The sequence below is a fragment of the Gymnogyps californianus genome, chromosome 21 (assembly GCF_018139145.2).
Source record: "Gymnogyps californianus isolate 813 chromosome 21, ASM1813914v2, whole genome shotgun sequence".
Taxonomy (NCBI): domain Eukaryota; kingdom Metazoa; phylum Chordata; class Aves; order Accipitriformes; family Cathartidae; genus Gymnogyps; species Gymnogyps californianus.
The window spans coordinates 1,606,901-1,816,308 of NC_059491.1; the positions used below are offsets into that span (position 1 = coordinate 1,606,901).

Below are 209,408 nucleotides of genomic sequence, written 5' to 3' on the forward strand. Positions count from 1 at the left end.
CACGGAGGGGAAAAACCATCGTATTGCTGACTCCTATAGAAGAAAATATCCCCTACAGTTCAGGGACAGTTGCCGTGTTGCGATAACAAAGACGTTCAGCTTCGCGTTTGCTGGTGGCCCACGCAGGAGGTCATTTACAGACAGTCCAAAAGACTAAGCAAGGGATACAATTTAGGGCCTCAGATTAGTAAAACACCTTGCCACAGATAGAGCTACAAAAGAAACAGCATCTCTTGCCACTGCCAGCCGGCCACCGAGGAGGCAGGAGTGCGTGCAAGCCCGCTGACGTGGTACCCCGTGGACAGACCCAAGCTCGTTCTGCCTCCGCTTCCAGGCGGGTAGGTGCGAACTGCTCCAAGAGCTGTGCACTCAAGTCAGCTTGTTCCTGAGCTAATACACCCCACCTCTTGGCGTGGCGGAGGGCCCAGGACAGCGGCACACAGACCAAGGTTATGCCCAAGATGTGCCAGATCACGGATGTGCCCCGAGATAACGGGAACTTTTCATTCCCCACAACTCTACAGCATGTTCTGCATCCTACAGAATCCAGGCTGCACCTGGTCAGACAGAGGAAGGAGCACATTTCCTTCGTGATGCAATTTCTCTTTTCTTAATTCTGTACTTGCCAGGGGAATGAGTTAGCCCTGCACTGACACTGCTCGTGTAAGGCTGCAGAAGGCATGGGATTGTGCGTGTTCACCTGCTCTGCAGGGCCAAGAGCTCGTGCTTTCTGTGCCCTCTTCCCCTGCAGCATGCTCAGGCCCACCACCGGCTGCTTCCACTCCTATACCTGGCAGAGGAAATATTTGAGAGATGCTTAAGTAAATGGATTTCTTAATTTTTCTTCCACAAAACATATCCGCGTTTACCTTTCAGACCTCTGGGAAATCTTTGTATCTTTAACAGGTTCCTGCTAGTGTGCCACATCCAGGAGAAGAGAATTAATGCATCCCCTGCACAAGTTAAGTACACAAACTGTCACAAAATATTAACACAGATATGAAGCTATTAGAATAAACCCCACTCCATAAACAGACTTTAAATACGGGTAACCAAGATAACAGTAAAATAAAAGGACGCATTAAAGTCATATCCCTTTAAAAAATTACACAAATCAGTTTTATAGAGATAGGCACTTCAGAAAAGCTTGTGTTTGAAAGTCTAAGGGCAAGTCAATAAGGCATAGCTAATTGGAGAACAAATTGACATTCATAAGCTGGCATTTAACACGACCATGGTAAACAAGGTAATAGACAGTTAATGCAGTGGACAAGGGTGGTGAACAGAAGCAATCCAGGCTGAATAATGGAAAAGGACCAATTGAGCAAATTCGAAGTGCAAACATTCTGATTTCAGCCTGCTAAGCAGGGATGACTGAGAAGCTCACAGCTATAATAGGCTTCTCTGGGTTGTTGTCTTTAAAGAACGAGTGTGTCGACCAAAAAAAGAAAAGAAATCTACATAATGGCAAATGAATCCGGGTTACTAAGTGCACGTAGTGATAAGGGTCAGGTGGGTAAATACTAATGGCTGCTTAGCACTGATAGATGTCTGAAGTAACAGCAAGCAATCAGCATGCGATTGGCCAGTGCATTACTTAATGGGGCATTATCGTAATATAAAAATTACAAGGAGTCAAAAACCACACAAGTCACTGGAGTTAAGCTCTTCCTTACACAGAGGCCTCTGCTCTTAAAAGGTGTGCTGCTTCCCATGGTACGGAGACAAAGTAAATCTGGGAGGATTTGAGACCTCTTCCTCATACAGTCACAGATATTAACACTGCAAGGCTCGTTAGGTTTGTATAGCTCAATATTTTGCCAAATGCGTGTCCTCAACTCTCCTAATGCTTCCTGCATACATCAATCCTTCTGGATGAATCAATGCGTAAGTCTCAGCATCGCACCCACACCGATGGAACGATTTTTCATAGACCACGGACTCACCACAGGCCTTAAGTTATCGCAACACCGCTATTACACAGACTAAAATGGCGCAATCTGATCATTGCAAGTTCTTTAGGGCCTTTTCTTTAAAACTGATGGGAGGATTTGAGAACGTTGAATGGAACACGCAGAGAAGTGATATTTTCTTGCCTTTCTCCTGACCGGTGGCACAGCTTTAGGTCTAGGAGGGGAGACGCAAAGAGGACAGGGACACGAGATAGGGAGAACCAAGGCTGGAGCTACAGAGATGAGTTTAATTCTCTCACACCGGGCCTTCAAATATAGAGACTATGTTCATTCTAAGCAGGTATGAGTAAAAAAAAACTTCTGGTGACCAGAAAGGTTTCGATTTCTCAGCAAGAATCATCTCTACCACATCTCACCAGAACTGGCTCAGAAAGTCCAGGTCTGATTTCAGAAGTAGAAGTGAAATTTTTTTGTTAAAATTTCAGTCAAGTTTGATGTTTAAGAATACTTGACCAGCTTTTGGAGTTTGTGCTATCTTTCCCAGTACAACCATACAAGGGGCTCTTTACCTACTTACGTATAGCCGATTTTGTGTACCTTCCAATCTAATTGCATGTCTATTAAACATCTTTCTTTCCAGCATTATTCAGATAATAGCTAGGAATTCCCCCCGCCCCCAGAGGTACTAGGAAGTGTCTAAGGTCTTCACACAGCCCAGCCCAGCTGGAAGAACCGAGAACAGACCCCCACCCCACGCAGGATGTGCATGATTTTTATCGTCTAGCATCTAATATCGAGTTACGCCTTAGCCAGACTTCCTTATCCTATGCCTTTAAGTTAAGCAACCACCACTGCAACAGTTAATACTAACAATTTACATGGCGTCTCGGGCATTTTGTCTAAAATTAATGAAGTCCAGCCATTACCAATTAACATCATGCTCTTTACTCCACTCCCCTGAAATCGATTAATGTTACCCCAGCGCTTAAAGGCTTCCATTCGCCTGTGAACAAGTCCGTTTGCCGTCCTATAGCTTGGATCAAAAAGACAGCTAATGCTTGCTGCACAGCTTCAAACTTTTTTCTGGGTTTACCGTGTGCTTGCAGAGAGAAGAGCCCTTTAGAGAGGGCTGGTAATGATCCCCATATGCCACCTGACAAGGCCATGATCTCTGCTTCAGTTCCCTTCAATCTATCAGCTCCTCTCAACGCCCTTGGCCAAGAGACTCTTGGAGCGCTCAAGGAGTGATTTCTTTTGTTAGAGTCTCTGGCTTGCTTTCATTCATTGATTAACCTAGAGCTGCCAGTTTAGGGCTGCACATGATTTTCTGCAGACAGTTATCTGCTGTTACCTTGTCCCACAGAGACATCTTTTGGAGCCTTTCTTGATTAACACATTTCCTCTCAACTCTGAATTCTAGGCCTAGAATTCAAGGCAACTCTAACACAGATGACAAGCAACTCTGCTGCTAAATGAAAGCCATTTTTAGTATCTTTCTATGTTTCAGATGTTAGGCCTCTTTTTGAATCCCATTACTCCAATTGCAACTACTTTACCATCTTCAGTAGAGTTTCCCAGTTTCCACCAGAATTGGGTTTTTTTGTTTTGTTGTTCTTTTTAAACCCAACAAATTTCCTTGTTGTCCTCCCTGCTACAGATTGTATAAAACTGTCTTCCCCAATGCCGTTGCTCGTCAGAAACTTGGATCCCATCCAATCCCGATTTAGCCCTTGAAGACTCTTAAATATACCAACAAGACAGTTTTTGTCATCGAAGAAATATTTTTGTGTTCAGACAGTCCTCAAAATAGATCTGGGAAGATTTTTAGATCTGTCTATATTAGGGGTGACTAAACCAGAAAGGATATAATAAGCAGCAGCTTTTTGCAACTCAATAGGCAGCTTTTTTTCCCCCAAGCAATTCATAGCCAGCTTCGGGATATGTGATGAGCAGTGTGGAAGCTGCATCGCTAACAAAAAGAAAGGCTTTTTGCAGTGCTGGAGACTGTTAGATGCATTTCCTCTATGTGCACACATGAAAGAGCACGTGTGAAGAAGGATCTCCAGTACGGCATGCTTTCTAACAGACTCCGCTGTATATTAGTGATAACCTCATTTATTTTTGCTGGCATACAGTGTGCTTGTAAGACTAATATTGATAGTTGTCGGAGTCTCTTAAAGCCTGCAAATTAACTAACTACACAGAACTGAATTATGGAAACACAGTTGTGAAGGATGCTTTCTCTAAAGCATTGATTCATCTAATTGATGACAATAGTTTCCTTTTTAACTGGTTGCTGCTACATATAGTGGGAGGCAGCATGAATTGCATATCCTCTATTGCTAAGTGACAGCTAAGATAAAGCAGATGCTCACTAGGGTATTATCCCTTACGCAAACAAATGATAATTTCCTTCACAAGAAACCTGACTCATAAGGAATTGTGTGGGCTGTGCCATCTATTCTGAATTTCTTCCCCACCAGACAGGACACCCAGGGACTCTCATTTACCTCCGTACAACTCGAGAAGGACCTTGCTGAAGTTAATGAGATTGTACCTGGGTAGAGGTGATAAGGGGAACAAATGATGTGGCCTTGGCATGGGAAAAGCTAAAGACCTGCATCTAGAATATCTTACTGGAAAGTCACAATCTCATGAAAGGATGGTAGTGACCACGTGTCTTTTGCACGCTGAATATGCGATTCTTTGTCCACTGAGAGGAGACAAACTGGCCTAGAACAAGGACGTAATGAAGGACGTGGCAGGAGGTCATGACAAGCATAAACCTGCATCTCTGAAGACCAGTCCTACTCTGTTCCCACACCACAGCCTTCTTGAGCATCGTTTGGCAAATTCCTCAGTCTGAGTTTGTGACATGCATTAAAGCATCTGACTGCATACGTGCATACCATAATTTGCGGCAGATTGCTCACCCATTTCCTTTCACCACTATGGCTCCTACTGAGCTAAATACTTGTGAGGATTCAGCCCTCGGTTGTAGTTGGTGGAGCTAACAGCACTCCTCTAGTCAACAGCTTGTGATAGGAGTCAGTGCCGGCAGGGTTTTCACATGCTGCTGCACCACTGACATTGGATTGCAGTAAGTGTTAGCTAGAAAGATGAATGGCCCCAGCATGGTAGCGGAGCCTTTGAGAACTTTGGCATGTTAGTGTCTCAGAAGGCACTTGAGAACTCCATAAATAAATTTGGAAAAGTTTCAGGAGAAGGACCAGCACAGGCCACGTGGGAGCCCTCAGAACGATCAGGCTCATTAAAAATAGATATTAGAAATGTTTGGTTGGACAAAGAGCAGCACGTCCGTTAAGTTGCTGTTTACGTGTGTTTTATAAGAGTCACTCCCACAACCACAGCATTTTCATTATGACCAGCAAATATTTAAAGCTGAATAAAATATGCAGATCATAGAGTGCAGTTACAGGCTAAGCGGTATTTGGAGAAGTTCATCTTTGAGGTATAATACATGGGTGTGAATAAACTTAAATCAAGGAAAAGTTAGGTTTAATGATTTTGAATTAGAGAGTCTTCCTCATAGGCGGTGTCTTTCCAGAACATTAAGAGATTATTCCTGTTTTCCCCTTACAAACCCTGTTTTTGAGGACCATCTGCCACAGTCAGGCCAGCCCTCCCCTCCAGCCTTGGCGAAGCAATTCAGGGTGCCCACAGAAGTTGGCACAACTGACTTCTGGTGGCTCCCCTACCTGCTGACATACCGCCGTGCATGAAGAAGATGCACCCTTGAAAAGAGAGCTATTTCCACTAGAACCAGCTGCTACAGCCGGACTACACTCCACAGGAGAGCACCAGAGAAAAAGCAGTTTATTATTGGAGGTGATCAGCACCAGCTTTCTAAGAGGCCTCTCTCTCATCCAAGACCTAAGCACCAAACGACTTCCCACGGTCATCCTCAGCCACACAGAGAAAAACAGAGGCCATTGCAGCGATGGAACCAATGCAGCTACTAAACCTTCCCTTCGTATGCATCATTCCTTCGTCAGCATCTCGGACTGCGGGGGGGGGGGGCACGGAAAATCACAGCCTTATCAACGTGAGCAGGGAGCTTCTTCCCTCGGAGCCTGGTTCGCACAGAGGCCCCAGGGCAGAAGACGCGTGTTGTTTTCAGCACACGATTAACCCCGCTGCTTTCCCTGCGCTCTGACGTTCTCCCAGATCGAGTCCCACTGACTGAGAAGGGGCAACCAGGTTTTCCTCACCCAGAGGCAGGGAGGTCTCTGCGGGAACATTGCTTTCGCTGCCACTGCACAGATGCGGACTGCTCCAGACGGACCCCGGGCTGAGGGTGCCGTCCTCCGCCCGCGTTCGCTGTGCGGCGTTTCAGTATGAAACCCAGGCTTGGTCTGCCTGGTCGTGCTGCCTGCCCCCGTGCCGATAGACGGGAAGCCCCCAGCAGCGCCGAGTGTGACAAAAGGCCTTTTCCCCAAACAATTTCCAATTTAGAAAACCTCCAGACGGGCTTCTGTCTCAAAGCAGACACGCTAGCCATGCTTTAGGCATTAACAGGTTTATAAAGACAGTTGCAGCACAACAGACATCACACTTAACGAGAGACTGTTTGCTTAGGGGGCAAGAAGCAGAAAGGCAACTGTTAGTAAAGAAGTAAGTGTACTGGGATATAAAAGATCTTGAAGTTTATTTTACCCAGAGTTAAAGTAAGGACTGCACAGGGGTAGTTCATTGTTCTGTTTTCATAAAGTCATTTAAGTAGCAAATGGCCCCTGAAACTGATACTATGATTTGAGTCATGTTGGAAGACATATTGAATTAATGATGCAGGTGTGGGTTGTTGTTCCAAAAAACTTTTTTATAGCAACAGTGGGAGAGGAGAAGGGGAGGGGGGGGAGGTCAAATGAAAAGATTTGGTCTATGTTATGTTTTTCTAATATTTGAATTTTAGCTAAGATTACTCTTTCTCCTCTCTTTAATATATTGTTTTAAATAAAAAATGCTAATAAATCTTGAGAGAAATATGTCATAGCGGAGTTTAAAAACTGTAGTGCAATATATAACAGTTCATAAAATATTCTATTCAAATAGCCAAAATTGTAGTGCATTTGGACCAGAAGTAGTTAACTGCAGGAACAGCATTTTATTAGCTACTAAAATTAAGAAAGAGTACTGCTGTTTCACAGCCAGATAATTAAGTACCGTTTTCTCTTTTTTAATACTATAAAATTAAACTTCCTGTTTAAATGGCCTGGTGGGGACTGTAGGCAAAGGGTCGTCTGATGAGCCCTCCGGGCAAATCCAGAAACACAACATAGCACTTATTCACACAAGACTTTAACAGGGTGGAAAACACTGATTGAGGAAAAAAAATGCTGCAGTAAGCGAAAAATTGCAGGTAATAAATCAGAGATCCATTTTTTCACATCATTTTGGCTAATCCATTAAATCTCAGTGCAAAGGAATCTATCAGAAACAGAAGCCACTGCCTTCACTTCTCCGTCTCCAAATGTTATTAAAACTGTACAAGCAGTGAAAGAACTCAATTAAACGCGGTGCATCGATGAGATGTTCCAGTCACGCCTGGCCCACCAGCTTCTCCTGGCTCCTTTTTTCTTAGTGACAGTTTTGCTAAGTCTGTTCTTTAGAAGGGATTACACCCTAGCGCTTCACTAGGGCGAAAATTTTCTCCACGTTGTTTTACAATGCCTTTTTTCCACTCGGTCTCTCTCTCACTGTCTACCCAAAATTAATTGTTAGTAGCAGAATAATGCCTAGGTTAACAACCTATAGTAGGTGCAGTTCTTTCACCCATCAATCTTACCCTGCTATGAATCTCTACGCTGTGAAAGAAAGTTACTCCTGTTTTGACTGAGAAGCACAAATACCGCAAAGAGAATTATCCCAGCTTTGCAAATATGAGCATGACTTCTGACAGTCTATAATTAAACAGTGAATTTACACTATGTAGCACGCTATTAAACGAAAGATTTCTGTACAAAGCAGGCAAGCGTCTCGCCACTAACTACCCAGCCTCTGTTTCTGTATATTATGGGGTTGTTTCCACTGGTTCACATCTAACGCGCGACCTGCAGATGCAGCAGCGCGTGCTGCCGCTGGTGTAGAAGCGGGCAGCATCTCCCCAGGAGCAGAGCCTCTCCGTACCTAGAGGACCGGGTCCCAGCAAGCAGGTAGGTATTCTGCCCCTCAGACCTGGAAGCCGCACACCGGGCGTGTTCATGCACAATGTAAAAGCCAACCTACTGTCAAATTTACCGTTCAAGTTGCAGTTTATTTTCTATTAAAAGCTGGAGAGGTTAAAATCACCCATGAAGGCTTACTAAGTAAGAAAATATTGTCTTCAGTTTTACCAAACACTGCAAGTGCAACTGCTGCTGGTCTGCTCAAATATTTTATGTTTTGTCCAAAACCACATACTAATAAAATGCTTCCATATACCACAAAATTACCAAAAGAAATAATAATGTTATGGTTAAGGCACTTTATTAGGATTTGGGAGATCCAAGACCATTCCTTCCTTTGCAGCTGATGTCCTTTGGACCCTACGCAAACCACTTAGTGGGAATTCATCCCCACCGCACGTTAGCGTCCAGATAACCAGGTGCCTGGTCTAAACTGCTCACTAAACTACTTAAATCACTCCCCAGTCTATGGGAAGATAGATGGGACAATTTGCCTCATCTTAAAAAAGATATTCAAGATTTGGGGTTGATTGCCCCTCAGTACGCGTCTACTTATGTGCATATTAGTGCCATTGCCTTTGCTCTAGAGCACACAGATCCCTGACTCCGTGCACAGACTGTGCTGCTGTCGAGGACCGTCTTCCACAGGAGCCTACAAGGATGAGCTTACGGTAGTTTTGCATGAACCACACATTCCCCCTAAGAGAAAGACTTCTGCACCACCTCATAGGAGGGGACGATCAGGTCCATGCAGAAGAGGGAGTTCCAATTCATAAAGAATTCTGGGATTTTAAAAGTCATGGGTTTTTAGCTGAGAGCAAAACTCCAAACTACCAAAATCAATTAAGTAATTTAAAGCCTGGATTGATTGAAATATTTTATTACATCAAAACATTACTTCGGTTTCAAATTTCTAACAGTATATGTTCGTTCTACAGAAAAATTTTGGAAGAAATCACTGAAAATCCATAGTGACACTTGATAATAGTATGAACATGGTCTGCTTTATTCTGCTACAGCTTTTTGCTTACATTTTTCTTCTGAAACAAAAATTTGGGAAAATTTGACTTAGCTTTATGAAGCATTTTGATGTAATGTGGTTTTGGCAACATTTCCGTCTAGCACCAGAGCATCACATTTTGTTTGCAAAAAAATCTCAGAAGAATGTGGGATTTGCTTTGCTCAGCTTTCATCACTGATTGTAAGTTACCACTGGTTCCCTGGAAGCTCAGCATTGCAGAAATCTTGAGAGCCTAAAGGGCTGGGTTGGTTGGGTTGTTTTCTCCCAAGAATACGGGCAGAAAAGAAGAGGAGATAGTTTGTGTCGGTCTTTTTTGTTATGTTTCCTCATGGCTCCCTGAAATCTGGGTAAAACTCACCTGGCCAAGCACCACTTAATTCCCTCATGAGATCCAACAGACAATTTCTGTGTCCTCTCACTTGAGAGAAAGCGAAAATGCAAAAGGCCACCCAGGCTTCTGTCAAATTCTGTCAATTCTGCCACAAGCACAACTGTTCACTCCGCAAAACGACGACATTTCCAACACACTGACTTTGTCCCCTTGGCAAACAGCAGTTCCTACCGGAAGGAATCAATTTTCCGTTTCACAAACAAACAAAGCCCAGACAAAACAAATAATCGTTCTTCCAGTGCTTCCTCCCACGCACTGAAAACAACAGTGTTACATCAACGGTGAGGACGCTTCTCCTGTCTGGCCCAGAGAGAGCTGGCCAGCTCTGTCAAGCGTCATTAGCAGGGAATCTTTAGCAGTATCCATACTTATTTTCCCGGTTTAACTTTAGGTGTATGTTTTTGGCCGTTCTCAAGCGTCCCACTTTACCAACCCCAACTGTCCGTAGGATACAGTAGCCGCGAAACTTTATTGAAGGCTTTGCTTGCAAAATCCTTGTGTGCATTACGGTAACGTAACACCACATTTTCATAGCGAAATACATTTCAAACCTTAAAAGCGAAAATAAAGTCTTTTATGTTGCTATTAAGTTTGAGTAAAGCCTGGTTATCAGATTTCATCCCTCTGTTCTTCTGGGGCCGTTGCATCAGATTGCTCTCCAGATAAGCCACTGAAACTGCGGGATCTCCTTCATGCATCCTGTGCCCGGCACTAAGGGCGCTCTCTGGGAGAGACTAAACACTCGAACCACGTTGCAGTGAAGAAGTGCTTTGCATTAGAGCAATAATAAACTACTTCTAGAAGTAAAATCACACTATGTAATGTTTAGTCTCATTTAATCTAATATCGGTTGCTAATGGGCTCTGATCTTGCTTGTATATGTAAGGAATTCATTCCAATTGGCCAAGTGTGGAGATTAGCTTTTGCATTTCATTTGGAGCGCTCCCCACTTGATACTCGAGTAGGTCAGTACGAGCTACTTTTAAAATCAAATATCAAGAGCTGAAAATACAAGAGTTATAAACGGATACTCTAATGTTTTTTCTATTTATTTCCTATCAACTTTAGAAATGATAGCAGGCATATAAAGAGATGGACGAGGACACTCAGTATAAGGGGTGAATGTTTAGAAAAAGGCATGTTTAAGTTCTTCTGGAATTTTTATTTATTGATTTTTAGAAAGTGTCAGAACACAGCATAAGTAGTAACCCGACGTTAAGAAGGCCTGTGAGAGAAAGTAAGTAGCAGAATACCTTTCAGATTTTGTTTTGCTGACTTGCAGAGTTTTAGACAAGATTAAAAAACCACTGCATTAAGGAAAAATAAATTATTTAGATTTCTTGCTCGGGCTAAAAGGGACACAATTGCTTTTATCCAAAGGACCATCCTGCCATTACAGGTGCTAATGATATGGATGACTAAGACTGCCTCAGATTTTACTCTTCCACAATCTTTTCATACATTCATTTCACTCTACACTCAGATAATCTTTTGCCCAATTCGATTCACATGGTTCTCAGCTGTATTTAACTTTGTCAAACTCCAATTGCAGTGCTACACACAGCGCTGAAAATGTAAGTTGGCAATATTCCTCGTGCTCATACAGGTAGAACAGCTTTTTGATACAGTAGGTCACGTGGCAGTATGTACGGCACTGGAAATGCAGTATGAGGAAATTACTGTTGAAATTGCAACAATCGATCATAGACCAAAAATGTAACAGAAGCAGAATAAAGGGATAAAATGGCATCATGCTTTATATGCGACTAATTGTGATTCAGATGATCTAGAAATGTGACCAGTTTGATTTAAACAATGGATTAACGGCAGAAGAAAATATCTGTCTTGAGACTGGTACGTACTTTACAAACGTTTGCAGTACTGTGTCTCTTCCTCTTCTCCCCTTTTCCACTGCTGTAAGTAACGCTATTTTCATAGAAGAGTTCCCTGAAAATTGTTTTCTCTCACCATTACCATGTGCAGCAGGCAGCACAGCAAAATGGCTTTAGAACTAAAATGCACAGCTCTCAAGACTGCTTCCCCATGCAGACAGGTTGAGATGAGATTTGGTTAGCTATTGAAAGCTGAGGCCAGCTTTACTGAAAGTTTCTTTTAACTACAGGAACAGTTCAGACAGACTTTCAGTGAACCCGAGAGAAATTTCAAGCCCCCAAACCACACAGGCACGCACGCCCAGGCTGGGTGAGTTTCAGTGTGGAATTTTAGGGTTCATTAGCACAGTGAAAGACCTAAGAAATGGCAACTCGCACGAAGTCCCCGAGATCTGGCCCAACCTCCCCCTACCACCAAGCGCTGCTCCAGCCGCTACCTGCCTAGGTGAAACCTATTTTTCATCTTTTCAAAATTCGTTTTTATTGCCCAGCCCCGCTCCCTTCAGCCATGTCCCTTTCTGAATGCCAGGCAAACAGAACAGTAATCTCTGCATGAGACTCCCTAATTGGCAGCAGAGCACTGGCCCAGCCAACATCTGCAGCTGGTTTCAGTGATAATAAATCAGGGGTGGGGGGTTTCGGCATGGCAAGCCGCCAAGGAGCTTTCCTTTCCCCATTTAGCCAAGAAACGGGAAGACAACAGGGAGGACTGGGGCAGCTCCGGTGCGCGGAGGTGGTTAGAGAGAGGAAAAACAATCGGCTATATCTACAACCAGCCATCGGCCTCCACTTAGACTTGCAGCTTTCTAAGAAACGAGCCGGACCGTGCCATGCAGGCCAGACAGCAAATGCCTTTCTTCCACCGCTGAGCAGTAACTTCTCCAGGCAGCCTCGAAAATATCAAACATTAAAACAAGGGCACAAATGCAGGAGCAATTGCTTCCCAGAAATGAAGGGTTCCCACCCCAGTCCTAAGAGGATTTCAGAGCTGCCCGAGTTCATGGTTGTTCTGTGATCACCTAACACTCACTGGAAACACTTCCCCAGATACGTTTACAATCACCAGATTGGATGCTCAAACCCAAATGCTGGATTTCTCCAGATGCCTGTAGCACTGACAGCTCAATGCAGTCCTTTGCTCGAAATCCAGGTGAAACAGAAAGCATGGATCTGAGGTAATCCTAATTCTGAACGGGGAAATTCAGACTAGGGAAAAAAATAATCAAAGGCCAAAAGAGTTGTCTGAAACAACTAAGAAACTGAAATTTGTAGCTGACAGAACAGAACTGTTAATGTAAATGCTGCTGAGTCTTTCCTGCTGATCCTTGCAGCACAGTTTTATACTAAGTTTTGGGGCAAGTTTTTTTAAATCGCATTGCTCAGGTATCGAGCAACGCAAGAGAGGCTGGCTGCAAAGGCCAAGGCACAGAGCTCCGCTCATTGCACATTCATGTCCACACTCCAGCTATGTTCTTGCAGGGAGAAAAAACACTTCAGAGAACACATTTTTAATTAAAACGATTTGGTTACAGCGATGCTGAATAACAAGCTGCAGCTTCCATTTATTACAAGTGTAAGTATCCAGGCTGGTACTCCTTTTCTTTTTGCAGCAAAAAGCCCCCCATACTGCCAGCTTCAGAAAGAAGGCATAGCCGGTCCTCCTCGCACAGATAAGCCAGCATAGATGACATCCTGCAGCAAAGCCCTGCTGTCCTCCACAGTTTTTCACTTGCCCCTGCTGTCAGGAGCATTTCCCTTGGCTCTTAATGCTGAGATGCCCTAAGGTGCCCTTGCTGTTCCCAGTGAGAGAACTTTACTCTCCCTCAGCCCCCCAACAAGGGAAGAGAAACTGGAAGAGCAGCACCAAGCGATTTGAGCCTTCCCCAAGAATGGGTTAAGCTTGGAGCTGTATACATGCATTTGGGTAAAACCAGCTGATTCGACTAAGTCCTTCTGAATCCCAGTGAGCAGTTGTTTGTGTCACACTGGAGAAGAGAGAAGAGCGGTTTGAGCCGCAAGCGAAAGACCTCAGTCCGTAGCGCAGTGAAAACTACCCTCCCATTTTGGAAGTCCTCTCCATTCAAAGAGCATAAATTGCAGAGTCTACCTTTCGAGGTGGCTGGTGCTATACCAATTCATTTTGGCAAATGATTTCTACTGATAGTCTTCATACTAATATTTCCATCTCCCGAGCAAGCTAAACCCTTGACTCTCAAGGCTGCCTTTACACCAACCCTCTATTTGCACTAGAATGCCTTCTGCAGCCTCAAGTATTTAAGGCATTTTGCAATCTTCATTCACAGTTCCGCCCATCACATCTAGTTTGGTCCCAGGCCTTCCTTCAGCCTTAGCACCTCGCCACCTCATACTGCTGTCTTGGAGCAGTAAGTTCCAAGTCAACTTGCTGGAAGCTTGTTGAAGGTTCCCCTACCAACTACTGCTCCCTACCATGGCCTTGTACTGCTAGGGTAGGAGTTGTCTTCCATAGTAAACATCCACCTCATTTACAAGGTCACAGCTATTGTTAGTCTGAATCCAGTTACGTGAGCAACAAAGTACACCTCTGTAGTGCAAAATCACTAAAGAACGCTGAAGAGTGATTCAGTTATGGGAGAATTTAGTCCTCTAAAAACAGCAATAATAATTAGCGCAATTAAGAATGCATCTGCCACTTACTGCAATGCCACCTTTGACAACTGTAAACAGTCCGGTATTACACTACTTGGAAGTAGTGATTCACATTTACAAAAATAATATCTGGCAGGAAGTATTTCTTGAGCTTATTTAAGCTTTAAAATCTATGGAAGGAGCTGTGCACGATATCCTGTTTGAAGGCATTTCTAATTTAAATTAATGACCTGAAGGATATCTCAAGGCAATAACGATCTTATTGTACTAAATCCTGCAATAGCTGAAATGAATTATAAATTCCTCCAACTGATTTAGTGGTTAACATTCTGAATCATAGCTAACCGATGCAATGCTTTCTGAGTTCCAGCATCAGATTAGATGAAACTATATAGGCTGTCTTCAAGCTCCCTGGCTGGTTTGGAACAGTCAGTGAAAAATGTTCCCCTTCTGAGTCAGTGGAAAGCAGAGCAGCCCTGGAGGTGATAAGCCTAGACTGCTGGGAAGGCAACCACATTTCATCTGGGCACCTCATTTCCAACACTTAGCTTGACAGAGATGCTGGAGCGTCCAAGAAGCGGAGGAACGGACTTGCGGACACCAAGTAGGAAGGCGAGCTCACCAACAAGATGAGACCTGCTCCTCCCAAAGACAACTGGAGTTTGGCACCGACTTTATAAAAAGCACGATTTGACTAAACAAGAAACTCTTGAAAATTTACATTGCGCACGCCGTTTGCTAATGGTAAGGATCATTCTTGCTCTGGTGATGATTTGCACATTTGTAAGTCCATACGTCACACACGTACAGAACATAGTAAAAAACAGGATGGATAAAATTTCCCTTTGAAAAGACGTAGAACCAAATTGCCCCTGAAAAAAGTGCTTTCAGCAGCTGAGACTAGTCGTCTGTTATTTTACTTGCAGGCCAAACTGAACGTGAAGAAATCGGTCAGGACTTGCATTTCGTACTTGTTTCATAGGCGTTATTGTGAGTATGCAGGTCTTCCTCACTGTATAATCTAAGGGATTGATGTATAGCTTGGAACGGCCTATTTTATACATCATCTGCATTTTCTCAAAGTTTGCCATTTCTTATTCTGTTCAAGATGCCGTAAACAAAGCATTTACTCCAAACACAGCTCTACTTTAAGCTCTAAAGATATTATTAGTATTAGGTTTTGTGCTCTGTTACGAGCTGAAACGACATACCAAGCTGTAAAATGTGACTTACTAAAAGTCTTAGCAAATCCACAATCCATTTCCAAGTGAAATCTCAACAGGTTTATTGTTGTGATACCTGACTGGGAGGAAGTCAGTGTTTTCAACTCTGTTTCCTTTTGAGCTGGGCAGATTTGTTTGAACCCCTAATTCAAAACACAGCTTTAACTTTCCCAGCCCACACGGCGAAAAAAACCACTGGCGTGAGTGTAAGTAAATCACCGGTACTTAATAATTAATTATTAACAAGAACCTTGGAGAAGTGGAACTACTGAGCTGCATATATCTCTGGCTACGGTCATCCTTATGAGACATTTCAACAGTGAGTAACGACCTCTCGGCACACCTCCACGTCCTGACGCCAGCAGCGAGCATGAAACACGGTGGCTACGATTGTCATTGTTCTTCTCGCTATTTTCTTCACTTGTGCCTAACAGCATACTTCAACATGGAATCAAGGCAATACTTCGAGACACCAGGATGCCATGTAGCAGCCACACGACATAAAAATCTTCCCGTCTTGTAAATGGCTAATTTATTTCCCTTGTTCCTCTCCTTCCCGGTGTATGCTTTATTATTTTAAGGCTCTTTTCTCAGGGACAAACTTTGCCTCCCATTATTTCTAGCTTGTACCCAGTGTTGAAAGCTTGAAAAAAAATGATAAATTAAATGAGAAGGAAATGTTTAAGGGTTCCTATTCATAACAAAAATACTTAAGGCAGCTTGGGCCATGAATCTTCCACAAGCAAGTTGAGATATACATAAAGAACCTGATTCAGAAAAGAAGTGTGGAGGACTTTCATGGATGCCTGCTGTTCAGTGGATTTATGGGGGTAGAAGCTGGTATGTGGGTAGAGTCCAGGCAAGTAATTAGTTCCTTGCAGAACTCAAATATGGAGTTAGCTTTTTCCAATTGTTCAAAGGCTTTTTACCCAAACAGTGGGTTAGCAATAAGCAGGTCTGCTTTCACGTTGTCCAGCGACTGCTTGTTCTGCGGCTGAACACTGCACTGAACTAGTTGCCTCCCGTGTGTGAAGATTAATGAATGATCAAGTCCTGTTTTTCTGTCAGCAGAGACACGTGCATCTAATTAAAGGATTCAGAAATCTGGCAGAGAAATCCCATGGTGTTTTTCAAAGCCACCCGAAGTTTTTGTTTGGTTTAATTTTCCAGTTATGCCCAGTTAATAGGGATTAACGTACAAACCTCATTTACCTTTTTCTATGTATGTCAGCTCTTGAGTTAACGTAGTGGGGAAACTGCTAGATCCATAAATCCTGTGGATTTAAATCATGTGTTTACCCGTGGAACGGGAATAGGCCTGGACTATGGCAGAGAGGTGCCCCTGTCATCGTGTCTCACTCTGACACAGAGGACCACCTTTTGGTTAGGTCCCCATCATCTGTTCTTCCAACTCTGATGATTTTCAACAAACTTCAACTCCTGCCAACAAACCAAGGTTCTGGGGGTTTTTTTTAGTCCTGGAACCCACAAACTGAACCAGGACCACCCATTTTGCATAAACAAACAAAACCAAGCCGAAATTCTACGAGAACAGGTCGGATACGGACAGAAATGTTTAAACTGCCGTTTACAGGCTGGTGAAGATCTAGCAGCTTCTTTCTACAGGTACACTTCCATATAACAGAAAGGTCCTGCTCACAGCCCTCCCCACAACAAGCCCTGCCACGAAGGGAAGCTCCCTTCCCTTGGCACGTTTCCTCACGCAACAAGGGAATAATACATTCTTCACCTTGTTGTGGATAGTTTGCTCTGAACTGTTTGCTGCAAAGTAAGTCTGAGAAGTCGCACTGCTGTTCACGAGGCAGCAGAGTCTGAGAGCTCGCGCAGGACAGCCTGGGTATGCTGGATAACCAGACCTGGAAATGAACTAAGCACACGTTAATCAGCCTGCGTCTGGGCTGCTGGGGGGGGGGGGAATAAAACAATCTGTAAGCCTGCATAAAACGGTGAAACGTATTCATCCTTAATTTGAACCACCTCAACGTTCAGCTGTGCTGAGCACCAAGACCTTCACGTGTAATATCTCCTAACATCCAAATTTGCCTGGACTTTCAATTATCCAGACAATAATGAAAACATGTTGGTGAGGCAAGCATCAGGTTACAATCACAAATTCTTACTTCAATAACAGCCATAAAACAGAGACCTAAAGCATGTTTTTTGCTTTTTTTCCAAACATTAGCAACTCATCTGATACTTAGTCCAAGGATCCAGTTTCCTGCAAGCTGATGACATGCGAGACCACAACCCTGAGGCTGATATTAAATTATACATATATACATATATAAATATACAGAAAGAAAACCTGTGAAATTACAGACACAGATGTGTTATTGGTGTCATAATTTTTTTCCATTAAACACCGTATTAGGTTTATCCCCTTTCTATACTTGAAAATCTTCACATATAAAAGATGAATAGCAACTTCTCAAGGGGATCCTTGTGGTTTAACCTTGTTACAGGAGGTCAAATGCAACATACAAACTATATTGGTACAAAGATGACTGTAAAATGGAATTAGCCTTTTGCTCTCTGTTCAAATGGAAAGGAAGCAGACTTGCACATTTCTGAACCACTCCTGCTTCAGACCCCCAAAAGGCACTTGTGCACACTGGTCTCCGAGAAGCTCGAAGAGCACATTTGGTAGAGAAAGAACTAACAACGTGACACCCAGATCCTGACTGGCATGATATCACACTTCTGAAACACTGAACCATAATAATTTAGGTTTGAAGTAGTCCAGATTCCCACATCTTCTCACTGCTGACCCCCAATTTTAATAACCCGCTTCTCCTCTCACACATATATGACTAACCTGCTCGGCTAATATGGGTACAAGCTTCTCTGACAGCACTCTGGTCTTCTCTGTGGCAGGAAGATGGGACTCCTTCAAATTAAAAAAAAAGGGGGGAAAAAATTACCATAGTAAACAGAGGTGGTGAGAAGGGGTGTTGGAAAGAGAACTCAACTTTCTGTCTTTTCTTGGCCACTGTACCCTGCATTCTCCCCACACATAGCCCAGGAAGGCGAATCTTTATTCATACCCATTCCGTTTTCTAAAACGAGCTCGTGCTCTGAGCCTGCGTTCCAGTACTGCCAGCTCTCACATATCTACGATGATCCTGTGATTTCATAAAAGGGGACTTGAAGAACACAACAGAATAATTCCTTCAGCATCCAGGGTACTTTTTTCTTGACCCACACCCGCTTGACCTTGTGGGAATATGCTTCCATTTACCTCACCAGAGGGGTGAGTTGCTGCCTGCTTGTGGAGAGAAGCCTGTGCCCCAGAAATGCCTGTTTTCTGGTATGAGAACTGTCTCGTTTTCAAGCTCTGTTCTTGAAGCAGCTGGGTTAGGGGCTTGGGATGAGCAACAACAACTATACTACTGACATAAGGGTGAGACAGGGTGGAGCAACGCTAGCATCAGTGTGTGAGATAGTTAGGCAGCGTACTAACTCCTGATACACCATCTTTCATGGGGGCCTTATGGCCAGTCTGGAAGGGCACATCCAAAGGTTCCCTCTCACTTTCCTATGGCCCACTTCAGACCTCACACAACCCCTTCTCCCATCTTCCCAAGACTCCCTGTGCAAAGGGCTGAGAGAGCAGCACATTGCGAAGGCAAGAAGTACGCTTCCCAGCCCTAGCCACACAGCTCCAGCTCATGAAAAGTTCCTCCCCACACAAACCACCGGACACAGAAGCAAATCTCTCAAAACACCTCCCGCTACAGGGGCAGGCGGCTAACAGAGTCAAGGAAGCTCTCTGGGTTCCTAGAGGAAAGGCCCAGACATACCCGCAAAAGCTCCAGCAGCACAGGGCCTCCATAGGAAGAGGAGGAAGAGGAGCAGCAGCGGGGAGAAGGCTTTATGAGGGCTTCCTGGCACACCCCTCGCCACAGCTGCCTTCCCCGGGCTTTCACAGCCGGTAAACAACCTGCAGCTCACCTGGGCCTCCCCTTAGTTAATTAGCAGAGGCGGTTAATTCCTCGTCTGCTAGATTAAACTACAAGGTACAGTGCAGAACAATTAGGCCCACGTTGAATTTACAAATTTCCTTCTCAGCGCTGTTAAAGCAACATTGATAATACTATAGCTAGGAAGGAAGCACCATTACATAATTTGGGATATTACTGATACTCTAAAAACCTGGGACCTCTTATCCAAGCACACTGCAGGGATTCGGCGCAATTAGGGCTGAGAGCCTGTGCCCCAGGTTTTGGTCAGGTTTTCCCGGTAGCTTGTTGGCTGCTGCGAGATATTGCAAATAAGGAGCATCCCCTATAGCGAGAACATCTCACAAGCAGCCGAGCGCAGAAAGTAATTCCCACCACAATAATTAATACCTCCAGATAATTACGATAGAGACCCTATCAAGTGGCACCCAAAGAGAAATATCAACTCATTATTTTCTCATAATGCCCTCGGTAGTGTATCTATTGGGATTTCATAAGGAAAAACTTCCTTCTCCTCCAGATGCTTAGCAGGCAAGACATCTGCAGGCCTTATGAATTTTACAGTCATATGAACAGAAACACAAAGCATAAGGACTTCCAAAGGAAGACACCAGCAGCAACACAATAAAGCTCTTCATTATTTTTCCTTGACATTTTCATGACAGAATTCATGTAGAACATAAAAAAAGCATAAGGCATGTTTACTGGATGTTTTATAGTTCAATAAAACATAAATAAACAGCTTTTTAGATCAAAGCTACATAAATAAGGAAGCACTGTGGCTTATGAGACCAAACTAATATATCACATAATCTGAAGTTGAAAGAAGTACTCCTGGCACTCCAGCTTTACTCTGGAGGAATCCCACCTTAAAGGCGTACTGCCTAACTTACATCTGACTTCTTATTTTTTAAGTATTTTAACAAACAAGTAAAACTGAGGCATTTTGGTTTCTAGAGTACCACCGTCTGTCTTGGGAAACCTTTTGTGACACGATTTTTAGGTTCTATAAATAAACTAATAAAAAAAGGAGCAAACAGTGGCATTTCCAGGAGAGCTTAGGGTTGATTTTCTGTGTGTACACCACCACTGCCTGAGCACGGAGCTCATCACAAGCGGTCAGTACCAACCAAAAAGATCCAGCTTTCCTTGAAGTTCGTGGAAAGACTGCTATTGGTATCAGTCAGCTTTGGATCAAGTCCTGGCCTGTCTGAGCAGCGTGAGTCACTCTAAATACCACATGTAAAGAAAAGAAGAGTTCTCTCCAGACTTTCACCCTCCTCATGGGTATAGGCCTTCCTTCTCACCCTTTTCTTTCTGTTGGATGCAAACCTGAACCTACAAACAGAAGAATGACTGGACTCACAAGGTAATCTCACTGGTTTTACTCACACTGGCTTGTTACATACATGTGAGTATTTGTAGGGCTGTGATTGCATGTGACGCCATCAACCGTTGAAAATACGTACACAGAGCAATGCCTGGCTTAGTCATCTACAAATCCAAAGCCTAAGGTAGTTTGGTCGCCGTCCTGATAAACCTTTTCTCTGTCAGTTCAAAAGAACAGCACACGATGTCAGACATGTGGACTTTTTATTAGGGCCATACTTCGGTTTGCGCCAGAATAAACTCAGTGCATACCTGCACACATATTCCAGGATCTTGTGTGGTTTGCTTTTCCATTCCTGCCAAAGACTGTGTGGATTATGACTTTTAAGCATTATTGACGATCATGCCTCAGTCTGTTTCCTGGTCTGCATTTTATATTGTGTTCTTTGCATGGCTATAGGCTTTTGCAGTTATTTTGGTCCCATGTCTCCTAATATGGGGCAGTGGGAACCGAAAATACCACACAGAGTTCATCTTGGTATGCATTTATTAATCTAATGCCAGGGTACTGCTGGCCACTCCTAAAAATAGTCATACGCCCATCAAGACGAGGGCACCCCTTAAACAGAACAAAAGCAAAGCAAAACCTTTCACGTAGGCACCTTCACACAGGCATGTGCATACACACACCGTCCCCAGACACCCACAGCTAAAATGTGTGGGTCCCTGACCGCCGTGACACTGATGCGTCCCTCCTGCAGCAGAAGCAAAGCCTCCTGGAGCTATCGGAGGGCTGCGCGTACCCGGGTGCATGGGGAGCACAGGAGAGGCTTGGGGTCCGGCTGCTGACGCTGCTGGTGGAAACCCTTTTGCTCGTCCTTGCAGCAGAAAGGCATTGCCGGAGGACAGGCATCTGCCTCTTCCACCAGAGCACGAGGCGCAGGGGTTTGCTGCAGGAAACCTGTCCTGCTGCCCTCCACGCCGGGGGAAGCAGCGCATTCCAGGGCCGTCGACAAAACAACACAAGCCTGGTCAACCCCGATATCTCAGCTTAAAAGGCGTCAAGGAAGCCCCGCCGCCGAGCGTGGGGATTTAGAGAGGTGACCCTCAGTAGGCAGGCCAAGCTGGCTGGCAGGCCTCCGAGGCGCTGTCAGGTAGAGCCTCACCACTGTTTTACCGAGCTGAAAAAGTCTCCCCTTGCTAAGGGTTCTCACTTGGGCTTGAAGTGCCGTCCTGGCGTTAGCACGGCCCACAGTGACACAAACCCGCTCCCGTGGTACTTTCTCGGTAATTCAAACGCAGCTGTGGCCGAGCAGCAAACCTCGCTGAGGTCCAGGATCTGTTCCAGCCTCAAGGATTCCCAGGTCACGCTCGCTCAAGTGTACAAATGGAAACAGCGTTTTCCTGACTGCCTTTGTGGTGACTGTGCCCAGCACCTGAAGGCCAGGCTGTGCTTTTTCTGCCTCACACATCATCACCCTCCGCCTGAATTAACTGGCAAGACTGGTGATGATGCGTGAGGCCAAACAGAATCCAGCCTGAGCTGCCAGGGATGCCTTGGCTCTGCAGTGCTGACAGGGCTGGAAAAATACTACAAGCGGATCTCAGAACGTTGGATCCTGAATCACTCAAATGAGTCTGAGCTGCAGGACTGGGCCCCAGAGATGCACAGGCGTTGTTGGCCGGCAGGCACAGAGGGATGAACGATGACTGCACCCCGAGGGCGCCGGCCGTGGGTGAGGGCTGTCCTTTGCCTGCAGTGCTCCTCGGTGCGAGGGGACAGGAGGGTTCCTCACCTGCCTGGGCAACCCCGTTTCTCAGCCCGCGGTTATGTCGGGGCTAGAGAGCGGGAGACGCGGGTGGAGCGGTCCTGCTTTGTGCAGGCGTGCGTTTGTTCTCAGTCCTGCTTTTTCTACCAGAGCGAGCTCTGCAGTGCTCTGTGCTGAGACGCTCAGCACATCCCCGCAGCGGTTCTCCCCCGAGCCTGGCCTGGGGAATACGCACGGCCCCGCAGAGAAAACACAGGGGATCAGATAATGCAGGAGAAGGAAAAGACTTCCAGCCTCACCTTCTCTGTTCCTGAGCCAGACCACTGTGCTGTAGCAGAAAAAGGGTCCAGCCCAACAGCACTGAGAAGGGACACCCTTCTGCATCAACGTCCCACAGTGCCGCGGACAGACCAGGTTGTCCCTGCGCACGCTGGAGTGGGTAATTTTATACCAAATGTGCTTGTCTAAAAATATCTCACTTCTGTGTTTTTTGACCATATGCCCAGGATCATGAAAATTTTTCCGTAGGAAAAAAATCTGAAAAAAACCCTTAAACCCATAACATCTTGGAATGATTTGACCACTTTCTTCTTAGGACATTCTCTCCTTTTTATAACATGATGGGGTTTCTCCTGAATTTAAAACATCGATTTGGCCTAACATGAGGAGAGTGTTCATTCTTCCAAACCGTAAAGATCAGAGACTATAAACTGTTGTTTCTTAAATGTTTCACGGCAAAAGGCATTCAAAGCATAACATTAACACAAAGTTTTTCTGTAAAACAATCTGGGAAGTGTAATCTCTGTAAGAGGTTTTTTATGCACCATGGCTAATTGTTCCTGACAGTATGATTTTACATCAGGCATTTTTTGTAAATTCAACACCATTCAAACTTTATGGCAGGTAATATTCCTTACAACTGCTAAAATCTCGACCATGTCTAAATTACTGTTGCCGAATGATGTTGGGGGATTTTTTTTTTAACTACAAAATATTGGGAGCAAATTCTCTCCTGTCTTGCAGCTTGTACCGCTAGAGACAACTTTCTGAAATTCTTCCACAGCAGAGTTCCACACTGAGTCAGAAGGAGCTTTTTCCACGTTCCGTACGCATCAGAGAGCAAAGTGCCTTGCGGTGGGCCAACGTCTTGTGCTCTGCCTGGTGCTGCTGGAGTCCTGCGGTCACAACAGGCTTGTGGTCATCCTTGCAGCAGAAGGGACGGAGGAGGGGGGAGACATTTCCAGCCTCTGAGGCTGAGCATGTGACTCCTTAGAATTCAAATTCTAAAACGGTTTTGAATGGCTTTGTTTGAAATGTCATGATTTTACGGAGCCTGATTCAGGAGTACTTCATGCTTGCATTCACCTACACTAAGCTGAGAGTGTCAATGTGAATCCGATGGTGGTTTTTCCAAGTAGTTACCGGTAGGCATTTGTCCGACAAGCAAAATTTGTATTTTATAAGAGAACCTGAACCATGGAGCGGAGAGCTCGGAACGTGTGCACAGACTGATGAGTTTCTGCAGAGCTTTGCTCAAGCGCAGACTGCGCTAAGAGCATCGTGTGGTTCAGTCTCTTGTCCCCAGACAGAACTTCTAACTGCACAAGCTGATACTCCGTGGAGGAATGTCACTCCCTTACTGACCGCAGAGGAGGATTCACCTCCTGAGCTCGGTGCCACAAACCCGGCGGTGTGACATGCGCCCTCAGCCTCACGCTCTAGATTTCCTGAGCTTTGCTCTCATGGCTGTGTTTAACAGCTGAAGCTACAGGCCAGGTCCCAGAGTCCAAAACCAACTCAAACAAAAGAATCACAAAAACAGTTTTGCGTGGTTAAAAATCCCTGCCCATGCTTTAAATCAGTGCCACAACTACCAGGCAGACTGCTCTGAACAGTAAATCCAAGATTCATTCCTCTACTTACAGTTTGCAGGCATTTCTAATCTGCATATTTGATTGAAAAAAATGCCAAATAGAAGGTAACCATCTGAAATACACATTGTGGAGCCCGTGAGATAACAAGATGCATACATGTTTTGTGCGCCAAGCGTTCAATACTGGGACTTCAGCATGCAGAGATGCACCCAGTTACAAAAACTCTGGGTTTTACCGGAGGAAATGTTCGTTTTGGAAAAAAAGAGAAGCAATCCCCTGTGTTGTTTTCTCTTTCCTACCCCCACAGCAGGAGGGCATTGATATACCTACACCACCCTTCATAATTAGAGTAAGGTTTAAAAACCTGATACAGAAGGAACAGTCACTTTCTGAGTATTTCTTACAAGAAATTCCTCAAACCCACAAAATGTAATCTGGAGAAGGCTGGTCCTTCACTGGCAAAATTCTCATACTGCATCGCTCAAGGACACGGTGGGCTACTACAAGGAGAGTTCTTTCTCCTGCTATGAAAATGACAGGCTTTTAATGATGTCTCTCTAACCATTGCCGTACTATTCCCCATAGACTTTACTCTCATCCACATCCTTGGGGTCAACTTACACAGAAATTGGGACTGTGGTCCAACCTACTTTGCCAGGCTGAATTACTTGTGTATTAGCTCTGATTCATATGCACACACAAACACATGAAAAAACTCCTGTCGTCCAACTCACTATACCTTATAAAATATGGGTTATAAAAACTTTATGGAGCCTGTTCCTCCGAGGGGCTCATTCCAAAGTGCGGTACGCAAAACCCAACTCTTTTATAGCATGGCAAAAATAGGGCTCAGTCTATGCGGAGCGCCTCGTATGAATCAGAAACTGGATTGGGCTTCCAAATGGACCACACAGCCTTGACCGGGTTGCTTCAAGGGCAGCAAATGAATCTGTGTCTGCAGTAAACTGACAAGTGAGAAAACACTGGTCCTTTCTACCAGAAATTCCTCCTCACCCCACCTATGCGCAGTTCCACCACAAAGGTCAAAAAGAAGGTGAGTGCATGAAGTATGGGCCCTATACAAGAAGCACCACAGAGGCACGTCGTTTCCGGAAAATCACGGGCAACCTTCAGCAGCCTTTGCTAGAGACAAAGGTCTTCACCTGAAGTGACTCCACTCAGACCTGATTCACTCACAGCTAAGAAGGAAGCTCCAGAGCATTATTAGGAGCAAATGGACTCATCTCCTCCTCAAAGGGAGAATTAGGCTCCTGGCAATTCATATACCTGAGCACAGAAAGAGCAATAATAAATGCCCAGAGTGTGATATTTATGAAAATTAGAGAGTAAATCAGGCTCAATACTGTGAACATATAAAACATTTTATGTGGAGGCTCAGACCAAATTGAAATAGTTTCCACTTTTTCGCTCCATCCATCCCCTAAGCACTTCAACTCGGGTTTCATCTTCTGCTATACTCTGTCTGCACCTTCTCGTTGTTCTATCTGAAACTCACCCGCCACATCCACTTGAAGCACTTCCCGAGGATGCCCCTGCTCTGTTACAGAGATCATGCTGCCCTCCCTGCTTTCGAGTTTTGGTATCAACTTTGCTTCAGCCATTGAACTATACTTCTTTTTTTAAGATATAACAAATAGGACACAGGAGGTGTTTCTGCAGATGCAGCTGCTGCTAAAATGCCACCACTTGATTCCGAAATTCTTTTAAAATCTATACACTGTATTAGAGACTCATTACTGGCTTATGTCTTGGGGTTATTCTGGGATAACTAAGGCATTTATTTCTTAAGAGAACTAATTTGGGTCCTATTCTACAGGCAAAGCAGTTCGAACTAGCAAAGCTCTCCTAGCATATGATTTAATCTCACCACTTTTCATGAGACTTCAGCTTACTCTAGACTTTGCTGAGGAAAGTTGCAGGTAGGCGCTAAGTATTTCAAACTGTGAACTGTGACAAAAATAAGAGGACGCCAGCCACCTTCTTCCAGATCGCCTTTCTATGGTATCTATAAACGTTAAGCAATCTTATGGTAAATTCTTCAGGATGATAGTATGGACAAGTTACACAGAGTCACAAACGTTGCCGAATTCATGCGCTGTTCTAGTGACTTGCGCTCAATGTTTATTTTTCTTGCACTGAAAGTCGATTTAAGCCTAGCGTTACTACATTTGCGTTCTGACAGCAGCCCAACGTGTTAGAAGCTGCAGCCTGTGTGCGATTCCCCTTCCTGCCGCATCTTCTGACTAACAACCAGACCGCAAGCATTTGAAGCACAGTGCTTTCCTCCACTGGGTTTCTAAAGGACGAGTCACAATAACGACATGCTCAGGATTCTTTGGCACTACTACACTAAATAAGATTAATGATAATAAAGAACACTACTAATAACAATATTACAGAGACTCTCATGCTCTGTCTAGCTTTACTCTCATCATTCCTGAACCGGATTGTTAATTTAGGTGATCTGGACTAGTTCACCCTCAGATTTATTTTACACTTGTTCAGCAAATCGGTTTCCTTGGTGCATAGTTGAATTATTCATTGTACTTTTTTCTAGGATGGAGAACTTACTAAAAGGTTTCTTTCTTGTATAAAGCATTTTCATGTTTGAGTATTAATTTTTAAAATCTCCTGTAAATCCACAGTACTTTACAGTTGTTTGCCTAGCCTTTTTCAAATTTATCATTAGAGCTTGTGAGTGTGCGTGCAGGCACATATATATAAACTTACACAAATAGATGCTCACATATTTAGTCCTTATCTTCCTATTCTGATACTTGCTCCCCAGGCACAGTGTGTGTCAACCTCCCACCGTATGTTTAGCTCTATCCTTGTTGAGAAACGCAACTGAAAGTCTGCTAAGCTGAAGGTGGACAAGAAGTCTCTGTAATTTAAGCACTGAACTCACGTTCAATAGAAGAAGTCCTTTACAAGTCCAGAGGTCGGTCCTCCATCGCTATCAGATGACCGCTCTGCTGCTCGGTAAGCTCCTGGTCCAAAAATGGGTCTCCAAGGTTAGAGGAGCAAAGCCTATCCCACACCTCAGGCAACGCCCAGCCAGGAGGATGAACACATGGTACTTTCTGCAGAAGATTACTGCAATTCATACTGTGCTGCTAACACCAACATAGAAGAAGGGAATTTCTTAAGCAACTTTTTAATTCAGTCTTGCTGAAATAGGTACATCACAGGTAACATTTTACAAGTGCTTGCAGTCAGACTGCCAAACGTACGCACCCCCCTTGCATCAGCAACATCTCTGGGTATTCCCAAACACAAATCAGCGCACTGCATGCAGAAACAGAAAAGCCAGCAATGTCTACACGGACAAGCACAAGTGCTGCGCAAACTTCTGAGAACTACTGCAGCTCATCCGTTTATCTCACCGGGCCAGTTTCCCTGGCACCTCATTTGTAAAGTGGCTAGCATGATTTTTGGTGTTGTAGTAATAAGCACCATCAAATAGAACGTTACCATTGTGTGCAATATTAAGCCAATGCTGGCTTCTTGATCAGGGATCGGACAGGCTGTATGGCAGCATGCAAATGTCCTATTTCTTCTATCTGCTCATTCTGCTTTGTATGCCCACCTCTGCTGGGAAATGGAGTATTTTAAAAGTTTCAGCAGCTCCATGAGGTCACCGTAGCTACAGAAAGCTGTAAAAACTGCCTGGGTTGATGGTTCGAGCAGCCACAGGTCTTTTTCATTACAGAACAGATATAACCCTATGAAATTATTATAATAATAACATCATTTATTTCAACAGGACTGAAGCAAAAAAGCTTTATGATGGTGTTTTATATGCAACATGTGCACTATAAATATTTCCATAAAAACATGCATTAAAATATAAAGTTGGCAAAAAGAAATCAAAAGTCAGGAGGAAAAAAAAAAAAAAAATCCCGTTAAACAAGCATTAAACCATAAGCCATGGAATAGTGAATAATGAGCCTCTGCCAGTCGTGGCAACAGGCCTTTCTTTCTCTGGTTTCAGCGACTTCCAAACACAAAGGTATGAGCCAAGCTAGCCACGGAGAAAGTCCCTGATAAACTCACACGCCACACTTCCCTGCTCGGTCACCCTTCCTGTTACTGTGAAAATACCCTTTTCTTGCCTCGGCTGGCAGTACAGGCGTTCACCCCTCTGCCCGTAGGAGAGTCCCCAGCCAACATCAAGGCTTTGCTGCAGCTGGTGCTGCGAACACCTACAGTGAGGAACAGGTCTTCACAAAACGGAGAATGTTCTCACGCTCGCATTACTCGCGGGAGCGGGGGACAGGACGTGAAGGGAGTGATCGGCCCACGGCCTCGGGCAGGAGCACGTGGCTGAAACAGAAGCTGGACCCAGAGCTCTTGAGATCCATCACAGAGCCAAAACAAGACCATCAAGGGCTGCCCGTCGCGTTCACCGGATAAAGGAGCCTAGATCTGCGATCAGGTTTCTGACCCCTGCAAAGCGTACTTTGCAGTCGTACTTCCCACAGTACCTGTAACGATGCTGAAAGAAATACTCTGCCTTTATGGTCTGTATCAGGCAAAACAGCCCTGTACCTGTAGCTGTCTCTTGCTCTCTCCCCCCCCTCTTAAAAAACAGTTTAAGGGGTCACAGTTATTGGTCCCTTCTGGCTTCAAACATAACAAAGGTACGAAAAGAAGCTGTGTATCTATCTTTTGCCGGCTGCGTATGAGAAGGACCTCTCAGGTACCAAACCCCAGGTCTGAGCAATTCCACGGTAGCTGGAAGACTTGACAGTTTGGCTGCCAGAAACCAGCAGGCATTGTTTACGCCAACGAACACCCTCACAACAAAATTCTGCTTCCCAGGCCAATTCCGTTGTAATACATCATCCCCAAGCTAACTTGTCAGATTGGTTTGTCTACAAATATGTTCACACTTGGAAATATCTCCCTTCTGCGAACAGCAATCCATTAAACATGCATCTCTCTGTTTTCCCCGTCTTGCTCTCTGTACATAAAATAAGTTCTCTTCTTTTGTCCTCAGTAAATGCCTATTCCACATTTTCGCATGTTTTAAATATTCACGCATATGAAAGAAGCTGTAAAAACATTGCATGGCTTATTTATTATTTAGTGTACACACTTTTTCCTGCAGAATACCAAAACAAAAAACATTTTAGTCAATTTTTTTTCATTTCCTTTGTATTTTATTTCCATTACTCTGCTCGTTAAAGTTTAAAAACTGCTTTGTTTCTTGACGGTTGGGATTTATACGTCTTTCTGTCAGGGAATATATTTGTACCTGCCGACATGATGGCAGAGGTGGGGGTGAGATGCTGCGGGAACTTTTGGCTTGTCATATAAGGGTCCAGTGTGTATCTAGAAAGCTCGAGTCACGCTAGCGTGGTTGCTGGAGGTGCTCAGAGAATTCAACTAAGAGTACTAACACATACTAACCCCAGACTTTAAAAGATCTCTGACTTCAGATATGAAGCCTACAGCTATTAAAGGATAAACAGAAGGGCATTTTACTGCTGACAATAAAATCTCTGGAGTAAATATTGCCACATGTCAATCTTTCCACGAGAGTCACCTGATTCATAGATTTTAAGGCCCGCTCGAAAAGATGACTCAGGATGACCTCTTAAACAGCGCAAACCAAAGAACGTCACGCCGTAATTTCTCCATCAAACCCTTAACAACGGTTTGGGTTGTGGCATCTCTTCTGGAATGAGACATCTATCTTGATCCAAAGGCTGCAAGAGATGGAGAGTTCACCACGTCCCTCAGGAGGCGATTCCGATGGCAAGTTATCTTCATCCTCAGATACGTGCACTCGAGTTTCTGTTATTTTCGCACTGCCGTAACACTCCACAAATACCTCATTCGCTCCAGGAATTACTTGTACAGAAAAGCCCTGTACGGTTGGAGCTGAATCTGGCATCCCATAGCGGACTTAACTTTTTCAAGTGTCCGCTCTCTAGCAGCAACCTAATAACCCACCAATACTCCAAAGCAGGTCGGAACGGTGCCACCGTAACACTGCCAGAGAAAGATGCTTTCCGCGTACACGCGCAGCAGGCAAAGTAATGCAAGCTACCTTGTGTCGGCATCACCAGCGTGTTTCAACCTTGACTGGAGAAGACCACCCGTGGGAGCGCGGCGTGGGCTCCGGCTCCGTGGCACTTTCCCAGCTCACCCTGTTGCTAATACTGCTAACAGCACTGCCAGATGGTACGGTCGTTTCGGCAGCTTGGGCATCTTTCCATCAGGAACTGGATTGAAACCAAGAACTCTGTTCGTATAGGTCACTCAACAGACATAACTACCAACCTGGTCTGGATTCAAATGACTGGCCTGGTGTCAAAAGAGCTGGATCTTGTAACTGGTGCCATAAAAAAGTGACTAGTTTTTTTAAAAAAAGTTCATTGCTCCTGGAATCAGATGGTTGTGTGCATGTTCCGTGTGACAGGCTTTAGCACTCCAATGATACATAGTGAAAGGCATTTGAGAAAGAGATAGGCAATACAGCTAGTTTTTAGCATATTTATATGCTATTTTATAACACAGAAGTTAAACAGCACATTGTAAAGCACCTAGTACCTTATACGTGCTACGCAAACGCTACACTATTACGTATTGCAGAATATATCTTGTCTCACCAGGGAGCTGTACTGGGTAACCAAAAATACACTTTATGTTATTTTATTCTGGGTTTTTTGCACCATTCCTCCCCACGGAATTTGAATATCCTTTCTATGCCTGACTCTGAGGTGCACACACATATCTGTGCACACACAGTGCACAACCGTAAATATTAAAACCTTGGCCCACTCTGCCAGAAAGAAGCTAGTTATTTTTCCTCCCCTTCCTCATATAAGGGAATACTAACATGTCGGGCAATTCTGATATTGAGAATTGACTCAGAATTCTCTGAACCGATCTGAGAGAATTAACTCAAGTTCCCTAACCTTAGAGTGGGCTAAATCAGGACTTAACTGACTTCACTGACTTGAGGAATGCGATTATTAAATCCATTGAGCTGAGCCTGAAACGAAGGAGAATTTTCCTTGTGGCCACATCCTGTGTTCAAAGAACAACAGGCATTTTCTGGGAGATACTCCTCACTTTCGCCTTTCTAATTTACCTTGAGCTACTGACTAGAGCAATTTTCAGGAGTCTTCACACTAACACATTGCTCCCAAACGGTGGCAGAATGCTTTACGTTGTTAAATGTTAATGGTAATCTTGTCACTGATTACCTAGGGACAGTATAATTACATATTTAATTAATGCATAGGGTTATTTAGAAGGTGGGATGTCAGGAACTCTGGGCACTGTTGCCGCTGCTGCCAGTGACCTCCCGTGTGTTGCTCCAAGGGCCGGACACCCTCCGTGCTCCTCCACGCTCCCATCCGCAGGCGGAAAGGTGACCCTTCTCTCAACAACCTTGTCACCGAAGTATTACATTGAGGCTCCACAGATCAAAGCACATGGAAGCGACTGCGGCCCGAATCTAGAAGCTCCCCTTCGGTCCCAGGTTTATTAGCTAAGAAGCACAGGTAAGAGCCTGCCACCCTGCTGCCTCCCATTCGGGTTGTGAACGCAGGGATTGTGAGGCAGGGGTTGCTTCTAATTATGGGTTTGCGGTGGTCAAGTCAGTAAGTGTAATAATAACAAAGTGCTTCCTAGTTCTCAGCGCAAAAAATGCTAAAATGTTCTGTGCGCGCGTGTGTGTGCACGAGTGCGTGTATGTGTGTGTTTTGAGCATTAAATACTATGAAGGAAAAGAAGGATAGGGTAATACTGGAAGACAGAAAGAACAGAAAAACACAAAGAACAGGATTCTGGAACATTTCAGTATCCTGTTGACTCATAAGATTGGAGCAGACAGGTACAGCCCAAAGACAGCATGATCTAAATGTGGGCCAAGCTCTAACACACAGCAGGAATGTCTAATTTTAGTCTGTCCAGTTTTGGCAATGTCACCTTTAATTGCATGGCTCATTTGAATTGTAAAACACCTTTAAAAGCTAACTAGTAAAAGGAAATAGGCCATATTTTCTAGACTAACAGTCATATTCAATTTTAACTGCAACGAAATTGGTTTTAAACAGTTAATGCACATTAGGACTTGAGTTACCAGAGAGAAAACATGGCCTGCAAACATACATGCAGATGTTTCAGTCCTTTAATTGAGACTGCATTCAGATCACTTTGTGGCAGTGCTGCTGCAAACTTTTTGTGTGACCCACAAATTACTGGTACGGATTTTTCCCAGCTAACAAGTTGCAGACCTCTACATTGTGTGCGTTGTGGTGAACTGCATTTCACATTTTCACACACAGGACTTCACGACGCTCTAATCAGTTGGAGAAGCAAGAGTGCCAGACCAATTCCACCTGCTCCAGCACCTGCAAGCGAGGCCGGGTTGCCCAGGCACAGGGTGTGTGAAACGGCCATGTTGCAGCGAGTAGTGTCCCTTACGAGTCTGATTTTCAAAAAAGCACAGGCCTCAATAGGTACACAAATACGTTGTGCTGTCAAAAGTCTGGATACCAAGTAAAATCTGTTTAGTAACTAGACTGTTGTGCCAGCTCAGCATTTGAAAAAACAAAACCAAAACTGTTTTCGCAGAAGAGAGGATTTTCTGAAAACCTGGGCTGAAGCTAATCACAAGCAGTTTTTCATCAGCTTCGGTGAGGCAGGATTTTATCTCACTTTGAGTACGCGATGCAATTTTCAAAAAGTGTGATTTTGTGAACGAAGCCCAGGTAAGCACCTGGTGGAATCACTGCATACGCGTGAGAAGACATTCGTAGCAAACCGCTCACGGTCAGCAGAGGAAGGAAAAATGTTGGGAAGTGCATTTAAATAATACTCACATTTGTGAAATAATTAGCCACCGTCCTGGAAGCACAGATGTGAGGACTGGACTACTTTGTTATGACTTCCAGTCTTGATTAGACAGAACCCAATTCAGAGCCAGTTTCCTCAAAGCACCCTCTGGTTCTGCGCTAGAAGAGCTACAATCGGAGGCCTGCAATTGCAGGAAAAGTGCTATACAGCTTTTGCAAGAGCAAAATCCTGCTGAGCCAGTGATGGAGGTGAATATTTAAGGACTTTGCCACTAGCATAACCTGTGCTGCCACCTGAAACATACTTGACAAAGAGTGCTTTTTTGTTGCTGCTGATTGTGCTGCACACATAAACTACCAAATCTTCCTGGAGAAATAGCTCTCTGCCTCCCTCTAGAGAGATTTGTGTGGTATTCGCAAGCGTAAAACTCGTTTTTCTGCTTTTGTTAGCACATAGTCAATGGGCTTTTAGCTTGCTCTTCAGGTCTCCCTAAAAAATTTTTAAGCCGCTAGCACTAACGGGGCTGATAACGCAGTAGCTGAGCTCTGCCATCATATTTGGTGCCATGTAGCCTACACGTGTCACAAGAAGGGCCTCTTCTTACGGCACTATGGACAAACTTTGTGTGCTTACAGAAAGCCTAGCACGGCCAAGTCCCTGTTGCAATCATGAAACAAGCGATGACTGTCTGTTGATATTAAGGATTTTAACTCTGGATCTGCCCATTATCAGATATTCCACTTTCTTAAATATTTTGTTATTCTGCACTATACTCGTGTTTTTCTCGGTTTCGGTTGTTCATTGCCTTGCCACCTGAAACACGCTGCTCCTTTGTCACCACTCACCCACGTGAGCTTGTTGTTCTGCGGGATGAGCAGACAGTGGAACAAAGAATCGAACTCCCTGCAAGGCCCTCCTGCAACACTGAAAAAGCTTTAAATGGGAGAGCCCGTGGCAGCACTGTTACACTGGGAAAATGTGCAAGTCAGACGTCTCCCCTCGGAAGCATCCAAGACAAACACTCACAGGAAGTATTCCACAGGCTGGGCTGAGGCTTGGCAAAGCCCTTGCCATAAACAAGCTGAGGAGGACGATGAGGCAAGTGGAAAGGGGCTCGCCCCAACTTCCTAAACCCTCTTCTTGCTTCTACGGCGCAGTTGTGCCAACTCAGTAAACACAGTAAAGAGCCTTGCTGAGTGTGCAGGCCAAGGGTTTCGCTCCGCCTGAAGCTGGCTTGTTAACGACTTTGTGTCAAAACTGAAATGCTCTAAAAAAAAAAAAAAAAAAAATCTATGGCAATGACGGCCCATAAAAATCGGTGACCAATTTAAGAACTCTGTCAAGGTAAAGAAAGTAAAAAAGTGAGTTTCCCTGGTCAACAACCTGTCAAAATTTAAGCACAAGCTCGTGCAACTATTTTGTATATGGCTGTTGTGGGGGTGCATGCAGGAGCGTGACACGGGCACACGCTGCAAGCCAGGAAAGAGTACCACAGTAGACATGACACACGCAGAAGAAAGAAACTGCTTTACACAGCTGGAATTTGTGGCTGATATTTTACCTGGGGCTCTCATCTCTCCAATATATAAAATCAAGGCAAGGCTTGTATCCCTGTGTGTGAGCTGTGGGTGCTTACATTAAGAATGGTAAACCAATCCTGCAGTTGCATCTGAAAAGGCATTTTTATGGGCCTAGTTTGCTTAGCCAGGTACCACGGCAGGTATCTCGGAGCCCATTTCTGATAGCACGTGGCAGCGCTGGAATGGGCAGTGGGTTCAGCAAACTCAAAATGGCCAGCATTCCCTTTTCTTCCCGACCAGAGACCCAGGAGGTGCCCTGTAGATGTGCCTACCCTCACGTGCACTCAGGCACCACCTCACTTGCAGGCACCAGACAGCAACGCGTGAAGCTCACAAAAGAATTTGTAACCAAAAATGTCACCTCCTATTCTCTTCGGTCCTGATTGCACAAGGTTTTTAAGGACACGTCTAAATTTAATCTTCAGAACTCTGAAACGATCCCAGTAGACCTATTTACACATGAAAGGTTATGCATATATCTCTATCTTACAAAAATCATGTACATCTTGAATGCGTTTCTTATTAGAAATAATTGTTCAAATAATTTCAATAAATAATGCCTGGTCTGGGGCTTTCTTACGAATTTTTATTTTGTTTTGCTTTGAATATCCTTAATACTTGAAATCTGAAGTCTTCTCTTGAGACACACAAGTCACATTTTTCCTCCCCGTAATGTATCACTTCCCTTCTAAGGTGTCCAAAACTTGATGCAAGATCTTAGGTGAACTAAATTCTATTCCTTCCCCTTAAGCCTAACGAGTCATTAAAAAAGGCAAGTGGGAAATAGCATGGCAATTAAAAACAGAATATGGAGGGAAAAATTGAAGTAATGCATCCTTGGACTGTAATTTAGAAAATTTATTAGTCATAAAACCTTGATGAGTTATTCTTATGACAAAACCTGTAATAATAAGAAAAAAAATGATAAAAATAACGAACACATTTGTATGACAGCAATTGTAACAAGTATAGGGAATGACAGAACCCTCCTTTGGAAGGATTTAGCTTCATAATTACAATCATATGGATATCTTTTAATGCCATTGTTTCAGTAATATATTGTTAATTTTGTCTTGGAAACCTTTCCACTGAAACTACTTGCATTTTATCTTTCAAAAATAAACATGTCTCTTGTCTTCTGTGAAGCAAACTGCTGGGAGTTATGCAACAAAGTTCTGTAAGAAAACCAAAGAGTGATGAAATGAGTCTGCTAGTAGGTTTTGGAGCAATCCCTGTCTGTGGATGGGGTTTGCAGAGGTCTACAAGTGTGATTTATATATTTGGGTGGGACTGCAAAATCAAGCAGTTTCATATATGTGGGAAGGGCACTGTAAGGGTGTCTAAACAAAAGCAGGCAGATGGCTGATGTGAGTCACTATGAAAATAAATAACTGGGGCTCATCCAGCAAATGAAAACTCTCCTGTTCAATTACAGTCCCGTGGGGAGCAGCAAGGGCTGCAGGATCAGACCTTTAAGTGCCGAAGACAGATTTACACATCAGCAACAAAGTCAGGCCTTCGCTACACCAACTGCTATCTTGGTCCCCCAGCGCAAGAGTCAGCTGTCGGCACTGTGCAGGCAGACTGCCGGAGCTGGGGCTGCAGACCCTGATACGGCGTTCACAGAAACGCAGCCGGACAAATTCCAAGCTTTATTTCCATTTCTTGGTGGTGGTACCCACCGAGGCTTAGGTGTTGTGTTTCAAGCCTGCACAAGAGCGAAGGGACCCCGGCTGAGCCTAGGGGAGGAGTGGGGACGACCCCTTGGAAGGACTTGCAGTCCCTTTGTACGGTATCTGGGGTTACTTCGTTTGAAATACCGCAGGAAGCAGGAAAAGAAAGATTTGAATTAGACCCTGCAGATTGAATTTCAGAATTAGAAACTAGATCCTCCCGAAATCCCACCTGCAAACAAACTCCAAGCACAGCCAGTTCTGGGACTAAGATTTAATGTATCGCTTCTACCTAAACTACCACCCCTCCTGCACTTCCTCCCCATTACATTTCTTTATGCATCTCCCCAGGAGACAGACTCAGTGTCTGATCCATGTTTCAACAGCCAACAGTCCACAAGCAAACAAAAAATAACAAGCAATAAAGAGAGGGACCCGCAGCAGTGTGTACTCAATAATGCATGCTGCCGCTTCGCCCAGCTAAGTGACAGTGTTTCTCCATTGCGTGTGTCAAGGCTCATTTAATTTCCCAAGCAGCTAGTGTCCTGACAGGCGGGTGAGTAACACCTATGTGGTACTTGATGTATTTAATGGGTGTCTATGAGCTGGTGGGAAGCTGGGGTCCTCCCAGAACCGTATGATCTCTGCCAGAAATAAACATCAGTTGGAATGGAAGGGCTCTGAAAGGCACAATCTGTTAGCAGCAAATTGAACTGTCACCCTTGTGTGTCATGTTCATTTGGCTGATTAAGGAGATATTAATCTACTGTCATTGTTACAGTATCTGTCATCCTGGGGAAAAAAAACCCAAGGATATGCAGGCAGCTTTTCTGGATATATATATACACAGAGAAGGGAAAGCAGAGGTGTGCAGAATACAAATGAAACTCTAATCTGCTACAAATATTGAACCAACTACAATTGATTGCAGATGCACGTATAGAGCAAACAACGGGTCCCGCTTCAGGTAACGCTGAAGCTGGTTTTTGGCTAGTTTTGACTACCCCCCAAAGACAGTAAGACAAATTCTGTGCAGTCGTGCTTTGCCTCCTCAGAACGCAAATGTGTTTAGCCATCTGTATAATGGGTACCATAAGGTGTTAGGCTAAGGAGTTTCTGATACCATGTTTCGTTATTTCAGGAGGCAACATCAAATACCTTCATCGCTCTCTTTAGTAAAGGAGTGCAGAGACACCAATTATTTTTGCTGAGTGGCTTCAAGGTAGGAAGCTCCTGAAATGGCGAACAAGCCTTGCATTAAAGCCTTTTTTGTTCCTCAAATACCAGGACCTGTTTCTGAAATATGTGGCGCTGAATGCACATAAAACATACCCAGAGAAAACTTAACAGTCATTCAGCAACACCGCAAAAAACAATCTCAGCTCGTCTGCCAGACAATCTCTTCCTTTCTTCTACCTTTTTGTGCCTTTCTTGCCTGTTTGTCTGTATTTCCCCCACCGAAGCAACTCCTACATCCTGTTCCCAGCACCATCCTTTCCACCATTTTATCTGAAAAGAGATCAACACAGAGCGAGATTATTATTTTGAAAGTAAAGGTTAGACTGTACAAAATTTGAAGATGCCACATCTGCTATGGAATAACAGCGCACTGAATGTGGTCTGAGGATTAAGCACGAAATGCCTCCAATTTAGGGCAATTAAGAATAGCGTTGACTTACAGCAGTACATAGTTAATAAGAGCGAACATTGACTACAGATCTCCTCAGAGAAAATTATAAAGGAACAAATTCAGGTCTAGCATATGTAGATACAACTCCCACTGTCTTTCATTTGAAAACTCTGGTAAATAAATTTAAACTTCTGGGCAGTTTCAGATGGAGATAGTTCAGGATATCAATGTCAATGCTGGTTAGCAGAATCCTTTAATGAGAGCCAGCCTGCCACAGCTTTTCTTTAAGAGCACAGCTGCCATTAAAACAGGATTTTAATGAATATGCACACACAAAATCTTGCCTGCATAGGTTCTTACTCATTTTTGTAGTGGGAACATTAATACAACCTGAAAAGCTCAAGAATACATCATTAAGAATAAGCTGCTAGTTCCACATTTTCTTGGGTGAGAAAAAGTATGCTAAACCCCTCCACCTCCCCTTACTTTTGCAACAGTCTTCATAGTTTATGTTTGAATCAATAACTATTTTAATATGGGGAGTTTAGAAAAGTTTGATTCAAATTCCTTTGACATAGTTCCATCAACATCCAGTTATAGAGCCATTCTGCATATGACTCATTAAATATTTAAAAGATTCCTATTATTGAATTAACTATTTATTGATTTATAATTTAAAAGATTTATGCTTGGCCATTAAAAAAAATTCCAAGCTGACTTCCACTTAAAGAGATGTCAGGTGCCATTTGCCGCTAGTGAATGTCTAATGTACCCTTTTCACCCCTAGAGTGAAGAAAGGACAATTACTCAAGGACCTCTGGTTCAATATTCATACTGTTTAGATGCTGAGGTCTGTGGTTGCTTTTTTTTCCTGCGGCATTAGGTCATGCTCAGCAGCGTCTATCCATCCCACAAAATCTCAGCCTCCATGGAAATGCACAGCTTGTAGTTTCTCTCCTGTTACATTTATTGATTTGCATCCCGGACGAATTTTGCAAGCCTTATGAGACTTCCTGAGTATATTCTTGTGGCAATGATGTTCTTGCTGAGGTCATAAATGCAAAAGGATAAACACACATAGATACATACATGCACAGTCGATCCTTCTCTTCTGTCACTGCTCTTACAGGGCCTGATTCAAAGAGCTTTTCAGATTGGGAGCCTTACCTGTGGGAAACAATGGGTCTTTCTAAAATTACGAATGGATTTAAGAGCTCTGCTGACTTGGGACCACAGAAATTAAAACATACACTGAGCACTGTAACGTTAACGCCCAACTTTAAATCCAACGCTTATCATGCTATTGCTTTGCTCTTTCTATAGGGAGCCGGAGTAAAAAATATTAATATATTGCCTTTATTTAGCACCTTTAATCTGAGGCTCACAAACTGCTTTACCACCATTAATTATTTAAATCTGGAAGAGCCCCTGAGGGGTGTCTATTATTATAATACTCCTTTTACAAATGAGTAAACTGATGCACAGGAAGGTTAAGTGACTTGCTGAAGGCCACACAGAGTCCACACCAGAGCCAGCCACAGTCTTTCCAAGAGAAGAAAAAGGAGATAGAGCAGAATAAATGCACTGTCTGCCCTAACTGTACAAACTCAAGATATTTCCAAATACAGACAGAAACACTACTTGGATCTAAAGGGAAAAAAGAAATACAAAACATGGGAATGACTTTTTTTCTGTACACAGCTAGCAAGGGTCTGCTTCAGATAATGATCTCTCACTGTTTGTTTTACTTTTGACTTTGGGGACCTAAGTTTTAGTGATACACATTTTTCTACAACCCATTCTTGGCTCTATATCAAAACCACACAGAGTAATTAGCACAGGTCTGTCAGACAAAACTATAGCAGAGTAATGCATTATACTGTAGAAATTGTTGCTCCAGTTTCTCCAATCCGTGAATTATAAATAAAGATCTCTATGACTTGAAAAGGCTGCTTGCTCTAAGTAGTAACTATTTCAAGTCTGTCATATAGCTTTCCTAATGGTATTACTGGGGGTTAGGGATTAACCCTAGAAAAATAATTTTTGCAATATCAGACACAAAACAGTAATAAACTGAGTTAAAATTGATATAATAAGGGAAAAAGAGGGTATTATGGAGCCAGAGAAAAGGAAGCTCACTCCAGTGTGATATGGGAGAATACTTAAACAAGTGTATATATATATACCCACACATGTATATGTACAGATGTTTGTCTCGTCTTTATTCCTCATAAATGGGCATTGGCAAGTAACGCTTGGACTCTGGCAAAGGTACAGAAGGCCAGCTCAAATTAGAAAGAAAAAAGGTGAGGCTCAGACTAGTGAACAGCATACTTATTCACTAGCAATGAAATCTAGATATGTTATTTCAGTTATAGTTCTTCAGATCAATGCTTTGGGATGCAAGCCCCCATACTCCATCCCTGCTCTGCTGCAGAATCCCTGCCGGCCACGGACAAGTCACTGGCGGAACAGACTTTGCCACTCCGATCCCCTTGGATTAGCCTGCAAGGTCCCTGTTGAATGCAGACGAATTCTGTGCAGATCTACCCTTTTCTTTCTCTGCTGCAAAATGGGAACAGCAGTTCCCACCGACAAGTGCAGCATGACCTTGACTGGTTTATAGATGCGCACTTTCTGTAAATGAAAGCAGCTATATATGCCCAAAATGTGACTGCACAAAATAGTTCACGACTCGCCACGGCTGTCAGATTTTTGCTTCCTTTTTTCTTTCATAGGTGATGGATCCAGAGCAGTGCTGTCTGCTGTGGCATTTCTTTCCCAAGCAGAGGGTTAGAGCTGTTCACAACACAGGCTTACAAGTCTTCTTCTGACCCACTCAGAAAATGATAGGCAGTGATTTATTTTAAGCACCGACATCCCCACTTGGGAAGAGGTTTGTTCTAGAGCTGCCGTTGCCTATGAAGTGCTAGGAGGGGTGTGTGGGACAGGGCTTGGCAGGGCTGGGAAGCCGTGATCCGGCTCCCAGCGGAGTTCCTCCTTACCTGGCGCCCAGCATGATCTGAAAAAGCATGAGCAGATAGTTCTGGTATGAGTACAGGAAGGGATGAAGATTCCCCCCTCCAGGGACACCACTGACAGACAGGCTCGTTATCGGCTATGTCACTTGTAATGGACTGGAAACTGAAAAGCCCACGACAAGGAGTCAAAACGAGTATCCGCCTCTCTCTGCAGAGCAGGAATCCTCAGGCAGTCAAAGATAAACCATCGGCCCTGCCAGCCCTGATTAGGAGCTGCATGCTCGCAACTTGTTGGCTGTCCAAGGCAGGAGAACGCACAGCGCACGGATTCCCACTGGAATTTCCATAAACCCTTGGCCATTCAGTCAGTTCCACTGGCTGTCACGGTACCTTGTCCTCTGGAGCCATACATCAAGCAGCCTGGCCAACAAATCCACCAACACTGAGCAAAAGTTTTTAAATGTGAATGATACGTATTCCAGAGCCAGACCAGAGCTATGTACAGTTCAGACATCCATGCAAATTTCAGATGCTTCTCAGAACATCTCTGACAAATCTGATCCAATCAGGAAATAGGCTCCTTCCCTCTGCTTTTCAGATGAACCCGTTACAAATGTTGTCGAGCTGCAGGCACGTTATCAATGATGCTCAGGCAATGTCAGTGCTGTCCATACCCCTCAGGGAATGCCATCCCTAAAGGCAAGTGCTTCCTCCTGCTCATAGGCTTTGCTTGACCTAGGATCCAGAAGTCACTGCCAAGGTAAAGGTAAAGTTGTGAGTATGTAATCTGATCTTTGGCAATATACATCATTGCAGAAAACTTGCATCTGAACATTGAATAGCCCAAAATATGTGTTCTGTAATTCACAGCCGGGCCAAAATGATTTGCCCTCGTTTGCAAGTTTTTTAATATTAATCCTAGATAGTCATCACAGCAGCAAATACAGTGTGTCATGTTTCATCTTAAAATCACATCCTGAATTTTATGGTACAGTATACAATGCTTACTTATACATATGCAATCACACAGAATAGTCAGGAACATATGCAGGGAGTAGTAGCTATATTGCTTTGATATTTAAGTACCTGTGAATTACAATATTGCTATGTAAATACATGCATGCACAGAGACAGGCAGACTGGAAAGGATACATACATGAATAGGCTAATTCAAAATGAGTGGAGGCAAAATGAATTATTCACTCAAGGTTTTTTATCTGCATTATTCACAGGATGCGCTGGAACACAACTATCCCCTTGGTCAGTAGACCTCTGCCCAAAGTTTACTATGTTGGACTTGCTGAAGAGACAAAAAAGGTTATTTCACAAATTGAGGTTCAGCCCAGCTCTGCATTTAACAGTAATCACTGCACACCAAGATTAATAGAACATCATTCAGTGACTGAGAAAGCAAGTTATGATGAAGAAGCTGTTGAAACAGGAAACAGTTGATTTCCCACGAGTCCCGTAAATCCACCTCTGATGTCCTTTCAAATTCTCTGTTATTGCTGCAAAAATTTTAAACACCGGTAAGAGGGTGAAACGGCTGACATACTCATTTACCACGAGAAGAATTGTGATCTGGGCCTGCTTTTGCAAACTGGTTCAATGTGCTTAGCAGATACATCAAAAAAGAGAGACCTCCTCGGAGGGACTTTGGAATGCGTGATGGCACCCTGGGATCAGCTGCAGTTCAGCACCTCCCTGTCTTTGTTTTGCCTCACCGTTACCACTTAGCACCCTCGTGCTCTCCCACAGCATTCTTCCCCTTCAGCATCTTATTTTGGGGTCTCCAAGCTTTCACATGCCTGTAACGTTGTGAGCCGGGAGGACCCTGGTAAAGGGCTTGCAGGGCACTTTTGCGCTGTACATTCCTTGTAACATTCTAGCGACAGCATGCCATAAATCTTTGCTAGGCATGCAGCAATCCAGCCAAGAGAACTCTAATACCATAGGATTTATTTTATTTTATTCTGTTTATTTTAAGTCGACTAATTTTATACTAAATTAGGTCTGATGCTGTTCTGGGTATTTTGCCAACTTTTAAATTGAGCCACCCAAGAAGAGAAGGCCAGGTACCATCTCACGGTGAGATGCCAGCTTCATTTAGCTGCAAATCAGTTAAAGGCAGATCCAGAAACAGGAGATAATACTATGTAGAGTTATTTTTTTTGTTTAAAAATCTACTGATTCTCTGTACGTTTTGTGATCCATAATTAAGAGCCACTGCGGCTGTCATCAGCACGGTAGCCCATCAAAACACTCAAGAAAATATGATTTTCACAATTCAGACCCTACGTTCCCTCAGTGTAGGGAATCTGGGTTCAATTTTCAGCTCTGTTACAGATACACCACCTCTCTGTAGATGAGTCACACTCTCTGTGACTTAGTTCACCACTCACCAATGATGTGTGCACAGCTTGCTTTGTTGGCCATGTAACCTATTTAGACTGCAAGGTAACACCACGGCAACCATTTTCCACAATAAGGATCTCTTGACATAAATGCCTCACCATGACATTAAAAATGACAGTGTTGAGAAACTGATAACCAGCATGTGATTCTTGAAGAGTCACAGAAAGTGGAGGTTACAGTGTCCACACATGGACTTTGTTTGCTATTGTGCTGAGAAACTAATTTTTCAATATCAAAAATTGCCTTTTCTTCATGTATGTTGAAGCATTATTAATTTTTAACTGCATTCTTTTTTTCTACTAAACAAGAAGGAACAAGAAATACATTTAAATCCACAGTTGTCTCAACATTTTTGTTTACATGCTTTCCTCCCTATATGTCACTTCTATTGAAATATTTTTGTGCATGAAAAAAAGTGCACTGTGCTGCTTTCCATAACAGTATCAGCAAGTCAAAAGCACTACTCATCAAGGAATAAACTCCCTTTCAATGCATCAGACTAATATTCTTCCTGAGAGGATGACAAGCACCTACTGTATTTCTGTGCTTGGGAAAGAGACACTTTTAAAACCAGCTTTCACAGCCAATGCTTTGGATTCAGTAAATCCGAGTGAACAAGAAAAATGCTTTTTGCCCTTTCCATTTTATTGTCGTTTGATGGAGATGCCATCAGTTCTCCGCATTCAGTGGTCCTTGAGCGCGGCATGAATTCTGGTCCTGGAGACAGCTGCTTCTGCCATTAAACACAGCCAGTCTCCATCCTCATTGCTGGAGTTTAAGAACGCAAAACACATTTTAACCAACAGGTCACATTTACCAAATCCTAGCCATGCATGACTTTACTATGCGAACAGCCGATTCTTATGTTTCTTCATCAAGGAGTTTTTCTTCCTGCTTTCTCAGCTGTACAGTGTCTCTGAATTTTTTTTTTGGCTTGAGGTCTCTGCCTAATTATCTGTAACCTTCTGTTCGAAGATCGCTGTCCTGGCCTGATAAAAACCAGTAACTTTGAAAACAAACTGGGTCTTAATTTTCCTTGACAGCCCTTCTTTAAACATGTGGGCAAAGCCCTGGCTTAATTAAATGCACATTCGTATTCCAAACAAATTAAGTACAATTAAGGACTCTGAGTTATGGGTATCTATCACTCGGCGATGTTTTTGTAAAAATTACCACATTTAGATCAAACACAGAGGACCCTTTGCTTAATTGCTTCATTAGGGCCCGATGCAATAGGCTTCATAAATACAGGGTCTGATGTCTCTTTGGGAATTGCCCAAAAGACGGCTCTTAAAGTAATTGCTTCCACATTTCTCCCCGTGCAATGTTCATGTGCTCACTGATGAAAATGGGATGGCTCTCAGACATGTAAGTGGATGTGGGTCCCGTCTCGTCTTCCAGCATCATGACTCTTGCACAGCTCTGAGGCGGATAGGTTTGGGCCCCTGGTTATTACCTGTTCAGTTTCTGTGAGGAGCCTGACAATTCAGACAGGATAAGGCTGTCTGCAGTACGTTGGTAGCACAGTGCTTTTCTCATCTATCACCTATAGATCCCACAGGCTGAGGTAAACAGGATGCTTTGGGATTTATTTTTCCAGAAGTTGCTCTGAAACACTAATGAACTCGCAGAAAACACTAGATAGATACGTCTTCAGGTCTTTTACTAGTTGTAGCCCTTTAGTTCTTACAAATGCAGTTGTTATGACCCTTTAAAAAGAAAGTCTATTTACAATGATTGCTTTAGCTGAACACAACCTACTTTTGATTAAATTAATACTTCCTTCAAACACACCTAGAGTGAGGAATCCAGTTAGGAGTCCAGATTTAACCCTTGCTCAGATTAATGCCATTCAGTGCATACGTATAACGTGGATGCAGAAAGGGACCGGGGCACCGTTTTTTTCTGATGAGATGTAGAAAGAGCAGCAAAAGAAGATATGCCATTCTTTCCCTTTCTGCATTTGTTTTCTGGCTTACTTGACAGACTCAGGAGTTCTGCGTTTTCACTGTGGAAGCCAAAATAACCGGTGTGCACCCAGAAGCAACAATAATGATTGCAGCAGAGCTAAGAGGTAGTGGGAGCTACCTTGACAGAACAATGAGAAATGGCATGTCATTCTCAAATTAAATGTTTGCAGCATTTTTGTATTTTTGTTCAAATATTCCTGTTCTTTACCAAGAAAAGAGTGTAACTAAAAGCTTTTCCTCTCCAATTCTTTCTCTTCCAGCTCCCTTTGTATCTATTTTTTTTTCCTTTTTCATTTGCTCTTGAAAAAAAGACAGGGAACAGAAAAATGGAAAGAAATAAAAGGGAAAAGGAAATCCATCGTCCCCAAAGAAAATGCTTCCAAGTTTTTATCTTATGCTAAGAATACACAGAAAGACATTGTTTCTTTGATGAAATATTTTAGTTTCTAGAAAAGTGCAGTTGTTTCATTGAGATCATCGCTAGTTGCACAGAACTGCTAGCAATTTAAATCCACGCAAGTGAAAACGGTTGTACAGGGGTTGAGCTGTTTCATTTATGAATAATATTATTTCAGCATGTTAATGTAATTTCGTCATGGCCACACTGACAAGATCAGCGTTGACAGAACTGGAGACAGATGCAGCAGAAAAAGTAGAAAAGAGGCAACAAAAATATCAGCACTGCTGCTGTGGCGACAGGAGTTCTCCAAACATCAAGATAAGATAAGGTACATCTCCCATATCGCCCTGCTGAAAGTAATGTGGAATCATACAGAACAGTTTTCCACGGCCCATTCTCTCCAGCTGCCTCACTCAGGTGACGAACTTTTGGGCTGGAGATACCCCTCTCCCACAAACAGGGCGGAGACACCCTTCCCCCTGACATGTCATTAAGCATCCAGAGGTTGCGAGCTCAGCTGTCTAGCACCGCTGCACCACCATCATCGACCTAAGCGTAACAGAGTGTCTGACCATCAATCCTTTGAGCCACCTAAGCCTCTAGATCTGCAGATTTATGCTGCAGATAACGGCAGGATAAAGAACTTAGCAGTCATAAAGAACGCGCTAACAGCTCTTCTGTAAAACAGAAGTCAGCCTGATTTCCACAAGTTATAAAAGTCCATCAACCTCCAGTGGCCAAAGAAACATAGCTGCTTATTTTCTGACTGCTTTATTCTCCAGACCAATTTTCCTCAATGCTAAAGCAGAAAAATGAACGGCAGATTGTCCGGTTCATGACTGGATGGCTGGCAACAGAAATCCTATTTCCAAACTGACCCCTGCTTTCCAGCATGGCATTCATTAATTCCACAGTCTCACATTTCTAGGAAGATGTCAGTCATGTATGTGATTTTTCTATCAGCTATTAATGCCAGATCACAAGGTGAGAAAGCAGGGGTTTTAATCTCAAGACCCTCAGGAGATGGAGCTGCATACATTTGGTGTGAGCCATGTGTCTGGAAATGTCAAGGACAAATATTTTTAAAGTAAGGAGTGTTCACATCCATGCGTAATCTTAAGTACTACAGAAGTGATCCAAAACACAGCCCTTTTCTCCCTGTTAAGACTGTTCGGCTGTAGCAAGCATACAGCTGCTACTTCCCAGGAATTAAGTTTAGATCATCTAACTAGGCACCTATGCACTTCGGAATTTGCATGTTTATACTGAGCGACATTTTAAGGCTCTCCTAAAGGCTCTGCCCATGGCAGAATGTTTAGTTTTCTATATGCAGAAAGAAAAAGTTTTACTGTAGGAACAGCAGAAGTTCCCTATCTGTCTCCAAAATTGTTTGTTCCTTCCTTCTAAATATGAGATTAGTTCCGCACCTCTGTATTTTTGTCATTCCCCATTAGGTTATTTTCCCATGGTCTGTAATAAATTCAGTGCCTGATTTCGCAAAGTCCCTGATTTTAGACCTAATTACAGATTCCACCTTCCTAAGAAATGCACAGAACCCCCTTTTCTTTCCATCCTTAGCTCAACTAAATGATAACTTTGAGTCTCATTATAATCCAGGTGTCAGACAGCATATAAACATGCTACTACTGCTGGAACAGAAGTAACTAGATTACTGAGAAATATACAGAAACCCTATTAAAATGCCATTTATGTACATATATTTCTAACACAACATACAGAGAACCAGCACTGCACTTTACCTTTTCTCCTACAAGTTCCACTGAAAAACCTAACACTGTGAAAGGTTCCCTCCAAACTGTGATGTCAGAAAAGCAGAAAAAAAAAGACCAAATTTCTCCAAACTTTTTGTAAATTATGGACTTGCTGGTTACCAGTTCAAGAAATGCCACAGTTGAGGGTGGGAACAGAACCTCACCCTAGCAGATGAACTCTTGCTAGCAGGGCGTGCTGATGCCTGCCACAGGATGGCTACAATGGTAGACTGCAGCCTTACCACCCCTGTGAATCTCAGTGGGAACACAAGCGAACTGGGAGAAACGAGAGTTATGTCCAACAGAAAACCCTCTGCCTCACCAGCCCATAGCGTCATCAACAGTTGAAGAAAACATTCGCATGACACCTATTTCACATGCCATTGCCCATTGCTGCAACCAAGGAATGTTATTTAACTAACAAAGAGTGTTGCAAGTAGTTACTCATTTGCCCTTCACATGCTGTCACCAATTTTCTTTCTATGGGCCTACTTACTTATAATCATTCAAGTTCAAGACTAAAGGGTGTAAAAATGGTCAGCCTTCCTATTGATGTGAACCAGGTGTGTGCCTTTGTGTGTTACCATGTACAAAGTGAGAAAGAAAAGAGAAATCTCTGAAGAAACACTGATGGTGTGCACCCTTTTGAAATCTTTTCCTCGACAGCTGCTCTATTGCTTGAAATATAGATCTGAGTCTGCTTTTAGCTGCTAACTGCCATATAACATATTATCCTACTTATTGCATACAGTTACAAACATCTTGTATCTGGAAGCAACAAGGGAGAAGGCTCCTTTATCAAGTCAATCTCAAATCCCATTATGTTCCTCTACAACAGTTTCCGTAAACATTCAGCAATTTTCAGTGTCTGAGTTGCGCAGCTGAAGAGGTGCATAAACAGGCTCCACTGAAATGTGAAGATGACTGATAATGTACTAACATTGAGACCCCTTGCTGTGATTATTACCCCCTGAGTGCTCCTTACAGAATGTGCCTCTTATCTCACACTGACAACGCTAATAGAATATGCATAGCCCTATTAGCATACAAGATAATAGCACCCTGGAGGGGACAGAGCCATAAAACTTTAAGTAGAAATCAAAACAGAAGGAGGAAGAAAAAGGGAACATTGTCACAAGCCAAAAAGAAAAAAAAAAGGGAGCCTGAGGGCAAATTTTGCTGCAGAAAACACACATAGTCATAATTCTTGTGCTAGTCACCATGCAAATGGTAATAGTCTTTAGTCCCATGAATACTATCAGTGCCATGTTTGCTGTGAAACATTAATTGAGATAATGTGCCCCTTTCGGATGCAGCAGGGAGTCGTATGTCAAATTGTACCACAACAAAATTATGGCAACATCTGCAAGAAATATACAACAGCAATTGGGGTACCTTGCATTGGATAAGTCCAACTGGGTCTTCGCCTTTGCAGACGGAGTCTGTGGAAGAGCTAGAGCCTGCAAGGGAAGGCAAGCAGCTGTAACTTCAGACGACACGTGTGTATACCTGTAGCTTACTACTACTCAGCTGCTGCCCAGTTAAAAGCTTTGCAGGTTAGACGTGTTATCTCTTGACCCTACTTCAGTCACTGGATTAAACCTCAAGCAGTTCTTTGAATGCCAAAGCCTTTCTTTAGTCACGTCTGCCCACTGCATTCACATTTGTTCCATGTAACCGTCCATTGTACCAGACCTTTCACTGCTCACCCATAGCTGGCAGACAGCCACGCATTCATATGCTTTCCATCTTACAGCAATAGCCAAAGTAAATCTTTCAGTGCTTGGCACAAGAGTGTGAATTCAATAAAAAAGGCTTCAAACAAGTTTGAGATGGCTTGTCTCTAAACAAACGAAGAACAGTGAGCTTTTTTAATGCTCATTGTGGTTCAGTTCCTGCCTACAGCTAAATCCAGATAACCCCCAGCAGCACTGACAACCCTGTCTGGTAAAATAGCCACCTGTCAAGTGGGCATGAAAATATCCACACATCTAGGCTCGGAGGGGTTGGAGGGAAGTGACCTGCTTCTTACCAGGAGCTTCAACAGGGACAATCAAGGGTCCTTGTTGTCTTCTTTGTGAGATCTGAAACTTTCCAATATTGGTGCTGAATGCATAGGACCCCAGGGTAATCGCTCCACAGAGCCCTGTATGCTTTTTCCTTTACAGAAAGGTGGTGTCACGAGGTAACAAGCACGGGATCCCTGTGGTGCATTTTGAAGCATCATGCAAAGTTTTCTGGGATTCCTCCTAGCATTCACTGCGGTTTCTATAGAGCTAAACTCTTTGTAAAGTGGCTTTGTGTTGCAAAATTTTGCAGCTTGTGGGAGTCTGCCTCACTTCATTTTGGTTGATGGTACTTTATGCTGACGGTCTCAGCAATTAGGACACAGTTGGAAAAGACTCTGGTAAAGAAAAACCAGCCATTTTGGAAAAGGAGAGTAGAGTGAAGATTAGAGGAATGATTCCTGAATGCACCTCTGTATGCGTCTGTGTGTGTATGTGTGTTTATGCATGCATACATCCTCTGCATCTATGCTATCACAGGCAAAACAGCTCATCTCAAAAACATATAGATTTTTAGAGATTGCTGAAGTATTTTGTTTAATGTTCTGCGGTTGATACAAACTCTGGAATAATTTCTCCCTTCTACCTGGAAAGGTAACAAAACACCAGCATATGTAGTACAGGAACTAATATTATCTCATGTGAATCACAGATATACAATTCTCATAGGTTATTTCCATCCTAATTTTTCAGACTCTGACTAGTCTTATTATCAGGAATTAAACAAGGAAATGCTACTTCCACAAAAAGGCATCCCAGCATTGGCTAAGGCTAGTGAAATGCCTGGGTACCTACACCTGAAGAAACAGCACTTTGTGAACAGCTTCTAAATCTAGGTCCAAATGGGATCTCTGCGGCCTGTCTCCAGGACACTTGAGTGATGGCTCCTATCGCTCAAGCACAGCTGGGAAATCTCACTGGATGTTGGTCAATGCTTGGTGTATGTGGGAGGAATATTTTGTACATTGTGTGATTAGCAATTACCTAGTTTAAATTGCTTTCTGTGTGCAAAAAAAATTTTTAAAGATGCTAAAAATTTGGCAAAAAACTTTAGAAATGTTAAACTATGACAATGAGAATAGAGAAAAGTTTGTGCCCTTTAACTGAAAATGCGTTACCTCCATCGCAGCTTCTATCTGTAATTTTTTGCTATATCTCCTTTCCTATCTTTCTTTAGCAAGGCCCAGCCCCTGTATTTGGATCTTGCTGTGCTCACTTACTGAATCATGCCTCAGTTCAGCAGGGCACCTAAACACAGACTTCTTTCTAAAAGTTTAGCCTACAAATGTCAAGGTTTTGCTTGTGGACATTTCCTGGCTAGAACAGTAGACCACCTGCTAGTAGAAAAATTGTTAGTTGCGTATTACTTACATATTCATCCAGAGAAGTATAGGTGCTCCAACACAGCAAGGTTCTGGGTATGAGAGAGAGAAACGCAGAGCATGCGTGCACTTCAGAAAGACAAACAGGGAGAGACAGGATTATCAGCCAGCGCATTTCAACAGCAGCAACAGCAGTCATTTAACGCACAAGTAATTATTCCAGAATAAATAAGTATCTATTTTCCCTATACTAAGGCATAACTTTTATTTAGCAGACATTATCTCCAAGGATCCTTAGCAGCCCAGGACACAGCGAAGTAATACAGTGCAGTCTGGATGTTGTTATGTATTTATTAAGTTGTATCAGGGCCCATTTAGTAGCAGCTCTGCAGTTTATCACGTAAATATCGAATGCCAAATACAAAAGAGAAGAAAATAGCAACATAAAAAATTTATCTTTGGGGGGAGGAGAGGGAGAAAGGGAGAGAGAATGGTGCTGATAATGTGATTGTGCCTTCAGCAATAGTGGCTAATATCCTTTTGCAAGGGGCGCGGTGTAAAAATATTCCAGAGCTGGGGGAGGAGAAGTGAAGAGAGGGGAGCCTAGCTGTTGTTTGTTTGTTTTAAAGTGTATTCTGGTTGCAGGCTAGGTCAGCGGGTGGCCAGACTGAGAAAATGAGTCCCCCGGGCTGTAATAATTGTAACTGTCAGGGAAAAAAAGTCAAGGTCTTAGATAGCAGTGGTCTGCTCTGACTTCTGACCATGGAGAAATATATATGAAAACTATTGCCTGGGGCGCTATGGGAAGAAACCAAGAGGTTTTAACTCATGGTGGCTTGCGCTTATGAATTGGAAAACTCATTTTGCACCTTGGTGGTTTGTATCTTTATGATTATTTTCATTTGCAGTGCAAATGAAGCTAGAGGTATTCCTTTTCCTTATGCCCAAATTTGTGATGCAATGAACACTTACTAGACTAGCTTTGCATTTCTGAGTCCCAAACAGCTTGGAGGCTTATAAATGATCTTTTAACAGTGGATATTCACAAGGAGAGTCTGAATTTGATTATCTCTTGCAGTGCACTCATTATTTACCCAAGTGGTCCATAGCTGCCTTCAATGGATTAATCCAGAATTACACACAGGTAACTTCACCGACTTCACCACAAATATTCCTAGTATAAAAGCAGTGCAAGAGAGAGATAAGACGTTGAAGAATTTAAACCACACAAGCTTAAACCTTACAAACGGGGGGGAGGGAAAGAACCCATAAACCTCGTTTCTTTTTTCTTTTTTTTTATTATACAGCCATGGAGTAGCTAGCTAACTGGTCAGGTTTTTGTGAATCATCAATTTGTCCCTTTATTTAAGGAAGTATGGGAGCTCTAATGAAAAGTTTGCTAACAAACTTGAGCCCAAAGGGTAACATTTTAGTTGTCTACTACACAGTATCAAGCTGGGAGTCTGGATACATCCTTCCTCTCTCATTTTGCATCTTTGCACCCCAAAACAAAGGGAGGAGAGACAAAGCTGCAGACCCAGATCTGCTGGTGAAAAAAACCTGACACGCATTTCTTTGAATATTCCCTCCCCACGTTGCTCTCAGATTCCCATGCACCTTTGTTGCACTGGCCCTAACTTTATATCGTCCATGGGAACTGAGTAGGAAAGACATAGTCAAAAGCAAATGTTGGACAGTCAGCCAGCTCATTTGGCAGGTATAGGCACAGAGCAGAGGGACATTTCTGAGAAGCATCTTTCCCTGCACATCTCCTCAATGTTCCTGAACGTGTTTCTTACATGCCATAAAGGAAAGACAACTGTCCAAAGTGGAGAAAATTATGCAGAATCAATTGTATTTGCTACTTAAGCTGTGAGGTAGGTAAGAATGTAGCCCAGACGCTTTCCTTCTTGTGGCAGGGGTCATCTGAGCACAAGAACAGCTGGAAAGCAATACTGTGACACAGCATTGCAAGGTTTCGAGATCTTGGACATTGTTTTTATTTGCATGGGGTGAAAACAAAACCATCTGAACAGTTGCAAAATTCAGTTGCATCAGGTCATCTGTTCTAGAGCTTTCAGTGTGTCCCTTTGTCTTTGGCTGGAGAATACACTCTGATACTGAGAAGCTTCCTCATCAAAATCCATGTCCCTCTGCAAAATGTTCTGGCTTCAATTCAATGTTATTTTTTTCACTGTAAAATGCTTTGTTCAAACATCCCAGCTTCTCTGACAGCCTTCTAATATGAATTAATTAGTAAATATAATTCCTTTAATATGAATTAATAAGGGGAATTGAAAATATTTATATACCTAGTGAGACCCAAATAAACTATATAAACATTAAACAGCAATTAATCCCAGTTTGAGGGTGACAACAGCATGTGAGGTTTTGCTGGTAAAAGCGGATAATTATTGCCGGAATGTGATTTACTTGTTGAAAGTCACCGTAAGAGTGAGCTGGATAACTTTTATGGCCCCCATCTGTACTTTACTCACCTCCCTACAGCCTGTCTGTGTCTTGTGAGGAAAGTACAGCATGTGTAATGGAGAAAGAGAGAGCAGTAATGTTAGTAGTAAGGAACGAAGTCCAGTGGAGCAAATAGGCATACATATGAGGAAAGAATGTAGCAATGGTACTCATGTGTTTCAGCATCACATAAATAGCTCCCCTGCTTTGTCTCCCAGTAGCCCCAAATCTCAGTAATTCACATTTCATTGTTCATTGCATTTTACAGAGGCAGCAGAAATAAGAGACATGGCTTGTGAAAAGAGGGACACTAATTTAGGACCCTCTTTAAAGTTCCTTTTGCTCTGTAACAAGGCAGTGCTGAGAAGAGTGTGGCAGAAGCAGAGGCTCAGATACCAAAACAAAACACCAGCTCCTCTGGCCTGACCACAATAACAGAGCCCAGACACTTTCCCCCTCTTACCCTCCACTAAACCTAGTAAGTTATCCTTGGAAAAAGTATATTTTCCAAAATGGCATCCAGTCTCAATTTAAAGATTTCAGGCACAGAAAACCTACCACTTCCATTTGATAGTTATTGCAGCAGCTAAGGACTTCCAGTGATAAGAATAATTTACCTTATTTGAATTTGTCTTCTCACCAGTGATCTTTTTTTCTGCCAATGTGAGGACTTCTTCAGGACTTTGTCTTCTCTACCTGTGAAGATACTGATACGTGGTAACCATATTGCCCCTGGATGTTCATTTTAGCAATAAATATTGGTTCATATGGGCCCATCCCAAGCCCTGGAACAAGGAATGTGGTCACTGGGTAAGCAAAATGCACTAGTGCAATTGAAACACCTGCAACACCAAAAGCTTCCTGCTTTGAAGACAGGAGCAGGAAGCCAGAGTGGAAATCTCAGCTCCTAAGGGACTTTCACGATTTTAAATCTTGCTGAGCCTTCGCTTACTGATGAGCTCACCCTGAAGACAGGCACAGGAATTTATGGGGCTCCCATCTTCTGAGCCCTTCAGAAATGCCGGCGGGCCGCACTGTTACATTTGCGGGAAGGAGACAAAGGTCCAGCTGTACTACCTGTGCAGCGGGCTCTCTTCACGCTTGGGCGAGGCACAGCACCATGCTACAGCAGAGGGGTTACAGCAGCTCTACCTGTAGCTTGCTAATGCAGCTTGTGCCCAGACAAGCAAATGATTGTTCAAGCCATTTTCTATTTTAAGGTGAAGGTGGTACATGCGGAAGATCTCAATGTCACTACAAAGCAGGGAGGGAGGCTGTAAGGAGGAGGAAGGCAGAAACCTTCACAACTAATGTCAATTTTCTGCATCAAATATTTTGATAATTAAACAAAGCTGATCAAGAGAGGAAAACAGCATGTCTCCAGAGCTCCGGAAGCAGAGGCCCATTAAATAGAAGAGTCAGAAAGTGCCAGAGGCGGCAGCCTCAGATTAATGGCACTCCAGTAATAGATTTTCCCAGGCACAGTCACACAGGAGACAACTACTGTGTAGCCAGAGCAGCGATGAGGCCGTTAAAGCAACAGTAACATTAAATCACCTGGTACCACGGGGTGAGGGGATGGATGGGAGCGCATCGGCTTCGGCACTGCAGAAGGTGTAAAGCTCAATCTGCTTTCAGGCAAAGGGACTGGATCCCAGCGGTCATTTACAGCAGGGAAAGCAGGCAGCTCAGGTGTAGGACGCATATAAAACCAGATAAACAGTAGTTCCAGAAGGATGGCGAGCTGAGCACAAATACCTCTTCCTGAAATGGAGAAGTAGGCATTAAACATCATAGCGTTTGGTTTTGCTGAGACTGACCTTGCCTGTTTTGGTTCAGTTGCTCTTCTTTTCTTAATCAATTATCAAGTATTGGTTTTATCTCTAGTGTTTCTCCACTGACTTTCAGGGTGTTAAAACACCATTTTGAATTTGCTTAAATGCAGCTAAACTTCAGGAAGGGAATGGGAGGGTTGGAAAGCAGCCCTGTTTTCTTATTATCAAGTCAGTTTTGTCTCAGCAGTGTTTGAACTGATCCTCCTTGAAATGTCCATCTTGACTAAAGCATTTCTATCCATTTTTATATGATACAATAACAACAGAAATGAGGGCTTCTTCCAAGCCAGGCTGGCATGGATTAGAGTCCGCCCCAAGAGTACTTCACTCCCAGCTGGGATGTATGGAAACCAGATGAAGTGGCTGAAAATCGGAAACAACTTTTAGACGCACTTGAATCCTGATACGATCACATCACAGGGATGGGTTAAATTTATGATCTTATCTAGGATTTTTGTTTGTAATCAATCCCAGACCTGCTGGCTATCACTCACTATAAGCTTACAATTTCCCGGTGCTAACAAGGAAAAGTTGGGACATCAAACTATGAGGGAGTGAAGCCAGGCTATGATATTAGCAGATAGGATCAGAACTGGAATGCAACAACAACAACAACAAAAAAAACCCAAACCCACACTACAAAACAAAAGAAAAATGATAGCCTCCTGCAGCCTGTAAATTTCAGCCTTTGTCTCTTTTGGCCCATGCTTCATACATAAACTACAGTATGTGCATAAAACCCTGGTTTCCAGGCAGAAAGATTTGGGGATAAAAGCTAACAAAACAGAAATTAAAACGGAATACCCTGAGATCAAAGTACAGCTTCAGCGCAGACTACAGTTGCTATCCTTAATCACGCATATGCAGTGGGACATGCAGCAAAATGCACCGATTTCCTAGTCTTCTCCCTCTGAGGTTACAGTAATCTCATCATACAGTGCTACTTATTTTGCTGGATTGCTTACCACATTTATCATGGCAAAGCCTGAACTTTTTGCAGGTGACTTGGATAGCAGATGGCTACGAGTAGCTATCGAGCAGGTTTGACCCTGGTAGCTCTCTTTGCTTACTTGAATGCGATTAAAGAGAAGGACTGCAAACCAGGGATGGAGCCCATGGCACTAGGATATAGCCAATTCTAGACAACATTAGGCAGTTTTCACAATTCCAGCACCAGCATATGAATAGGGAAATTGCATATATTTGTGCATAATATTTCTTTGCATCTTCTCCCATTTTGATTCAAACAGAGGCCTGTTTTGATACAATATTAGAGCCAGTCTAAGTCAGGGCAGAAGAACTACTCTTCCCTGATTACCACTCTATTTTCCAGGTTGACCACTGTCGAACAAGGTACTAGAAAGCACTGGGTCTCTTGTATATTTACCCACAGCAGATCAAACTTGCATTGCTTTGGAGTCTCCCTCATATTCAGCTGTGACAAAGACACACTGGAATTTGGACAACATTTCAGTCTAATTATGTCATCAAAACTTGTTTGAATATGACAGTTCAGACAGTAGGAATGGCAGGGCACCACGAGTAAATAGCCAAGTGCATGTGCATTACTTCAACTGTTTCCCTTTCTCTGGTTTCCAGATCCATTAAGAGCTCTTTGCACGCCTTTTCCTGGGGATCCTGGCATCAGTGGCACATCGTGGTACTCCATTTATCTGTGATGGGTTGAAGAGAAACAGGCTTAAAGGCCAGATACCCCTCACAGGTTGAACGTAGAAGTTAAAGTACATGCTTTACAACAGTTGTCTTATAATATGTAGATGCAGCAAATTTCCCTAACAGGTGACTGTCAAGCTGCAAATAAGCAGCTCAGTTTAGAAAGCATTAGGAACATCCCTGCTCAACATTCTGAACAGCCCTTAACACAGTGAGGAGCTTCCAAATCCACACTGAATTGCATTCTTCTCAACTTTGCATGGATTAGCTCTGAGACTAACAGTGTGACAAATCTGTTAATGTTTCAACAGGCAAGTCTTAATTTTGTACATACCCTTCAGTCATTTTCCATATGGAAATGGAAACTTTTTTCCACAAACAGTCTGTTAATATTTTCAGTATTTTGAACAAAAGATTGTTCAAAATGAAAGTTTTTCAATTGGAGGCATTCAGATTGTTTCAAAAATCAGAATTCTTGAGCAGTACCTATGGGTTTTGTAAAAAAATATTGTATCTACTGTATAAATGGAATACATAGGCTTAGAGCAGAAGAGGTTTAGCAGCTTGCCTAGGATCACTCCAAGTTGGAATGTAACCTATGAATCCCAAGCCCCAAACCCAATCCAAAGGGGCTTTCTCATAACCACTAGAGCATATTCAAATCTGCATTTGGTTCATGAGCTCACAGTCAACCCTACGCAAGCTGCAGCCTACAGTATAATTAGTCCCCCAAAGCAAACAGAATTGTAACAGGGAAATAGTTAGGGCCAGGCTCTTTTATTGTGTATAAATCAGATCTATAAATCAGGAGTGACTCAGCTGAAGTTACTGGTGCTGCTCTCCTTTGGAATGAATGGATCAGAATCTGGCCCACACATTTCACACATTTCTGAGAATCAACATTTGTAACTGTATCAGTAGCCTGGAATGTCTCCTAATTGGCACCAAATGTGAAACAGCTCATTACCTGGGCAAGGCAAATAGCAGGAGAGAGATGTCAGAAACTGAATGTAAAGTACAAGTAGAAACATAAAGAGCAAACAAGTTCCACACACAGATAGGAACTGAGGGGTAACAAACATTAAATAATAGCTATAAATTTTATGCATGTACATGAATTACAATATTATTTCTTCCAAACTGATGCTCACAGTAAAGGTTTGTGATGTCTTCCTCTCTCTCTCTGATGCAAAAATGACTCCTAAAATGAGTATGTAACAGTACGCGTTGTGTAAATATCTTGCAAATTTGTACTAGTGTATATTGGTGACACTGAGATTTATGTGCACGTAGAATCTTTTGAACCTACTTGACTGCAAATGGCTTACAAAACAGCTGTAGAAATATTGTGTAACCCATGAGCTTAGTAACTCACCAATACAGGTGTACACTTCGGGGTTGATGTCCCTTGTACTACCTAATAAAAGATGAGGTTGGGATCTGTAAAGGAACTTGAGGAGAAAGACACCCATAGCATGTTGAAATCGCAGCGTCAGGTAATCAGGTTGCTTGTTAATCTTCAGAAAAGAAAGTGTTTGAGGATCCTGGTGCTTATTCAAGCAAACAAACTTAATAAATCCCGCTAAAGGGTTACTAAAAGTTTTGCTGCTCTACTTGAGATTTGTACCCTCAAGTCTGAATGCTGACTGAGGAAAGGAAGTACCATTAGCTAATGCAGAAAATAAATCCTGCTTTATTCGCAACAAACGTAACTTCTTGACATTCCCGACCACAACAAACTAAGTTTGAATGATGCCATAACAACAAGGCCAGCACAGAGATGTTCACTTTCTACTGGCAGAACGCTTTGGATCAGGCTCATTATTAAAAGCAGCAATTAAATGGTAATAACTACCTGTCTACATCTTCCTTTCTGAATTAACCTAGTCCCTAGAGGCATTCTGAAAAGCACATCCTGAGATTAATTACACATGTCCAATAACTGGTCTTTGCCTGACGATCAAATCATGGTGCTTCCTCCAGTGGATGTCCTGGATTCTACTCTTTTCTTCAAGGTATCTCCTTTTCTCACTCCTACCTTTTCTAAACTGAAGAATGGAAGTTGACACTCTTTCTGGAAAGCAAAGGTACTCTCGTCTCAGGAACTGATCACACGGAGGCAGCAAGAACTGCAGCGCAGTCACGAACCTGAAAAGCTTCCCCCAACCCCAACCTTTAAGACTAATTCCTCGCGATGGGGGCGAGGGTGAAGCCAGTCACAGGCGCAGCAAAGAAAGATATGATTTGGGTTTTTGTTTGCTGCGAGTAGGTAACCCCAGCCAGCCTGCAATACAACAAGATCTACTTAAAACACAGACAAGGTCAAAAGCTGACCTTTCCAAACTGGTCAGCCATGTTGCCTCGCAATGAGCATTAGTACCACATCATTATGTTCTGATAAAACTCAGTTACTCTTCAGCAAAAACCCATAAATCACAAGGCTTCACCCAATCAGGGTTCTGTCACTGTAACTAAACAGTGACTCAGAAAACACTATATTTCTATTGGCTGTGACAGGGGGATATAAATCTGCCCCTGGCCAATCCACTGCAGGCAACAGGGCATGTCAGGAAGGGTGACAGCCAATCAAGGATTCAGCACAGGGGAGATCAGCATCACCCCTTCTGTTTGATAAGGGGGAAACTCACAACACTTGTAGCAGTTGCTGAAGTGTCTCTAATTTTACAATACGGTGAAACGTTATTTCAGTTATCACTACCGAGAAAGGTCAATTTGTGCTTTGAAAGGTTGTGTGTCACAGCGAGCACACGCTGGGAAACAGATTTCCACCTTGCCAGCCTCGCAGGTACGGAAGTCCTGGGGATTTAGTGGGCATTTTGTTGGGAAATCTTAAAATGGGCATCGTTCTTTGCGCAGCAGCCTCCGCATGCGGTCCCACTGGATGGTTTTAGGAGCCGCTGCACACAGGACTCCGCCTCGGCCCCCGCCACGCTTCTGCGGCATCAGCGTCGTAGGGAGAAACTAGGGTGTGCAAGCCGGCAGTCTCCCGAGCCTGGCTGCGGCAGAGACTTTCATCAGCTCTGCGTGGGGCACATCCAGACCCTGCCCAGGGGTGGACACAGATGAGCTGTGGCTATGGCATGAGGCTGGCACTAAGGCCATCTGAGGTCAAATTCCCATGAAGGAAAGAGGCACTAAGGGCTGGATAAAGCTTTTCAAGCATAAGGTGTCACCTAGATTATATTTTTCTCCAGTTTCAGCAGTGTGTGAGAAACTTATTTCTTGAGATAATTCCTAGTCCACTGTCAAAATCACAACATAACCTGAGCTTGGAAATCTCCTCCGCTGAAAGATAATGGCTTCGCCATGTGCTCCACAAACATGCGCTCTTACTCTCGTCTAACACCTTTGCAATTGCCTCAGACTTATACCATGCCAGTGACTTGCTGTGCACACTGAAAGTCACCATTGTGCCTCAAAGGGTCACGCTCTTGTTTGCTCACCCATCAGTCAGATTTGAACCTGCCAGAGTATCAACTCTTCTCAGCACACTGGTTCTCACCCCCTGCCCCTAGTGAGCTCTACCCAGATAGAAGGGCATTGCCTGGCCCCAGCTGTCCCCCAGCCTCTCCCATTCCCCGTGCCCTTTAAGGAATTTGAACTGCCACACAAAATCATAGGCTTTCTCTTCCCCTTTCATGCCTTTTTGAGCCTCTGTTTCCACATCAGTGGAAGGGACCTGCCTCTCCCTCCCAGTGCATGGGAGCAGCCATCTGCCGCTCCCACCTGAACAACTTCACCAGGTCGCCTCCCCTTCTTCTCAGGAAGGGAACTACTGGAACTCCAGCTACTTAGCTTAGCTCTCCTCCTCCTCAGCTTGCCATCCATGACCCAACGTTGTACCTTCATCACAGCTTACAAGAATTAGTTATGCAAGCCAGACTTCACATTGCTAAGACAGCATTTGATCTCCTGAGCATTTGTAGACAGGCAAACCGAGGCACAAAGAGAGGAGAATGATCCTTTTCCCCAAGATAATTCAAAACAAGAGAGCAGAGACTGGGCTCCTGAGATCCCAATTCACAACATCCAGTTTGTTCCTCTCGGGCGAATGGCTGTCTCAGGGTTTCTCTTCTGCAAGCTCTCATGGAGAGGCCAACGCCTGAGAGGGAGTCTCCGAGATGAATAAGCTGCCCCCATTGAGAATCACTACTTACAAAGGGAGGCAAATGCTCTACACCTAGGCATTTTGCCTTTGGAGATGGGCAGCTCTGCTTCAAGGGGAAAACTACTGTGCGAATTGGCCCTAAAATTTAATTTGCTCTTTAAAAAAATCCCTGCGTTGGCATTTTAAGCAGGACCTTAGTGATTTACAACATGGAGTGACATTTCAAAAAAAGATAATGTGGTTAATGAATTATTTGCTGGTCCAAACGAACAATTGGACATACCTACTTTTCATGGATTTAATCTTTGCCGAGGCGTTAGCTAGCAAGCATGAAATATCACTTTTCGGAGGCATTCTGTTGCATTTATGCAGTGTACAATTACATTAGGCAGCTTTATGACACATTGACTCGGTCGAGTGTGATGCAATGTAATACAACCAAAGTAATACGAGCTTTTAAATGCAACATGATGGCAAAAATCCATCTCGGATCTGATCTTTGTTTCACTTCAGATGCCAACTGTCATAATTCACAGAGAGTCAAATCCTTCTGGTTTTGCTCACGTGAGCAACTCTATCAAAGCCAGTGGGATGTACCCATATCAGCGAGGAAGCAGCATTCGATCAAGCAGGGGTGAAAGCATGTGAATGAATTAGTTGCATTAGCTAGTACACATCCTTTACACTGGATCTCAAAGAGCTATAGATCAGCTACAATTCACACAGGGTTAAAAACTGGCACATTCAAAACTAGCACAAAAGGGTACAGTATTTCTGAATTCTATTTTGCTAGCCAAGAGTTTGCTCCCCTCACTATCTTTTGCCTGCATAGAGGCAGCAGTTGTGAATACACTGGCTTTTGCAAGGAACCCAGTTGGCATTCCCTGATCTATTGCTGCTCAAGAAGCTCATAAGAGAAGATTTTATCCAAATCTTGATAACACGCAACACATGATAATACATTTCAGTGATTTCCTATCAGCAATGCCTTGTACTTGAATGGAAATGGTCAAAGCAAACACAGATAGAAGGATAGGATATGAGCTTATTTCTTTATCCTGTCTCTCTGCATTTGTTTTTCCTCTTGTGAGGTATTTCAGCTCTGCACTTCTGCATGACCGGACCACGCTGTTAGGATCGGACAGTAGACAGAAATGTGTCCATTTCAATTTTGATTCTGATCCTGGGATATTTCTAACTCTCTCCATATCCTTGATAGATAATGGTTTAATAAGCGATCTGTTTTTTATTTAAAGGGTCGGCAGTAAAACCCAGATCACATTTCTCACTTGGTGGGTTAAAAAACCGCTTACGCTCATTTCTGCAATGTAAAACGACACTATATCAAATCAAACATTTCCAGATGTGGCCAGCTTGTGTATGTAACTGCAAGAGGAGCGAGCATTTACAGACAAGGTTTCCCAGGTTTTTTTAACAGGATTGGAACCCCACCTACTGGCAAAGATTGTTATAGTAATGTCAAGACAAGAACCCATACAGGGTTCATTCCCTGACTAGAAACTACATGCCTGCAGTGAGGTTCCTAAATATGCGGTCTGATTTCCATACAGGCCGAGTATCACCGAAGTCAATGTGGGCACCTCAGTGCTTGGCACTCAAAATCATATTCTTAAGAGAGTCCTAAATGTCAGTTGCACTGACAGACACAAGGAAAAGCACAAATATCACTTAAGAGCTGACTTGTGTTTCCAACACATATGGTACTTCAGAAAATTTCAGCTTTAGCGAAGTAATCTTGGTCCTAATTTTGATAATCCAGGTCAAATCAGCCTTACACAGCCCTTGTTTAGTTAATGATCCCAAAAGTCTGAAGTGTCATATTCTACTAAGGCACAATGATGAAATAAGTGACATCCCTCTATGTTATGCCACTTATGGCAGATGAAAAATTAAGACAGTTAGAAATTAGACAGGATGGAAAAATATCTTTCTAAATGCCCACACCTGAATTAGGCAACTTTGAAAGGAAGAGTTCTTATATTTCACTTAGAATTCACTAGAAAACACCCCGTCACTTCCTGTGTTACAGCTTTCCCATAAAAACAAAAACGAAGAAACCCGTCTTAGAGACCATTTATGCAATCTTAGGTCTTGTTAAAATAGACCAATTAGCAATATAAAAATTTGAATTTTAACATGTTTCAAAGCCAGGTAAGCTTAAAAAAAAAAAAAAAAGAAATTCACAGAAAGCAATTATCTAGGACTGGAAATCAATGTTTTAACATTCCCAAAAGAGATACTTTCCACTTGCAGCCAGAACAACAGAGACCATTCCAAAGACAAAAAGCCTACACCTCGTATTGCTCCATCACTGCCATTTTATTAGCATCAACCCAGAATGTCCCAGGTTTGATTTCACCGCAGAACAAAGTGTTGCGACATGTTCTCTCAGGAAATCGCAAGCAAAGACTGAGGAGAGAGCAAGAAGAGGGTGCTACAGAAAAACTTTCAGCCCATTTCCAAAGGGACTCATAGCTTCAGGAAAACCACGCTGACTCTCCAGCAGCTGCTGTGCATAATCAGACTATTCCACTTTTTTTTTTTTTTTTTTTTTTGACTGCAGCACAGTAGAAAGCTTTTAAGAGCTACAGGCATCCTTGGAGATGTGCACAGATCTATGCAGAGACCAATAAAATTTGTGACAATGGAGTGACAATCCCCTGAAGAAAGGTCCAGGGGACAGAAGCAACTGGAGGTGGAGGCACGCCTGACATGAATCTATTTAGAAATGTAAGCTCATGGGGAGAAACTGTGCTGGTTCAATATGGGAATCTGCCGTTAAGGGCAAAACTCCCCTCTGCTTCTGAAAAATACCACCTCCTCTACCACTTATATCCTTGGTATGGGCTTAAGAAAGAGTTCCTGTAATGTTTGCCCTTAATTCCTCATTGCAAAACACAAGAAGGTATCCAGTTCTGAAACAAGCTATCAAGTGGGACCAGCTCCCTGACAGTTTGTTCTTTTACCCCTTATGTAGCAGAGAATCCAGGTCAAAGTCTACCACTGTAATGACACAGAAGGAAAAAGTCCAGATGCTGCCTAATGAAGAAGAGAGATTGGGGCTATTTGTGGTATCTGGCATATGCACCAGGCATGTCCAAATACGAAGGAAAAAAGTCTCTATCCTGGGCCAAAGTACCGAGAAGAAAAAGAGGTTTCCAGGATGCAAGTCAGAAAGTCCTGGAAGGATTTTCTTTGATGAACTAATGATAATAGAAGGATAAGTTAAAGCATCAAGCTAGCTGTTTAGATAAGGCTGAGGTAGGCACATACACTTCCCGTCTATGAGAAAGGAAACAAGGCATGCGAACTCAGAGTGAAGCATGTTAGCTTCCAAGAGTTTCTTCTGCATATGGAGAAAATAACTTTTTTAAGCGTTGCATTTCTAGCACACTTGGGCACTGGCATGAAATGGCAAACAGAGGATTGGTTATACCTGGCCAGAAAGAAGACTCAGCAGGTACCACTTGCCACAGGGACACTGTACGTATGGATTGCCAGCCCTCCCTCGGCCCCTGCCCCCTATCCCTGCCCCCTTCTGGGAGTTCAAGCAGCTGTACTGAGCTTATGCAGAGGGGTTTGTTTGGTTTGTGGTTTTTTTTTTTTTTTAATAAAAAAGAAGTTTGCATCAGCATTGGGTTTGCTTGCTCTGCTATCTTCTGTGATCAAAGAATTGAAACAGCTGCATGTCTCAGCTCACTGGCAATACAACCTGCAGTTGATCGGCTTTGTCCTAACCCCACAGCTACAGGGAAAGTGCAACCACAGATTTAAAGACGAAAAAAAGCAGTGAACACCCAAGCTGTATTTAGCCACACTCTGCATCCTCCTAACCTGCAATCTCTTAAGTGCCACTTACTCAATTAATCCAAGCTCTTCTACTTTAAAAGCAAAGCTGTAACATATTTAAACAGCTTAGAAACTCTACCCAACAAGCCATGCTCCCTATCTTATTCATCAGCTGCAGGAGTGACTGTGCATTAACTAAGAAAGCACACGATTTGATTAACACTTCCGCTGCCACTTTTCTGCCGCCGTTCATTTCTGCTGAAGTTCTGCTAAGGCTGAAATTTCTCAGCTTTTTTTAGTAGGGTAGATCTCATCTCAGTAGGGACTGTCTTTTGGACCAGCTCCTAGAACATCCTTGCAGCAGCTATAGTAACTATTTTTATAGGCAAGTTTTATTAGGAAAGTATTTTAAATGGCCTTTGAATGCAATTTAGCAGCTGGAAATAAGGCACTATGCCAGCATCATGTGATCAGACAATCTGTGGAGCACCAACAAGTGCTACCAGAGATCATCAGTACTCTATAGGCTATGCATGAAAACCCACGATAGAATACGCTGGGGACATTCAACAAGCCAGAAGGTGCCCTTAAACTACAAATGCCTGAAAGGCTGACCTATGCTATTCCTGGATCCCTTACTAGAAAAGGCCCTACTTTCAGAGACCTGAAGGACACGTTAGAGCTAAATTAGGTATGGAAACGGTGTCTTTTATTACACAGTGGATGTCATCTTATCATAAATAGGTGTAAGGACATAAGTTGTACAACTTGCATTTCTGTGGTGTCCAGTGAGTGTGTAAAAGTGTGAGTTAGAAGCTTAAGGGATTGGTCCTGGATGAATGATCTAACGTATAAAATTAAGTAGCCCAAACACACAGGGCCCGACATATTCATCTTCTGCCACATATCCAAATGAAGCAGGAAAAGATCTGCTTGCTTCTCCATTTTGACTGGGGCTGAGTTTGATTCTGGACAAAGGCCTTTTTATCCTCCACCTCCATTCAAGTGTTCCTCTGAGTGTGCACAGGGCTCTGTGTTGTCAGTCCTAATGAGACGTCTCTTTCCAAATGCTTTTCATGCTTTCTGTACAGCAAACATCTCCCCCAGGAACTAACACAGCACTCTGCAGTAATGCTTAACGTAAGTAATGAAAGCCTGACGGACAGACTGGGAACCTGTCCCGGGAAGGCAGGAGATGAGAGCTGAGAGTGCTCCCTGGTATAGCAGGCTGGCTTCAGCCCTGTGACACGGGAGAAGCGACTCTCCATTGACTATATGGAAGATGGGCTCTATTATCTGAGGAGCTGAGGCAGATGCCTCTACTAGATGGTTAGAAAACCCCTGAAAGATAAAGTTACTCATAGCACAGAGCTTTCACAAGCTCCTCGCACCACAGTGCTTACTGTTTTTTAAAGGATGCATATATCTCCTGTTCCCACCAGAGCAGAGCATGCAACATTTAGTAACACAGATCTGGATTTTGAAAAGTGCTGAGCACACACTAAGTCTTGTTGCTGCGGCCAGACTCTTCTGCGTGACTACAGCCAGTAACCAGACTGGCATCACTATGATCAATCAGATGACTACGAAAGTAAAAACAAAGCTTGAAATAGCTGAAGACCCAATTCTAATCTCAAGCCATACTGGCACAGTCACATGTGGAGTTACTGTGGTTTAAATTCATGCAAATGAGAGTGGAAACTGGCCTCCAGTACAAGTGCACGCTGAGGGAAAAGACAGCTTTCCTTTTAGACATGACTCCAATCGTACAGTCTGAGATTCAATTAAATTTTGCTTTCCTGACATCTCCTTCCAAATAAAGGCTCAATCTTTGTGCTACGCATTTTTAAAAATAAAATAAAACAAAATCATACGTTTGGCAGGACCTGGACATTCCTGCTACTAAATTGTTCTGTACTTTATGCAAAATTTCAATGTATTAAAGAGAAGGGGAGTAGCCTCTTTGACCAGTGTCCAACTGTTTAGAACTGTTAAATGTGAGTTTTTGCCCATGTTTACATGTGGAATGGAACACAGCCATTCAACCACAAAATGTTCCCAAAGCAAACATCCAAAACCTGGTTGCTGGCAAGGTACGTTGACAGAATCGCCTGAAACCAGTCATTCACAGAATGCCAAAACAACAGATTACCATTGGTAAAAAGTACGCAAGGTTATTTTCTTACCTCCTGGGAAGAGGCCATTGCAAGTGACAGGAAACAGCGACTGGCAAAACAGAATGTAGGCTCAGGGTTTTTTTTATTTGGAGGGAGAAAGATGATTGGTGTTATTTCAGATGCGCAGAAAAGCATGCCATTAACACAATAAAGCTAGCACATGTTGCCAATAGCATATATGAACCACCTGAATTAGAGTGCACATATTCTGCTAAGTCAAGACCAGCTAAGCAATACAGAAACAAAGCAATAGAGGTAAAGGCAAACAGAGACAAAGTAACTCAAACAGGACACAGCAGCTCCAGACATTTGTCAGAGGGGAAGGTGAGATCAGGAGGTGACCTGTGTTCCTTCAAACAGAGGCCTACATTTTTGTGACAGTCCATATTTTTCCAATCCTGGATCATGTCACTGTAGCTCTATGCTTATTCAGATAAATGAAAATACATACTTGAAGTTGGCACGCAATAGAAAGAACATAACATGCTGATATCACCCTTCGGGATGTTGCGAGAAGGGAGAAATCTATGAAACAGGGCAAGAAATTACATCCCTGCAAAAAAATGTAAGTAATAGCTCAGGACACAGCTGGGAAGGATCCTTCCTAAGGAGCCTAAGTTTTAGAGTGACTTCTAGAGAGTCCACTCCATTTCGCACAGTGCTAAGAGATCTACCCCTCTTGCATCTTCAAGACTTTTTCCAGAGGTGACTGTTCCTTGTCCTTCTGTTCTTTGGCAGACAGACAAGCCCATTCACATCTCCTTCTCCGTCGTGTCCTGTGAAAGCCAAGCCAGTCTCCATAGATTGGATCCGTTTTCCAGCGTTTGCCTGCAATGTTATTTGTACTTGTCAAAACACGGTGTCCCAGAGCAGCCAGGTTCCCTGGTACACCTCCCACTGGCAGCCATGTGTTGGCTCTGGCAGGGGAACTTGGGCGTAGGGGTGAAAAGCTGGGCATTAGGCATTGCCCGCCCCCAGTCAGTATGGGAGAGGCAGGCTTAGTTCCCAGGGAAAGCCTCAGCAAGGGAACGCACTTGGAGGGGAAGCTTTTTCCTAGCTCTATTCTATCACAGCAGAGCACGCTCATGTTCAAAGCAGAGTCCCTGCAACGAAAGCTTTCCTTGAGCCATATTAGCCAACCATTAGATGTTTCTGAGGGCCGGGCAGCAGTGCACCTGAGCTTTCCAAGGAGAAGGAGCCTGGGACTCAGGTCCTCCCACCAACCCTTGGACTGGGTCTCACCGTTGTAATGCCCTTTTAAAGAGTGCTTGCATTTAGACCCGCACAACCTATGTGCAATGGCAGCCCTCTCGTGTTTCACAAAAGAAGGTCATGACCACTTTCTGCCACTGTCAACTTTACATCGCGCTTACGCTATGCACCTCTCAGCTTTCCAGCTAGCAGCAGAAGCCATAGGTGTACCACACCTTACGCGCCTTGCCACGTTTAATCTCTTGCCCTGCTTCTTTCACATCTCTTGAGAATTATGGGATTGCTACCTAACCAACAAATAACAATGTTTCACCATAATGTTTTCTTTTCTCCCGCGTGTTAACACCTCCCCACCAGCTGAGTGATCCTGTACACACCAAATTCTTGTTATTATTCTGCCTGTGCATTGACACCTTGTTGTATGAGCTGTGTTGATCGATTGCAGGTGCCCCTCACTATGAAACTGGCCAACAACCCACTCACAAATTTGCTCCACTTGTTAATATTAAAATCATATGGCCAATGCCTTCCTAAATTGGTTCAGGCTTGAGGTACTGCTGCTTCACAGTAGGAAGAGTGTTGCAACAGGCTTTCTGCAGGCCCTGCTATTTATGGTAAACACTCCACTTTGTTGAAATAACATAAAATTTTGAGATAAACCTATTCTAGCAAAGGAAACGTTAAAGTGCCACCGTCTCCGCTTTACAGCATTAAAATAAGTTGCGCTGCAGCTGCCTTGCATGGTACATAGTTAAATGCACGGGGCTGTTGAAGACCTGAGGACCACATGTTCGCTGCTTTGATGAAAATGGTAAGGAAAACATTTGAAGTGCTCCTACGGGTTTGATTATCTTTCCTTTGTGAGTACACAGTAGAGTTAAAATACAAGGAAATTTCTTTTTTTGTAGCTTTATCTGGTTAAAAAGTTGTCTAGACAGTGTCAGGCAGAGTTCTGCCTCTGATGCTTGCGGCAATGTGAACTCTGCCGATCCGAGACTGCACAGAGACTGCAAAGAGCAGTGGAAATTTTGCAAGGTAAAGACCAGCTTAGGTTCTCAAGATTCACTGCTTACCAAACCTGGAAGGGTGCATGGGAATATTTGCTGGTGCTCCTTCATTTATTAAGCAGAAGAGAGAGAAACTCTCTTTAAACTCTCAGTCACAAAACTTTGGGCTGATTTTTTATATGGATTGGCTAAGGAAAGAGCGAAGCTAGTTTTCACCTTCCCGCACAACTTATTTCATTCTGCGGCATTTGTTTGCAGGTCCCAATATGATCTCTTGGGAGTTCAGCCACCATCAAAATAAAATCAAAGCACCTTAAAAGCCTTCAAACATAACACATTATCCCAAATATTTATGATATGCATGTACTCCTTTCATACTTTGTTGTCTAAAAAATATTTTAACAGGTGGATTGACAATGATGTCTAACAGCAATTTGAACCTGTAACTTCATCGGTATTTCAAGAGATAAGCACCAAGCTGTGTTTCATTTGCCTGCAGTGACACAGAGGACCGGAGTTGTTATAGAAACTAACACACTTGCCAGAGAACCAGGCAGGAAACATGGTTACTGTATGGTGCCAGAGCATTCAGCCAGACCTGAGGAATTTGCCTATTTTCTGCCAACTCCTCTCATGGAACAGAAAAACAAAGCAGCCTGAAACATGTCCCTCGGTGCTGGCAGTCCTAGCAAGAATCCCTTGCCAGCCAAGGCTGTTTCCTTCCTTTCAAAAGGTGACCACCCTATTTTTTATCATTAAAATACATAGCTTTATGACATAGACTGATTAGCAGATTCTATCTGAGCTATTCCAGTTGTGCTCAGATGATGCAGTGACAAAGGTATTAAAGAGACCATACAGAATGAGGGCATTTTTGCCTGACATTTGCAATGCATTGCCGAGCAAAGTAGATTGGCTATCATAAATGATCCCATCTTGCTCTGACATTAAGCTTTTGAGTTAAACTGCTTAGTGTAAGAAAGTTTGAGGTTAGACTGCAAATAGAAATGGTGGAAATACCATTGTTCTAAGACACTAACAATTCAAATGAGCAAAGGTCTAGGCAAATAACCTATGGAATAGCATTCAGCTGGCCAGACAACACCATTTATGATCTGCCATGGCTACTGTAAATCCAGTTGTAATAATTTTATGGTTGTGCAGGTCAGTGAAAGACATCAGAAATCTATGAGATTTTCCTGGAAATCCTATTTACATATCAAAAATAAGAAAAACTAGGAAGAGTGTGTAACTCGGCAACTAATAGTTACTTTAAAAAGAGAAGTCTACATGCCACCATTATATATTTATTAAAAAAATTCCACGGAATGTGTTTCAAACAATAAGTGATATTGCATGCTCCAGGATATCCTGTTAATCCTTCACAGAAAAAAAACTGTGGCTTCCCTCCACAGATACATACTTCAAAGAGATTCCTTCCATCTACTTTTAAGATATTCAAGTTATGAGCATATACATTTAAGTGTTTGAGTTTACTCTTTGCAGGAACCAGAGTTAGCTATCTCATTTAGGACAAATTCAGACCTGGATACAGAGAGTTATTTGAACTCTAGATGCCAGACAGAAAAGCAAAGGCAGAATTTGAGGAGGCATGCAGACACAGAATCATTATCAGAACAAATCAGTTGAATGCTGAGAGCTGCTAACAACATCGTAAAACAAATGTATGTATCTTCCAGGGGGATTTTCCCAGAATAATTGCATGCTCTTGCCTAGTATTGCTTGAGAAGGCCACCCCAGAAGTTGATGGTTTACGGTAGTTGAAGTGGGATTAGCCTTCATGAAAGACTCAGGAATACTTTTTCTCAGTGAAAGTTTACAATAATATTTTAAAGACTCTCAACCAACACCCATACTTAAGCTTTGAAAACAGATAATGCATTTTTAATGGGATTGCACATCTGACAAGGAATTTGACTAATTCCTCTGATAGCAGACAGCTTCCTCCCCATAATTCATCTCAAAAGGATCAAAAATCAAAACACTCTTGCCTACCGTCTTTGGAATGGCCCCCTCCGCCCCCAGCTGCCTGGAAAGGATCAGATCAATTCCAGCAATTCAATGGCAAGAGAATAGAGCGACAGATACCTGACCTCCCCACAGTCTGTTCTACCAAAATAAGGGCTTGAGCCAAGAAGAGAAACAGGCAAAAGCCTCCAGGACAAAGGCCCGTTGGGCTGCTGACACTGAGTCCATTGTTTCACAGATACATTTGGCCACCAGTGTTTTAGCTATCTGAGTGTTAAGCGTAGCTACCGAAATCTTCAAAGTTGTTCGAGTCAGATAACGTCTTTGCTCTGGTGAGCTAAGAGTTGTGAAGCATTGGGACGTGTCTGAATTCAAGGTGTTTTAAAAGGAAAAGCATGAGAGTTCTCATTAGCTTTCTTTATTATTTGCCCTAATGAGGATTTCCTAATCATAATGGTATGTTTTGCCATACACTAAAGCCCTTCTCCAAAGGAGGAGGGAAGTCAGTACTCTCCATAATCACATGGCTGTGCCTTTGCCGCCACTTGCAGCATAATCCTTTGTAGATGATCCACAGCACAAAACCTAGCAAGGTCTGTCAAGGCATTTTTAGCATTTGTTCTGTTAAAAAACAAGAAAAAAACCCTGAGGTATTAGGGTGCACTAATCTTTAGAAAGGTTAATTTATTCATAGAGATTTTGACAGAGATGTATGGCTAGGCTAGAGTCCCAGGCACTTCTTCCCAAGGGGAACTGCTAGTGCAGAGACGGCTTTCCTGACATAAGAGAGAGGCTTCAGAAACAGACCCAAACTGCATTAACTTGGGGGCTCCCATGCATTTAGAGCACTTCCACTTTCTGTGACCAGCAACTGAAGCTTCCCCTGCTCCAACTAAACCTTAGCTGCCTGTTGATAAAGCAGGGAGGAGCCCCGTCATCCCAGAGACCTTGGTCCCATATGAACTGCAGACAGCAAAAGCATTACTATCTCTTACAAAAATAATAGGTAATGAACCTCTTTCCTCTTTTACAGCAGGCATCTCCCTTGTAAGCAAATTGAGAGCATGCTGCAAAACCTTTTCAGAGTGGTATAAGCCGATGTTAGCATGGGATGGACAGCACATGATGCTGTCTTGATGAAAGACAAGATCTGTTCTTTCAGATATGTCTATTCGGGCAGATCATTCTTCTGTCTGATTCTTCAGAACAATGTTTTGGATTTCTAGACATCATCTTGCATACTTGTTCTCAGACCGAAGTTTAGTGAAACTAAATGAAATTTATTCTTCTGGATATTTTGGAACCTCTTTTTCAAAATGCCAGAAGATAAATCCATGGATGCTCCAACAGGAGACATCATGCTAAAATAAACTGTATCCTAAAATAAACTGTATCCTTGAAATAACACATATTAGAAAGGAAGGGGGGCATAATTTTAAGATATCTAATCATGTCCTATTTTTTTTGCACTGGGAACTGAGTCTGCTCCATAACTGCACAGAGATCACTTACAGATTAGAATTTTTTTTACCTTTCTGAACTTAGGCAGAGAGGATGTGGCAGAAACCAGCCGAATCTCATCTCTGCAGAGGCCTCTGGGACCTGTCAGGACACCGTAGGAAGCCAGCCTGATAACTGATTTGGTTGCTTCTTTTTAATTTGCTTGGGGTCTGTGCAATTAAAACTAAAGTTTCCACGGGCTGTAGAAGGATAGAGCTAATTTGTGACTGCCCTCCAATTTCTGCAGCAATTCTTCAATGTCAGGAATACCTGCACTGTTTCTTTGAAGCTCTTGACCCACAAAGCAACTTAATCCTGCTGGTAGTTAGGTGAACCATATCCCAGGCTGTACTAGTAAAGAATAAGCCAGCAGGTCCAGGAAAACAATCCTTTCCCTCTATTCCTATTGCGTCTGGAGTACTGTGTCCAGTTTGGTGCTCACCAGTTTAGGAAACACATTGACAGACTGGAGCAAGGCCAGCCACAAGCCACCAAAGTGATAGGGGCTGGAGCACACGACTTACAGGGAGAACTTCAGAGGTGAGTCTGTTCAGCATAAAGAGAAAGCAAAGGGGAGACCTCACTGCTGATTACAACTACCTGATTAGAGGATACAGAGAAGATGGGGCCAGGCTCTTCTCAGAGGTGCATGGCAATAGGATGGGGGCAACAGACAGGAGTTGGAAGATGGAAAATTCCAAAAATATATATAAGGAAACCTTTCTTTACCACGAGGATAGTCAAATACTAGAGTAGGTTTCCCAGAGAGGTTCTGGAATCTCTGTCCTTGGAGGTGTTCAAGACTCAACTCGATATGGCCCTGAGCAACCTGATCTAACTAGACCTGCTTTGAACAGCAGGTTGGAATAGACTACTCCAGAGATCCATTCCAACCAGTGTTCTGAAATTCTGTAATTTCTTTCAGTGGATGTCCAGTTAAGAGAGTCTCCGACATGCTGGACACATGCTACAAGAAATGACTCCGCACATAGCATTGCGAGTCAAGCATAGCTGGGAATTCTGCATATTTTTCTTGCGCTGCAGAGAAGCAACCATTTGTTCCCACAAAGAAAGAGAGGGTTTTGCCTGAGCTGTCTGTGCACAGCACCTGGCTGGACAAGGATCTCCAACTACCAGAGCACAAACTACACCTGAATGAAGAGCTCATCTACTCCTAGAGAATCCACCTCCCTCCTCTTATAGTCATACGCATGCAGACTAGTTTTTCCATCAGTATCTTATTTCCACTCACAACATTTCATAACATTTCCCCCAGTGCTAAAATTAGAAATGGCTCATCTGCAGCTAGCCTTGTTTGCTCTCCTTGTTTTCACCTGCATCTCTAGCACTGCAAAGGACAAGGGACCAGCTTAGCTAGCGTGAGCCAAAAGCAATAAGGCTCTGCTGACCATAGCTAGTTAACTGCTAGTTTAGATTATTAACCTCTTGCACTTAATGAGAGTCCTGAGGCTGCTTAAGCCACAAGACTAAATTTCTCCTAACCACAAACATGGAATCCTCATTAATATGAATCTGAGACACTTTCCCAGGAAGAAATAATTTGTAGAATGTAGAATCTACCCAGAAGCAAACGATGCTGGATTTAGAAGTATGTTTGAAACTTCTGCAGTTCAGTTTAATTTGTCCCCAAGGAGAGGGAGGAAGGTCTGGATCAAGAAATAGATTTTTATTTTTAATTGCCAGGTGTCACCAGACCTTAACAAGAAAGTTTTCTGATGTTTTCCCCAACACCCCCAAATACTTGTAATTATTTTCTGGGGAATTTTACTTGAAAAATGATCTATTTCTAACTGAATTTAAGCCTGTGTTATGCAAACAGTAAACCAGCTTGTTTGAAAGTAATCTGTACCCAAGGGCTAGCAGAGGAATAAAAATAAATAAAGTATGAGAGGTTTTACAAAACCACAGACACCACCAAGTTTTCCAGGTCTGAAGGAAGAAAATATCATTCTGCAGACTTCCTTTTATATTTTTGTAAGTTAAATTTTTTAAGATGCGTTACAACTGATATATGGATCAAGTTTCCCAACAATCAGCACCTGCTACCTCTGAAGTGGAATGTGGCAGTGTCTAGCAGCATACAGCAAACTGGCTGAGGACAGGAAGCAAATTTATTGCATTAATTTGAAACTACAGAAGGCAAGGATTTAGCAACACATGATTACTCATTTTCAGCTCAATTGTTGATCTTACCGCTACTCAGCGCAAAGCCAACGTTCCAGGATTTCCTTAATGGCCACAAGTGATCAAGGCCCCTATATTTACACTGGACCCCAAAAATGACAGAGCTTGTAATGCAGCTCTGGGTATGCTCTCTCATCTCGGGATCATCAACCCCGTTCACCTGGTACCTGAGCTTCAGCAGTGCTTCCCCAGCCAAACCCTGGCCAGACCCCCGGTGACTGAGCCTGCGCAGCAGTGTAGGCTCTGAGCAGAGATTGACAGGTGGCACATCTCCTCTGTGAGGCGCTTTAATCTCCACAGGGTGTTCTAACATGCAAGGGCTTTGAAGTAACAAGTGAGCCTTTCTCCCAGGTGGGATTATGCTGTAACAGAAACAAGGGGTTGCTTTCCCAATTGTTCTGTCCATTGTCTGAAATACGAATCCCCTGCCTCTAACCTCAAAGCGCAGCGGTGCTCGGTGAAACCTGAAGACTATAGGAAGGTGGAGGCATTTCTCTGAAGAAAGACTGGATCTTAACCTTGTACTGCCAAGATAACACCCTGTGGGAAACTGTGGTTCAGAAACTCACATCCTCTGATAGAAACAACCCACCACGACTGCTTTAGAATCAACGTCCTGGAAAGCATCAGTGTGTAATGCATTATCCCCTGGTGTCTGAGCTACTGTGCTGGCAAAAGCTTCTCATAATGACAATCGCATACCCCCCCCCCCCCCCCCACGCACACTGGTTTGCATTACAGAAAACATGGTACAACACAAAGCCAATTTCTCTGTGCTGCAATTGGGTTTGGACTTATTCCAAGCAGTCACTATCTAACAATCTCCTTCCAGGAGTTCCCACTCACTTCTCCTGTATCAATCTACTTTTATGTTGGTATCTTGTTTTAATCTTTTCTTTCACATGGATGCAAGTGCAATACCAAGAGCAGATGTGGCTCATTTACGTGTATAGCAAGTCTCAGTCATAATACATTTAAAGAGCTTTCTCAGGTATGTTTGTTTGGCTTCTATAACGTGTACACAGTGTTTTTCATTAGATTTATTTCTGGCAGGTTTGGTTGAAATTTGAAGGATCAGCGGGGCAATTTTTCCTCTCTCTAATTTAACATCCTTTTTTGCAGTTTTAGTAGCAAAGGGATATTTGTCAGATATTCAACATTCATGTGAAAACGTATTTTTTCTGTAAGAAATGGCTTTTTCACCAAACCAGGTATTTTAATTTTGATTTGCAAAATAATTATTTCATTATTGCTTGGCTTGGAGATGTGTTGGAATTCCCCAAAACATAGGAACATAAGATTTCTGCCAGCTGTACCCCCAGGGTCTGTTCTCTTCTCAGGTACAGCAGCGATGGCCCTACCAGGTCAAATCTGAGCCAAGGCATAGAGGTAGCGTGTGCTACTGCCATCCACACCGTACTACCTGTTCTGTGCACATGCAGAAAGTGTTATTCTGCAGTCTGTCAATAAGGAGCATTCCACCAGCATGCAGTTCACTTCAAACCACACATCGTGCAGCAGTGAATTTAAACAAGAACCCACAACACAATGGCAAGTAATAATGGACTATGCAGGTTTCATTCCTGATGGTCATCACTAGCTCAAGTGACAAATAAATTCCACAGGCTTCCACCTCTTCCTGAAATACAAGAGCTTTCAGGGATCAGCAAGGATCAAGACGAGCCATCGAGTACTGCCAAGGCATCTCAGCAATGGGAGCTGCTCAGCTTTCCTCCACTTCTGTGGACCACAAAGTATTGTCACCCTTACAGTCACTTATCTCATTTAAACTGCTGTTGTATTTTTAAATGTCCTGGTGCAATTGACATTTTAGTGTAAGTTAACCTCTTATAGTGGAACTATATCAGACTTTCCCTCACTTATCAGATGGCAAAAGCTACTTCATATTGTCATTTAAAATATGTAGTTTTCACTAGCAAAGTGTAAAATCCCCTTAATGCAGTTCAGAATCTATGAGTAGCTTAACATGCAAATAATCACAAGCATGGCGCAAACCCCTTTCTGACCACTCAGATATTAGAGGGCCCAAAGACTGATTTTTACAGCATTTTTCCTCCCTTTTAACCTTCTCTTGCTGATGTATCTGATCAGTTACATCAGGAAAAGACTGTCTCCTATTGCCTCACAAACAATTCACTTTTACGAACATGAAACAACCATTTCTTCCACAGGTTCCTTATACCTGTGCATAATATTGATTTTGAAGTTATCTGTTAAAGAGCTCCATTTTGTGTAGAAGACAGGTCGATATTTTTATTACTTTTGAAAACATACATAAAACCTACAAAGAAACATCAGAGAAAGACAACAGATACAGCCTACTGCAATATGCTTAGCAATGTTACATCTCACCATCAGTCTACCACCTCCTGCCAGAGATTACAGGGTATGAACAACCACTAGTCACAGCATTTAACAAATTTCACTGAACATACCATGGCCTGACCCCCCAGCCAACATGGGCTCTGACACCACAGCTCCGATACCTCCTTCTGACCTTTTTTCTTCCCTTCTGACCTTTTTTCTTCTCTGAGTAGCATAGACAATGATGTTGGAGGCTCATTTTGGTGTGTGTGTCTGAATAACAATTCTGATACCTCTATGATTTTTGCTAGGTTTTCTTTTTTTTTTTTTTTTTTTGACATTTTACACAGGACAGATGTTGTCACCAAGGCTGCTCTTGTAAACAAGATATGGAGATGGCCTGGATTGGGTTACCTTGGTAAAATAGTTTAAAATAAATAAAAGGATGGTTGGTCTCTCTCGGATAAATTAGCTTGATTGGAACTGTCAGATTAAAAAGGCCTAAATAAACAGAGTTGTGCATCTACCCTTAATGGAGTTAAGGGTCCAGGACAAGTAGTAAAGATACACAAAAAGAAAGCCTAGATGACGGAATTCATCCCTGCACAGACATGGCTGATATGTATGTAAGCATCTCCTAAACCCCAGTCTAAAGAGGGTCTTGCATTTACAGAGACCATGGATTTAGTTCACAACACCCACTAAAAGCTGTGCTGATTCTTTTTCCCTGCTAATAAATAATCTCATAGAAACATAAAAACATGAGTTAAGGACATCTAGAGATGAGAAAGACCATCACTGCTTCCTGTAATTTCAGAGCTTCTGGCCTAGGGTAAGATGGGACGTTGCACCAAAAACTGGGATTTGGATTGGTTAATTTAAGTCCTTAAAAATCAATCAAAGCTATTGCACTACTCTGTCTCCTTCCACAGGATTACCTATGTTCTAGTCTATTTACAGTGCTCTTGCATAGGCTCTGCCTTTCGCTTCTGTGCCGTAACAAATTCTTCACTGACTGCTCTGAACCGCTGAGCCATTTTTGTATCGTGTAGCAGACAAGTCCTGCCATGGAGGCATATGAATGTCAGTGATGGATGAGTCTTCCTGTATAAAACTTTCTCATAATGTTGCATAGTCATTGCAGGATGAAAGATACGTAAGTGTAGATGTTTACAGCTTTTCAGAAGAAAATGTAAAATTCAACAGAGCATTATCCTCCAACTCCTATTGGTACATTTAAAAGACCCATAGTAACTGTGTTACTGTGGTGCAATAGCAAAACACTGAGAATTAAAGATTCTGACTCTTTTTACAGTAGTATCCTTTTTAACATTTACCACCTTGAGCTGCTCAGACTGAAATTTTCAAAATCTGTCTCTGAGTTTTTCCCAAAAAAAGTAATCTAAAATAGCTCATGTGTGCATTGGTTTGTTTGTACATAAATAAAATGTAAAGAAAAGCATATTGTTTTGCCATGCTAAATATCATCTATAAATGGCATGGTCAAAAACATCTAGGAGGTTTAGATTTCAAGTTATTAGAAATTACTGGATACTGTGACTCTCTCCCAGTTAACAGCTATGAATACAGCACAGAAACAGAGGTACCTACACAAAGAATTTGGCCCACAGCAAACATATATTATTGTAAAGTTGTCTAGAAAATAGATGCTGTTCAGACCAGAAATTACCTTAAATGACTGTTGAGTTGACTGGGTTACAATATTTTAAGGATCATAAAAATAAATATAGTTGTCCAAACAGTGAGATGCAGTGTATTGCCAAGTAAAACACCACTGCATGAAGGGGTGCTTACCCTGTGTAGCACTGGGCTGCCTGTAAACTACAAGAACCAGGATGAAGTGACTCTTTGTTCGGTCTGTGTGTTTAAAAATTGACGAGTGCTCCGTGGTATCAATCATGCCTGTCAGACAGCACAAGTGCAGATCTGTTACACTTAAAGGGTTGTCAAACGAGACATGATTTAATTTGTCATTTTTTTCTCTCTCTTAGTGCAGCGTGCACGTGCTCTTCATTACTCTTCATCATCAGGAAAATGAATACATTTTTTGTACAATTTTTTTCTCTGAGACGGTGGAGGGATGGTTGTTTACCAATGACCCAGCACTTGTGAAGAGATCATAAGCAGCTGTTCCCTACATGCCCTCACGATCCGAGAATTTAACCGAAGCCGTGGGAGGAGTGGGAGAGGAGAAGGGGCTATTTGGTCCTTTTTTTCAATAGACAAAGGCCCCAGTCCCACACAGCTCTGCAAAGAGACTGCACGAACAGAGTCTCTGGAGCTAGTCCTGCATTCTATTTCTTCATTAAATTTTCCTCTTCAAACTCCTCTAAAAAATTTTAACATGGTATCTTCATGTTATGTTTTCGGGAGCACAATTGTCAGGGAGTTTTCCCCACTTCAGGACTGCAAGATTTAATTTAAAAACTTTCTGATTTCTGTAACTCCATGAACATGGTTTATTTTATTCTTGGGAGAAGCTTTACCTGTTGTCATAATCCAGGAAGTAAAGCAGATATACAAAATATCAGAACGTTGTGGAAAAAGATTAACTCGTTTGTTTCACAGTTCATGTGGGATTTTTTCCATTTAAGATAAAGAATGAATGATAAAGGAGAAAAGAAAATGTAAGGAGAAATATATTAAAATAGGAGAAAAAGAAATATTACCTATTGATAAGTACACTTTTCAAACTGGTAGGAAACCTGAAGCTACATCCCCAAAAGAGCTTTTAGATACTTGTGAGTGCAGTTACGCTTTTTCCCTTCAAAAACAAGTCTAAACTAAGAAAAATGTTCTTAACTCTGGGCAGAATTCCAAATACTTCTTGAACCAGGTAAATCCCTGCTGCTCTCAGTGGGAGCTGATGTCCCAGAATTGTCCGAGGATGCCACAGTTTGGCCTAACACATAATAATGCCTTCACAGTATAAAGCTTTATTTTATCCGAAGTTGAGAACCTTCTAAAAAGCACTCAGCTTCAGGCACTTCATAGATATAGGTGTTTCCCCTGTTTATAGATGAGAAAACTAGAACATCTCTAGAATCAGTGAACGTCGCAGGTCACTTGTCCAATCTGTAAAATGGACTAAAACTCTGGAACAACACTGCCAGGGTAAATAAATCTACTTCAAATGAGACTGGAACACCCTGATCCTGGGCCATAAGCCATCGCCTAAGCTTGGGACTGCAGGAATTCAGGTGAGATCCAGCTGCATCTTTCAATTAACATTTCATTCATCGCAAGAAGGTGGATAGGAAAGTCTAAAAAATAGGTCTTTTTACTTTTAATGACACCTCTCTTTCTCTGCCATAAACAATCTGTCTGCCTTCTGCAAACACGTTTCTCATGCAGCCAGGACTAGGTCAGCTCAAAAGTAGATGTCATGAGAAACTCCTTCCAAACACAACAATGGCAGTCCTGTCTCATATGAAGGAGAGTCCAAACTGAAGTCTTATTTATTCTAGCATTTCCTATGGAAAGATTTTTACAGGTCCCCAGTGAAAGTGAGCTTGAATTAAGTAGTGCTAAACTGGTAAATCTCTGCCATGTTCCATCATGGTATATCAGCAAGGTAATTTTCTGAAACGCTTCCAGCATATGAACCTAGCGATACAGCATTGGAAATTATAAAGTAGCAACTGTCAACATATTTTACCCAGTGATCCTTAGGTAGCACTTAGGTCCACAAAGCAGTAGATGCCACCCGTAATTTAATTCAGGACTCAGGGACAGAAATTACATAGTGAGGAGTAGAGTGAGTCATCTAAACTTTACAGAATGCCCATGTACTGATGCCCACTTTGAGTACCTGGAAGTTTTAAAGGACAGTCTTGGTTCAATGCCAGCCTTAGTAGCAATGAGTACTGTTAGGACGGAAACACTTGCAAGGATTAGGGTCAAAATCGGAGCTTTCAAGGTGGAAAGGTACCTTTTACAATCCTGAGAAAAGGTACCCAAGTGGAGGGGCCTGGGCAGAATATGATATATAGTTTGGCTGAAGCAAAAAAGTGGAGTAGAAGGAGGTAACGCATTAGCAGAACTAAAGCATATGTACCACATCAGAAGGGAACACCACAAATACTGAGCTTCACTCTAGCTTTTCAAACCCAGAATTAAAAAAAACAGAACTCAAAATTCAGCATCTTGAAACACGTTTTCAATTTGTTTAAAAGAAGAATTAAAACATGAAGAAAACAGAAATTGTAAGGAACACTTTTTTTTTTAAACACATAACATTTTTCCCATAGAAAATAAGCACAAGATTTAAAAAAAAGGAATTCGAAAAGTTGAAGAAGGATGCTTTCAAGACTTCCTTGAAGACCTCTGCTCATTTTTGTCCTAACAACAATTGAAATGCAAGGGAAAAATCCATTCTTCAAAAATAGCAGAAAGCACTTGAGAACATTAAAGAGTTTCTCTCCCAGTTCATTTAAAGAAAACAGCAAGGTTTGACAGATTTCCCATTCTGGCACAAGATAATCTATGGTTCCTTTAAAATGTATTTAAGTTACTCTTTACTTCTCTTGAACATATCACAAGGCGAATGCAAATCTTTTAAAGACAGACACCTAAATAACTACAATGTAACGTAACTTATTCTGATCCTCCTGTGATCCACAGTGATCTGAAGTGATCATTGCGCACTGTGCAAAAGGAATCCTTTCTGCAGAGCACGCAATTAACTTGTAGATTTTCTCCTCTCCAAATAACTTTCATGTCAGAGACACAGGTAGATTTAGTCAAGGATTAGGCATGTTCTGTAAGCGTTACCTAGTTAGACTGTATTCCTGTTAGCAGTGCATTAAGAGTCTCAAATTCCTAATACCTAAGAAAGCCAGAGACAGAGAAGGTATTTTTGTACCTGCCTGATTTTGATATGTTCAAAGGACCATTTAATACTGTAGAACGGCCAAAGTGTTTTCATACAAATACCCCACTTGGAAACCCAGTCAGAATCCTGGACCTTGAAGGATGGGAATAGGAGCGAGAGATGAAGAGTTGCCTTATTGGATAGTAATGTTGCTTTTCTTTCTTTCATCCTGTCTTACTTGAGGCATAGATATTTTTCTGCTACAGCCCTTTGAGCATCTATCACAATGCCGTCTCAGATGGTTTTTCTGGACTGTATTTTAATACCAAAAAATGTAACCTGGATGTGAGGGGACCAACTAGGATAGTTGTACCCTTCACTGTAAAGGAACCTATATAGTATACATTAAGCTCATGCAAGTCAAATAATAGCAATCCCAAGTCTTTTCCCATGCCACAAGCCACAGAGCAGCCCCCCATGTCCAAAACTAACTAGTCCTTCTAAAGGACTAGTACTAAAAGAGAGAGCAGGAAAATCCAAGCACACTGCTAACATCTGTAAACCCTACAAATAGCAGGGAATTCATTTGATAACTGTTTCAGGTGAAGTATCACCAATCCATAGAGGAAGACAAAAACCAAATACAAGAGCAAATCACTCAGCTGTAGCCTTAAATTTGGCCTGAAGACCCTTTCCAAGCATCCCGTCTGCAGGAGACCAGATATGTGACTCCACTAACCAAGAACCTAATAAAGCATTTCAGAATTGATATTCCTAGAGTAGCCAACAGCAGCAGTGGGGAACCAAAAGGACAGTAGGCCTTAAACACGCGCTTGATGTTTTTTTCTGAACTGAGTCCCAAATCCTGCTTTACCTATTAATGTGAATAGCCCTATTGAATTCAATTGAACTGCTTACGGGAATATGGATAGAAAACTTTAGCTCTACTTTGGTAAACTAAACTTCAGGAACAGTCTGAGTATACCATAACAAAGATCCTAAAGCCAGCAAGCATCATGAAAGGACCTTATTTCATTACTAAATCAATTTATAAGTATAAACATAGAGTTATCTGACTAAAATATGGATATTGCCTATTTGAAATACTGCACCTCAAACTTACTAAATGTCACCAATAGGCATCCCTTAAGGAAGCAGGCAGCATGCTGCCTTTGGATGCCCCAACTATAAATCAAGAGATTTCCTGAAGTCTGCCTGGAATAGTGGAGAGTAGCCAAAATTACATGAAGTGCTATTTGTGTGCTATTAGTTGTGGGGTGGGAGGGGGAGGAGTGTGGGAAGGAAAAAGAGGAAGAAGGAAAACCACTTGCTTAATAGTTCCTACAATGTTTGGAAAACATTCATTCATAGCATCCATTTATCAGGCTTCCATGTAATAACTTCAGGCCAAAAAAAAAAAAAAAAAAAAAAGCCTGAAGGGAGGTAGGTGGGGAGAGGAAATCAGGGATCCTAGGTTTTAACAGGGAAAAATTGGAATGTTGTCAGTGTTTCCATTTAAAAGAAATATCACAATTACAAAGTAATGTTTGTGTCTAGGTGCCATTCAGAGGTAGCAGATGATGTCAATTTGTTCTGCTCAGTGGTTTTATATCTGAACAATAGTCCAGTCTTAGACGGAACTTTTAAGATTTTACATTCAGTCAACTGCAGCCTCCCACACCCCAGATGCATTCGTATGCACTTAAAAATGTCCACGGTGTCATTGTGATAGCTGGAAAAACCTGGCAGACATGAAGGCCACGTCCTGTGGCACAGCAAAGCACAGGACCCTCAGAGACACCTCCAAGCTGTAGTTGGAGCGTTCCTGGTTCTGTGCTAAGCAGCACCATTCTAAGAAAGGGATGCCATGACATGTTGATATGACATGTGTACTAAACAAGGGATATTTATGAAAGAAAACAGTCACCACTGCAAACAGTCTTCCACACAGTCTGAGTTCCAGCTTTGTAGCTTGTTCTCACCAGCGACCGAAACATCGCACAGTCATCTAGTGGCCGCGTGAGATCCTACAGGGGAGTGTTTCCATTTTCTAACATGAAAAATGAAAAGGTACCAAGCAATTAGCCCCCAGTATCTAATTTCATCGTGAATTTGAAAAATGCAGCAGGAACCAAGAAACTGAAATTAAACAATGTGCATATGTGAAGCTGAAGACAGAGGATGGTAGCAAGCCGTTATTAGAGCATTAGAGCTGTCATGAGTGACCTCCCCTGCTGAGTATTGATATTAGCTTAAATGCAAAAATTTTGCACCAACTGTCATCTCCAAGAAAGACAGATCTCAATGTAGCTAGAGCACGAATCCTTTTTCTCATATTTTAGCCGATCACATTCATGGTTGTCTTTTGATGTTTCTAGCTGAGAGAACACTTTCATAAAACAAAACAAAACAAAAAAAATCTCTTTGGGAATCCCTGTTGGTGCGATGTTTTTGATTAGTGCTAATGTTTTTCTGGCCGGCTGTGAAAATGCATTTAACTATAATTGACTAGGCATTGTAATTCCAAAGCTTTATGAAACAAAAATCCACAGAGTGACAATCTGATACAGAAATCTGGCAAAAGATGATGTATCTTGCCCCTCAGAGACAAGTTTAATGGAATAAAAATATTGATCTAATATAGAAAGATTGGATATACATTTTCCTATAGCTTTCAGTATTATCAAGGGGGTAGGGGAGAAAATTCTTAACATGGAAACCTATTCATATTTGGAATAGTTTCCTCTTAAAGGAAATGGTGTAATTGTAATTTCAGTGCTCACTGCACTGAAAACCAGACAAAGCCTTGAAGACCATACCACAGAGAGGAACTTGGCACTGCCTGATGACAAGAGCCCATCTTCCCCAATTCCAATTTCTATGATTCCATTATTTCCTTTTTCACTGAAACTGGAAGCAGGAGAGAGAGAGGGGCAGGAGGAGAAAAGCAACAGAATTTCCTCACTAGGATCACAATTACACTAGTGCTGTATTCAGCCAGTCAGAGATGGACTAAAATACTGTTTGCCGTTTCCTGAAGAGCTCCCTTTTTATGGTAGCCATAAGGAAACCATGTGTTTTGTCTACTCAACCTCAGAACTGGACAATGCAAGCCTGGTTGATTCTCATACTGCAAATTTCAGAGAGTACTTTTAAATAATGCTTTAAATTGGATCTTCTTGTGGGAAAAACAAATCTGTCAAGAGAACAGACTTCTTAATTTGTGAAACAAGGAGCTCAGCTGTACGGTAGTAACAATGACACCATCAATTTGGTTCTAATAGTTGATACTAAACTGAAAGGGGGTCACAGAGATGGACCATAGCACTGACTAGATGGCACCAGGCAACTGTCCACTGCTCTCCCTTACGCTTCATTTTAACCACAGCAAAAATTGTGGATGATTTCTCCCTCTTTAGGTTTTGAAAGGGAAAAAAAAAAACCTGAAAAAAAAAGAACAACCCAAAAGAACACTGCGGATAAAGAAAAAAATCGCAGCATCGAATCAATTAATGCGAGTTCTTCCTAACTTCCATGCAAGCTTTGCCTTCAATTAGCATGATCTCACTGAACCCTCTTGTGTAGGCCTGGAGCAAAAGCAATGGAAACTTTCTCCCTTCTTGTTTTAATCTTTCACCAAGTCCTGACTTTCGCCTCCAGCCCGTCTAATTGAAACTAATCTTCGCGGGCGAGGCCTGTCTCTTTCCCTTAATCCCTCTCTAAGGAAGCTCACATGGTCCCAATTACAGCCACACCGGCCCCTTTTATTCCCCTCCTCGTCTCCTTCTGCCAGTTTCATTTTTTGAAAGTTTGCATTATTAACTCCATGCTTGCGAGTTCCTGTCTGTCACGGGGGCCTAGAGATGTTATCACTGGTTGCCGATGTATAAGGTTACCATGAAAGCATTTTATGGATTACATTTTGCAAAAAGGCGATAGAGGGCATGATAGCTAGCACAGTGGCGAGCTTTATAGGAGTTTATATCTGCAATAAATGAGAGGCCAAGGAAGTGTTTATCTTGGACTTAAGCGTATACCTGCTTAGTTATCTGGAGGCAGAGACAATAACAGCTAAGAAGGGATCGCTAACATTTACTACAAGGGTTTCACAGAGATGCTTATGAGATGGGCCGCTACCCTGGGAGGAAAGCAGGCCACAGAGACACAACCAAGGAGCCCAGCTGAAGAATGTGTTTAACATTACAGAGTTAATCAGGTTATATGAAGGCAAAGATAGCACTCGCTGGTTCCCAAGCTGGCTCCTAATCCCAAGTCAAAGCCTAGCCCACTAATACTGAAGCTCAAACAATTTATTAAAAATAGACAATTTTCTTTCTCTTCCTTTTTTTTTTTTTAATACTTCCTTCTCATAACTTGCCAAGTCCCATGCAATAGCTTCTGTGTTCCTCCAGTGCCATGATTTATTGCTTGCTTATACAGTTTCTGGTTCAAAGCTAGGTGCATAAATCAATCACAGTGGTTACTCCCCTGAATACATTCATTTGAACTTCTCCATTGTAGCCCTGAGAAAGGCTGCTCAGCACCACCACAGCTACCTCCCTCCTTTCCACCCCCAAAGTTCACTCTGGATTTCTTCAAGCACTAGCATACGCATCCCAGAATGACCCTCCCAACCTCATCTGCCTTTTTAAGCAGGACAGCAATCATACAAGAGAAGAGAGTCTTCTTCCACTGCACTGGCAGCGCAGATGGCATCAGTCCCGAGCTAGCTGGTGACAGGCAAATGAAGGGAAGACAGGTGCAATCACATTAAACAGTGGCTATGGTCTTAATAACCACCAGTGGTTCTACAATTTGGGCTATAGGCAACCAAAACCACCAACTGCTGCCAGTAACCAGAAGCTGGAGCAGATATTCATGTCACCAAAATATAGCTCAACTCTGGAACAACAAACCTGCCCATTTCTCATTCAAGGTGGATGGCAGTTGAAGTCTCGCCTTTCTGTAGCGGAAGAACACAGCACAGCAACCATCTACGATATTCAGTTGCTCAAATAAAGCAGCATTTCCTCATACTTTTTCCCTTCCCTTTGGAGAAGGAGGAAAAGCGAGGGGAAGAATCACACGTGACAAACGCAAACGACACCTCTTCAAGGGGAGGTTATACCACCGCTTTAGGTACCCAGCTCAGCTGTTTCAGCCCATACATCCCCCTGGGATTCTTCTACAGCTCGTAGAAAAGAGAGGCTCCTTTTCCTTGTTCTCAGCCATCCGCATTAGGGTACCTAAATTACAAGGTACTTTATATGGTCCCGGAAAGGGTGAATGCTGCAAGAGTTCTGGACTTTCGCTCTATAGATGAGATTTTTTTTTTTTTTTTGCAAGAAAATCTCAAAACATGGAAAACACTAATCTGACTAAATGTGCTAAAAACTAGAAATCTAGAAATTCCTGAAGTAAGCACTTGAAAAAACCTTATCACTTCTGTCAATCCAAATGTCTTTTCTGTATTTCAAAGCATTTCATTTTTGAACATTTTGAACATTTTTTAAGTATCTTTACTTCAGTTCACTAAAGTTTGAAAGCAAAAAGTCATTTAAACCAGAAAGATGACAACTGCATTTTTTAAAATGTCAAAATAACGTATTTTGACAAACTCGAAGCATTTTTCCAAAACACAATCTAAGTCAAGAATTTGTCAGAAACCTTTCCCACAAGGAAAACTGGCATTTTTAGGAAGAAATAATAACGTGCACATCTGGATAATGAATTCTTGGCCAACACTAACTCATGAACTGTGGTCTAGTTAGCAGCAGTTCCACCTGTAGAACTGTAGCAGACTCATAGTTAGATCCTCAAGGAATCAGCCACAGAGTAGACACTATAGCTATTTCAGTTACTCTTGCGTGAAGCCTGCTCACACTTTGGCTTTAAGTGCTCCTAATCTTTCTTTATAATGGAAATACAATATGTGCTTTTCTCCAGTGTTTTTTTCAGTGTGGAAATCTTCATGACTCATTTGTCATCATTTCAGTGTCTTTCATAAGACACTTTTAATAAATGCCTGAAAATCTCACCCTTCATTAACAAAAATGTTTCTGCCTTCTACAGTTGAGAGTCAAGCTTGAAAATCCCTCCCCCCGAAGTTTAGAATGATAAGTTGATACAATAATTAAATAATTGAGCTTGTTTTAGGTCTAGCTGCTAGAGGTGCTGAGGTAGAGTAGTCTGGTGCAGCATTTTTAAAGGTTGTACTACTAATACAGATTTTATAAAGAGAAAATACATGAATACACACTTACATATGTATGCACGCATGTGATCCTTGCTGTCTCTTTTTTCTCCTGGGAGATTATATTGTCTTTGAATACATTTATGCCCACCTCCTTTTTGGCCTAGAAAGCATAGTCAGCAAGAAACTTCACATTGCAACCTCTGGTTTGCTGCTGAATTTTTCACATGTGAGCTGAGAAGTAAAAACTCATAGCACAACATCATACGTTTTATGGCACAGCAAGAATAGGTCATTCTTTTCCTTTGCCTGTGATATTTATGAGGACTTAGAGAATGATTAACTGAGGGGGATGGTGGAAATGAATCCTTCTAAACAGCGAAGCTTTGGATTCTCCAACCAAACGAATGGCTTTTATTCCAGATTTATGATCTTCTCACAGCCTGGCTGTGATGAGTAATGACCTATCTTCGCACTATTAAAGAATTTATTATGACTATTTATCACCAAAGTAACGTAACAAGATTTGAAGAGGTACAGAATAATGCTAGGAGAGCAGCCAACATTGTCTTAGCTGTTAACTTGCCCAAATACCGTATAGCTAAAGCGGGGCTAGCAAAGGAGGGTGTCTGCTTCTGAGCACACGCTCAGAGGGGAAAGTATTATGGACTTTCTCCTACCCAGCCGCACACTCTCCCAGAGTCCAAAGATGTATGCATACAAGGGGAATATCTCCAAGGGAAGGAGGGACAGAATATAATTGTGTGCACATACACATCTGTTTTTCCCCCTCTTTTCCAGGCTTAATGATGGGGAGGGAAATAGATCTACAAGATTATCATCTTGTATATACATCTAAGTATGTAGGCTAACGAGGCTGTTTCCAATGGAGAATGAACCCCTCTAACGGCTGAGTAAATCAGATCCTAGAGATGTTGCCCACAGCAGAAAGAACTTTTAGAAAACAGAACAGTGACGCCGACTGAATAGTGAGTACTCTGGATCTGATGGATGCTCTCTGAGGATGTCCTAGGAGCCATACAACATTCTTCAGACCACTAACTTTGGATTTTCCAGTTTTCAGTTGTAACACTATCAGTATTACAGCTGCCTTGGAGACTTTTCAGGTTGGTAGCTTGAGCCTAGCACATAAGAAAAATCCACAACATTTCTGCCCCTTTGCTAGCTTTGAACTAAGCACTAACACCCTAGCTGACCTCAGTGCCAGCTACCAGAACATCTTGTAGGGGAGTTTCAAAATTTGCTCCATCACACGAGCAAACTGCTGAAAATATCGCTCCTGAAAGAAACATAGCCCAGCAGAGCAAATCATCTACTTACAAGAGACTACAGCCCCTCCTGTTAGATGAGTTTTCCTCTTTGCAGTGGGTTACATTCTGACGGCAGCTCTACTCGTGGAATCAGGAGCAATAATGGATTGCCTCCAGAGTCTCGGCATGCAAAAGTGAGATCAGGCCGTTCCACTTTTGCAGCAGGCTGTCAGTAAATGTCATATTTTATTTTGCTTCCAAAAGACAAATATGGCAATACACACTTTGTTAGCAGGCCAAAAGAATTATAACTGTATTTTGCTGAAAGCAATGTTGATTTGGATTTAGCCTAACACTGCTTGTAAAACTGAATTACATTGAATTTGTTCTAAACAGCTGTGACGTTAGGATCTTTACACACACACACTCTGCTGGCTATAGTAAAACTGCAATTGATGCTCAGGGGAAAGGCAGCTCCTCTCAAAAGCACAGGAAGTCTCTATCCACCCTATCCAGGCCTCAGGAGCCAGTGAAGTAAGAGAGAAGGGAGAATTCATAGAAGAGCCTGGCTTCTAAATAGCCATAGATGATCCAATACCAGGTCAGAGACAGGGAGCTGAGCCTACATGGGTCCCTGGAATCTCATTCAGTCTCCGGCCAACAGACCCCAGAACCAAAACATAACATTGAGTTTCATAACACTTCCACTCCTCTAACACAAGAACTTAGTACTAATGGTCCACAGGCTTAGAGCACCAGGCAAATTCTAGGCAATAAGCCTGTCGGAGAGTGCAAAGCCCAAAAACAGTGGGCACCACTGAAGCAAATACAATAGTTGGAATTTGAAGAGGAAATCAGCAGGATTGGACTAAACTCAAACATCTGATGCCACTGGAGAGGCATCCACTTGCTGAAGGCTTATACATTTTTTCCAAGGAAGTGTGACTGAGCAGAATTGCAAGAGGCAGATACAAGATGTTTGCAAGATGCAACACAATGCAAAAGTGTTTGCATCGCACCCTTCTGCACTGCTATCACACTGCACCAGGGACACAACGTTACAGACAATTCTGGACTGACTTACTGGTAGGGAACTTCCTCCTGACCCATCTTTATGGATGCTCAGGTGTTTCTAACAACACGAAAGACCTCGTGTATAATTAAGGACTAACAAAACAGCCACAGAAGAGGAAGAGATGTGTGCATGGGTATGCCTGTCCTCCAGAAAGTAAAGACCTCATAGTGCTCATCACTTTCTGCTACAAATATCGATGTTACTGTTTTATCCTGTTTTCTTCAATCAAAATATAGGGCAATGTGTGCATATACACCTATCAAAACAGTTCCAAAATCATAACACTATTTCATACCTTTTCTTTCCTAGAAAAAAAAAATTACAAACACCTGAAAGATGTTATTGCTGCTCCCTAAACAGACGGCAGGAAAGCCCCCAAATTCCAGGGAGATGAGCAGACAAGCCCACAGAACAGAATAGAGCAGAGCAGTGCCCTACCTACTCCTAATTCTACCAACTGATGTCTAAGATTGCCGTACTATGACACCAGTGACAGAAACCACCTGACCTGTTCTGCTGTACCTGGGTTTTCTAATGATCTGCAGATACTGGACAACTGGCGGAAAAGGAATGGGAGGCTTCCTCGAGCAAAGGCGAAGGCTGTTTCCTTCCTCATTGGCAGAACAGCTATGAGAAACAGACCCTCGTCTTTCCTAGTACTCCAGGTTACGATGTTTACTTCCTCTCTCCATAGAGAGCTCTGTCGCGGAGGTAAGAATGGTTTATGCTTTAAGGGCTCAGTTCAAAGACTGTGGATAGCTCATGACATTTGGATGGAGTTTAGATCAGGCCTAACATCTGAGGCAGTCGTTCCTCTCTTTCCACGATGTATTTTTGTTCCATAATCCAAAGAGTTCCAGGAAACTTCACAGGGTCAAGCCCCGGTCTGAGCCAGAGTCTACTTTCAGGCTGGGATCCCAAGTCTGCTAGCTTTGGCCTTCTTTGGTTGCAGTGTCTCAGCTGTTCTCACTCAGCTGCTGTGTTGACCTGTGATACCTTTTTCTTTTTCTTCAGAAAAACAGGCCTAGTTACTAGGCAGAGCCTAGTTGTGGTAGCTAGTTCTAGTTTAACCATGTAGGTGGATGAGAGGGGTCACTAATAAAACAATGATGCTTTCTGTGTTCCCAGAACACAATCTCAAACCCAATATACCAATGCCAGGCTCCAAGTTCCCAAACCCCATCTGTAGCAATCATTAAATAACTCTTAACGGTGTCTTCTGTAGCTTTTAATAGACTAGAGTACTTATACTGTCAGCTTTCACTGGGCAAGATGTAATTTTCCAATAAACATGACCTCTTCCAAAAAGCAGCACTTTCTGAACTTTTTCCAGAATCCAAAGGTTTTGGCTGCAGCTGCAGCAATGGGAATCAAATTATAAAAACAAAATCCCTCCTTTCACTCCATGCTTTCAAATGTTTTTCCAGGGCTGAAATGAGAGGCGCACTCACTATTTGTTTCTGCTTCTGTTGGCTTTTAAAAGCACAAGAGGGTAAAGGAGCTGGATGGCTGTAACTTTCACAGCTTGCTTATGTACACAGTGCCATAACCTTTGTGTCTTGCTGTGAGCAGCTGCACTGCAATTGTATTAGTCTGACTGATTGTAAACTGTGTGGTAATATGTAAAACGTATTGTGAGTGATGATGACTAATTGGAGAACATCTTGCGAGATACTCTAAACGTGTGTAAAATGTCATCCAGCTGTAAGCTGCATTCTGTCCCGATTGGCTCTGTATTACTTACCAGGGCTTCAGGGCTCACCAGCAACTTTACAGATGAATGGCATAAGAAGTATCCCTTGTTTCAACCTCCTCCACCTTTAGTAACTGATAATTGATCAATGAAACTTAGGTATCAAGTTCTGGTTTCCTAGTACTCATTTAGAGCATCCTGGCTTGAGGAGCCTGTTTGTCAGTGGGGAACTCAGATAAATCAGCCGCCCTTTAAAAAAAAAAAAAAAATCCTAAAAAACTCCCCATCATATTCTAAAATCTTCCCCCTGTTTCTAGGGCTCTCACAGAGGGACTGACCTCTACTAGCAAACTGTCACGCTCCTGGCATTGGCATTACTGCAAATGCCAGAGATACAGGGTAATAGCATCTGGTTCAAAAAGCCAGCAGATTCTACATTCAAAAGAGAGAAGTTACCTATTGGAAGGAGTGTGTTAGCTGCCTATTACAGGAACCAAGACTTGCACTGGATGAAATATTAGGTTTGCTCAATTGTCAGACCATCAGCCAGTCATGCTGGTCTCTCTAAAACATTCTCTTCCAGCTCACGTGGCAGGGAAGGTATTCCTCATCTCAGAAAGCAATTCAGTATTTATCTGTAAGAGCCTTTCTCTGCAGGTGATAAAGCCAAATAAATTTTGCAGGGGATTTCAAATGAAATCTCTAAAATTTCTTGAAAACTACAGTTCTCATGCATAAAGGACTAAAAGGTATATAGCAGTGAAAGGTATCTTTTAATGGACATAGGAAGTGGATCAGCTCTTTTCTTAACTACCATTATGCAACATACTTTGGAAGCAAAGATCATAGACTTACGAAGAAGAGATTAACTAGACTGGCCCAGAACAACTATGCCAGTTTTAATAAGAAGTATGCTTTATAAAAGCATAGCTGTCCTATTGTGCTAATACTGCTTGTCTATGGGATGTGAACAGCCATTGCCATGCAACACATCCATGACTGGAATACATAGTAGGTAAAGTATAACAGATCATGATCATGAAAGTGTTACAGCTTTTGTCTAGAGAAGCCCCTAAAGCTGAAATCATGTAGGATTCCATAGGAAATGGGAAGTCCTCGTTAAAACAGAGCGATTCGTGTGTAAAGGAGACTCCTCAGGACTGTACAGTAACGTCTCCAGACAGTTACACTGCAGGTGCCCTATGCCTTCACAGTATAACATGCATTTAAAAACCTTCAGCAACAGATCCCCAACAATGTCTCCCATTGTTCACTTCAGCTCACACTGGACCAAAACAATAGGTTGGTTGTAGTCCCAATAAGCTGGAACATATCTGCTATCTGGTGTGCAGGCAACAGGGAGGTTAGCTAAGGGTAAAAATAATTCTGTCCTCCTTGGTGCTGAAAACCCTTTCATTTGTACTGATATTCAAGGCCCTAATTTAAACAGGGACCATCTCTTTCTGAACACATCTGACTGGCAGTGCAGGATAGAATTTCAGCTGTATGGTCTAGCTTGTCCATTATGTATTTAAACACTGTCAAGACGATGCTAATAAACCTTACCATGACCACTGCTCCCTAGGGATCAGAACTAGCTCTTCTGAAAGCCACGGAGTTTTTGGAGATGACCAATAATTAGCAGTGGAGTTTCGTTTCCTGTACCAGACCACGGGCACAGGCAGGACCCAAGGGAGCCTTTGCAAGAGCTTCGTAGGCTGCTGGCTCGCCCCTCTGCACGCACGGCGTGCCTCAGGTGGAGCACACAGACACTGAACACAGCAGCCTGCCAGTGACCTGGTATTCACCTCCACCACTGGTGCTTTAACAGAGCGGTTTTGTTCCTCCCCGTAGTGGAGGGCGTCCAAACAGCAAATGTTCAGTGAGGGCAGGAAGAGCGTTTGAAGCAAATTCTTGCAGAAATAAATGTGAATTTACTTAACTTACCATGTCTCCTGCTTTTCCCCTCAGCCCCCCTTTTCCTTCCTACTGCTGTTCCTCAATAGCATCCCTCTACTTTCCAAGTCATCCTTCACACTCACCACTGTGTACCTCTCTCCCTTTTGCCACCCACTGCCTGTTTCTTTATTTTCTTTTTCTAATTTCTTTCCCCTCCCTCCATCTCAGCACAGACTTCTTTCCAGGTGAGAATATTTTACTCAGTGATTCTATTAAAAAAACATTGTAAAAGAACTAACTCTTACTGCTTTTAGCTCCTCAGAACACACTCACATAAACCAGTCAAGCAAAAAGGCTGGGGCACCCGCAGAATCAAACCTGCACGGAAATATTTGTTTCCTGTGTTTTTTCCTCTAAGTGGATCTGAGGTTTTACAGCTTTGTCAGCCACACAGATTTTGTCATGAGTTTCAGCATTTTGCATTAAACTGGAGCTTTTGCATGTCGGTGTTTACATGCTAATTGAGTTTTCTTTTATAGCAAGTTTCTACCTCTCACGTTATGGACCACAGCTTGAACACTAGAAATACAAAGCTTCAAAATCCAAAATTTAAAACAATAACTTGCAACAATAATCTTGTGTTTTTAAGCCAACCTCATCATTTTGAGGCTAAGACCATTTTTTAAGGCTCCTTGGTGGGTAATTATACTAATGTTTGATGCTCCAATACTACAGAACACTAAAAGCCAGATATCCACATTTCCTCGACACAGCGAGTGAAACTCGATGGGTCAGTTCCTGCTCTAAAGGCTTAGGATAGAAAGGGGAAAAGTCAGTCAGCAAATAGCCAGGTGAAGGAGGCACTTTGGTCCTTGTGTTGAACGTGGCTGAGGGCAGGAGCTTTCCGTGCTGGGTGCTGTACAGTCTCCAGGAACAGCAAAGCACAAGATCTTGAATATCTACTCTCTGGAGAAGCGCAGGGAGATGCAGCATACAAGAAGAAAGCAGGCAAAGTGCTTTTCTGTACTTCAGAGTCCTGCATGTAGCATCCACACTCACACATATACGGAGACACAACCAAGGCGGCAGTCACACTAAAAAGACAGTTAACAACCATGCTGCTATGTGGGCCAAGAAAACAAGTTTTCTCTCCTGTTTCTCCAATTATCTTTTTGGAATGGTCTAACCTTCTTCACTCATTCATCCTCCACCCTGCCATGATTTAAACACATATACCTAAGTGTGTGCCTTCCCTTTATAACAGTTTCACCCTCCCCTTCATCTTGCCGGTCTAAATTTCCCTACTAGAATGGCCTCAGAAAAAACATTTTCTAAAACAGAAGTGATCCCAGCAGCCAAATGAAGAGGATATGTTCCTTGCTTCCAACCTGCCAACACAATTCCCAGCACTGAAGTTTGCTCTGTGTGGTAGCAACTAACGCCAGGTGCCTCTGCTACCCACTGAGTGCCTGGGAAGAGTTAAATACTCCCCTGTTCAAGCTCACAAAGCTGTTCTGCAGGGCAGCTATGTTCAGAATAATATGAAGGTTGCCATTAAGTATGTTATATTAATACTTGGTATTAAATTTTAATATAATGATTATAGAGGAGAAAAATTGTACTTCAGATTAGGAAGGTATTAAAGAGTTTGGAAAAAAAATCTTTATTTTGAAAGAAGCATTTATCAGGTAGTTCATAGGACATTGTTTATTCTTCGTAGCACTTCAGCAGGATGTTCAGAATGGGGGAAGCCTCCCCATTAATAAGAATAGGAGATTCAGCAACATCTTCTCTTCACTTTTGTTCATCTCAACAATATGGACTGGAAGTAAGTTTCCAAACCTAAAAAGGGATCTAATTCAAAGGGCCTGGTCCTCCAGTCCTCCCAGTGTATAACTATCAGCGAAGTACAGTGAGTCTATTGACTAGGGATTCTCTTTAACTAAACTCATCAATTCAGATACTGATAAAAATAAACAAACAAACAAAAAAATCCCAACAACCTTCTTTTGGCAAATCCTTTGCAAACCCAACACAAGCCAGGGTTCAATTGGATCCCAGAGTCACAGCTCGCTTGCCTCCATGGGGATTTTTATGGTGTCCAGTTCTCCTCCAGACTACCCAGAAGGCTTCATATTTTCCAAAGGGAGGAAAATGGTTGCACTGGGACAGCACTGGAACCATTGATCCCAGAGGGGCAGGTTCTCCAGCAGCAGAAGGAAACAAAGAAGCTAGTGTTTTCTGGGAATGAGATGGAAGAAAAATAATTTTGGCTGAACCAGCACTTTCTAGCAAAAACCCTTTTTGTCAGAAAATTCCCAACTAAGTCTACTGATGGGAAAAATATAAATATCTTGTCCCATTGCTCTGAATCATCCTGACTGCCCTGTCCTGACCCAAGACACAGCTGATCAAGGAGTATTACAGGGAAGTTCTTTCCCTTGAATGCCTCATGGCATCAGCAGCAGAACAGTTTGTAAGAAGCAGCTCTTTTCAAGTAAAGCTAGTTACAAAAACATTTCTTAGAAATATTTCAGTAGAAGCAGAAGAGAAGATTCCAATTTTCTTTTGAAATTACTTCTTTAGTTTTGTATTACGCAACATGAAGAAATAAAGATGAAACTGGAATGAAACAGATTTTTAGTGTAACAGGATCACAGAAGCACAGAAATCTACAGATGGAGTCAAAATACTTTTTGTTTCATGGGAAGTTTTCACTGCCATTTTCTTTACCTATTTTCAAACACAAAAGACTGACCATTTTCTGAAGTGACAAGTCCAAGCCCTGCTCTGGCTTCCTTACATACACAGGCATTTATAAAAGGCAGAAAATAATGTTTGGTGTTAATTGCCAATAGCTGCCTTGCTGCCTTAACTTCTTGTTTCCTTCAGGTGCACCTTGAAGATATATCAAACAAACACAGAGCCAGCAGAGAGCCTGAATAAGCTAGTGTCTCTGGACTTTCATTAGCAGAAAAGCCACAGTTAATTTCCTACAGAAAAAAGGAAATTGAAGGGTTGGTTTTAATCTTGTCCCGGACTGAGTGAATCCAAGAGTTGGAGCAAATGGTATCCCCGTAAATCTAACAGCAGCCACAGTGAAACATTATCCCGTGCCTTTTTTAGGAAGTACTTAGTGTAAGAAGTAGCAGAAATGGTTAGTGGAAACAGACCCTTGCCTCAGTGCTGCAGCCATTCCTTGATGCTGTGACCCTACCAGATGTGTCCGTTTCAGAGGCAGCACCAGGGCCCGATAAGGACCCTCACCATGGAATTAATCAGTTCCCATTTTCTTAACCCCTCATGTGCCTGTGCAGGGGGACTGTGCAGTGCCTAAAGGTTTCTGGGGCCATTCAGGGCTGAGAAAGATGCAGTCAAACCTTACGTGCTCACTGCAGCCCTAGTAAGAGAACAGAAATCCAAGCAACCCATGAGATGTTGGCAACTCTGTAAGGTGCCCTTGGAGCCTGGGCCCAGAAAGGTGCACCCACGAGCTTAAGGCTGGTGCTTGGAACCGAAGGGCTTCGTAATGACAGTGAAAGGAAAGCCCACTGCCCTGGCCTGCACTTTTCACCAAAGCAATATATTTGCAAAGCACCAATTGGAGTTCAGCATCCCAGGTCCCTGCTCTGACTGCGACTTCACACCCTCCCTCTGGGTACTTGTCCTTAGACTTACTCTATTTCCCACACTGCATCAAGAATAATTCCTGGAGTAGCTCTATATGCACCCCTCCAAGTTGAATTTTGTATCTGGCTTCTCAAAGTCACATATAGTGATTTCTGGACTTTGGCAACACAGTCTAGCGTTGTCCTAGGCAGGGTTAGTGCTCCAGTCAGTTCTCCACGCAACCTGCTCGCTTCCCACCTGTTCCTGCTGATCCTGGCAGTCCCAGTGCCTGGGCTAGTCAGGAATCATTTGGGATACAGATGAGCACCAATATCTGACTGCTGTCAGCCATGGAGCGAGAGGGGAAGTCTAACCCTGCAGGAATAGTCAAGCTTACATGGTTAACGTGGTGGATCACTAAACCGGAAAACACAGGGATGCCCTTGAAGTGAAAGGCAGGAAGCTGAAATGAAAGCTTGGGAAGGGCCCCGAGAGAGAAGAAATGCACCTTTCGGGGAGTAAGAGGAAGCACTAGTATCTGAACTCACTAATAACTAGCAGGAAAACTACTGTGCTCTCTCTGCTCACCTGTGCCTGAGCAACATTATTTCAAGCTTCCTCATGTTGTGTTTTTTATTTAATTTTCCAGTGAACACACTCTTTTATCATCCAGAACCGTGAAAGTAAATTAAGAAGAAATGGTTTTCTTTCAATTAGACTCACAGTTGCTTTGAGTAACTGCCTATAATTCTATTTAATGAAAAAATAAAATCATTATTCCAGTTCTCCCTGTGCCCTGTGACAAGCACACAGACGGGCCCCATTAGCAAGCACTGTAGATTTACTTAATTAGAAAAATATTTTGTTTTCTCCAATTTTTAAAAAAGGAGAGAGAGAAAAAAGAAGCCAAAAGAAACCTCCAGGCACAATATTAATCTAACCTGTTACCTGGTGCTTAATAACTTATAAACTAAAGGCATCTATCAATCTATAATTTAGTTTTCCCTTTGATCTGTTACAGCATTTGGTTCACAGGCTAGTCAGCAGGCTGGTGCTGTCTTATCCTTTCTGCTTCACTTCTAAGCACGAGGTCCTATACCCCCGCCTAAGCATTAGCGGTCTTTTTGGAGACAAGACCCTAAGGCTCGTCCGTGTAGTAGAGCAGAGCTTACTCCTTGAGCTAGAGGAAACAACAGAAGGGAGCCAACTACCACACCTGGATCCCAGCTCAAGCCTCTCGGTGTTGAATATGAAGCCTGACCTGCCTGCAGAAGCAAAGGCTGTTCAGCGCGTGTGGCTCCAGCCGCTTGTTTCAGACACTACTGCCAGTGCAAGCAGGTTAGAGTCTGCGTTCAGACAGGTCCCACCGAAGGGCCAGTTCGTCTCAGGGAAATCAGTGAGACTCTTCTACCAATTCCTATCCATTTTACCTCTGGCCCTAAGTATCCCACCCTCTGTCCCATTCCTTTAGCTCTACATGATGCTCCCCTATCCCACTCTCGGCTAACGGACAGGAGACTTTAAGGACATGGTCTGCAGTTGTAAGCGACTGCCTTGACAGTGAGTGTTTTCAGGATCCAGATTTAACAGGTTGAGAACAAATACCCTGCTCTTCAGTTCTTTTGTTGACCTCAGCAGCATCTCCACAGCAGAAGAGCAGAATGTCAAAGGGGCAATTAAATAGCATTGCCCAGAAACGATAGCCCCACTGTGCCAAGCACTGAGTGCTCTTCATGCAATGACAGTTCAAATGAGGACACTCTCTGGCAAGGAAGACTAAACACCACATTCCTGACAACAACAGATCTCCTTATGGAGCTTCTACTGGACTGCTGGTAAAAGAAAGCAGAAAGTCCAAAGGAGATCCTTCAGCACAGCTGCATGCTTGGCACTAGGTGTCAGAGTTTTCCTGGCATTTATGGGTTACTTGAAACAATGCACTTTCATTTTATCTGCATCTTGCTTTTTTATGATGATTATTATTCCGCTGTAGCATGAATGCCTCCAAGAAGAGGAAGTTTCAATTAGGATGCCGAAACCCTAAGCTGTAGTTTTATGGCTTTAAATTAACATATAGAGATTCGCTCCAGGTACCGTAACAAAATCAACATCCAGCCATGCTATCTGATTACATGAGCTGATAAAGAATTTATGGAACATAGCACAGGAAGCTCTCTCTTCACTGGCTGCCATTCCGCAGGGCAGTGCCCCTTGCGAGGAAATGATGGGGGCCAGTGGCAGAGGAGATAAAATGCACTAGGCTGGATCCTCAGCTGGTGAAAATCAGCCATGCCTCACATGCTTGAGCTGTGCTGGGCTGCAGAGCTGGCTGGAGCACTCTAAACTTGCTTGCCACTCTTGGCTCATGCAACAATTCATTCCCCTTTTGGCACTTACTGTCTTTTCTTTGGTAAAATTACACACTAATGTACAAGGACTGTAGTTTCTCAGCTATACCCTTCTGCCATCATCATCTCAGTTGGTAAACTACCTGAACAGATCTCTTCCGTGTGCACATTTGTAAAGTATGTGACAACTCTTCTCAAGGTATGAGGAAAATGGATGAATTGCCAGCATCTGATCTCATCTGTCTATTAAGAGATTAGGTAGATCAACAAACACTTAATGCAAGCTTACCCCCTTTTCAGGTGAGCCCTGAACTATATGGACTACTTCTAGTGGTAAGCAGCTAGTTCTGTCTCCAAATGCACTCAGCTCAGGGCTTCTGCAGACTGAAAGACGCAACAGGACTGTCAAAGTGAGACCTGGATTATCTTCTCAGTTTAACAGACAACTGCTTCACAAGGTGGATAGTTCTTTGGGCTGTTGTTCATTTGGGAACTGAGCACCGTGGCTTATTAAGGCATGGCCACAGTTGACTGCAGTTAGCGACAGGGCTACCACTTGCTAAGTAGAGCTCACTTTGGCTGGGTTCAAAGCTACACAAACAAACTTTCAGAACCAAAAAGATGGTTATACCATAGTCAGTGGCCAAACTGACTTGAACAGGGTTGGAATACAGTGTTCAGCACAGAGAGCGATTCAGGGCTGCATTTCATTTTTGGGAGGCAGGACAGTTGCAAACACAAAACCCGAAGCATTCTGGAGGGCATTCCTCAGAGATGTTCTGCATTATTATAAATTACACAGGCTTTTAAGAAGAAAAATGTTTGGCTACATTCCTAGTCCTAGTTTGAAAGGAAGCTGCTCCTGCAGTGTAAGCTCTCGCTCAACTGTCATCCAGAGCCAGAAACACAACTCTCCTTAGCTCCATGGAGTTCACTGAACTTCTTCACTCTCTAGTGTAGCAACTCAAAGCCTGCCTGAGCTGGGAACTTTCAGATTTTCACCCATCCTTACAAACTATCTTGAATTAATAAGGGCCAGTGATGTGCCAGCAGACAAATTCAAAAGTCCAAAGTCAAAATCTTTCTGTCGGGGGGGTAAGAGGGAGGGGGAGAGAGAAAAAAAGAAAAAAGAAAAGACATTTGAGCCCCCCACCATTAACTCCTTCGTTCTGTCTATAGCAGTCAGGATTCTGCAAGCAGCCACTCGGGGCAAATTCTGTGCGCTGAACTCGCAAGCCTCACAAGGTAGCAGCTTCCTGCTTTTGTTTTAGCCTCAGTTAATCACACAAAATCAAAATAAAAAAATTAAATAAAAGATTTCCAAAGATGACAATTTCTATCCTTACAAACAGTGCACTGGTACCCTCTACTGGTAATGGTTTGTCATGGCAGAAGGATGGGCATTGTATTACCAATAACGAGAGTCGCATTAAGGTTGTAACACCTTAAGTTTAATTTTGTGCAAGCATATATTTCTTTACACATCATAACAATGAGCATCTTTACCATGATGGAGAGAATCCCTAGATTCCTGTGGAATAAGGAAGCCAGCCTGATTTTGGATCAAACCTGCAGTGAAATGAGTTTTGTCAGATTCCAAATCTCCCGATCAAGCACCACGGATGTTCTGCAGCCACATCACAGAAAACTGTCTGGTTTCAGACCTTAGGTCTACCCTGCTATCCTGGAGCAGGATCAACAATACCCAAACCATCCCTTACAGATGTTTATCTAACCCGTTCCTAAAATCTCTGGTGACAGACATTCCACAACTTCCTCGGACAATGCGTTCTCATGTTATGACAAAATTCCTATTGCCTTTCATCAAATGATTGATTCTTGATCAAATGAGAAGTGCTCTTGGCAGACTAATGTGGAATAATTCCCAGACTGACATTTTATCCGTTGTATAAGCAACAGGGTGAGCCTCATCTGGATAGCTTACCCATCAAGGATCTCAGTACACGCACAGAAATCCAAACTCCACACAGATCAGTGCCCGTTTACACCACATGCCTGCTGTCAGACATACTGGGCAACACCAGCTATAAACCACAGTTTGCATTTCTCCTTCCTATTAAGATTTTCCTTCCTTTAATCATTATGTCCTTTGTAGTCATAAGACCTGATTCCAGCTCTCCATTTAACTTCTGAATGTAATAAAAAAAAAGTCTTAAAAAGAAAAAACACCCCACCTTCAAAATGCATGTGAGCTAGCTATTATTTATTGTAATATATATTGGGGAATGGAAGTATGATAACCTGCAAAAAAAAAAAATCTCAAATCGTACCTAAGTTTTCCATTAAATCATCAGAAAGTTTCTGCCAAAAAGGAAACAAAAAAAAAAAAAAACCACAAAAAAAGAGAGAAAGCAAATTATTTTTTCTTATAAACTTCAGAACTCCTTAAGACATTCACAGTTAATGCTATTCATGAAGACAAGCTTAGCCCTCAACTGTGAGCCAGGCGAAAATGCAAAAGCCCTACCTGGAGTAACAGCACCATCAGTGAACCTGAAACACACACACGTGTGGTTGAAGCCGCACACGCAGCACTGTCTACTGAGCCCGCAGCGGTGGCATCCACAGACCCCAGGCTAGCCTTGGCTAGAGGGGCACTGTAAACAGGGTATCGCTGGTGTTCAAGATAGTGCCAACGCAGTACTGCTTGAAGCAGGGACTGACTGACACTGCAGGGACTGCAAGTGGAATGAAATCAAATCACAGCAAAGAGGGCCTAGAAACAACAGGATTAAATGAGGATTGTTATCAAAACTAGCCTCATGGCGCTTTGGTCGATCATGCTGGAATTTCAGCTTTCCTAGTGTCTATTCAACATAACTGTTTGCTACCAGACACGGAAGAGAAGGGCGGTTCCTCTCAGATGGCTGACAAAGCCTTCTGCAGAAAAAACGCCTGCTTGTAAAATGAAGCACAGACACCTGAAGCATGAGTGTGTGCACACACGTGCGCGTGTGCACACGTCTGTTATCCACATTGCCCAAGTACAAGCATAGTGCTGCAGCAGGGAATAGCGCTGAAAAAACACGCTCATCTGACTTCATTAATCTAACTCTTGCTCATGTATCAAAGTGCAGCACGTTTTCTTGTAAAAATGATTAAGCTGCTAATTAAGCTGTTTATAACTTGTTTCCCTGGTTGCTAATGATAATTAACATGCAAATTAGCTGAGGGAAGAGAGGCACAGGGGTCCTCAGTTCATTACCAAGTTAATTACTGTTTGCATACTTAAACATAACAGTTATAAATGGTGGCATTTAATGTAATGGCCAAGATGATAATTATACCAACGACATTTTGAAAAGTCATTTCACTGTGTGCTATTTTTCTGGGTGATTAATGTTTCCATGGCTGGTTGATAAACTTAGTTCAAACCAATATGAGTTGAAACAGTGTAACCAAATAAGTTATCCCTTAACAATGTTTTCTTATCCCTGTTTGTTTGTAAAGTAGGGAAGGAATGAGAGGAAATAAAAGCAGTAAGTTTCCATATTAACAGAGGAGGAATAAAGTGGGCTGGTTAACACTGTCTGTTTAATTTGAGTTGGCAGCATACCTACTGAGATGTTGTAACAGCTTCCTTTTTTATACCTCACAGTTTGTTATTCTTCATGTTACAGCAGTGCTACGAGATCCCTTCTGAGATTCAGCCCATCGTACTCATCATACCAGGCACTATCCTTGGCCTCAAAAGCTTATATCCTAAACAAACATGGCAAATAACATATCACAAAAGAAATTTGATAATGGCCACTTTGCGCTGGGAAGAATGGAAGCATGACTATTTTTTTGGACCGCTGCTTGCTTGGTATATTGAGGACTTTGTTCAAGCGAACCTGTTCCGATGACTTCCTCACTGGACACAAAGGTGCTGAGCTAGTTGAAAAATCAGCCTGGCTGGCTAACTATTAGGGCACAAGAGACATGAAGTCTAGTATGTTGAAATGTTTTGCTATTCAGAGGCTAGTCTTGCCCCCCCATTATACATAGCACAACTGCTATTGATTTCAGCAGTCTTGATCTAGAAAATCTTGTACTTGCAAAGCTAGGCTGGGAAATGCTAATGAAATAACTCAGAGCAGGAAGAGTCAGGTAGAAATTTCTACCCTTGAGCCTTTGTATCAGAGGGGAGGATAGGTGTTGATTCATGAATGTCACGGAAACGGATGATACTTCATTAAGGGGTACACTTGGTACGCACACTCTGGAAGTGGACCACTGGGCATGATCTAACTGCTTGAAGGGAATTTTTCCTTCTCAGGTCTCAGACAATGCAGTGTTTGGCTTGTCCTCTTCAGTTAAGACAGCTGTTTTTCAATTGAACACAAGCTTATTAAAAGGTAATTACTGCTGAGGGTCATACATATCATCCCAATGGGAGTAGACAAGGAAAACAGAAACCTTGCAGAAGACTGAACCCCTCACAGGTATTCAAGAACCACATGCAGTTTCAGCAACTAGGAAAGGCCATTACTTTAAAGTTACTATTACTCCTTGGAAACACTTCATTCACATGATGGACCTTTTGTTCAAAATCAAGCACACCTATCTGTCTGCAGAATAAGCAGATCCACTTTACTACCTCATACAGAGAGCTGCTTCAGGACTCCCAGCACAAGGAGAACTGATTAAATTATGCAACTGCGCTGCTGAATCCCACAGTTAAATCATAGACAATAACTGAGACAGCAAAGTATGTGTGTGGTGACCTCTGGGTGTTTTCTGCTGTTACTGCTTTAATCTCTAGAATATAAACAAACAAAGGGATTATTTCTTTCTCTAATGGAGCGACAACATTTTTCTTGTAATCTTGCTCAAGTGCATCTTAAGCCTGCTCTTTATCAAGGAGCCCTGCAATCCTTTGCATTATCATTCTCATTGGGGTGAACATAGATGAAAATAGTCCAGTGCATAAAGAGATCATTTTGGCTTTCTGTGACTGTATGCCTTTATGTCCTCAGAGAGCGCTAGGATGTTTAATGTATTAACACCTTTATATTCAAGCCCGGCAAAGCCAAGTGAAAAATTAAGATAGACACTCCTCAAGGCCTTACTGAGAAGCTTGAGCAAAGGCGTAAATTTTGTAATACTCAACCAGACCCAGAGTAATTGGGTTGGACTATAAAATGACAAGCCTCAAACTTCTTTTCTGACCTATGCCACCTTTCACACACACATTTCAGAACTCTTTACAAACACCGATTTAATCATCTTATAGTTTTCCTAGGATGTGTTATACTTCCATGATTATCTGGCATGCAGAAAAGTTTGACCAAACAGCAGTCTGCTTGTATATTGTATAAAGAACAGAATATTAAAAGGCTGACTGAGAACCTGACATCCTTAAAAGAAATGTTTCATGTACGCTTTCTTACCAATGTTAGGAAGTAGATCTGTCAATAAGAACGCTTAGAGGTCTCCATTTGAAATCTGCTGTTCTAACCCAAAGGAATAGCAGCAGCTGTGGTCATGGGGATACAGTGCCAGGGGTGCAAATTGCCTTCACAAGAGCAGCATATCCTAACTCAGTCTGACAACAGTTACCAGCAGTCTAACTCTCCTGGCAGACTGCAGGTGTGGAACTAAATATGCCTAAGGATGAAATTTCATCATGTGGCTTAGCACATCACCAGAGCTTCTTTACTTCAATGTTGTGGGCATTCGGTCACCCAACCTGTATAATTTAGTACAAGCCATCTTCGTTCCCTAGCCCGCATGCTTACACCAGCCTAAATGAGAGCAGAATTTGGTGTCTGCTCTCCAACCCAGGTACAGCTCAGAGTGAAGAATGTTAGTCAAATAATTCAAAGATTTTTTTTTAAAGTTACTAATGCCCCACCCCATTACATTCCTTTCTATCAAAGAAAGTTCATTCTCTTCTTTTTTTAAGCCAAATTTTCTATACCAAATGCACATACTACTGGTTTCTCACCCTCAGTCCTAGCTACACCTAGCATTTAAAAGCCCTGAGGGGAGGGACTTGTTACATGCAGGCACTGAGAGCCTTTAAAAGAAGCAAGTGCAAGATTTCTCAGCCATGTCTCTTTGAAAAGGGTTATGCAGACATGTGTTAGTGCATCTCCTGCTTTGCAAAGCCCTCCACTTGTTGTGTTGTGTCTACTCCCTCCCCACCCGTCTCCCTTTAAAAATTTATCGGTAATCAGAGACATCATGAGGAGCTATTGTAGCATACTCAAAATTTAATGAGTGTGTAGCATACTTCATATTTAATGTTTAGAGAAACATATCCACACTTATTTTTCCCCCTGCGTTTTTATGATCCTAGAAACAGGGCTTGCCATATCTGCCCCACAGGACAAACAGCAAACTGTCTGGTCGCTTGAGAAAAATGTTAGGATCCTCTAAGTTACATTGCTGGTTCTGCCACTTATAACAACGGGTTTTCACACTGGGCTCTATTCATACACCTCAGGTATCATACCAGGCCACAGTCCTTTCCATCAGAAAAACACTCTCTTCTTCCGTCAGCACTGAGCTCCTGTAGATGCTGTTCCTCTTATTTCTTTGAGGACCAAAGTTAGGAACCTAAATTAATCTAAGCTTAAGTTTGATGCACAACTTAAAATTGGCTGTATTCATACCACCTGCTGTATAACCCTAAGTCAACAAAATAATTTCTTCATGTTGCTGCTACCTTTCTGGCCAACCATACAGGTTGTAACAACTTCCCTTAAACCATCCATGTATAGCAGTGAGCACACTGGATTCTTAACTAAACTGGGACTCTTTACGGTAGAAATGATGAATGGAGGATACTGGCATCCTCCTTGTTCTTTGTATCTGCAAGGCAAAATGTGGCTGGAAGCAACTTCCACACCACTCAGTCATGCAGCAAAGTCAAATTATGGGTAATGATTTTTGCAGCCCGGACCACAATCCATTGAAGGCACCAGTCTCGTTTTTATTCCCACAAGCTGTGCTTGAACCTCAGTGGAGGGGAAAAGAGGCACACACGTTTGATCAACCCAGCTCCTTTTAATGTGATTTCTATTTCAGAACTGTTTCTTTTTATGCCCTCCAGTCTTTCTTGGTAATATCACCTGTGGCCTAATGTGACAGCAATGCTAAATTATATCTTGATGGCTAATTAGGGTAATTAAAGTGAAAGTAATCAAATCAAAGTAATGGGCAAACTCTTAATAAAATGTCAAAAAATGTCTATTCATCATAGAGGGTTTTTTTTTCTCTTTTGAATGTCAAAGAACACGGATAAGGAAAAAGCTGGACTTCAGAAATGGCCCTGGCTTAAAGGAACATCATCAGTCTAAACACTCCTAAAATCATAACTGATTTACCACTAAAACCACTTTTTTTCATTAAAAAAGAAGGTTAAAAACGTAGGCCGCACCACAGACAGAGTTTGCTGCTTTTGGTAACTAATTCACTCTGTCCAGTCCCACCGAGGGTCAAGGGACCCGGTTTACTTTTCCTAAGGTCACGGTTTCTCTTCCTGGCCACCCCCTTCCAGCGCCATGCCCTCCGCAGCCACCACGGTCTCTCAGAAGAAGGAAAGAAAACCGCAAGCAAAGTCAAAGCAGCCCATCCCCAACCGCACCGCGAAGCCCGCCAGGCCGGAGGGGCCGAGGCCTCGCCTGCGCCGCGCTGCCGGCCGGCAGCGGCCACCCCTGGGCAGAAACGCGCGGTACACGCAGCCGCAGCCCCGGCTTCCTCACAGGCCGCCCCCCGCTGCGGGGCCGCAGGGGGAGGCAGCCCCCGGCGCCGTCAGGTAGGCGGCATGGCTCCCTGCCGCCGCGCAGGCCTGCGGCGGCTGCCCGCTGCCCTGCCCGCCCGCCGGCAGCGGAGCCGGGGCAGTGTTTGCGGTCTCCAGGCAACAGGGCGCCTGGCTGCCCGGCCCTGCTCTCCGTCCCGTCCCGTCCACGGCTGCCTCGCTTCGCTTCGCCTCACCTCCGCTCGCCTTGCCTCGCCTCACGTCGCGCCGCCTCGCCTCAGGAGCTCCCCGGCGGGAGTAGGCCGCGCTGGGGCCCATCGCAGGGCGGCGGCGGCAGCCCCCCGGCCCGCTCGGCGGCGGCCCCGCCGCTCCCGCGGACGCCCGCTCTCAGGTATTTGTGCTCTCCGCCCTGCGGTGGCGGCGCCCGGCGCGCAGCCGCGCCCCGCCTGGGATCAGCGGCGCTCCGGAGGGCCCCTCAGCGGGAGGGCTAGACCCCAGGTGTGTGGGGCCGAGGGACAGGCTCCGGGGCTCAGGGCCTTGCACTGAACCGCATCTTTCCCGCCGACTTCTGGGGTAGAGAGGTGCAAACTTTCTTCTCCCTCTCCTGCCTCTCCAAGGCAAAGGAGAAAAGGCAAGTGGTGGGCAAAGTATCAAGGTGCTATTCTGTTTCTTCCTTCTCCAGCACCAGCACTGACATACGGTCTGATGAATAACAATTTATCAAACTGACATCTCAGCCAGGGAGGACGAAGCCCAGTAGGCCCCCCAGCCCCACGTCCTGGACAGTCAATGGGGTAGGGAACATGGACAAGGTTGTGTGGCTGCTTTCCAGCCAGTGTTACATGGCTGTGGACTGAGAACCTCTGTAGTGTTTCTTCTCATGGCTTTGCTCCCCAGTAAGCCTGTCAATGGTACACCCCTGGCTTTTTACAGCACCTACGCTTGCTTATGTCTGTCAGTTGGAAAGCTGCCCCCCAAGCAAAAAACCCTGTGCTCCACAGCCCCTCACGTTGCTGATTTTCTGTTTTACAGGCACTAGACACGTTACACGTGTGATGCTGCTTGGTGAAGATACAAGTGCAGAGAATGTCACCTCAGGAGCTTGCTGCACTGCTCTGCAAAGAAGGGGACCACCATCTCGCCCAGCAGGAGTTACCAATAGCCACTGCTTTCTACATGGCTGCCTTCAGCTGCAGTGCCCCCACAGCAGTACAGAAAGTGAACTCCTTAGACAAAGGGCTCAGGGAGAAAGTGATAGCCACGCTGGAGATGTGGTGCAAAGGCCAGAATCAGGTTCCCAAGATCCAGAGCAAGAACTTGGCCGTTGTCTCCCTCAGTGTGGGAATAGCTGCTGTCTTTCTCTCCACCCTAAGTCCCAACAATGTGGTATCCTCAGTATATAAACTGGAGACTCTGCTCAGGCGAGGATGCTCGGAGGAGGTGGTGAGTAAATGTAACACCCTGCTCAAGGCTAACCCAAAGTATTCAATGGAGCTGCTGCTGCTGAGGGCCTTGGCATGGGTGCTGTCAGGGACACAAGTTAGGAAGGGAGTTGCGGACTATATCCAAGCCTTTGTGATGCATCGGGCTGAGGCAGTGGCCTATGTGCGTACTAGGCAAAGGGAACACCTGCCACAGGTCATCCGGGCCTTCTCTAATTATCTCTCAACATATCAGAAAGCAAGCCCAGACTGCAGTTCCTTGGACCAGTGGCTCGGCAACTGCTATGACTTCCTGTCTGCAGTGGCACCAGATGATATCTGGGTTTGCAGGGTGCAGGCAGCTTACCTCTTTAAGAAAAGCAGATTTGAGGAGTGTGTGGCAGTTTGTAGCAAGGCCCTCAAGGGCTTCTCAGCTGATAATAATCTCAGAGATGAGAAGGCTTTGGGTCTGCTCTTGGAACGGGCTGCTGCGTATTTCTTCTTGGGTGGACGGATGCAGGAAATGATTCAGGATTTAGCAGAAGCCTTTGCAGCAACCCCTGCGCAGGCAATGAAACACTTTGAAGAGCTTTTCTCACCACGTGACACTGAGAGGATAGAAGAACAGGCTAGAACTGTCCTGGAGGTGAAGTTTGCAGCATACAGGGAGGCTGTGCGCACTCGGGCTGAACTCAGAGGCAATCATGGTACTGAACTGCTCCCTTCTGTCATCCAGACAGTCCAATTCCTCCTTCACATCTCCCCAGGGTCCAAACGTGAGCTCAGCGTTCGGCTAGCAGACTGCCATCTCCTGCATGGACACATCAGAACCGCCCTGGATATCTGTGACCACCTCTTGGCAGCAGAGCAGAAAACTTACTACAATACTCTCTTAGCGTTGCGAGGATTCTGCTCCCTCCACGCTCGTGACCATCAGCAAGCCCTGCAGGACTTTCAGAAGGTCATTGAGCATGATTCCCCACATCCTAACAGCTGTATTAAAGCCTTATGTGGGCGTGGACTTACCCGGATTTCTGGTGGCAGCCATTACTTGACAGCCCTGGATTATATCACAGCTTGCCAGTTAAAGCTGGAAGAAACCATCTTCACAATCAAGTCCTATGTGCCGTGGAACCAAAGAGGACTGCTGCTAAAAGTTCTCCAGGAAGAAGGACAGAAGATGCTCCAGAAGAAGAGGTACCCAGGAGGCAGTTCAGCCCGTGGGCAGAAAAAGAAACAGGGCTGTGCAGATTCCTAACAGAAAGAGAGCGGCTTGAGTAGTAGAGAGAGTACTTGCTTCACATAACTGAGAGTAGGATATAGACCCTTTTAAAGTTCCTAATTAACATAACAGGTTGAAATAAAACTGCATGGGTGTGCTTATTCCAGCAGAATATTGTTTTGCTGGTATGTCAGAATGCGATAGGATCCACGTAGCCAAATCAGCTCAATCTTTCTATGGAAGTTAGTCCATGATATACCAATTGGCCTAAGCTAGGAGCACGCAAAATGCTAGAGGGAATATGACAGAGATTTATCCTCTAAAGGAGTAGATACACCCATAATAAAACAGATTCGTTGGTGCTAGCTGGCTCCTTTCACTCTCGGCTCTGAACTGAAGGATTTGGTGGGTCATGAAGTACCAAGCCCCTAGAAAGTGTCCTTCCAAGGCAGAGCTGAGGTGCTACTGTGCACATACTTGGTGCTGGCAATCCAAATTCTTTTTTCAATGCTAACTGTATTAATGTCATATTTAAGGCTGGGAGATCTGACACAGGAACACCAAACTATTCCAGCTAAATCCATTAAAACCTGAGTTTGAAGGTAGAACAGGGTGTTACAGAGGGACTCTTAGGTTTTAATACTTAAAATCATCTTTCTAAAGATCAGAGAAGATTGGTCATCAAAGTAGTATCTTTATTAGTTTTTTATTTCTTCCAACACAAAACAAGCTACTATTTAAATCTAAAAGTTTCAGTGTTTCATTTTCAAAGTTTTGTCTGATACCACCCCAGGAAAAGTCTTCCATTTTCTCTAAAACTGAACATTTATGTTACTTTCTCAGTTTTTCCTCATGTGAAATACTAGTATTTCAGGAGAAAACTTGAAAATTTGAAGTGGGAAATAGCATGTGAAAGTTCATCTCAGGAGGCTGCTCTTTACAACTGATAGCCACATTTATTTAGTCTCTTAATAATTTTAGTATTATTACGGCCTTTTTCTGCAGTTGCACAATGCGCATTTCACACCCAGTATTTGGGGCCTGCACTCCAGTGGTATAACTGAAGGACAGAAAAACGTGCTAACTCATTCAGTGTTGCACTGGCAGATCAGGGCACAAACGCAAGCCCCCTTAGACGCAGGTCACTGCTTCTGGAACAAGAAGCCACCTATTAACACAGTTCTTCCGAGTCCATGCAAATTTTAACACGCAGCTCTTCATTAGAAATGGCAATCTTTGGGGGTTTTTTTCACTATCACTGTTACTTTTTCCTTTTCCCATTGTGGTATCAGCTGCAACCACAGGTATGAATCATTATTTGTTAACCTTTCTTTAGAGCCACAACTGCTTCAGAATGTGTTTTTATAAAGAGGGATTATGATTATGGAATTAAGCAGCAGAGATATCTGTGGTGCTGGGTATGGTAAAATGTATCATCCATTTTGATACTGGACTGATAACCTGCGTCTTAGCTTCCAGGTGAGACAAAGAGGCTCTGTTACTCTCATTAGCATTTTTTCCTTGAAGGTGGTGTTTCCCTTTTTCTTTATTTTTTTTTTCCTCCAGAGATGCCCCTGGGGTTTACCAGCTGGCTTCTCTCTTGGTGGAGCTGGACGCTTCTGATGAAGCATCACGGATCCTTTGTGCTGATGCCCTGTACCAGATGGGCTGTGTAGAAGAAGCTCACAAGCTCCTCTTACTAGCACTCTCCAGAAATCCACAAAGGTCTCCCATCCTGGCTCGACTCGCGCTTCTGCAATTGAAGAAAGGTTTCATGTATGATGGTAACCAGGTAAGGAGCACCTGGCTAGCCGGGAGAATGAGAGAGTGATCAGTGATGGTATGGTGAAGAGGCTTAACAACCCTTTTGGCTGATACAGAAGATGCATGGTAGAACTTAAGAGGGACCACTTTAGAGACATAGGCTTGCCAGAGGGTGTTCCAAGGGCTTTCGTTTCCCAGCACAGTGCTCTGCTTGTCTCCGGCTCCTCAGTGTTACATGACAACTGTAAGGCTCCGGGTGCAAGCTGCACTGTGAGACCACCTCATCACATCGTCCCAAGTTGGAACCCACCCCATCACACAACCTGTGATGGGTTTGCCAGTGGGGCTGCACCTACCCCAACCTGTGCTTCAAGACGTTTCTCAGGAATGTCGGTAAACTGGGCAGAGGTCTTTGAAAAAGACAGGAAATGCTAAGAAAACTTGGTGACTTTTATAAAAATTTAACCTGCCTGCTTGCTAGGTGATCTTTAAATTCAAACAAGTTTGCAAACTGCTGTGGTTCAGGGCAGCGCAAAGTTTCATCTTCAGGGTCATTCCGTTCTGAATAGCTGCATTTGACCTGGCTTGATATTGCTTTTCCCAGACTGCAATGAAATTACACATTACATTGTCATGCTCAGTGGTTCATATGCATTTCCATTTTAAAACTAAACAGTTTGCTGTTAGAAGCTCCACGAATAGCAACAGTGAGGACTGTTGACGCAGTGAAACTCAGAGCTCACATGAGGTTTAGGTAGTTCAACTTCTAGCAGAACTTTTAAGATCTAAATACAGGCCTCATAAGTAAGACTTTCTGTCTGTAGCACAGGCCACACAAGGACTCCTAGCTAAATACAGCCCATTCATCACATGCTATTTAATGGCACTTTTCATCAGAGACTTCAACTAGGCAGAGCATGACTGAGCATCCTGCCCCTGGTGACAATATTGATGGGACTGGTAATTTTCCCCTAGAGAAAAGAAGGCAGAACTACTACCTAACTGATTATCCTAATGAAGCATTGTAGGGGGGGCGGGGAAAGTAACAAAACCAGAAGCTCAAATATCAGTCTGCAGTTTTCTTTCTTTAGTGGCTAATGACTTGTGCTCGAGACCATGAAAGAGATTCCAACATGTTGATTCTCCTAAGGATTACAAAGCTGAATTACCAAGTTCTGCCATCAGAGGGAACTATTGCATTTTTTAAAATCCCATATAAATTCTGCTAGCCATTCAGGGAAAGGTTTTATTGTCACCACTTCACTAATCCCTATGAAAAATAAAGGTTTTGTATAATTCGCCGCCTTTGGGAAGGCTATTAATGAATGACATGACTTTACGAGAGTCCATATGTTGCCCTTGGAAGCTGGATTCCTATCTGCAGCTTCTGCTACAAGTTCTAGATGGAACAAATGTGTCACCAAAAATTTCTCTTCAAAATGTTTTTGTTCCACCTGCCTGTCAGCACCCAGACACTTGTATCTATTAATAAAAATAGAGAAAGTAATAAGTTCAATGGATGTGTCTGCTGTATCAAGATAACTTTGTTCTTGTCCTGGCTTCTCTGGCTCAGATTTCAATATTGAGTACCTGCTAAGCACATTTGCTTTACTGGAGGAAACACCTTTTGATTCTTTTCCTTAGGAAATGTAGTAAAAAAGTGCTTGGTGATTTTCTCTCTAGTGAATGGAGGCAAAGGTACCATATGTCAGGCAAGATTCTTTTCCAGGAGGACAGTAGTTTGTGGATTTAAATCCATACTTTTCCCAGATTCCCAATAGCAACCCTAAAAGAAAGGCAAAGCACTTCACTGATTTTCCATTAATTCACTGGTTTCAATTTTACAGTCAAAAGGGGTCACTGGAATCCTTCTGTTCCACAGCAGCTTTCTGTCTTTGGGGCAATCATCCTGTGGTTCAGCTGTATTTATAAAAGCAGCTAACTGCCAGTCTGGAACAGATGCTGCCCAAAGTAAGCAAGGCAGCATTATATATTTCCCCAGAATGATTTCCACAGCTGCAGTGGTGGTGAGAAAAGATAAGAATTAATGTTTTCTCCAACATTTACACCAGGGCCAGCTGAGGAGTTAAGTAAAAGAGATTCATGGTCCTTAGCTGGACCGTGGCTGGCTGAAGTCCCAGTGAAACATGGGGAAGCACTGGGTAAGAGCATGCTCGTCTCACCAGACAGTAATATTTCCAGCTTTAGCATGACTTCATTTATCTTTTCATGCCAATCTGTCTCTTCTGCCTTTTTCTCTCACATTGTTAAGCTGCTAAAGAAAGTGGTCAGAATTGGAGATACCTCCTGCCTCCTGCCAATCATGGACATTTTCAAAGATGAAGACCGGAAGCTGATGCAAACTCACTGCCATTTCAGGGCGCTGAGCATCTTGAAGAACAAACAGGAGGATGCTGATATCAAAGAGGCCATTGCCTACCTTTCCTTTGCCATCATTGCTTCAGGTAGGGTTATCAAGATACTGATAGCAGATTTACTTCTATGGGAAATCAGATCAGTGGGTAGGCAAGCATGTCCAATCAATTCTCATCTGTCATTTCCCCAGTGAGAAGACTGAAACAGTAGACTTACAAAGGCAGGTGAAGAGCAGGATAAAATTTGTTTAAAGTAGCAACTCATTTGGACCATGAAATAGTGCAATTAAACAGGGACTGCAGTTCTTACTGTCGCATAAGTAGCTTGTGAACTCCTTGAAACGGGTTGCAAGTGTTCAGTTCAGTTCTACAGGGACATCAGGCCCTTTTCTTCAGCTGTCCAGAAAGCCCAGCATGTGATTTTGTTCTGTTGTTTAGCACATGAAATCCTCCTGGAGCACAGCTGAGGATAATTTTAAATTGCATTGTTCACATGCTAAAAGTTAAGTTCAGGCATAAACCACCCTAACTGGGTCATATCAACACAAAGAACCCACAGTTCCTTCATAACCTGGAAAAGATCCTTAACATCCTGAACCCATCTATTTCCAGCTGGTGGTTTGAAATTTCTGATGTAATCATTTCCCCGTTTTTCCTGCTCCAGAAACGTAATATGCAGAGTGTACAGGAAACACAATGTATGTCTTCTTTACACTTTACAGTCTTTTGTTATGGTAGACCTGCTACCAAACATCAGACTGCAATTACTGTTCGGTTGCTGTAGGTTGCTTCTGAGTAATTGGTCTGGACAAATTGATCTGTAACCATAATTTTTTTCATACATATGGTCACAGATTTTCTCACAAGTACAGCTGTGCTGTTGAACAAACTACATGTTTTAACATTAGCAGTGCTATCTTCTCGGAGCCATTAGATTCTTTTCCTTTTTATGGGCCATGCTTCCCTTCTTTATTGTGGTTTTAAAAAAGACCCTTTTAGGATAAGCAGTGTAATGCTGTTCTTCCATTGGTAAAGGAAAAGCAGAATGGCAGGGGGATTCTTCTGTACTTTATGCAAGGAGGCTGTTTTATCACAGCAACAGATACATGCTCAAAATACAGGGAAAAGTCTCAAGGAAGTCCTACAGAATTATTTTTCCTTCTATAAAACTTGATTTTTCAGTAAGTAATGTTGCAACAGGTGACTGAGGTAAGCCTGAAGCCTGGTAATGTCAAGAGAAGCCAGGGCTTTTTGATCCTGGTGTCCAGCTGCTAGGTTGGACGACTATATTTTTGGAAATGTTTCCCCAGAAAATTAAACTTGATCTAGAAAGAGATGAGAGCTGCTTTGAAAATACAATATAATTGTTTCTTAAAGAGATCAATGCCAAACTTCTGATAAATGAGAGGGGAATTTGGTCCCTGTGAGCAGTGAGTCCTTGAAAGAGTGTGAACGAGGGGACACTTCACAAAATCATCTAGATGAAGGAAATCCCCCTTTCGGAAGAAAGCAGCAGCCTTCATCCTATTTGTTTTGTGTAACTTTTAGAGGAAATGCTAGCTGGTACGTAATTTGGAAAAGCTACTGAAACAGAGCCAGCCTCAGCCCATTTTAGACAGGCAGTGTAGAAGTAGAAGGCTCCCCTGTTTCAGCCTTAGTTTGTTACATGAATTAGTACCCTGAAAACCTTCCTACCAATGAAATTTATTTGGTACCTCCTGTTTCATCAGAATGAACTCGCTGTAAATACAGTCATTGCAGCAAACAACCTGCCTTCTTGTTCCAACACACCAATGAATGTCTAGTTCCAGTGCAAAAGAGTGAATGCACCCGCTTACATGCGTCATTATCCTAGCTTTTCCTAAGGAGAGAGATCAGGCTAACATGGTGTCGTGGTTTAACCCCAGCCAGCAGCTAAGCACCACGCAGCCGCTCCCGCACTCCTCCCCCTCCCCGCTCCCAGTGGGATGGGGAGTAGGATCGGGAAAGAAGGTAAAACTTGTGGGCTGAGATAAGAACAGTTTAATAACTCAAGTAAAATATAATACTAACAATAATAATAATGAAATATAATAATAATAATAATTGTAATGAAAAGGAATATAACAAAAAAAGGTGGGGGGAGGGGGGAAGAAAAGTGATGCACAATGCAATTGCTCACCACCCGCTGACTGATGCCCAAGCCGCAATCTGCCCCTCCCGGCCAGCTCCCCCCCATTTATATCCTGGGTATGACATTCTATGGTATGGAATATCCCTTTGGCTAGCTCGGGTCAGCTGTCCTGGCCATGCTCTCTCCCAGCTTCTGGTACACCTGCTTGCTGGCAGAGCATGGGAAATGAAAAATCCTTAACTTGGGATAAGCGCTACTTAGCAACAACTAAAACATCAGAGTGTGATCAACATTATTCTCACACTAAATCCAAAACACAGCACTGTACCAGCTACTAAGAAGAAAATTAACTCTATCCCAGCCAAAACCAGGACACATGGAAATGCTTCTGGCATGTTCCAAGTAAAACCATGTTTGTATGGAAATCTGCCTTTCACTCTGAGCAAATGTTTTGACAGCAGCATTGAGAAGAAGAGAGATTGGTTTATGAAAACGGAAAAAAAACCTGTTAATTGCTTTGAGATGGTTCCATTTCACAGCCCATGCATTCCAGCTTATCAACTCCCCACCTGCTAGAACAGATGCTTGTTACGAAATAGATACTGTCTTTATAGGAGCCAATTGGTAGAGCTCCAGAGCAATAATAACCTTTGGTACAGAAGTTTTGGAGCATATCAGGAGGGAGAAAAAGCCTCATTACTGTAAAAGAATTGCTAGGAGCCTGTCTGCTGGCTCATCTCTGCAGGCAGCTGTGCAAGACGCTGCATTTGCTGACCTCCCTATGAAAAAATATTTACAGTGGCACTGATGATTTGTCATCCAGTATTGGGATGCCACAGTTATTGATTGCAACCCTGGGCATATTAAGATCCTTATTGAAATTGTCTTGAAAGGAAGGGGCATGTGGACGGCAGAAAGATATATGCTCTGCAACCAGTGAATGAATGGACCATGATTTTCATTGTCAACTATATGTGTTTATTTGGGCAGCACTTATGTGAAAGCAGAGAAAAAAGAATCTTAGTATCACAAATCCCAGTGCATATTAAGCGTGGCAGTAAGTTAGTCAGTCCCGTCTGGATTACTGTTTTATCCAAAACAACGTGTACCTTCTGACTCCAGTTTATTAAAACAGCCAAATGGCCTTGTGCCTCCATCCTCACGTATCTTCCTTTTAGAGCTTTCTTCTCCCATTTGCGCTGCTCCTACTCCATCATACTAAAGTCTCCAAGGATTCCTTCTAATGAGTTGGATCCTAATCCAGCTCAGATCCTGAGATGATGGTCACATCATTGGTAGGTTGCCTCCATTTGTTGCACATTAATGATGTCTTTGGAGAAAGGTGTGGTGGAGGGATAGATGTGGAGATGTGAACGCATTCTCTTTTACAATAGCCTCATCTTCCTTTAGCTGCTTTCCAGAGCAGCATCACAATGCTGTCTTTTGGAGGTCCCCGTGAAAATGCATGGAAGACCTTAAGGCAAAATAACAAAGGACAAAGCTTTCCGGACCTCAAAAATTGATAGAAGTAGTTTCATGACAACTGGCAAACATGGAATTTTTCTATACTGTCAGCTGGCTAAGTCTAAGTATCCCAGAGAAGGTAGAAAAAAAAATTGCCTGCGTGGGAAGGTTGAGTGCTTAATAATTGCAGGCCACCCCTTTTGCTTCCTTTGGCTGTTCCTGAGAAGACCCACTCTTGCTGAGACCTTGAGGCAATCAGAAAAGCAGTCATGGGTATTTGAGGAGAGACAGTGTTGATCGATGTGTATTTGTTTGTGTTAGAAACCAGGAAGCTTTTGAGCTAGTTGAGCAATGTCATTTTATGATTTTCATTCTGTTACCTTTTCCACTCATTCAGTTTTTTATTACAATGTTCTTTTGGCATGTTTAACTAGACTGAAGACTCTTTGAAGTGGGGCCTGTGTTTTTGGTGTGCCTGGCACAGTATGGTTCCTGTTCCTGTCTGGAAAGTTAGAGTTGAGTCACAATAGGACAGTTACAGTTATAAATCAAATTGCAGGCATATAACTACTCTCAGCAAAGTGCCCTTTCTTTCTGTACATCACTGTTAGAATTACTTTTTTTCTTTCTGTAAATATAAATATACATACATCTTTTTAGCTATTTCCAGAACTGGTTCTTCTGTTTATAACATGCAGAATCTTTCTTTTTTGAAAAATTCATCTTAATGGCAGAATATATGCCCTGAAAAGGTTTTTTTGCATATCCTGCAGCCCAGACATTTTTATTAGTCCAGGCTTGCCTGTTCCTTGGTGGCCTACAGAGCAAGTGCAAGATACACTGGTTTCTGCTGTCAGCCATCCATAAGTGAGAAACATGGCTAGCTTTGTGTCACAGAGGGAAAGACCAGGTTCACATTCGCGTTGGTGGGTAGGCCTGCTGGTTGTGTGGGAAGGCTTTTAGGCTGATGTTGGTACTAGGCTAGCATAACACCCAAACTGCTTTGTCTCTATGTCCCATTAATGTTTCCGTGGCTTGTATCAAACGTATTGAAATTATCCCAACCAGCCATGAAAGATGTGTTTCCCAAGTTAGATGATGACATTCAAAGAAATTGAGTGCTTTTTCTGAGGTTAGATAGGAATTTTGAAGCAAAACTAAACATTGAACTCCAGTCCTGAGCGGCAACACTGAACCACAACTCACCATTTTCCTGCAGAATGACATTGACATGTACACCACAAGACCTAGAACATCAGAATAGCCTTGTCTTTGTAATACACACCAGAAAACACTTTCAAGGCTTCACCAGTGAAAACTGATTCTTTGGCAGAATTCTGCTAGCCTTAGCAGGACACTTAACTGATTCAGTACTGTGTTTTGGAAACCAACTACCATAGATTATTTTTTTTCTCCTTTCAAGTCAGAACTAATAGTATGCGATAGGAATTCCACTGGCAACAAAAATAAAGGAAACTACCACTTAAGTACTCTCATTGTACTTCCTCAGGTATCCTCAGGCAAAGTGGAATTTTTCTATAGCTTCATATGGATATCCTCTCCAGCACCCTCCTTATTCTTCTTCCAGTCACATCTGTGGATTGCAGTTCCTTACCATAGCACATTTGCCTCCATCCAGCAGAACCCTTTTATTCCACCCTTGCCACAGCTCTGAATAAAGTGGTACTTACTTTTCATTCCTGCAGTCACCATAACACAACATGTAGGTCTACCGCATCATTTTCACTTAGCTGCTTTGAAGCCCTTCGGTGGGGCGTAGCGGTCTGCACACACTGGGATTTACTGCACCCTGTTTTAGCGCAGTAGACTTGAGACCTTTCAAGTAAGCATGGCTGCATTTCTCTCCTCCAGGTGGTTATGCTGAAGATTGCCTTCTCATCAGGGCTCGATGTTATGGGCGCCTTGGTCAGAAGAAAACTGCTATTTTTGATTTTAATGCCATCCTAAAGGAGGACCCTAGGAATGTGCAAGCTCTGAGTGAGCGAGGATTCATTTACCTTGCTCTGAAGCAGAAGAAGGTATTATCACTATATTGATTTGCTGGTGATTTTTCTGACAGTATTAAGCAATATTAGTGTAAGGTACCACAGGCTTTGTCATGGACTCACTGAAATCAAAAGAGTTTCTCACAGAATTTGGGCAGTGAAAGGCTCCTGTTTTGGCTGGGTGTATAAGTATTCTACTTGACATTACTGATTTGTTTTCCCAAGTCTAGAGAGAGGAAGACTAAACCTTAATCATAGATCTTATTCGCTGTCACTACCATGCATTGATTTGCAATGCTGCAAACTCTCCCCTATATTTGATCTCACATTTTTATGACATGATGTTGTGTTAGATGAAATGTAGCAACAACAAGAGGAAAAAGAAAGAACAGTTTCAAGGTTTAGTGAGTCCCTCTCCATCATCTGTGAAAAGCTCATGTGTGCAATTAGTGTTACAGTGGACTTTGGAGATTGCAGTATGTCATTGCCTGGAAATCATGTCAGATGTTTGCATGGTTTATCTGCTTCTAATATGGTCAATAGCCTTACACTTTACCTGCATATCACACCAATCCTACAGTGAATTTGAAATGGTGCATCTCCAGTTGGGCGTGTGGACTTGTGCTGGTTTATCCTGGCTGAGCCAAATCCTGCTTGCACTTACTCATTCACAGCGTCTCTTTCTTGTTGCTGTAAGAATTTTTTTCAACAATAATCTGAGGAGTTCAAAACACTTTGCAAATAGTCATTCAAACCTGTCTTTATGCTCTTATATCAGCTTTGCAAATGGAAAAGATGCAGCACAAGGACAGGGAAGAGCAAAGAGCTTCCAAAGGTGTGCAGATGACCTGTGGGACAGCAGAGAACTGAAAGCACCTGAAAGAACAAATTATCAATACATAGTTATTGCTACCCTTTCATTTTTTGGTCTTGTTTTTACATAGGAGGCAGTGGAAGATTTGATCTCAGCGCTGAAGGTGGAGGCAGGAGTCGTGATCCCAGCAATCCTGTCTTTAAATCATGAAGCCCAAGGGTTGATCGCTCAATGGCTCCTTCAGCATGGCAGGACTGTGTTAACTGAGCTCGTTGCTACTGAAGACCTTTCAAAAGAAGAAACCCTCAGGGATCTTCTCATGATTGCAAAAGCACTAATTAAAATTTGCAAGGATGTACAATATCACATCTTCTACACAGATGTTTTGATTGCAAATGGTAAGTTCCCATTCTTTTACATAGCTGATCAGACTAAGTGAATGAGCAGTAAATGAAAAGAAAGTGAATGTTAAATGGCAAGTGTATTGTTGTATAGTACTTTTCAAGAAGTTTGCAAATGTTTTGGGAAAGGCTATGAAGTAATTAATACCCTTAGATGCGGACTGTGGACAGGCTACCTAAATCCTGCTTTAGTAAGTTTTCTTGATGTCTCTTTCTCCACATGGAATGGGTTATATAGCTTGTACTGGTGTTAACCAACAGGAAGGTATGAAGAGGCCCTTGATCACCTTCAGGAAGCATTTGGCCACTCTCTTGCTGATGACTTTGCTAGTGCAAGACTAGCTGTGCTGCAGCTGAAGAGGAGGAACGTGGCAGTGGCAGCTCACTCGTTCAGCATCCTAGCTAAGAGAGATGAAAGGGAGTTGGGGTTTCTCCTGAACTTCGTAGACACTAAGCAACAGCAGCACCTCTCTCAGGTACAATCCTTTTTTGATGCCACATCTGTGGATTCAGTGGGGAAAGAAATGGGAAGCAAAATTAGGCTGCAGAGATTTTCCCTGCCTTGTCTTGAGCAGAAGTGTGTGGGAAGACCAGCCGGATTAGGGAGTTGAATCCCAACTTCTGTCATTGCAATGACCTTGCTCCAGTCTCTAATAATTCATCATTACCACTTCTTACCGCTTGGGGGAATTTCTTGTTGATCTCCCTCACGTGAGACCTGTTTAATCCCAGCACTAAAATGCAGGGGATGTGAGGGGCAGCAGCTGGAGGTTTAACAAGATCATTGCTAGTATTGTGCTCATATCTGGCTTCTGGGGAAGGGGAATTCATGTTTTGTTCATTTTCTTAATGAAATGAAACTGAAGGTTCTGATTCAGTCACATTAAATGCCTCAATCCTTTTTGCTCTTTTATGTAACATTTAGAAATTTAAATATATTCACATTTTTATAAAATGACTAGCCTTTGAGGTTGGTATTGGTTTTCTTAGCTAAAACTGTTTGACACAAAAATGGCACATTGCTCTAGTCCGCCCAAGTATGCATTTTTCAGGGTTTTTTTTCCAAGTTTCTCCCCCAAAGTACATCCACCTCTGAGACAGCATCTCCAATAATAAGACAGGCAAGGTCAGATTGATGTTGAGGAGTTTTAACATTCACTCAAGCATCTGCAATTCTGATGACCCAGAAGCTCCGTGTTCTGAGAATCAGTTTGCTTCCTTTTATTCAATTTGTAGATTGTGTGCGCCCTGGTGAGAAGCTATATTGTTATGCTTTCTCCCAGGTTATAAAACAAACAACATGCTGATATACTTAATGCATCTTGAGAGGAGTACTTTGTATGTATTTTAGCAAAACAGCAGGAGGATATAAGTAAACAAGTATTAATTTACTGGTCCCTAGATATACCCCATTGCAGAGAAAAGAGCCCCTCTCTTCTGAATAATGTAAAAAGTTCAGTTTTAAGAGGAAGAGTTTGAAGATTTGAGAGACAATTTGCAATTTTTCACTATATAAAGTTGATAAAGGTACAATCAAGAATGTGTCTATGGAGGCCCTAAGGAGGTGTCTATAAATGAAGATACATTTTGCAGCTGAATTTCCCTTGCTGCCACATCACTCATTCTGTATGGAAGTCTCACAGCTAAGGCCATCTGTGCTGCTTACCGAGAAAACACAGGAGGGATTTTCTTATGCTGTCAATAAAAAAAAAAAGAAGAAAAAACCCCTAATTTTTGTACAGCTTAAACTGCACTGATGTATTAGGAACTCACTGGTGCCACAGATTAGTGAAACCTTTAAAATGGGAGAGGCACTTTATGTCTTTTTTTGGCAACTGTGGAACAGGGTCTGGAATAAAACCCCTTACTGGTGGCTTATTTATCATGAAAGATTTCTCTGCCACTTGAGAGAATAGGAGTGACTGGACTGACTTCAAGACTAGAAATACCAGGGTTGGAAGTAAAAAAAAAAAAAAGTAATTTTTTTTTTCCCCCCAGTCTTTAATCTTGTGCTTTTGTTCAACTGAGGAAACATTTGGACTCGAGCACCTGGGAGCCTTTCCATATTCTCTAGCCGTCAAAGATTTACTGAGTGTGATTACTTTTATTACTGATTAGCCCAAAATCACAAATTTTTTTTTTTATGTGCATTTTGTGACAAGGGGATAAGTCTGTACTTTGCTGGGGTGGGGAAAGCATTGGTTAATTCACCTGCCCAGTGTCTCAAAGGATTTTCCAGTAGCACTTCCTTTTGCCTGCAAGGTTATTCCAGTTTGTGTGTGCAAGGAAGATGTCAGTAAAAGTGAAAAAGCTTACAGACAGAATTAGTGCCCAGAACCCCAATGATGGCCTTACTTTGCCATGGCTCCTGACTACACTCTAGGGAAGGGTGTTCTTTCTGTTATCTCCGTTTCACAAATAAGGAGACTGAAGCAAAGAAGAGTCTAGTGGTTTACGCTCAGCCCTTAGTCTCAGCACTCCACGCACAAAAGCATTACTGCCACATTGTTTTAGAGTGTTTGGAGATTACAGGCATTATAGAAATGTGTCATCATTATCCTGGAGTCTGGTCTGAAAAGCTAAAAATAATTCTACATAAGCTGAATAGGAAAGGGTGGGGGAAGGAGAGCTCCTTGATGTACTGATTTTTTTCATGAAAAACAAAGCAATAGAATTCTTCCATTATTTATAGTCTGAGGGGTCCCATGCTAAGAAATTTGTAAACAACTGGGAGAGCCACATGGGAATAGGAATCTGAAAGATTTATTAAACTGCAAAAGGTCAGAGGAAGGGAGTTTGCTTGCCGCTAGTGCAGCTTCAACCCTTCAGTTTCCTATGTCAAAGGTTAAATGCATGACTGATTGCTAGCTCCTTGCCCAGATCCTCAGAGCTGCGCTTTTGATATGCCATAGGTTATCCGCAGCTGACTCCTACAAAAATGGTCTCAAAAGCTATATGGTCTGTGTCAGAACTAGGCCCTCAGCCCAAGGTAGAAGATGCCATGCCACATGCCTTCATGGCATGTGGACCCCAAACATGGTCTGCAGGTAAAGAAGGAAAGACTTGCTCCAAACTGTTCTGAAAACATCCAACCTGCTTCCAAAGCTCAATGCTTATCAGTCCATCTTCTGGTATTTGCTGCTCGGAGACTAACCCTTGGCCACAATTCCATGTCCTTTAAACTCCTCTCTCATTTTCCTTCCAAGGACTGGAACCTTGGTCAATTTCAGCATAAGATTAGTCGCTAGGGACTGGAACCAAAAATGCAACAAAAATCTGTGTATTTTCAGTCCTTTATCACACAGTGAAGTAACTAGATGGTAGAAAGGGACGCAGAGACCTAATCCAGGAAGCAGTCCAATCACCAGTCACTTACAGCCTGCCAAGCCCTTTCCAGATGGCACCAGAATTATTTCAGTCTGGAAGCCATAATCAAATCTTTAGTGACAAGCTTGAAGATGGACTACAGTTCATCTGTGAATGGACTACATAGCCTGCTCTTTGCCTTCCGAAGTCACCTGCAATGAGGCTGATGGCAAAAAAGTGCTTCTCAAAAGCCACGTGCAGACAGCAGCTGAACTCAGTTGTGCAATATCCTTCTGGCTTTCTACACACTTCCTGTATCTTTTTTCCATAAGTCTTCTTTTCATATTTATCTTTGTTCAGAAGACAATGTGCAAGTAAGCTGCTAATTAATCCGTCTGTGTTAGACACCAAAAATGGGTCCCAGCTCAGTTCCTTTAAGTCAGGCAGAGCCAAAAGAGAATCCAGCTGCCTAACGCCCAAGTTTACTCTATCGGTGAAGATGAGAGAGAATCATTTATTCTCAGATGCACCTTTTTCCTCCAAGTATGGCAGGAAATCCAGAATCTTCTTGCTTGCTTACTTTGGGGACTGTCAGTGAGATGTGAAGTAGTCAAAGCAGTGGCTCAGTTAATAAGTGGCAATATTGTATGTGGTGCAGTAAACCAAAAGGATCCTGGTTAGCACACTAGCAGGTTCAGCATTAGATTAGTCATTCAGTAGAACAACAAAAATTATATTTTTCTTCTGCCATTGAGAAAACAAATGCACTTTAAAGGCTGAAAATTACAATTTAACTATACAAACGCAAGGTATTTTGAGGAACCACACTGTGCTCTTCAGAACAATGTGGTCTAGAACTTTAGAATTTCTAGGGAAAAAAATCTTCTCTTGTCAGGATGCTGCGCACATGCAGATGCAATTCCACCTTGATCCCTTGTTAAAATCCTGCCACTGAGAAAACACTTGCATTGACTAGTTGCATTAAAAACACTCAAAAGGACAAACTAAAATTTGCTACTCTTTAAATATATACACAAACAGATATCTCAGATGTTTTTGGACAGGTTGCTTTACAATTTATGGCCAGAACTATTAAAGCCAGCGATTGACACTATTTGGGGAGAGGTCCTATCTCCATTTCTATGTGTGGAAGCCCAGAGACTCTCTAACAAATATGACTACATAAAGGATTTTACATTCTTTTATAGCAAAACAACTGGGGTAGAATTCTTCATAAACTGTTAGGAATGGCTAAATTATTTCATGCCACTGGTCTCAGATGAGGTGCGCGGACTTGACCTGCAATATTGATCCATTTCATCCAGAACCTGTTTTCCTTAGTTCTGTTAAACAGCAATCAATTCTAATCTAAGTAAACCAAAATAAAAAGACAAGGCACACAAAGAGACTGGAAGACCTGAGCCAGCTGTCAAGTGTGGCTACTGAGACAGCAACTGGGCTAACTGAATTTCGGGAAGCCACAAGCCTCCAAAGGAAATGTGTGATATCCCATGGAATGAGACTGATGAAGACATTTATCCTGTGCTTGAAGTCTCAGCTTGTTCGCTCAGCCTTCTGTAAGACCTAAGCTGCTGGTGGCAGCGTTGTTTATAACTTAAATATTCACTGTGCTGCAGCATGTTAAAAGCTTTGTTTATTACCAATAAAAGGAAATAATGAGAAATCCATTTGAGGCAAATAGTTCTAATGCAGTTTTCTTTATTGACCTTGATGAACCTAAAAATTGTGTGGCTCTTTCTGCCTTCTCTATTTTCTTGTTGTTTTTCCCTTCAGATAAGGGCACATAGTTCACTTGCACTTGAGATTAATGATTAGCAAAGCCATCAATTGCCCATTTTTTCCTATAGCTTGGGTGAGCTTCAGTAGTGACCAACCTTCATTATTAGCACATGCTAATATTTGTGGGGCAGTACATGGGGCTAACAATCTATTGACCAGAAGATGCAATTTCCATATAGTCACCTGTTAGAGCAGACCATGGCAGAAATTTGGTTTCATGAAGAGAACGCTGTTTACTTTTAAAGTTTGGTCCATTCAGTTTTCAGTTCACATATCATTCCTAAGGAACATAAACAACTTCAGAAGAAGCATTCTGAGAAACTTTTCACAAAACATGCAGAAACAAAGAGCAGTGGCTCAGAAACTCTTGAGATAACAGCAAGTGCCCGTTGATCCGAGATTTTTATATCTGCATGGAAAAAATATGCCAATTGTATGTTCTCCAACTAGATGCAATTTCAACATTTGAAAAAGTATACAACATTTCTTAGTGTCTGTGTCTACCTGTGGCCAGTCCAGACTAGATATTTTACTCTTTGTTTTCACTTTTAATAACTAATACTAAGTAACTTTCTGTCCACAGGTAGCAGCCCAGCAAGGAAATGCGCTGATTAAAGAATATCGCTATGAGAAGGCTCTTGGTTACTATACCCTGGCTGTCTTGACAAGCAAAGATAATCCAAGGTATCTCCGACAGAGGGCTGCTTGCCTTATGCACCTGAAAAAATATGACAAAGCTTTAAAAGATATGGAGAAAGTGATCCAGAAGCATGGCTGTAACAGTCTTAAAACACGCGTGGAGGACTACTGCTCAAAAGGACACCTCCTATTGTCAGTGGCTGAGGAAGAAGCAGCAGTTAAGCAGTATATTGAGGCCCTGCAGTTAGATGAATCTATGGCATTGTGCAGCATCATGAATGGCCCTGGCAGTGAAATTTTAACCAAAACATTTCATAAGATTGCACAATCTAATTTTGAAATGCAGCATTATGAAGAGGCCTGGAAAATCACAGACTATGGTCTTAAAATTGATAAAAATACTGAACTTAAAAAGCTGAAAACAAGACTTAAGCGAGAGGCGTCAAGCTGTAGCATACATTAATTTATCTGTTTTGGGATTTTCCAGTGTCTGATTGCTTTCTAGTTTGTGAGGCTGCAAGAATAAGGGAAAGATGAGAAGCTCCTGATAAACGTGCAACGGGCATGGCACTGAACATGGTACAGCAAGATTAGAACTAGAAAGTTTCAGGTAGTGAAACAAAACTGACCAACAGAGCTATGAGAAAAAGGCAAATTACAGTATTCAGTATTCTTTAAAATTATTGTGGATGTATGTAAACCCCCCCCCCTTGTCAAGAAAGTGTTTTGTCTGGCTAAATTGAACTACTTCTAACACATGGATTCCAACCATAGTGAAGGAAAACATTCAACTAGCTTGCAGTTTATGAATAATAACCATGTATTTCCTTGCTATTTATTTGATTAGCTTTAGCACATACTGTTCAATTAAGTAGCCTTATTTTTATGGGCCAATCAAAAAGATCAGTCAAAAGTAACATTTGTAACGTGTTTGTGAAGGACCATATGTGTTACACCACTCAGATGACCCACTCCTGAATGGTAGGAGCTGCCCTTGTCATAATCTAGTGGATTTGCAATGATCAGCACCAATATAGGGGAGTGGAGCAGTACAAATGCTAAGTAAACTGTTTTTCTGTCCCAGGGAACATAGATAATATGAAGGATGAGACTCAACAGAGATCAAACATCCAATCTAGTGACTAATACCCTGTTATCTGGGACACGCAGGCAGCTATACTCCAGACTTCACCTTGGACTTCCAGATCCCTGTGTCTCAGTTTGCCAGTGCAGATAATGGAGATAATCTCTCAGTAGGGGTGTCTACAAGAGCCTGCTAAATGTCATCTTTCACAATCCTGGATATTCGTGCACAAAAGACAGCACTGGAGCATGAACTAATCAAGAAGTGATCAATGTACAAGGAGGAGGTCAGGGCTGGAGGCAACGGCCAAGATGGTAATGTGATTGCTCTGCAGTGATTCAGCACTCATTCTTCATCTGTGCTGGGCAGCACAGGAATCAACATCTCACGTGCTCTGAAGGGTTTTGCCTGCCGTCATGTGTATAGCTTCACCACCTGTAAGGACAGCTGGAGTTAGGGGGCAGCACAGAGACGGTGCCGATATACCCAATTTCTGCATGGTTTGGTGTTTCATCTGTGCCATGGGCGTCTACAGCTTAATTTGGAAGCAGTATGCCTATGCTGTGCAAAAAGGAAACAATGAGGTGGGGCCCAAAACAACAGACTCGTATATTTGTTTTGACTGCTCCAAGTGAATTCTCCCAATGTTTTTGGAGTGTGATAATACAAGCAGGGAGAAAAATAGAAACTACTATTCGAAAACAAAGATTAAAGCAATGCTGAGAACGGCTCTCCTGCTTTGATTAGGATGAAAGGGAAAGGGAACATTTTCTTTTTTGTTACATTGTTTTCTGAAAGGCAACATTCCAGAGTGAAACTTCATTCAGCAGCCATGCAATCAACCCAATAGGCGATGATACTATCTGTACCCTTGCATCTTTTTTTCTTCTCTGCATGCTCCTTCTTTTCTTCCCTAAGAGCACAGGTAAGACTGGGCTTCTTTCCTTTCAAATTGAAGAAAAGTTACTCTGATTTTAATCCTAGTGACACTGATGAGTACTTTTTGCTCCTAATTGGCATCAAGATGCAACAGGATAGTTTCTTTCAAAGCATGAAATTACATCCTTAAACAACTGTTGGCTACATTTGCAAGCTGAAAGAAATACCTTTGCTCATTTTTGTTCAAATAGTAATCAGCAGATAGGAATTTCTCTGTGTCTCATGCTGAAATTTTTGAGAAGCAGTTGTTTAGGGCTTTGGAATTTTTTTTTTTTTCTTGATTTTTGGTTTGGGTTTTTGTTTGATTGGAATAATAAATATCTTTACAGCTTCACACTGCTATTCTGTTAGCATTGCCTCTTTTAGTTGCAGGTTTGGTTCAGCGTCAGTCAGCTGATAGTTTCTCTCTTTAGCAGTTTGATCCTTCTGTGGCTTTTAGAATAGAGTAGTTCCAGTTGGAAGGGACCTACAATGATCATCTAGTCCAACTGCATGACCACTTCAAGGCTGACCAAAAGTTAAAGCATATTATTAAGGGCATTGTCCAATTGCCTCTTAAACACTGACAGGCTTGGGGCATCAACCACCTCTAGGAAGCCTCTTCCAGTGTTTGACCACCCTCTTGGTAAAGAAACTTTCCTAATATCTAGTCTGAGATGTCTATGTCTATACAATGTATTCGCATTGTATAGACAATTGAGACAATGCATAGTGTCCTTTGCCACAATTAATATTGCTGAAGGTGTTATATAAGCATGGAAATCTAGACACGCAAAGAACAGACACACAGATGCTCAGCTGCACTCAAGTGAAATAACTTCATTACAGAGAGGCCACGAATCTGGTTCTCCTCCCACTTATCTGTGCTGACAGATAGGAATAATATCAGTGCAAAAACTGTATGAAGAAAGAATCAGGGTTTAAATCGAAAAGAGAAGAAAACAGTCCACAGCCTACTGGATTAGTAGCCTCTCTGCTGAGAGCAGCAGCACCAACTTTCTGAGTTTTACTGTGTAATTTCTAGTGAACTGAGATTTTCTTAAAGCCCCAAATCTTTCCATTATGTAAAAACAGGATACTCAACTTTTCTCAGACCACCTGATAGTCATGGAGAGTACTGGGAAGACAATCTAGTTGTCCTGTCTCCCAGGTTAATATTCCATCCATTGGCCTGGGCTGCCTCTTAGGAAGTTGGGGGGGTTTTGGCATGTCTTGTTAAGTAATATATTCTTCTTTGCTGCTCTGAATAGAGTGCATTTATTGCTCCTAAAGAAATTTTTCTTTAAAAATAGGGACCACATGCATCCCTGCAAGATTGCAATAGAGTTATGCTGAGGAAAAATTTGTTTTCGGGTGCCTATAGCTGCTGTTTCTTTAAGCACCAGGAAGGCACGTAACTTCTTATCTGTTCCTCATGGTCTAGATTAATGGCTGCTTCTCTCCGCAGATCCTAACTGTTCTCATCAGCATTTTTATTTGTTTCTTTTATCTTCTCTGTCCTCTTTCTGTGCCCACTAAACTACTGTGATCAAAGTCCTTATCTTTGCCTGTGCCTAAGCTTCTGATTTGTTCTTTATTTCTCCGTTACGTGCTTGCTCTTCCAAATAATTTCTTGGAATATCAAATAGATCTTTCTGATTAGTCACAGTGAGAGAGGTTTGATTAGCAGCTTCACTGCATTATGCATGCCTAGCACAATTTCACACTCACCACAACCCATTCTGACACTCATTTCCTAGAGTCCTGGGGAGCAGACAGGATTAAATGAGACCCATCTATTTCAACTACTGCCCAGCCCATGAACCTAATGGCCAAAAGCATCCCTACGCCTGCGCATTCACATACCTCCACCACTCTATTACACTGTGCTTTACCAGAAGATGGTATCTTCCAAAAAAACCCAACATGCTGCAGTTTGCAGGGAAGGAGTCCTTTCTGAGTACCCAGCATTTTTAATAGACAGGCACCATCACTGGCTTTGGTTATAACTCAGGCTAATTGTGATCTTTCATTCAGTGCTAGTGAGGCCATGAAGACCATTTAAGATGCCTTAATAGGATCACTGCACTTGAGTCTGGCTCTAGCCAGACTGATGCTATGTTAAACAAGCTATCACAGCAATCAGCAGAGAGGGCATTGTTCTCGCTAGGGAGCTAGCTTTGGCTGCTTTCCTTTCAGCCCGGTCTCCCCCGCCAGCAACAGTTATGCACCAGAAATCTATCAGTATTTATCAACAAACATCTCCTTCCCCTCCAGGCAGATAAATCTCATTCTTATCTGTTGCCATACCTACTTCATCATATACATGCCATTTTCTAACAGGATATTGTTTCCGCTTCTTCCAGATTGAAGAATCTGGATTGAAAAACCGCAGTGGTCATTTCTGTATGTTTCTTTAATGTTAAGCTGCAATTCATCAAGATTGTGGAGCTGTTTCCAACTGCTTTGAGACACGTCCCTCATTCTGTGCACGCAGTCAATGGTTGAAGTTACTTAGAAAAGGAACTCTATTGTAACACTTGCTCCTTTAAAGTCTCTTGTACAATGTGCTTTAGGACATATTCTTACGGCATGCTGCTGTAAATGTCAGATAGCTGTGAAGAATTCAGGTGTATTTATATGAATCAACACTAACGTAATCAAGAAGAGAATACGGCCTGATAACCTATGTAGATAGTGGAACTGTATACCCATTTATTTGTAATCCAGCTTGAAGCTACATTCATCCCAAGGGAAGATTAAATATCTGTAGTTTATTCAACTCTGAGCTGTATATAGACACTACTAAATATTTCTTTGCTCCCTGTGAATGTTGTTCCTTTAGGTTCAACCTTAGTAACGCACCAGTCAGGCTGTAATAATTGCAAAAAGACTACCTTGTTGCACATTGTCATCAGGTAATGAGTAATGAAAGCAAACTGAACTCATGATTGAGAATGTTTCTACACAAACAATTGCCTGCCAGTCTTGGCTCTATGAAGTATTCAACATTCCTTACAAGAATATAAAAGGAAAATCAGATGTGAAAATATTTGCATCACAAATACAGTTACACAAGTAAAGTTTCCTGACCTTATGCTCTGCAGTCCAGTAGGGAAAGAACAGCTTAGAAATGATGGCAAGTTGTTTGGAATTAAATATTCAACTGGAAGCTTTTCCTCAGAGTTCAGACAGAGCTAAACTTTGAACTTTTGTGATCTCAAAAGGCTTTATTTCCTTTAAAATCATATCACTCCCATTTATTTTTTCCTATTTCAGTTAGTTATGTGCTCCCAGGTACTAAGACAATCTAAACACATCAGCCAGCTTCAGCAACTGATCAAATGCATTTTTGAAGCTGACGTACTGCCTGGGAAGTCATCTTCCTGACTTTCAGTCTAATTCATTGTGCTTCCCAGATTTAGATCATGGTGGAAATTTGGCTCTGGCTTACAGCCATGCAAACCCAGTAACTTTAATGAGTTTCCGTGCGCATAAGTGAGGACATTACACTTGACTTGCAGAGGCAGATGTTTCACTTTAATGACAGCTAATCTAAAAGCCATTTCTTTTACTATCATTTCCCTGCGGAAGATTAACTTGTACTGCTTCTACATCAAGCAATTTCCAATTTGCCAGGGCTCTGAGGAGTTGCTGTCACCATTAATTTAATGTGTTACATGAAATTATCGCTGGCTTTATAGTCTGCCTTTGGAGTCTTGGCTATTTCAATCACATTTCAGCTAAACTGGTCTATGTTGGAATCTGTTGGTTCAGTCAGCCATTACTCAATGACACCTTAAGGAAAGTGACTCATTAGTTAGAAGGCACAGCACTCCAAAGCTGTGGGATTCAGAAGGCTCTTTCTCCTCCTACTCCTGCTGTGGGTTCCAGGAATGACTTTTTCATATTCATTTGTTCTCTAGGATGCCAGAGAATACTGCAGCCTCAGATGTGTACAACTTTGACACCCCAAGCAGAGGACCAGTGGTTTATTTGGTCACAAAAGCACTGGGAAGGTAGAAGACAAATACAGGATGATATTCCTGTTTGTAGCATTCAGCAGTTGAGAACATAGGAGGATAGGTGGGGATCAAATTGCCATCCCAAATGGCAAGGTTAGAGAACACGAGCCAGTCCCAAAGATATGTCAGCAGAGAGTGGAAAACAATCGTGATCATAGTGATGTTATTTTCAGTTTCTCACCAATGGACTGGCAATAAGTGTGCAAGTGAAAAGACATAGCTTCTATTCTGGTCAGCTGCCATTGCCCAGTCTTGGCCTTCCCTTTTGTCATAGCCTGGTCCCACTGACCCTCTGGGTTCCACACCTCAATACAGATGTATAACCTACACATCTAAGACCTGTGCAACTATTTAATTTTCAATTAATTTCATTTCCAAAGTTCATTTTGGGCATATCATGCATGGCCAAAACCTCCTCGAGACCTTGACAAGTCTGCTCTCTGTTCCTGAGAACCACTGAGTACTTGTTCTGCATGCAATGCAAGACTGAGTTTAACCTGCCAGATCAGCTGTGGCTTTAGGTGTCTTACCATCCAACCCAATCATTTTTGTATTTGTATGTTCCCTACACAATTCCAAGAAGTCAAGAGTTACAGAGAATAAACTAGCATAAGGATTTCCCCACAGACTGTAAAGGAAATTAAGAACAGTATCTGATAATAAGTTTGCATGTCTCATTCCTGAACTGCGTCACAGTAAATGAGAAAATTTAGCTGTAAAGCCAGAGGGGGAGTGTAGGAGGGAGCAGGAAACACAGGAGGATGTTAATGATTCCATTCCATTCCACTCCTGTTTTGCATTTTGTTATGCCCCTCAGTTGTACTTTCATCTCCAGGTCAGTGCTGCGTATGCCTAATGCAACCCAGCAAATAAGCTTCATGGGTGTCACATAGCATGATGTATAGGGATCTGAAGTCACAAGGGAGCCACGTTTTTAGATCCAGATCAGTAGTGGATGAAATGAAAAACTGACAGTGATTAGTATTTTCCCACTTAAAATGACCATCTCATGGAACATCTTGATTGCTTAGAAACCTCAGATGTCACATTATAAGACATTCAAACACTGGTAATATACTTGATATGTTCTCTAAAAGTCACATTCAAATCTTACAATATTAGGAACACCTCTGAGTGCTGGTAACGGTGTAAGGTTTGTTCTTTTAGTATAGAGTTTTAACAACAGAAACATTTATACCTTGCCATTTTCTTTTTTTTTTTTTTTGCAACCTTGCCAACAGTATTTTTGCAATGCTGTTTCTTTTCTTCTCATGCATCATTTGTCCATTCTTGGGCAATAAAATCTACTTGCTGGAGAAAACAGGTAATTAGCCATCTACATAAATTGCCCTGTGTCTACATCATTAATGTGTTTGGATGTTTTAATTGATTGCATTCTCAACTGTTTTGGATGGCTTAAATGCCAGCTAATGCAATCCAATTAAGCCTCCTAATAAACCTGACTGATGAACTGCAATACAATCACACATCAAGTAGAGATGTAGAGGGAAATACTACAGAACTGACAGTTTAGAATAGACTGTGTCATTTTGAAAGACCCGAATCACTTCTCAACAGGGAAGCTTCTAATTGACTGTAACTGGTGGTGGATTTGGTATCCAAGACCTGATTCAACACACCTTTTAAGCACACGCTTAAGCCAATTCCTATCCGCAAAACAGTTTTCATAGAATCATAGAACAGCCCAGGTTGGAAGGGACCTCAAAAGACCATCCGAGCCAACCTCTTATGGGAAAGGGAGCCTAGATGAGATCATTTAGTCCCCTGTCCAGTCGCACGTTGAAAACCGCCAGTGATGGGGACTCTACCACTTCCCTGGGGAGGCTGTTCCAGTAATTGATTGTTCTCACTCTAAAAAAAAAAATTTCTTTCCTGTATCAAGATGAAACCTTTCCCTCTGCAACTTGCACCCGTTGCCCCTTGTCTTCTCCATGCGGCTCCCTGTGAACAGAGAACCTCCATCCTCTTTGTAGCCACCCTTTAAGAACTGGAATACTGTGATGAGGTGCCCCCTGAGCTTTCCCTTTTACAGGGACAAAGACCTAACTCCTTCAGTCTTTCCTCGTAGGGCAGGTTCTCCAGCCCTTCGATCATCGTGGCCCTCCTCTGGACCTTCTCCAGTCTGCCTGCATAAGTCTGTTACTGACTGAGGTTCCTCCCAAGAGCTTCCCCTATAATTGTCCTCTCCATTCCGTAACATTTGCTAAAATTTATTGCCATTTCTGAAATTATTTATTTTCTAGACTTTTCAAACTCATAGAGACATCAATTTATTCAATTCATAGACATCTAAAAAGTTTATTCAACAAATATGTGAAGTGATGAGTCCTAGAGGGAAGATTAGGAGTTTTACTTTAAGCTAAGCTAAAGTAAGTAGTAATTTTACTAGAAAACTGCCTTTTAATAGTCTGTGATCAGTCACCTGAGTACCAACCATAGAGCTAAGGTTTCTCGAGTTGATTGTATTGCTATTATTTTTGTTATATCACTCACAAATAGCAATGCACATAAGACCTTATTAATGAAGGCTCTAATTCTACAAACACTGGACCACTCATATTTCCAAAGATTCTCATACTATAGGCATTGCAATAGCGGCCAAAAATTTAAAAAAAAAATGCAGCAGAGAAATAAAACAGATAAGGTGGGAGAGAAGAAATTAACAGTAAATGCTATGGACACTTTCTAAAAATCATCTAGCATTTTTTCAAATTTTGAAAGGCCTAAGTCCTGTTACCTAAAAGAATGAGTTAAGAACATGTGTAGACTAAAGGAATAAAGAAAACTCAGTGTTGTCAGCTTATCTTGGAGAAGGCATCAGCTTGATAATCATCTCTAGGTAGCAGAAATGCAAAGTTCATTTTAGGCAATATGGGGGCCTCAAAAAAAATATTCAAACAAAACTAGATAAGGCAGCTAGAAGTTAAATAAACTCATACTGGAATATGATGCAAACTTCCAATAGTGCCCTGCAAGCAACTTACTTAAAGATGGTGTAGCATCTTTATGTCAGCTCTGGAGGTCTTTTTCTAAGCCCAAACAGAGGTTACAGGTTTAATGGAGTAATCTGTGTGAAATTCTCTGCTCTGTTCTGCCAAATGCCAGACAAGACGTGATAGCTTCTCTGGCATTTATGTCTATTAATCTAATCTTGACTTTGATTCTCTGTGTGACTTTCTTTCATCTGTAACATGGGGATAATACTCTCTTTCAGATGCTTGTCAGTATCTCTTAGTTCTGGGTACAAAGTGCTTTGAAGATGACATTATTTTTACATTTTACAGTATTGTAAAAGAGCTCCAGATTGTCATCAAACCCTTTCCCCAATCAGCAATGCTGGTAAGGGTCAGCCCTCTGTTCTGTCCGATACCCACATGTTTATTTGTACGACTGTCTCTGGCACAAGTAAAGGCAGAGCCTCAGCCCTCAGTGGGAACAGGAAAACATCCTGGGCATCCCACAGTATGCAGCCTGCTGGTACAGATTTTGTGTTTACTTTGTTGACAACAGCAAGGGTTAAGAAACAATAAAAACATTTAGATACCTTCCTATAGGCATGATACTGCCTAAGTTTTAGCCCCAGAGTCTTTGCTGTACACTGGAATCCACATGCCACTTAGGCACCCTGTACTGCATACAGAGTTGGCTGCTTCTGAGAGTGAACCATATGCCAACCAACTCGTACCTAATGGGAAACTCTAACCAGGCATGCATCTAGAATCCAAATCCTTTTCTAGTGGCAGTCAGGTACCTCTCTGCATCTCCAGAGCCAGGGTCCATTCCTAATGTAAGGCATCTTCAGCAGTTACTACGTGAAAGAACTGACCAGACCTCTCTACCTTCTTATTCCTGCACCTCTCTACCGTCTTATTCCTGCAGCTCCTGATACTGCCACGACGACTTTCCACACAACCACCGATTGTTCGTTCAGATTGCAAGTTCAGTACGGCTTCGGGCTACATGATGCAAACCTTATAGCTTCCACAACAGTGTCCTCATTGTCAGTGGGCATGCAGGAAAAAGGTAAAGTATGGGTGAAAAGGGGAAGTTTGCTAGAAGTTAAGCATATTTATAAGATGGTGTTTAAATGCATATGACTATGGTTATCTACTCTAAGTTTTTCAACTGGTCTGAATATCTTTCCTTGGAAAATGGAACTATCTTCTGTCATTTGTAAGATATAAACAGTACATTTAATGGATATTACAGCTGAAATTTGTATGTGCTCTGTAGCTGAAAATAATTGCAAGTAAAATATCTTAAATTCATTTTTTTTGTAATCCATCTTCCCATACAGCAAAATAATGCAAAAATATACCTTTTAAGTCATGCACATATATTTTTAGAACATTGTGTCATGAAAAATGTAATTGCAATATTCATCACTGTACTGAAATTAAGTGTATGGAAAATGAGACACTGCCTTCCAGAAGAAGTCTTCCTGCCATAGATACCTGAAAAATCTCTTGGGAAAGAAGTAAAGCACGTCATGTAAAATGAGAACTTTCCTAAGAATGAATTACTGTAATAGGAGAGACTTTCCTAAATGCTAACAAGCTAGGAAATCGCCTTGTCCACTTAAGGACCACATTGCTTGTGCCTGCTGCACAATCCTTTTCCAGTCTAGATATAAACCCAACTGATTTCAAATATGGTGGAAAGGGTTAATTCTCCCTGATAAGTCTCTGAGCAGAGCATTTAATTCATTGGGCATTCTAAGCCACCTGTGTGTGAGAGAGAACGTACAAGGGAAAGAGAGAGGGAGATTTAGGCACAGTACTTTGCAAAACCATTATTGGGGAGAGCCTGTTAAAGAGATCAATGCTAATAAGCATTTGTTTCTGACTGCCAGAAAACATAAACATTCCAATTACATGCCAGAAACTACGCAAGCCATCTGACCTCTGCAGCTGAAAAACATTCTCCACAAGACAGAGGTAAGACAACTTCACATTTTTACCTGCTTCTCTGTGCAAAGTGCATGCATTTAGAAATTCATTGCAGAAATCATTGCATACCTTTTATACATAATACCACTAATGCCTGATATTTTTTTCTTCTGATGATGTTCAAAAGATCATTATCTCTAAAGGGAGGGTGAGTGAAGAGTTCTGAAACGTCATCTAAACTTCCAGGTTTTCCCAATTCTAATCTGTTTCAGATGTGCATCTACTAGGACTTATTTACACTACACACATCTGGTAGCTGACCAGCTATGAGAAGATATCTGAGTACTGATGTTTGGTTGGGGTTTTTTTTAAATGCTAGTTGACAGATGGGAGGGTTACACTGGCTCTCAAAGACAAACCCATTATTTTTGGGCACAATGAGTTATCCTCTGTAGTCAGCATCCCTGCTACAATAAATCAAAGGGTAGCATCCAGCCATTGTCCTGGAGTCATTCATTGTGCTGATTTACTGGGGGCTAGGCTGTTTGGTTGTTTGGTTTTTTTAATGTCACCCTATAGCTTCAGATCGCCTTCTGTATTTAAGGTAAATGCGTGTGCTAGACTCATTTCTATCACAGTTTCTTAAATACTCCTTTCACTCTTCAGAAAGCAACTGCTTAGACTGAGGAGACTGAGGGTTATGAAGACATTTACTAACATTTGACAGTACTGGAATAGAGCATACTAGTTTTGTTTAGTGACCAAAAGAGTGATGTTGATAGTAAATCTGACAATTTTAGACATGCATTATAAGTCTTGGTTCAGGTGAGTTTTCCTATTTAGATTAATTCATAAACACAGAAGAAATATATCTTTGTATCTGTGTAACCTGAACATTGAAACCCAGGTCAGAACAGAGATTACCTATCTTTCCAGACTCCTGGTTCCTTATTGTACTAAAGACAGAGGGGTAAGCAACAAAAGAGTTTAAGCAGTCTCTTTGAAGAGTTTTGAAGCTACTCTCCATACCCCTGCCTCTCTCTCACATACACAGGAGGTGGTAATTTGTAATCTGCACTGAAGAAGAAATGCAAAATATTTCACATGCAGGTGATTTCAGATCTGGTATTGCAATTCTACTGGGATATGGGGATAGATTCAGTTGCTGGATTGTATATGGTGAATAAAACTGACTGAAAGGGAAAAAAAAAAAAAGAAGATTTCATACGTTTAAAAAAAAAAAAAAATCACTCTTAACTGACTCATCTGTTCTGAGGGTGAAATATTTGTTATCCATCAGTAGCAGAATCCAAAGCAATAGAATCAAAGTGAAATGCAAAGCTGCAATACAAGGTAGCATAAGCATGTGCTTTGCCTATTAACACATTCATTTACATTCTTTATTGTGCCCCCACTAGAATTAAGGTGTCACCCAGTCCTAAAACTCTCGTAAGTTAAATAGAACACAGTATCCCATATTGCTGTGTTTTCCTCTATTGAAAGAGGAGAGGGCTCAGAAGGAAATCAGAAAGGAAAAAAGCAGACATGTAGGACAAAAAAGTATGAAATTCATTGGTAAACTTGTATTTGTTTTCTCACCTATGGATGAGTTTTCAAAACAAGCTGCTTTTGCTGTTTGTGTCAGAGACAAGGAAAATATCTTTCCACAGAGCAATTCTTGTTGAATTACTACTGGAAGAAAACTGTCCATCCAACACACATTACGGAATTTTGGCTTGCTAGATTTTGCAGTGTCCTTCTTTTTGCACGTGTGAGTCAAAATCCCTACCTATGTATGGTGTTTGTATATGTGCATACATTATAGAATTGGGAAATGAAACAGTAAGAGAAGTTTTCCAGCTAATCGGTTCTCATTTCTAAAGCCGGAGTCAAATTCTTGTGGAATTCACATTGGAAGTAGTTGCCAAGGCCGGCCCATTAGTTAGAGCCCTTCAGAAGCCTCTGCATTAACCACCTTGTATGGAAGTGATGTCATCACGAAGCTGCATGCCCACATCACTCAAAAGGCTTTGGATGACTGCCTAAAAATCAAGATTTCTATGCGACTTTTTGCATGGGCAAAGTATTCAGGGCAAAGTACAAAACCCTGGCATCCAGAGGTATGTGATTTTCTCTCACATCTTAGTATGGATCAGTTTATAAGGAGATACAAAGTGTAACAGATAGAGATGGCTACCTTGTTTCCATGGTAACGATACTTAAGACACATCATACTAAAGATGATGTCAGCGCCACGTCCTCTTTGGTTTTGATTGCTTTAGGACACAGAGTTGTTTATACATTTGATGTAGCTGTTTAATACCTGCCAGAGAACCCCAGAGCACTGGCTGGGAAATAACTGCCCTGTTGTTCATGCAGTCCCCGAGTTTCTTGGAGTATACCGAGAGCAGCAACCATTAGAACGTCTGTTCAGATGACCCAGCACATTCAATTACGTAATACTAAACACAAGAAATCATCTTAGTGCAACCTGAAGAAGTTGTTGGGAGAAGGTCATAGCACTGAGGAAAGACTGTGCAAAACCTCAGGATGGCAGGGAACTAAATTAGGTACTATATTCTCATATAATCCTAGCACAGGGTTTTTGAGGTACACGTCACCGATGGTAAAGCAAACATATGCAGAGGGAAAAAAAAAAGCACAACCCTTCACAATTTTTATCTTTAGAATCAATTCCTTCTAAATGAAGAGTTGAAGCTCAGTTTGACATTGTAGGCAACTATGACATAGCAACCAAACTTCTGAGAAAGGTAATAGTATCCTTGAATACTATCTTCTCCCAGCACAGTGTCCCAGGTATAGCCATGGTTATTCCAGATTCTCCAAGGGAAATATGAAAGCAAAAATATTCACAGCCCTGAATCAAATACAGTCTCTCAGGCAAGCGAGGCACTGGCTCGACTATTTGCTGTTCAGGGCTGGAGCTCTCTGACCATAAATTCCTCCCAGACTTGAGAAACTTTTCCAAGAAAAGCATTGCATAAAAACTCCAGACCAGCTCCCTCTCTCTATACCAGAACTGCAATAGTTCTGTACGGTTCGGGACGCCTTATGCCTGAGGAAGCACCTCTTTAGTAAACAGTCATACGTGGGGTCTTAAAGTTCACAGTAAAAACATCCTAAAAGGAGGCAGTCATCCAGATTGGCTACTCAAGCCCCACCCCGCCAGGATCCAAGTGTAAAAATCTGTGATTTGAGGCTTTTTAAAAACTGCAACCCTGCCATTGCAAGCTCTTTACAAATCCGAATTCCAGTAACAGAAGAACCTCCTTTAGTTACAAAGCAAGCAAAAAGGGAAAAATCCTTTCAAAGTAGCCCAATGCAAACAGCAAATGCCTCATTGCTTCATATGTTTTGCGTCTATATTGCTTTGGAGAAAGAGCATGTATTCCAATAACCGAAAACCCCTACTGTTCCTCAACTTCTGGAAGAAGAAATCCCCAGATCAGTGTTCACCTTCACGTTATTGTAAAGAGATTACACTTTATAAGCTAATTTGTAAAATAAGGGTCTAATGGATTGTTAACTGGACCAGCAGATGAAAAACTAGTACATGAAAATTTCTGCTGGCAGTGGCTGCCATTGTAACTTTGACAAGTCACAACCCTTTCCTGTGCCTCAGTTTCTGCATTAGGATATAAAGGAATTGAAGTTCTTTTAGCAATTTCTGGTTGAAATGCACTGCAGAAAGAAAAAAAAATTATTAATAATTCAGTCGAATGTGAGATTTAGGAAAAAAAATAACAAAAAACCCCGCTTCCACTTTGCATCATCAGATCTCCTTTGCCATAAAGGCTACAAGGTGATACCGAGACTGTGTCAGAAACCAAAATAGGTCTTTCCCCTTAGAAGCAATGAACAGAACGGGGACCTCACTGCACTAGTGGAGAGCTGTCAAAGTGACAGATTACTCTATTTCAGTGACCACACGAAGTTGCTCAAGACAATCAAAATTAATGATTCTGCAAATGTCCTTTACAGTTGCTGGTGCTTCTCCTCATACAGAAAAGAAGCACTTTTTTTTTTTTTTTTTTTACTTTCTTACAGCACAGCAATTTAAATACTTGTTACCAGATTTCCCATCACAAAGAAACATCTAATAAAAACAAGATACATCATTCTTAAATCAAATCAGACTGTCTAGTATTGCTGTCTCTGTCTGTCAATGTGTATTTTATAGCTCATGTCTCCCCTCACAAACTTCAGCACAAACCAGAAATGTATCATGTCACAAGATCCTCTCACGCCCATAAAAGTCCTTTACAAAATATTCAAGTCTTCCCACCCTCAGCATGTCTATACTAAGGGCATAATTCTGCTCTTGCATACATAATTACAGCTCCCTTGACTGCCTTTCATATTAGCTCTGCTTGCCCCTCCTTAGGGGGGGAATTTGCCAATAGATGCATCAAGTAGAAGGAAAAAATATTTCCTTCTGAGTGAAAAGGTATGAAAGGATTCTCCTCAGGAATGTCCACATCAAATTTTCCCAGTGTATTTCATCAGCAAAAGTACTCAGTGGTTTATTTCACCAGTACCTTAAGAACAACGACCAATTTCAGCTTCTTTAGGTCCAGCACATGGCATTTTATTATCTGCTTTCTGTATATTTTGTAGAATTTAATTGTCTGAAAGCACACACTGATGGGATGTTCATTAGTTGCAACAATTGCTCCCAAGCCTACGAGCGGTTCTGGTTGCATTCAGAGCCTGTGTTGGCTCTGCCTCGCTGTCAGGCACATCCTGTTGGCTTCCAATTGACTTGGTTATACTCGCCTGGAAAAGACAACGTATATATACCTAAGACACTTAAATTATATGCTGTGTTTGCCAATCAGTCCAAAATTGAATCTTAAGAGGATAAAACCAACTTTTCTCAATAGAAAAGGGTATTAATAGTCAGGCACTTCCTTTACTTCTCTGCAACAACTGCAAACTTCTGGGTGACTGCTTTGGGTTATGCACTGCTATTGCTCATCCAGATGCTGACTTAGTGCAGAAAAACAGGTAAAGAAATAATTTAAAATAGGACCTGAAGGAACACGATAAACTTACTAATCCATTTTTTCCCTTTACTGACATTCTCTAACCCAAAACAGGCTCAGTACTACCTAAACCATTTGTCACTGATACCTGCCTGAGAACTGACAAGGGAAGTATTTTCATTACAAATACTAAGCAGTTTATTTCAGAGCTAAACTGCAAGAGTAAAAGAAATACAAGGTATTGTCAGTACTGACTTTCTAGTCTAATGTTCAGATTGGCCTAACATAATATTTAGACAATGCAAGCCAATGCCATTGCTACACCCAAAGCTCCTTGTCCTTCCTATTGGGAACAGTACATCTTTTCCTCAGCTCTACAGGGAAGCTAAGCCATTAGAGATACAGGAAGAGATTCTTGATATAGTTCCCACTTCCTCCCAAAATTTAAAAAAAAAAAAAAAAGGAAGGAAAAAAGTATTTTCTTTATGATTAGGTCAATGCTTTTTGAGGGAATCTATGAATTTTCTGGGGACATGAGGGAGATCTACATTCTTGGTGCTCATGTATAAACTCAATTAAGTTGCTTTGGGCCATGCTCAAATCATTTATTACACATGTTACTTAGGACTTTGTAAGTCCTCTGTCTCTTGATTACATGGGGGGCTAGGGTCTGCACCCTGAGTAGCAGGCAGTCTGAATCACTCATAGCATTCCTAGCCTCAGAGACCATGTTGGTCACAATGGCTACAATAGGCATGCATAGAAAGCAGTAGGAATAAAGCTTTTAGATTCTTGGCACCTTGATTCTCTGCCTGTGAAATGGGCAAAATAATGCTTTTCAGTATCTTATAGCCACGTTACAAGAATAAGTACATTAAATCCTGTGAGGCACTTGTCTATTCCAATGTTACAGACCTTAACTAGGTAGACCTCCCTCGGAGCCAGCTACATTGTAAGGTAACAATAAAACTGTTCAACAATAAGGAAGCTTCACACACATAGGAAACTAATCTTTTGTTAGCTGTAGAACTTCCTGCAAACAGAAATAAGAGATCACTGAACTCATCATTAAATGTATAGCGTTGTCCTTGAAAGCAGCCTTCCCTTCTGTAGCTAGTTTTCACAGATGGACACCCAGAATCTGCAAGTGCATGCATTTCTTTCAGATCTTTGTGTTCTTATACTCCTCTTCAGATGGTGGGATGAGAATAGCTGCCTTCACACTTGACAGAAGCCTAAGATAACATGCCTGAAAAAAAAGGCAAATTCTCACAGGGGTTTTGAGGCAGAATACTGACTAGGAGAGGAGACTCCTGGCAGAAGAAACTGGTATTCATTGTTTCCTACCCCATTCACGGAAACAGGTCTGCGTTCACATTCTTGGAACGTTCTGCATGTACATTCCCAGTAAACAGGACTGCCGCAAAGAAACCCCTGCTCTGTCCTCAGCATTTCCTCCTGAATACACACAAAACTTGCAGTGCTGGTGAAGCACTGAGGTCAAGAGAGATACCAGCCTTAAAATTTATGTAGTGTGACCTTTGGCAGCGAGTTACGCTAGCTCAATAAACCAGCCTGCAGGGGAAAAAAAAAAAACCCAAAACAACCACCTGCTTCTGCCTCACTCCAAAGTCAGTTCTGGAAAAGAATAAAATAAAAACCAAGGGAAATCACATGCCTATCCTGCCCTCGCTTTTACTGTCTTTCCCAGTTGTTATAGATTTCCAAGCAGTAGCGTAAAAGAATTCTGTGCATAGCCTGCCACAATCTATAAATCGGTGTGTTTTCAAACAAGAAGCTGTTCCCATATATTGCACTCCAAAGCTACCAGCACTCTCGGAGCCAGAGGGTTTCAGCAGGTTTGCACCTCTCCGACTTCACGCTCCTTCTGTGAGCACGGCAGCCGAATAACCTGGTGGCAGATTTCAGGAAAGCTAGAGGAAACTTAGGAGAAGCTGCAGCAGAGCGGAGCTTGTGCTGCTCGCAGGCTCCGAGTGCCCAGCCCTGACTGCTGCTGTGATGCAACCCCTCCTCCCCCTGCTGCTCAGGAGCATTTGCCTGGAGCTGGGAACCGCACACGGCTGAGCTCCGAAGTTTGAGCATGGCTCTGAGAAGGCTGAGAAGCTGGAGCTCACAAACTCCTGTAGACCTGGGAGCTGGCACGTGTTCTAGGAGCCTTCTACTTTCCAAACCCTTCGTCTGCGCTAAGGACGGAGCAGACACAGCTCAAAGGCACTCGCACCTGGAAGGATCTCTTTTTGGATTCTACTGCTGTTAACCGAGCTCTACAGACCTGCTCGTATCCACAGAGGAAAGAGAGGAAAATTCTTCGAAACAGCAAGATACTTTTCGAAGCAGGGAGTGGAAGGAGGCAGTTTTTCCCCTCCTTCCCTGTTTGGGAGAAAGGAGCTGCCCAACCTGGTCATGAGACTTTTCCATACTTCCCAAAGCAGGCTCCTGAAGTTATGACACTGCACCACTGAGAGCCTAGGGTAGCGTAGTCCAGAACAGCCCCTCAGCAGCACACCCTGCGCACGGACAATCTGATAGGCACAGGAGATGGAGAATGACGTTGGCAAATCTGTGGACAATCAAATGGACAAATACATGTAATAATTTGGAAGTTTTCTTTATCTTTGCTTTTGTTCTGCTTCCTTTTTCTCCCTGATTTGTCGTGCATTTATCCCTATATTGATTTAGCTGTGCTGTTAATTCTTTCTTACCCTCCCCTCCTCAATTTAGAGTTACAATAATGGGGAAATCAGAAAGTCAAATGGATATTGTGGAAAAATCAACAAAATCTGGGAAGAAATCGTGGAGCTTTGTGGCAATCGGTCTGGCTGTCTTGCTGCTCCTCATGACTTGTGCAGCGGTCGCCCTGGTGATCCTGTATGCCAGCAGCAGAGGTAAGGAACCTGTGACTAATTCCCCTCTTCCCTCTGCAAACAACATACAAGTCTTTTTGCAGAGCTGAATGAAAACAAAAATACAGGGAGACAGTGAGGTCACCTCTGAGGGACTTGGCTATCTCTGGCTTATTCCAAGCTCATGCACAGAGAGGATTATGTTGGATTTTATTTCATTTTTAAATTAGGTGATGTAAGCATCTATGTTTTTAATTAATTCTATGCATTTTATTGAATTCAGCATTGTTTTGACAAAGGTAAAAAAATGTTGCACTATTTTAGAGGAGAAGGTGTGTGTCTGTGTGTAAGGCTTGACATTTCCTTATTTTATAGAAGCCTGAGTCAAGATTCATTATTGCCAGGAGTTACAAAGCAACAGATGCTTAGCACATCTAAAGGGGAGATTGCTTATTACAATGTGAAAGCTTTTTATTTAAAAAAAAAAAAAAAAGCCAGTGTGCTGCTAAGGAAAGGGAGACTTTTTTAATATTACATCAGGCAGTTGATCTCTAGGTGAGATTTGGTTCAGCGAATTTCATGCAAATGTCTTTGTCAGGAACCTGACAATGAGGCATATTACTTTGAGGTGCTTTGCCTAAATACGTTAACTGCAGAGCATGCATACTCTCAAAGCTAAGTTTTTCCACTAGCACACCAAATGGAAAGTCCTATTGAAAAATTCTGTGAAGCGATCAGCATGAGGCACCTGCCTCATATTTGTCATCTCCATGAATGCCTCTTGGATTCAGAGCTTTGCTAAAACCCTAGAGAATAAAACTAAGAAGCATGAATAGCAAAACTGAAGCAAGGCATTGCTTTCTCCTTACATTGTCTCTGCATGCCCTGCCTGCAGTGAACTGCTTTCTTCAGCACTTGTAAGCAAAACACTGCACAATTCTGAGTAATAATTCATAAGAAAAGCCTTTTTATTGTTTACTCCTTTTGCTACCAGCAATTGAATGTTACCACCGTTTGTGCCAGTGTTAGATGAAATCTCTGAGTATTTGGTATTCATAATACTCATCAGAATGTTGCTTATATTTATTCTATTAGCTCAGGAGAAAGAAATTCCCCAGAGCTAGGTCCTAGGGTAGGAGTTTCTGTATCAAAGTATTGAGCTATGCAGAATTTTGTTGCTTGCATGCATAAAGGATTTGAGAAATCTGCTCTACATCTTGCTTCTTGGGTTCAGGCAAATCAGAATTCAGGTATTAATAATATTTGCCCAAACGTTAGTCTCTCATCCAAATCCATGGGAAAAGTCTGTGCATGTAAAGCAAGTGCTAACTATTACGTTTCTTTGATGGAAGGCTTATCTGTGAGAAAGCAGTTCCAAAAGCTAAATATTTTGCAGGCTCGTATCAGCAATTAAACTTTTATTGGAAATGTTTCTCAGATTCAGACAGTCCTGAGCAAAATGTGCGTGCAAGGCAATTGCAGAGCTGATATGCTGCTTGTCCTGTACAGCATGCAGCTCCTCCTGGCCGTTTTCTCATGTCTTAAAGGAGTGTTTTAGCACTGACCTAGAGTCTGTTTCTGCCCCTCTGGTTACATTTGAGTGTACATAGTTGAACTACTGCAATAGGAGACACCAAGATGCGGTCACACCCTAGAGTAGCCACGAGCTTTAGGTAATTCACAGGTAGGAACTGAGCAGCAGGAACTTTAGTCTACACCATCTTTTAGATGAGTGCCTATATGCACTATTTGGGTCTAAAACTGAGAAAGCAAGAGCTCTTCAGTGCAACCAGTGAATGTTCCTGCAGAACAGGAACATTTTCTGTCTTGAAAAGTTTTGTCCCAATACTCCACTTGGTTCTGTGTTAATGTTACATCTAGGCCCATACCCAATGCTCAGTCAAAAGGCTGAAGTCTCTCGGACTTATCAAATGAAAAGCATGTATTGCTCGAAGCTGTGTAACATAAATATAAATCCTGCACAGCAACAGGAAAAAAAATATAGCTGAGCAGCATTCTTGTGCTAGAACCAAGAATGTTATCCTTGGGATTCTTTTATTTCTAATTTCACTCAATTGTTAATTTTGAAATGTGTATGGGACGCTGGATTGTTTACTAAGAGCAGATTCAGATTTGCCGCTTCATCTTTGTACATCCTTTATCAGAATGACACTACCCAGACAGGCTTTTAAAAAAATGGTTCTGTTTAGCTAATGGAAAATTAAAAGGATTATCTGTCCTGCCTTACGTTCTCTCTTTTTTTATACAGGAAGGTATATATAGGCTTTGTGGTTCAGGGAGTACATTTTTGTTCTGCTTGTATATAGCTTGCAGAAGAGCATTGTGGTGCATGAAACAGGCCTCTGGTTATAGCAGTAATGCCTGTAATACATGTTCATACTGACTGTGATTTTATCTATATACCCAGACAACAAAAACACTGAAGCTGTGCACAGCAGTGCATTTACATAATTCTAGAAGCAGTTTGGGGATTTTTGACACCCAAAGAAGTTTTCATACCCATAAAACCTCATCTAAATAAGCTAAAAGAAAATACAGTAAGAATAGCAGAGTAATATTTGGGTGATCATAGAAAGGGAAGCAGACAGAACTGAAGTCATTCATTTTTGAATCTGAATACACCATGCTCTCAATCTTTCCATCACACCCACACATACATCTTTGCAGCCTTTTCACAGCTCGTTCTCAGCTATGTTCTACAAATATTTACTAAACTCCAAACCTCATCACTTGTTAGAAAGGTTACAGTCTGAAGAACATTTCAACACTTATTGTAGCTGACACATCATCACAGTCAGTGCCTTCTCCAGACAACTTAGTTACAAACAACTTCCATTCTCACCTAATTGCTGGTCCCGACTGCTCAAAAGTCACGTTACTAGTTTAATTGATATTTTATTCACTTTCTGGCTTCCAAGTTCATAGGGTTTCTCAGAAGTAAGATTCGCTGATAGGTTTTTTTTTGTGTCTGCATCCCCACAGGTTGTCACTATTCACATCCATTATACAGGCTGTTAGAAAGCTAGAGGGCATGCTTATGCACCTATGCTCTATCCTGTTAGGCAGGCTACAAACAAATTGACAAAGAGAAATACAACACTTGACCTAAGAAGCGCCTTGTTCTGGGAGTGGATTTCAAAAAGCCATGTTATGCTCCTGCATTTCCTATGCTGTGAATGCGATTAATGTGCACTTGAATAATAGATTCACAAGAACCTGCTGACTAGGGGCAATATCTAAACTGGTCACTGGCACGCTAAGAAAAGGTTGCGGCTGAGATGTGGCTTGTCTCCTAGACTGACGCCTAGTCATTCTTTGACTTCCTAAATGTTCATTAATGAGGCATCTATTCAAAGGTGATGGAGAATTTAAAGAAGTGGCAGCTAGCACGGAAGTCATGATGAAATGACATTTGGGTGGCAAGACTCTTCTCGATTGTACTCAATGGAGCTACATGAATGTAAAGCGTGGATGTGGAGTGACAGGCCATGCAGGGCTGCAAAAGTGGGCAAATACTCAGTTTACCGATTCTCACGTGAAATTCTGTCTCAGCCATGCTTATAGGTAGACTATAGGTAAGAAATTGTAAGAAAGGTGGCATAAAAACAAACGCTTGTGTTATGGAGTCCGTTTGAAGACACTGACATCTGGTATAGACAGCCCTCTCAGAGGGAAAAAAGCTAAATTTGGCAATTACATTATTTGTTGCAAACAATTCACTGTTACAATAGCAACAAAGGCAGTCTGCAGTGCTGACAGCACTTCTGCAGATGAGATCTGTGTGAGAAATAGATAAGGTGCTGAAAGGTAAAGCTCACACTTGACTGCCTGATGACAACTGTGATCTAATTGTTTCAGTGTGTGCCATCCCCAGCCATCTGTGGTCCTCAAAACGCACTAACCACAAACTGTGTGCTTCAGAGACTGAACAGGATGATTTGCTTAGCTTTTGTTGTCTAAAAAGGAACTTCAATGAGGCTGTGAAAAGCAACTTGTATTTTAAAAAACAGTCATTCAGAAGATGAACTGTGGAAGAGGACTACAGCGCTCTACAGATCTCAGAAGTTATTCTTATATCCTGCTGCTGACCAGTACATGTCATACTGTTCAGTGGCTTCTTGTAAAGTCAAATTAAGACAATAGAATTCTCTACTGTGAATCCAGTGGGGTCTGAAGCATGTCCCAGCTCTGCCATTTTTCAGGTGGGCAGTTGACCTCAGAAGTAGTGTCTGGAGTGCTTATTCTCCCTCGTTTTCTTCCATCTGGAGTAGTCCCACAGCTAAGGTCATTTTATTTGGCTCCATTAAAGCCTACTTTCCCTTATCAATTCTCTGATGGTGCTCTGTCAGACTGAAGGTGAGGAAAGCCTTCAGTCTGCAGAGGATTCAAAGGTTCTTTTCTACTTACAAGACTATCAACAGAGCAAGAGTATGACTTTCTTAACGAAGTAAATGCAAGGGTAATACTGCAGAGGTCCTGAATTTTGAGAGCCATGAAGGAACTTAGTACTGCACAAAGTAGTTCCAGTGATGAAATCTTTCTGGTCCATTTCTGTTCTTTTGACATCCCTCTTTGATAGTTTTAAAAGGTACACCCAAGGCAGGGTATCTCAGAAGAAAGAGGTGGGAAAATGGAGTGATTAATTTTAAGAGAGGAAAAAAAAAGTAAGCAGCTAGATCCTAGATGAACTTGGCTTTGGGAGAAGACAAGTGGGAGGTTAGGTTTGATAGGAGACAAGTATTGATTCCCCACAAACCCTTCCACTGATGCATTTCCTTTCTATGCAGCAGGGGGAACATGGGATTCAGAGCTGAACAATGTGCCAAATTTGCTCTGCTACAAATCACTATCTTCATGCCTTACATTATTGTCAAACATGAACCCATGTCCCACTTAGATTTTACGTTCAGCAATTTCCCATCACATCCATCTAAATCCTGCTAGACATTTGTTTTGTTTCAACGTTTAGGCTTTGTAGAACATTAACCCGAGTTGTCCCTCCCACATCTGTACTTTCAGCAGTCTTTGTCCATGGATGTCAAAGCAGGAGTCTATGTCATTATAGCTCAATCTGTCAGCAATATTTAACCAGGGAGGAAAAATAAATATATAGAGAAACACCTATATTTATACTGAAAACTTGGGCAGTTGTTTTTAGCAAAGTAGTTTGAGAAAAATGAAGTGCATAGAATTGCCTGGCTGAGACTTAAGAAGGTGCATTTTACATTTGTTTCTAGTTATTTGAAGTTCAAGAGGTGCAGTAGACAGAGCCTCAGTCAAGTGAGCAAAGACCCAACAAATATATTGTGAAGTAAAACAGGGCAGTGTTGGTCATATCTCATACAGAGTCAGGTTGGCTTGGTTCTTTGTCAGGAATGGTACTGAGGCATAAAAGAGATAATTGATAGAAAAAACAAAGGAGCCACTTTTAGAAGTAAACTGAGCGCCCCTCACCAGCCATTTCTAATTATCTGTGTTTGTGGCAGAGTTTCAGAGCCCTGAGTGCGCAACCAAGGTTTCAAAACAGATTTGACTTCCCTGCTTATACAGCTCAATTACATTTTCACAATCGCAAGGGCCTTTTGAACATGGGGAGTTAGAATCTTGTTGAAAGCAGTTGGGTTCCGGAAACTGAAAGTTAGACATTGTCAGGTTATATTAAAGAGGGAAGCTTTGATATTAAAAAAAAAAAAAAAAAAAAAGGCTTCATTTGAGTCCTGCCTGGTCCCTGAGAAACAATGAGAGAAATACAGCGTACTTGTAGTACAGTTATCTCTTTCTCACCTTGCCCATTGCTGTTTCTCCTTTATGGAAAATTTCCATATGCCTTTGAACTACTAGTTTCTTTTCCGCAAAAGGATTTTTTTTTTTTTCCTTTGAAATACCCTGGGCTTTTAGTTTGGGGTTTTTTTGTGGTTTGGTTTTGTTTTTTTAATTATTAGAGAGTTTAGGAGACTCCAAAAATTGGGCTTAGCTTCATCTGATACCCAAAAAAAAAAAGCTAAACCCCTCTATGTGAAGCTTCACAGTTACATGTATTTTGCTCATCCCATGTTCGGATTGCTAGACACTAAACTATAATAAGGCATGCAGTTATTCTAATGCAGATCTACTCCCACGCAGCACGACAGCACTCAGCTGAACCCTGAACATTACATTCCCAATCACAGTGGGGGCTTTTTATGTTGCTTCCACTGATGAACTTCAAAGCCCTCTTTTCTTCCCTACTGTTTTATTTCTATCTGAATTACTGTAATCTTGTTTGCTCTCATGAAAAACACTTATTTTCATTGGAAGGAAATTTTTTTAGTAACTCTTTTCTGCAAACATCCTAGTATAAGGATCAAAAAAAAGTTTAAAAACATGGCTAATCCTGTTGGAAAGTAAGGGTAGTTGGTTTTGTTTTCCAGTGTGGAACCAAGTAGTTGTCTGTTTAACATAAGTAGATACTAAGCTAGTCCAGTTTCACAAATGGGAAATTAAAACAGCAAAATTAATTTTCTTGTGCCCAGGGCCAAGGCCACTCCTCAGGCTGGGGTGCTTCGATACCTCCCATTCCAGTCCTATAGGGAACAGCACGCAAGGGAGTGACATGATCAGCGTCACAAACGCATTCACTTTAGTACACAGCGGAAAAAATTATGCGTTCATGTACAAAGGCTTCAGTGTAAGTCTGCGGTAGAACTTACGGCTGTGAATTCACATCAAGACCCTCTGTAGTCACTGCCATCAAACTCCTAGCAGTACATTTAGTGTAGAGCACCAAGCAATAAGAGCTAGGGACTGTTCCAGTTTCTGCTCACCACTGATGCAGGACTGCGTAGGCTTTTCATGGATCTTTTTCACTGGAAGAATTTCACAAACCAAGACTAAGTGGTCAAAAATAGAAAATTAATAGCCAAGAGTAACACTTTGCAGCTTCTGCTGGAATGAGGATACAGACCCATTTCCCCATGTAGAGGCACACATCACATTCTTCTATTTTAGAAGTCACAGCAAAACACTTCTGCTAAGGTTTTGTTGCCTGTGCTCCCTCCCAAATTCCTTGTCACGTCACTCCTCCTCTGTGGGCTGAAACCAGCAAGTCATGAAGGTCCCCAGAGTTCCGAAGTTTGATTGCTTTCAGACTACTGAGGAAAGATCAACAGGACTGGGCCCAGGTCTTAATGGAACAAAATTCATATTTTAGTAGAGAGATGTGCTCATGGCACAACTGACACGGCAGATACTAGTATACCCATAAGCTCTTAGCAGGGTTTGTACTACACTTACTCAGATCTGCTGCTTGGAGTACTGAGATGCTTTGAGATCACTGATAACGACTTCCCTGGACTTTTCCAGGGAAAATGCAGACTTGAACATAGGTCCACAGGCTCCTTCATTACACGCTATTTCATCAGCCCTAAACATTACTGATTAGGGAGCAACCTCTCTGCTGAACAGCAAGGAGTAACCTTAAAGGGCATACCTGAAATTCTGACCAAACACAGGTCTGTTACCCACTCCCCCCCCAACACACACACACTTGGAGAAGTAAGAGTAATTTCTTTTTCTAAATTTGATCTTTGTGACTCAAAACAGTGTGAAAGCAGTAATCCAGCTATGAGCTTTTTGCCCCCTGTTTAAACCTCTCAGTCACGGTGACTTTGAAGATCATGAAAGAGCTCAGATGCTCAAAGCATCTTAGTAGATTGTCTGGAAAGGGATCTCATACTTTCAGTATGTGTCAGAAAGACTGTGGAGGCAGTTGGCAGGTAAAAAAACCTGGTCTTATTCTCCTTCCAGGAGAGTTAAAACTCACTGTCAAGACTGTTGTAATACTGCTTCCAATAAATTTTCCTCATAAATCTGTGGATAAGAGATTTCTTCACAGTTGTCATTTGGTATCTCTTACTGGCACTAATATTCACTCACTTGCTCTAAAACTAAACAGAGCTGTCACTGAGGTTGGGCTGCTGGCAAGTGACATTGGTAGCAATTTCTTTCCAAAACAACTAATTCCATCTGCTTTCTTATTCCTCTCCCTGCAGGCACTCACTATGGCACCAATTCAGGCAACACATGTACCACACCTGGATGTGTTACAGCAGGTAATGGTTGTTACTATGAGTGATTGTTGCAGAGGTGATGTTTTACGTGTTACTGAATAAACAATAGTGCGAGCTTTAAGACTGAAGAAGTTGAAAAGGAATGAAATTTCCCCTTGGGCTAGAGACACATTGCTAATACTGTCAAAGGCAGCAAGTACAGCTGTCCTCAAATGCAGTTCCATGTGTAAACACTGAGCAAAAACCCCTATTCTTACTTCTCCATTGTATACTTTCTTTGTCACCAGGAATATCATTCGTAAGGAAGTAGTACAGGAAAATTGCCAGCGTGGGCAACAGTTCTCTGGCTCTGGCCTGAGCCACAAGGATGTGGCTTGACCAGCACAGTCTGTATCTATGAAGTATAATAAGAATCCCCTTAGACCAAATTTTCTCTCAAAGAGAATGCATTCTACACATGGGGCTATTCACCTTCTTATTTTTGGCATCTATTTGTACACCTCAAGAGAGGTAAGACTCCAGCATAGATATTCCCAATTGCCCCCTGGAAACACTGACTTCCTCGGCAGGTACCTAAGCTAGGGCCCGAGGCAGGGCACTGGGCAGCACGCTCATGCCTGTAAGGCACTGTGCAGCGGGAGAACTGTTCTGCTATTCGGAGGCTCCCTCTGTAAAGCAGTACAATTGCAGTGCAAATGGCTGCTGTCAGATCGTTCCATGCATTTTTTAAGCAGAAAATAGGATCCTTTGAGTCATAATACATGAGAATGAGTCTCATCCACTATAAGCAGCATAAGCAAGGTGCCTTCTTGCCAAGCAGCTTCTTGACAGTCTTTGGTAGTCCCAGAGATTACTAGGCAGCACTGTGGAATTCAACTCTCCAATTTTGATACCTAGCTGCTAGAATAATTCAGAATATGGACCCAACAGCTGACCCTTGCAAGGATTTCTACCAGTATGCCTGCGGGGGCTGGCTGAACCGGCACGTTATCCCAGAAACTAGCTCCAGATACAGCATTTTTGACATCCTGAGAGACGAGCTGGAGATCATCCTAAAAGGTAGGAATGAGGCTACTCTAGCCTTGGTTATGCACTTGTGTTTAGTTTCAGATGTTATTTACTGCACATTATACAGGGAAATAAACTTCCAGAGAAGCACTGATTGTGATTTTTTTCTCTAGTCCTTTAATCTCTACATCTCTTACTACACCCATTTTGTGGGAACATCCTGTTCCCACTAAAAATCAGCCATAGGTGACTTGGTACTAACTTCAAAAGGAGCAGGACAAGCTGTATGCATGTCCTTCTTCCTGACACTTTTTTTCCATTAATAGCTCCTTTAAAGAGCACTCTAGTTTCACAGTAATTGAAGCCTACAATAACAAGGATTTATCATAGCCCTGAATTCTCAGTGATTTCTATGAAAAGATCAAAGCTTTCCAGGGCAAAAATCTCACTGCAATGGTTCCTTCCCCAGGTGTGCTGGAGACTTCAGATCAAGGGGACAGAGCAGCGTTTCAGAAAGCTAAAATACTTTACAAGTCATGCATGAATGAGAGTGAGTCTCTTCTTGTTCCATTAATTCTCTTGTTCAATACCAAAGATACAAAAGTACCAATGTACTTTTAAGCAAGAGTCCAGTCAATATCTATCTAATCTGCATGGCCTTGCCTGGAAAGCTAATCTTCAGATGAATGAAGATGCCTTGGTACATCATTAAGGGTTAATGTACACATTCTGGGACATGGAAAGGACAGATGTTGGTTACCTACCTCTGGTATCAATGCAAAGCCTTGCCTTCTGAATGCAAAAACGTGTCCCCTTTCCTCCTTTCCAAACCAATTCCGATTCAGTCAAAATCAGTACTGAAGTCAACAGAAGTATTTTCATTACTTTTCTGAAGACTAATGTAGGAGACAGATGATTTCATCGTATCTCTTATTTTCTGCTATGACAAATTCAGTTTCAGATTTAAACTTTTAGGCCCATTACCTATTTTTCTTCATTTTTTTTTCCTATGAAAACAATATAGTATTTATTTTTCCTCTCTCAGGTCTTATAGAGCAACGAGATTCATTGCCTCTGCTAGAGGCCTTAACGATGGTTGGAGATTGGCCAGTGGCTTCTGCAGACTGGAACAAGACCAAAGGTAATGCTATGCCTGAAAGAGTTCAGTAGTGTTAAGTCAGAACTATTTGCTGCACTAAGGAGACTACTGTCATTGAATTAGATCCTCCGTTTTAACTTTTTCTTCATACACAAAAGTCAGGGTATCATACATATTTAGCACACAATGATCTGTATAAATAAGATCGTATAAATTTAATACCCATATTATAAGATCTCATTCGTGAACAGTGTACATTTTAGGACAGTTAGGAAACCTAAAGGACCAACATAAATAATGAAAACAAAAGCAATATAACCAATATAGCTGTGTTCTAATGCTTGCATATTAATTAGGGTTTGGAGCATAACTGCCTAACTAGGCAAGGTCATAGTGATTTATACTACGCATAGGCAATTCCATATATATAAATCATTTACTGATTACTTTATATCACCGAGACAGATAAGGCCATCTTGTAAACTTTACAAGAACAGTCTAGCAATTTCTAGCCACTACAGGAATGTCCTGTACAAGTATTCTCACATCATGTCCAGTCTGGTTCTAAACAATTTCAGCAATAAGCTTGCAAACTATACAACTTAATCAGTCCTGGTACGTATTGATAAATGATATATGTTTTCCCTTTTCTGTCCCAGAGCCAAGTTGGAGCATGGAAGAAAAACTCTCCGTAATGAACTCCAGATTTAACAAACGTGTCCTCATTGACATGTTTGTATGGAATGATGACCGGGATTCCAGCAGACACATCATTTATGTAAGAAAAAAAATTGCAGGGAATTATTTATATGCCAGAATCATAATGGATAGTTATTTACACTGCATACAGATTAGCTTTCCATAAGTCAGCAGGTATGCACAATACTGGCAAAATGTATGCAACAGTTCTGTACGCCAAGTGGCAGATCTGTCTCGGTCATATTGGGAAACATTTTATGGTAGCATAATTTTTGTTTCAGTTAAAAGAAATAAAAATCGATGGACCTGTGCTGATTTACAGCATTTAAGGGTTGTAAATTCTTGTGACTTGCAAAGTGATGGTGAGGTTTAATATATAGCAGGAAACTATGTTTTTAAAGCATGTAAATAATATTTCAGAGCTTGTTCATGTATGCTTATGCATGAAGTCTAGCCCTCAAGTCAAGCAACTTCTTTTCTAAGTTGCTTAAATTTATTCTTGGATCTCAATGGTTACTGAGAGATTTTTGCTTAACAACCCACACTCAGTATCCATCCTGTCCTTATCTAGAAATCCAGAGACAAAAGTTGTACCTTCCGTCTCACCCCAGTTCCTAGAAAGCTAAAGTTCTGTGGTTGTTTGGTAAGAGTGTTCTAGTGTCATTCCAACACTGAAAGGATGGCACATGCAGCATTTCATGATGCCTTCCAAGGATACCTTTGGACAACACCAGTTCCTGTTCATCACTAACTAAAGAAATGTATGATTTCCTTCAGATTGACCAGCCAAGTTTAGGAATGCCATCCAGGGATTACTACTTTAATGGGGGCAACTATCAAAGAGTAAGTATTCCTTGTAATTTGTTTACTATGTGCTACTAAAATAACTTTATTACTTATCCTTGTGTTTGAAAACTTAAATATATCAATCTTCATGTTATGTAACAATCAGAATTAGACTGTGACAATCATTGCTACATTTTTTCCTAATTATGCCAAAATTCTGTAAAGTTTACAAAAGGACTGAACAACTGTATAAGTATTAAGGCTCCCCAGAATTGGCCAGTTCATACAGATGAGAAGGTTATGGGAAAATAAAATCATCATGTCTTATAGCTTAAAACGGTCTCTACTTTTGAAGGATAGGTTCACATTTTCAGTGCAGGTTATCTTGACTTCGCTTATATCTTCTTGTAAAGCCACTGGTTCTGGCTACTATTTTACAAGGTACTGGAAAGATGGATTATAGATATGGGGGAAGAATTGTCATACTGGATCATATTTGAACATACAACACCCCGAAAATATGTTTTGTTGAACACCAAAACCTTCAGAATTTTTCATGTGTTCATTCAGGGGAAAAAAGTTAAAAAATAGAGTGTTTTACCTGGAGCAGCAAAAGCTATATTAATGGAACAGACACTCAGCTAGTAAGAATCTGCTGCCCCTTACTCCCCCCTTCCCCCAAAATTACATGAAAATTGTGAGAGATTATTTTCTAGCTGCTTTTCTCTGCCAATGCTCAGAGCAAAAATGTGAGGGTTTCTGTAAATACATAGGAAGCTGTTGCAAACCTAGCCACATAATTTATCAGTTTCCAAGATGAAAATACTGCTTTAGTACATTTTATTTTCCTCAATTATGTCATACTAACAAAGAGTATTTGCAGCCTAACATCAAACTAATTTTCCTAACACGAATGGAAGGGAATCCAGGGAGACAACAATCAGCATTGTAGATTCTTTTGTCTAGTGGTTGTAAAGGCAGATGAAAACATCAGTGAGACTAGTTTTCTTCTTACTTCAATGTATTTGACTATATTCTCATATATAATATAGTCTAAAATATAGTCCTGGGAAGTTTTTATGAGATTGTTTCCACACCTTCTGGACACCTTTATAAACTGCCAACTTCTGTTAATCTGTCTCATGACACAAAGCAATCTCCATGTAGTTATGTTGGGAACTGCAGATAGCTGCTGGAACTAGGATTCTATTCTGCAAGTTTCACCTATATAGCGGCAGTTACAGTAGAAAAGAAGGATATTTATGCATCGTTGCATGAAAGTCAGACTTAGATTGACTTGTAGGAGGTAGAAAATCAGGTACAGTACATAGACGATCCTAAATTAGCAAAAGAAAACCAGTACTGCTTAATACAGTTTTAATTTGAAGCTATAAAGAAGACGGGCTAAGGCTGTGTTTTTAATCTTAATGAGTAAGGAGGAGACACAGCCCCTTTTTATTTGCTATTTAACAGCTCACTTCCCACAGACAATGAACCAAACTCTGATGACCCAAACTCCCCCTGTGCTTAGTCCAGCATCTTTTGGCAAAACTCCTACTGAGGCCTGTGGGAGTCTGGCCTGATTAAGGCCTCAGCATTCAGCCTAAAAACACAAAATCGTCATCATCATCTAAGTGCCCAGACTCAATTTCACAACGGTCACTGTATTTATCTGGTTTCCAAGGTCTATGGAGGAAGAAAAGTATGCAAGAAGAATAGGTAGTATTAAGCTTTCCTGTATCAGAGGTCAGTACTCCCTCAGCAGCCAAGTCTCCTTTCAAGGTCCATTCTGAGGCATAAATCACAGCCATACCCTCCTATTAGAAATAAAGCACAGGTATCACTGGGAACCATTTGAGACAGAGCTTTTCTTTCAGACAGTAAAAACAGAGTTTAGAAGATTTATGGTATTACTTTCAGAGAACTTAAGCCTTCCATGTTTACCCTGGTATTTTGGCTCGTAGGGATCACTATTGCCATAGTGTAACTCAAAGCACAGAGCTTTCTCTTTGTTCAAGTAGTAACTCTGACTCACAACGCCAGAGAGCTGGATTGCAGAGAGAAGCAGAAAGTGTTGCTTTCACTATGTATTTTGAGACTGGCAACTGCACTGTAAGGTATTCAAGGATGAACTGAGGTCCTAGATTTTGCAGTAGTATCTGTTATGGGGGGGGAAGATGAGAAAATGGAGTGGGGAGGGTTGCATTGGAGACAAGGGCAGAGGCTGTGACCCCTGGGCCCAGCTTTTTCACAGCACACTGTAAAGCTAAAACAGCAAAAAGAATGGTTTGCTGAATGAGAAGTGATAGACAGCAAACCTTTTCTTCACAATGCTACACACGTGTTCTGTTTCTTGTGTACAGGTGAGAGAAGCTTACCTGCAGTTCATGATCACCATTGCCAAAATGATCCGGGAAGACAAGAATGTGTCTAAAGATGATTCCTTTGTCCAAGAGGAAATGGCAAAGGTTATGGAGCTTGAAACAGAGATTGCAAATGTGAGTACGGAAATTGAGAATTTTTCAGGATGTTGCGGGGGGCAAGGGGTGAGGGGGAGAGTCTCTTGCTGTTTTGTGCAGTAGTTTTCAATACAGCAGAAAACCCGTTGCCTAGAAGAAAGCAGGGGGAAGAGGACTTGTTGTGCCGTGAGCAGCCCAGAAATCAGAGCTTCTGTGTGTATAATTATGTCTACTGTATACACTGCTACTGTTTCTGCTCTCGTCCTAGCCATATTTATTTTTGGAAGTCTCCTAAAGCAGGATAATCTACCTTCTGCTAAACATACACTATGATAACACCAAGGCTAGCTCCCTTGCATCCTTAGAAGTCTACAGCACCCGAAAAATCTCTAAGAGCTTAGTCTTCCATTCTAAAGAGGATAGAGGGAACCATGTGGCTCAACATATTACTGAAACATTATTGCACTGGGGGGACCTGAGTTCCTGTACTGAAATTGAGAAAGCAGCACTGGACACTACCAAGTGAGCTTTCTTTTCCAAAATAAACTGTTTTCCTTGCATCTTATTTGAGTGTGTATATGTGCACGTATGCAATTTCAGCCATTGACACTTGTGTCAGTTGATGCTAGTAATAACCTTGTGAATGTCTTCAGGCAACTACCCCAGCAGAAGAAAGGCATGATGTAACCTTGTTGTACAACAAAATGACCTTAAAAGAGCTACAGGAAAAGTTTGCATTGAACGTAAGTGTTTAATGAGCAGTCTAATACTTTCAGCCTCCTCTTATTACCATGCCAATTGGAAATGGCTTTGTGAATTTATCAGTGATGCAACAAAGTGAGGTATAAAATCATTCCCATTCTTAATCTTGTCTTCAAAGTCTCTTAAAAAGCATTTTTCTACTGAACAACACTACAACTACATTCAATCCCATAGATTGTAGAAAGTCCAGACAGTTACTAAGGCACTTAAACACCTGGCATTGGTATATGTCTTTCTGTCTGCCCAGGAGTTTAACTGGACCTTCTTCATCCAAGGTGTCATGTCTTCAGTAAGCGTTCAGGTTGACCCAGAAGAAGAGGTTGTTGTATACGGCATGCCCTATCTGCAAGAGCTGAAAGCAATTCTCTCAAAGTACTCAGCAAGGTAAAGATACTGGAGAATATCCAAGACAAAAGTCACAGCAGTATTGTGGAAATGTAAATTATTGGGCCTGCTTGCTAGTTCTGCCAGAGCTTCTCTGAGAAAAGTGACACCACTTCACTGTAAAATATGGGTAATGTCTTCCGAGGTCCTAGGGTCCCAGAGTACTGTGGTACTAGGTGTCTCACCTGCTCACATGCTTAGAAAAGGTTAAATGGAAAGGAAAGAATACATCACAGGCTTAGCTCTTGTTACCCTCTAGAAGGAAAAAAAAAAAATTAATCCTTGAACAGACATGGTAGTATAGTCCTCAGTCTGGGTGCCTCTACAGTTAGCCAGCCTGTTAAATAAGAACAGTCACCTGTGGATGCTATGAAACTGGTGATTGGCGGCAATCATTTGCTTTCTTATCTCCATTCAAAATTAAGATCCCCCTCTGACTGTCTGCACTAGCGTTGCTTTTTACAGGGGATTAAACGCAGCTTTACTTTCCCACGCAGCACCATCCAGAACTACCTCATTTGGCGATTTGTGATTGATCGAGTCAGCAGCTTGAGTCGGCGTTTCAAGGATGCTCGGGCCAGCTACAGGAAGGTATTTCCTCTCTTCCTAAAGAGACCATAGTGCATAGTACTGGAAGAGAGTCCCGCAGTCACCAAATCAAGCCCTTGTCAACACAATGACATTATTATGTCATGTAATCCCCAAACAAATTTAAGAACATCAATCACAAAAATAGAAACCTTTGTCTTAGATTAACCTCCTCTTTAGGCAATGATTTAGAACAGAGATGCGTAGGCAGAATTAATCCTGTGGTGTTTTGTGTTGCAGGCACTTTATGGGACAACACTGGAAGAAGCCCGCTGGAGGGAGTGCGTGAGTTACGTCAACAACAACATGGAGAACGCAGTGGGAGCAATGTATGTCAGGGAGACATTTGCTGGTGAGAGCAAGAGGATGGTATGTAGTTTACCCTTCATACTATTGTACATCCACAATGTCTACAGTGCCTATTCCCCTCCATCTGATCTCCCAACCTATTTTGTCTGTTAAAGATATCCATCAGCCAAGAGTCAGAAGGCATAAGAACTCATTTATGATGCTCTTTTAAATGCCGAGTACCATGTTTTAGAGCATAGAATTTGGGGACATCATCTTTCAGTAGGAAGCTTTTCACCCCTCCTTAGCCATGCCTGGGAAAAATAGCATGTAAATGATTAATTTCTTACTGACTCTCTTCTAGGTCCGAGATTTAATAGATAAGATTCGTGAAGTGTTCATCGAGACTTTAGATGAGTTACAGTGGATGGATGAGGCATCCAAAGAGAAAGCTCGTGAGAAGGTCAGAGATAATAAGGAACTTCAGTATTCTGAGTATGAAATCTTTGGAATTTTGTAGCATCACTATTCCCAGATCCTCTACAAATGAGAGGAAAAAAAAAAACTTTGATGTTCACTATCCTGTTATCCCTTATCCTATTACATTGTCCTTTTCTTTTTAATCCTTTGTTAGCTCACATACATTTTTATTTCCTTTAATGAGTCTTGTGAACCATGTTATAAATGAGGAGAGAAGATGGCACCAAACACATCAACTAGAGTGACAACTGAATACAATGCAATCCCCCAAAGAAAACTTTTCAAACTTTTCATCGACTTTAGGACCATCAGCACTGTTCCGATAGCAAGGGGGGGGAAAAAGGCACTAAATGAGGGTTAAGCCCAATCCCTGTTGGATGGTGCTGTAGGGTCTGCAAGTCTACCATAGTGGCTGGACACCCTGAAATGAGAGGAAGACTGTATGTTCCATATTAAAAAAAAAAGTCTCACTAAGCAATAGGGTGCATTTGAACAAGGTCTTTAAATATTTGCACCCAGTTTCTCACAAACAGGTGGACAATAGCAATACAGAATTCGAACTAGTATGTGTATTGAAACTTTAAAAACAAAAAAGACCACACCAACAAAAAGCACAATTAAGAGGAAACATTAAACTCTTTTCTTCTAGGCAATGGCAATTAAAGAACAAATTGGCTACCCAGATTATATTTTGGAAGATCAGAACGAAAAACTAGATCAGGAATATGCCAATGTAAGTATGCTCTGCATACCTCAATAAGTACCTCAATATAAAAGCCTACACTTATTTTCTTGCCACTTGGAATACTTATACCTGTGCAACTGTCATTTCCAAGTGACTGGACAGCATACAAAACTGATTGTGTTGAACATTTTAATAAATAAATGCAAGCAAAGAGCTAACTGTTAAGTGATACCTTGCAATCAAAACATATTTTAGCAGATACATTCAGTGGTATGAGGAATTCCGCTTTCTGCACAGCTCACTAATATATTGGATGTGTTTCTTTAGTTAAACTTCAGTGAACACAATTACTTCGAAAACATTCTGGAAAACCTGAGAGCCGGAGCCCAAAAGAGCCTGAAGAAACTTCGCGAGAGAGTTGACCAAGATATGTAAGTTTCCAGACCGCATGCTACAGACACAATCTAAATTCTGAAATAATGGTTATCGTGTTTAAGTCCTATGCTGTGGACAGCCAAGAATGCTTATGTCTGAGATGTTACAAGTTATTTCCTGGAATTAAACAAGTAGTTCATTGCCTCTTGTGATAGGAATTCATCCAGTTCTCTTGGAATCTCTCTAATCCTTCATCAAGCTGCTTCACATTCAGATATTACATTGAAACTACTTAACACAAAAGCAGTGACAGATCTTTCTGACAACTCAGCAAGGAGGAGATGCGATAAACAGTGTCATGGAACTTCTGAAAATTTATACTCAGGGGAAAAAAGCTTAAAACATTCTGGCCAGAATTCTGTTGGAAATATGCCCAAACTTGGGGCAGTTGAGCACCAGACCTAATTTATGTCCATTTCCAGCAGATTACTTCACACTGCACCTAGTAAAGTATAAGTGTGTTTTTCAGGAACTTCCTGTCATAGGTGCAGGTTTGGCTGCCTCATGAGCCCTTCTTTGACTCCATGAATGCTTCCCGCATAAGTCTTAGGTCTTAGCCTGTATTGCCCTAGCTGTTACCTCACAGTTCTCCACTCTTAGGCAAATCCTCAGCTAGCGCCGGTCTTAAAACAACCAAATAAAAGTGGCATGTCCATAAATTGATACCAACAGCTCCAAGGTGAGCAGTTGGCCTCACTAACCAGTAAGAAGCATTACTACACAACATCACCAGGACGACCCCTCCAGTCCTTCAAGCGCAGTTGAGTTCGTGCCAAGTCCATGACATGGATACATCCCAGAAGCCCTGGCTTGCATGTTCAGCAACAAACACCTTGGAATATGACCTGATTCCCAGAGCTATGAGCTAGCCAATCTGAACTTTTAATAGTCCAGTTAGCTTCCTGAGCCAGACACCTCCAACATGGCTATCTGGCAAAGCTACTGCTGAATACGTTAGTGACAGATACACTGTGATGGAAGGCAGAAGTAAGGAAGCTAATGCCAACTTGATGTGTTGTTCACTAGTAGGCTTCCAGCCTGTGTGATGCTGGAAGAGAATGTCTTGCGACAAAGGAAAGTAGATTCCAACAAGAATTTCAAACACCGCTTCACAAAACATAAAATAACACAGAGTTATTCATAAGCAAGCAAACAAAAACTCTCCAGAGGAAGCATTAGTCAAGTTAATTGTTGCAAAGCCTATTCATTTTTTCTATCCCTCTTCCTGCGAGGTGGTTTTAACTCAAAATGCGAGCACACAATGCAGACGCTTAGAAACCTCCAGTGAGTTACTGATGAATAATTCACCAAGGGAGTTTTCTGATTAGTCACCTAAATAACAGCATTTTTTCTGCTTCCTCATTTCTTGAGGAATCAGTCACGGTGCTCTTCATAGCAAAAATTCTTGCACAGCATTGGTGTTCTTAATCCACAACCTGTGTTACAGGTCACTGCTGCCTTTTACAGGCTGTCTACAGAGACAGATGGTAGCACTCTAGCCAAAATTCCCAATACCTCTGCTCATTCTAGGCGTGGTTTAAAGCATATTTGTGGGAACCTTTTCATGGATTTATGAATTAGGCCTTCTTTGCCTGGCAGTTTGACAATATATGAAATACCAATAACTTGCACTTTTTCCATGTAGTGAACTACATCTTTCTAGCGATGTCTCTCCAGCGGCTTGAAGGGTTTCCCCAAGGAGACATAAAACCACTTATCTCTCCAGATCACTGTTTAATTAAACTGAAGGAGAGTATATAACTAATATTGCTGATATTATTAGCTAATCATTGCAATTAAGAAAATTAGCCATTGTTCATAATCATAGCCTTCTTGGGGGGGTTGGGGTGGGGGGGGTGGGGGAGGTGTGCGTGGCAGGGTGGGGTGTCAGTTGTTACAAGCTACCTGGCCAGCTACAAACATTTCGTGTCAGGCATGCCAAGGAGAAGTTTATGGACCAAGAATGTGGTTTCACAACAGACTGGCCTTCAGAGCAAAACTGTTTTGAAAAATTCTCAAGTACCCCCTTGAATTCAGGAACAGATTCCTACTCCCTCTCTATGCATGTGTTACACACAGGTTAGTGGCAATATCAGCACAACTCACTTCTACCACTTGTACCTGTTCCCAGGCTGTGATGAGCACTCCTCTCTATTCTGTTAGTCCAGAATAACCAGCTTTTCAAAAACTGAAAGATACAGACATGTGCTGTATTTCTTAAGCAGGAAATTTGATTCCATTCCACAGCAGCCCACAAGTAGTTATGTCAAAATAATAGCAGATACAGCACCTAGGGCATCACAAGATACCATAAGGAGAAGAGATGCGGGAAGAAGAATGTCTTAGGCTGATGCTGCTGAATACTTATCATGAGTTCATGGCTTCAGACTGTTATTGCATGGTTCATTAGAGCAGGCTGTCTAGAAGTGTATGTCAGAGGTAGAAGAGAAGGGAGGAGAAAGAAAAATACAAAGAATAAAAAGTTATCAAGGTATTGGAGAGAGTTTCCAAAAGTAGCCTACTTAAAAATTGCTTCTCAAAGTTAACACTCATCATCTATGAAATACTGGACTCCAAATGCAGACATTTAAAACTGAATAGTCACAGTCAGATATAGAATTTTTCAACAGACAAGTTTGGTCCTAACTTCCAATTTGAGTAACTGCCTTCTGCTCCTCAAAATGTCCTCTAGATGTTAATTTTCTTTTGAATGTAAACTATTGTTTCTTCTCAAGCTCAGATAGTGTTAAGATGAGCTGGTAAACAGTTACCACATTCTACCCCAATGGGGCTGTTCAACATTCAAGAGCGAAAGCATTTCTCCATTTAACTTGGCATTGTTTAGGATGAAAGGTGCCTATAAATGAGACACCAGTTATTTCCTGGTATTAGTAGTTCTTTACAGCTGTGTTCAATGGCACCCTTCTTCCCTACCTCAATCCTTTCCTTATATGCAGCCTGCATTTTTTAACAATAATAATTCAATAAAAAGAATGTCTCAAAAAAAAAATCATGACTAACTGTGTGCAACATTTATTTTTAGATGGATAATTGGAGCTGCAGTGGTCAATGCATTCTATTCCCCCAATCGGAACCAGATAGGTAGGTTTACAACAGTTTTAAACAGCTGCATGGAACTAATGAATCAGGTTTTGCACCACCAGGGTGCAAGGCTGCCATCCAGAGGCAAACCTGCCTGTGCCCGTATGGAAATTCTGGGCAAGGTAGACAGGCTGTTCTTTTCAAGCAGTCACTTTGTTGATGACTCTTCAGCTTTCCCCTCCCCGCCCCCCCAGCTCGGCAGGCATAGTTTCTATACTGTAATTGGAACAGCCTTATGTTTGAAGGCCTGAGACAGTAACTGCTACTATACAAGTGCCAGCTTCAGAGACCAGAGAATGCTCACAGTGTATTCTGGGCTGTTTGTACACGTGTTTCCACATTCCTGATAAACACATGGGCAGCTCTCCAGTTTGCTATCAGTACAGATAGTACTGAAATTCTATTGCTAAGAGGCATACCGGAGTAAAGAAACCTGCCTCTGCTTACAGAACGTCAGATCTGTGAGTTTTTGCAGAGTTGCTAGGCTGCCCTTTCTTGTTCTTAGCAGAGAAGCAGATCTTCAGACTTAAGAGATAGTGAACCTGTCTGGCTCCCTGATCTCTGAGCTGGTGCAGGTGACCAGAAGTGCCAGTTAAGCCTGCAGAAGCTGTAGAGTCTTTGCTGAACTCTGAGCACCCCAAACAGGAGAGGAACCAAATAATTTCTACTAAGTAGTGCTTATTCAAATTCCCAAACTGCCAGGAAGATCTACTATCCAAGTACCGCCAAATACCATAAGAGGAAAAATCCGTGCCTTTTTTAGACCAGACAGCAACTGTACCCTGCTCACAGGGCAAAGGCCAGAAATGGAAAACAGCCCAACCAACCATCACAAGGGAAAACTTAGATAATGGCTAAAAGCAGAAACATCCAAAGTGCTCATAATTTAGCCCTCTAGCCTCATCAAAAAGCTGTTTTCCATTTGTGTAGCTTCCACTTACCTCCATATTGTAGGTACGGTAAAAGCTGTGGCCAGTCCTCCAGCCATAGCAGGGTACTCCAGCTTGCTAGCACACATCATCTCGGAGCTGTACTTGTAGTCAAGCTCAGGCTCCCTATTTATCCACAGTGGTTTTATGCCAATCGTAATCAGCTGTGAGCCAGCTTTCCAGGCAGGGAACTCGGGTCTTAAAGAAGACCGGTTCCTCTACAACTTTGCCCTTATAAGTAATATGGAAGTAACTGGTTTAAGCAACTTGAAGATGAATATGCAAGCCAAAAGTCCACGCACAGCTACCCACAGTAGTGTAGATGTCAGTTAAACCCTGTTTCTTCCTGTCTCTAGTTTGAGGAAAATAATTTTCCACACTACTTTCAGTTTCCTGCTTCTGTCTTACTGCAGTCTGTCTTATATATTTCTCCCCAAAATTGTATGGATAAAACCTTCTATATAGTCAAAAAGTTTTTTGTCTCTAAATGAAATATTTGCTATATAATGTCAATATCTCACTTCTTAGAAAGTATCTTATTAGAATTAATTGCTTGCAGTCTTAATTCCTCTAAAAGCGTATATGCTTTTCATCTGATGTAGATGGGATGAAGACCAAATCCCGTTGGTTCTATATAAGGTTTTTGCCAGCAGACTGAAGGAGGGCAGACCTCCTACTGCCCCCCTGCCCCCCCCGACTGGCATCCAAGTGCATTTGGTGGTCTGTAGGCAATACTACTGTGCATGTTTTACACACCGAGTATTGTTGGTAATCAGTATGTGATTGCTAACCTTTCTTTAACAAAAATAAAGCAATAAAACATCCATTAGTTCCCCTATAAAATGGCTCTAAAACACAAACTCTACCTATCTCCAAAAGACAGTTGCTAAACATTTGTTCTTGACTTACTGCAGCATACATTATGGACCAAATTAGGCTAAAGTTGAAATGTAAATGATGCTTGGTTCTCAAACAAGGAGATATTGTAGTTGCAGATGTGCTAAATTAAACCTTTATTAACTTGTCATTTTCCATTTATCAAGAGAGAAACAATTTCACATGAGGAGGCATGATGTTGTTTCTAATCATTTTATATTTTATGTTCCTTCCTGATCCTTAAACCAAGCAAACAATCTGTCTGCAAAGTATGCAAAAACAAAGCTACCTTACAGTATCTCCCTCTCTCTTCCCCTCTTTGCAGTTTTTCCTGCTGGGATTCTACAGCCCCCCTTCTTCAGCAAACACCAACCACAAGCCCTGAACTTTGGAGGCATCGGCATGGTTATTGGGCATGAAATTACTCATGGGTTTGATGACAATGGTGAGAAGATAACTGAGAAAATACTATTCTTTCAGTTGCACTCATTACACTGTAAGAAATTAAAGTTTCACACTGCTGCGATTGAAGTATCCACGCACGCCTGATCACAGACCCGCTACTGGGAGCAGTACAGGCACACTATTAACATTCTGTTGAACATTTTGCAGTGAATGTTTCATGAACTAAGCAGGTCACACAAGAAGAAAGCAGATGTTAAACTGAGTCAATGACAATTCTCAGGAAAAGCTGTTACTTTTACAGCATCATCAGATCGGAAATGCAATGCAAGCAGATACACTGGCTCCTAAAGTAAAATGAAATCTGTGAACTACATTCTTGGGATAGAAGAGCTGTCAGGAGTGTCTTGAAATCACAGGAGACTTTTTTTTTCAACATGAATGTTTGAAATAAATTCACTTTATTATCTTTCTAGAATGCTATGTAAAATAGTTTTGGGCGAAAACTCACTTCTGATACTGTAAGCCAGTAATTTCTTATACATGGGTTTTCTTCAGCGTGGGTTTTTTCTGTTAATTAAGCTTGTGCAGATTACACATAAGCACACAATATAGCCTCAGAAATCTAGATCTATAGCGAAGAAAAAGCATGCTCTGGCCAGCGAGCTGAGAACACAAACACCAGAACTGCAATTCCAGCTTTCTCCTGCTGTGGCAAAGTAAATAATGCTCTATGAACCTCAGTTCTGTCACACGGACACACAGATTAAGCACGTTAGACACCTCAGAGGTGGTGGAAAGTTTTCTTACATGATGCCTGCATAATCCCATTTGAAATAAAATTAGGCCTTAGTGCTATAACTGAAGTCGGGGCTGCTGACTGAACAGGAAATCACAGAATAATAGAGATGAAAGGACCGCAGTTGATCTTGTCCGTTCCCTTGTGCCAAAGCAGAATCAACAGTGCCAAAAACATTTCTGATAAATCTCTGTAGCACAGACCATTTAAATCAAAGGAGGAAGGAGGGGAGGAAGTGCAGCTCTAACATTGAAAAGAAACAGGTGCTGCAGTGGAAGAACAGTTGCTCTAACTCTCACTCAAAACTTTCCTTGTTTCTTGGATTTTCACACAGGTAGGAATTTTGATAAAGATGGAAATATGTTTGACTGGTGGAGCAATTTCTCAGCTATGCATTTCAAGGAGCAGTCTCGTTGCATGGTTTATCAGTATGGGAACTACACGTGGGAGCTCGCTGGCGGACAAAATGTAAGTAAAACCCACCATTTCCACACCCCTGTTTTTTTATACAGAAAAATAATGAATGTAAATGGAGAACCTCTACAGACGATAAGCATAAAACCCCACATACTACAAGCTAATGGTTCTGGAAGTAAGATACAGGAGTTGTTTCTTGTGAATTGGGGATACTAGCGTAGCCTAGAAAACCAGCAGTATCTGTGTGCAGTTGGGTTAATGGTGAAGCGGGCCCACGTGTGCTTTTGCTGCCAGACCCTATGAGGGGTTTTTCGCTAAGGGCAGGGGGGGAATCTGGTGTCTGCTACTGTATTTTGCCAGTCCTGCTAGCATATGTTCTGCCCTGCGGCCCATACTCTGTTCATGTTACATTCGTATGTATTCTCTCTATTGTAATCTACAGCTTTTACCCTATTAATTTTTTATTTTCGTTCTCTCCTTTCCTTGCCCTAGCACAAAGTCACTGCTTCCTTCTGTTCCAGACATGACTGTCTATCTGTGATGTATGACTGTGCTTCAGCTTGTGGTTCTTAGGGTTGCTAATGTTACTGACTATAGAGTAAATGAATGATTATTCTTTTACAGGTCAGTGGAATAAGCACATTAGGAGAAAATATTGCAGATAATGGAGGAGTCCGACAGGCTTATAAGGTAACTTTCAAATATACTGTGAGTTAACTTTACCCCTGGGATTCAGCAATGGGGTTAGCTATTCTGTCATAAAAAACCTGGCGATTGGCATGTTATTACCATATTCAAAACCTTAAAGCCTCAATTATATATCTAGAAACTTATGTCCCCATAGATCCAATCACAGTGTAGGATTGCTGGCATTCTTGCACCCAGGAGAAGACCACCTAATTCTCCTAGCTGTACTTTGATGTACTACAATGCTTGATGCTGCATACTTCTGTCTCAGGTAAACAAGGGCAACGTTCATAAGCAGGCACAGTATTAGCTAGGAAAAAAGTAAAACACCCTCAGTTTTCTAAGGCCCTTAATTCTGAACATGGCAGCTACGACCTCAAACAGCTTGTCACATGGCAACAGAGCACTCATTTCTTGGCAACACAGTTTGGTGATATTATGAAGCAGAGCAACTGTTTTTTCCAAGTTTATTTCGCTCACGCTTTTCATCTTTGATCTCAAAAGTGACACGTCAGGTAGGACGTGAAAAGAATAGATGGAAATACTGGCTCTTTCCCAAGAGGGATACAGATCATATCTACCAAAATACCTGTCTCTAAAATCCTAGCTCCTTTTGTTGCTTTCTGTATGCGTTTTATAAGCTTTGGGAAAATAACACAAAGAAGTCCCTTCTACCATGCTGCTATTTATTTTCCATGCAGCTAGAAAGCAGAATAAAAATGCAAGGGTTGATAATCTCAGAACTGCCTACCTCTTTCCAAGGTAAAAGATTGCTTCAACCAGTCAGTTATTTTCAAAACAAGAGAAATGCAAGTGATACTTCAGAGCACTACCTCCGTGCTGTGGCTGAAGAACTGTTCTGTTCAGCATAGTTTTATCTGTTATAAACACTATTGCATATCACCTTATTTCTCCTGCTCTACCAGAGGAAGTCAGCTTCCAGCCTCAGGGAGGTCTGGTATCTTTAACCCTCCGGGTTTACAAACCATCGTTATGAATAGGAACACAATAGCTATCAGCACAAAGGCTCTTTCCATGTGGAGCTCAGCTGTGAGCATGGACTGTTCTTTTCTACAAATAATCCTAACAGATGTCATGGTAAAACTTTTTATCTCTGGTGGTGTGAATATGGCAACAGTTAAGGGTGTTTATAGAAGAACATCCTGAATTTTCAGAAATCTAAACTGACGATTCCGACTCTGAGGGATACCATTAAAATTAATTCCTTCATTAAAGTGACTATGTACTTGGCTCTAAGAGCTACTACAAATGTGGAAGAGTAGTGTGGTATGACATGAACTGCCTGCGTACAGACTCCTCTGATGTTCTGTGGTGCTGACTGTATTTTTACTCGCAGCTCTACCTTTTATGTTTTGTGTGCTTTGGGACTATCTCAGCAGCTAGGAGGAGAAGGTAATAGAACGTTTGAAATTAACCAGCATGAGGACACATTAACTTGTCTCCATTATGTCAATATACCTAAAAAAAGAAAATTGGCCAATTAATGTGTAACAATAACAGGTAATGGATTTAACATTGAGCAAGGTTATTATCTGCTATTTTATGAGCAGTTACCTGAAGAGATAAAAATCATCACCACAGAACTGCGGAGAAGACTTAACACTTGATTTCCAGATACAAATTCCTATAGAAAAAGTCAGTGAAAGCTGATGATTTTACTTCAAACGGCAGTCACGGGCATTCAGTCTCCGCAGCATTATTGATTTAATATGTATCACCAGCTACACTTCAGCATGATATGAGCAGTTACACTTGGTCATGCTTGCTTGCTGAGCCAGAACAGCAAACTAGTGGTCCGTCGGGGTAGTGGCACACCTTTCCCTAAAACGGTGTGTGCCACCTTGCTGAAGAAATTCAGAATAGATCTCCAGGTGACTCCGTAAAGAACACGCATAGCTTCTTGCAGTGAAGGTCAACTGGCCAACAACAACTACTACTCTAAAACTCCACTTCCATGTAAGAGTTTGGTATTTTTTCCTATTTTATAACAGTTTTCAGTTCAGAGATTACTGCACTTAACCTGAATGCAAATTATCTTTGTGTTTCATTTTTTTGCTAGAAAAGTCAACAGAGTACTTATGATGACAGCTTTTTCATAAAACTAGCTGTATTATTTGTATTAGAAAGATAAAAACTAAAAAATACAGAAGGGAAGACGTGTTGGGTTCATATACATTGTGACTAAAATCTCTCACCCCAAAATAAGATTCAAAATACCCATCATGCCTGAATAGGCCATCCTGCTGCTTCTCTGAATTGAATCTAGGATCATTTCTAGGCCTACTTAAAATGGCTGGAACGGGAAGGGAAGGAGCCAAAGTTGCCTGGACTGAATCTGTCCCACAAACAGCTTTTCTTCCTCAACTTTGCCCAGGTAAGAACACTTGGACGCTGCATGGAAGTATAAATGAGGTTATCTTAAAGGTTAGAGAGAAGATCAGTCCCAAGCTCCACTTGGACAGTGATTCACCATTGACTGCACTCATCAAAAGGTCTCAAGGCAGATGTGAAAAAGATGGTTTAGTGATTAGAGGAAAGAGTTTTCAATAAGTCATCTGAGGGCACTGCTGAAACCTGCTGGAGTGAGGATACAGAGAAACAGGGCATCTACCAACAAAAAGGCGTGTCAGACAACAACTTACGGGGACAACAACTTTCAAGAGCTTGCCGTTTCATGTAAATATTGGTTCCACTAACATTTATGAGAAAACTCCTTTTGCTTTCGATACAGACAGGGTTTCATCCATTTTTTAACATGTGCTGGAGAAAACTGAATGCCTGAGAAATACCAAGCCAGCAGCCCTGAAATAGCAGTACATATTCAGATCACAGATGTTGCTACAGATTCCACTTACTTTCCTCTATACCGTTTTATTACAATGCAGAAACAATGAGTTTGCTGAGTTGAATTTCACCCTTCAGCCTGGATGAGAAACTCCCATATGTTTACACTCTTAGAGTAACAAATATTTAACAGGAGGTCAAATATGTGACAGTAGGCCAACACACTTAGTGTTGTGCCTCAGACTCTCGGGCTTCAGCTCACCTGTTTGAGGAAACCCACAGGTGAAAGCAAGAGCTAGTGTATCTATCCCAAAGCATCAGATCTTGATCCAAGAACTTGATAAAACAAAAACTAATTAGTAAATAATTGTATCTATTCTGCCTCCTCCATAAAACGTACTCCAGCTGTATTGTAACAAATTGGGATGGCCCTTAGGAAAAACTCCGAGAAACAGTGAGAAGGTCCCCAAACTGAATTCCCTTTAATACTGACCCACTAATTATTAATCCTCCTTGTCTAGGTTTGGTGTGGTTCCTACAGACCAGAATATGCTAGCCAGTCAATAAAGACAGATGTTCACAGCCCTCTGAAATACAGGTGGGTTTTACTAACTGATTTACTAATTGATAACTTACTTGGTTCAACCCATTGCGCCCATACAGCGCAAAAGGAGGGCGCGGCTCATTGCTAGCAGCTATATTCTAACGGACAAGATAAATCTAGACTAACTTTCAGAATTTCTCCCGTAGCTTGTAGGCCACTGCTGAAGAGTACAAAGAGTACATTCCTTTACTTGGCCTGGTGAATTTGCCGATCTATAGAGAATGGACCAGAACCCAGACCCACTCTGTGTGTTCTAGCATTTCATTAGTCATATTAGCTATATTTTTCTTGCATTAAGTATCCTGTATTCTGAGACTGTAATTGAGTTATGAGACTCTACATCACTTTATGGACATGGCTTTCTGTTTTCCAGAGCAACAATCTCCATGCACTGTATCCATGTAAATAAGTTCCTTCTCTTTGTTTAGGGTGATGGGATCTTTGCAGAACTTCGAAGCATTCTCAGAGGTGTTCCACTGTAAAAAAGGTACAGCCATGCATCCTGCAGAGAAATGCAGAGTGTGGTAACCAAAAAGAACGCTGGCAAGAATGACACATACTCTGGTGACACAACGAACAGTTCTTGCCAATGACGTGCCTGATGTTCTCCCGTTCAGTCACAGCCAAGGCTAATGGGGCAGCTACTGTAGTGAGAATCAAGGAAACCACGGCACTCGAGCTCTTACAGTTCCACTGGGAAGCACACAGGTATCTCGGTGACCGATGGGCTGTGCTGAAAGCCACAGTATGCTCCAGAACAGAAATGACTGCTTCAGATGGCATCCTGACTGTTATTAAGATACCGCATCAGGGTTACAAAGACTAATTCTTAAACAAAAAACAAAACCAACAAACAACTATATATCTATTTTTCAGAAAGGAACAATAATTTTAATATGTCTTACAGCTACACCTTCTGAGACTCAGCAAACCTGTTTGAGATGTTTCACTGAACTGTTTTCCAGTAGTCTGATTCAGTTTCTGGTGCATTCTTCCCAAATTCAGGTTAGAGCTAGTTTAAACTCTCGTGCTGTCTGTATACTTGCACTTTGATTACTGCTTTGTTGTAAGAGATTGCTATTTGTCTTGATATGTTACAAAGTGAGCTGTATGTTAAGATGCCTGTCGGCTGCTAACTTAATGCAAAGCTGCACTCTCCTGCTGCACTTGAGTTCCTCTGCTCCAAAGAACAACTGCAACGTGACCTTGAAGTGCGGTATTACTAGATAGAAAGATCACATTTTTAGGAGTACAAATTCTGTTGTCATGGTTAAAATTACAGGGTCCCTCCCTTCAGAGATATATTTAAAATGATGCTTATTCTTGTAGAAAGTGTATAAAATACTTTTTGCCAAATAGCAGACATGTATCCATGGAAACAATTAAGCTGTTTTTAATCCTGTGCCTTTTCATTTTGCCGCAGGCTATTTTTCAGTATTTACACTTGAAAATGTAACAAGTATTAATTTTTAATTAAAAAAAAAATCATGGTGGTCAATTTAGCAAGCATTTTACTATAGAGAGTTCTGGGTGGCTTTCCTCAGTAAGCATTCTAATATAATGATAATATTTTAAACTGCCAACACTTAATAGTGAATTTTAAATACTCTTCCAGCAAATGCTTTTCTTTCTAGCACAGAAATCACTGGAAAGCAAGCTAGTTGCTACTAGTGCTTAGCTTACAAAGTGCCAAATCACACTATTCATTTGCTTCACAGATTTCGTTAGCGCACCGCTAGCAAAAGGTTCGATTATCAAAACAACAGGGAAGGAAATGAAAATCACTTAACAGAGGCAGCTTTGCCATAAGAGATGACCCACTGAATTATTCTGGCCGTTTGACAATAAGCGCTGGCTAAATCACTGAATGAAACCCTCCTGATTTTTGCATGAATTTTACCTGCTGAAGTGAAATCAGTCTACAGATAAATTGCCGCTGTTACTGTAGCTGAGAATATATAGTTCAATTACATTTTATTTCTATCTTAAAAATTATCTTGGAAGATAACTTTCTCAGAGAATCAGTGCTACCTCAGGGATTAACCACTCTTCTGTGCCCTTCAGGGTTTGAGAGTGAAGTGCAGAAGGGAGAATAAGTAGTAAGAAGGTTTAGTTGCAAGTTTATTTATTTAATCGCTCTTCAAAAGACTAAGAACAGACGGTTCAGCACCCACCAGCAGAGTTGCCTACTGCAAACAAATATTACACAAAGCATAGAATTTGGCTTTCAACGCTGTTAATAGTAACGGAGAAAGTGTTTCACATCTAATTCTTTTCTATGCTGCGCCTCAGATGACTACAGACCTCTTCAAGGGAATGCAACCTGAATTACATTTTGGTTTTGTGTTTATTTCAGCTATGTCTATTACCTGAGGAGAACTGCACTTGGCCACATTAATTCTAACAAAGATCCTGATTCAAGGCAGATTAAGTGGGAGGAAAGGACATTTTTTTCAGATGGGAATTGTTGGATTCACATATATAAGTGCCTGAAAACCTTAGGATTGATCCACATTAAAAAAAACAAACAACAAACAAAAGTGGTGAATAGCAGAGTGCACTAACAAGCTCTGAGAGCCCTTTTACAAAAAAAAAAAAAGTTACAATATTCTACACTGGATTAAGCTCCCCTTTAAGTGACTTAAAAGCTCTTAAAGGAAACCTGGAGGTACAGAACCTGGCAGGTGTGTGTCCTGCTCTCGCCTCCGTACAGTTTGAAGTGCTTCAGACATTAAAACTTTTGGTTCTGCTGAGACACATAGTGAGACGTTTACCTCCTGTTAGATAGTCGGATAAGGTACTGCGTGTTCCTGGTACTTTACCTCAGAGCTGGATTAGTTTAGAATACAAAACCCCCCAAACTCACAGTAGTTTTACTACACTTAATGCTTGTTCGTTTCGGTAAGTTCCAGTTCTCTCTGATACTGAACACCAAACCCTTTTGAAGTCAGACTTAATAACGCTACTAAAACACAACAGAAGCAATTTCATATAATATCATAGTAAATCATCCATGCGACTTAAAGATTAACAAAGAGGATACAAGTTAAAGCTAGTTAGGAGATAACACAGATGGACAGTAACCAATTTAGACATTAATCAAGGTTCAACTCAAACTGTGACTAACCATGAGCTCTTGGCTCCATCCAGGACTAGAACCATGTCGTTAGGTTACAGATGTAGCAGCGGATTGGTGAGATTCTGATGTCCTAAAAGGCTTCGTGCCGATTGTATTATTTTCTGCCTGCCATCATGAGAGAGGTAAGAGGCCAATATGCCAGTGATCTGGTGAGAATTATGAAGCCTAAGTTCTGCATAACAACAGTGCTTTAAGATGTTTGCAACTGGGTGATGAAGACAAGCCTAATTATGTTCCATTCTGGTTTTTATTCGCTTTAAAAGAGTTTTTGCTCTGGAATTAACCAAATGCTCATGTCCCATGTCTTGTTAAAACTGACTGTCATACAGACTAGGTTTGTATTTGCTCCTGGATGGGATTATACATGTACTAGGCTAGGGACTTTATTTTCCTAAATTGCTCTTTATCCGTATAAAAACTGACACGATCTACAACCCTCCTTGGTATGAAATGCTGTCCAAGCTTTGTTCTGGCCATTAAGTGAGGTTCACCTTTCTCATCACATCTAAAACTGATGTTCATAAAAAGATCATTTGACTACTGTTTCCTATTGGAAGGATTTTAATTTGTTTTAACATTAAATGACCGGTTGCAAGACAGTCAAGTGCTCTGATAAATCTGCTTCTGTTATTTAATTATTTGTGTATAGTGGCAGGCAAAATAAACTGTATTTAACTGCGTTTTGTCCATCTTCACTTACTCAGATTTTCCGTGCCAGATTGCGTGCATACAGTAAAGCTAAATTTCATAGTCAGGTAATAAAAACTTTCCCTTGTGTAGCCGATATTTTCCTGTGGCACTTCCAGTAAGCTAAGTTGGCCAAAGTGCCTTTCTCTCCTCTGCCCTCACATGCCTTTAAAAGCCAGGTGTTTACAGCGCAACGGACTCTCCAAGAAGAGTGTCCTGGCCTGAGGTGCCTTTAACGTTTGCCCCCTACATTTCATAGTAACAGACACCTATTTTCTCAGCTTGTTCTGACAAAAAGGAGTTATCCTAGGACTCCCCAGGGGAGTCCGGCTACGCTGTGAACGTACAATTCCTTTTGCCAGCTTCCGCTCAGAGATTCGTCCTAACAGTCTAGATTAGCCTGACAATCACAGATTTCATAACAAGTTCAGGTAGTTTGCCTGCCATCGTGAAAATGTTTTTATTCTAGGGTTATTAAGAAGAGAGTGACATTTTAAATACTACACTGTTCAATAGTTTAACTTGTCTACTAAGTCGCCAGTAACAGTACCTCAGGATAAACAATTGGAATTCTTCTTTAGGGACAGAAAAATTAGGTAGCCTACGCCTTTTAGCAGCAGAATATCAGAAAAAAGAAGCGAATTTGAGGAGGAACTTTTTAATGTAAAATCCAAGGGACAATATATGAAGGCAAAAACCAGAAATCACATGAACTATTGATTGCCAATATGAACAATATCACAAAATCAAGGATAGAATCTGGCACAGTATCGTTTACATATAACTTATTCACATTTGCAGTGGTCCAGCTATCATACAAGGCCATTAATGCAAAAAGGCAAGTTTACCACAAATAGGGAGTAACAGAACAAGGACAGTCCTTGCCAGCTTCGGTTTTGCTTAGATAGTTCATGCTCCTGTTTTTTGTTATCAGATGTAAGCCTCTTCATTGCACTGTAAGAAATACAGAAGTAATTATGGTTGGGGAGCAGGGTATATAGCCCAGTACGTTCCCAACAAGCTGGAAAGGTCCCTTGCTCGTGAGACAGGCCACAGAGTTATGCACAAGAACAAAAGCATGAGATTACGGAAGAAGAGTCAACCAAAGTTGTGACCAGTAATACAGCGCTATTAACTGTTTTAATTGGACTCTAACAGCTACAAGTGTACTACAAATATTATAGTAATATTAACTTAGCACGTACTCTACAAATAACAGAAATGGTCCTAGGGCTAGTCAGATTTGCACATATTCCTTCTCTAAAAGTACAAGTTATTGTTCTTTGTCACCACATTCACAGGACAGTTTTGGCCTTGAGAATTGCATTCTTTTATACTTGTTCACTTAAGTCTTAGCAGAGGGACTATGAAACCATCTGATACTAGATTGCTAGGCAGTCCCTGCCTACCGTGAGGGAACTCAGGGAAGTGACAACAGTATATATATGCCAAGCAAGGGAAACAGCACACAACGGTGCGGAGGTCAGGGGGAGGAGGTTCACGTGGCTGACAATTTAATTACTCTGCAAAATCATTAAGCTCTGGAGATGTGCCATTAGAAGTTCTGGCACATGCAACTGCTAAAGGGATAATTAAAATGTGCCTGGGAGGTTTTATTCCAAGTTATTATTACAGCACATGGAAGTTACTTTATTTTTTCATGTAAGTTTATTACGCCTCCCACCTGCAGAAGACTCTTTCCATCTGTCGCTTTGTGTCTGTGCCAGCACAACCCAAGCGCATAAGCTACAACCTCCCTTTAGAGTCCCACACATGGCTTTCCATTTTACCCCTACTGCGTTCACACCTCCCCTCTCCAGTTGCAGCCCCCTACATCACCCTAGCTACCAATGACCTTGATGAAAGGAGAACAGAGATAAGAGAGAGGCTCAAAACAACGAGGAAGTGGCACTCCCTGTTGACCACTACGTTACTTTTCCATAATCATATGCACAAGGGTCACAGAAGAAGAGATGTGCTACCACAAGTAATAAACAATTCAAGTTGAGGACAGGGGCAGCAGCGGAGTTTCACTGACCTTTACCTATCAGTGAGGGAACATCCACAAAGAGATAAATGCAGAGGACTTTGCAATGAAGATCGTGGCTTGTTAAGCAGGGCCTGTTACTGTGCGCTTAGTTCACCACGTGGCATTGGGTTTCCGTCTGACGCCGGTGCCACCAGTAAGCTTCCCTTCCATCTAAGTTTAACGTGCCTGCCAATTCAAAGTTCAGAGCAGAGATGATAATACCTTTCCAGGAAGATCCAGGTCCTGACCAGACTGAGCTTCAAAAACCTTCAGTCTGTCAAGTAAAATTTTCCAGCACAGCCTGTTAGTGTCGCGTGGTACAACCAGTCGTCCCGTTGTCCAGCCATTCTGCTGGACTCGCTGGCATCTGGCCATTACGTTGCATGTTGCTGGTGGCAGCAGCTACGTACTCAGTTTGTGAACACCAATGGTAGTGACAGAACGCAGCTTTACAAGCATTCTGTGTTTGAGAGCCAGTGTTGGTAGTAGAGGGACCATTTGCTGTGCTCCTAAGACACTGATTGTCATTTATCCCACGATCAGGTGAAGTTTAAGCTACAACTGGTTTCCCCCTTTCAAATCAGGACAGCAGTTCCAGCTACAAGCAACACCTGCCCCTACCTGAGGTTTCACACTGTCTTCAGCAGTCGCGATGACTTTTCAGTTATTTTCAAAGGAACAGACTCACCTGGGGAGCCCTGTACAAGACCATCTTTTTCTCCACCTGTACAAGTAAATAATGTATTTAGTGTTAGCTAAGAATGAAACCGTTTGTCCCCAAAACAAGGTCTGTAATATTTTTTAAAGGAATTCCCAATAATCCAGAGCTCTCACTACTGAAACAGGGCTTATGCACTCCAGGAAGGAACAAGATGCATATTCATAATCTGCAGAGCTTTCAGACATGAAGTATTCTCCACACACACATGCTGCCCGACCCAAACCAACACAATCTGTCAGACAGCAAGACTGACACACACACAGTACTTCTTTTGTCATTTACAGTTGCTTCCAGGCTAAGTTATGTATAACATATGTTCGTGTGTCTCAGTCAGAGACTCTGGTGGAGAGCCTCCATTTTAGCCCCCTCTAACACCCCTCACCCCCAACCACAACAGAGCACCTTAATCAATAACTAAGAGAGTGGACAAATACATGTAACCGGACAGAAATTAGCAGATCCTGCAGAAAATACTTTAGCCTTGTGGAAAATTCTGTACCCAGAGGTGTTTTGCTGCAGATCTGATTCCATTTTAGACTCGTAGGCAATTAAGCATCAGAGAAGCTTTATTACATACCTAGGAAAAGAAGAAAGATTCAGATGTTTTCCAGAATGAGAGGAAAATGAAGTCTTTCCTTCTCCCATGCTGCCACCTGGTGACAAATCAGGCTCCAACTTCTAAAACAGACCAAAAGACACACCTAAACATCAGCAAGTTTTTTCAGACTCCATCAAACACACGCTTGCGGTAGACATTAAACACTGCTGCTATGGCAGGCACCCCCAAAAAACCTTTTTTTTAGTTGGTAGCTTGCTGATCCTAGTCTGATGCTGCATCCCGTCTCTTTACCTGACTGTGCAAAGCTCCCAGCTTATCTACACCATTTCTACTCAGTAAAAAAGTAATACTGAATAACTTAAGATCCAGAGTATGCCAACAGAATAATTTAAAAATCACACAGACTGTAAGGAAACCAGACAGCCCATGGTCCAGCAGCAGCCTGTCAGCACACTTGCAGCACCTATAAAAGGTTTACACGTGGCTAGCTCCTGTCCGCTGAGGTTTACAAAGTGCTTTACAAACTCGAATTAACCCAGGGTGAGAATTAACAGATGTGGATTATGCAGAGCAAAACTTGAATACCACCGTATTGAGAGCAAGCTCTATGCCCACCAAAAAGCCAGGCACCCCGTCAGCAATGTTACTGCCAGGTAATGAATTGCACAATTCGCATTTCTGGAAGAAAGCAGCGTACGTATCGGCCAGCAAGGTACCGAGTAACACCTGCTACCTGTAAGCTGAAAGAAGTACTGAGAGCTGCAAAGTTGTAAGATCTGAAGTCTGTTCAAAGGCACGCGTATCACTAGTGCAGATGCAAAAGCAGGATGCTACCGCTGCCAAAGTAAGGTTAGGGCATTAGAAGATAAGAAAAAGCCAGAACTTACCCCCAGGTTGGCAAGTAGCACAAACAAGGCTGAAGTTTCCTTGTCGCTGTTCTCTGAACTCTCTCCATTTGGGGTTTTGGTGTTATCTTCAAAGTTTGCTCAAGAAAGGTTTTTACTAAACAATGGAAGTGACCCTTCATAGCCAAGTATTGTAGAGGAACAAGCAGTGGTTAACAATTAGCAAATTCTACAGCCAGCCAAACGTTGGAAGACGTCCAACCCCATGAAACACTAACCAGCTACCAAAGAACTAATCTAGAGAAAAAAGGTCAGGAAAAAAAAAAAGTGTTTGCCCAATACATTTCTTTACTGTTCATGGTGACATATTCAGTAAGTCTTATCAGACCAGCCACAAAACTGGCAAACACAAAAAATAGTGATGCATTTGCTGGGTGCCACTGATATTTTCAGAATGATATGTTAGAGCTGCCTTACTGACTTGTCACATATTTGACCACCGAAAGTAAAACTGATTCTAAAAATGCAATAAAGTTAGGGCTTGTTGAGTTCTTTTTGTGCGACTCTCAGCAGACACACAAGAATCAACGAAGGCTGCATCTCTTTCAGTTTCAGATACTTTCAGAACTTTGACATTGGGATTGTAAATACTGTGGGCAGCCTTTTTTATATAAAAATAGCTACAAGTAAAAGAAGTTGTGGATAGTTTGCCCTTCCGTGATTGCTGCAATGTAAAGGTTTTCATAAACATTACTTTTATTGGGACTTTTAAAAAAAACACTAAAAATCACAACAACATCTTTTATTCTTAGAACTTTAACAGAAGGTATTTCTTCATGGACAGATCTGCATGTATACAGCAGAAATTTTAAAAGGAATTTTAAAGCATTCTCTAAAACCTTTAATTTTCTGTTGCTCGCAGCTTGATTTTACAATAGAGCTGTACTTTTGTATAGCTACCTGTAGCCATTCTTATAAAATGTGATGTTGAGTTTCTGAAATGTCACCTTATTTTGCAAAAAAATACAGAACTAGTTCTGCTGAACAAACTAACATAGTCTAAAAAAAAAAAAAAAAAAAAAGAAAGAAGTTGTCTATCATGTTTTGCCTAAGCAAAAGGACAACCATTTCCCATTTTCTTCCACTCCTCATAGCCATGTGGGGAAGAGGTTTGCGAGTTTGTTGGTCAAAGAGCAGTGGTCTCTAGATCCATGGCCTGGGTAAACATGAATTCAGAGGGACTGTATTAATGCAGCAAAAACATGGGCAACCCACGTCAATTACTGCAAGGTGGTCTCCCGTCCACTCCTCTGCTCTTCCTTAGAGTCATTCAAAATGGAAATGCAAAGACATCTCCCATATCAACCTCTCTCTAATTCCACTAACAGTTCCCTCTGCACCCTGTCCAAAACGGGCTTCTCGCCCTGACACTCCGATGCTTTCACAGTACACCTCGGTATCTGCTCATTCCGTCAGCCCCAGTACCTCCTCCGAGGCATCCCACTGCACCCGTCATGTGCCTTCTCTATGCCTCTCTCCATCTTCTTCCACATCTCATTTTATATATAATTCTTCACCTCAGGCTCAGCTGATAAATCAAGCATTACCGTCCTCACCAAATCCTTCCTCAAAAACCTACGTCCACCGTGATGCTCTTTAAGAATAATGCTTTTCCTCAAGATAATGCCAACAGCCAAGCAACTCGGTGCTTTTCCTCCTTCAGGTAACAGGAACGTTCTTTTACAGAAAGAATGTGTTTTCATGAGTAAGAACTTTATTTCTAGACATAACGTTCACGTAGGACCTTACCTTTCTTTGCTGTAACACATGATCACAGGTTAGAGCAGAGGTGACTAGCAAAAGACAGTAATTGTGTATATGTCATTCACGACGTTAATAAAAGCTACATGTTTCTTGCTGTGTGAGATTCCTTTTCCCATCAGTATTTTTGTTACTTCTAAAAAGGAAAGATTTGTACAAAATGCATTTGGAAAATGTGCTATGTGTTAGTTATGTGGAATCTTTAAAATGAAAAAAAGTAATTGGTTTCCACCAACAGACATATCTTGGAATAATTACATGCATACCAAGTGATAACTGTCCAAGCTGGTACGTAAGACAGAAACTCCAGGCATACCACACAGGCCGCTGCTCCATAAAGCGGGGATGTAAAAGGAAAGAGCTTTACAACCTCTGACGATGCTGACCAATGCCTTGATCACTCAGCTATTTCACACTTTGATGCTTCAGAAGATGCCGCTTGGCTATTTCCTTAGCTCCTTTGCATTTTCAAGCTTTCTTTTTCTCCATGAGTATTTGGAAAAAAGGCTGGGCTTTTTTTGTTGGGGTGTTTTGGAGGGGGGGGGGGTTGTGGTTGGTTTTCGTTTTGGTGTTTTGGTTTTTTTTTTTTTTTTTTTTTTACCATCTCCATTGTCTACAATAGTTCAAACAAAAATGTCTATTCAGGCCTGGTTTCTTCAGGATCGGCACCGGTTTCCTGCACAGGAACAGTTGTTTGATCCCCATTCTCCACGGTTAATATCAAAGCCTGACCCTGCTGTCCACTCTTTAAAACATGTCAAAGGAAAACACAGAGTATGAAGAGTCAGCTTTTATTAGCAAATGCCTGCCATTTTCACCACTAACAGCTAGACTTTTGCCTCTTCCTTAAGAGCAAGAGTCACTGTAGGTCCCCTCTCAAATCAGAAGTGCAAATTATACAGTCCAGTCAATGTTTTTCCTATGAAACACATCACTGTCTGCACAGATATCGGATCTTGCAAATCACTAACAGGACCTTTTAGAGGATACGTAATACTGCAGGATGAAGAGATAAACAAACACAGTGACGTAAGACAGACTTGTATTTTTTAGTAGGAGTCCATCTCCTAAATCCCCTTAAATATTCATTCTTAGATAACGTCAGGAGATAACAATGACATTGGGACTAGATCCCAAGCCTCCTAACGAGAATCGCATAAAATGAGTTTATACTGCATAGTCTTGGGGATTCTGGAACTCTCAGACACTCCCAGTATCCACAAGCTGCTCCAGTACGCACTGAGCCCATCAAACACATAGCACATACAAACACTAATCAAAAAACCTACTTCAGATTTCAACATATTATGAAAAAAAAAGAAAGAAAGAAAAGAGAGAGAGAGACTCACCCCTGATTCCCGCACCGCTGCAAAGGAAAGGGAACAGTCCCATCGAAACGCAGTAAGGTGAACTTTATACTAATGCATTTTTCTCATCATGCTATCTTGTTCTTACGTGTATGCAGGAGTGGTTCAGCAGTCAGCCTGCATAGGCACAGCCCCTAAGGGCGGCATCATCACAAGAGGCTAACTGTGGCACACAGAAATGCAGACATTTCCTTACAGTTCACCTCTAACTGGCTGTTAAGGTGTCAGCTCAACAGCTAGCGAAACAAAGACCATTCTTCAGAATACTACCTGTTACAAAACTACCCCTTTATACACGTGCTATTTGTACTTATGTGGCACATAATTTTTCCTCTTCCTCCTTTTCCAGATATATCTAAGGCCAGCTGCAACAACTATCATGGTTCCAACAACAGGACCAACAATTGTTGGAACAGAGGAATGCGAGGAAGGATTCCCGTCCTCTCCTTGTACCCGGCCGCTCTCCTTAAGTCTGATGTGAGAAAAGAAAGAATTGTGTTCTTAGAACCTGTCAGCAGACCTTGCAGTGGAACTGCTGTACTGTTTTTAACATCACGCCTCCACAGCCAGGGGTATTCACAAAGGTCTACCTGACTTGGTGGGTAATCCAAGAGGGAGCTGACTTTTACCTCTTTGTTTTAATGCTTAGAAATGCAAACTGATTCTCCCCAGAAGCAAACTCTCACCTGTTCTACTATAGCTAAGGGATGTGTCAGCTGAAACCCAGGTACCCAGAGGAGTGCACTGCTCTTCATGGGTCCAGATCCAGCTCTGCTAGAGCTGTCTGAGAGTCTCCTGTGCAGTGACAAGTTAGGACAAGAGGCTGAAGGCTAAATCTGTCATGTTAATGAGTTTGTAAAGAGAGAGGTTAAGCTGTTCCCAAGAAAGAGTGGGACATAGGAACAGGATTCCACACAGTGCCTTACTGGAAGGAGGAAAGTGCTGTTTCGAAGACAGCAAAATGCAGACCCACCAGTTAAAGAGAATAGTCCCATGCCCATAAAGAGTAAGAGCTGCTTACCTGTGCCACGGTGTACAACTGTAAGACACGTTGGCTGTTGAGGACGTTCCCGGAGGACAGGCTTCACACACACTGTCAGTGGTCTTTGTGCCTACAAGGGAGAAGAAAACAAGATTTCTATCTGCACCTATGGCTGAGGAGAGCTTCAGTTCAGCACGGTCTTTGTAAATGACCAAGTGATTACTGCAGAGACTCTTCACTACCGACAAAAGCTCGCGTGCTTCTCTCTTTGTATACAGGAAAAAACCATTCTTGGCCACATCAACTACCTCAGCATCTAGGACTTACACGGATCCTGCAAGCTTTCAGCTGTGCACTGGTGCTCTGACAATTACAGTCAGTACAGTGGACCAGTATACATCATACCTAGTATGTACTGGCCCTATCCATTCACATTGATCCTTCACTAATTTTTTTCTGGATGAATGGACAGCCAGCCTCCTCAAAATCAAACTCCAAAGGCATTCCCCATATGAAAGTTTTGCTTTTGGTGTTATTGATGCTATGTTGGCTTATCCCTTTCTTTTACCGTGCTGCCAGGAAAGCAGACAGTGTAGCGTTGACAAAGTTCACAGTCTTCAGTCCCAAAATAACTGCAGAAATAGCCAGGCAGACAGCCACACACAGTATTCTTCGTATAGCTACATGCTACTTCTGGCACTAGGTTGGCTCCTAAGAGAAGTTTACACGCCCAGCCACAGTATGTACATGGGTGCAATCAACAGATACAAAAGCAAAAGTGAACATTTAGCCTTGCCTTGATGCACCGGTGAAGAGCACCAGAACTAACACGATTAGTGAAGATGACTCCTTTTTTTGACGTATAGAGAGCCTAGTTCCTCACAGACACAGCATCTTGGGTCACATTTACGTCTGTCCTAAGCGTTGCATAGCAGAAGCAAAATACTCCCAACTCGGACGTTTTTAAATTAGCTGTCCTGGTGGAGCTCCACCAGAAGCTCTTTCAGGCGTGCCTTACCCCAGTATTCCAAGACAGCTCTTTAGACACCATGCTGCAATCTAAAGGAGCCTTTAAATGTTAAGAGAGAGGCTGCAGACCGAACTTCCAGTGGTGCCAGCTGAAGATCTATCCCAGTTTTTCCCTTCCATCACCCAGCAGACAGCATTCTGAGGTCTGCACGGTGACAGGAGCCTCTCTGTTCTTCATACTCTAACCAATTCATCAAGCGAATGAGGCAAGACAGGAGAAGGGGAGAATGTATCCACAAAAGGTATGAAAAATCCATTTAAACTGGTTCTTTAGCATCCTCCTTACCTTTATCATACAGTTTACATTTCCTGCACTGTTCTAAACCATTGGGATGATCTGTGTATGTGTCCTCAACACAAGGTATGCATGTCGTGCTGGAATTTGCAGTGCAATGCTTGAAAACCCGAAGTCCTAAAAACCAGAAACAACCCCCCAAAGAAGTGGCTCTGTTAGCAAAGCGTACGTGGCCAGGGACTGACACTGGCATTAAGGCACCCGTAACTACTTTGAACAAACTACAAGGACCTCAGAAATATCCTAATAGCAATTGCAGAGATAATCCTAAAACAGAAACCAGGACCCAAAATGAAAGTCCGTGGAAACTGTGAAATTGCCAACTACCGCAGCAGAGAGACTCTGGCGATCGTTACTTCCACTCTGGAGGCTCCAAAGAAAGGGACAGGGCCTCACGCCATTGTAAGTGGGGCGTGAACGCAGGCTGGAAGAGGAGATTCTGCCGTGATGCTCACAACTGTGAGCTGCAAGACTCTTGTCAGGGTGCAGCGGGCACAGCCGGCTACAGCTCCTATGTGTACACCTGCATGGCTCCTCTGCCAGGGTGTCCACCAACTAAAACCGGCTCAGCTAGAACGTGTCAGGGATCGTATTTTCAGTCTGCATCTGTTAAAAGTCAGTTACCTGCCTGCGCAGCAAAGGCAGCTAGCTTAAGAGGCGTCAAACTCCGTTATTAGCGTTTTGTAATGCTGCTGGCACCTAAACTTTTCAGAGCAAGCACACCAGCAGTCCCCAATCAGTTTAACTGGCACCAACCAGCCCTGCTGCTGGAAGAAGAGGTCTGTCTCCTTTTGGTCCCGTTCCACCAGTCCCACCACACCACCAGTACACATGAAGCAAACGGCAACTGGGAAGTGGCTGAGGCTAGAATTAATTCTGACGAGCGGCTGGAAGGGTCGTCTATAGCATTAGTTTCAATCCTCCGTGCCCCAGCCTGTTTCACCGTGCGGCTGCAAAACAGCTACAGCAGCTGCGGTAGGAGGGAGGGGGGGGGTGGCAGTGCTATCGCCTGCCTCAGCGCGCGTCCGCTGGGCAACGGCGAGGTGGGGTGGCTTGCCAAAGACCAGGCAGCGAGTCGGACAGAGGTAATGCCAGCGCTGACTTTGGAGGTGTCGGGGATGGCCGGCTCTGGCACACGCTCAGCACACAGAGCGTATGTGACCAAGGGTCTGGGACATGAAGCACAAGCCTAGCGACGCTGTGGCCTTGTTATCAGTCCCGTCTCTAATTGTGTTGATGGTGCACCCGGCATGTAGTTTGCTCAACTTTTCCTCTGATTTTCAGGCGATTATGCTAACTTCTATAGCTATTTGGGATGGACAAAATAAGCTGAGAGAAAGTGAAAGCTCCTTTGGACATGAAAAGTGGGGAAGTACAACTGTGAAACATGAATGTCAAGCTTCCTTTTTTCACAATGACAGAGCTTGGGGGTTTCTAGATTTGGTGGCTGGGGGACAGAGTTACTTACTTTTCGCCACTGTAAAGTGATCGCAGGTAGTCTCTTGACATGAACTGATTTTGCCGTGTGGCAGCTGCCTCGGTTCCCTACACATCACCGCTTCTTTGCCACTGCTTCAGGTTTCACTTGACACGGTGGATCACGCTTCTCTGACAAAGGACAACTGCTGCCCGTGTGACAGAAAGGTCTGAGCTTGCCTCCCCTTGCCCTGGAATGGGTTTGACAAGTCAAAACTCATTGGTATTATCACATTTGCAAGAGGATTTTCGCAGCTAGAAACCTCTCGGGCTGTGGCCAGCATTCAGCGCTAATATAGCACTGACTTTTTAGGCAAGAAATCAGTAGCGCTGTCTACCACTGTGATCTAACAGCAGCTGGGAAAACCGAGGGGCCGTCCTACTTAACGTGCAGTTCATGGCTGGGTGGGAAGTACATATTTAGCTCAGCAGGATTCCTGTAATCAGGTCATTCCTGACTTGTCTCCCTAACTGCGGACCAAGGTTGGTGGGGTTTTTTTTTCCCATGTCCCCATCACCATTTCAGAATACAAAAACGCTGAGCCTGGCATAGATTCATACCAGCTCCCATCAGACTCCAACACCCACAGATTGGTTGTGCCTGGTTCTTCACAAGCAAAAGGACTTTCCTGGGTGTTAAGGTACAGAAACGCTGCTCTGGGCAGCTGAAGGACAGTAGCTATTGTCTTCAACTGATTTAATACTGATTTACAGGATGTAAGAAATAATAGCTCCTGAGAGAAGCCTTTTAGGACTATGAGGAGGGCACAGACCTTCTCCCCCTCCTTCACGCCACTATCCCTTCCTTCACACGTGCACACACCAGCATCCTCAGTCCAGGATTTACCTTTGCCGGTGCCATGTATACAGCTAATGTTCAAAGGTATCCCAGAGCTGCGTGCCCTTGATCACTTCTCAGAAGGTTAAAAACCACCAGTCTGATTCCTTAGTTTTGTTGTCACTGGTAGAAGACATAGGGAGCCTGGAAGTTCAGACAGCAGCAGTCTTCTCATGTTTTCAGGGGTTTTTTAACCGCTTATAGTTTTATCAGTCTGTTTGCTTTTTTGGACTGAAATATAACAGCTGTGCTCCTTAAGTGCAAATATCTTTCCTGGGCAAAAAAAATAATCAATAGACTTAACGCAGCCTGTTTGAAAATGCAAAGAGATACATTTCCTATTTTAATCAAATACGCTTGTGAGCAGTGGAACTTAGAAGGACAAGTTTCTTGTAGCTTTGTGTCTCACGCTCGAAATATTTTGTGCCTGATAGGATACAAGCTCTGATCAAAGCTTGTCTCGTGGTGGAAAGACTTGTAACATTTCTCTCCTCTCTGAATTCTTCAGTATACAGCAATAAAGGTGAGTTCCTATTGCTTTCCCTTAAGGGACTAGCAAATTTGAATCTCCCTCTCTACTTAGTTGCCCATTTTCCCCAAACTCATGTCAACATAATATTCCTGAGACCTCCAACTCTCTCTTAGGTCTGGTTGAAATTGCCAGTCAGTCTCAGTGGTTTTTTTGCTCCTGTTTTGATAGCAGCACCAGCGTAGCATTCTGCATTTCAATTTCCCCAAGCAGGCAATGTGAGACTGAGACATAGAAGAGATCTCTATTAGGCACACCAGAGACAAATGAGGTCTGCAGCATCCTGGAGCGACCAGACAATCAGTTCCAAATTGGTTATGGTTTTCCTGCTCTTGTTTTTTTTATAGTGAGCATCCGAATCACCAACTCTTGCAAGTTGTTACTGCAGTTCTCTGCTTCCTCCTTGCCCCAGGACAACTGCACGGTAGGGTATTACAAGCCGACTTAATTTTTGCTGACATCTTAATTCCTGCTGGCCAACACACATGCTGTTTCCTCATACAATTGGCCAAAATATTGAGCAGTTTTTTATTTGAACCACGCTATGCAGTTCACATGATACTGTAGTCAGTAGATCCTCTGACAAGAGTATTCAGTTTATGAGATAAGACGACAGCAATCCTATAACTAGAGATTCCAGTGTCAGGTTTGGGAAGATCCACGTACGTGCCCTTGCCCAGCAGCTTCTACGCAGCAAGGGCATTGCGAGGTGTGGGAGGCAGAGCCCCAGTCAAGGCTAGAATCTGAGCCTTCATTGTTAGGAGAGAAGGAAGAGGGGAAGAGCGTTGTAAGGTTTCTGTGACTTGGGTATCTCTCAGTACGCGGGCTGGTAACTCATACTTATGTGGGGTTTTTTTCTGGCTGGAGAATGGAAATCGGTTCTATCACTGTCACATTGTTACGCGCTCAGATTTGCATTCAGGTGCTTAATGCCTGGGGCTGAAGACTTTGCTGAAGACCTTAACTGCCTTAAGAAAGAACAGTCTTCTGCACCAGGGTTCTGATGCAAGCAGGTTGCATGCAGCTTAGCTGTGTTTTGAGAGTACAGACCAGCACATGAAGACTGTACATTCATTTTTCAAAACAGCTACAAAGGTGCTGTGGATAATGCTGAAGTTCCATAGACACAGACAGTGTCAAATTCTACCCCTTTCAAAAAAAACCCCACAGCATTATAAACGTGTTTCCAGTAGCATACTGGTCTATGGTCCAGTCATCCTGCGCATTTTTAAAGCTTCATTCCCTATTTGTTTTGGTGCGTTTTTTCCCCAGTGCTTTTTTTCTGCTGTAATGTCATGACAGACCCCTGTAAACCACCTGGAAAACGCGGTCACAATTAAAACTAATATTCCGTAGTACACATACTGAAATGAAATGACTCCAGTTTAAGTGATATTGAAGGCATCGGGCAGAGAAAACTCTTTGTTCCTTCTAACTTTGATTATTTCTAAAGCTCTAGCTTTAGGAAGTGTCAATAAAAGAATACGTAAGTGTGTGCCAGTAATACATCAGCGGTGTCTTTTTAAAAGGACTCTGGCGTGAAAAAGTTGAGTAAAATTTTGTGGGGGCAAAACCTTTAAGTGTGAATGGAAGCAACAGACCTGCAGAGTCCTAAGTTTTACAGCATCAAGGAATTGCTTAAATTATCCTTTACGGGTACAGTTCAAATACTAGTGAGAGAAGGGATAAAGTAGCTTTTGCACCAGATCACACAACTAAGCTTTAAAAGAATTCTACTCCTGTACCACTGGAAAAAAAATAAACTCTCTACATCAATTTTATGTAGAAACTGGGAGGTGGAAACATTTTATGAATTTTCCAGCACTGACTGACATCTGACCTCTGACCATTGAAATGAAGCAAACAAGAGCCACATGAAGCATACACTTGAAAAACCCTAAAATCCTGCTTGCACGGACTTCTTCATTCATCCAAGGGGAAAGTGTTTTTACGGTAACTGTGACCCCTGGTGGCTAAAAATAAAAAAAGTTAAAATATCATTTATAGAGTTTGCAAGGGCTTTAGCTTCATAAAAATGCATTCATACTGCAATATTAAAAATTGTATATATCTAAAGAATGCTTTGCAGTAAGGACTTTTTAGCGTTCTAAATACTCTGACAAGCGTTTTGCATAATTACAGAAGTGTAGATAGCAAGTTCTCTGTATCGCAAGCCAATCCGCTTGCTGGATAACAATAACAACATCGTGTCATTATTACTGTTACTATTTACATTACAGTAACATCTCAAATCCCCAAATAAAATTAAGCTATCGCTTTACAAAGTTACTGCCAAGAGCTCCAGAGTAAAAGAGCGCACAGGGACTCTGTCAATTAATGGCATCTCCTACCACAGACCCCAAATTCCCGATTGCAATAAAAAGCATATATATGACAAATCAGTGATAAAAGGCGGCAGAACCAATCATTCCTTGTCATAACAAAAGGCAAATGAAAACCTGCATAAGCAAGCAATGTGTGGTTTCTGGCTAACATAACTAGATTATGTATTTCTAGCCAAAACATCCCGTAACTTCATACGTAAGTTGCAGAACTATCACATTTCTTTCTTTCACCTAAGTTTGTGCTTGCACAAACTTAGTTTATTATCGTGATTGGTTTATTGTCATATGAAGGGAATTTGCACTGAGCTGTAGGGAATTTCCCCGGTCAGGGGCAGACTGTGGATGTTTCCTGTTGTGATGGAGTACAGAGATTTATTTTTTTTAAATCCTGTACTGCTGTTTCATAAGTGCCTGTGTTCCACAGGAAAGAAATAGAGCTGTTCATTTAAGACATGCAACCAAGAAGAGGATCTTGGCTGTTCCTGTTGACCAATATCCTGAAGTTTCTGAAGAAATCATGCTTGCAATAACAGTTAATAGAGACTTTTTTTTTTTTTTAATGTTAGGAGCATATAATTTAGCAGTTCAGTAATTACTACAAGGAAAGGAGGCTCTCCAGGAATCCTTTTTCTACTCTACAACTCTTTTTTGCTGAGGGGAGAGTTCAGCTCCCCGCAGTTGAGTCAAGGTCCTGGCTTTTAGGAGGTCCCAAACCCGCATGAAGTATTACCAACACAGGTACGTTGCTACCCAAGGAAACAAGCTAATGGCAAAACAAGCTGAGGGAGGGCAAGGGACCCTAAGCTAGAGATATTTCCTTCTTCACTACAAACTTCCTTTGTGATCTCAGGCCAAGTAAATCTAGGAAGCGCAGCTCATTGCTCTACCTGTGTGTCTGCTGCTTCTATATTGATACCGAAAGCCATTTTAAACTAGCTGCATTTGGTAGGGAGCAAAACCACCGCAGCACAAAGCTGAGCACACACCAGCTGCCTCAAACCTATTTTCCACCCACGCTTGCCTGGAGGGGAGACGGGTTGCACGTGGTCCTGAGGCCTGGGCTGCTGGAGCTGCACTGCCAGACGCGTCTGAGGGATATAACTTACGGCTGGCTCAGGCACACCTCCCACAAACTCTGATGAGGGATGCTCAAGGGGTCCTAATTCAGGCAGGCGCAACAGCAACAAAAGGCTTAACCCGGGTTTGCGTGTCCCTACCCAGGTAGCACTCACCCAGCCACGTCCGCAGGACCTCCACGGCTCTACCACCGCTGCTCCGTGCTGCTGCAAGGAGAGCTGCAGTGCAGCTCTTGCCCAAGGCTTTGCGGGACCGTTCACTGGCCCCTCCGAGCTCTCAGGGAAGAAATTGTGGGAAGGCATTAGAGGGCACGCAGCACTGCAGCGATCGAGTCTGCTTCCTCTCGGTGTAAGGCAAGAAAATCGTGTGAAAGGAGGACTCCGATTCCAGCTGCTGCCTGCAGGGAGCCCAGACGGCTGGGTTGGAGGCTTTACTACTCAGGTGAGCAGGTTTTGTGTGGCCAGGAGGGGCAGTGACTGAGGAAATGCTCGATACGATTCAGCTGAGAGAATCTGTGTGACAGTAGCACTTGCTTGCTTCTTGGGGCTAAGGGTGGAAGGTACTCACGTGATGGGAGTCATGAGAATATATAGAGTAGACGAGAATATGAGCTCCTTTCGCTTTCCAAAAAATCCCGCTTCTTTGGAAGACTAACCTATTACTCTTTTTGGGGGGCGCAAGTGGCTGCATATCCCTCAGAGGGAGAGAACCCAGACAGAAGTTGCACACAAATGCATTTTATTGCTCTCTATAAACACAGAGACGCATACGTAGTATGCATGTAAGCCATAAGGCTGTCCCAGTAGTGGGAGAAACACTATCCACCATGAATTAAACCACTCAATACAGACAAAAATCATTATTATAATGAAAATGCTAGAAAAAGCATAGCTTACACCCAAAATGTATAACATTGACAAATCAAGCCTTTTATCTACTACCTCTTCTTTAACATAAAGCAGTAACATACTTTTTCTAAATTGAAAAAAGCAGCAAAATAGTAGAAATATTCCACATAGTTTCCTAGCTTCTGTTCATCCATCACACTTTATATACTAGGACTATGAAAGGGTCATTGGGGAAAAGCCCAAAACAAAACAAAAACCATCTTTGATGCTGTACAAGTTACAAGCAAACAGAGGGAAACTGATTTTAATCAAGTGTGCATGAACCAAAGGGTAGTAAATTTATCCTCCGGAGTGACTGAGCAAACAAGTGTCGCTAGTCAAGCCAGAGCAAAGCTGATGGCTCTTACAAGCAACATGAGAGAAATCTCTCCTACGGCAATTCTTGTCCGTCACAACTGTAACATTTACAAAAATACCCTCCTTCATTGTGAAGACATTCGCCCCCTGACCGGGCAGCATGCTGTGTAGCGTTATCAGCAGTGTCTACACAGCTTCAACACCACTCAACAGAACGCCTGAACTTTTGCCACAGGATCCCATAAAAGTCAAAAGTATGCCATTCTTTTCACACATAAATAAAATACACGGGGAAATAAAATTCCCTACAGAAGAGAGGATCAGAGCTGGACTATCAGATGCAGTCAGATCCTTCCTCTGGAGTGTAAAAGGCAAAGGTCCATGAAGTAAGGACTCCCCTGACTACCAGGGCCTCCAGAGAGTACTGGCGTCTTTCGGAGATGCTTGCTTCAGGGTGCTGGGGTTCCCAGGGGAAAAGGCGACCTCCGTAGCAGCTGACTGGCTCTTCTGGAAGTGGCTTAAAAGTTTGGTCTGTGTTTCAGTTCGGACTTTATGGAGAGAGAGGAAATGGAAAGCTTCTTGCAAACACCTAGAATAGCCCTCTCGGAAGTCAAACTGAGAGCTTTTATGGAAGGATCCTGCAGCTAGAGAAGGGAAGAAAAGAGGGAGGGGGACGAAAGAATAGCTTAGAGCAATTGTTCATGGCTAGAGATTCATAAAACCATCACGGATTTGCAGTAAGCTAGAGACTGAAACAAAATTCAGTACTCACTCTTCATCTGCAGCTGGCTCTGCTGCTTCAGGTAGCTGACAGTCATCTCCAGGATGTCGGCTTTCTCCAGCTTGGAGTTGGGCTGGTGTCTCTGAAACTCCTTCTCCAGGAGCAGTTTCAGCTGCTCGATGCTGCTGTTAATCCGGTCACGGCGCATTTTCTCCACCACCGGCTTCCTCAGCTGTAAAAAGCAAAGGAAAAGAGCCCTATTATTAGAAGGATCTTCCCCCTGCCATTTCACAGGACGGTTTGTGGCCCATCACTGTTCCTAAACAACGTGGACCAGTTTCTCAGCTGGTGTAAACTGCTATGAGAACAGCTGAGAGCGTGGCTCGAAGCTGCCTGGCTGTGCCTGGACTTACTTTGTTTTTCTCCTTTGGTGTCAGCAGGTTGTCGGGCTCCATGAAAACAGTGCTGGGAGCCATCTGTCCTGAGAAAGGAAGGCAGGCCTCGGAGTGGAAGTCCAGGAGAAACGTGTTGCTGGAAGCTGCCTCTGCCCGGTATTTATCCTGTACGACCTCACTGTGGGTCTGTGGGTCTCCGGCTTGGTGGAGTTTCCCACACTCCACAGCCAATCAGGCAGATAGGCAGCACAATGGGAGAAGCATCTATTCTTGCATGCTCCATTGGCAGTGAATAGCCTGGGGATAATGACCTTCTCCCAGATGAGCAGGTGGGGAGTGTGTGGTACGTGAAAGGCTGGGATCAGAATTACGTGTCAGAAGCTGAGAAAGAGCTGGCCTTCAATGGGAAAAGGCTGCTGACTAATGCCGCAGATCAATAGCATTCCAGGCGCAGCCTTGGGTTCACATGCGTGGAGGAAGGAGGAGGTCAGCTGCCGATGGCGGGAAATAAACTGCTGCAGGCAGGCTGCTGCATGGGGCTGCGCTCCTCTCCGGGGACGCACGGAGGCACACGCTTAAGCACGCACAAATGCACACGCACACACGAGCAGCTTCTGGCTTTCTGAGATAAGGGGCAGAATTGCTTTAAATCCACTCACCTTGTTTTCTCAGTAAGCCAGAGCCAGTTGTTCTCCCTCAGGTGACTGTGACACCGGTCTTGCCCATGTGGAACAGAAAACAGCTTTTCCACTTTGGCTTACTGCAAATAAACACATTTAGTTGTAGGTACACACACTTATTGAAAACTTTTTCTGTTCTGATCTTTGTTCTCTTCCCTTGGTATCTTATGCACCTCTTTAGAATACTCTCAAGCCACGTCACAAGCACTTTATGTTTCTGTTTTCAAATACCTGCAAGATAAATCTGCGAGGAGAAGGATCTCGGAGTGTTTTGGGATCAGTTCAGTCTCACATGCTGCTTGCTCACTTCCTCCCCAAAACGTGCTTTACTCTAATTATTTGTATGTAATCCTTGCGCAAAGGAAAATTGAGTGCAGAAGAAATTTACATAGCCCGTAAACTTATTAGAAATCGAATTCCTGATTCCTCATTATTCTCCACTGGGCCAATTTCTATACTGAGATGCACAGTCTTTGCTCAACAGGTGCCTGCAGCTGCAAGAGTTAACAGTCTTGCTATTTGTACCCTATAAACACACAGCCAGAGATTCACGTTGGAAAACTTGAACCAGACCTGCCTGCATTTATCCTGCCTTCTGCCCATGCAAGTACTGCTTTCTTTTATGAGCTCTAACCTCACACGAACAGCTGCAGAAGGAAACGGCAGCCGAGTGTTTTCTGCATCCTCTGGACATGCACCCCGGACTGTGTGGAGCAAGGCTGACAGCGATGTTGCCCTGTTACACCACAAGAAGGGCAAAGCGGGCAGGCAGCAGCATTAACCACACATCGAGAACCATGCGTTCTCAGCCTAGATTTACTCCAAACGTGCTATGTGACCCAATCGGTCCAACGCACGTCTGTGTGAGCATCAGTATCTCCCTGTGTAAGATTCAATAGAGGACTAATAATAATCAGATAAATTACTGTCAAGTAATGTTAGGCCTTATGTTTGGGAATCTCTTACTGTAGTAAGTAAATACTGTTTGTGTTTCCATTAATATATCTGTATGTGTGTTCATGTATATATGAATATATATGTGTGTGGTCATGCATGTCTTTTCGTGTGAACACACGTACACACATCCACGTGGACACACTTCTCTCTCGCTCTGCAGCTCATTATTCGTAGGACCAGGTAAGGCTTAAATGACCTCTTCCAGGATCTGCTTTTCCATCCCTATTGTACTGCTCTTGAATAGGCTCCCTTCTTTTCGTACAGAGCAGCAGCTGTTGAGCTCTGAGTCTTTTATGTCAAGTTGTGGGAAAGCTTTTGTGACACCATTTCACATGTTCTCCTCAAAGCTTGTGGATTATTTTTGAGCCCATGTAATGCCACCTCTGAAACCAATCTTTCGCTCTGTGCATCCCTCTTGGGGAGATTCTCTGAAACAGAAACTCCTGAGCAGTAACTCATTTCTTGAGCTCGTTAATCAAGCGCATGAAGAAGAAATGTGCCAATCGCATGATCAGCAGGGCCCACAAGCAGTTTTGCTAGAGACAGTTTCTATTTTCCAGATTAACTCACTAATAAGCAGCTATAAGAACAGCAGTAATTTCCCCTTCCAGTACAAGTCACATAAACAGGCACTCCCGTTTTAGTCCAACAAAGCTGTTTAAAGTGTCAGATGCCTTCCCTGCAATTATCCACAGTACACAACAAGAAACTAAGCCCGCTTCTCGGGAATCTGTGCATTATTGCACTCCTGCATCACAGGACTTTTATTTTGGGGGTGGACAAATTAACTTTCCATGATAAAACTGTAGTAGAGCCGATGTGTGACTTGAGTGACTTGGTCTGCCTTTGGCTTTCTTCTGGCACATTCGCGGGCTCTGGCTGCTTCTGGGATTTGCCCCGCGGTTCTGAAGATGTGAGGGAGAGAGGTAAGAGCCCGGAGTGCCTGTTGCTGCCTGCGCTGGGGCAGCTCGCTGCAGCCCCTCAGCCGATCCAGATCAGGCTGAATGCATTGCCACCCACATGTCTGCACTGCTGATTCCACCTGGGATCTCTACAGCAGGATTTTACACACAAACCTCTTATTTCTCCACTCAGTACCCAGGGGATTCCAAAGTTAACTCCACGGGAACAGTCAGGCTAGCCTGAACCACCTTACTCCCTTTGGTCTTGGCAGAAATTTTGCTTAATTCACTATTACAATATTTAGCTCAAGTTAAAAGAGAATGAAAACCTCTAACTCCTTTCTTGCTCCAAGAAAGTAACTTCCATATACCTTCTTGAAGGAATGAATTGTATGGGATAAAAATGCCTACTTGATTTTTTCTAGGATCCCAAGCATCGAGTCCTGTTCCATGTCTGTTTACTGTGTGCGCTTGAGATGCGATGGACCTTTATTTCTCCTGCTGTTGAGTACTCACATGGTGAGGCATTGTCGCTGCAACCCAAGCCTTCAGACTTCCTGCCTTGAACTCTGCCACTGGCTCAGAGGAGCGCAAGTCTGAGAGCAGGTGAAGGCACACCATGCTCCGTGACTCCTGCCGCGTGGATGTGGCTAGCCCCTTGATGCCCGTACCCTCAGTTTAGCACCCGCATGCCCGTTTCAGAGCAACGTGAGCTCAGGTCCCTTACAAAAAAAACCACAGTCCAGCAAAGGCAGTATCAACTTTCCTAGCAGGGATTCCGGAACAGCTCCGCTGCCCCACATTTGGCCAGTCCAAAGCCAAATGGAAAGGAGTAGGAGACAGTGGTGCCAACGCTTTGCCTCATCGCACTGCGGTAGTGGCTGTGCACTTGGCACAGTCAAGGGGTCAGTGCTCAAAATTTCTTCTCCATTAGGATCCAAACTGACCCAAAGCCTGCTACTCAGCAGGCTGAATGCTAAATAATCTTCTGTGGCCTTGAGAAATTCCCTTAACTATAGAGGCTGGAGGGCCCACATATTTAGAACGTGTGTGATAATAAAAATTACAATATTCAACGTATTATTGTGAGGTGAATGTAGCAAAATCTCCCCCAGATGGTAAATCCACTGAGGTTCCTACTTCCTCACCCTGTGTCACACATGAATTTTAAAGCATATGAAATAAAAACATATCTTTAAAACAGCTTTTTATTTTCTCTTTGGTTTCACAGTCTGTGAGGGGAAAAACTAGCCAATTACTGACCATCTTGGAAGAGTTACTCAAATTAGGTGCTCAATTACCCAAAATAGATGCTCTGCTTCTGCTTTGGTTGGAAATCCTAAAGAAAAGTGATAACAAAAATTCCTCCCTGTTATAAAGTTAGCAGACTCAGTGGACTTTACACTAAGGATAATGAATTCTCAATTACACAGCTTCTACTATGGTCCCAAACATACACAATATTGCACAGAAAACTTATTAGGATCCCAAGATACTGGATCTGGATAACATGTTTGAAAGATGGCATTAGCAATAGCCTTCCCCCAGAATCTCTGCCAGATGTTAGCTCTTTAGGAAGACTTAAAGATGCTGCTGCTTTCCCAAGTCTTGAGAGATGCTCATTGCTCCCATTGCTTCTCTCCTGATACGTGCTGCCCAGATGGCCTTTTGGGAGCAGGATTTCCCACTGAACACAATGCAGAGGCAAGCACCGTTGCTAATGTGGTTTGTAGTCAGGCACACTTCCTTTGTGACAGGAATGAATATAGTTAAGAAATGGTGTGGGAAACTCAGAAGTACACAAACTTCCATAGCCTTATGTTAGTAAGTCGTTTAGAAAGCTAAAACGCTTGGGAGCAGGGACAGAGCAATGCTTCTAACTAGAGAATGGGAAGACAGCAAAATGTAGGAGACTCAATTAGCGCCGAGTCCTACAGACCATCCTGAGGTGAAAAATAAAATGGCTCCAATCCTAAGGGCCTTACTTGGATCCTCACTGAAGTCAACAGAAACTTTGGACTCCATGAAGAGTGAAGCGGACCGCTAGATTTGGCCCGCAGCTTTTGTACCTCCAGAGCTGTTTCCTGATCTCCGGTAAGCTGGTGTAAATACAAATTACTTCTACACCTACAGTGGAATTTATCAAAATCCTAATCAGCAAAATTTGAGCCTGAATTTTCACCTGCCAAATACCAATACCAGAATCTGGTCTATTGTTTCCCACTTCTTTCATCCAAGCAACACATAATGGTTTAGAAGTATTAATGAAGAGAAAAGCTGCCCCATAGTATTACTGGTATAACATCTGATCTAATTTTCTTAAAAGCCAAGCCCAGCTCCCATAGCTCTATATGGGTCACACAAAAGTATCATGATACCCTCACGCTCCATAGGAGTCATCTTTTTCCCTTAGCACTGTGCAGCAGAGGCACAAAAATCCCATTGCAAAACTACGGTGATGGCTGCCTGAATGGGACCTGCGTTGGTTGTGTTTCAAAGCTTGGTATTTCTGAGTCTGCTCAAGGAAAGCACACCAACTGACACGTGGAGCTAGGGGATCGGTGCCCTGCTGTACCATTACGGGCGATGTGCTGCAATGGTTGCCATCGCATTTGGGCAGGCCAGCCTTTGATAAAAAGAATAGCAGGGCAGAGGTACCGAGCAACCCGGGGTACGGGCACTCTGACTGTCAAGTGACACCTCGTGGCAGAGTCTCTTGGTATCTGTCAGTGACTCCGTGGAGAGTCCTAGCACTCCTAGACTCCACGGAAAGTCCACGTTATTCTTCTGGGCAAAGCTGAACTGAGGCAATGCCTCACCTACAGCAGAGGATCTCCAAGCTGGCAGGAGGAAATCGGTCCCGTATTTAAACCCTGTATTTAAATTACAGCAAAGAGCAATTCAGATTAACATGCCAGGGCAATTAAGGATTGGAGGAGTTTCTGTATCTGTTTGCAACAGTTTGCATAAGCTTACGAGCAGCTTGACTAATATCAAGGGTCTGCGTTTCCTGGGACATATTAAACAAATCTGGGGAATTAAAGAGGCAAATGGAATATGTGGCTCAGAAGTCTTAGTGTGGGCCGAAACCACATCTGCCACCTTCAGTGGGACAGTTTTCTTTGGCCTTACTGGTGGATGAGCAAGATCCTGCTCCTGCAGCTCCTTTCCCTGTCATTTCCTCCTGGCCCTTCCTTGCTCTGCTGCTTGGCAGTCCCTTGTTCGAGTCCGGTGCAATTTCTGTTTGTCTGCGTAGCTTCCCTCACTTTTTCCTTTTACTCGGGGTTTATTTTCCCTTCATGCAGTTTTTATAATCTGATTTTTCGTTCTGTCACTCTTCCTCCCTCTGTCTGTCACAGGCAGATGTGGTTTGAGGACAGGAGTGTCTTACAGACCCGCAGACTGTGTGAGTTTGGAGTTCCTTCCAGTTTCCCACACTGCTCTCCTATTCACTGCATTCAGGCTGCGGATAAAGGAAGTGTGCCATGCTACAAGCTGAATTAGAAATGGTGTTTGACTTCCCTTTGTACTTCACAGAAACCTTGCTCTGGGTAGACCATCTGCATAGCACTCGCTGTGGAGAAAACCATTGATCACGGCCTGTCAGCCCAGCTGGGGGAACTTGGGAAAGTAATTCCTTGTGCCACTTCAGTTCTTTAGGGCTTAACATCTGGCTGGAGGGGGAGGCGACAGTTGATGGTTTAACAGTCTTGCTTCCTTTCAAGTTTGGGATGCTGTTTTGATCCCCGATAAGCCTTTCTGAAATCCTGATTTTAATAACATGGAAAGCATCCAGAAGACCAGGAATAATGCACTGGCTTTGCATTTTCAAAGTGCTTTACAAATACCAGCTAATGAATTCTCAGCAACCTCCTCTGTGAGATAAGGGTGTATTATTAGCAATGTTTTACAAAGGAAGAAAAATGAGGCAGACAGGAGAAAACCAAAATTTCAATATTTCAAATAGCCTACTGGTTGCAGTGCTTCTATTGCCAAGTGGCTATTCGAGACATCTGGTTTACAAAGATGCTCAGCACCCACTTTTGTTTTAATTAGCTTTGGCATCTCTGAAAAGGAGCCGACTCCCTAGCTTGTGGGGGAATTTGGATTACCGGCCTGGACCGCCGTCATGCACCACCCAGATAAGCAGATGCAAAAGTTCTCCTTTGTACTCAAGTTCAGTAGTGGGTTTTGAAAATGTTATTTAGTACAATTTGTTTAAGCCCATGAAATGGCTGAAAAGGAAGATGCACTCAAATCCTTGATCAGGAAACACTTAATGATCTATTCAACAGAAAATAACTTGATCTCTCTAGGAAGTAAACTAAGTTTTAATTTGTTTATTCACGCTCCTGAAGACCTACCAAAACCTCAGTCTTAAGCTGCAGCTGTCCTTAGTCCTTGTGCAGATCTGTCTGTCAGCACCATCTCATTTTGATCAGCTGCCTCCCAGCGGTTAAGGTTAGTCTGGGCTTGGAGCTCCTTGGAGGAGAGGATGCAGTGTGCCCTGAAATTACATGAACTCTCTGAGTTTATAAGGGAATTTCAGGCTCTAGACACTTGGCCTGGATAAAACCAGTGACTTAGAAATGAGAAAGGAGCCATAGTGCTTTAGTTAACAAGTCCAGTGCTATCTGCAGCTACAGTGTTGTGCGCTGATCATTGCTCGTAGGCAAAAGGTGTCTGCAGAGTCTCCTGATGGCAGCTCCCGGGGACTTAGTGCCAGATTCCCAGTACCTACTGCTGCAGATGATTGTAGCGCACGGTTCATACTACCAGCTACACCGGAGATGTTCTGGGGGTCCTGGTCCTATTCTTAACCCTCTCTAGACTGTTTTCTTTAAAGCCTGGCTCTGTTTATTGCACTAGATTGCCCTGATCCTGACATCTGACAACACGCCTTGCCCTGTGGCATGGTGATGAGGGCATCCAACTCTGCCCTGTATGCCTTGTGAGGACCACAGTCTGTCAGTTCTTGCGTGTGTCCCTCTGCTAGTCCTTTGCCTGGCTCAGAACTAGGTTATCTAGCTTTTGAAAAACCGTTCTTGCCTGCAAGGCAGGTGCCTGCTTTTATCAGACATGATCTCTTCATTCTACTGCCAGCTGAACAAGGCAAAGGTGTTCCTCAGTCCTCCAAAATCCATCTGCCTGGCAGGGCGGGACCTGGCACTGAGCCCCAAGACACTTTCACCAGACACATGTCCATTGTGCTCCGCAGTGTGGTGACTGACAGCCGCCAAGCAGGAGAAAGTGGATTCCGGTAGGAGCTTACACCCCAAAACTCAGGCTGAGCTCAAGGGAAGGGGAGACATTCACTGAGGCACAAGGGAGAATCAGCTTCAGGTTACAAACTTGTTCCCAAGGTAGGGAACAATTACACGAGGCTCAGGGGACGCCAGGGAAGTCTGTGACTATTATCGCCCCTCTCCACCGCTGCCCTGGCTAGAGTTGAGTGATTACATATCTGACACATGCAGATGGGATTAATTGCTGCTCTGGGAAGGGGAGAGGTGACTGCCCTCCTATCTGGCACGAACACACCGTTCCCATCTTGGCAATGACAGCAAGTGGTTGTTGGGGCCAGACCTCAGGCACCACACTCCCAATTCTCAACCTGCTCCTCTGAAATATTCTCTCTGCAGGATACCTTCTCCTTGCCAAGATGCTTGGCAGCACTATTTGGTAAGTCTTGTGATTTTTATCATGAGACTCATAATACTTATGGCCTTCAGTAAGACTTCATGTCCAAGCCTCATGATTCTACAAAGAGAGAAAATTAATGGTATCGATCCAAACAAAGTCCAAATGCTCAATAATCAAAAGTAAAAAAAAAAAATCTATCAAAATGCTTTTATTTTTGTTAGAAACGTCAAACCCCTATGACTTTCAGCCCATTTCTTGAAGCCCAGATTTTGACATTTGAAAGGTTGGCAGTAATGCCAGACCCTCAGAGATGCTGAGCCCATTGTAAGAACTGAATACCACCATCTTCCAAACAAACCCACCCAAAACAATGAAGGAAGTGCATGAACTCAGCAGCTTCTGTGTTTGCTCCCTCCACTCCATTGTTAGCAACAGGCTGTTCTCCTTCCTTGGCCAGATGAGCTGAGTAGGTGACTGACTCATGGGGTCTGCGTATTTCAGAGGACTTTTGGGGAGCATGTGCTCCCACTGAAGTCAGCAGTACCTGGGGTGCTTTAGAGCAAAACTCAAAACCATCTGGTAGCACGTGTGAGATGCTAACTGCTGGATCTCAGCCCTGTTGCTGAGATGGGGAACAGTGACGTTACCAAGATGGTAACTAACTTAGCACTGACTGGCATAACTATAGAGCAAGGTGTAGCTGAGGCCCCTGGTAAAAGCAGAAGGATAGGACATATTCGGTGGTTGTTTTATATAGGTTTTTGAAGGAGGGTGGTAAACACATAACATGGTGGCTCCCGCAAAGCCTGCTCCCAGGGCAATGTGTTCCTTTGAGACATAATTGATTCCTGCCATCAGGCACCAGCCTGCTCTCCCCCAGGGTCAGCGCTTTCCCACATCCAACCCCATTATCCCACAGACCATGCCTTTTGTACAACACACTCCAGCTATTCATGTGCAAAGCAGCTGTAATCCCCAGACCTTTCAGAGTCAATATACCAGGAAATAATAAATCCCTCTTGTGCACTCTTGAATATGCTGAGAGGTGACTTGTGGGAATTTCAGCTGGGCAGAAAAATAATAAATTCTCCTTAATTTTTAATTATTTGCAATACTCACTGTAGAAAGACTATGTCATTGGTGCATCACTATTTCAGGGTCACCCACACAAGCAGCTATAGAAATTGCTTTTGCCTCTAACAACCCTGAAAATGCAGATTAAATTGTCTCATATGTTTCTTAATGATCAAAGTCCACTTTCCTTCACTTATGCACCTGGGAATGGCAGTATATTAAGCATTCTGGATCTAAAGAAAAACTAATTAAAAAAAGTTAAACCTGTGAAGAATGTACTTTACAGTAATAAAAGACCCCTTTTACCAGGGTTCTAATGTCTAAAGGAGGCACGATAATGCCATGCTAATGACATTTAATGGAATATTTTATACAATAGGTCTAATACCAACATACCCTTTTCCCCTGAAAGAGGCACATTTCACTACACTTCCACGCTGTTGGTTCACACAGCAGAATTATGCTTGGTTTGTGAGAGCGGAAGAAGCCAATCCTGAATAGCAAGTTTTGCAGGATTATTTCTTTATATATTGCCTCCCATGCCAAACAAATTTTTAAACTATTTACTGTGTAGAATGTAATATCACTGGAACACCTTGAGCAGAACACGGTAGGCAGGGTTAGGTGCAGCTGGGGGGCTGGGAGAAGGGATCTTCATCTGTAACACCAAAGTAAGCCGTGGCTCATAAGTTAAAAACTGTCAGAGGATCAGTAGGGTTCACCTCAAATAGGCAGTACCCTGTCTTCTTAAAAACCTTATCCAAGAAACCTCCACAGAGCAAGTCATAAGAGTATGAGGATGATGAAGGGATGGGGTAATACTGCAGGGATTTGTGGTGCCAAAATCCAGGAACCTTAAACATTAGGACACATCCGCCCAGCAATAGTAAGGTAGGAGTGTGGCACAACATACAGACCCAATAGTTTCATCAAGCATTCAAAGATAATAATTTCCACGCAGATGTGTCAGCACAGGTCTACTTGGGACCCTGGTAGGTGTTCTCATTGCTACTGTCTTCCTCAGTGATGCTGCCACGAGTACATTACCTGTGAAAGCGAGATCAGAACTAGCTTGGTCCTAAAAAGCCTTCCATTTTACCTGTGTACATAAGCCCTTCCAGCAACGCTAACCGTGGGCTGCCCTGCGGAAGAGACAAAAGCTGACTAGAGATCAGACTGCACACAGGACAGACCCTGCAAGGCCCTGCTCTCCAGGCAGCTGCGATGACAAAAGGGTGTCCCAGGGAAGAAGCATCTCTGCCAGGCCCCCAACAGACGGGGAGAAAAGAAACTCCTCCGCAAGACAGCGAGAAGAGGCCGCCCTTAGCACTTCCACTGCAGAGGAGCACTGTCCCCAGAGCTGCTCCTTCTCCTCTCCGTTCTCACAGGTGTTCGGCAGTGTCCCCAAGCGGTGCCAGAAAAGCACGAGGGCCACTTCAGCCCCGTCCCTACCCCCCACCACCGACACGGGCTCAGCTCCTGCTTCCAAGAGGGCTCTGGGAAAGAGTTCAGCAGCACCGCTCCCATTTCCCAGAAGAGCAAACTGAGGCACGGTGAAGCAAACTAGCAGCCCCCGGGACAGCCAGCGCTGCAGCTGAGCTCGGTGTTCCTGCTGGCCATCCCTCTCCGTGAACCAGTGTCTCTGCCCCCTTGCCCCATGTTGCCCCTTTCTCCCGGCGAACACAGATCTCTGAGAAACCCCTCCTTGCATGGCGAAACGTGCGCTTTTCGGCCTTACTCGGTGAAAAAGCCATGGGAGTTCATCGTGCCTTGACAGAAGCGCAGGCTCCACAAAGGAGTTATTAGCACCAGGCTGTGTGGGTTTGAATTTCTCTGCATTTCCCATACTTTTCCCCTATTGATAACATTTCTTGTTAGGACAATAGAAGTGTGCCTTGCAACTACTCACGACATTAGTGACGGTGCTTGAGCCTGAATGATTTAAAGGGAAAGAATCCAACTCCCAAAAGACCATCTGGCTATCAGTTACAATACAGCAATAAAGGTCAGGGCTGCTTCTCAGGAGTTGGGAAAAAGATGGTTTTTGACACTGAAGAGTCTCTTCAGCCAGCTTGGTACATGCCTACCTGTCAGCTCCGAGCTTCAAGGCCTGCCACCATTGCTCCCTTGCTAGGAACGGGATAACACAGGACGCCAACTTCTAGAGGAAGGCCAGCCAAAGAATACAGGAAAAAGGGCAACACCTTGTTACAGCTGGCGTAGCTTTCGGTCTCTGAGCCGTCACTTTTTTTGTATCATAATCCTTCAACTGCTTCAAAGTGTTCATGAGATGTCTTGTCTCCTGGCTTTCCCACAATGCAGGGAATAAAGGGCTCCAAGGACAACATCTGCCCTTCACAAAGAGCTAAGCCCATTCAGGCCCACACAATGAAAACCACGAAGCTGGCTATTTCAGTGACACCTCCCTCCTTCCTGTCAACTGCCCGTTAAACTCAGGCTTCACTTCAGGATTTCCAAGTACGAAATGGTCTTCAGCTTTCTCACCTTGCTGCACACTTCCCTCCACCATTTCCATTTCCAGATTCTCAGCCACGCTCCCGTGCACAAGCAGTGCACTGGGAGAAGCCGAGCACGCCTCTGCCTCGGGCACCAAAGGCTAGACCCTCAGATGGCAGGATGCAGCACAGCTTTTCTCAGGTAGGTTCGGGGTTATTTTCAGTGCTGCCTCAAGGACTGTATCCAGGCAGAGATTCTTCTCGTAAGACAAAATCAGAACTGACCTAAAGTGTCCACACGGCTTCATTCTTTTTCTCGCCTTTACCACAAAAGAAATAATGTTTGCTTAATTTTCATTGAAATTTTCACGCAAATACAAGCAAGCAGCACTATCCCCATTTTCCAGATTAGACAACGGAGTGGGGGTGACATGCTAAAGGTTACACAGGGAGGCAATTACGTGCTCTCTGAGATCTCACGTTTGGCCAACTGCGGCAGGTCCAGCCTGCAGTGGGGCAGTGTGATGCTCCTTGGTCAGATGAGAACAGAGCGCAGCAGAAACCTCAGGCAAGAAGCAGAACTGATCTCCCTGCTGAGGTCCAAAGATGGGCCTCAGGTACTAAATCCCATTCACGACCTGCCTCTGACTTCCCAAGGCCTAGGGCTTCTGGGTTGAATCTGATGCTATTCTTTAGCCCATCTTAACCATCATTCTTGTAAACATCTGTGTGAAAGAGACAGAGTAGAAAAGGGAAAAGAAAGAGCTACAGGGGTGACTAGGCACGGGCCCAGTTCTGCTAGGAGGTGTGTGGCTGTCCTTAATGAAAGCAATGGGAACACTGGTGCAACGGGCTCACAGACCCCCGTGTGTTAAGGGGAAGAGAGAAACAGAGATTACCATTTCCATTTGCTTCCCATTCCCTATTTATTCACCCTGTCCATCCAACATCCCGCCATCCTGACTGTCGATTCTCCACAGCATTTAGAAACGTCATGCAAACAAACCTGTCGTTTCACACTGGTAACACTTTGGCTCACCCGTTAAAAGTGTAATGACTGTATGGACAAGCGCAAATACACCCACACTCTGGCAAACGCACCCGGGAGGCTGGCTGTAAAGTGCCCTCTCTAGAAGGAGTGGAGAGATGCCCTTGGTGCTGTTGATTTTAACCCTAACAGTGCTCCCCTTCTTCTTTTCCCGCCTTCCCCCAAAAGCGTGCCTCCTCCATGCCACCAATGTGACTGGCACATGCAGGGACTCCGGAATGCAATTGATCCCAGACAACCAGCTGGAGGGTCAGTGTTTTCCCAGATCCCTGGGCA

At 42.5% G+C, this 209,408-nt stretch overlaps 4 protein-coding genes and 1 long non-coding RNA gene across 6 annotated transcripts; 2 read left to right on the forward strand and 3 right to left on the reverse strand.

Annotated features, from left to right (window-relative positions):
• Positions 1 to 35,466: 35,466 nt before the first annotated feature.
• Positions 35,467 to 108,102, reverse strand: LOC127024769 (uncharacterized). 2 transcript variants are annotated; one of them, XR_007767598.1, is made up of 8 exons: positions 108,054 to 108,102; positions 54,879 to 55,085; positions 53,939 to 54,017; positions 51,947 to 52,026; positions 50,902 to 50,981; positions 48,860 to 48,924; positions 39,016 to 39,093; positions 35,467 to 37,805 (listed from the first exon to the last, which is right to left on the reverse strand). It is a non-coding gene; the product is annotated as an uncharacterized LOC127024769 (long non-coding RNA). The 2 variants fall into 2 exon arrangements; XR_007767599.1 differs by lacking the exons at positions 35,467 to 37,805; positions 39,016 to 39,093 and adding an exon at positions 40,045 to 41,659.
• An 801-nt stretch (positions 108,103 to 108,903) lies between these two features.
• On the forward strand, positions 108,904 to 127,605 carry TTC34 (tetratricopeptide repeat domain 34). Its single transcript, XM_050909646.1, has 7 exons — positions 108,904 to 110,482; positions 112,029 to 112,252; positions 114,497 to 114,689; positions 120,049 to 120,215; positions 121,127 to 121,394; positions 121,659 to 121,873; positions 127,087 to 127,605. The coding sequence occupies exons 1-7, from the start codon at positions 108,904 to 108,906 to the stop codon at positions 127,603 to 127,605; spliced, it is 3,165 nt and encodes a 1,054-aa protein (XP_050765603.1).
• A 17,701-nt stretch (positions 127,606 to 145,306) lies between these two features.
• MMEL1 (membrane metalloendopeptidase like 1) lies at positions 145,307 to 176,302 on the forward strand. The gene is made up of 23 exons (XM_050909594.1): positions 145,307 to 145,694; positions 145,828 to 145,991; positions 154,001 to 154,060; positions 154,916 to 155,077; positions 155,496 to 155,576; positions 156,072 to 156,167; positions 156,785 to 156,903; positions 157,602 to 157,667; positions 159,974 to 160,108; positions 160,723 to 160,812; positions 161,079 to 161,215; positions 161,713 to 161,806; positions 162,044 to 162,172; positions 162,456 to 162,554; positions 163,221 to 163,304; positions 163,584 to 163,687; positions 166,735 to 166,793; positions 168,924 to 169,043; positions 170,134 to 170,267; positions 170,841 to 170,906; positions 173,203 to 173,298; positions 174,230 to 174,306; positions 174,741 to 176,302. The coding sequence occupies exons 1-23, from the start codon at positions 145,645 to 145,647 to the stop codon at positions 174,838 to 174,840; spliced, it is 2,322 nt and encodes a 773-aa protein (XP_050765551.1). The 5' UTR covers positions 145,307 to 145,644; the 3' UTR covers positions 174,841 to 176,302.
• An 8,428-nt stretch (positions 176,303 to 184,730) lies between these two features.
• TNFRSF14 (TNF receptor superfamily member 14) lies at positions 184,731 to 189,339 on the reverse strand. Its single transcript, XM_050909647.1, is given in 6 exon segments — positions 184,731 to 184,858; positions 185,778 to 185,952; positions 186,502 to 186,594; positions 187,020 to 187,173; positions 187,778 to 187,903; positions 189,255 to 189,339. Coding segments are annotated over 6 exon segments (741 nt in total). The 3' UTR covers positions 184,731 to 184,750.
• Positions 189,340 to 195,658: 6,319 nt separating this feature from the next.
• LOC127024851 (transcription factor HES-5-like) lies at positions 195,659 to 196,453 on the reverse strand. The gene is made up of 3 exons (XM_050909555.1): positions 196,391 to 196,453; positions 196,029 to 196,209; positions 195,659 to 195,900 (listed from the first exon to the last, which is right to left on the reverse strand). Exons 1-3 carry the CDS (start codon positions 196,451 to 196,453, stop codon positions 195,659 to 195,661), a joined length of 486 nt encoding a protein of 161 aa, XP_050765512.1.
• Positions 196,454 to 209,408: the final 12,955 nt, after the last annotated feature.

Coding starts and splice junctions, on each gene's coding strand:
- TTC34 (XM_050909646.1), top strand. CDS start 108,904: ATGTCACCTCAGGAGCTTGCTGCACTGCTCTGCAAAGAAGGGGACCAC. Junction 110,483..112,028: donor GCAGAAAAAGAAACAGGGCT/GTGCAGATTCCT, acceptor TTTCCTCCAGAG/ATGCCCCTGGGGTTTACCAG. Junction 121,395..121,658: donor AGATGTTTTGATTGCAAATG/GTAAGTTCCCAT, acceptor GTTAACCAACAG/GAAGGTATGAAGAGGCCCTT.
- MMEL1 (XM_050909594.1), top strand. CDS start 145,645: ATGGAGAATGACGTTGGCAAATCTGTGGACAATCAAATGGACAAATAC. Junction 154,061..154,915: donor ACCTGGATGTGTTACAGCAG/GTAATGGTTGTT, acceptor TTTGATACCTAG/CTGCTAGAATAATTCAGAAT. Junction 156,904..157,601: donor CCAGCAGACACATCATTTAT/GTAAGAAAAAAA, acceptor GATTTCCTTCAG/ATTGACCAGCCAAGTTTAGG.
- LOC127024851 (XM_050909555.1), bottom strand. CDS start 196,453: ATGGCTCCCAGCACTGTTTTCATGGAGCCCGACAACCTGCTGACACCA. Junction 196,210..196,390: donor CACCAAAGGAGAAAAACAAA/GTAAGTCCAGGC, acceptor TGCTTTTTACAG/CTGAGGAAGCCGGTGGTGGA. Junction 195,901..196,028: donor GAGCCAGCTGCAGATGAAGA/GTGAGTACTGAA, acceptor TCCCTTCTCTAG/CTGCAGGATCCTTCCATAAA.